The sequence below is a fragment of the Microcaecilia unicolor genome, chromosome 5 (assembly GCF_901765095.1).
Source record: "Microcaecilia unicolor chromosome 5, aMicUni1.1, whole genome shotgun sequence".
Classification (NCBI taxonomy): domain Eukaryota; kingdom Metazoa; phylum Chordata; class Amphibia; order Gymnophiona; family Siphonopidae; genus Microcaecilia; species Microcaecilia unicolor.
In genome coordinates, this window is record NC_044035.1 from 81,404,650 (window position 1) to 81,693,007 (window position 288,358).

A 288,358-nucleotide genomic window follows, 5' to 3' on the forward strand; every position below is an offset into this window, starting at 1 on the left:
TGTCGAAAGATGGGTGCCCTTCTCTTTTGAAAATAAGCCTGATAGCCAGTAAGCCACTATCCCCTAGATGCTATATAGCATGCCTAGAGATCCACACTAGAGAAAAAATATCCGCTAGAAGGCGGAGAACTCTAGACACCCCACAGAAAACAACAAGAAATAAATAAAAGTGGGAGGACGACCAAGGATTCCAAAGACTGAAAGGATATATAATAATAAAGATGTTTATTGAGGTATAAAGACTCGACACAACGTCGTGTTTCGGCCGTTAGGCCTGCATCAGGAGTCTTAATGCCGAATGCTTTTGAGAACTATTTGATGAAGGCAAATCCTCAACAAAGGGAGGTCTTTAGAAAGACCGTTGTGAAGGTGAGCGTGCTTCGTTGTCTCCTCTGACACAACGCTTGTATAGAATGCTGCAATAAGCCATTCTATACAAGCGTTGTGTCAGAGGAGACAACGAAGCACGCTCACCTTCACAACGGTCTTTCTAAAGACCTCCCTTTGTTGAGGATTTGCCTTCATCAAATAATTCTCAAAAGCATTCGGCATTAAGACTCCTGATGCAGGCCTAACGGCCGAAACACGACGTTGTGTCGAGTCTTTATACCTCAATAAACATCTTTATTATTATATATCCTTTCAGTCTTTGGAATCCTTGGTCGTCCTCCCACTTTTATTTTATTTCTAGAGATCCACACTGAAATCCAGGCAGATTCTATAACACCGTGTGCAACCTAATTGGTTTAGCAAGCTAATTAGTGTTGATAACAGCACTTAATGAGCAATAATGAGCACTAATTGGCAATAATTAGAATTTATATGCACAGCTCGCTAAACATATTCTATAACACAGTGCGCCTAACTTCTAACATGCGCAGGCAAAAAATGGTGTGGTTATGGGTGGGGAAATGGGCGTTTCGTAGGTGTTCTGCAATTTACATGCAATAGTTATAGAATATGGCCCTCTGCCCCTAAACCTACATGCTGGGCTTTACACCGCACTTTCACTGGTGTAAATGGAAGTCCGTAGTTTTAGGCGCTGGGATATTGACTAAAAATATTCTATATACCGTGCCTAAATCTAGGTGCAGCTTATAGAATACACTTAGTCGGAAATATTTTCCACACAGATTTTTTAGGCACCATATATAGAATCTCCCCCTATGTGCTAAGCGCTAATATTCAGCAGAGATAACCGGCTATCTCACGCTGAATATTAGCGCTTAGCCGGCTAAGTACTATTTAACTGGCCAGGAGCATTGAATATCGGGGCCCATAGCAACTATATATATAATGTTTCAGTCAACCAACTTGCTCCTTTCCTTGCCAGCTCCAAATGCTGACTTTCAACGTCTCCAAACCACATGTATTGAGCAACACCGATGCTGTATCAATCTCCTTAAAGAAACAAGCACACCACATTGAATTAAATCCCAGTACGCAACACTGTGTTTACCTTGTTAAAATCATATTGATTCACACATATCATGTTCATCAACCTATCAACCCTAAACCTATATAAAACCAATATATGCAAAGCATATAAACATGCTTCAATGTGTAGTGTGTAAACATTCATGTAGACACAAACGTCCAAATGCATGCCTACAATATACAACTACACAAACACGTCAAAAGACTTACCAAAGTACTAAATCACTACTTTCAATGTCACTCTAGAGAGAATCACCATACTAAAGCCACACACCCAAACCTTGTTCAAGCTTTGATAGCTAAAAGCCCAAAGCCCACAAAAACATAAATAACTTGTAGATAAAATCCAAAGTCTGAATTGGCTGTAAATTTGTGAATCCATTTTTGTTCATGAATTATAAATAAAAGATCATTTTTTTTATTTTGCCAAGGAATACCCACAACAGAAAAAGTCAGATCTTCAAAATAAAAGTTGCTTTGTAATACAAAGAGTACTTTATGTGATTTTTGACATCTACCAATGCAGTGTCATTTGCTTCTTATGAAAGCAGCAGATGGTATATACAACCCCAACCGTAGCATATATCAAATTAAACTTCAAAGGGAACTTTTAATCCAATAAATTCTGGCAACAAAAGTCCCATAAAAGGATTCAAGACAAACAGAACATTGACAGTATTGCTTATGTCCTTCAAACAGCTCAATCTGTGACAAAGGGGTTTGCACCACATATCAGAGATTATGTATCTGTTTCAAAGCAATGGTAGGATCCTGCTGGAAGATGGAATGTAACTGTAAAATGTCCTGTAACAAAATAAATATAGTCTACTGTGTAAAGTCTAATGCTACCTTGTGTAAAGAAACATATCACATGCTTCACACTATTTATAACACTCCAAGTAAACAATCAAACATAGATGGGGCAATCACAGGAAAGGCTCATACCCGGTTAAACCACTGGGTAGTACTGCTGAATATCTCTACTAATCAGTTTCACTTAAAGGAACGTGCAGGACGTCAGGATTCACAGCACAGATCAGCGAAGTGAGCGAATGCGCCGGAGACCGGCGCTGAAGAAGACTAAGGCTGGCAGGGGTTGGGGACCCCTGCCAGCAAAGGTACCTGGCGGTGGCGGTGGGGGGGTCGAAAGTGGATGGGATGGTCGGTGGCTGGGTGGAGGCGAGCTAAAATGTGCCCCCCCACCCTGGGCTCTGGACCCCCCTCCCACCGTGGTATGGCTACGCCCCTGGTGCCGCTAATTGCTTGTTAAGCACCAATTATCAGCATAGATTGGCTTGCTAATCAAGTTGTGCGTGCAATTTGGCCATGCAGCCAAATCAGCATGCATGACTTAAGGTGCCATATATAGAATTTGGGGGATAGATTATAAAATATGCTAATCTACTTGCATACTTGCACAATCCAGGTGTGAACATCTACATCTGCTCAAGATCAAGTTTGATGTCTATGCCTGCAAGGTAGGTGCTATTTCTACTGCTAATGCTAGTATTTTATAAAGACATATAGAGGGGCATAATCGAACGCAAACGCCTATCTCCATGGGTGTTTATCTCTGAGAACGGGTCCGTGAAGGGGCGGGCAGAACCGTATTTTTGAAAAAATGGACGTTTTTGAGCTGGGCGTTTGTTTTGTTTTTAGCGATAATGGAAACTAAAAGCGCCCAGCTCAAAAACATCCTAATCCGAGCCATTTGACTGTGGGAGGGGCCAGGATTGGTAGTACACTGGCCCCCCCTGATATGCCAGGACACAAACTGGGCACCCTAGGTCAGTGCGGTGGACTTCAGAAAAAGCTCCCACATGCATAGCTCCCTTACCACGGGTGCTGAGCTCCCAACCCCCCTCCCCCAAAACCCACTACCCACAAATGTACAACACTACCATAGCTCTTAGGGGTGAAGGGGGCACCTACATGTGGGTACAGTGGGTTTTGGAGGCTTACCAGCACAATTGTTGCAGGTGGGGGGGATGGGCCTGGGTCCACCTGGCTGAAGTGCACTGTGGTACCCACTAAAAGTGCTCCAGGGACCTGCTTACACGCAGGCCTCTAGGACTTGTTGCTGCTGTATAACATTGGCACACCAGTTGACACCTGAAGACTAATCTCTCCAAAAACGTCCTTTATTGGAATAAGCACGTTTACTCACAGTTAACTGCAGAGGTTGTGCCCCACTGGCAACGAGTCTCCCTGGTACTGAGATTAGCAGTAGGTCAGAGCTGGCAGAATGCTGTACAATGCCCTCTTTCAGTCACATTCAAGGTAAGAACTAAGTTCTCTAACGTGGCTAACACAGGAAAGGGAACTAAAACTGGCTTACAAAAATGGCCACTACCGCATGGACTACAACAGGAAACACAACAAGGCACACTCTGACCCAGTAGGCAGGGGGAAAAGCACCATGGGAGAAGAGCCTACCAACTACCAACATCGTGAGACTGTAACACAAGCTAATGAAATCATGGAGCCCAATACCCTACACCCACCACAATGCAATGCTGATGTGACCCTGTAGTGCACCCGAGAGCCACATCTGACCCAGGGAAAGGCTGTGAGAGAATCGAACACATTCTGCTGTCATGGAGGTAGGTACGGCATTTGAGGCTGGCGTACAGGCTGGGAAAAAAGTTTTTAAAGTGGGGGGGGGGGGGTTTGGTGGGAGGGGGTTAGTGACCACTGGGGGAGTCCGGGGACGTCATCCCCGATTCCCTCCAGTGGTCATCTGGGCAGTTGGGGCACTTTTTTGGGACTTGTTCGTGAGAAAAAAGGGTCCAAAAAAAGTGACCCAAAATCGCGGTAAAACGCCTTTTTTTCGATTATGAGCTACAGACGCCCGTCTCTCCTCGGCTGATAACCACGCCCCAGTCCCACCTCCGACATGCCTCTGACATGCCTCCGACACGCCCCCGTCAACTTTATTCGTTTCCGCAACGGAGTGCAGTTGGAAACGCCCAAAACTGGCTTTCGATATTACCGATTTGGGCGCCTTTGCGAGAAAAACGCCCATCTCCCGATTTGGGTCGAAATATAGTGTTTTTCTCTTTCGATTATAAGCTGGACAGGTGCCTACATACCCTCTTAAAAAAGGTGACCTGTTATAAAGTTGGCTAGTGCAAGTGGTCTGAGAACCAGGAGAACCAGGCTCAATTTCCACTGCAGCTCCTTGTGTATAATATGTATATATGTAAAATATTGTACCACAGAAAGGCGGTACATCAAATACCATCCCCTTTCCCTGGACTGATAGAGACTCTTTCAGCAATCAAAAGAAGGAGAATTAAATTGAATTTTTATCTCCTACAGTAAATAACCAGGGTTATTTGAACTAATGTCCGTAAGTTACATATATAAATCTATATATTGTACATATATATTTATTTCCACCATATAATATTCACTGCTTGATAATACTGGCCATTTGTGAACGAGAAGAGGATTTCGAAGCTAGATAGAAGAGATATTATGTTTGTAAATTGTTTTTCGCTCCTGGTGCACACTCACAGTATTAGATAGATTATTGCTTTTCCTACTGCTTTATGATTTATTTCTCCTGTATCTTTAGGAAAGTGGCTCTTATTTTTGTATTTCATTTTAGTCAGTCATCTTTGGCTGCATTTTATAACTGAAATCCATTGAAGAATATTTTTTCTTTTATTGTCTCTCTAATCTTCCATCACCATCAGAAAATAATAACAGCCTTTGCAACTCTATCTCAACTTTGCTCTTTAAGTGTTTTTCAGTAAGCGAAGAGAAGGTCAGCATCCCATGTAAGGCTCATGAAAAGTCTGCTACAGCCTTGCTGGATCCATTGCTTTTCATACATAAAATATGATTACCACTGCATGTTGCACTTACAAATTAATGAAAAAAGCAATAGAAAGTGCCCGCCAGCTTCTTACTAAGAAACCTATGTGCGTTGGGTACAGAGTAGAAGGAAAGCCTTCATAAATCAGGCGTAATATGTATGTGTAGAATTTATTTTGCTTGTGTTGTATTATTTATCTATTGTACACTGTGGTTTTACTTGTGTTGAATTTGTTTTAATCTACTTAGAACCATATTTGGGCTAAGTGGAATAGAAGTGACAGAACAAAATTAAATTGTATTTCAAGATATTTGTTAGAATATTTATAAATATTGTGGCACTATCTGAATGCAGAAATAGCTGGAATAACTTTAAAGGGATAAGGTATCTGGTATCTCCAGCACTCACACTTGAAGGCATACTTCTGCTGCATATTAGTGTACTTTAAATGATTCGCTTATCTGTTTAAAGTTATGCATTGGCCATTCTGCTGAATATTGGCCTCTTTAATTATAAACATTATCTTACCCCTCCTATCCTCTACCCCCCTATGTTGCCTGAATCTTATCTACCCTATTCCATCTAATTGTATTTGTTCCCTACCGGACTTGTCGATTGCCTTTACGGTACTATGTAAGCCACATTGAGCCTGCAAATAGGTGGGAAAATGTGGGATACAAATGTAACAAATAAATAAATAAACATGTTAATGGCCAGATTATTTATTAATATATTAATAAAATTTTCTAATTCGCAATGTTACTGAAGGGGCCCTTTGACTAAAGTTTAGTGCAGACTAATGGGAATTAGTGTGTGCTAAGTGCCACATGGCCCATAGGCACTAATCCCTCTAAGCTGAGCAGGAGTCCTCCACCTAAAGTCCTGCCAGTAGGGGGTGCTGTTTCACTACCACTTTTTCAATAGTGAGGGAGAGGCAAGCACTGCAGGACTCCAGGTAACCTGCCTATCTCTAGTAAAACACAGTATTGACGCACAACTCCCCACTGGCAGCAGTGCAGTTGGAAGACACCCACTCAGCTTAGAGGGAACAGTGCCCATAGGTATAAAATAGGACGTGCTAAACTTTAGTAAAAGGGCTTCTAAGTCAGAAAGCCTAACATAAGGTGTTTATCTGCCGTCATTTACTATGTTACTCTTTGGGATTCTAAATGGAATGTTGCTACTAATTGGGATTCCGGAATCTTGTAACTTTTTAGGATTCCAGAATCTTCAGGACTTTTAGTACAAGAACAGTGCTGGGCAGACTTCTACAGTCTATGCCTGATCATGACTGAATAGATATGGATGGACTGGAGTGTAAATATTAAGGGGTTTCGAAGTTAGCTTCAGAACTTTTAGTACAAGAACAGAGCTGGGCAGACTTCTACGGTCTGTGCCCTGAGAATGGCAATTACAAATCAAACTCAGGTATAAAGTATCACATAACATGTAAAATGAGTTTATTTTGTTGGGCAGACTGGATGGACCGTTCAGGTCTTTATCTGCCATCATTTACTATGTTACTATCCTGCTTATAATCGAATGAGAAAAATGCCCAAGTTCTGACCTAAATTGGGAGATGGACGTTTATCTCACAAAAACGAATAACGCGGTATAATCGAAAGCCGAACTTGGACGTTTTCAACTGCACTCCATCGCGGAAGCGTACAAAGTTGACGGGGGGGGGGGGGTGTCGGAGGTGTGGTGAAGGCGGGACTGGGGCATGGTTATCACCCGAACTGAGATGGGCGCCTTTCGCCGATAATGGAAAAAAAAGTATGCGTTTGTAGCTAGAATTTAGGGCACTTTTCCTGGACCCTGTTTTTTCACGAATAAGGCCCCCAAAAGTGCCTGTTTTGGGAGAGATGAAGCAGAGGAGTATGGGAGTGACCCTGGACTACAGAGATTTCCTCTCTTCCTTCACCCTCCAAGGAATTTTCAGCCTCATTCATCCTCCTGCTTTCTTTCTGAGCCCCCCCCACCACCACCACCACCCTTGCTCACTTGCTTTCTCCTTTTAATGCCTCCCCTCTGTATAACATCTCTGAGTCCTCTCTCCTCCATTGTTATTGCAGGAGCTGGAGAAAAGGTCTCCTTACCTCTGGCTACTGATTGGCTCTTTCCTATAGACAGGACCAATCAGATGCAAGAGGTAGGGGATAGGCTGCTTGCTTCCTGCCTCTGTCCCTGTATCAGACTAAATTGTTAATACATTAATAATCTATCTTCTGCAGTTGTCTGCCAGTCTGAGCTTTGGGAAGGCTTAGCCTCCCCAGGCCTTCTATACTGGGTGCTTATGGTTTGCAGAGTAAAAAAATACATACCAGTAGATACGGTACTTAGTTTTCCAAAAGTGATACCAAAAACAAATGCAGGAACAATTTTATGTGTCAGAAAATGACTTATTTGGGAATTTTAAATGTATTACTTTTAAAAACATACACACATTCATCTTGAAATCTTATTTGTAATAAAGAAAAATTGCAGAGAAGATGATTCTTTAGCTTAAATATTCTGCATAAAAGAAAACATTTCAAAGCAAATAATCTGAGTTTTTAAATTGTTTTGGCTCTCAAAATAGCATTCTATCCTGAATAAGTAGTGTCTAATAGCTAGATTGGAGATTGATGCTATCTATCCTATCTCACATTGCAGAGGTGAGTTACCCTTGTCATTATCTATGATTGCAGCACTATCAAGGACTGAGATAATAGACGCTAGGTGAAGGGCTTATATAATGAGATAGTTTGTCCAGTCAAGCCTTGCATGTTCAATATTTCCACATGCCTACTGTACTTTTTATCATCAAAGTCATAAACCTAATGTAGCTCTCAGTCACCACTCTAAGATGCCCATTACATAGCCAAAATTGTTTATCATCTATAAATATTTTTTTCTGAGCCTGTACCTCTGAAGAATAGCTCTGATAATAGATTTATTAAAATATAAACACACAACTAGATTGCAAGTTGGCACTTTTTTAAATTGTCAAATGTTCTAAAGAGAGAGAATAATTGCCAGATGGGGACCTTGAATGTCATTGTAATATGAACTGGTGACTCACACATTTAGGAATATGTGTTTCCTTTGAAGACAAAATCTAGTTTATTTCAAATGTTGTGGGTTTCAGGGGTTGCAGTAAACTGGAGTGAATCTTTGTTGACCTGTTATGTGGCTACCTACTATAAGTCCACAATTTTCTTTATATAAAACAAAGTATCTAGAAATTGTAGCTCAAGCTTTTGGATGTAAATGTCATCAATAAAATGCATACTTACTAGATTAAGAAATGTCTATAGTCATAGGGAGTGATTCTGGGGCTCTCATGGGTGGCTTGTATGGCTGTTTTGATTTTCCTAACAGACTTGAAAGTTACCCCTGATAATCTTAGCACACTTATCTATCTATCTTCTTCTGCAGTTCTGAAGCCTCTGAGATAGCTAGAAACATTACATTTTCTTCTTACTGCCTCTGCAGAAAAGGATATTCAGACTTCTAGGATTATTGCATGCAGGGTCGGACCAGCTAATATTAACCAGAAATAACAAAGATAAAACAGCTTAGAGGTTTGTTAAGCTCACCAGGTATATTTTTAAGTGGTTGTATCTTGTGAAGCTTCTCTCCTGGACATCTACCTCCATCTCTTTTTAAGTAGGGCAGAGAGAAATTTTAAGGTAAGTCTAGTGTGTCTGATTTATAAACCAGTATTTTGCAAACCTTTCAAGCCCAAGGCACACCTGTGTTTCTAAATATGTTGTAAAACACACTAACCTCTGTATAGCAGGCAGTGAGCACAGGAAAGAACTCACACTGCTTCAATACCATATATGGGGAAGCATATGTATTGGGGGACTGTAGCTAAATGGGGACTGAAGAGTACAGTCTCTTGTGCTTTCCCATTCCCTAGCCCTCAATGTGACCTGCAGCCACTGAAGTCTGCACTGCCACCCTCATTGAAGTTATTGGGAGTCAGGTAGAGGTGGAGCATGGGGTGGGGTAAGGATACAGCATGGGTGCATCAGGTTTTTCTCCTTCAAGTGTAGTGCCCACCCATCCAACCTGTTGGTCCACCAAAAATTTGACTTCTGGCTACACCACTGGTGAGAGCATGGGAAAGAAATCACACGGCCAAAAAAGAGCTAGGGAAGCAATGAAAAGCTCTACGAGAGAGTGGAAGGACCCAAAAGAAGAGGCTCAGGAAAGGAAGGAGGAGATACTTTGTGAAATGTGTATGCTGCTTAAAGCAGGGCCCAGCTATTCATGCCCTGCATGCTGCTTGTGAATTCCCCTACTCTAAGCTCCATGTGTGACTACACTACTCAGAAAGGAGCTCCTCTTTAGTTAATGAGCCAATGCTGGTATTTTTTTTTTTTAGTTACATTTGTAAACCACACTTTCCTACTCATGGCAGGCTCAATGTGGCTTACATATACAGGTACTTATTTGTACCTGGGGCAATGGAGGGTTAAGTGACTTGCCCAGAGTCACAAGGAGCTGTGCCTGAAGTGGGAATTGAACTCAGTTCCTCAGGAGCAGAGTCCTCCACCCTAACCACTAGGCCACTCCTCCACTCTGTGAGATGCCAAGAGCATAGCCCATGTGCTAGTCTGAACCTGAGTATCAGACAGCAGTCACTTTTTCCAGGGCAAACCTGATCAGGTCTGAAGGCAGACTTTTACTGTTTGCTGGACTGCAGTCTGTTGAGACTCACAAAAGCTGATAAACAAAAAACAATATTGTTCACCTCTAACAGGCATTTTCCAAAGAAACGGGTCTGATAAGGAATGCAAATAAAGTGATGTCATCTGGCAGTACAAGAATGGGTCTGCTCTTCCAGAGGTCAGAACTTAGTATAAAGTTCTGAGCATGTTCAAGCCTTCTGTCATAGAGTGTCTTAGTAAAAGGGGCCCTAAGTTAGGCGTGAGATCCATGCTTAACTAGTATTCTATAAAGGGTGCTCTGTACAGAATACCCTTTGCAGAATAATAGTTTACCGTGGATCTTCCCAGTGTCTAACTCTGGGCGCCATTCCTCCCTCAATGTCTACTCTCTTCTGACAGAGTCTTTCCAAAGAAACAAAAATCTACCTTTCTGCTGTGTCGCTAATCTATTAATCGTGGGATCTCTTATAGACAAGGAAGAAAAGTTGTAGTGAGAAAGTTCTTAAATTATCAAGTCACATAAGGACAATAGCTAGGAGGCTTTTTCTTATTATACACAGATTTCTTAAGTAATTTTAATTGATTTACTTATTCTATAAAGCTCATCATTATTGCACTCTACAGGAGACAGGTTTCTGTAGTTAAACCAAAACATTTTTTATTTCCCCATGAACTTTTCTGACAATATTCACTTAGAAAACAATGCATAGACTGAGCATTAACAGGGAGGTGGTATTCTTTAGAATTAATTCAACAATAATTTAAAAGCTGATTCCCCCTCCCCCCCCCACCACACACACTCAAGTTTCATTGCTATAAACATTCCGTTAATAGATTTCTTAACAGATTTGGCTAACTACACATTCACAGAACAGAAAAAGTGTAATATGTAGAAAGCATTAACAAATACTAAGAAAAATATCATTAAAAGGTTTGCAAAATCCTCTACATTAATTTTAAAATACCTTAAAACTTAGATTATAGTTTAATAGCCTATGGAGTTGACTTTAGAAACCTAAGGGGAGGGAAATGGGACTTGATATACCGCCTTTCTGAGGATTTTGCAACTACATTCAAAGCTTTTACATGTATATAAAACAGATTTATATGCATAAATTGGCATATATGGTCCTACATATATAAAGCAGGAAACAGGGGCGGGGGAAGAAGTGTGATCCAGGTAGGCCTTCAAAGTATACAGGCAGAGAAATTCATTTTACATAAAAAGTAGACATCAGAATTGAGACATCCAAGTCAGAACAAACTCAATTCCAGTGGCATTTTAGGTAATAAATAGTAATAAAACAACATTTTTAAAAAGATGTTGCCTTTTTATTTTAGTAACTTAATACCTTTTTTGACAAGACTAGGACCTTCTTCTTCAGGTCAGCACAATGTGAACAAAAGATGACAATACTAGAATGTATTATTGAAACCTAAAAGCATTCCAATGATAGTCTCGTGGGGACTGTGTGGAATGTGTGCAATGTGGAGGTGGGGGGAAAGGGTGAGAAACAGGGAAAATGGGATGGGTGATCACAAGCCCCCAGATTCTATATAGGTCCCCCAGAGTTGGGTGCCAAATTTAGGCACAGAGCTCAGATGTGCACGTAAACTAGTAGTCAATTGGGTATTAACAACCAATTATTGGCATTAATTAGAGTTAATTGGCACAAATTTGGATTTACACAGGTATCTCTTCAACAAGGCCTACCATGACAAATCCATAGCTTAATTATAACACTTCACCACTCCACCCTTACTCTGATAGTCTTCTTTCTATAACTGTTTGCTTAGTTCTTTTCTGTCATCCTTGATCACTCTGTAATACCAATTGTATCTTTTACCCTGGAATGGAGATGCCGTAACAGGTCTTTGTAAGCCACATTGAGCCTGCAAATAGGTGGGAAAATGCGGGATACAAGTGCAATAAATAAATAAATCTGCCCTATGCTCTATTCTATATGTGCTCCAAGTGTCTCACATGCAGCCCAAATGTGGGTGTGGCTATGGGAGGGACATGGGCTGGTTAGGAGCATTCCAAATATTTAGGTGCAGTGTTATAGAATTTGGGGGTTGTGCGCCCAACTTGCACCATGATTTATACCAGGTTTCAGCAGGTGTAAATCCTCACACCCAAAGTTGGCTGCAGGAATCCTCTCTAAGCACTATTCTATGAAAGGCCCTCCACTTTATAGACTAGCACATAGCACGGATTTTTCCCAGAGCCTATTTTTGAGCAGCGTCCTGCAGCTCTTTCTTACAGAATTTACAAATGTCAGTTGTACCAGTTTTTGCTATGCTCTCCATGAACCATGCAATCAGCTGTCCTGAGCTGCAACTATCAATCTTTTGTCCTTAGGTTTCAGTTCTGCTCTTCTTAACCATTTATGTATCTGGGCTTGAACCTGGAGTAATATATTATATTTTTCACTGTATTTGGGTGGAAACCCCCAGAAGTTACACTAGATAACATGGCTAAGATGCCTCGTGAACCCTCAAGGATTTTAAAGGATCATGAGGGGGGAGAGGAAGCTAGAAGACAGCTAGAGCTTCCTTCAATTGGTTGCTGGGGTCAGTGAGGAGCTCCAATCAGAGGAAGTCTATCGGGAGAAAGGAGAGCTGGATTTTGGCAAGTTAGGTTTTCTAAAAGGCCTGGGAAGAAAGAACAGGTTTTTCGTGAGAGGTTTTACCTAATTGTGGGTAGAAGATTCATTTTATTCCCCTTCTATCCACTGTTTGGGTGTTTATTACCTCCTGCTTCCTGGTGGCAGCAACAATGGCCATGTGACTGGCGTTCTCTGGGATCGTCCTGTTTTTTCGGCAGCCAGGGCTCCTTTTATTTTTACAGTCCTTGGCAGCTTGAGAGGGCTATGAGCCTTTGGTGGTAGGTGGAAATGCTGGTTGCTGTGTAGAGAAGTGGGCCTGGATAGTGGGCTTACACTGGGAGGTCTGGTGTGTGCAAGGAGCAGGATTGTTGTGCATTGCTTCTCTGTTGAGGACGTCAGGATGCTGAGTGTGACCATCAAGCCTGGCATGTTTTCCCTGTGATTCTGAAGTACCCAAGTTGTGTGGTCACAGTGGAGGTGTACTCGCAGTGGGTGTTGGTTGCAGGTGGCTTGGTGCTACGGGTGGGGGCTGGCAAGTCGAAGTGTTCAGTTTGGGGGGGATAAGTAGTGGGGTTCTGTGGGGCAGGTTTGCAAATTTGTTTGCTCTACTTAGATATTAGTATGCTGGATTTAAATAGGGGTCTTGGATATGGCTGCTACACAGCAAAACAAAAAGGGACAAGTGACAGGCGAGGAAGGTGCAAACAAAAGAGGGGGGTTGGGTGGCTAACCTTTCTGAGAGAGGTTCTATGACAGCATTGAAGGCAGTGAGTGGCTTTGGAACTAGGACAGGGGTTGAGTGCAGAAGAGGAGTGTTAATTAAGGAGAGGGAGTCTACAGTAGTTTCTTCAAGTAGTGTTCATCCAGCCAAGTAGGCACATAGACCTCCGATGACAGATGACAGCATGGAAGAGGGGGGCACCAGCTTGCTGGATGGTGAGTCTGAAAGTGATGGTGAATTGGGACAACTAGGTGGGACTCTTACTGTGAGGTCGAGGGGAGTTGAATGGGGTAGGCAGCGGGTGACAGATAAGCAATTGTGAACAAAATGAATCAATAAGATGTTTTTACAGAGTTTGTGGAACATAGTGAAGTATTTGGCTAAAGAAAAGTGATTGCACTGCACAAGAAGGGGTTAGTCCTCTTCAGGTTTGAGAATTCGAGTCTTCTGAATCTTTGGAATCTTTTTCTTCTTTAGATTCTGAGAAAGATGGGTTGGGTTTGGGGGTTGGTTGTGGTGCCTCTTGATTCAGGAGGTCTGATGAGGTGCAGCTGTTGCGTTGGGGTCATACCCTTTGCGCTATTGCTCCCCTTGACTTTCAGGGTCCTAAGAAATTGTGACAGAAGGTTTTACAGGAGAAATATGTAGATTTGTTTTCCCTATTTGCCAGAGATGGTAAGGTTGAGGAGTGTAAGAAAAGCAAGGAGAGTACGGATGTAGAGAAGAGGTCTCGGGTCCCCAAATCCATATTTAATTGGATCCTGGCCTTTCATGTTTAGGTGAGTATTTTGGTGGAAGCAAAGCCTGCATTATATCCTTGTCTTTTGTGTTATTCAGATTTGATTCTTTGCACTTATAGAACATTTGGGGTTTGGTCATGGCTCAACTTGATGAGCAGTTTTGGAAAGGTTTGGCAAAGGACGAGTCTGAAGCATGGGGTTTTCAAGATGTGGATGTGTGATTGTCGGAAATGACAATGGTGAGACATTGGGTGCCAAAAGGAGGGCTTTGCAATATGGTTCTGTTGCAAGTGGGAACTACAATTGACACTCCAACTGGAATATGAAGCATGGGGTTGCCTTCCCGTCCGTGTTTACACTTCAGTGCTGGGTGGTGTGACTACGCTACATGTGATTTTCTTCACTAATTTTCCATCTGTGGGGCCCAGGACCCAGCTTTTTGATGCACATCAATAGGTCCAGGTCCCTGCAGAGTCCCGAATTTGTGTCCCCACCCAGGGAGTTCAGTTGGGATTGGGTGTAATTTGATGGGTATGCAAATGCGAATGTTATGCATTTGCCACTTGTTATTCCTTATTTGCTGATCAACTTTTTAAAATAGCTTTTCCTCTTGTTTGCATATTTTGTTGGTCCCATTCCTGTACTTACAGATGGATTCTCAATCATTCCTTCTGCTCATAGACGGTCGGTAGCCCAACTGTTTGGGGAGGCTAAAGGGGGCGGAGCTTACCTCCATACGCTCCGTGGCAGCGACGTCAATGAAGAAAAAGACTACAGGGTCGCCGCCAGCTTCTCCCTTCTCTCTGCACACAGTGTCCCGTGATGCATTTCCTGTTTCCGCGAGAGCAGAGAGAAAGGAGAAGCTGGTGGCGAGGCTGTAGTCTTTTTCTTCATTGACGTCGCTGCCATGGAAATAAAAGATGAAAATGCACGGGGCGGGAGGGTGGGCTCCACAACAAGCGGAAGTCGACGATTCGGCTGGGGAGGCTTAGCCTCCCCAAGCCTCTTATACAGGGCACCTATGCTTCTGCTCATCTATTTTCTGGACACTTGTTTTCATACTTCAGCACTTTTTGCACATTTGGATCTGTCAATTATGATTAAATAGGGATGGAGGCCTATGCTGGTAGCTCTATAAGTATAATCTATTCTATGAAGTCCATTCCTCCTTCTATTTGGCTTATACTGATTCTTATAGACTACCTTGTGAGTGTACAGTTTTCTTGTTCATATATCCAGATTTTCAAGATATTTAAGAGGCCAGTCCACAATTCCAAAGCTGTTCGAGAGTATAAGAATCATAAGCTGGTTGATGGCCTGTATTGTCTTCTTCAATGTTAGAGCACTTTTCAGAATCAATTTTAAGCTCCTGTAATACTCTTTGCTGTTCTTTTCTCTTAGTACTTTATGCTGGACTGTTGCTCCTTCCTCTGCTCCCAGATATTGATGACACAACCATTGGTCAGAGAGATGTTTTCAGTTTTACTCAATTTTCCTCCTAGGAATGTTGCCTTAGTACATTTATCCAGAACAAAAGTCATCATGATGTCATCTGAAAAACATTTTACCAAACAGTTGTTCTGCTGAATGTTGATCACTGTAGAGCTTCAAGTTACCTGCAAACAGCAGGTGTGATGTTACCTCTGGATCTTTGCAGGTTCTAAGGTCTAATTATGAGGTCTTGTGATATGTGATGACACAGTTTGCAGCATCTTATATTGCAGGGATGTGTGCCATGGTCTTTTAAAGCTTCTGTTGGGAGTTTGTTTTTCACTAGTTTTTGTTTCAGATTTGGTGTTGTCAGAAGGCCAGCATTGGTGGAGCTGGAATATCTCTTATAATAATTCATCCTCCTGGCTGTAAATTTTTTATGATTTTTCTCTGTTGTTCCATCAGAGAGATGGGATTTAACAGAGATTTTGTTTTTTTAAAAATCACATTATAAACCATAAGGCATTGAATTTCCAGGTTTTTTGGCCACTAAAAACATAGCCGGATAAGCCGATATTCATCAGCTGACTAGCTAAGTTATAGCAGCAAAAGATAAGCCTGCTATTTACGTGGGTCTGTCTGGCTGCTAAACTTAGCCAGTCAACCAATGAATATTGGCACTAACCAGCTATGCTGTGCAACATAGTCAGTGACTGGGCTAGCCGCCAAGCAGTAATATTCAGCCGAGATACCTGGCTATCTCGCACTGAATATTAGCACATTGCCAGCTTTGGGCTATTTAACTGGACAGGAGTTATTCCTGCCTGTTAAATAGTTAAAAATATTGGGTGGCATGAAATTGTACTGTTTTGTCACCTTGTGATCACTCACCCAGCTCTCACTGTTTCTCACCCCCTCCTCTCACCTCCTTACTCTACACCCCTACCTTTCCCCATGAGACTGTAATTGGAATGCTTTTTAGGTTTCACTTATATATTCTAATATCGTCATATTTTGCTCATATTGTCCCAACCTGAGGAAAATGTTCTAGCCTTTGAAAGTTTATGAAAAAATATATTGTTAGTTCAATAAAAAAAAAAGTAACATCTTTTCTTCTGAGCGTCCTGCATGCACAGGTGCCCCTCAGGGATCAGTCCTGTTGGCAATTCTTTTTAACATCTATTTGCGTCCACTGTGTGCCCTCTTGCAGGCATTAGGTTTTCATATAGAGTGTACACGGATGATATTCAGTTCTATTTTCCTTTGACAGGGGCTGTTAAGTTAAAAACTATTTTGAATGCTGTCCTTAAATGGATGACTCAAAATCGATTACAACTGAATGTCAAACAGACAGAGATTATGTATGTTGTACATGATTCATCTGTTATTTTGCCTACCAGTTTATCCCTGTTAGCAGTAAATATGGAAACATCCTTGCAAGTAAAGAACTTGGGTGTTTTCCTTTAGAGCTCAGGTGCAAATGACAGTTCGTAATATATACTTTAGGATGCACATGCTATGGAAATTAAAAACGTTGAGGAAGGTAGGTCAGACTACGATTTTAGGAAGTTGGATTATTGAAATATACTTAACCTGGGATTGCTGAATTATTGTGTTCAGGCACTCCAAATAGTACAAAACTCTGCAGTGCGGGTGCTATTTAGGTTATCTAGGTCAGAGCATGTGACTGCTTATTTCAAACGTTTGAAGCAGGGGCGTAGCCAGACTTCAGCAGGAGGGGGGTCCAGAGCCCGAGGTGAGGAGTCACATTTTAGCATCCCCCGGCGCCGCCAACCCCCCCACACCATTGCCAACTTCGCCCCCCTGCCGCCGACCCTCTCGACCCCCCCTCCCGCCGCCAACCCGCCGTCGCCTACCTTTGCTCACAAAAATGTCCAAATTGGTATTTTCAGAACCAATGTTTAGGTGTTTTTCTATGAAGTCCATTAGAAGTGCATTCAAATCACAAGGGGGCATGTCAGGGGGTATGTTAAGCATGGATTCTGGCCATTCCTAGCACGTTTTTCAGCCATGATGGAACAAAACTGTCCAGGACTAAAACTAAGACATTTTGAGTTAGACCTGTTTTTATAATAAATAAGGCACAAAAAGGTGCCCTAAATGACCACTGGAGGGAATCAGGGGTGACCACCCCTCACTCCTCCAGTAATACTCAGGTATACTATAATAATATAATAATATCTAATTTGAGTAGTTTATGATTTATATATATCATGTTATAGATACATGTATATACTGGTGGTAAAGATCCATTTAGGCTCAGCTGTATGTACATACACAACTAGGAGGCGGAACATCGTATGTGCAATGATGGTTCCATTGTGACACCACCACAGATTCCTCTTGGGGATATAATGGGTGTAAACGGTATGGTCTGAGCAAATTTTAAACACTTTAAAATATTTTACAACACTCTAAAGTGCATAAACAGAAAAGATAAAATTATTTTGAACCCAAGTTTGTTATAGTGAGTTTATGGTTTGACTTGGTTTGTTGGTTTTGTTCTTCCTGATTTTTTGTAATCTATAAATGTTAGCACCTACTTTACAGAATTACCCGCTGGCTACTGCCTCAATCCCAAAAATTACCCCCACCACCCACAATTGCCCACCATTCCACAGATTTTCCAACTCCAAAAACTCCACCCAGCAAATGTTTCACCACCTTGCAAACTACCCCACCTGCAAAAACTATCCCCCAACACACGTATATGCAGAGGGGTTGGAAAGTATTCCACGAGCCATGCTTTGCATGCTTTCCCCACTTGCCATTTACTAGGAAAAAGATTAACACACAAGAAGGAAGGAAACAGAAGGAAAAATGTACATAAGCTGTGCAATGACCATGAAGCACTGTATCTAGAGAAAACATTCAAATCAGTGTTTTCTTCTTGTTGCCCATAAATACTTGACTAATCGAGGCCAGAAATGTCAAATACCCAGCATCTGGGAAAAGGAACAATCCATAATCAAGCTGCATATGAATGAAGCAGTATGCAATATGCAGGAGACATGAGGCAAGGGCCATGGATCTGGAATATCGCCTTTCTGTGGTACAACCAAAGCACTTTTCAGATATTATATGCAGGTACTTTCTCTGTCCTTAATGGACTCATGTTTTGTACCTGGACTAATAGAGAGTTAAGTGACTCGTTTAGGGTTATAAGGAGCTGCAGTGGGTCTTGAACCCTGTTCCCCAAGCTACAGTCAGCCTACTGCTCTAACGGTTTGGCTGCTCCTCCAAGTTTGTGGCATTGAGAGTCATACATCACAGATACATTGTAGCCTAGTGCACTGGTCTTGACTCCAGGGATGCCCGGTTTAAATCCCACTGCTACTCCATGTGATCTTGGGCAAGTCACTTAACCCTCCATTGTCTCAGGTACAAACTTAGATTGTGAGTGTTCCAGTGTACCTGAATATAACTCACCTTGAGCTACTACTAAAAAAGATCCATATGAATAAAATAAAAACCCTACTGAGTTTTTTCATTGTCAGCAAACTAAGCACTATGTTTACAAAGGTGTTTTAGCATTGTTAACGCTCCTGTAAATTTAAGGCGTGTTAAATGCTAACGCGCCTATACATTTCTATGGGTGCGTTAGCGTTTAACGCACGTACACCATTTACGTGCGTTAAAAATGCTAATGCACCCATAGCGCCGCTTGTAAACCTAGCCCCTAGAGTGAAATATAATAGTGTCATTAGACTGCTTTGCCCTCTGACTGGCTATCTTGCCCACTGGATTTATTAGGTTGCCTGACACTGTTTGCAATTAACATTTTTAAACTGTACCTGGCTTCTTTGCTTTTAGCTTATTAGATCGTACATTTCTCTAGGTGTGGATAGTTTTGCTTCTGACATGTCCTTCAATACGTTTTTTTTCTTTAGTTGTTTGGTTTTTTTGCAATGCATTTGAAATCGGTTTCAAATCAGTTGTAAATATGCTTTGGGGGTGGTAATCTGATGTGAAGTCTAAAACAGGTTTCAATGTAGATTACAACTTCACTGTTTAAACATTAAATTGTGTTTTATTTATTCCTATTCAGCCACACTGTATTATGAACCTGCCAGTAGAGGTCTCTCTTCTTCTGCGAATATGTTTTCTCGTCCAGAAGGATACAGTACATTGGTTTTGCCTTACTATTTATACTCTCGGTATGAGCAAACTTAAAAAGAATTGTATCTTAACGGGAGGGGGGAGGGCAGGATAAATGTATAGCCTCTTAGGGGTCTTTTTACTAAAAATGGCCTTCACTGTTGTAGACGCGTGCATTGAACGCACGCAGGTCCATTTTTCAGCGCGCCTACAAAAAATGCCTTTTTTTTAGACAAAAATTGGCACACATCCATTTTGGGCCTGAGACCTTACTGCCACCCATTCACTTAGCGGTAATGTCTCACACATTAACTGGGCGATAATCGTCAGCGCGCATACAATGCCAATTACTGCCCGGTTGGCACCACATGCCAGAAAATTGCTGGCACGCCTACTGGACACGCTTACCAAATGAAATTACCACCCGGGCCATGCGGTAGCCAAGCGGTATTTCTGAATTGGCGCACGTTGGGTGCGCGTAGGCGCCTATGCGGCTTAGTAAAAGGGCCCCTTAGACTACTAGCAAGTGAATTAACTCCAGTAAGGCAAAAGGCCTAATGTTTTGGATCTATATTAAATTGTATTGCGGTATTCTCCTCCAAGTTGCTCTCTACGTTTCTTAGGGCAGTTGTTGATTCATATTCTTTCACTTTCAAGTCACAGTCTCCCTTCTGATGCTAATGTCATTCTAGGACACTTCCATATGGAATGCATTGCAGCAGCCTAGCCAACCTCCCTAGAAGGAAACAGTCGCCTTCATCCTAGCTCTAAAATGTTGTCACTGTGAAACACTCTTCTTTATGTCCAACAGCACACTAGAACAGAGACTTCCTATTTCTATGCTTCATCATTATGGGGTCCTTTTACTAAGGTGCTCTGAAAAATGGCTTGCGGTAGTGTAGGCATGGGTTTTGGGCACGTGCCAATCCATTTTTCAGCGCGCCTGTAAAAAAAGGCCTTTTTTAAAATTTTTGCCAAAAATGGGCGTGCAGCAAAATCAAAATTGCTGCGCATCCATTTTCGGATTGCAGCCTTACCTCCAGCCGTTGACCTAGTGGTAAAGACTCACGCAGTAACTTGGGTGGTAATGACCTATGTGCATCTCTAACGTTTAGCACACCCTAAATATTAGCGTGCGTTAAAAACGCTAGCATGCCTTATTAAAAGAGGTGTTTATGAGGTACAGTAGGACATGAATTTACAATATTGGTATCAGCATAACAATAGTTAAATGACCAAATATAGCTGAACAAGTTAGGCGTACATCTCGGCAGTGCACCAAGCGGCCATTTTACTAAGGCACAGTAGACCTACTGCGGGCCTACTGAGATGCACTGAGGTGTCCCGCAGTAGTTTTCTGCTTAGCAAGTGCTAATCCTGTGCTGGAAAGGGTCTTTTCTTTTTCAGCATGGGAGGCATGACTATGGGTGGAAAGTAGGCATGCCTGCACTAATCAGGTAGTTCGGGCCAGTGGCTTAGCTACTATGGGGCCACGGGGGCCTAGGCCCCCATAGATTTGGCCCTGGACCCCCCTACCGACGACCCTCTCAACCTCCCCATCCGCCATCAACCCACCATCGCCGTCTGCTACCTTTGCTGGCGGGAGCCCCAACCCCCGCCAGCCGAAGTCTTCTTCCTTCGTTTGGTTTCTGAGTCTGAGTACAATGTGCAGGACGTCATACTCAGAAACCAAATGAAGGAAGAAGACTGCAGCTGGCGGGGGTTGGGGTCCCTCGCCAGCAAAGGTAGGCGAAGGAGATGGCGGACGGGGGTCGAGAGGGTCGTCGGCAGGGGGGATCAAAGTTGTTGGTGGTGGTGCTGGCGGCGGTGGGGGGTGTCAGCAATGGCAGCGGGGGGGGGGGGGGGGGGGGGGGGTGGCGGCGCCAGGGGGGGCTAAAATGTGCCCCCTCACCTCGGGATCTGGACCCCCCTTCCACCGAAGTCTGGCTACGCCCCTGGTTCGGGCACATTGCTGCATGCTACCCATTTAGCACGGGAACCCTTACTGTCTCCTAGATAGATGGCGGTAAGTTCTCCCATAGTAATGACCGCACAGTAATGGGGAAATTAGCGCATGTACATTACAAAAAAAATATGGCATGGTGACCATTTTATCACTGAGTTAAAAGTGGCTGCAGCTCATGGAAAACCCACGCACTGACAATCAGGGCCGGTCAAACCCGGTAAGCGGGGTAAGCGCCGCAGGGGGGCACCTGCTTTCAAGGGCGCCGCTGCGGCGCCATACTGCACTGCTCTTGGTGCTTTAAATTTTTAATTTACCTCCGTTCCAGCAGCGGCGTCATTTGAAAGCCCTGCCCCGTCTCTAGCCTTCCCTCCCTTCGTGAGTTCATTCCGCAGTCCCACCTTCTGATGTCATTTCCTGAAGGGCGGGACTTTGGAACAAACTCACGAAGGGAGGGAAGGCTAGAGACGGAGCAGGGCTTTCAAATGACGCGGCTGCTGGAACGGAGGTAAATTAAAGATTTAAAGCACCAAGGGCGGCGTGGTATGGCGGGGGATGGGGCGGAGAATCGCTGGACAGGGGCAGCATGGGAGAAGAGAGAAAGGAGATGCTGGTGGGGGCACGTGGGCACCAACTCAGTCTGCAGAGACCCTAGGACCAGCCATGCTGACAATAGCGCCGGCCAATTTTAGTGCAGCTCAGTAAAAGGACCTCCAAATTTGAGTGCCCAAATCTGGCCACTATATAAAGAATTTGGGGGACAGTGCAGACTGTTGCTACCTTCTCAGTATCATTGCCAAATGACAAAACGCAAAACGTCATGTTTTTTCCTGGTAATAACATGCAGCAATGTAAGATATGCCATTAACATTTCCTATAATATTCCCCCCCCCCCCAAAAAAAAAAGCCCTGCACTGATATAAGCATTTCTTACCAAATTTTTAATACTTTATTGCACATCCTTTTTAAAGTACCATTTTTAAAGTATCACAGAGCCACTTTGTCATAACACTGATCAAACAAAATAAAACATGGAAAAGAAAATAAGATGATACCTTTTTTATTGGACATAACTTAATACATTTCTTGATTAGCTTTCGAAGGTTGCCCTTCTTCGTCAGATCTTATTTTCTTTTCCATGTTTTATTTTGTTTGATTTCTATTGATAACCTTAAGAGTGGACTAACACGGCTACCACACTCCTCTTCATAACACTGAGAAATCCACAACATGCGGTGGATAACATTTTCAAGCTAGTGTGTTTTTATTTTTTCTACATATAACTGTGAATGTATATGATTAAAACAATTAGTAAGTTTTTGTAGGTTTTTTTTTAGACCTATGATTACTTCTTTACTGGTTGCAGATTTAAAAAGTCTTTACACATATTACGTTATTGTAGGATTTTCTGCACCTCTTTTCCTCCTTATATATATATATATATACAAATTTTAAAAGACTGGACAAAAAAGGTGTTACCACAATACCACAAAATATGTTTTTTTCAATATTATATTACATTGTTTTCCTGGGTGTTCACCATTGTTTTCTAAGTTGTTATTAACATGCAGCCATTTAAAAAAAATTATTGCATGAGAACTTACCGCCATCCATTTTGTAGGAGGTAAAGGCTCGTGCACTATCCACGCAGTAATGTAGCTGTGCCAATTAATGCAGGGATGCCCACTCTCCTCCCCTTGACTTGCCACCTCAAAATTACTTTTTAGTGCGCATATTTGGCAGTTACTGCAGGACACCTGAGCGCATCCCATCTTATGCCAATTCAAGCTGTGTTAGGTGCACATTAGCATCTAATACAGCTTAGTCAAAGAGCCCCATAGTTAATTATCCTTAACCTAGGATTTTGTACTTTGGTGGTGGAAAGTAATAGTCATATTTGTAGTAAAACCTTTAACAGTAAAATGCTACTTGCTTGCCATATTTTCTGTCTGCAGGTTGGAGTATTAAACTGTACCCCTCACATACACTGAGTATCATTAGATGTAAACAGATTCTGTTGTGCTACTTCATATGCTGTGTGTGTGTGTGTGTGTGTGTGTGTGTGTGTGTGTGTGTGTGTGTGTGTGTGTGTGTGTGTGTGTTTTTCTTTCATGCAGTTTCCCTGGGAGGGGCATAAATGGGGGATGGCCCCTCCTGTCCCATTCACTCCCATTATATCCTGCCCTAGCCTAATCCCACATGCATACTTCTGCACTTTGTAGCACTCTCAAGCACCTCACCCAGGGTAAGTCTTACTGGTGTATACTGAACTGCAAATAATCAGATAGGGAAATAAATCCAGTTACATTTTGGATTGAAGTTCACAGTATTTGTAAAATATGATAATAATAAGCTTTCTTAAGAGGATTTTGGTCTTACCCTGTATTTCTGTTGACTTCAGATTCATTAATTTGGTTACATAGCTACATCAAGTTTTGCATATTGTATGTTTTTGTGAAAAGTACTGTATTTTGCATTTATGAAATTAATCAGATGAGGCTTTGGATCTTATTTACTCGAGTACAAAACACTGTTTCCTTGGGTTATAAAAAAGTAAATTCTTTATTGCTTAGTTTGATATATTATTTGCATAATAATTGTAAACTTTATCTGGTGCCAAATGAAAATGTTTCCTTCTTTTCTGCACAGCTTTAAAAGCATAATATTTTTATACCGATATTAAGCTTAAAATTATTAGTTTATTCAAGTTCATGTTACCCTATTTCTGCAATCACCGTTCATGTTTTCTTCAAACATAAGTGGTTTTTTGCAACTACCAACATAAAAATTACTTTTTTTCTGGTTTTATAATATACAATATAGCTGTCTAACCATATTAGTAAAATCAGACTTAGCTATAAGTTTCTAGTAATGACGGTTTTCATAACATAAGCATCAGAAATATATTGTAGAGAGTCATAAACAACTCAATGTCACTACCTCTTTCAGTGCTATGTCACAGGCTGAAACTGATAAATGTTTGTATTTTCCACGCCCCCCCTTTTTTTAAAGGGTCTTTAGGATGTGAAGAACGCTGCACTCCCACGCTTGGACAGATTACTAATGCTTGGGTGCTCTTCAATTACCAAACCAAAAGCAACGTTGACCCAGTACGATGAGTCTATCTCGTGTGTTGCCATTATTTCTTCTCTGCTGCTTGATCCCCTTTCAGGAAGTGGATAGTAGCAAAGAAAAACAAGCCAGCAAAAAGGGAGAAACTGCATCCTATGCACGGTCAGGGCAACTGTCAACGAAAGAGAAGCACGCGTGTACCTGGAAAATTAATGGGGATCAGCTTGTCAGCTTAGAGGTGACTTGTACGCAGCCAGACAACAGCAGCTACCAGTGCACCTATGAGGGAGAGCCACAGCGGTGCCCTGATTATGGCACCAAGGCCAAGCAGTATTGGAAGCAGATCCTGGGGAGAATCAAGAAAACGACCAATGCTTGCCAGGTGAAAACACTCAAATCGAGGATCTGTAATAAGGAACCAGCTGTGAAGTCCCAGCTCACACTAGTGCAGAAAGGGACTAGTGCACTGGAAGAGAAAGAACCAGGCAAGGGGAGAAAAAGGGGCCGCGCGAAAGAGACTGGGCTGGCACCAGAGCCCACGGCCAAGGAAAGTGGGGGTCACAGGACCGAGAAAGGGGGCAAGACGGCAAGGAGGGAGCCCGGTTCCAAAGTCAGTCAGAGCCTGAATCCACCCACTAACCACCCACCCCCAACTAACTTGTCAACCACTACCAGGGAGGTTAATGATTAGATCTCAGAGTTCACTGAGGATCTGGCCGAAACCTATTGTGCAGAGAAATGGCATTCGTTTTGCTCCTTTTTTGTCAATTTCTGGAACGGTTAACCTTTCTAGGACTGGTGTGTTAGATCAGAGTAGCGTGTTGTCATGTGCAGCAAATCATTTCCTAATTTAATGCCTGCCGAATGCCTTTGGACTGGCTTAAATCTAACTAGACTGACAAATCATTTCAACAGCTAAAAGAACTTATGAACTCGCGCCTGGAAGCAAAATGATTTCTTCTCACAATGAATATTCTAGTGGGGTTAAATCATTAAACAGTTACATTAACTAGGGCTGAACCGAATATTTGTATTCGATTCGATTGTATTCGGCTGAATAGTGTTTTAAATTTGAATACGAATAATCCCGGGCTCTGCTGTGCTAAATCCTACAGAGATAAACATTTGATCTCTGATTTCAGTTGTTTCTGTTATTATTTGTTATGTTAAAGCTCAATGCCCATTATTCATATTCGGTATTCATATTCGGCTGAATAATAGTTGTCATTATTTGTAGTTGTTTGAATAGTAAAATATGATAATTGGTACAGCTCTAATAAACCTGTTTTAAAATTTTTTTTTATTTCCAACAGTATTACTTTCTAGTCTAACACTGGTGATACCTAATTCTCTAATATGGTCAATTTGATTCAGTTGTGTGGTAGACGGAACAATAAAGATAACTTTTTAATATAGAACTGTGGTGCTTGAACTTTTTTTTTTAAGCCTAATTGTGTAGAAGATCAATCAAATAATTCAGGGGCCCTTTTACTAAGCTGGGTAAGGACCTACACACGTCCAGCGTATGCCCAGCTAGTTTCTACTATGGGCTGCTTACCTGGCAGTAAACAGCAGTTTTCGCATGCTGCGTGCTTACTACATTGGTAGCGCGTGAGTCTTACAGCTAGGTCAGTGGGTGACGGTAAGATCTCAGGCCAAAAATAGACATGCACTGGTTTCAATTTTAGCGCACGTCCATTTTCAGGCCCTTTAAAAAAGGCCCTTTTTCCTAGGTGCGTTAAAAAATGGCTTAGCGGGCGCCCAAAAGATGCACTTGCACTACTGCAGGCCACTTTTTACCACTGCTTAGTAAAAGGCCCCCCTCAGTTTCCCTATTGGGCAGGGTTTTTAAAAATATAAATACATGTGTGCACTCCCACCTAGTCTTTAAAAACCACTTCCATAACTGGAATTCTAACTTTTAATAAACAAATACGATGGCAAGCTTGATCAGGGACTAGCAGCTAGAGCACTTGAAACCCCCTCCTTCCTTTCCCCGTTCACTTCTCCCCTTTTGTGATACATCTAACTCTGGTGCCCTTTCACTAAGCTGTGATAGGACTATTGCGCAGGTAGTGCTTGTCAAATTGACCTTACCGCTGGGGTAGCGCAGGCACCCGGTGTTAGTTCTGAAGTTGGTGCCCGCAGTAGAAAATAATTTTCTATTTTCTACTGTGGTTGACAGTCCCAGCAGGAATCGGCAGCACGACCACATTGCCACGTGCTATCTTGATTACCACATGAGTAGCTTGCGAGCCCTTACCACCTTCTAAACAGATGATGGTAAGGGCTCGGTCAGTAAATAGCCACATGCCAATTTTAATATTAGTGCATGGCCATTTACTGCCCCATTTTAAAAAGGTCTTTTTCCAGCCACAGTAAAAAAAAATGGCTGAGCACGCGCCAATTTCACCCATCAAAAATAGTGCAGGCCACTTGTTACTATGGCTCAGTAAAAGGGCCCCTCCGCTCCTTCTCCTACCTGTAATTCCTTCAGCCCCAGCCACAACCAGCAGGACTACCACATCCACATGGGTCCTGATGCACACAATTACTCCTGTGAAGAGTTGGTCAAAGTTAGCACTTTTTAAAAAAAACCTATATTGCTAGAGTGCAGCTGAATCCAGACGCTGACATATCAGGACCTACATGTGCATCCCCTTTCTGAAATGAGGAACGGATGTGTAGATTTTGATTCTGTCCAAGCCTCACCCCATTCCTCTGATCCAACATAAATGACTGATCCCTGCAACACAACAAAACTAAAGTACGTCATGGACAAAACTCAACTCTTCCGATGTACGTTTCCCCAATGTGGCCATGCCACATGAACTTTATCTTACCATAGCATCACTTTGTTTTTGTTCTCACCAGAGTCTGCAAACGCCTCTCCTTTTTTAGTATCTCTCTGTCACACACACACACACACACTTGCACATTCACTCTCTCTCTCTCACTCAGTCACTCTCACACACACTCTCTCAAACATACAAACTACGAGGAAAACCTTGCTAGCGCCCATTTCATTTGTGTCAGAAATGGGCCTTTTTTATTAGTGTAACAAATAAATAGTGCACTTATTCATGTATATATACTGCTACTAATCATTTCTATAGCTCTACTAGACATATACAGCACTATACATGTTATATGCAGGTATTTTCTCTGCCCCTAGAGATCTCACAATCTACATTTTTGTACCTGAGGCAACTGAGGGTTAAAGGGCCCTTTTACAAAGGCATGCAATGGCCTACATGTATCCAGCGTGCACCAAATTGGCATTATCACCTGGCTACCACGTGTCCCGGGTGGTAATTCTGAATTTAGCGCAAGCCAAAAACACGCGTTAGAAAATATTTTCTATTTTCTACCATGGGGCGCCTACCTAGTGGTAAACGGCAGTTGGTGTGCGCTGAATGCTTACCACCCGGGTAGCGAGTCAGACCTTACCACTAGGTCAATGGGTGGCGGTAAGGTCTCAGGCAGAAAATGGATGTGCACCTGTTTCAATTTAAGTGCACACCCATTTTCCGACCCCTTAAAAAAAGGCCCCTTTTTATAGACATGGTAAAAAAATGGCCCGGCACGCGACTAAATACACACTTGCACTACCGCAGGCCAGTGGCGTAGGAAGGGGGCGGTGGGGCGGTCTGCCCCAGGTGCACGCCGCTGGGGGGGTGTCGGCTCCACTGGTTCCCTGCTCCCTCTGCCCCGGAACAGCTTACTTCCTGTTCCAGGGCAGAGAGAGCAGAGAACCAGCGGAGCCGATGCAGCTCCCAGCGACATGCACTCGGGGCGGTTCGGCCCTCCCTCGCCACTTTCCCATGTAAGTACGCGCTCCGGGGGGGAGGGTGCACCATGCTGCACCCGGGGGGGGGGGGGGTGCGCAGCGGCGACCCGCCCCGGGTGTCAGCTGCCCTCGCTACGGCACTGCCGCAGGCCACTTTTTACCACAGCTTAGTAAAAGGGCCCCTCAGTGACTTGCCCAAGATCACAAGGAACTGCAGTGGGAATCAAACCTAGGTTGTCAGGTTCAAAGCTCACTGCAGTAACTATTAGGCTACTGTGTATACTGGCTTTCTTTGAAATTGGGTCTTGTACAGGGCTGCCGAGAGGGAGGGCAAAATTCCCTGGTCCCGGGACTCCAAGGAGGGCCCGGCGCTGGGGTCTCTCACCCTCTCCTGGTCCCAGGCCGCCAGCGCCACAGTCCCTAGTCTCCACCTGCCTACCCTCAGCTCCCTTCTGTCTGCCACCCGGTCCCCTGCATTAAAAAAAAATCTCGAAATCAGCAGCACAGCGCCTTCCGTGTCAAAGTGGCAGATTACATCAGAGGAGGGCGGGACACAATGAGGGAAGGCCCGCCCGAGGCAACTTCCTATTTCCGCTAGGGCGGGACACAGTGAGGGAAGGCCCACCAGAGGCAATCTGCCACTTTCATACAGAAGGCGCTGCGCTGCCGATTTCAAGATTTTTTTTTTAAATGACGGTGTCGGATGGCAGACAGAAGGGAGCTGAAGGAAAGTAGGTGGAGACTGGGGACTGCGACGCCGGCGGCCTGGGAGCAGGACAGCGAGGTGATAGCAGTAGCGATTGGGGAGAGGCGGGAGTAGGGTGGTGGTGATCCTTGGGGGGGGGGGGGGGAGCGGCGGGCCACCTTGCCACGGGCCCGGCTCAGTCTCGGCTGCCCTGGTCTTATATGTATATGCCTGTGTAAATGTAGGTATTTAGACATGGAAAGGCCTATGCTACACACACACACACACACACACACACACACACACACACACACACACACACACACACACACACACACACACACACACACACACAAAGGAATGTGTGAAAACACAAACACATACAAAAAAACCAAAACATTAGAAAATCTTCATTTGAAATGAAGACTAACCAATTTTGGGGGGCAATATTTTCTCTTTCCTATCATCATTTGTAGTTCCTTTCCTTTTCCATGTGTTTTTTTTCAGCTTTGTACACCACTCTGCTCTACTTTGGCAGCTAAAGCGGTTAGGCAAGTTCAATAAACTATAACTAAATGATAACTATAACTTTGGATTCTGACATAAGTCTCTTAAAAATGATTAAGTCCTACAGTTAAGCCCCTCACAATAAAATCCTTGAGGGATCCTTTTACAAAGGCGTGCTAATAATAAGCCTGTGCTAAACATTAGAGACACCCATGTATTAGCACACACTAAAAACGCCAGTCACCTTTAGTTTGTAAAGCAGTATATAAGCTTTTCATAATTATAAAGATATAGTCCATCTCTGTTAGCCTCAGTAACCGATTAACACCAACTTCTGCTTCTCTTTAGGCGATTGGTAAGCAGAAGGTTAGATTTTATGTTGGCTGTAACAGATACATGTAATACTTATGACAATGTTGTTTTATGAAATGTTTACGTAATATTGTAAATCACTCTGAATTATATGTGTGACAGCTTCTAAACTCATACCCATCTATGCATATAATTGTGATAAAATTAATGGTGTTGTGTTGGGAGAGTTGGAGAGAAAAGGTTAACATTCCCACCCTGCATCACAGGGTCGGTGTGTTAACCTCTTTGACAAACATTCCAAAACAAAAAATGGCATTTAGATACAGATTGCCTACCTGTCTTCAAGCCACAACAACAAACCCACACAGAACCCCTCCCATATCCTGCTGCTCCCCCAGTGAAGAAACAATGTTGTCCAGAGCTCCTGGAAGTCTACCTGTCCCACACGTAGCCCTCTGCAAAGAAGAAGAAAAGATTCTTTACCTCATGTCACCTTGCTCATTGTTGTCAAAATCATACTAGCTCCCTGTCACCCCACATTCTGTCCACATGTGAAGCAGTGTTGAGCAGGCACCAATTTGACAGTGAAGGGCAAGATATCAAGATGTAAGCATCTCTCCTTACCTTTCCTTCATGGAGGTCTGGCCCTGGGGGTGTTTGAGGGTAGGTGGCTTCAATGGCGTTCCTAGCCTGGATGACACCCGGGGCGGATCGCCGATGCACCCCCCCCCCCCCCGGCGACATGACACCCCCCCAGGTGCACGCCACTGGGGGGGGGGGGGCTGTAGCGCACGCCTGTCGGCTCCAAGTTTGCTAACTTCGCTCGTTCGCTGCAGCACCCTCTGCCCCGGAACAGGAAGTAACCTGTTCCGGGGCAGAGGGAGCTGCAGCGTACGAGCGAAGTTAGCGAACTCAGAGCCGACAGGCACGCGCCGCAGCACCCCCCAGCGGCGTGCACCCAGGATGGACCGCCCCCCCCCCCCTTGGTACGCCACTGGGTGGCTTTGTTACAGGCAACCCAAGCTTGTATTGTGAACTTGAGGAAGATGGGAACAGCAAAAGCAAAAGTTACAGTATATGTACACAACATGATATCACTGAGTTTCTGAACAGGCACTGTTTTTTTTATGGGTGCTTCTAACTGTACTGTTACATTGATCCATTGGCCTCATGGATATTTGCATGGGCCTTGGAAAGAGATTTATTTGTGATGTTAAGGTGAAATGTCGGGACGACATTTAAAGAAGGCCGGGTGATTTGTAGATGGGGTATTAAAAAAATTAATAAATAAAATGCTGGGTGTCCCTTGTAAAGGAGCCATCCTGGGTCTGCTAGGGCTGCCCCGGGGTCTGCTGGCACTTTGGGGGGTTTTACATGCAAATGATGTGAAATGGTGCCTGTTTATGGTTTTAAAAAAATAGAACAAGGATTGGATTCAGGAAAATGTGACCTGGATGGTGGCACAATTTTTTATTAAAGTGTAATGTAATTTACCTTGTATTTTGTATGGAAATCCATTTTCTCCATACACTTTAATGGGAAAATCTGATTTTAAAATGGAGTTTGTGAAAAGTTTACAAACTGTAATAGTTGGTTAACCTTCCACAAGCTGGTGTCTGATTGGTGCTGCTAGGTCAGATGGCCTAGTCCTGTTGGTAGGGGGAGGCAGAGCTGGATGCAAGCAGAGGAACTGAAGACACAGGAGAGGACCGACCTGTGTGTGGAAGGTGCTGCGCCTGTGTGTGTGTAAGAGTTGATTTATACAGGAGAGTGAGCTTAAATAAAGAGTTGTCTGATACAAGGTGAGAGGAACTGAAAAAGCTGAAGGAGCCAGACCTGGGTGATGAGTGTCCTGGTCTGAGAGAGAGAAATTGACTGTAATTCAGTGTGAGAGTGTGAGGAAAAAATTGTGTTGCATTGCAGGGCAGCGAATGACTGAGAGAGAGTGGAATTTTGTGGAACAGAGGGACGGAAGGTAAAAGGGAGATAGACTTGCATGAAAGATGCTCTGCCCTTTTATGTATAAGAAATTTGTGTGAATAGACAAGCTGATAACCACAGCACACCTGACTGGCACTGAGGGAGTGCATATGTGTTAATTTGCTAAGTGGTTATACAGAAAGGCTTGCTTGAGTTTGAAATCGGCTATAAGCTGTATAATAACCTGCTGGTAACAAGTGAAGGTGGCTAGTGGCAGTGAGTGTGCATGAACTCTGGTGTGTTTCCACTGACCTGCTGCTGAGCAGGGTTGTGACCACAGTGCACCTGACTGTAGTGAGAATCTGTGCTGATTAAGAGACTGGATGAGACTGTTGTCCTTGGTGGAACCACTGCTTAATAGGGCATTGGTGTAAAAGGTGTGGAAAGTGAGAAAGTGAGCCTGACATCAGTGAGGTGTAAGAAATTAAAAAAAAAAAAAACAAATTTTGGTGAGATTGATGTTTCTTCCTAAATGATTTTTGTCAGAAGTATGAAAGTAATGATTGACCCTAAGGTGTGTCAATATAAGCAGAAGAGCATTCCTCATTAGGCAGGGAAAAGTAACAAGGCAGGTTCTGCAATAGGGAACATTAATAATCTGTTGATTTAATCTAGGTAGGTTGGCCACAGTTTTGAAAATAACAAAAATCCTTATAAAAATTCCCACAAGATAGGGAGACAGGGTTTCAATTTCTTTTGGTTAACTACAGTACAGGTACAGAGGCTGTTGGGCAATGCAGGAGGACCATCGCAGGAGCGACATGTGAACCAACTACCACAAAAGACCAAAGTTACCATCATACAAGAAAAGTCTACAGAGCAGCTAAGTGTTCCAGCCACCATCTTGTTCAGTAATTTACGGGACTATGTATAAATATGGGTACTTACCTGATTGCTGACAGTAGTCCATAAACTGTCTGAGTCATTTTAAGTAAAAATTTGGGTTCTGAAACAAGGAATTGAACACAAAGAATCAATTCCCTTACTTAAGTGTATGAAAACTGGTGAAATTTTAGGTAAAGAGAGGAAAATTTGATTAATGTACTTATCTGATGTGTTAAGTTGTGGTTTGAATAGAAATTGATCGCTTCACAGCGTATGTTTTCCTGAAATTATACAAGAGCTGAAAGTTATTGTGAGCTGAACTTACTTGTTATTATAAAACATTCATTGCACTTTAACACCATCTTGTGCAATAAATTATTTAAATCCAAAATTTAGTGTGCAATATTGTCATCATTAAAATTTGGTAACATCTAGGGAAATTCGCGTAACATCTTGAATTGCACACTGTATAATATTCAGAATTTCCCCACCTTTCTTTGTACCTTCCTTAAGTGGTGAGTGTTTAGCGTGGGACCCTACATCGTGATTTTATTATTGTACCGCCCTCTTTATAAACCTCACCCAAAGGGGATCTACATTAGTAACTTCCCTTCTGAGTCCCATAGGCAGACATCACACTGATAACTGGGGGTGTCGTAATAATATAAGAGGAAACCCTTTTCTCTCCAAAGTACAAAAATATACCTGAAAACTATAGTAGGAGAAAAATAAAAGAACATTATCCACTCCTACCCTAGCTGAGATAACATTTAACCATTTCTCTGACCTCATATGCAACTTTCTTTAAATCAATCACCTTACTTTCTAACTGTTCCTACTTTCTTTCCCTTCTGTATGTTACATCTTTGCTTTACCCTTCGCTATCACCTATAATATTCTATTACGTATTGTGTTGACATTGTAAATAATATAGGCTGGCCCGTTGAAGCTGAGTATTCTCTAAGCTAAGATTGACGCAGACCATTTGACCCTGAGGCAGGTGACGAAACGCTGGCCACCGTTGGTCATGGTCGTATTCAGCGTCCTGAGAGCTTAGATGGAATGAAAGCTAAGTAATTTGTATATCTAAACTTTTAAGTAAAGAAAAAGCAATAAGAGAAAAATTATTTGCAGGGGTGTTTGCCGATGATGAAGCAGCCCAGCCCCTGTGAGCTTTTGAGTTATTTAGCCGGGGGCTTCTTGAGGCATCACCTCTTCATTCTATAAATTTAATGTATGGTCAGATTAAATGCCAGTTGAGTCTTTATCTATCTCCTTCATTATTGTATGTGGTTGTTCAGACAGAAGTATTAGGAGGGGATTGCCTTCATAATTTGCTTTAATAAATAGTATACCATGCCATACTTTGTATTGTTTTTTAATATTTTTACTGCTGTAATTGTCTATTGTTCATGTTTGATCTATTCTTACTGTACACCGCTTTGAGTGAATTCCTTGAAAAAAGGCGGTAAATAAATCCTAATAGATAAATAAATAAATAAATAAAAATAAATCAGCCTAAAAGAGGAAGCGAAAGAGCCAGGAGCCTGGAAAGTTGGAATTTTGGCTTCTGCTGCTGTTATAAGTTCATATTTTTAAAAATGCCTCTGTTCAATATTGCTACACTTACAATTTGTTTACAAAAATGCCTTAATCTTAAATATGAAAGTGAAAAGGGAAATATTTACAGGAAAAAAAGGAAGCTTATGGAAATTTCATTTTCCCAGACTACTGCTTACTTCTGCTGAATAATTTTGCAGAGATACCTCTGAAAATTTGGTGTGCAGACCACAATGCTGTTTTTTCATCCACCATTAGCTAATCTCTCTAAGTTACACGTTGAGTTCTGTGAGGCCGCATAAAACAGGACGCTATCATCTGAGTTATAAATGCTTTCAAATGTTCCCAAACAATCTAATTAGTCTACCATATTTTTTTATTCTAAGCAAATGTTTATACATTATTCACAATCGGTCCTCCCCATTGAATGCAATTGCAATACAACTTCACTTTTCACTTTCAAAAAAAACACGAGAAAAGAGCCTAAACAAAAGCCAGTGTAATTTATTCAGGAGACAAGGACCGAACATATTTCTGCATAGGACTGCTTTGTTTGATTTGCCTATTCTCATTTCTTCTCCGGGCAAGAGAAATATTTTGTCCTACGTCTGCCAAGCATTCAGGAGGTTAATGATGCATGCACCTTGGGAATGGGGTGGGAGAGGGGAGAGGGGAGAGACAGGGATAGGCTGGCCGTCCCTAACTCAGCCCACCTTCCGTTCTTTTCAATGGGAAAAAATGGTCTGATGCCTGTGGTGTGATTTTACACATCGAGGTCCTTCCCTCCCACAACGAAGACCCCCCCCCCCCCCCCTCCGCCCTCTCCCCCGTGTCTTAAAGCTCGCCTCGTGTTCAGCAGTCGCATTGCATTTTACTGGACTTACATAATCTTAAACGATTACAAAAAGGAACAGTAAAAACTTCCACGATTAACATTTGCAAGCACAATGTCATGCTATCTGTACAATGGCAACATCCAGTGATGCTTAATTTTCTAATCTGAAGGCAGAAATCATTTTCTTTTTCAAATTGTACATGCAAAATATTTAAGATTTTGTTAAAATGTAGTTGGGAAATGCATTTTCTTGCTATGTTCAAGAAAATATTGTTATTTTTATTACCTGTGCATTTAATGACTGTGGTTTATTGAATTGTATCTGACTCGCTTGGGAAAACGTTTTCAGTCTGACCTGCAACAAAATTACTTCAAACTACCCAGACTTTGAAAGAAAACAAACTCAGAAAAGGTGCATCTCCTCGTTAATTAAAAATGTACTCACTTCATAAATTGGCATGTTTCTGCTAACAACTGAAAGAATCTAAACTGCAAAATAGAAAATCCAAGATGATGTTTGTGAAATTATCCAAACACGAGTACTACTGTACAATAGTTTATTAACCGTGAATTAGAACAGAAAACCCATTCTTCATTGTATCACCAATATGATATTCCAAGAAACGACCTCTGGAACTATGTATGAGAACTGCCTTCTAGTTCTAGGACACTAATGCTTTATTCAGAAAGGGGGGGGGGGGGGGGTTGCATTCTGTGTGTAGGGCAAAGACTCATTCTCTATTTACAACTATAGGTCAGAATTAACTTTTCCCATAAATGAGCTTGCAACCAAGGGAAGTCATTTGCCAGAATTAAACTGCTTCCAGCCTCATTCAAACCGCTCAAAACACAGCAGCCAGACTCATATTTGGGAAAGCGAAATACGAAAGCGCCAAACCCCTAAGAGAAAAACTACATTGGCTTCCATTAAAAGAACGAATTGCGTTCAAAGTTTGCACCCTGGTCCACAAAATTATACACGGGGAAGCCCCGACCTATATGTCAGACCTTATAGACCTACCTACCAGGAACGCAAAAAGATCAGCACGCAAATTCCTCAATCTCCACTACCCCAACTGCAAATGACTAAAATACAAGTCCACATACGCAACCAGTTTCTCCTACATTTGCACGCAACTATGGGACGCACTACCAAAGGCAATAAAACCTACGCAAGACCTAACTATCTTCCGAAGGCTACTGAAAACTGACCTGTTCAAGAAGGCATACCATAAACAACCATCCTAACTACTAAATAATAAGATTGACTATGAACTAGACAGAACTCTTTTCACTTAATTGACTAACCTCATTGCTATTCATGAACAAACACTACCACTTGAATTCCTAATGTCGAAAATGATTTCTCTATAATTGAAGACCTAACATAAGTTACAAACCAATCTATTACTCAGGAACTTATAATCAATACCATAACGTATTCTCCTTTACCATGTATGTACGCACCTCAATGCAATACCACTTTAATCCTTATGTCGAAACGATCTCTCTATAATTGATGACCTAACATATGATACAATCTAATCTATCACTCAGGAACCTTTATGCAATACCATAATGTATTATTTCTTACCATGTATGTACGCACATTATGCAATACCATTTGTAATTCTGTTAACCGGAAATGGCAACTGCCACTACGGCAAATGTAAGCCACATTGGTGGGAAAATGTGGGATACAAATGCATTTAAGGGCTCTTTTACTAATCTGCACTACATGATGGCTTGTGCTATTACTAGCAGCTTGGTTTCATGGGCGCTGAGGCCACCTTTTAACGCAGGGGTAAAGTGGGGGATTTTATTTGCAATAATGGCCATGGGCTAATTTTTCCATGAGTGTGTGTGAGCCCTTAACCTCTTTTATTTATTTAGATTTTGCTCACACCTTTTTCAGTAGTAGCTCAAGGTGAGTTACATTCTAGTACACTGGATATTCTCTGTCCTAAGGGGGCTCACAATCTAAGTTTGTATCTGAGGCAATGGAGGGTTGTGACTTGCCCAAGATCACAAGGAGCAGCAGTGGGATTTGAACCAGCCACCTCCGGATTGCAAGACCATGCTCTAACCACTAGGCCACTCCTCCACTGTCTTTGTTAGACAGTACATGCGCTAATCACTCGCTAATGGATTAGTGCAGTGGGTCCCAAACCTGATCCTGGAGGCACCCAAGCCCCACGGTAGGCATTATTGCTTACCGCAACTTTGTAAAAGGGCCCCTTAGTAAAGAAAGTTGAATGAGGACTGAGCTGTATACAGCTTAAAATAAGCTCAGTTCTGCTAAAGCAGGTGGCGTAGCTATGTGGGGCCATGGGGGCCTGGGCCCCCCAAATTTCCTCTGGGCCCCTGGTTTTGCTGGCAGGGGTCCCCAACCCCCGTCAGCTGAAGCCTTCTCCAGCACCGCCGCATTGCCTACCCTGCTCTCTCTCTCTCCGCCCTCTCGTCCTGGAAGCTCCTTTTAGTGTAATTGAGCATGCTCAGTTTCATGAAAAGGAGAGTGCAGGATGTGAGGGAGAAGAGAGAGCAAGGCAGGCAACACGGCGGTGGCGGAGGCACTGGAGACCGACGCAGGAGAAGGCTTCAGCTGGTGGGGGTTGGGGACCCCTCGCCAGCCAAGGTATTTGCTGCAGTAGTGAATGGGCAGTGGCAAGGTGGCAGGGGCGGCAGACAAAAATGTGCCCCTCTCACCTTGGGCTCTGGCCCCCTCCCACCATGAGGTCTGGCTATGCCTCTGAAGCATTCCGTTGCAAGAATCAATATTTCTCAGGCCTGCTTTTTATATTTTACTGCATATGTTGGCCCTCAGAAAATGTTCTTGTCTAAGAACAACCTGCTCAAGAAAGAAATGAACTATAAGAAGTAGAAGTGGACATTAGCTTCCACTTGCAGACTGATGTTTCAGTTAAACTGAAGCTTCTGTTTAAGTTGCAAGCATATTTATCCTGAGTTCTGCCAGCAGGAACCAACAGCAAGGAGACCACACAGTGGACTATCACTGCATCTTTAACAGAGGCAAGATATAAAGATTTAAGAGTTAATCCTTTGTTTGTCCTCACTGACAAGCCCTGCACAATTTATATGCATGCTTCTATCCTGACAGCCTAGGACTTCCACACAGCTCTCATTGAGGGTTAATGGCTCTTTAGGATTCTATTCTGTAGCCTAGATTGACATGAAATAGTCTCTTGCAATCCTTCTCCTGAGTTTTATATACTACAAGCTCTGAGGCAACAAGCACCTTAAAAAATAAAGTTGTTGATATGCAGCTGAAGCTGTATGCATTTCCATTGAATTTGAGGCCTCATACCATGAGCAAGCTTTTATTTTTGATGGTCTTCTGTGAGGCATTTAGAAGGACCAAAAAATACAAGAAATGAATGGCATGATGTTGTATACCATAAACAATATGGTACTCATTCCATAAACCTTGGAGCCGGGACCCGTTCGACCCGGCCTACCCCTCCCCCCTTCTCCCTTTTCCCTATTACCTTTCCCATCACCACAAGAAATGAATGGCATGATGTTGTATACCATAAACAATATGGTACTCATTCCATAAACCTTGGAGCCGGGACCCGTTCGACCCGGCCTACCCCTCCCCCCTTCTCCCTTTTCCCTATTACCTTTCCCATCACCAATAACTCACTTCACACCTGAGGTGGGATAACCTAGGCCGCAGCTTGATTTATTAACAATCCAAGTTTAATATTATAACAGAATAGCCCCCCCCCACCCTGAGCTACAAGTGTCCAGACATAACATCAGAGGTCGACCACCCCCGCTGCTCGCCATGTTAGCAAAGCGGCACTTCTGCCTCTGGCCGCCATCCTCCAGGCTCTGCCTTCATAGCAAGTGCCCCGATCCCATGTGGACCTCCACACAATTTCCGGGTCACCCGACCAGCCTTTCAAGCCCTGGCTCAGACCCCCTGAGCCCACTCTCCGTAGCTCGGGGTTTGTTTTTTGCCATTCGACAACTCCCCTGTCCTCCATCTGAAAGACACAAGAACAAGACTTCACCACAACCCCCCCTCCCCCCGCCTCACCTCCTCCACCTGCTATGAGGGTGGGAGGTTGGGCAAACCTCCTCCATAGGTCAGGAAACGCCCTGAGCCTCGGAGGAGCCCTGAATTTAATTTCCTTCTTTAGCCCCGCCCCCGAGCCACCTCTCCTCCAATGGGCAGCCCATTGTGTTCCTAGGGCACACTAGCATCCCCTGCTCAGCCAACCACGCTCTCCTCCTTCCCTCACTCGAGTTGTACCTCCCCCTGCCCTATTTCTCTTTTTGAGCCTTCTCGAACGGGCTCAACCCTCGTTTAAGGGGACCCTTTGAGACAAGCTCTTGGGCTGCTTTTTCTAAGTGTTAGCAACACAAAATTCAAATATATTTGGAAAGAAAAATCCTCAGAGATCAGCAAAATATCAAGCATATGCTTGATCCAGTGGCGTATCTACCTTATTTGGCACCAGAGGCAGAGCACACTCCCCCTCCTCCTCCCCAGGCAGCGTGCAGACTCCTGCAGGGCACAGTACACCCCCCTCCTCCAAGCAGGTGCGCAGAGCAGGCGCTTGATTGTAAGCCCACTAGGGACAGAGAAAGTACCTGCATATATAGTATATGTAAATCTAAGTACATAAGTATTGCCACACTGGGACAGACCAAAGGTCCATCAAGCCCAGCATCCTGTTTCCAACAGTGGCCAATCCAGGTCACAAATACCTGGCAAGATCCCAAAAACGTTCAATACATTTTATGCTGCTTATCCAAAAAATAAGCAGTGGATTTTCCCCAAGTCAATTAATAATGGTCTATGGACTTTTCCTTTAGGAAGCCGGCCAGACCCTTTTTTAAACCCCGCTAAACTAACCGCCTTTACCACATTCTCTGGTAACGAATTCCAGAGTTTAATTACACGTTGAGTGAAGAAAAATTTTCTCCAATTGGTATTAAATTTACTACTTTGTAGCTTCATCGCATGCCCCCTAGTCCTAGTATTTTTTGAAAGAGTAAATAAATGATTCACGTCTACCCGTTCCACTCCACTCATTATTTTATAAACCTCTATCATATCTCCTTTCAGCCGTCTTTTCTCCAAGCTGAAGAGTCCTAGATGCTTCAGCCTGTTCTGCTCTGATTGTACCACAGAAAGGTAGAATATAAAATCTCATTACCCTTAATTCCCACCCTTGCCCTTAAAAAATGCTCATTTTGAAGGAAGGAAAGATGACATGTTAGGAGTTTTTTGAGGAAATTTGTCCACTTGCATTCCCATATTTTTTCTTGCCTGTTATGGCTTATTTCTTTTCTTGAATATGACTAAGGGTAAGGGGAAATTTGTCTTCCACCTCTTTTCTGCATGTTGCTCAGCTCTGATGGCCCAGAAACTCTCCCTGCACTGAGAATGAGGCAAGCTTTGGGGTTGCAGAGTGTGGCGGAAGTGCTGAAGGAGAAAAAGAAATTCTAGTATATGTCGGATGCAGGGAAGAACCTTCTCCCTCCCCCCCCCCCCCAACATAAAGTCCTTGTCACGGTTCTATTAAACGACACTCTTTGTAGCCAAAGATACCAGGATTTTAAGGGTTACATTTACATATAGACTGCCTATCTATAATTATGTCTCAGGGTAAATTGAGGTTAATTTGCACCCATAATAGAAGCATCAACCTTCTCTATCAAGATCTGAGCAACATTTTTTAAAAACAGTGGTGAATCCTCACAGGGAGGGCATTTTCGATATGACATCTAAATCTGATTTTTGATGTTTTACAGAAAACGTCCAAAACTCCAGTAGCGACCATGGCCATTTTCAAACTGGAAAAACGTCCAGCTTAGTGTTTTCCACTTACCGTCATCGGACAGTGTTAAATGAGTTGTTGTAACAAGTGGAAATAGATATAACCAGGTCTTCTTTGTTCTGGGGGTTGTCTTGGTGCAGCTTGTTTTGTCCAAGAGGAAAAGAGTTACAAAATAGCCACAGTAAAAGTCCAAGTACCAGAAGAGGAGCAGCGAAAAGGACCCAGCCCGTGATGGTCCAATCAATAAAATGTATGAAGAAAGCAATCTTTGAATAAACAAACCCCTGGATTCTGTAAATGGAGCTCAAAATTGTGCACGCAAATTTAATTGAGTAATGAGTCAATTAGCGCCAATAGTTGGACACTAACAATCAATTATTGACATTAATTGGCAACAATTTGGATTTATGCACGTATCAGGCTAAGCACTATTCTATAAAGATGTGCATGTAAATCTTTGAGGGGCCTTTTTACCAAGCTGCAGTAAAAATTGACATGTGTAGGATGCGCGTACGTGCCTATGTAGCTTAGTAAAAGGGCCCCCTAAATCTTTAACTATCAACTGTATCCCTTTCCAAAAATATTACTATACACTCTTAGGGGTCCTTTTACTAAAGGTGTGCTAACGTATTTAGCTCACACTAATGAATTAGTGTGCGTTAAGGGCTATGTAGCCCATAGGTATACGATGGACTATACAGCATTCAGCATGTGCTAAATCTTAGTCTGCCTTAGTAAAAAGGATTCCTAAATAAATTAATGCTTTTCATACTCACCATACCTCTGTATACAATTTCTATACATCCAATTTTCTATCATTTCCAAACACTCTCTGAAGCTGTTGCATCCCATTGCCTGATGTTTACCCACAGGTACTAAAAACTGGATGTCATCAGCAAAATTAAACTGGTTGTATTCAAAGCAATTTAAGCAGGCAGAAGAGGCTCCTGACAATTTAAATCACACTTAGTGGGCTAGCTGCCATTATTTAGAAGCACTCAACTGGGCAGAGCCAGTGGTGGGAGGCGGGGCTGGTGGTTGGGAGGCAGGGCTAGTGCTGGACAGACTTATACGGTCTGTGCCCTGACAATGGCAGATACAAATCAAGGTAAGGTATACACAAAAAATAGCACATATGAGTTTATCTTGTTGGGCAGACTGGATAGACCGTGCAGGTCATTTTCTGCCGTCATCTACTACATAGGCTCTGATTGGCCATTTCTGAAGTGGGCTGGAGAGGGGTGTTCCCAGGACAGAGTCAGGGAGGAGCTGACAATAATTAGTGCCAGTGCCCACATATCTAGGGGACCAAATAGAACTGCATAAATAGCAGCTATGCAGGTACCAGCAGTGAATATCAGCCAGCACCCACATAGCTGTCAGGCCGAAATTCATTGATCCCCCTCTCACCCTCCTGAAGCAGATCTGACCCCCTGCCCCCAAAGTAGATCTGATTCCCCTCCCACCCCCTACAGCAGCTCCAACTTCTCTCCCTACTCCAACCCTTTTCCACCCTTCCCCTCAAGCACCAAAAAGCCCCCCTGAGGCCTAGTTACTACCCCTGGTGGTCTACTGGTCCTTGGGGCAGGAGCAAACCCCACTTGCTTCTGCCTCTTGAAGTGCCCTCAGCAAAAATGGCCACCATGACCTCTAGTGGAGCTGCTTAGGGGATGGAAGGGGAATCAAAGCTGCTTCAAGGGGCAGGAAAGAGATTGGATCTACTTCGGGGGCAAGGGGGTGGAGCTGCTTCAAAGGGACAATGAGCTTTGGAATAGTGTTCTCCACTTATGCGAGTCCCAGTCAATATTCAGCTGGGACCCATATAAGTATCTTATGCAGGTCCTAGCTGAATATTGCCTGGGACCCACATAAGTTTTGGCAGCCAAATATTCAGTGTCGGTGCCCGCAATTGGCCCAGTATTGAATATCCAGGGCTACTTTAGCCAGTGATGATTTTTAAAAAATGGTACCCACTAGCTGAATATTGACCACAAGTACTTAACACCAACTGTCCTAAATAATACCGCCACTGGTGATTAAAAAAAATATTGGAAAGTAGGGAGAACAATATTGCCCCCTGAGGCACTCCATATGCAATTGAATAAGCACATGATAACCTATCACTAATGCTATGGCAACAATGTGCCCCCAATGCGAAACACCCGCAGCCAAAAGTAGCACTAAGGTCTACCATCACCAACAGCACATCTGTCCCTTTATCCAACCACAATCTAAGATCATCCAAGCCTAACGGTTAGAGCAGGAGAACCAAGGGAAGCTCAATTCAAATCCCACTGTGGCTTCTTGTGACCTTGGGCAAATACCTTAACCTTTCATTGCCTCAGGTACAAACTGATGGGCTGAAGATCAAACCTCTGGTGCTATTCTGAATAGCGTCATAAAAATGCCGCTGGAACAGAGCAGAAGAACAATGCCCTAATACTCAAAGTTAATGAGATGCAAATATAGGCGCGCTCATAGCTTTGAGCATTAGGGAGTTGAGCAGGAGGATTGTGCTTGGTGCATGCGCAGAAGAGATCAATGGTAAGCTCAGCTCCTGTGTGCATATGCCTGGTAAAACCCGAGCGTGAAACACACATTGGCGTCTGTTTTATGCAGTCTAAAAGTAATCGTTTTTAATTTTTTTCTTCTGGATGTTTATATTTAGATGCAAGTAACAGACGTCAATGTGTGCTTTGGGGATTTTTTTTTTCTTTAAGCATGACTGCTTTAAATTTAGATGCAGGACAAGAACATCAATGTATGCTTCACATTCGGGTCTGCTGTTTCTCACAACCAGCACTCAAGGGCTTGCATGGGCTTCCTTCTGCTTCCAAAAGCAGTCAAAACCGGTTAATTTTGCAGAAAGAATCATGAGAATCATGGGAAATCCTCTCTTCCAACACCCGAAAGCCTGCTCGGACCTGGAATTATTTTTTACAGTGGTAAGACACCTTTGTTTCAGGCGCTCTTTTCTGATCATTTGGGGAGGAATACAAAATGACCTCATTTAAATGAGCTCGACTACATTTGCATATTATCTGCGCTAAGGCCTGGCGCGCTATTTCCTGTGTTAGACCCCTCTCATCATTCTGCACTGGTGCAGGCAGGTGCTCGTCGGATGCTAATGGCCTATAGCGCCCATGTTTACTTTTGATCATCAGGGCCTTAGCTTGTAAGCCCTCCAGGGACAAGGAAATAAAGAAAAAAAAAGACAACCTAGCAAACTAATATTTACGAAAACAATAAGTCAAAATAGGATTAGTGTTTCTGGGATGTTCCGTCATTTGCATACTATCAAGAATGCCTAGGATGTTAATCTAGTTATCTTTCACAGCCCATAAATCTGTCCTCTGCAAAGCTAGGCTGCCAGATACCATCAGACAGTCTCTTTCAGACTGGAAACCTCAGTAACAAATGCCTGAATCATGCTTCAGTAAAGGCCAATAAAGAGCTCTGCATGTGTGGACCTGAGAACAGCTTTTCACATTGTGCTACAATAAAGCAAAACAGTAGGAACCCTGAATGTCTTGTTTCCTAAACTGGTGGTCCCCCTTGTGCTTTATTCTACGCTCCGGACTATAGATTTCACATCCATTTTAAATTCCTAATGTGCAGATGAATCTATCTTGGGTCTTAACAATTAATTGTGCAGACTCCCAAGGGGATTAGTTTACTTAGTTCCTGACTATAAAAACAAGCCAAGCTAAAGCCAAAATCTCTTCCCTTTCCCCTATCTTTACCAACAAGCTTGTTGAATTAAAATCAACTGGAAGAAGAAAGGATTACATTGGATAATTTTCTTTTGCAATTTTAACAGTTTCCTGCAAGAGCTGTCGTCTTTCCTGTCAGCGTGTGAAAAATCCCTGTGGTTCAGTGGGTCCAGTCTCTCCAACCTCTACCCAACAAACAATCTCTCGTGACCCAGTGGGCAAGACCTCCCAAATCAGCAAACATTTCCCAGTGGCTCAATGGACCCCAGATCTACAAACCTGCCTCATGCTCTGGGACTATCAGGTCCAGGGCACTACTTGTTGGTAGCCTCAGCACAAGAAAGTCCTCAACCCCTATTGGCAACATTCCCTATTTGGCAAACTGACCACTACGTTCAGACAACACTGGATGCTTCCTAGGACCAGATAAGTATTATTGGGCCAGGGGACTGCCACAGTATGGAGGGTCTCTAGTTGAGGGCTTCCCTGTGCCAGGGACCCAGTCCAAATAGCCTCAGAAGTGGAGTAGCTACTGGGTCCAGCTGGACCACAAGCACTCTGAGTTGAAATACAACACTTTGCCTTAGATGACCTGCTGCTCCCACATGGGCTCTTTACTTCAGGCCTGAGCTGAAGTAAAGATTCTACCTTAAAAGGGAAATAAAAACCCACATCCAAAAATTACCCTTTAGCATAAAAGTTTCACTGCAGAATTTTGTGCACTAAAACCTTTACTGCACAGGATTAAGGTTAGAGCAGGAAAATCAAGTGTAAAACCACCACATAAAGGACAGCACAGCTTATTATATCAGCCCCTTAATGGGTGCCCATATAGCTTCTCCTTCTGAACACAGAGCTAAGTCAGGCCTATTTTTCTCTACTGCACACATGGGAGTTTGGATTTTAGACGTATTACTCACCTTGAATCCAAACCGAGTTACATTCATGTACATGAATCATTTCCAGGTCTAAATGGCCTTTCAATCTAAGTTGTACCTGAAGCAAAGGAGGGTGAAGAAACTTGCCCAAGGTCCCAGAAAATATCAGTAGAAGAAAGAAGATTTGGACCTTGGCTTCCCTGCTTCAAACCAGGTTTTCTGACCCACTGGGCTACCCTCCATTCGGTGGCATGCAATACTCAGTTTCATAGTGGATACAATAGAGAAGTCAAAAATGCATCCCTCCAGTGAATTAAAATCAGGAGTTGTGTAGCTTGCTCTCGGAAGATGCAGCTACTGTAGATAGATGTCCAGGATATAGGAGACTTTGGAACCGACACTGAGAGCAATCGTGACAAAGGTAAAATGAACCTAAATGAATGATATGTGTGTCATATTTAGATCTCCAGAGTGCAATACAGACTGGAGGTCAATATTGAGCCGACTGTGGCCTTTAGCTTAATTCATATATTCAGGATCATTATACATATAGGGAGCAATGGTGAATATACAAATAGCACTAGCATTGTGACTGCAGTATTTGTTTAGATTATGTCAGCTATCTAGCAGGCCTAAACTTATAACTAACTGATCCAGATATTCCAGTTGCTATCATAAGAGCCAACTTTGTGGGTGCTTGAGCATCCCCAATATTGAGAAAATTCATTGTATGTGTCATGGAAAGGGTTATAAAACAAAAAGCAAAAAGGCACACAACTGCTTACAAAACAGTACATATAAAACAACAAAGCAGAGTGGAATCAATGCATTTATTGGAACATAATATCTATGTCACATATAACATTTAAAGTTACCACATATAAAATTTAAAGTTACCACATATAAAATTTATAATCATTGTTTGATTTTTATATTTTAATGGTTTTGTTTTTAATACTGTATTTTTCCATTATTAAAAGATAAATATGTGTTTACAAATTTTATATGTGGTAACTTTAAATTTTATAAGTGGAAATTTGTATGTGATGTTTTGTGATATCAATGATGATTATTAATATTTGGTTTGTAGATGACATCATGTATGGCTATATATGTTTGAACATTTTTTAATAATAATTTTTTAATAATTGTTTTATATTTGTTGGATCATGTTATGACATAGATATTATGTATGGCTATATATGTTTCTTATATTCTTGTTTTGTTTTCATAGTTTGTACCCCTGACGCAGCCTGAGGGCGAAACGTGGCCACGTCGGGTATTGTTCCAATAAATGCATTGATTCCACTCTGCTTTGTTGTTTTATATCTACAGGCAAGGGTTATATCCATTGGGCTTAGCACCCCCAATAATTTTGAAAAGTTGACTCCCCTGATGGCTATCACCACTATTTGGGTAATACCTTTGCCTTCCCTCACCCCGCTCTCTTTTTATATGGATAGCAATGAAGGGCCCAGTCGCCATTTTGAGATTGGAGCCGGCATGGGCAGGAGAGACTGGAGATCGCTCCTGCCCTGACTAGGTCGCTAGACCACCAGCGCGGTAGGCCCTGGGAGGGTCTAGAGGTGGTGGGAGGGCAGTGCTTTTGATCAGAGAGGGCCAGCTTTCAGTTGAGAAGTGAACCGGCGGTTGTAGGGTCTGGTTTTGGTCCAGGAGGAGGGGAGGGGAGGGGGAGTGCCATATCAGTTTGCGCTATAATTTTTGTCCTTTTTATTTAAAAGCTGTTTTCATTCAATTCTGGCTGGACTGAATTATTGAGTGCCAATAGAGATTATCCCTAACAACAAAAGTTAATATATTTTAACTGAAGTAACTCGCTTGAGCTGGGCAGGAATAGGTTACATAGATATATGCACATCATACCATTGATTCACATATATCATAAGTCCCTGTGCTCACCCAGCTATATATATATATATATATATATATATATATATATATATCCCCTATGGCTGTCTTACTGAGAAACACTTTACCATGTCATGACATGCTTGAATCTGTAAATGGAGGATCACATTGTGTCACAGTGTAAGTAACATCTGGTGTCATAATGCAGTCTTACAGAAAGAACAATAGACAGATCTATTAAAACAGGAGAAAAATCTCGAAGTAGTTGTGAAGAAAGATTCATGGAGCTAGAATCCCTGCACTGGTTCAGACTAAACTGAAGAGAAAGGAAGATCTACTGAGCAAAATAAAAGTATACTTGTTCACTGATGGATATGTTGAAGAAGTATTATGGAAATACTTCAGGTCCCTATGGTGTCTATTCCACCTATTACCAGGGTTTATTATCTGGACTGTCATGGCGTCTCCCCTCAGGAAGGAAGAAATGAGCAAGTTTTAGACACTTTTGACTCTTCTGGATTTCTAGAAAGTTCTTGTCCTGTTGTTACCATAGGCTCCAACTCTGTGAGTGCAGTGAGTATTTGAGCACCCCCTATGTTGAACAAATTCCTTGACTGTGTCCAGGGAGAGGTACATAAGTATCGCCATGCTTCAAAAGACCGAAGGTCCATCAAGCCCAGCATCCTGTTTCCAACAGTGGCCAATCCAGGTCACAAAGTACCTGGCAAGATCCCAAAACAGTACAATACATCTTATCCCAGAAATAAGCAGTGGATTTTCCCCAAGTCTATTTTAATAATGACTTATGGACTTTTCTTTTAGGAAGCCATCCAAACCTTTTTTAAACCCTGCTAACTGTTTTTACTATATTCTCTGGCAACAAATTCCAGGGTTTAATTATACCTTGAGTGAAGAAATATTTTCTCCAATTCATTTTAAATTTACTATTTTGTAGCTTCATTGTGTGCCCCCAAGTCCTAGTATTTTTGGAAAAGAGTAAACAAGCGATTCATGTCTACCCATTCCATGCCACTCATTATTTTTATAGACCTCTATCACATCTCCCTTCAGCCTTCTCTTCTCCAAGCTGAAGAGCCCTATCTGCTTTAGCCTTTTCTCATAGGGAAGTTGTTCCATCCTCTTCATCATTTTCATCGCCCTTCTTTGTACCTTTTCTAATTCCACTATATCTTTCTTGAGATGAGGTGACCAGAATTGCACACAATATTTGAGGTGCAGACGCACCATGGAGCGATACAAAGGCATTATAACATCCTCATTTTTTTCCATTCCTTTCCTAATAATACCTAACATTCTATGTGCTTTCTTAGCCACCGCTGCTTCACACTGACAAGAGGGTTTCAATGCATCTTCAACTACGACACCTAGATCCCTTTCCCGGTCAGTGACTCCTAATGTGGGACCTTGCATTACGTAGCTAGAGTTTGGGTTCCTCTTTCCCACATGCATCACTTTGCACTTCCTCACATTACACATCATCTGCCATTTGGAATGCCCAGTTTCCCAGTCTCGTAAGGTCCTCTTGTAATTTTTTTATAATCCTCTTGTGATTTAACAGCTTTGAATAATTTTGCATCATTGGCAAATTTAATTATCTTTCTAGTTACTCTTGATCATTTATAAATATGTTAAAAAGTAGCAGTCCCAGTACAGATCCCTGGGAAACCTCACTATCTACCCTTCTCCATTGAGAATATTGATCATTCAACCCTAATCTCTGTTTTCAATCTTTTAGCTAGTTTTTAATCCACAGTAGTAAACTACCTCCTATCCCATGACTCTCCAATTTCCTCTGGAGTCCTTCATTGTCAAGTGCCTTTTGAATATCCAGAAACACAATATCAACCTGCTCATCTTTATCCACATGTTTGTTCACCCCTTCAAAGAAATGTAATAGATTGGTGAGGCAAGATTTCCTTTCACTAAATCCATGTTGGCTTTGTCTCATTAATCCATGCTTTTGAATATGCTCTATAATTTTGTTCCTTATAATAGTCTCTACCAATTTGCCCAGCCCTGATGTCAGGATCATCGGTCTATAATTTCCCGGATCACCTCTGGAACCTTTTTTTTTTTTAAATCGGCATTACATTGACCACCCTTCGATTTACATTGGGTTTAGCACCCCCAACATTTTTGAAAAGTTGGCTCTTATGGTTGTTACCACTGCTACTTTGCTTCCTTTGCCCTGGAGCCAGATCTTATGATTGTATTTTCTCTATAAAGAACTGGAATTTTGGGTCACAAAGTTCAAATATTTCCTGACCTGTACAGAGCTATACAGCTCAGGAGAAAGGCATTTCTAGCCTTGAAACCTGAACTTGTAGCTCGGGGGGGGGGGGGGGGGGGGGGGGGGAGGGGAACGTTTTTTCTTCAATTTCCATGTATATGTTTGCTTAACTTAGATTCTAAATCTTATGTGTTTCTGGTCCCAGAACAATTTAAAAATTTGCTAGCAGCAAGGAAGTCACCGTAGCCTATATTGGTTTATTGGTTTCCACTTCTTCTTGTAGCCCAGTCTAAGTTGGACCTTTGTATATGTAGCCACATTTGGAGTTAAGACCTGACTTAATTTACCTTTAATTCTAGTTTAGGTGCTCCTGCTAAATTAGAATATTCATGTATCCCCCCCCCCCCTTTTTTTAATTTCTGATGTATGATGGTTTATTATTATTTAGGTATACTTGTTTTCTGTATGGATAATATGGTTGATTTATTTCCACTTAAGGGATGGTTTTCTTTGTGTCAAGAGCTGTATTAATTGTATTTGAATATTTAAAAAAACAAAAAAACATTTACTAGTTAAGAGAGTTATCAAGAAAATGGATAAGGCTCCATTGTACTATGTTCAGCAGCCATCTTTGAAAGCTAACCACCTGAAAAAAACAAAACCATCTGCTTACATGTTTTCTTTACACTTAGAAGATGGCCATGCTTCCCAAGAACTATCTGCCCTTCATCTCTGTCCTCTGCTCAGTGGAATAAAGGCATATCAAGAAAAAACATGCCTAAATAAAACTTGCCTTGAACATGAGCTAAATCAAAATACTCTAATAAAAAGGTGGAAGTGCAAAACTGGACCTTATATAAACATGTGGCGGAAATCATGTAGAACATGGCTCACATAATTCTTTCCAACCCCTATTTGTGTATGCAAATTTGTCTCCAACATGTAGAGGAAAGGGGCTGAATGGATTGAATAGAGTGGTATTCAAACATTCTGTTAGTTTAGAAAGAAAATGAAACAAAGTAAGATACTACATCTAACCACTAGATGTCACTGCCCTCATATTTTAAAGGATAAAGGGTGACAAAAGCTGTTGTGAGGAAACAGGTATTGTTATACTACATCACAAGGAGGCTGTAAACATAGCAACCAAAGCAAGCTACACAACTCTGTCATTAGGTGCAACTTTAAATAACAATGAAGAAAGGTCTATGGTTCAGTCACTAGGTTCCAGAGTAAAATTTATGAAAGAAAATGAAACATCTGAAACAGTAAAAACCAGCTTTTGAGGTAGGGCATGTGGTAGGGAATTACATGGTCCATGCCTAACGGAATTATTTACAATCCATGTGCCTGTATGTTACTGTTTTGTGTGTGTTGGTTGTATGCATGTGTGTGACCAGAAAAGTATGGCATGTTTCAAAGGAGCAATTCCTGGTGCTCTGTTCAGTATATCAAAGCTTCTATGTTGCAGAAGTTAGAACTGCTTCTCCCATAGAAACGTATTGGGCATTTGTTGAAAAGGAAGAGGTGGGGCTTTATTTTTCTGGAACCTTCAATCTGATCTGGTCTGGTGGTGGTTTAGTGTCCTCTTTGGGGCAGGATTTCTGCAGAAGTCTCAGCAGCCATTTTGAAGCAGCACCGGCAGAGAACAGTTAGCGGCAGCACCAGGCAGGAAAGAAGGGGTTCCTTTCCTGCCCCAAAGAGGCCACTAGACCACCAGGGCATGATAAGGTATGTGAGGGGAGAACACCCTGAGGCCTACCTACTAACTAGCTAGCCAGCCAGCCCAGAAACCCGGACAAACGGACAAGCTGGCAAAAAAAAAAAAAAAAAAAACAGCCTGGATGCCCCACAGTGTCCTCAAAAAGAGGACATGTTTGGGTAAACCTGGACATATGGTAACTCTACTGAAACCTGTATTAGAAGTTTTGACAGAAGAAAAGATTTGTTATCCTTGGAAATTTCCTTTTGCTTTGTCATTTGTTTACTCTGGTACCTCACTGAATTAAGACTGTTCATGAAGCCTGGAAAATACTAAAGGGCATAGCTGGACTTCCACCTCGCACAAAGACTGCTTCTACAATTGATACTCCTTCCACCTGTGTGAGGCTCCAGCAATAGCAGCATGTTCCTGACAAGACGAAAAGACCTCAGTGGTTTCCATCTGTGGGAACTGTCCGACTCCTATTGATGTTGGGGAGACTGTCCTGGTACCTTCGCTTGTTTCTAAAGTTGAAACTGGTTAACCATCTTATTGGGTCATAATATCTTGTTAGAACTTTTTAAAGTTTTTTTTGTACCTACACCTTTGGATGCATCATGTCCCCCCCCCCCCCCCCCCACTTTATTTTCCTCTTTTGTTGCTATTTTATGTTTGTTAGTGCTTGCATATTTCAGGGGCAGGATGGTGAATTAAGACCTAATGTTCCTTGCAGGTTGGGCTTTGACCTAGCTGTGATGTTTCTGTAGTTTTATGATAGGGTTGGAGCCTGGACCAACTGCTGCTTCTGTCAGCTTTTGTGGCTGGCCATTCATGATCTAGAGTGGGGGGAGAGGAGGTTTGTTGTTGTTTGGGATTTCCACCAGTGTTGTAGCACTCATAGGTGTCTTGTGGAATTTTGGTCTCTTCCTTGATACTAACCTAAACATAATAATGTGAAACGTAAGCAACCTTAATTTTCCCCAGTAAGAGACAGGATTCTATTGTCCTTCAGTGGTTACATTACAGGAGACACATCTTAAGTGTGACCATTGACATTTTTCAGGACCCAGAGTTTTTGCACATCACAATCGCTTCAGATATCATGGGAGTCATGAAGAAAGGAGTGGCACTTATGCTTAACTTGTATTATCTGAACATTTAGCAGAACACAAAGGTAAACAAAAAGCGGCACAGAGCAGCAGATCTACTTTTTTTTTTTTTACCAAAACACCCAATCATTATTTTCGAAATCAATTTTTAGGACCTTTTCTACGCAGTCCATCCAAATCACAAAGGGGGGGGGGGGGTGTGATCAGGGTGTTCCCAAAATTTGGACTTTTTCTGCCGTAATGGAACAAAGCAAAAATGTCCAGGGTTAAAAGATGTTTTGGTCTAGACATGTTTCACTCACAACTAAAAGGTACCCTAAATGACCAGATGACCACTGGAGGGATTAAGGCATAACCCCCCCCCCCCCCTTCCCAGATGTGAAAGAAACAGCACACACCAGTCCCTATGACAGCTTCAGCTGTTATGGCCAGGTCTATTAATGCAGGAAGCAGGACCCTGGAGTAGCCTAGTGGTTGGTGCAGAGCACTGTAGAGAAAGGAACCCAGGTCCATATCCCACTCAACTGTTACACTTGTGGTGGAAAGTGTGAGCCCTCCAAAACAGCTACTGTAGCCACATATAGGTAGCACCTGCAAATGGGCTATTATAGTGGTGTGCAGGTGGGTTCCTTCCTCTAGAGTGCTCTGCACCGACAGGGTATGATACATACCTGTAGCAGTTGTTCTCCGAGGACAGCAGGCTGATTGTTCTCACGACTGGGTGACGTCCGCGGCAGCCCCCACCAACCGGAAAGAAGCTTCGCGGGACGGTCGGCACGCAGGGCACGCCCACCGCGCATGCGCGGCCGTCTTCCCGCCCGTGCGCGACCGCTCCCGCCAGTTGAATGACTAGCAAAAGATGAAACACACAACTCCAAAGGGGAGGAGGGAGGGTAGGTGAGAACAATCAGCCTGCTGTCCTCGGAGAACAACTGCTACAGGTATGTATCATACCCTTTCTCCGAGGACAAGCAGGCTGCTTGTTCTCACGACTGGGGTATCCCTAGCTCTCAGGCTCACTCAAAACAAGAACCCAGGTCAATGGAACCTCGCAACGGCGAGGAAACAACAGGAATTGACCTACGAAGAACAACTAACTGAGAGTGCAGCCTGACCAGAATAAATTCGGGTCCTGGAGGGTGGAGTTGGATTTACACCCCAAACAGATTCTGCAGCACCGACTGCCCGAACCGACTGTCGCGTCGGGTATCCTGCTGGAGGCAGTAATGTGATGTGAATGTGTGGACAGATGACCACGTCGCAGCCTTGCAAATCTCTTCAATAGTGGCTGACTTCAAGTGGGCCACTGACGCTGCCATGGCTCTGACACTATGAGCCGTGACATGACCCTCAAGAGTCAGCCCAGCCTGGGCGTAAGTGAAGGAAATGCAATCTGCTAGCCAATTGGAGATGGTGCGTTTCCCGACAGCGACCCCTAGCCTGTTAGGGTCGAAAGAAATAAACAATTGGGCGGACTGTCTGTTGGGCTGTGTCCGCTCCAAGTAGAAGGCCAATGCTCTCTTGCAGTCCAATGTGTGCAACTGACGTTCAGCAGGGCGGGTATGCGGCCTGGGGAAGAATGTTGGCAAGACAATTGACTGGTTAAGATGGAACTCCGACACCACCTTCGGCAGGAACTTTGGGTGAGTGCGGAGCACTACTCTGTTGTGATGAAATTTAGTATATGGAGCATGAGCTACTAGGGCTTGAAGCTCACTGACCCTACGAGCTGAAGTAACTGCCACCAAGAAAATGACCTTCCAGGTCAAGTACTTCAGATGGCAGGAATTCAGTGGCTCAAAAGGAGGTTTCATCAGCTGGGTGAGGACGACGTTGAGATCCCATGACACAGTAGGAGGCTTGATAGGGGGCTTTGACAAAAGCAAGCCTCTCATGAATCGAACGACTAAAGGCTCTCCAGAGATGGCTTTACCTTCCACACGATAATGGTAAGCACTAATCGCACTAAGGTGATTCCTTACTGAGTTGGTCTTGAGGCCAGACTCTGATAAGTGCAGAAGGTATTCAAGCAGGTTCTGTGCAGGGCAAGAACGAGGTTCTAGGGCCTTGCTCTCACACCACACGACAAACCTCCTCCACTTGAAAAAGTAACTCTTTTTAGTGGAATCCTTCCTAGAGGCAAGCAAGACCCGGGAGACACCCTCAGACAGACCCAACGCAGCGAAGTCTACGCCCTCAACATCCAGGCCGTGAGAGCCAGGGATTGAAGGTTGGGGTGCAGCAACGCTCCGTCGTTCTGCGAAATGAGAGTCGGAAAACACTCCAATCTCCACGGTTCTTCTGAGGACAACTCCAGAAGAAGAGGGAACCAGATCTGACGGGGCCAAAAGGGCGCTATCAGAATCATGGTGCCGCGGTCTTGCTTGAGCTTCAGTAAGGTCTTCCCCACCAAAGGTATGGGAGGATAAGCATACAGGAGGCCGGTCCCCAATGAAGGAGAAAGGCATCTGACGCTAGCCTGCCGTGTGTCTGAAGTCTGGAACAGAACAGAGGCAGCTTGTGGTTGGTCTGAGAGGCGAAAAGATCCACCGAGGGGGTGCCCCACTCTCGGAAGATCTTGCGTACCACTCTGGAATGGAGCGACCACTCGTGCGGTTGCATGACTCTGCTCAGTCTGTCGGCCAGACTGTTGTTTACGCCTGCCAGGTACGTGGCTTGGAGAAGCATGCCGAACCGACACGCCCAACGCCACATACCGACGGCTTCCTGACACAGGGGGCGAGATCCGGTGCCCCCCTGCTTGTTGACGTAATACATTGCAACCTGATTGTCTGTCCGAATTTGGATAATTTGGCAGGACAGCCGATCTCTGAAAGCCTTCAGTGCGTTCCAGATCGCTCGGAGCTCCAGGAGGTTGATCTGCAGATCCTTTTCCTGGAGGGACCACAGACCCTGGGTGTGAAGCCCATCGACATGGGCTCCCCACCCCAGGCGAGATGCATCCGTCGTCAGCACTTTCGTGGGCTGCGGAATTTGGAATGGACGTCCCAGGGTCAAATTGGTCCGTATGGTCCACCAGAGCAGTGAAGTGCGGCAACTGGTGGAGAGGCGGATGACATCCTCTAGATTCCCGGTGGCTTGGAACCACTGGGAAGCTAGGGTCCATTGAGCAGATCTCATATGAAGACGAGCCATGGGAGTCACATGAACTGTGGAGGCCATATGACCCAGAAGTCTCAACATCTGCCGAGCTGTGATCTGCTGAGACGCTCTGGTCCGCGAAGCCAGGGCCAAGAGATTGGTGGCCCTCGCTTCGGGAAGGTAGGCCTGAGCCATCTGGGAATTCAGCAGCGCTCCTATGAATTCCAGAGACTGAGTTGGCTGGAGATGGGACTTTGGGTAATTTATCACAAACCCCAGCAGCTCCAGAAGTTGAATAGTGCACTGCATGGACCGGAGGGCTCCTGCCTCCGAGGTGTTCTTGACCAGCCAATCGTCGAGATAAGGGAACACGTGCACTCCCAGCTTGCGTAGGTAGGCCGCTACCACCACGAGGCACTTTGTAAACACTCGTGGGGCAGAGGCGAGCCCAAAGGGCAGCACACAATACTGAAAGTGCCGTGCGCCCAGGCGGAATCTGAGATACTGTCTGTGAGCTGGCAGTATCGGGATGTGAGTGTATGCGTCCTTTAAATCCAGGGAACATAGCCAATCGTTTTTCTGAAGCATTGGCAGAAGGGTGCCCAAGGAAAGCATCCTGAACTTTTCTTTGACCAGGAATTTGTTCAGGCCTCTCAGGTCTAGGATGGGACGCATCCCCCCTGTTTTCTTTTCCACAAGGAAGTACCTGGAATAGAATCCCTGCCCTTCCTGCCCGGGTGGTACGGGCTCGACCGCATTGGCGCTGAGAAGGGCGGAGAGTTCCTCTGCAAGTACCTGCTTGTGATGGGAGCTGAAAGACTGAGCTCCCGGAGGACAATTTGGAGGTAGGGAGGCCAAATTCAGGGCGTATCCGTACCGCACTATTTGGAGAACCCACTGGTCGGAGGTTATGAGAGGCCACCTTTGGTGAAAAAAATTTTAACCTCCCTCCGACCGGCAGGTCGTCCGGTACGGACACTTGTAGGGCGGCTATGTTCCCATGGATCCAGTCAAAAGCCCGTCCCCGGCTTTTGCTGTGGAGGCGCAGGGGGCTGCTTAGGCGCACGCTGTTGACGGGAACGAGCGCGCTGGGGCTGTCCCTGTGCCTGACGAGGCCTTCGGGCCGGCTGGTTGTACCTACGCTTCGCAAAAGAATAGGGTGCAGCCTGCCGGGCCCGGGAAAAACGCCCTCCCGCGGGGGCGGGTGCTGAAGGCGCCCGGTGGGAGAGCTTGTCGAGAGCGGTTTCCCGCTGATGCAGTTGGTCAACCATCTGCTCGACCTTCTCGCCAAAAATATTATCCCCCCGGCAAGGGACGTCAGCCAGTCTCTGCTGGGTGCGGTTGTCCAGGTCAGAGGCACGCAGCCATGAGAGCCTGCGCATCACTATACCTTGGGCCGCAGCACGAGATGCCACGTCACAGGTGTCAAAAATCCCCCTGGACAGGAACTTTCTGCACGCCTTCAGCTGCCTGACCACCTCCTGATAAGGCCTGGACTGCTCCGGCGGGAGCTTATCGACCAGGTCCGCCAGCTGTTGCACATTGGTCCGCATGTGGATGCTCATATAGAGCAGGTAAGATTGGATGCGGGTCACGAGCATGGAGGATTGGTAGGCCTTCCTCCCAAATGAGTCCAGAGTGCGAGACTCCCGCCCCGGGGGCGCCGAGGCGGTATCCCTCGAACTCCGTGCCCTCTTGAGAGCAGAATCCACGACCGCTGAGTCATGGGGCAACTGGGGCCGCATGAGCTCTGGGTCAGAGTGGATCCTGTACTGGGACTCTGCTTTCTTGGGAATGGTGGGGTTAGTTAGTGGTCGCACCCAGTTCCGAAGCAGCGTCTCCTTCAGGACATTGTGCAGCGGTACCGTGGAGGACTCTCTAGGTGGTGATGGATAGTCGAGGACCTCGAGCATCTCGGCCCTCGGCTCTTCCACAGAGACCACGGGAAAGGGAATGCTTATGGACATATCCCGCACAAAGGAGGCAAAGGAGAGACTCTCAGGAGGTGAGAGCTTCCTCTCCGGTGATGGCGTGGGGTCCGAGGGAAGGCCCGTAGACTCCTCTGAGGAGAAATATCTCGGGTCTTCCTCTTCCCCCCACGAGTCCTCATCCTCGGTATCGGACATTAGCTCATGTAGCTGAGTCCGGTACTGGGCCCGGCTCGACGTCGAGGCACCGAGGCCTCGGTGTCGTCGAGCGGTGGACTCCCGCGCCGGCGGGGACGGAGCTCCCTCCATCGACGTCGACGGGGACTCCACCTGCGTGGCGGTCGAGACCGGCACCGCAAGCGGCGGCGGTGTCGACAGCCCCGGCGCCGGGCTAGAGCTCGCCGGCGCCACAGTCATCGGCGCCGGGGGCGCAAGCACCCCCGACGCCGGCACAGCCTGGCGCATCAGCCCTTCCAGGATCCCCGGAAGGATGGCTCTGAGGCACTCGTCCAGGCCCGCTGCCGGGAAAGGCGGTGGGGCCGGTAAGGGTGTCGGTGCCAGAAGCTGCTGGGGGCCAGGAGACGGCACCGAGGTGCCGGAACCCCGACGCGTCGGTACCTCCACCACCGACGGAGATCTCTCCTCTCTACGATGACGCTTCGGCGTCGACTCCCCTTCAGGGTGCACCGAGGGCTCCCGGTGACGGCGCTTCTTGTCCTTTTTCCGGTGCACGTCACCGGCGCCGGAGGGCATGGAGGAGGAGGAGGTCGATCCCCCTCGGTCTCGAGGTACCGGGTCCGACAGGGTTCGGTCCCGTGGCTCACGAGCTGAGGGAGTGACCGGGGCCGACAGCCCACGCGGCCTCTCAACCCCACTCTCACCGGCGGACCGGCGGGCCGACGGGACCTGTTCTCCTGGGGTCGCTGCCATCGGTGCCGATGTCTCGGGCATCGATACCGGTACCGAAGATTCGGCCTTCGATACCGATGCCGTCGAGGTCGACGTCGAGGGGCCGGCGCAAGTTCCAAAAAGACGGTCCCGCAGAACTTGCCTCGCAACCTGAGTCCGTTTCCGGAGACCGAGACACAGCGCACACGACTTGAGATTGTGCTCCGGCCCGAGGCACTGGAGGCACCAAGCGTGGGTGTCGGTCTGCGAGATCGGCCGGCCGCAGCGACCACACTTTTTAAATCCACTCGGGACCTTCGAGGACATCGACGGAAAAATCGCGTCGGCGAAGTCAAAGTCGGCAATGGTGGCTAAAATCACACCACGAAAAAACTAGCCGACCGAGCGGCCACTAGGCCGCAACGAGGCGTCCCCGCTGGAAGCGAGGGAAAAGGGGAGCGCGTGCTCCACACGCGGTCTTTTTTTTTTTTTTTTTTTTGTAACAGAGAAATACTAAAAGGAAATTAATTAAACGAAGCGCGATCCGCGTATACGCGATCGCAAGAATCCGGCGGCTGAAGTAGAGAGAGCGGCAAAGCACGACTCTCTCCAGGCGCGGAAAAAAAGGAACTGGCGGGAGCGGTCGCGCACGGGCGGGAAGACGGCCGCGCATGCGCGGTGGGCGTGCCCTGCGTGCCGACCGTCCCGCGAAGCTTCTTTCCGGTTGGTGGGGGCTGCCGCGGACGTCACCCAGTCGTGAGAACAAGCAGCCTGCTTGTCCTCGGAGAATACTAGAATACTCCAGGGACCTGCTTCCTGCTCTACAGATAATACAAGGAGGTAAGGGGGTGAGATGTGTACCTGGAACCTTTATGTGAAGTCCACTGCAGTGCCAGGATGTCTATGTGGTCAATGTACTAAGAATGCTACCGCCCCCTGCCAATCATACATCCCAATGGCTTGTTTTTTGTACATTTTTCCCTTGGCCTTTTTTTTTTTCTTCCAAAAAGATAAACACACAGAGCACAAAAACATCTAGCAAATGGCCATTTTTAAAACAACAAAAATAAAGAGACATTTTTCTGCTTCAAAAACTGCTCTATTCAACACTTGATTTTTTGGGGCATTTTCAGCAAAATGTCCAAAATTGGATTTACCCAACTCCAAATCTTCCTTATCGCTATTCTTACGTGAGTCTCAAGGGATACTGAGTAATGGATCTGTCAGATAACCATGTCACCACCATTCAGGCTATATGTATGAGCCAGGCATTATTCTTATGGTGGGCATGTATTCCTCATTGATCCATGCTTTTAGTATTTAAACTTTCTACATAGAGGAGATGTACCTTGACACGGCAGTTTGTGCGAAACATGAGTTCATGTCGGTTTATTGAACGTCTCCGAACTCAATTCACATAAGAAAAAGATATATAAAAAAGAAAAAATGGAAGATTCAGATAAGCTAAGCAGACTTTTATTATAAGATATAGTATTTGAGATTAAAATAATGGGTGAAAGTTTAAATATTAAAAGCATGGATCAATGAGGAATACATGCCCACCATAAGAATAAAGCCTGGCTCATACATATAGCCTGAATGGTGGTGACACGGTTATCTGACAGATCCATTACTCAGTATCCCTTGAGACTCATGTAAGAAAAGCGATAAGAAAGATTTGGAGTTGGGTAACAAGAGAGATTGTTTATGAAGAACCCCCTCAGTTAAATATAACACTTGATACCCAGGGCCGTGCCGATGCGGTAAGCGGGGTAAGCGCCGCAGGGGGGCGCCCACCTCTGGAGGGCGCCGCCGCGGTGCTTACTCTCGCCCCGCGCCGCCGAGGCCTTTAAATCTTTTACCTGGTCGCAGCAGCGTCAGTGAAAGCGCTGCCGACGTCTCCCTTCCCTTGCACTCATTGGTTCCCTCAGTGTCCCGCCTTCTAGAAGAAGGCGGACACTGAGGGAACCAAGAGCGCGAAGGGAGATGTCGGCAGCGCTCCGCTTTCACTGACGCTGCTGCGACCGGAAGTAAAAGATTTAAAGGCCCCAGGGTGCGGAGGAAAGAGCAGAGGCATAGGCGCCCCGTATAAGAGGCTTGGGGAGGCTAAGCCTCCCCAGCCCAACCATGACCTTTAAAACCGGCTCCGGTCCCCACCTGGCAGTGTTGACGGCGTCCCCTGTGCCTTTGAGCAGCTTACCGGCACACGCAGCACTTCTCTTGTTTCTCCTCTTCGTTGCCGTCGCGTCGTCCCACCCCCCCACCCCCCCTTCACGCGATTTGCGAACCGCGCTGCCGCTTAGCACTGCTTAAAAAAAAAATTTACACGTCAGCAGGAACAGGCTGCTTCAGCCAATCCCAGGAGCCTTCCTTCAGCCCTTGGGCGGAACACGCTGAAGGAAGGCCCCTGGGATTGGCTGAAGCAGCCTGTTCCTGCTGATGTGTAATTTTTTTTTTAAGCAGTGCTAAGCGGTTCGCGAATCGCGTGAAGGGAGAGGACAATTTGCTGGAAATGGAGGGGAAGGGAGAGAGAGGAGGATTGCTGGCTATGGATGGAGGAGGGAAGGGCAGAGGGGGACAAGGATGGACATGGGGGCCCAGGGAGAGGACAATTTGCTGGAAATGGAGGGGAGGGGAGAGAGGAGGATTGCTGGCTATGGATGGAGGAGGGAAGGGCAGAGGGGGACAAGGATGGACATGGGGGCCCAGGGAGAGGACAATTTGCTGGAAATGGAGGGGAGGGGAGAGAGGAGGATTGCTGGCTATGGATGGAGGAGGGAAGGGCAGAGGGGGACAAGGATGGACATGGGGGCCCACGGAGAGGACAATTTGCTGGAAATGGAGGGGAGGGGAGAGAGGAGGATTGCTGGCTATGGATGGAGGAGGGAAGGGCAGAGGGGGACAAGGATGGACATGGGGGCCCAGGGAGAGGACAATTTGCTGGAAATGGAGGGGAGGGGAGAGAGGAGGATTGCTGGCTATGGATGGAGGAGGGAAGGGCAGAGGGGGACAAGGATGGACATGGGGGCCCAGGGAGAGGACAATTTGCTGGAAATGGAGGGGAGAGGAGAGAGGAGGATTGCTGGCTATGGATGGAGGAGGGAAGGGCAGAGAGGGACAAGGATGGACATGGATGGGAGGACAGGACCCAGGGAGAGAGAAGAAATTGCTGGAAATGGATCTAGAGCAAGAAATGAAGAAGAAAGGAGGAAAGTAAAGAAATAAATGGAAAGGAAGCCCTGGAAATGGAGTTAAGAGGACAGATAGCAGCAGACTCAGATACTGGGCCAGCATGATCGGAAAAAGAAAGTCACCAGACAACAAAGGTAGAAAAAAATCATTTTATTTTCATTTTAGCGTTTGGAATATGTCTACTTTGAGAATTTACATCTGCTATCTTATTTTGCAATGTATAGCAATTTGTTTCTAAGAATATTGCTGACAATTCCTGTCAGTGTAGCAAGTGGTGAGCGATCATTTTCACCGGGGGGGGGGGGGGGGGGGCGCCAACTGATAGTCTGCAGGGGGGCGCCAGAGACCCTAGGCACGGCCCTGTTGATACCGGGGTTAATAGACAAAATTGGATTTAGTCATATCCCCTCCAATTATGCTCTGAATGCAGGGCAGGTTGCTTGCTTTAAGAAAATGACAAAGTTGTTATTCTTTTTGCTACAGGTAAAATAATCTTGGCGAGAGACTTTAATGCTTGTTGGAAGCCTGATCTGGATCAAACAGGGTGTCCTTCTGGTACAGATAAAAATACCACCAAGGCTTTTAAGCACTTAATTGATAACCTTGGCATGGTCGATGCTTGGCACAAAGTCAACCCCAGAGGTCAAGACTACACCTGTTATTCACACTCTGGGGGATATCTTACTGTAGAACTGATTATGTTTTTGTAAATATCACCTATCTCACTGCAGAGTGTATTGCAAGGGTGGGGGTTTGTGACAGTGGGGTAGAATCTCATGCAAAGTTGTGGACTCTAAATAATTTCTTTTTCTTTTGAAGGAAGAGACTTTAATTCAGGTCTGTCAAGGCATGTTGAATGATTAACTTACTCATAATCTCGAGTCTGGCCCATCTTTGGGTGATTCGGGATGTCCCAATGGCAATATCATTTTTTTTTTTTTTTTTTAAAGAAGCCTCAATTTGTGAAAGGCAGGAATTCACTTTAATTGAAAAGTGTACAATGCAAATTCAAGCTTTACAAACCCAGCACAAACAGGCCCAGAAACAAACAATTTTCAGTGAATTACAAAAGAAGGTAGGCTGCAGCTGGAAGTTTCTTATGCTTGCGAACATTTAAAGCATCAGGCTTATGAGACAAATAACAAAATTAGTAGAATCTTAGCCTGGTGCTTGAAAAAAACTTCAAACAGAGTGAAATATTTTTAAAATTAAGGATAAGACTAGGCAGATGGTCTCTGGCTCTAATCTTATTCAGGACTGGTTTAAAGAGTATTATCAAGCCTTGGACAAAGTGGACTCCTTGACTGATATAGAAGCAGAGAAAAATGTATGCAGATAAAGACCATATGGCCTATCCACCCTGCCATCTACTTTCCCTTTCATTCCCTTACAGATCCTATGTACTTGTCCCCAGCTCTCGATTTCAGATACTGTTTTAATCTCCACTAGTTTGATTTTGCCAGTTTAAAAAAAAAAAAGACTTTCCATATTTATACACTGGAAAGATGTTCAAGGTATAGGTCACACTCACACCTTTTAGAATAGTCAATCCTACATATTTAACAGCAACTTTAGTCCATTTAAAAGGGAAAGTTACTTGCTAAGCATTTTCAATTCCTCCAACAATATAAGGTTTCAGGTAGGGCTGTACTTCGATTAAAATTTTAATCGTGGTGGAGATTGTGCGTTATCTACCGAGCTATTTCCACCTTGATCCCTAAACAGACTTCCAGCTTGAATAATGAAACAACTGCTGATGAAGTGGTAAAGGCCATTAAGTTGCTCTCAGCACAAAAAGCTCTGGGTTTAGATGGGTTCTCTGGAGAGTTGTATAAATCTTTTGCATTTGAACTCACTCCGCTGTTAGCTGACCTTCTTAATGCTGTCCAAATGGATGAACCTTTACCTGCTACAGTGATGGAGGGATGGATTGCAGTGATTCATAATCCACATAAAGATGTTACCAATTGCCAATCATATTGCCCTATGTTAAAAGTAGACATTCAAATTTCTGCTAAAGTTTTGGACAATAGGCTCCCTGTGGTCCTCCCCACTTTAGTTCACCTGGATCAAGGGCGAGTTATTCCTAGCACGCAGGTCTCACATAACAGACTATTAATGTGATAAGGGTTGCTGACTATTCAGACTCCACTGCACTTTTGCCGAGACGACCTTTGACAGGGTTCACTGGCTTTTCATAGTCTTGGCTAAATTTAGTTGGGTAGTCAGTTCAGAGAATTGGTCAAAGCCATTTATACTCACCCACTTAGCATGTGTACATATTAATGATGATAATTCTTCAAAATTTGGATTGGGTAGGGGAATACAGCAGGCATGCCCCCTATCCCTCTTCTTTTTGCTCTAGTAATGGAACCACTGACAGCTACTGTCCAAAATCACCCCGACATCCAAGGGCTCTGGCAGAGAGAGATGGTCCCTAACTGAGCAGCATATTTCTCTTCCAAACCCACTTCATGTACTGAGACAGTACACTAAAGTATCTTGCTTTAAGGTTAATATGAGTAAGTCAGAGGCCTTTAATGCTAATCTCCCCACAGTTCAAATGAATGTTCTCAAGAGCTCCTTTCTTTCAATAGGGTGGAGAAAATTAAGTACTCGGGTATTAATGTCTTCCTATACTGACCTATTTCAGGCAAAATACCCATGATTGTAACTTTACATTTGGTGGTTTGGCCATATGGCTACTGTTAAAATTAACATTTTGCCTAGGTTGTTATATCTATTTTGGCCCTTGCCCATACCCAAACTGCAAAGCATTCTCTCGCCTTCAAAACCTTATTGTTCAATTTATTGGGGCAATATACATCCTTGAATATCTAGGACAATTTTTTTTTTTTTTTTTTACAGAACTAAGACCTTTACTTTTTTTTTTTTTTTTTAATAACAGAGCAGTTCAAGCCTGGGCCGTTATTGAACAGTTCTAGAGATATCCTCGAACTCTGGATTGTGATTGAATAAAGTTGGGTGGGACTCTCTCCCTTGGCATCCTTGTTTATTTATTGGATTTATTTACTGCCTTTTTGAAGAAATTCACTCAAGGCACTCGAGCAATAAGAAAAAGGCAAGACATAATTACAGCAGTAAAAATATCCAAACTGTACATAGTATAGCATAGTATGCTACTTACAATGTTACACAATACACAACAAAGCATCTTAACAAACAGCATAGGGTGTAAGCGCAGGAGGTACTTAGAGAGATAAGATATTCTTTAACACCTGTTATTCTATAAGGGGACTTTAAGTTGCACATGAATTCAGAAAATTATTGTCTCCTAAGCACAGAAAGTTAGTGGATTCTATTTGCCCTACCACTCATCATACTTTGTCAGGTTTGGGTGTGGAGTGGGCTTTTCATCTTTCTAGACTCTCCCCTATAGTTGATAACCCTTTTTTCCCCTCCAGGGCAAGCACCAGGAATCTCTAAATGCTACAGCAAAAAGTATTAATCCACCTTCATAAGAACATAAGCACCACCATACTGGGAAAAGACCAATGGTCCATCAAGCCCAGCATCCTGTCTCCGACAGCGGCCAATCCAGGCTTCAAGAACCCGGCACTCCCCCCCCCCCCCCCCCCCCCCCCCCACCCAAAAAAAAAATCGTTATTAATAATGTTCAATGGACTTTTCCCTCAGGAATCTGTTCAAACCCCCTTTAAACTCCATAAGGCTAGCTGCTGTCACTACATTTTCCGGCAACGAGTTCCAGATCCAACTACACACTGAGTAAAGAAAAACTTTCTCCTGTATTCAGGCAACTATTTGATGACACCGATCTGATACCTTTTGAAGAGCTGGCTCAAGCACAGGAGCCAGCTTTGTGGGTGCTATGGGTGCTTGAGCACCAAGAATATTAAGAGAGTTCATTGTATGTGTCCAGGGAGGGGTTATTTCTATTAGGTTTAGCACACCCAATAATTCTGAAAAGTTGGCTCCTATGGGCTCAAGACTATCAGCTATCTCCACAAGATTGTTGCACTTACAGAATGAATTTTGTGACTTAAAAATCCATTAAACTCAGTCACTAGACAGAATACTTATCTTAGGGATAGAGCACTCCCTAAACTTGTCACATAGACTTAAATGTAAAACTGAGTTGGGTACCCAATATGCGCAGTGTGACTGGAAAGCGATAGAGGCAGCTTTGCCCCATTTATCTAGGTCTGTTAAGGCTTCAAGAAAATGGAGTCAAGCTCATGTGTAGGTGGTAACTTATTCCAGTTCGCTTACATTGTATGTTCTGTGCAGTTTCTCCACTGGTGGCTGTGGCTCAAGGGACGGGCAGATTGGAAAGCTGTATTATACAGACTTCCATCTTGGCTGTGTTACAATGTCCTGGGATCCAGACTTCTACTTGCTGTATAAAGAAGCTCCAGGACTGTTACGACATCAACAGAAATATCTTAATGCAGCCCGACTTACCATGACAACAACCTGGAAATCAGAAAATGTGCCTCCAATGGCTCACCAATGTTTGGTATATTTCTGACATGGAAAAGCTCACAGCTCAGAAAACTCTCTGCTTAAATGGAGAGAATATGGGGACATTTCTCTATTATGATTTGTGACTGGAAACAGTGTGATTTTTGAGTTCTTCCTGCTGCACTGAGTGTTGGTTTTGCTATATTGTCTTTATTTGCATTAGTTTAGGAGAGTAGGAAGGATGTTTTTGCTATATTGTCTTATTTGCATTAGTTTAGAGGGGTGGATGTTTTCGGTTATGATGCTTAACTTTTATACCATATTTTTCGGACTATAAGACGCACCGGACCATAAGACGCACCTAGGTTTTAGAGGAGGGAAATAGGAAAATTTTTTTTTTCCTTTTTCCCTCCTCTAAAACCTAGGTGCTCCGGTGCGTCTTGTCCGAATCCCTCCCTCCGCGTTCGGGATCGCCCTCCCCCGGCCCTGTCACCACTTCTCCCTACTCACGTCACGCGATCTTCCCTGGTGGTCTAGTGACGTCGGGGCAGGAAAGAGCCCCTCTTTCCTGCCCAGCGCGCTGCTCTCCATCCTCCTGTATGCAGCCTGACGGTCTCGGCGAGATTCAAAATGGCCGCCGAGAATTGAAGTCTCGGCAGCCATTTTGAATCTCGCCGAGACCGTCAGGCTGCATACAGGAGGATGGAGAGCAGCGCGCTGGGCAGGAAAGAGGGGGCTCTTTCCTGCCCCGACGTCACTAGACCACCAGGGAAGATCGCGTGACGTGAGTATGGAGAAGTGGTGACAGGGCCGGGGGGAGGGCGATCTCGAACTCGGAGGGCGGGCGGGTGGGCAGCCAGCCAGCCAGCCAAATCTACCTTCGGACTATAAGACGCACCCCCCATTTTCCTCCTAAATTTTGGGGGAAAAAAGTGAGTCTTATAGTCCGAAAAATACGGTAATTGTTGATATGTACGGTTTGCATTTTGTTTTGTACATTATTGCTTTTACCTCATAAAAAAAAGAGATAAGCATGAGCTCCACAGAAAAGCAGAAGTGAGGCTGTCCCATGCAATACCAGGAACACCTGCATATGGTCAGCAGAACATTCTCAAGGCTCTTATTCATAAAGCTTTAACCTGAGCTCTGATAGATATAATTTATCTGAGAGCTGCTATTCTGCTTGTTCTCAGAGAATCAAGTATTTTCTCTTTCTAGTTAAAATGGTACAATTTTAAGTTTTTACACACCATTCCTATAAATCACAAAGGGAATCAATTGTGGCATGAAGAGCTATGACAAAATATACACAGAAACATGTATGTAGATAAAGACCATCTGGCCTATCTAGTCTTCCCATCCATGCAATCTACTCTCTCTATCATTCCCTTAGACATCCTATGTACTTGTCCCAAGCTCTCTTGAATTCAGATACTGTTTTCATCTCCACAAGTTTGATTCTGTCAGTTAAAAAAAAGACTTTCCATATTTATACACTGAAAGGTTGTTCAAGGTACAGGCCACACTCACATACTTTATAATAGTCAATTCTACATATCTGGTAGCAACTTTAGTCAATTTTTAAAAGGGAAAGTTACTTGCTATGCATTTTCAATTCCTCCAACAAGAAAAGGTTTCAGATAGGGCTGCAGTTCAATCAGAATTTTAATCACAATTAATCTCGTGATTAAAAGGTATATTTATTTTTTTTACCACTGAAGCTCCTTCTGGTTCTGGGCAAGTCACTTAAACCTCCACTGCCCAGAGTCACAGACAGCCGCAGTAGGGAAAAAAAAATAAATTGAAAAATGAACTAGGCAACCCAGAACAGGAGCCACAGCACAGATGAAACCAGGAGCTGGCGATAGACCGTCCACCAGCTGGAGACACAGATATACAGACTAACCAAGTTGCATACCGTCCTATAAAACAGGAGTTCAGTGCTTTCTATTGCCACCTGCTGGTAGATGGTCACAACCCACAAGTCTCCGGATTCAACTGATGCAGGAGCTAAGGAATCTCCACTTTACCCACAGAAATCTCTTATTTTGACATTTTGTAACATCCTAACCATCAGCTATATGATTTAGTCTAAAAAAAAAACAAACAAAAAACTTCAGTGATTCCTCCAGCAGCACCCCTAGAACTGCTAGTTGCAATCTTTTTCTATTCACGATCAGGTATTATTTATCAAAGACCCTTAAAGATAGAAGTGACAAAGAGCTTCTTCCAATGGCTGATGGTCTCATTCTCAAGAGGCAGTATTCATTGGCTCTAACTGTTGGGGAGAATAACAGAACACACACACAAATACACAGTGTATGTATATAGTCCAGGATTTGTCTCAGGTAGCTGGTCTCTGGCCAACTCAGCCATCCACCCACTGCTGGTTGGTATACAATACCTGTCCTTAGCCAGAGGTAAAGATCACTAGGGAAGATGATGCCAAACCACCTAATAATCTGCCAAGAAACTGTCACATAAATGGCAGCCCCTTAAGTTGTTACTTGTATACAGGAGATTCTCATTCATTCTCTCTCTCTATATATATATATATGCATATCTTTATGACTACTTATGCTGTTTGTTACGCTCTACATATTTGCAAAATTTACAGTTATTGCTGCTTCACCAAGCCAGTGAAATTCTTATTTTTATTTAATATTACATTAGCGTGGAATGTGATACAGTACATAGAAGACACTCTTAAAATGAATAAAGTAGCATTAATTGTACATGAAGGGTTGGAATTGCACTTCACAAGAAAATCACAAGACTATCAAATCATTACAGTTTTCATCCTTCAGGGATCTTACGCCAACCCCCCCCTCCAAAACAAAACACACCCAGAAACATTAAGACAAAACCCCATGTTATGGCAATAATACAGGTACCAGTTGAAAAACCATTCCATGCCAATATACTGATTTACAAGACAGAATAGATAACCATTCACAGAAAAAACTATTTCTAAAATAAACACATTGCTGAATACATCAGTGTAAACGGTTTGTGTTATCTTATTTAACCACGAAGTCTGCATGTTTCAACCAACACCAGCATCACTCTATGATTTTAAGAAAAGGAGTAATATATCAGAGTACAGTCATTAAACTTCAGGGTCATGGGATTTTCTGGTAAGATGTTTCAAAGTTTTGATGTATGGCCCGATATGATCTATTGAAAAATACCATAATTAGGGATAAAGTTCAACAATTCAGTTTATGTAAATATGAATTACAAAATAACATTTTAGAAAAATTGTCAGTGGCTGGTAAGATCCCAACCACTGAAACACTAATGCAAGATAAAGTCTTCAGAGAATTAAATTCTTTTCCTCTCTGTTCAAAGTTCTCTCATGAATATTCTCACATTTGCTGGCATTTTTATAAAAATTATTGAAATAAGTCATATGGAACAGTGAAGCTCATGTAAAAAAGTCTTTGACATTCAATTTGAGCAATTATTAAGTAGAAAGTTCCTTGTATCAGGTCTGAAATGGCCCATTAGAAATTAAGCCACACTATACATATGAAAAATAAAATTCTACCAATAGCATCAATAGCATTCCAAAATGATCTTTTTAACAAATCAAGTACAACTGGAGTAAGTTCTAACCACAGAATTCATACTGTACTCAAACACTGTAAATAGGATGTTCAGAATTCCTCCACTATTCATAAAATCAAAATCAAAGAGTAAAATAAACTTTAATAATCATTTTATACTTGCAACAGTATACCCTTGACATATAAATCTTGTAAGTTGTAATCTGGCTCAGTTATGTGGTCATGGTTTCACAAGTCATTTCATGTCTAATGCTGCAACATCAGGCACTACTAATTTTTACTCCAATGAAAAATTTGAAATCCTAGAAGATAATTTTGTAAGACTATGAGAAACCAAGAGACAAAAGTAATGCTGGAAGAAAGCAGTGACAATTAGTTAAGGTACCCTATTATAAGAATCTACAGTCCCACTCTCAAAAATAAGAATTCAAATAGTTATGTATGCCAAGAAGTATTTTGATAAACATTTTGAAATGTTACTCTGGTATAGTTCCAGGAATGCCATTTGTTACAACCTTCTAAATTAATTTCAATTAAACTTTTTTTTTAATTATTAAAATGAATCTGTCATCATTCTTCTCTCTACATTTTGCCTGATCATTGTGTGAGCTCAAGAATTCTCAACAGCGCTAGAATCAACTAGCCATCAATATATAACACATAACAATGCATTTACAAAACCACTCTTCAGATAATTTTGTACAAGAATGCTACTCTAAAACAGTAAATTTATATTACAAAGCAATGTAAATAAATACTGGGCTAGTACAAAAGCTCTTATTTACAGTTTTACAAATGATGTATTCAGTGTAAATGCTGTGCTTAAAGTACACAGTATTAGTAAAACAAGCTCCTTACAGAGGATTATGTTTTGGGCTAGATGTCCATAGTGTTATATAAAACAAGGTTCAAGTCGAACAACTTTTGTGGATAATTTAATACAGACATCCATTTTTAAATGGAACGGCATCTGTTAAAGTGCTGAAGAACAGAAAAATGTTGGATGTTTAAAAAAATGTACATTACTTAAAGCTTTAGCATATCAGAATGTTAGTTCTTTATTCACACTTTTTATCACAAGACTCTTGATATAATTTTGCCTTGACTCAAGAAAACTGGAGGTTTGCTGCAGCTGAGGTATCTTCTGACCTCAGAGTTTGTATCCACAACCAATTTACCCTTCAGGTGTGACTTCAGGCTTCACAATCTGATATGCAATCAAATATTCTGGATAAGCCTGGAAAAAGACATAGGTCAAGTAAGACAATCCTGAATTTACTTTTGAACTCTTAACTACAACGGGGGATTCTGTGTTCACATGCACCACTGAGACCTTGTGGAAATATGCACAGAGAACACTTTTTGATTTGCTTCCAGTCCACTTGTATTTTTTCCCCAATTTCTGAACTTTTTTTTGGTTCATTTCACACATTTGTTTTAATAAAAAACATTTTTTACAATATGCAAGAAAACGTAATGTGAATTAGAACACTTTAACATGGACTAATCGACTTATGTGCTTTAGATTGATTTAGCTCAAACTAAACTTAAGACATGCTAACTAAATGTGCTCTAATATACAGGCACATTCTAATGTACATTTGTTTTTAAACTTCAGCTCTAATCCAGTAATACTATAAAACAGACAGACATAACTTTTGCTATCCATCATCATGAGCAGACTAGTCGCCAGTTCAAGACGCAAAAGGAGGTGCATAAGTATTGCAATACTGGGATGGACCGAAGGTCCATCAAGCCCAGCATCCTGTTTCCAACAGTGGCCAATCCAGGTCACAAAGTACCAGGCAAGATCCCAAAACAGTAAAATATATTTTATGCTTCTTATTCTAGAAACAAGCAGTGGATTTTTCCCCAAGTCATTTTAATAATGGCTTATGGACTTATTTTAGGAAGCTATCCAAACCATTTTTAAACCCCGCTAAGCTAACTGCTTTTACTACAAATTCCAGAGTTTAATTACACGTTGAGTGAAGACATTTTTTTTCTCATTTGTTTTAAATTTACTAGTCCTAGTATTTTTGGAAAGAGCAAACATGCGATTCACATCTACCCGTTTCAGTCCACTCATTATTTTATAGACCTCTATCATATCTCCCCTCAGCCGTCTCTACTCCAAGCTGAAAAGCCGTAGTCACTTTAGCCTTTCCTCTCAGGGAAGTTGTCCCATCCCCTTTATCATTTTCATCGCCCTTCTCTGTCTCTTTTCTAATTCCACTATATCTTTTTTTAAGATGCAGTGACCAGAAATGCACATATTTGAGGTGCGGTTGAACCATGGAACAATACAAAGAGAGTATAATGTTTTCCATTCCTTTCCTAATAATACCTAACATTCTATTTGCTTTCTTAGCCACCGCATCTGCACACTGACCAGAGGGTTTCAACGCATCAATGATGATACCTAGAACCCTTTCCCGGGCTATGACTCCTAATGAGCCTGCAAATAGGTGGGATAATGTGGGATACAAATGTAGCAAATAACCTCGCATTACATAGCTATAGTCCAGGTTCCTCTTTCCCACATGCATCACTTTGCACTTGCTCACATTACATGTCATCTGTCATTTGGATGCCCAGTCTCGTAAGGTTCTCTTGTAATTTTTCACAATCCTCTTGCAACGGTCCCAGCACAGACCCCTTGGGAAACCCACTGTCTACTCTTCTCCACTGAGAATACTGACCATTTAACACTACTCTTATTTTATCATCCTCACTTTAATATTCCCTTATCTCTTGTTTGTCCTAATTAGATTGTAAGCTCTGTCGAGCAGGGACTGTCTCTTCATGTTCAAGTGTACAGTGCTGCGTATGTCTAGCAGCGCTATAGAAATGGTAAGTAGTAGTAGTACTGTTTTCTATCTTTTAACCAGTTTTTAATTCACAATAGGACACTACCTTCTTTCCCATGACTCTCCAATTTTCTCTGGAATCTTTCAAGAGGTACTTTGTCAAATGCCTTTTGAAAATCCAGATACACATCGACCAGCTCACCTTTATTCACGTTTGTTCACCCCTTCAAATAAATGTAATAGACTGGTGAGGCAAGATTTCCATTCACTAAATCCATGTTGGCTTTCGTCTCATTAATCCATGCTTTTGAATATGCTCTGTAATTTTGTTCTTTATAATAGTCTCTACCATTTTGCCTAGCACCGACATCAGGCTCACTGGTCTTTAATTACCCGGATCACCCCTGGAACCTTTTTTAAAAATCAGCATTACATTGGCCACCCTCCAATCTTCCACTACCATGCTTGATTTTAAAGATAAATTAGATGTTACTAACAATAGCTCTGCAAGTTCATTTTTCAATTCTATCAGTACTCTGGGATGAATACCATCTGGTCCAGGCGATTTGCTACTCTTCAGTTTGTCAAGTTGCGCCATTATATCTTCCACGTTTTTAGAGATTTCATTCAGTTTCTCTGACTCGTCAGCTTTGAATATCTTTTCTGGCACTGGTATCTCTCCAAAATCTTTATCGGTGAAGACCGAAGCAAAGAATTCATTTAATCTCTCTGCTATAGCTTTGTCTTCCCTGAGTGCCCCTTTTAACCCTTGGTCATCTAGCGGTCCAACTGATTCTTTTGCCAGCTTCTTGCTATTAATATACCTAAAAAAAACATTTTTACTGTATGTTTTTGCCTCCAATGCAACCTTTCAAAGTCCCTCTTTCCCTTCCTTATCAGCGCTTTGCATTTGACTTGACATTCCTTATTCTTTTTCTTGTTATTTTCAGTCAGATCATTCTTCCATTTTCTGAAGGATTTTCTTTTAGCTCTAATAGCTTCATTCACCTCATTTTTTAACCATGCTGGATGTCATTTGGTCTTCCTTCCTTCTTTTTTAATGCATGGAATATATTTGGCCTGGGCTTCCAGGATGGTATTTTTGAACAGCATCCATGCCTGATGTAAATGTTTGACCTTCGCAGCTGATTTGGATGGGCTGCTGGACAGATTTGGGAGCAGGGCTTCAATGTCAGCTTCAAGTAGTTGGGGAACAAGGCCAGTGCTGAGCAGACTTCTACAGCCTGTGCCTTGAAAATGGCAAGGACAAACCAAGATCAAGTAAGATTACTATGAGTTTATCTTGGTGGGCAGACTAGATGGACCATATAGGTCTTTATCTGCAGTCATCTACTATATTATGAATAGGAAGACAACCAGGAATGTACCTTAAGAATGCACTCCTGATGGCGCTGTCCTCCCTAGACCAAATATCCAATCTGTAATGTTTAACAAAGAATGGAGAGACAACCAGACCATCACTTTGCAAAATATCTTCTGGTACAACTATTCCCAACTCTGCCTAGGATGCTGCTTACACTCGCCATGAATAAGTGCTAAAGGCCCACCAGAACTTCCTTATGACTCAGCAAATACACTGAAGTGATGGCCTCTCAAATTCAGGAGAGACAGAAGACTTGGCAGCCGATGCTCTTTTACATGACTCACTAAACAGACTGAAAATGTGATCTAAAAATGAATTAATCACTGTCCAGTACCACAATAAACACCCATCGAATATCCAGGAACACAGACCTCTTCTGGCAAAGGCTGGCAGGCAAACCATTTAATTTATGTAAAACAGAGAGAGGACCTTCAGCAAAAAGGATGGACTGGTATGCAGTGATACCAAATCCACAGATAAAGAAAGCTAAAGATCCCTACACGAAGAGAGCCTGCAGCTCCAATATGCACCTTACTAAACAAACTGCAGCCAAAAACACTGCTTTTGGGGTCAAATCCTTCAGTATCGTGGCCTGAACGGAGATCCCACTAGAGCTCTCAAACCAAATTGAGATCCTAAAGAAGCACTACTTGATGAAAAGAAGGACAAAGCTACTTCAACCCCTTTAAGCACAAGATACCAGTGTGCTGCCAAAGAAACCTCTTCTACGTGTCCATTGGGACAGGGTAACACTGACAACTGTGCTCCAAATGAATTGAGGGCAAGCCCAATGTTTAGGTTACCCTACAAACAAACCAAGATTGAGGGACTATTGGCTTTCTGTGCCGACAATGCAAGATCTCCACACCAAGACTCAAACAACCTCTAGACCTGCACATAGGCAAGCAAAATGGAAGCTCTGTCCTAAATAAAATGTTTTCATTACCACTGAACAGTCTTTTTGTTTTAACTTCCTTCTCTCAAGGAAGGGTTAAACCATAAGCCAAAAGGGCTACGGATCTGCCATAAGAGGTCCCTGATGAAAGAGGCCTGGTCTATGAGCAGCTGCAGGTGGGGGTCCTGCCAGCAGCTTGATCACATCAGCCTACCATGGTCCGTGAAGCCAGTCTGCAGTCCCAAGGATGACTAGACATGAGTGATACTCTCCATATGAGCAGCCAAGGAGGAAACATGTACAAGAGATCCTCCTGGGGCCATAGTTCAATTAGTGCATCCATCCTTATCAAGGGCTCCCTCCTGTAACTGAAGAATTGAGGCACTTTGTTGCCAACATATCGAATAGTGGTCAACCTCAGCATTTCACAACCAACTGGAATGCCTGGTAGTCAGTTTCCACTCACCAGGAAGACCTTGCTTACTATTATGTCACATTGAGCCCCCAGATACTTAAGGACCTGGGCCAAAACCAGACTGCTTTTTGCCAATTTACCACCCAGCCCAGGATCTCAGCATCTGGAAGTCTCTTAAGTGGCTAACTGAGCAAATTAGAACACCTGTCAAGTAGGAATGGACTGATGCCCTCCCAGCAGGGATAAGACATCACCACTACTATCTGGTATGAACAATATATGAAAATACATCTCCAACAGGTCCAGGGAGGGGAGGAACTTTTCCAAACTGCAATCACTGATTTTAAGGTTCCATGTGAAAGCAGGGTACATGAAGTGCTGTGTTGGCCCCCTGAGGTCAGGACGGGCCCAGGCATTCTCCTTTCTTGAGGACAATGAAGTAAAGGGAAAACCAGCTTCAACCATGCTCCTGTACAGGGACAGGAACCAATGGCCCCCAAACAAAGAAGTCACTGCAGGGGTCACTGACAACTACCCTCTTGGATACCAACCCACAAAGGAACACCATAAAAGCATATAAAAAGGGTTCTGAAAACTGTTAGGCACACACTGCTGGACCCAGATGTACCACTTTGGAGTGGATCAACTGCAACTCAATGGACTCCCTTAGCTCCCCCAAAGGAGAAGGAGCCTCCACTACATTATGCCCCCCTCAAAATAGCTGAGTCTTGAAATGGCCTCAGCTGTAACAGGGGGTAGAGGCTTGCTTATCCAATTTAGTTTCAACAGAGGGAGTGGAGGGAAGGGTGCTTCAACTTGCAGAGTGCTTAGAGAAGATTAACTTGCCTGATCCTTGGTAAGCCACTGCAGTCTGGCCTCACCCAGATCGTTGACCAGCTTCTCAAAAGTCTTCATCAAATAAGAATTTGCCACAAATGGCTAACTTACTGGGGGAGTCCCTTGGCAGCTGAGTTTTTGGACTAGTTGAGGAAATCCTTGCCTTCTATTGATGATGTTACCTGGCGTAACTTTGGAAGAAATAGGAACTGATCCTGTATCCTGCCTACAAAATTTTATCACATTTTAATCTTCCTACACTTTCAGATGTTACTAGATTGCTATTTATAGTATATCTTAATCTTTTTCATCTCCTGACCCTATTCCACCAAAACTAGTAAGATAATTGTACTGCCTTCTCTTCATTTAATTACTTTGTGTTAATAGCCTTTCTTCGGGACAGATTCCATCAAACTGAAAGCAAGCAATAACATTTTCTAAACTAAAGGACTCTGCACCAGTCCAAACTATAAACATCTGCTGAAGGCAGAGAACACTGAAAAGTTTCAGGTTTGCACAACCTCTCCTTATACTGGTGGTGATGTCATCGAAATTGTGTTCCCTGCCTCTAGCAGATTGTTGAGGAGCACAACCCACTTTCTGGACTGGTCTAGGACAAGGAATATCCAGACTATAACAAATGCTTTTAAGTATACAATAAAGAAATGCATTCATATTCTTTAATACTCAGCAAACCATAACTTTACAAGAGAAAAGACACTGAACATTACCTGCTCTCCTCTGTAGATGACATACTCTGCCAAAGCCAATCCATTCACACTAGGCCGGCCAGTAACTGAATGGTGCCCTGGTGGGGAATGAGCCATTTTCATTGCACTGAATTGCAAGAAAGACTTGCCCAACGTTACACGGCAAAACAACAGATGCCTAGGTTAAAGTAATGTTTTAAAAAGTCAGTTTCAGAATAGAATAAAAATCTACCATATCAGTAGACTATTCTTTTTTTTTTTTTTTAATTTTGGGGATTTGTAATCTTAAATTCATCTTGTCAATTTATAAACCCAAATGTTAAGCTCTACATTTAAGGCCTCACTGAAAGAGGGCATTTACCCAGAGTGCGCATACCACAAAAATTTCTTTTTGCATAAGGCCCTTAGTAGCATGAATTTTCAATGCTCCTTAATGGACTGGTGACCACTTAGCAACATTATTACACAACTAGTAAAAAAGGCCCGTTTCTGACACAAATGAAACGGGCGCTAGCAAGGTTTTCCTCATTTAGCAGTTGCCTGTGAGGTGCGATGCCCCCCCTCCCGGCACCATCGCACCCACGGCGATGCATCCGGATGCAGCCATCCGACCCACCATGCCCATCGCACCCACCTTCGCGTTGGTTTGGCGGCGGGGACCCGGAACCCCGCCACCACAAGTCCTGTGTGCTGACTACGGCGTCATCGTCGGCGTTGGTAGCTGTGCAGGGCAGAGTTCTGTGTGTCTGACGTCATGCACGTGCAGGACGTCAGACGCACAGAAGCCCTGCCTCCACAGGCTAGGAACGCCGAAGACGCCGCCGTAGTGAGCAGACAGGGCTTGTGCTGGCGGGGTTTCGGGTCCCCCGCCGGCAAAGCAACGCGAAGGTGGGTGACTCAGGAGGGGGTTATTGCGGGGGGGGGGGGGGGGGGGGGGTGCTGGAGGTCCTTGTGTGCAGCTGCAGCTTTGGGGGGGGGGGGGGGGGGGGTCAACCGTTTGTTTAGTTGATTTTTTGTTCCTGCCCTCGACGTCATGACGTTTGACGCGAGGGCGGGGCACAGATCTGTGGGGTGGCTTCACCACCATGAATCCACGAACCGTTCTGGGAGACTGACTGACTTCAGTGACGTCAGTGTCCTCAGAACGTTGAGGTTGCTTTTTATTATAGTCGATATTATGCTTTCTTAAATTTAGAACATAGCAGCTATGTGTATAAAAATTAAAATGCACACAGACACAAATTTTCAATTAAAAAGCAGAGTGGGAAAGAAATAACACCCTGGAGACTGCCCTCAAGTTCTTTTCATTACCTATGTATTATAAAGCAGGGTATATGAAACAACATGTTGGCCTCTTTGAGGTCTAGGATGTGTCTGAAGCATCCCCCTGTCTTGGTGAAATGGAAAACTGGCCTCTACTGTGCTCCTGCATAAGGATAGGACTTGATGCTCCCAAACAAAGAAGTCTACTGTCATCGACCACTGCACTCTTGCACAAAACCTCTAACAGCAAGAACATGAATATACTGCTTAACAAAAACAGCAAGATACTGAAAACTCTACCCAAAGTAGTATACATTTGTCACCACACACACACCACTCAGAAAAATGTATTTTCTGGGTCTGACTTATTGTCTTTCCTCATAGATTAAAAATAATAATAATAAATGGAAAAAAAAAACCTTTCGAAAATCAGCCCCTTAGTACAGTATCCTTATTTATACATTCAAAACTTTGCTTATTATCTGTCGCTAATACAGACAGAGAACAGGATAAGACTTGAATCTTGTATATTACTTAACATCTGGTTCATAAATAAAAGATTGAACTTGTATATGATTGAGGGTACAAAAGTGATAAATAAGGAGTTAGTCTTAAGACCAGACTTAGAGAGGTGCAGAAGGTATTCAAGAAGGGTCTGTGCAGGGCAAGAAAGAGGATCTAGGACCTTGTCCTCACACCAGACAGCAAACCTCCTCCACTTGAAGGAACACCTCTTGGTGGAATCTTTCCTGGAAGCCAGCAAGACTCTGGAGACACCCCCAGGAAGATGCAAAGAAGCAAATTCTAAGCTCTCAACATCCAGGCTGCGAGGGCCAGGGACTGGAGGTTGGTATGTAGAAGAGATACCTTGTTGTGCTTTATGGGGGTCAGAAAACACTCCAATCTCCAAGGTTCTTCAGAGGATAATTCCAGAAGAGGGAACTAAATCTGATTGGGCCAATATGGGGCTATCAGGATCATGGTTCCCAGGTTTTGCTCGAGTTTCAGCAAGGTCTTCCCCATGAGAGGGATGGAAGGATACATATAAAGAAGGCCATTCCTCCAATGGAGAAGAAAGGCACCTGACGCTAGTCTGTCGGGTGCCCTGAGCCTGGAACAGCACTGAGGGACTTTGCTATTGGAATGGCAAAGAGATCCACAGAGGGGTGCCCCACACTTGGAAGATCTCGCAACGTCCATGTTGAGTGACTACTCGTGCAGTTGCATGACCCTGTTCAGTCTGTCGGCCAGGTTGTTGGATTTTCCCGTCAGGTAGGTGGCTCAGAACTATCCCATTCTGGACAAGCCATTGCCACATCTGGATGGCCTCCTGATACAGAGGGTATAGATCCGGTACCCCCCCCCCCCCCACCCCTCCGCTTGCTGGTGTAATACACTACAACCTGATTGTCCATTTGAATGAGAACAATTTGGCTGAACAGCCAATCTCTGAAAGCCTTTAGAGCGTTCCAGATTGCCCATAGCTTCAGAAGGTTGATCTGAAGTTCTGTCTCCTGAGCTGACCAAGCACCTTGAGTGTGAAGCTCATCCAAGTAAGCTCCCCACCCCAGGCAGGATGCATCCGTTGTCAGCACCCTTTGGGCTGTGGAATTTGGAATAGAAGTCTCACGGTCAAATTCAAACAAGTTGTCCCAGAGGAAGGACTGAGCCAACTTCGGTGTTAACTGGATGACATCCACTAGGTTCCCAGAGGCCTGACACAACTGGGAAGCTAGGGCCCACTGAGCGGTCCCTCATGTGAAGATAGTCAAGGGAGTGACATGCACAGTGAAGGCCTAGAAACCTCAACAACTGCCAAGCTGTGACCTGCTGGCTGACTCAAACCTGAGTAGCAATTGTAACTAGGGCATCCACCCTCGGCACAGGGAGAAAGGCATGCACCTGCTGTGTGTCTAGCAGTGCTCCAATTGCTGAACCGGGAGCAGATGGGACTTGGGGTAGTTTAAAAAGAACCCAAGTAGCTCTAGAACCCAAATAGTTCTCCGCGTGGTCTCATGAGCACTGTCCTTCGAAGTGCTCTTCATCAATCGTCCAGGTGGGGAAACACATGGAATCCCAGTCTCCGTAGCAACGTTGCGATTACTGATAGACATTTAGTGAAAACCCTGGGAGCTGATGAGTCCAAATAGAAACATGCGGTCCTGAAAGTGATGTGTTCCCACCCAAAATCTGAGATACTTCCTGTGGCCTAAAAGTATTGGGATACGAGTGTATGCATCTTTTAAGTCCAGAGAGCCAAGTTTGCGCCTGAATCATTGGGAAAAGGGTGTCCTAGAAAACCATCCTGAATTTTTCTTTGACCAGAAATTTGTTCAGGGACCTTATGTCTAGAATGGGACGCATCTCCCTAGTCTTTTTTAGGACAAGGAAGTACCTGGAACAGAATCTCTTCCCTTCTCCTCGATGGCATGGGCCTTCAGAAGGGCAAAGAGTTCCCTGCAAGTACTTCTTTGTGATGAGAGCTGAAGCAAGATGGTCTCAAGAAGGCAGGGTACAATGCAGGGTGCAACAGAGACGGACTATTTGGAGAACCCACCAGTCTAAGATTACAAAGGGCCACCTTTCTTGGAAAAAGCTCAGTTTCCCCTCCACCAGAGGTCGTCCGGAACGGTCATTGTTATGGCAGCTATGCTTTGCTGGAGCCAATCAAAAACTTGACCCTCATTTTGACTGGGGAGCCAACTAGACCTTAAGCACACGCTGTTGATGAGAACACGAACACTGAGGCCAAGTCTGCTGAGAAGAGCAAGGAGGAGTAAACTTACATCTCTGTGAGTAGTAGGGACCAACTTGCTTGAAAACCTCCTGGATGAGGGTGGTACAGATGGTGTCCGGAGGGAGAGAGTATCGATGGAATCAGTGTTTTTATGAAGTTGCCAACCTCCTCCATCTTCTCTCCAAAAAGATTATCCCCCTGGCACATGGCATCCGCCGACCTCTGCTAGACTGCCGGGTCCAAGTCAGACACTCAGCCATGAGAGTCTGTGCATTGCTATACTCTGGGAAGAAATCCTGGATGCCACATCAAAAGTATCCTAAGCGCCACTGGCCAGGAATTTATAAGCCTTCTGTTTGGCCAGCTGGCGAAGCGATTCGGCCTGCTCTGGTGAGAGAGAATCCACCAAATCAGTCAAACTGTGCACTAGTTCCGCCAAATAGAGACTCGGTAGAGCTGGTATGACTATGTATGGGAGATGGAGCATTGAAGCGCGATACATTTTCTGTCCAATGGACACCAAGTTCAAGCTTATCTGCGCCGAAGCAAAGTCCTCTGGAACTTCTGGCTGGTGTCAAGCGCAGATTCTACCACCTGGGTATGATGAGGCAACTGTGGCTTATCAAACCAGGGGAGCTCTGAATCCGATACATGGTATCAATTTTCTTGGGGAAGGCAAGGACCGACAGACAGGACTCCCAATTCTTCACCGGAACATCACGCACGATCTTGTGAAGCGGGACAGTCAGGGCCTCTCCAAGAGGAGAGCGCAGTCCAGGACTCTAACATCTCAGCCTGGTGACTTGTTCTCAGTCTCCAAATGAATGGAAATGGCACCTGCCATTTCCCTCACAAAAGCTGGGAAGGAGAAAGTCAGGTGGAGACTTCCATCTCTCCTCTGGTGCAGAGGGATCTAATGGGAAGTACTGTGGATATTCATCAGATGCTCATGAGCACTCTGTATCAGTGTCAGCAAAGAACTCCTCATGGAAAGGCTGAGACAAAGCCTGTTTCGAGTATGAGGAACTTGGTCCTTGCCTTCACCAATTCTAAGTCCCTGTGCCCTCAACCATTCTCTCTCCCTCCATGCGCTCTCCCCTGGGCCTTCACCCATTCTCTCTCTCTCTCTCAAATGTGCCTCACCTCCTGTGTTGTTCCTCAATTCCCCCTCTCCCTACCTCATCCACCCATCTCTCCTGGACCACCAGTGGTTCTCCCCCAGTTTACCTTATTTAAATCTTCACCCTGCAGCAGCAGCAGTGTATTAAAATGCTCTCGGCCTGCACCGGGCCTTTCCTTCTGACCCGGCACCCCCTTCTGAAAACAGGAAGTTGCATCAGAAGAGGGCAGGATGGGTCAGACGGAAAAACCTGAGGCAGCGCAGGGCAAAGACTTAAAAACAAAGTAAACAGGGAGGGAGGGTGGTTAATCATTAATCATAGTTAAATTTTTTTAATCGTGATTAATGATCAACGTGTTCCTCAGGACTGGAGATGGGCTGATGTGGTCCCTCTTCACAAAAACGGGGACAGGGAAGAAGTGGGGAAACTACAAGCCAGTAAGCCTCACGTCAGTGGTAGGAAAAATAATGGAGTCACTACTGAAGGAAAGGTTAGTTAACTTTCTGGAAGCCAACGGATTACTGGATCAACTGGCTTTACCAAAGGAAAATCCTGCCAAACAAAATCTGATTGACATCTTTGACTGGGTGACCAAAGAACTGGATGTGCTAGATGTAAGCTACTTGGATTTCAGCAAAGTCTTTGATAAGGTCCCTCAGAGAGGGCTCGTGAATAAGCTGAGAGTGCTGAACTTAGGACCCAAAGTGGTAAAATGGATTGGAAACTGGTTGACTGACAGGCAACAGAGGATGGTGGTAAATGAAACCCTCTCAAAGGAAGTAAAGTGAACAGTGGAGTGTCTCAGGGGTCTGTGAAGGGACCCAATTCTGTTTAATATATTTGTGAGAGACATTGCTGGAGGGTTAGAAGGAAAGCTTTGCCTTTTTGTGGATGACACAAAGACAGCCAACAGAGTGGATACTTTGGAGAGTGTAGAAACCATGAGGAGGGATCGCCAAACGCTGGAAGAATGGTCAAGGGTCTGGAAGTTAAAATTTAATGTGAAGTGCAGAACGATGCACGTGGGGTGCAAAAATCCAAAAGAGATAACATAGTAACATAGTAGATGACGGCAGAAAAAGACCTGCACGGTCCATCCAGTCTGCCCAACAAGATAACTCATATTTGCTGCTTTTTGTGTATACCCTACTTTGATTTGTACCTGTGCTCTTCAGGGCACAGACCGTATAAGTCTGCCCAGCACTATCCCCGCCTCCCAACCACCAGCCCCTCCTCCCAACCACCGGCTCTGGCACAGACCGTATAAGTCTGCCCAGCACTATCCTCACCTCCCAACCACCAGCCCTGCCTCCCAACCACCGGCTCTGGCACAGACCGTACAAGTCTGTTCAGCACTATCCCCGCCTCCCAACCACCAGTCCCGCTTCCCACCACCGGCTCTGGCACAGACCGTATAAGTCTGCCCAGCACTACCCCCGCCTCCCAACCACCAGCCCCGCCTCCTGATCTTGACTAAGCTCCTGAGGATCCATTCCTTCGGCACAGGATTCCTTTATGTACCGGATAGGAGGAGAGAGATTGATAAGCACAGCTCAGGAGAGGGACCTTGGAGTGATGGTATCTGAGGATCTCAAGGCGACGAAACAATGCAACAAGGCGGTGGCCACGGCCAGAAGGATGCTAGGCTGCATAGAGAAGGGTATGACCCAATAGAAGAAAGGAGGTGTTGATGCTCCTGTAGAAGTCATTGGTGAGGCCCCTCTTGGAGAATTGTGTTCAATTTTGGAGGCCGTATCTTGCTAAGGATATAAAAAGACTGGAAGTGGATCAAAGAAAAACGATGAAAATGGTATGCATTTTGCATAGTAAGATGTATGATGACCAGAACATGTATGACCTGGAGGAAAGGAGAGCCAGGGGTGATATGATACAGGTGTTCAAATATTTGACAGGTATTAATCTGCAAACAAAACTTTTCCAGAAACGGGAAGGTGGTACATCTAGATGACATGAATTGAGATTGATGGAAATACGACTCAGGAATAATGTCAGGAAGTAGTTTTTCACCAAGAGGGTGGTGGATACTTGGAATGCCCAACCGCACCAGGTAATGGAGATGAAAACCATAACAGAATTCAAAAATGTGTGGGATAAACAAGTAGGAATCCTGTTTAGAAGGAATCAATCCAAAGAAACTTAGCAGGGACTAGGTGGCGACACTGGTAATTGGGACGCAAAGATAGTATGGGGCGGACTCCTATGGTCTGTGCCCTTGATCATGGCTGGATAAATTTGGATGGGCTGGAATGGAGCTTATCAAGGGCTTCGATAACTTCAAAAGTTTTTGAACAAGGACAGTTCCGGGCAAACTTCTACGGTCTATGCCCTGAAAATACATGGACAAATCAAGTTCATGTATACTATTGTTGTATTACCTCATACCTTATATAATGAATTTATCTCTTTGGAAAGACTAGATGGACCGTACAGGTCTTTATCTGCCATCATCTACTATGTTACTGTGTGTTAATCGCAGCACTAATCACGATTAAAATGAAGCCCTAGTATTTATGAAAAGCAGTACATCAATTTTTCGTTATAGTTGTCTTACTGTAATTTGATTTAAAAGTTTGATGTAAGCCACTAAACCTGCATTATGCCAAACTTGTTTGGCATAATGTGGGGTACAAATGCTATAAATAAATACATAAATAAATGTTCTAAAATAAATTGCATGCTTGTGTGTATTAAATGGAGTGGAGGAAAGAAACAAGAATATCATCAGCTCTATTGTGTAAGGTATTTGTCAGTCCCCATTAAGATTAGAGAGCTCAGTTTTGAGTATTTAAGTGATAAAACATATGTGAGTGGCTAGAAAGGCTATGAGGGAAACCCTCATGGCTCATATAAGTTGAAAGACTTCAAACTTGGGATATCTATTATATAAAAGAAGATGCATTACATTATACAAACACTAGAGGAACCTGAGGAAAACTTACACAACTTGAAGTTCCACTAGGTTCATGTTGTGGTAGAGAGAAAGGAAGCAGCAGTGAGTTTCTTAATGGCTTGCCTCCCACCTCTTAAGTGTGCTGTCTGGTTAGCTCCTATACTCACCCTTGATCTGTGTATATTACCAATTCACTTCCTCCATTTGAGCCCTCCTCCCAACCAACAGCAAGTCTGTGTTGGGGTAAGCATGGTGTGCGGGGCGTGGTGGGTGAGGTAGTGTGTAGGCTGTGTAATTTTATTTCTTATATACTGCCTGCAAGCCATCAAAATGGTGTACATTCAAGCACAGTAGGTATTTTTTGGCTCCTGGAAGATAAAGGGGGTATAGCATAATAAGGAATGGCTCCTGGAAGATAAAGGGGTTATAGCATAATGAGGGAGAAGAGATGTGTAGTATGTTATGGCTGAGAGGACTATGTTGATTTAAGATGCTTAAACTGCACTGCAGGTGACAAATGGGGTGGGTTGTGTGCTAAGTGCAGAGCAGTGAATATTGGCTGGTGGGGTTAATAGGATGTGTGGTGGCCAACAGTGGAAATCTGGTTAGCACTGCACTGAAAATTAGCCATTGATTATAGCTGGAGAGGAAATTTGTCATTATTATTTGGATTTTGCTCACACCTTTTTCAGTAGTAGCTCAAGGTGAGATACATTCAGGTACTCTAGATATTTCTCTGTCCCAGGTGGGCTCACAATCTAATTTTTGTACCTGAGGCAATGGAGGGTTAAGTGACTTGCCCAAGATCACAAGGAACGGCAGTGGGATCTGAACTGGCCACCTCTGGATTTCAAGACCGGTACTCTAACCACTAGGCCACTCCTCCACTCCAAGACTTGTGTGATTGGATGCACAACTGACAAGTCCTTTTCTGCTATAGCTAGCTAGATCATGGACCCTAGAGATATCTCGTAGGGGACCCTCCAAGATTAAGTGAAATTCATCTGCCATCTTCAGAAGAAGGAATTTGTTACCTGGATACTAATATGGTGTAACCCTGGAAGGTATATATAGCATGGGGGCAGATCTAGGAAAAAATCCAAAGAAGCAGTATAGTACAGGGAGTGAAGCTCTTCTGTCTACAAAAGAAGAGGAGGATATGAGAATGACTAATGACTTAAGATGGCCAAATAGATAGAAAGTCAATGGCAAAAACCAAGGGGAAGCTTGGGTGCAGAGGGATTCTGGTGAGAATCTCATTTGGAGTTGTGTGCAATTCTGCAGCCTGCACCGTTAAAATCATATAAACGGTTCAGAAGGCAGCTAAACAAACGGCAATGATCTTTGTCATAAGTATATGGGACAAGCTTTAAGATCTGAATATGTATATGATGGAAGACAGGTCAGAGAGGGAAGATATGGAGACATTTAAATACCAAACGAACAAAAACAGTGGACAGGGACAACAGATTTTGGGGGGGGGGGGGGGGGGGGGGGGTCCCTCCCCCTTTTCAGGACTCTTATCAACCCTTAGCAATTTCTGTTTTCTTCATTTTTCTCGGGCCCCATGAAGCCTGAACATTGTACAGGTTTTTCCCCAACTTTTTTCTCAGTGATTTGCCCCTTTTTCTGTCACCATCAAGTCATTTAAATTGGCACAACTTATTTATTAACCACCTTTATGAAGAGGTTCACCCAAGGCTGTGTACAGCACGTACAGTTGAACATGAAACTATTTTGTTAATGGTACAATAGTATAATAGCCAAGAATAAATATAAAGGGGAAATGGGACTTGATATACCATCTTTCTGTGGTATTTTGCAACTACATTCAAAGCGGTTTACATATATACAGGTACTTATTTTCTACCTGGGGCAATGGAGGGTTAATTGACTTGCCCACAGTCACAAGGAGCTGCAGTGGGAACAGAACCCAGTTCCCCAGGATCAAAGTCTGCTGCACTAACCAATAGGCTACAATAAATGAGGTAAACTTGAAAAAAGTAGATTAAAACCTAATATAGAACTATTGTGAAACAGTATCAAAAATATACATATTTAACAGCACTGGAATTCAAATACCAGAAATATAATACAATTTTAGCATAATACTGATGATATACCTAATAAGCATGCATTAGAACATTCAACTAACATAGAAATGATGCTAAAGAATTTCTACAATACGGCTTACCATATAACTATGGAACCAACAGCAGATATATGATGTGAACAAAACGCATGGTACAGAGCCAGTTGGGATAAATTGATGGTTAGCTAAACTCAAGGCAAGTTTGCTGTATAGTTAAGCAAGAGATAAGGAACTAATCTAAGTTACAATGTGTGCAGCAAGCTAGTCCAGGTGCAGAATGAGTGTATAGTCAGTCACCTTATGTATTAAAGGCTTAAGAGAAGAGCCAGGGTTTCACCTGCTTCCTGAAGTAGAGGTAGTCTCGAGTTATACGTAGCCCCTCTGGGAGTAAACGCCAGAGCATGGGGGCTACTCCTAAGAAGTCTCGCTGGTGGGTATCACATCATACAATTTCTTTTGACCAAGGTACAGATATTCATGATCCTTGAGGACCTTAGAGGTTTTAAAGGTGTGTAAAGGGCTAACTTATTCTTTAAGTACTCTGGCCCATTTTGTCTGAGGTCCTTGAAAATCAGAGTTTTAAATTTAGCTTCAATATCTTTAAGTCAAACATCAATTGACTTGACATGGACCATTGGCTGTAGGGCCTACATCAGGAGTCTGATAAATAACTTGTATATGGAGTAATTCTGTGGGGCGCTAATGTGCTCCACCAGCGAATAACCAGAACTTTGCATTGCATTTCTATCTGCCCTGCAAAGGAAGCAATCTTAACTCATCCCCAAAGCACTTATCCCATAAGCTTCCGTTTGTGGCACACACAAAAAAAAAAAAAGTTTGATTGAAGGTGGATGATTAAAGACATTGAAGCATTCTGTTTTCCCTTGTCTCCATTGTTTTTGTTCATTTAGGGTTTGCTGTGGAGTATGTTTCTTCTGTAAATCTACAAGAGAAGCTCTGGAATGAAGGGACAGAGGTGAAAGGGGAAAGACTCGGAAGTAAATTTTTCTTTACACAAAGGATGCTGGATTCATAGAAGAGCCGCCCAGTGGGTGTGGAGGAGAGAACAGTACCTGAGAATTCAAGAAAGCAAGGAACAAATAGAAAGAATTTCTGAGGGAGAAGGGTTGTAGAGTTTGGTGTGGATGGGCAGCCTGGATAGGTCACATGGTCTTTTATCTTCCATTATTTACCAATTCTATGAACAGAATTTTTGAAGAAAAATATCCTGAAGGATATGACAGGTTTCCTCAGACCCTTATACCTTTTCCAAACTCCGATTAAAAAAATACCCTTTAAAACGTAAAGTAGGAGTTTGTTTCATTGATCTACACTGCATACTCTGTCTCTTTTTGGTTTTTTATTCTTTAATTATTTGAATATTTACATAACTGTTTCTTCAAGTTGAAAGTGTACAGTATGTTCTCAAATACATAAATGCCTGTCATACATTTTGAAATGTATTTTTTTAAACAGCAAAATATATATGAGCAAGAGAGTAAAGACTTTTACAAGAGACTCTATAACTGGAAATTATCTTTAAAAAAAAAAAAAAAAAGATCACTAGATCACTATCATCTGAATTTGAGAGATTATATTGTTCACTGCTGCAGCAGCAGCAGTATTTTCTTCTTTTTGCAAAATACCATGTAAAGGGTATGACTAGGCAATTATAAGATCAGTATCAAATCAATCTTTGGCCTTCTTCAGACCTAATCAACAATTTAACTTGTAATTACTTACCTATGGCAAATATAACAAGACCGGTCCTTGTGAATTGGACAACCAGTGCCACCTCCAATTCCATATACATACTGATTGCTTTTGGAGGAGTTTTCAGCAAAATAAATTCCAGCTCCAAACATCCCTCCTATATAAGCATGTCGTTCATCAAAACCTTTGTGAATTATTGCATTCACAAACGGGGAACCTTGCAGTGAAATAATTTAGTACAAGAAATAGGAATGATTAACAATTGAATACATTATTCTACTCAGCTGTATTTCTTGTCAAATTGATTATATAATCTGTTTAGTTATTTGGCAATACTATAAAAGACAGAGCATTTCTTACTTGAGTTCAATAACTAAGAGATAACCTTGTGAGGCAGTTAAGTATCTGCTGCAACCCAGGAAGTGTTCTAGAATAATGTATCACATGCTTGGGTGCACTACTCCATTTGAATATTTTTAATGCTGGAAAATGTTATAGACTGCTTCAATATGAAAACTTAAGCTACATTTCCCCCCCCCCCCCCCCCATGTAAAAACCTAGCTACCGACCCATAACAAAGGAACACAAAGCTCAAGGCAGGTATCAAAGTTATTTTCTGATGATTCCAATCCAATGTCTGCCCTCAGCTCAGGAAAAATATTCTATTATATTTTGGGGTATATGAACTAAATAGGTGAATCTATAAACAAAATAATTATTATCAGGTCATATAGCAGATAAATCCATCAGTAAGCCAAACAGTTTATTTGAACAAGGTAATTTTTATGAAAACTCTGGCACAGTACACAAGATTTCCAAGAAAAAAAAAGTGTGCGTATATTTTTAAGGAAAATGAGGCTAATTTAAAAACTTTGACATGGAATCTAAATCCAAGAAACAGGGTTCATCATGTCCTAGGTTGTAAGACTGTTCTTACCAGTACCTGAAGGACACTATTTCTTGGATTCTATAAACTTTTAAAACATTCCTACAGTTAAAATGTAAAAAAAAAAAAAAAAGGTGATGCAGCAACAAAAAGATCAACAGTGCTAAAAAAACTCTTCAAAGCTTGCAAGGTAATTGGTGGGTGATGCTAATATGCAGTCTAACCTCTATGAAAACTAATAATAAGTTATAAACAATTAAGGCCTGGGGATGGTTTCCTAAGATGGATACTTATTCTCAATTTTGTTTGACTGATTGCCCCCTACAGATAGGAACCTACTGTTTACCATCAGTGTCTGAAAGATTCATTGCAAAGGCATCATTTTCTAACATAATGCAAACATATTTCCTCTCAGCAGTAGATTTTTCTTAGGATTCTAAACAAGGTTCTGCATATAGGTTTTGCATATTACACTGGATAAAAAGCTCCCTTCAAAGTAAAGACGATGCTTCCCTAATCAAGTAAATCAACTATTGACAAATTTTTTAAATCCCCCTGCTCCCCACTCCACACAATTATTTGGAGGTTGGAGTGGGAGGTAGTACCACTTTCTTGTTCATGTAGGCCTTTAGGTTAAATTAAATCTGCCCTAACTGGGAAAAGACCACATAAACCTTCAAACAAATCCATCTGGAATGTTTAATCCATTTTTATTCTCTTGCCTCTCATCATATATCCAAATGGAGCTGATGAACTCAAGTCTCCTACATAAGTTTTCTTGCGCAGTGGCTAAACTCCGTCCCAGCTGTGAATGTACTGCTTTGCATCTCCAGCCCAAGGAGCAAGACCAAGAGATAGGAATCCAAACAAGTACAGCAAACTCCAATCAGATTATTGGATCAAACCAATAAACTAATAATTGTAAAAGGTTTCCCTGTTGCAAAGGTTATTGAAAAAAAACATTTAAAATTCAAGGGATCTTACCATGAAACAGCATTCTTTCGTTTGCATGATTATGGTTTTCTTCTGTAACTTCTTTCCTCCGGTGAGTATATTTTTCCCACAGTTTTTTGTTGCATACTTTCTGAATCTGAAACATTTCAAAGTAAGAACAGAATATAAGTCAAAGTTATCCAATTAAACCAGTGTGTAAATTCATCTGAACCTTTTCTTCAAGTACATTTTCTTGCTCTTTCCCCTTTCTATATTAAAAAACCTGATCTCATCATAAAACTGATGAAAGGGAGGAAAATTCCATTTTTTCCATGATTTAAAAATAATGCAATTCTTTCCTGCACAAGGCTTACAGGACTCTGTTTAGTTCCATTTTCATCTTACGAACAATGGAAAAGATTTGAAATTCATGAACATGGAAAAGGCAGGCAGAAAACTTACAAAGGAGAAGGTGGTAGCCTCTGGTACAGCAGAGAAGACCCAAGATATACATATTTTTATTGCTACCCTCTGAAGAAATTAAGGGGTCCTTTTACTAAGGTGCGCTGAAAAATGACCTATGGTAGCGTAGACACGTGTTTTGGGCGCACGGCAGAATTATTTTTCAGCGCACCTACAAAACATGCCTTTTTAAAATTTTTGCAGAAAATGGACGTGCAGCAAAATGAAAATTGTCACGCGTCCACTTTGGGTCTGAGACCTTACTGCAAGCCAATGACCTAGTGGTACGGTCTCACACGGTAACTGGGTGGTAATGGTCTACACGTGCCAAATACCACTTGCTGCACATGAAAAAATAAAAAATATTTTTGGGACGCACGGAGCGGACTCATGCCAAAATTGAAATTACAGCAACAGCCAAGCGGTATGCGGGAAGTAACTCCAATTTGGTGCATGTTGGGTGCGCGAAGGCGCCTAAACGGCTTATTAAAAGGGACCCTAAGGCTTTCCTTATCTAAGGACCACCCAACCTGATTCCTGGAATGTTGTTTTAAGTTATTTGACAATAGATGTTGCATTGCCTTGTTTTATGAATTCTATTATACATGTTTTGTAAACTGCCCGGGACCATCAGTGGATGGGAATAAATAATAAAAATGCTGTGCCCAGTTCAGGAGACTAACAAGGACTGAGTGCTAGAACACAAATGCTAATGTAGCACTAAAAGTCTTTTTTTTTTGGTAGGTAAAAAGTCCACAGCATACATCCATAGATAGGGAGTGGAGGAGTGGCCTAGTGGTTAGAGCACCAGTCTTGCAATCCAGAGGTGGCCGGTTCAAATCCCGTTGCTGCTCCTTGTGATCATTGCCTCAGGTACAAACGCAGATTGTGAGCTCTCCGAGGACAGAGAAATATCCAGTGTACCTGAATGTAACTCACCTTGAGCTACTACTGAAAAAGGTGTGAGCAAAATCTAAATAAATAGACAGAAGTGTTAGCAAAACATTTTAATGCATGTAAAAGTATTACCTTAATAATGTTATATCTGTTAAAAACACCACCTGCGTGCCCTCCATCTCTGTGCTCGCGGACAGTACTCTGCATCTGTGAAGTTTAAATCAGAAGAATTCACACTAGATTTAACCAGATTTAAAACAAAAATAGATTCTAACAATATGGGAACTGAGCATAACATGGATGGGCAGACTGGACAGGCCAATACAGTCTTTATCTACCTACATTTTTCTATGCAAACAGTTATGACAGCTTGAAAAAACTAAACTACAGTCCTTGATTATAAACATCACTGAAACGACTTGGATTTTGATCACAAATTTGAATAAGACTATCTTTAAAAATAAATACATAAATGTAAAAACATTCCTAATTAGGGAAAGCAAGGAGTCCAAAACCAAATCTTTCAGCGGTGCTCTGGTTGTCAGCAGGGTTCGCCCTTTTTCCAACTGCAATGCTCAGGCTCTGCTGTAGAGCCCCCCTCCCCCCCAAAAAAGTGTCTTACGCAGTTGAATCTAAGGGTTTAAACTAAGAATTTACATTGCATTTTTTTTTTTTGTTGTTTGTAAAAACTTATTCCTTCACGATCTAAAAAAAAAATGTAAATACAACTGCATTTAAAAAGATATATTCAGCACAGGTGTTTTTTTGGACCCAGGATCTAGAAATTAATTATGGCACCCTGGATTTTGTGCACCCCAAAATTATGGTGGTTACAATCCTGGTTGCCTCTGCTACAGAAATAGCTTTTTCAGTTATCTGTAGTGTGCAACTCCATTCTCAATGAGTTTGAGAATACTACAGGCAGCCAAGAAAAACATGTCATAAATGACAATTTTTTTTTTGTTATCTATCAAGTGGTTAGTCAGTTCCATCAAGGAATATTATATCAAATCCCTTACTCCTACCCCTCACACAGGATACAGGAGAAAAAAAATCCATATTACAACCATTCAGCACATCAACCCCTCAATTCTCCACCGTCTCTAATTTATATAAACACTTGCTACAGAGATAAAAGGAGAAGTGTGGGTATTCAGCTATAATTTGGAAGAAAGATCTGCAGGTTAAGGTTGGTTAGGTGGGTGGGAGCAAGACAGACTGAATGAATATGGAAATAATCGAGGGAGGAGGGCTGAGTGAGACGGACAAAACAGGTGATGGTAGACTACTACTACTACTACTATAAATCACTTCTATAGCGCTACCAGTCGTACGCAGTGCTTTACAATTGAACAAGAAGACAGTCCCTGCTCAAAAGAGCTTACAATCTAAATCAGGACAAATAGGACCAAAAAGGATAAGGGAAGGACAGACAGAAGGACACACAAGGATAAATGAGCTCATTGTAATTCATTTGCATATAGGATTATTGGTAGCCGTTACCGTGAACAGTAAAAGCAACGCAGAATCCCTTTGTGCATTAGACACTGAATAACTGGCTACAACTAGTCTAAATTAAACACTGCAAGTTACGGTAAGCATTGAACAATCAGGCCCCCAGTTTCACCACCTATGGGGGAATTTTAGAAGATTTGTGAGGCCCAGACTATGTGAAAGGTGAAGCTTGGAGGAAACAACATAGCACTGGAGGGACAACTACCGAAAGATTCCACACTTGAATTAGGCTTACTAAGTAAGTCCTTTCTGCCTAGAAAACCAGATACCATAACTTTAGTTTAAATTCTATTAAATATGTATTTTTGATTAAAACAGTTACGCGGGGATAGACGGCGTTCCTGCACTCGAGTTGGTGCCCGCACCAGGAGACCCCGTCATTTGTTGAAGATCTGGGGCCTCCTGGTCCCTTCTCGGTGCGTCAGCCGGCATGGGAGGAGGATTCCACAGTCCGGGACTCAAAGATATCTCTGCTTCAAGCCAGGAATGTAGCAACCCTCTCCCTACACTCTCCAGCAGCGAAGGCTTTCCCAATAAAGTTGCTGTGACTAAGAAGTGATCCAACGTCCTCTCCACCGGTGAGACAAGTGCTGTGGAGCTGGCACACTGTCTGCCTCTCCTCTTAGGCATCAGAAACAAGGAAAATAAGCTATACACTCAAGAGTGGGAGAAGTATGTTGAGAGCAGCTTCTCTGTAGTCCTCTAACAGCGTCATCTTGCCTCTAGGAGAAATTTCTTCACTCAACAAGCAATTAAGCTCTGGAATTTATTGCTAGAGAATGTGGTAAAAATGATTAGCATAGCAGGGCTTTAAAAAAAAAAAAAGAAGAAGAAGATTCCATAAACCACTATTAAGGTGGACTTGGGAAAATCCAGTTTATTCCTGAAATAAGCAGCATAAAATCTATTTTATTCATTTGAGATCATGCCAGGAACTTGTGATCTAGTTTGGCCACTGCTGGAAACAAGATATTGGGCATATAGTAACATAGTAGATGACGGCAGATAAAGACCTGTACAGTCCATCCAGTCTGCCCAACAAGATAAACTCATATGTGCTACTTTATATGTATACCTGACCTTGATTTATCCTTGCCATTTTCGGGGCATAGACCGTAGAAGTCTTCCCAGTACTTGCCCCGCCTGCCAACCATCAGTGCTGCCACCCAATCTCCGCTGAGCTTCTGAGGATCCATTCCTTCTGAACTAGTGGCATAGCCACGTGGGGCCACGGGGGCCTGGGTCCCCGTAGATTTGGCCCTGGACCCCCCTGCCGACAACCCACTCGACCACCCTCCCGCCGTCGCCTAACTTCGCTGGCGGGGGACGCCAACCCGCGCCAGCCGAGGACCTCTTCTTCCGGCACAAGGCTTCGTTGTTTCTGTGAGTCTGACGTCCTGCACGACAACGTGTAGAACGTCAGACTCACAGAAACAGAACGAAGCCTTGCAGATCAGGATTCGGGCATGAGGGACCTTTGGTCTGTCTCAGTATGTCAATAAGTACATAAGGAAAATCAACAAAGCAGATCGTGATGAAAAAATGTTATTTACTAATAGATATATTAAAAATTATATACAGTACAGCCCGATATTAATATATATCTATTAATAAATTACATTTTTTCATCACGATCTGCTTTGTTGATTTTCCGTCTTGGAGTTTGCAGACCGACTGCCACTTTCCTTTCTTTGACCCTCCCTTTTGGGCAATGAATACATAAGTACATAAGCATCGCCATGCTGGGACAGACCAAGGGTCCATCGAGCCCAGCACCCTGTCTCCGACAGCAGCCAAAAGAACAAACAATTTGTCCCGCCCATCCCAGAAATAGTGGATTATTCCCATGTCCATTCGATAACATTCTATGGCCTTTTCCTGCAGGAAGCTGCCCAACCCCTTTTTTAAAGTCCGCTAAGTCAACCGCCTTAACTACTTTTTCCGGCAGCGAATTCCAGAGTCTAACTACGTGTTGAGAAGAAAACTTTCCTCCGATTCGTTTTAAATTTACTACACTACAGCTTCATCGCATGCCCCCTTGTCTTAGTATTTTTCGAAAGCATAAAGAGACGCTCCACATCGACCCGTTCCATTCCACTCATTATCTTATAGACCTCTATCATATCTCCCCTCAGCCGCCTTTTCTCCAAGCTGAAGTGCCCTAGCCTCTTCAGCCTTTCCTGATAGGGAAGTCGTCCCATCCCCTGTATCATCTTTGTCGCCCTTCTCTGCACCTTTTCTAATTCCACTATTATCTTTTTTGAGGTGTGGCGACCAGAATTGAACACAATACTCGAGGTGTGGTCGCACCATGGAGCGATACAATGGCAGAATAATATCCTCATTTTTGTTTTCTTTCCCTTTCCTAATAATACCCAACATTCTATTTGCTTTCCTAGCCGCAGCAGCACATTGAGCAGAAGGTTTCAACGTATCATCAACAATGACACCTAGATCTCTTTCTCGGTCCGTGACTCCTAACGCTGAACCCTGCATGACGTAGTTATGTATTTATGGTGGTAACTCAATAGTGGAGGTGAAGCAGAGATAAGCACTCAACTGTGGTACATTTTTTTTCCCTTATATCCAACATTCTTGGGTTCTTTCACAGTGGAGTATGAGAAAAGAACTTTAGAGTTTTGGCTTTGAGAGCTGCTTCAAATATGACAGAATGGTAAGAGTTGTTCAACGGTGTGCCCAGTACCTATTGCATTTTATATTTCATGTCTGGTTTCTTAGGATTTGGGCACACATTCTTATAGAATAACATGTAGCCAGATTGGTGGCAATTAGCACCCAATTATTGGCCCTAACTGGCTCCTTAGCTTTAACTGGGCACACATCTTGGATTTTTCAACGCAATACAAAAAATACAAGCTGTGCCTTTATTTTCTCAGACTGACTGATCGCTCCAACTCCTGTTGTCTTAGTTCATCTCTATGGTCCAATGCTATTTCTTCAGGATTTTTATTATAGTGCTATGCATCTCTACTCCTTTTGTTTTATTCCCCTTGCAGCTGTTGTGTTGTAGTTTTAGATTGTTTTATGTGTGTTTGGTGTTACTTCACCTTTTGCATTGATATGTACACTTACCTTAGAAATTGTGTACACAAATTGTGTCAATGTGAAGACTATAAATTCTGCATATAAATGAATAAATCTGCTCCATGGCAAGCAGAAAGATACGGAGAAGTGTTTGTTTGGATCTGGGGTTCAAACCATTCACTACTGAGGGGCCAATGGTGCTTACCTCTATTTTTTTTTTCACGATTTCCTAATTAGCTATACTTGTACATGCAGTTTTGTAAAATATAGCACTTACATATATGAGGAGCAAAATCAGCACCTATACATTCAAAGTATCACCACAAACACATGCAGATCCAAGTTTCAAGTTTTATTGAAGACTTTCTATCCTGCCCAACAGAACAAGTCACCTGGGTGGCATACATAGAAACAAAAATACAATAGGAAAGGGGGAGGGGGGAGAACTCCTATTCAAACAGGACAGTGTGGGGGGGAGGTCAGAACATTAGGGAAGGATGACTGTTCCGATAGGTATCTTGCAGATGCTGGGGGATCAAGTATACACATCTTGGGAAAGAAAAGTCTTTAATTCTATTTTGAAGCGAGAGAGGGTAGTGATTTGTCTGAGGTGTAAGGATAGAGCATTCCATAGTTTTGGACCTCGATAGGAAACCATTGTATCTACTGTGTTCATGGAAAATTACATGCTGAGTTGGGACAATCAAAAAGATTTAGTTGCAATGAGCACAAAGATGTGGTTAAAGTCAGTTTAAAGTGCTGTACCCTTGGATGAAGCCTGGTGAAGCGAGTTCCACCAGGAAGTTCTAAAGATAAGTGCACTATAACAATCAGTTAAGAGAATATGGAAAACTGAGTATATTGTTTTTAACTGTATCCATTAAAATGATTAAAACTGGTATGATTGAAATGAATGTTTTTCTTGTTCAATAACAGAATATGCTCTGAAGAATATTGCATGAATTTGCACACCGCAGACCAGTTCATAGGGTGCTATTTTACCACTTACTTTGAGGCCTTTTCCCCTTAAAATTTTTTTTTTTAATTAAGCTTGGTATCTTTATTAATTCAATTGTGTTGACTGTTTTGACTTCATTAGTTGTGGATTTAGCTCATTTTTTGTTGTAATATATAAATAAAACAACCCTGCAGCTAATTCTTCCCAAAGAGGCCCATGTCAAGGGGCAGTCTTCTTGGACAACATCATATTAATGCTTTGCAATGCAAAACAGTGATGCCTAGTGCTAGCCAAGCTACATCTTAGCTAAAGCAGTATGCCAACAGGACAAAGTGTTATTCTCAGAAAAGTACTACAGCAACATTGGGATAAGAAGTTGTGATTTAGACTGTGGGTCAAACTATTAGAAGTAAATTTATTCCAACTAAAGTACTTTTGTTTTCTTTTCATCAACATCTCCAGTCATGAGTGAAAGACAATTAAAAAAGTATAACATACCTCTTCTTCAACAGACTGAAATTCCTTGTCATCAGGGGACAGGTCTATGAGAATCGTTCCACTACCAGATGTATTCAAGGTTAAATATGGATTGAGCCCTAAAATACAATGAAATATTTGTTTCAAATCAAAGACTACAATCAATCAACAAGCTTATCTAGTGTGAAGAATGACAATACTACTTCCTAAATCTATTCAGTACATAACATTCCGATATATTTTAAGTTGTAAGATATATTAATTACAATAGACCAAAGCTACCATTATTGTCAAAGCGCCATCAGTACATATATAGCAGTTTACATTTGAAAGGAGAAAGAGTTATATTGTAGTACTCATGTGTGAGCCCTTTTATTGTCCACTAATCCCACATCTGCTTTGGTAGACATGTGAGGGTGCTTTACTGTAAAAACATGCTTCATTTCTAAAAATTATTTCATAAAAATCATTAGTAACAATGTTTTGTAATTAGTAACAAAGCAGTAATTAATGATAATCCACAGAACCTAAAAGTCGTCCTACTGGATCAGATCAAGGGTCCATCTAGCCCAGTATCTGTTTTCTAACAGCATCACACACAGAGAAGTGTCTTTTCTTCAATTAGGGAAGTTTAAGTTCAAACAGGATCTGATAGTTTTCTAGTGCTTTTGGTTTGAAGAAGTCCTATTAATGCCTAATCAGAAGCAGCAAATTAGTGCACAACATAATTATAATGGGGGTTAAAGCTTCTAAGGAAGACAGTTGATAGATCAAGCCATAGAAGGCTAATACAAGTACATAGTGTATAACTACATCTCTTGCCACTGAGCCAGTCCTCCACACCTTAGCAGTAGTTATTTATAGCTGGATTCGAAGGAAACCCAAACAGCTATGTTCATCTTCCTATGATAAAATCTAAGCCTAAAAGGCTTAAAGTGAAACTGCTAGCTTTCAATTACAGGATATTCTGTGGATTCATCTTCTTTTATTGTTTATTTCAGTTTGCTATACCGTCTTTCCTAGAAGCATCACAGGGACGTTCACAAATACAGTTAATTAGAGTGTGAAACGAATGCCAAAAACCATAGGTCAGCTAATGGTCATTCCAAAAGAAAAGTAAAGAAATGTATTTTTAAAAAAAAGTTAGGCCAGGAGTCACGTCTATGAAAGCCACGTTCATTAAAGAAAAACATACTTTTGAACCTCGCTTCATTTTTCTTAAATATCTGAAAGGGGCCCTTTTACTAATGCTTAGCATGCGCTAAATACCAATAAAAATGGGCTTCTTAGCATGTAGCATACACTAATTCTGTTAGCATGAACCAAGCTTTAGTAAAAGGGCCCCTTAATATTTTAAGAAGAGGTTCAAAAGAGTGAGTATTTTAGGGAAACCATGTTAAGTACTTATCTAGTTCTTTTCCATGTACGAATGGTGCTATGAACAAATCCTTGTACCTTGTTGTCCAGAGATCAGTCTTTCAACACCTTTAATAACTTTATGCCTATGTCCATAAGCATTAATTCCAATCTCCTTCAGCTCTTTATGGCCCATTTCAACCAATACATCCAATGTGATCTAGAATAAAGGCAGGCACAAATTACAGCAATTAAAATACACAGAAAACTAAGTTTAAAAAAAAAGTGAAATTAGCAATCTATTCAAAATTTCATTTGTATCTCTTGTTGAATAATTAACGAGAAAGTTTGGCTTAAATTTCTCTTCAATAAAACTATGTGCAGATGCTTGAGGTACACGTATCAAGATATCTAGTGTACATTCACTCCTAAATTCCACTTAATATTTTATAGTTATGTTCAGTATACAACCAGCTCCACCAAGAGAATGGAGTCTTTTAGCCTGTGGTCCTCAAGTTAAAGGTGAAAGGAAAATATTTATTTACAAGCAGAGAAATGTGTAACCTGTTCCCTCCACCGGTCAGAGACATTAAATATTACATTACATTCAAGTCACACTGTTAACCAGTTTGTAAGATAAACTTATCTTACTACAAAGTCTGCTTCTGTCATTTACTGGGTAGCTCTCTTCTTCCCCAGGCTCTTCCTAGGTACTACAGCCCTGCTCACCACACCCTTGGAGTCTTCTGCACTCTGGGCCTACTTGATCTATTCAGCTTCAGGGTATTTAACTACAGGCTGGTCTGAGCCCCTCCCCTCTGACTCAGCCTCGGCAGACTACTCCCACCTACTTAAGATGCCTGAACTGCACCATCAGTGAGGGAGTGCTGATGTACTCCTCACACTCCCATTACTGCACCTTCACTGCTTTAAATAGCTGCAGCCACAACACTGAGCATTCTTTTAGCTGTGATGAAGCAGCAGTGCCTCTTAGAGGCATCTTCCTCAACCCCACAATGGTAGTTTTTGCTCAGGATTTTGTTTTCAATTATAGCACACTTATTTTACATAAGTACATAAGTAATGCCATACTGGGAAAAGACCAAGGGTCCATCGAGCCCAGCATCCTGTCCACAACAGCGGCCAATCCAGGCCAAGGGCACCTGGCAAGCTTCCCAAACGTACAAACATTCTATACATGTTATTCCTGGAATTTTGGATTTTTCCAAGTCCGTTTAGTAGCGGTTTATGGACTTGTCCTTTAGGAAACCGTCCAACCCCTTTTTAAACTCTGCTAAGCTAACCGCCTTCACCACTTTCTCCGGCAACGAATTCCAGAGTTTAATTACACGTTGGGTGAAGAAAACTTTTCTCCGATTTGTTTTAAATTTACTACACTGTAGTTTCATCGCATGCCCCCTAGTCCTAGTATTTTTGGAAAGCGTGAACAGAAGCTTCACATCCACCTGTTCCACTCCACTCATTATTTTATATACCTCTATCATGTCTCCCCTCAGCCGTCTCTTCTCCAAGCTGTATAGCCCTAGCCTCCTTAGTCTTTCTTCATAGGGAAGTCGTCCCATCCCCGCTATCATTTTAGTCGCCCTTCGCTGCACCTTTTCCAATTCTACTATATCTTTCTTGAGATGCGGCGACCAGAATTGAACACAATACTCAAGGTGCGGTCGCACCATGGAGCGATACAACGGCATTATAACATCCTCACACCTGTTTTCCATACCTTTCCTAATAATACCCAACATTCTATTCGCTTTCTTAGCCGCAGCAGCACACTGAGCAGAAGGTTTCAGTGTGTTATCGACGACGACACCCAGATCCCTTTCTTGGTCCGTAACTCCTAACGTGGAACCTTGCATGACGTAGCTATAATTCGGGTTCTTTTTTCCCCACATACATCACCTTGCACTTGCTCACATTAAACATCATCTGCCATTTAGCCGCCCAGTCTCCCAGTCTCGTAAGGTCCTCTTGTAATTTTTCACAATCCTGTCGTGATTTAACGACTTTGAATAACTTTGTGTCATCAGCAAATTTAATTACCTCGCTAGTTACTCCCATCTCTAAATCATTTATAAATATATTAAAAAGCAGCGGTCCTAGCACGGACCCCTGAGGAACCCCACTAACTACCCTTCTCCATTGTGAATACTGCCCATTAACCCACTCTCTGTTTCCTATCCTTCAACCAGTTTTTAATCCACAATAGGACATTTCCTCCTATCCCATGACCCTCCAATTTCCTCTGTAGCCTTTCATGAGGTACCTTGTCAAACGCCTTTTGAAAATCCAGATACATATATCAACCGACTCCCCTTTGTCCACATGTTTGTTCACTCCTTCAAAGAATTGAAGTAAATTGGTCAGGCAAGATTTCCCCACACAAAAGCCATGCTGACTCGGTCTCAGTAATCCATGTCCTCGGATGTGCTCTGTAATTTTGTTTTTAATAATAGCCTCTACCATTTTCCCAGGCACCGATGTCAGACTCACCGGTCTAAAATTTCCCGGATCTCCCCTGGAGCCTTTTTAAAAAATGGGCGTTACATTGGCCACCCTCCAATCTTCCGGTACCACGCTCGATTTTAAGGATAAGTTGCATATCACTAGCAGTAGCTCCGCAAGCTCGTTTTTCAGTTCTATCAGTACTCTAGGATGAATACCATCCGGTCCAGGAGATTGGCTACTCTTCAGTTTGCCGAACTGCCCCATTACGTCCTCCAGGTTTACCGTGAAGTCAGTAAGTTTCTCCGACTCATCCGCTTGAAATACCATTTCCGACACCGGTATCCCACCCAAATCTTCCTCGGTGAAGACCGAAGCAAAGAATTCATTCAGTCTCTCAGCTACGTCTTTGTCTTCCTTGATCGCCCCTTTTACCCCTTTTTCTTAATCAGTCCTGTGATATGTCTTCCTCTATCACTGCACAGTGAATCTAATATTCATATTTTCCACCAACTTTGCTGTTTAAACAGGGCCTCACATTTCATGAAGAGGCAAGCATTACAGACAGAAAATCAAATCTGAGAACCAATGCTCATGTTTAACTTTGATCTTCAGAGATAAATGTACAAGTAGCTTTCTACTCACTGATAGATGGGCATAAATGTAAAAAGTAGATTTTAATTGCATAAGAAGGTAACATTACTATCTGAAGTAAATGACTATTGCAAAACACAAATGTTTGCACTCCAACTTTTATTTTACATGTCAATTAAAGGTAAAGGCCTGAACGCTTACAAATCTTACCTGCTCACTTTCAAATATATCAATAAGATGTTCAAGCCCAAGATTCCTCAAAAACTGATTTATGCACAAATCAACTCCTAGAAATAAATAAAAATAATCTGTTAACATATTTTAAAGCAGTATTACATTTTCAAACACAAAATAAGAATATATAACAAAGGCCATATGGCCCGTGCCCAACCATTCTTCCTCCTCAGTTTTACGATTCCTTCCTCTCCCTCAAAGATTCTATGCTTGTCCCTTGCTTTCTTGAATTCTGATGCTTTCTTAGTCTCTTCCACTTCCAAGTGATAACTGAATGGCTTCATGCAAGAACAGGCCATCAGCCTTCTTTTGTTCAGTTTACAAACTCATTAGAGTCCAAAGATGCTAGGCAGACAAACTAGCTTTTTATTTCTATCATCTCTACACTACCCACTGTACCTAAATAACTCATTTCACACTTGGGATTTGGAAAAGACAAGTAATTACATCTAAAATCCAATCCCAAACCCAACATTTGATATTTTGTGCTAGCATTTTGGGTTCTAACTTGATTCTGAGTAGAAAATTTGATCAGATTTTAACAAAGAACCATTTACAGACTGATGTGGAATGCAATAGAGTTACAGTAAAGGACAGTTTATTCTAATAAATAAAATGCTGCTTTAATTGACCAGATCACATTAAGTAGCAGCAATGAAAAATATCTATGGTAGCAAGGTAATAAAAACCCCCCACCAAACTGCAATCTCAAGTATGGCCGGCCTAGTGACTTACATGGTAATTGCTGTGCACTAAAGAAAAATACACCTGGAGTTGCAAATTATCTAGAATACATTCACAAAGTTTGCTGTAAATATAGAAGGCACCAACAGTGATTACTTCAACCAAGGATCTGTGCTTTTGTGAGCTTAATGAAATCTTCTCCTGTCTTTCTTCTATGTTTGTGCAGCGCTGCGTACGCCTTGTAGCGCTATAGAAATGCTAAATAGTAGTAGTAGTAGTGAATGAGGCAGAGTTTTCTTCTTGTGAGCAGTTTTCAGCGGGACTGGCAGAAGTGCGTTCAGAGATAAATGCTATATATAAAGCGGAATGAGGATGCAATGAGAATTAATCAGCAGAGACTACAGATTTAAGATAAGTTCTGTTTTCGATTTGTTTTAAATATTTGATCAGACTTTTTGGTATTATTTATTTATAGTGGAACAGTTCTATTTTGAAAACACTTTCAGTGGCTTTCTTGTATTGGATTATGGACTTGGTAGGGGACTTTTTTGGATAGTAATTTTTCTTCTTTCTTCCACTGATTAGGAAACTGATAATATATATGCTCCTTATGTTAGGTGAAAGTCCTTTGTGGACAAAAGACACCAGTAGGAGGTTCTGAGCTTTATGAGGTTTCATTTAGTATTTAAACATAACAACCAGAGAAAACCATTATTGGTGCCTTCTACATTTACAGCAATTTTTTTTGAATGTATTATAAATTGCTGTGCATTGCCACACAAAGTGTGGTCCAAAGAAGAGTGACCAAAATGATAAAGGGGGTGAACTCCTCTCGTATGAGGAAAGGCTAAAGTGGTTAGGGCTCTTCAGCTTGGAAAAGAGACGGATGAGGGGAGAAATGATCGAGGTCTACAAAATCCTGAGTAGTATAGAACAAGAAGTAAATTAATTTTTTACTCTTCCAAAAGTACAAAGACTATGGGACACTCAAAAGAAGTTACATGGAAATACTGTTAAAACAATTTTCACTCAACGAATAGTTAAGTTTTGGAACTCTTTGCCAGAGGATGTGTTAACAGCTACTAGCGTATCTGGGTTAAAAAAAAAAGGTTTGAACAAGTTCCTGGAGGAAAAGTCCATAGTCAGCTATTGAGACAGACTATGGGGAAGCCACTGCTTGTCCTGGGATTGGTAGCATGGAATGTTGCCACAATTTGGGTTTCTGCCAGGTACTTGTGACCTGGCTTCGCCACTGTTGGAAACAAGATACTGGGCTAGATGGACCATTGGTCGACCTAGTATGGCTACTCTTACGTTATGTTCTAAGGAAGGAGGGATGGACTCTTGGCTAGGATTACCGTATTTGTGAATACAAAAAAAAAAGAAATTAAAATGGTTGCTACCTTTGCTTAAGAAATAATTAATTGTAGCAAATCTGTAAATGGCTTTTAGTTAATGAACATACATCGAACAGTGACTGACTTACAGTACAGCAGTAGACAATCTTTTTTGCAAAACTTCCAGATTTGAGTTTGACCGAGTCTGAGTCCAAACATACTTATCAGAAGAGTGGATATCCCTCAACAACTTTGGCTGACTTCTAAGATATATGTGAAAGTCTTTGCATGACATACGTTTAAAGTTGTACTGCATGAACAAAATTCCTTTGACAGATTCAACCAGCAGGGAAACAGACAGGTCAGTAATGCCTCCCTTTCTCTTTAGCACTCCCATGTGTCTAGACTGACTAATAGGCCAGAGATGGTTTCTCTTATTATATAGGTTGGTATGTTGGTCATAGGCACATAAAAGAAAAAGAGAATTATTTTCCTAAAAATTAAAAAACCTGGACGGCATATCTGAAGAGGATGCATAGTAACCTGCCTATGGCACGCTTCTCCCCCAACCTCCCTTTCTTGTAGGTCTCTGAGAGAGCACTATCAGCCCACCCAGCAAGCTCAAGCCTGCGGGCTGAAGCTCAGGGCAAGGATACTGTGAACCTTCCTGGCTCAGTAAGCAGCATGGTCCAAACCCCCAATAGCTATGGCTCACAGATAAGTCCAGAGAACACAGATAATGGACTGTGGACCATTGGGGGGGGGGGGGAGGGGAGGGGGTCAGGCCTTCCTTCTTACAAACTTACTGCACCAGCCCAACCTCACTATTTCCTGAAAACATAGACATACTGAAGGGTTCCAGCCTGCTTCAGTCCTTATACCACTGATGTCACTGGGAAAAGTTCAGTATTTCTACCTCCATTTTCTGGTTCGGAGACCCAACCCACTGGTCTGGACTAGTCTAGTAGGATAAAAGTATTTGACTCTACCAGAAAAGGTAGCTGCTAATAGCACCTACGATGCAAAAACACTGATAAACCTAGATTTTTTTGTACCCTGGAATGACATCTAATAAGCTGGGAAATAAACCTTACCTTCACATTTTATAACACCTGCAAATAAGAGCCCTAATTATAGACTAGGCAACCGAATCAGACCTAAAAACAGTAAGACATTATTTTTCTGTCATCCACTAATTGGCACATCAAGTATGCCCTACTTTCCTTGTCTACTCTGCCAAGGAGAAAAAGCAGGTCAGTAAAAAACACAATCTAAACTCCTGGGTTCCATCCCATTATTTTACCTATAATACACTAATATGGCTACCTAAATTTCAGTATAGTTATAAACAATTTTTTGTATGCATCACATCACAAAATATAATCTATATATATAAAAGACAACCCCAACGTTCTGAAGCCTCCACGGAAGTTGATATCCGGTGTGCCCTAGAGAGTCTGCACCGCCCTCGCGTCAAAACGTCATGACGTCGAGGGCGGAGCTATGACACTCGAGGGCCGAAACGGCACACAGCGAACAAGGCAAGTAGCTTCGAGGGACGGAGGGAGGGGGCCCCTTGCTAGCGCCCGTTTCATTCCGCTCAGAAACGTGCATTTTTTCCTAGTCTTTAATAATTATAATCTTCAATTATTCTACCTATGAGACCACACAGTAACTAGAGAGAGAGAGAGCGAGCGATACATCATTCAGTTTGCCCAGTTATTCTTGTATATGCTGCTAAGGATATGTCCCAGCAGCACTCATAGCAGCTTAAACTATAGGATATCACTTCTTATCTAAATTTATGCTGCCTTCCTCTTTGGTTCTCCACAGCCTTAGGTAGACGATCATACAAAGTTTCAGTATGTAGCCCACAACTCAATAGCCACTCTTCTCCCTTGTGTATCACCATGCTTTCTAAAAAGCTAAACATTATAAAAATTAAAAAGGCCGAAACCTGAAAATCAGGTCATCCTGGACACTACCAATCTGCCTGCATTAACCTGGTTATTTTTGGAGAGTTATAGTCTGATGATTCCAGGTCATTTATCCCAGGACCTGTCTCTTGCTTTCTTATAGCAGAACAGCAGACCAACAAATGTAGAAAATAATGGCAAGGACTTTAGTTCAACTTTGCCATTATTTTCTACCTTTGTTGGTCTGCTATGCTTGCATCACAGATCTTCTTGCCTCTCTTGTGCTTCTTATTTTCTTATGATAGCTCTCCTTGCCTCTGCTCTCAAGGGAATAAAAAGTTAACTGCTTTTAGTAATGCTACCTTCCAAACCTGTTCCTACCACTCCCTTCTCTAGCTATCCCAAATGTTCAAATTCTGCGACAGTACTGTTTTCACCACCCTCTGCTGGCAGCTTATTCCAGGCATCCTCTAAACTTTTTTTTTTTTTTGTTACATTTGTACCCTGCGCTTTTCCACTCATGGCAGGCTCAATGCGGTGGGCAATGGAGGGTTAAGTGACTTGCCCAGAGTCACAAGGAGCTGCCTGTGGCGGGAATCAAACTCAGTTCCTCAGTTCCCCAGGACCAAAGTCCACCACCCTAACCACTAGGCCACTCCTCCACACCCTCCCGCCATCATATTACCTCTCATCTTTCCTATAGCAAGTACATTTTAAGCCTGCTAAACCTCTCTTTGGTGTCTGTCTTGTACAACCTGTATTATTTTAGTAGCCCATCTCAGAACTGCTCTCATTTCAATGCCTTTATGAAGAGGTGTAACATCCAGAACCACACACCACTCTCAGGTGTGATCTCAGTAATAATCTATTCTTCATGGGTTGCAATAAGACATATGAGAACAATAAAGGAAGCATTTCTACCTTCTTCTTTTTTCTCTAGGCCCATAGCCACCTCCATTCCAGTTGCACTCAGTGAAGAGAGTTCAGAGAAGCTCCCCGACAGGTTGTCGAGGCTGCTGGCAGCAGAAAGGCTGGATGGGCTGGATGGAACAGAGGACAGAGGAGGAGCTGTAGCTCCTACTGTTTGAGATACATTGATCACCTGAGGTTTATAACACGATGGCAGTGCAATGGGAGGCATGGCTGCTGCCAGCAGTGCACGAACATCATCTGCCTAAAAATGATATAATAAAAGGTCTGAGCTTTTAAAGGAAGTTCAATTATTAAACATATGATCAATTAAATAGCATTTACCTAATCTGAAATTAAAAAAAAAAAACAAAATCACACAGGACACAAGGAGCTCAATATTCAAAGCAACTTAAGCAGACAGGAGAGGCTCCAGCCCACTAAAATCACTCCTGGCCTCCCATCCACTGATATTCAGCGGCATTTACCTGGACAGTGCCACTGAATATCGGCTCTCGCTAGCCATTAAAAAAATGGGCAGGTCAGAGCAGTGGTGCAAGTGGCAGCATTGGGATGGGTCAGCAGTTACGTGACTGTTGGCACCCACATAGCTAAGCGAGTGAATTTAAGACAGCTTAAAAGCTGCCCTAAATTCAGCCAGGTAGTTATAGGGGCCATGGCTGAATATTGGATAGGACCTGCATAAAAAAAAAAAAATTTCCCTGTGCTCCTCCAGATTCCCCCCCCCCCACTTCCCCCTTGCAAGTGTAGTCCCTCCCACCCACCCCCACTCCCGTCTCAGGATAGGCCCTCCTCCCCAAGTCTATCTGAAGTCTCTGGTGGTCCAGTGGAGCAAAGGGAGCAGCATGGAGGAGATCTGGAGAAGGTCCTGGCTGATATTCAACCACGGACCACTTAACTGTTTTATGTGGGCCCTGGCTGAATATTGGCTGGGACCCACATAAGCTCCGGCGGTCAGTACCAGTGCAATTAGTCCCAGATATTCAGATGCCTGCACATAGTCCACCAACTGAATAGTGGCTGCAAGATTTATAGTAAAGGTTATTAGAAAATATTTTATCTTACAGAAAATAAATGCCAATAGGTTAGGAAAAAAAATACAAAACAATTAAGTCTGCAAAAAATTGAGTTTTCTCACTGACTGTTTATGTTGTCTGAGGAGTAATTTTGTTTATATTGGTTATAAATATGCATCCCACATTTCCACCTAAGGCTGACTGATTTCTAGCTTTATACTTCTTGTTCTTCCAACGTTTTCCCAAAATCATATGCTAACTTCAATGAACATGCCCTGCACTCATTGGATTGTAAGAGCCATTGCCTTCTGTTTGAAGAAGACTAAAGACTTTAGGCAGTCCACACAGCTTTTTCTTTCTCTCCCCCCCCCCCCCCCCCCCCCCCCCCCCCCCCGGAAGCATGGGATCGTTGTATTGATGAGCATTCTTTTTTTAATTTAAACTTTATTGAAAAAAATCTAGCACATTAGTATTTCCTTATTGCCGCCTATGAAACAAGTGGAGACAAGGACTGTATCAGAATTTAAGAAAGCATGGAACAAACATATGGGATCTCTTAGGAAAAGGAGGCAAGTGGTTAGTGAGGATGGGCAGACTGGATGAGCCATTCGGTCCTTATCTGCAATCATGTTTCCATGTTTCTAGTTATCTTTTGGAATTCCTGACAGGTCAGGAGTGATACAGTTCATGGAAATATAATTCCTATATTCCCCCCAATTGCCTGCTCTTCCCTTACCCTAAAGGCATAAAACTTTAATAAAATTGTTAATAAAAATGCAAAAAGAGAGTAAGGGACACAGGAGGGCAGTCTAGAGGCAGCTGCAGCCCAGAGGATGTTTGGCAATTACAGCAGAAACCTCTCTTCCCTATGAGTTCAGAAGCAGGTGAGCAGTGGGAGAGTGTGCCAGGTCAGTCTTGTTGTAATGGTGCCTATGGAAATTGGCAGGTTAGTTCTACAGCTGGAGAATGCAGCACCCCTGGGAAATGTGACCATCTTGGATTTGGGTCATGACTCTCCCACACTCCCAGTTGGTCCTTAAATACCAGAACCAGTGCCAGAAAAGAAGGAAATGGGGGTTGGGGTTCTCTGCGCTGTCCAAATAAGCAGTTTCTGGCCTGTTGGGGTGGAGTGGAAGGTTGGAAGCATCCACCTCACTCTCCAGAGAGCCTTGGGGACCCTGCAACTTTCAGCATCGCAGGGAAGCCACAGCCAGGAAGTCCCTCTCCCTGCCCTGGTTTGTTATCCAGTGGCCCGCCCCACCATTGTCCACGGAAGAGCACTAGGCTGCCTCGGATAAGAACAAGGACTCCAATAGGCCTCTATATGGAGAAGGGTGGGCTTTCTCTGGGAAAGATAAGCAAATCTTATTTGGCTGTTTCATTAGTAGGTGCTCTCTTCCTTTACTGTGCAGGCGATAACCACACTTGTGCATGTTGGGAGTCCTTGGTGGAAGAAGCATCAGAGATCCCATAATGGAGGGCATTCAGAAGCCCTCCAGAGCCTTTCCCCTCCATATGGCACTCCACAAGATGATTCTTGTAGAATGTGATGCTCCTGAGGTACTGCTGAAGGGGTGTAAGGTGATGGGATGGGCTTATCCCTCTCCTATTTTGTCTCCCTTGCACAGATGCCTTGATCACCAATGACCTGGAAGATGACTAGCCTGGTCGAAGGTGACTTAGCCCTCAAGAACAGGAAGCTCAAGTTGCTGTTGTAGCAGGCTTTTTCTCTCTCTGCACTGGGCATTCAGGAAGTGGTGCGTAGGGATTAGGTGACCTACATCTTGCTGTATTGGATTCAACTGCTGCTGGAGAGACCAAAAGTGGCCTGACTGGAATCTGGCACAGCTATCCTTGCAGACATCCTTTATGATAGATTTAACAAGGGTAAGTTTGCAGTTCATTGTTTTAGTGGTGGTGGTGGCCCAGTGTAGGCTGTGGCATTGCAACTGGTTGGCAGATTTGGCTGTCAAGCGCCTGCTCTATGGAGAAGATCTTGAGAACCTGATTAAAGATCTGAGGGAGGCCATGCATAAACCCTTCCAGAGGGCAGATCTCATCTGTGTTCCAAAAGGGCATCAGGTCTATCTCATCTTAAGGATAGGAGGCATTACAAACCAGGGAAGCAGAACTCCAATTCTGCCATTAAGTTCCAGCCCTTTTGCAGTACTTGAAAGCTGGGGGTAGATAAGGGACACCTCAGGAGGAGTCCATGCCTTCTAAAGAAATTCAGCCCTCTACTTCCAGTGGGGTGTCATCATCACCACTTTTACCTGGAGAAAACCGTATGACATTGAACTAATGGGTACTTGACATGGTTCAGAATGAGTATGGCATTGAAGTTCACATCCCAAATTTCTGATGCCTTTATGACATTCTCCCTGGGGGTCAGCTAGAGTCACAGTAATGGTAGAGTCAATTTTTAAAAAGGTTAATGTTGCTGAGGGTCATTACATCATTACTGCTGGCAGAACAGGGTTCAGACAATCTATTTTGTGGCACCAAGAAAGGCAGAGCATTACAGTCTATGCTTGACCTAAAAAAAGGGGGGAGGGGTGTTAATGCTTCACTGTGTGTGTGCTCTTATTTCAGATAGAAACCCTATAATCACCTATCACGGCAGACAGGAGAGAGGAATTTTGACACCTCTGGACCTAAACAGAGGGGGTGGAGGAGGGGCCTAATGGTTAGTGTAGCAGGCATTGATCCTGGCAACCTGGGTTCGATTCCCACTGCAGCTCCCTGTTATCTTGGGCAAGTCATTTAAACCTCCATTGTCCCAGTTACAAAAACTCGATTCCCAGCTTGGTTGGGATGTTACCTTTTACTTAAAATTCCCATACAGATGCCTGGTGGTGTATCAAGGGGAATAAAGTACACCACCTTTGGTACACTGCAGTTGGAATTTATTTTTTTTCCAAGGTACAGTCGTTTTCTTTTTTTTCTTGCCATGACTGTTCAGAAGATTTGGGGATTTAATTTAAACATGAGTGGTAGAAGTTTAGACAACATAATTATTTTGTATTGTATTCTTATGTTTTATGTTGTTTTTCTCTTTCTTGTATAAAGGGAGTTTGAGTTAATTGCTAGTTTTTTTATTTTCCTTTGTTTGTTTTCCTGATTCTTATTGGAATGTGTAGATTTCAAAATCATAATTAAAAAGAATTACCCATTTCTCTTCTCAGTTTCCATAATGCATACATTCATGCCTGTGCTTTATGATTTGTACTAGGTGTGCTGTATTCAGTTTCTGTATCTCACAATCCAAAGGGCAATGTGTTCTCTTCTAATAGTTCATCAGGGCAGATTAACTCCATACTTCATGGCTTATCAAATAAAATTATTTTCTTGCTCTTCAACTAAGTTGTAGTCATCCTTTTTGACTTCAAATGCAACTTTCTTTTAGTCCCTTTATAGAGTAGCAGGAGTTAGATAACATCTTCTCTCTATATGTTCCACCTTCACTTACATCCTATGCTGTTTAAGATACTTTATTGTGTATTATGTGACACTGTATTCAGTATTATGTTCTATTTGGATATTTTCACTACTGTAATTGTCTATTGCCTTTATTGTACTCATTCTTGCTGTACAGTGCCTTGGGTGAATTTCTTCAAAAAGGTGGTACATAAATCCAAATAAATTAGATGCACAAGTGGATTATTCCCAAGCTCAGGTTGCTCCTACTTCAGAGAACTGTCCAACTGTTGAGGGCCACCTCAGGCCCAGATGCACTAAACTTTAACGACTCTTTTACAACCCTTTAACGAACAAGTTTTAAACCGTGACATGCATTAAAGGCCTTTTTCCGACGACGGTAGCAGCAAACGAAAACGGAATGCAGATGAGCAAATTGTGTAGAAACCCTACTGAAATGAGATGCATCAAAGTTTATCGCTTGCCCTAACGCTGGAAAACCACTGGAAAGCTAACGAGAGGTTGTACCTCTCATTAGGGCTGCCCGGCTTCCAAACATTAATGTAAAAAAAAAAAAAAAAAACGGGAGGGAGGGGGCAAAAACGCTCATCAGGAGCATCCTTTATGAGCGTCCTTGCCCCCCCCCCCCCCCCCCGCCCGAGGTCGCCGCTGCTCCCCGCTTCCCCTGCATTAAAATCACAAAACTATGGGCAGCCCCGGCTCCCCTCTCTCCCTTTCTTCTCCTTTAAAACGATGGCTCCCGCCATCCTCTGCCCCCGTGCCCCCCCCCCCCCCGCCCGAGGTCGCCACTGCTCCCCGCTTCCCCCTGCAGCATAAAAATCCAAACTTTAGCAGCCCCGGCACTCCTCCCTTCCTCTATTTCTCCCCAGCTCCGCCTCCCGCCATCCTCCGCCCCTTGCCCCACCCCCTCCGCCCACCCTGAGGTCGTCACCACCGCTCCCCTCCACCATACCAGGCCCGCGCAGCGCCTCTCACCTTTGTGTGAAGGCGCTGCACGGGCAAGAACACCTGGAGGCATATTTTCAAAGCACTTAGCCTTCCAAAGTTCCATAGGTTTCTATGGAACTTTGGAAGGCTAAGTGCTTTGAAAATATGCCTCCTGATCGCCGCCGAGTCTTCAGGACGTCTCTCCTTTCCTGACCTGGGCCCGCCCTTGTCTGACGTAAGTAACCTACGTAGGTTACTTACTTGCTCCTCCAGCTGTATAAGTTTTGCTCTCAGTCAGCTTCTAAGATCAGAATTACCACTAGCTACTGGAATCTATGGTGGTAACTTTGAATTTGGTACAATGAGCCCAAACGCACAAGGCCTCCTCCAGGGGTATGCAATTTCATTAGTCACCTCAGGACCAGGCCTTCAAGGTCCAGCTCCTAGCTGCAAACAAGAGGAGTCTGGTGTCATGGAGGGTTCCACTGAATTTCCTCAAATGGATGACCGAGTACACCACTTGGATGACAGTAACGATGAATATTCTTAATGGCTGAGACGTTCACTGCCAGGGTTAGGTAGCATAGGGTCTACAGTGCCAAAAGGACGTTTGTGGTCTATCAACAGTTTGGAGGCCAGGACTATCCCATCTCACACTAGCCACCTTTTTACCACTAAAGGAGGGGTGGTAGCTCATATCCTGTCAGGCAGTGCCAAAGTGGTGGCATATATCAAGAGGCAGAGAGACGTGGAGTGTGGGTAGTAGTGCAGGAGGAGAGTTTGCTGTTCCATTACATACAACTTGTATGCAATCTCAATGGCACATGATAGGCATGGAGAAATGTTCAGGTGTACTTTCCCAAAGAAGAGGGACAAAACTCCATGAGTAGAAGAGCAGCAAAAAACAAACAGTCTGTAGGGCAGCTACCTGGTAGTTCTTGATTTTTCATAAAGCATTAGGAATTGAATGTTCAGGCCAGAAAAGACTGTCTTTGGAAAGGCAGACCGCAAGGCAGCCTTAGCTTTCCCCTGCCCAGTATCCTAAAGTTTGATTATTTCCTATGCATCTGAACTGGTCTAGAAGGGTGATAAGGATCTAGAATGGTGCTACCCAAATCCAGGACCCTTCCAGAACGTCTTCGGCTGCATAAAATGGAACCTCTTGGCCTGTCAGTGTGTCTTATAATTAATCCAGTGTTTCTTTGTTGAGAAACTGAGTTTGTTAGTGTTATAGTAAGTTCCCCTCCCCCTAATGGTTTTAGATGAGACGTGTCCAGCAACTGTTTTATTCCTACAAGCTAGCAAGTTCCAGGGCTATACCACTCTTTATATTACAGGTGTCATCACCAGGAAAGCCATATTCTTTACCTTCATCTGCTTGATGGGCACCATATACCCCACATGTATGAACTGGTTTATCAGTATTCAAGGAAAGAAAATTAACACAGAAGACTAAGCTTATAAACCACCTTTCCTGGACAACCAAAGCAGTTTACAAGAAGCAAAATGAAATAACCTCCCCTTTTAGAAAACTGAAAAGTGGTTTTATAGACTATAATACAACCCCTTCCCCTCAAAATTTAATTTACAAAAAGTTCTTGCTAAGGCTTGACTTACAAAGCAAGTAGTGTAGTACTGCTAGCTTAATTCTCAGATGCTATGCTGTTTAACAAATATATACAAACATCAGTACTGCATCTACTCTAAAAGCATACTGTTTGTCAAAAATACAAAAGCCTCTAGATTAGCATTTAGCAGGAAGACAGTGATGTTAACAGAGATCCAAGAAGTGACAAGCATAAACAGTCAGACTGTGCAGATTATATTAATGTTTGTAACTGTATCATCTACAAAGACTGCTAAGCAGTGGATAAGAAAGTCCTAACTTTACTTACTGTAACTAGGTCTAATGATGTTTGTCCCTCCTGATTTTTCAGTGTAGGGTCAGCTCCATGCGCTAGCAGCAAGGCACAAAGTTGTGTCCTTCCTTTTTGGGCTGCTTCATGTAAGGGTGTAAAAGCCCATTTATCCGTGGCATTCACGCAGGCATTAAACTTTATTAGTAAAGCTGCAACATCTACATGCTACAAAATGAAAATATTCTATTAATGTTAACTCAATTAAAACAACTCAAATACTGTTACATTTCAAATCATAACCACCATTTATAACTAGGAAAAAGGGAAAGGGAAATGGGACCTGATATACCGCCTTTCTGTGGTATTTTGCAACTACATTCTAAGTGGTTTACATATATACACGTACTTATTTTGTACCTGGGGCAATGGAGGGTTAAGGACTATGCTGAGGAATGTGTTATGTCCTACAGCTAAGAAAGCAAATGAGACTGGAGAGTGCATATAAGCTACATCACTGTCCCAGCCCACAAAGAAATTCAAACAGCCATTACAACGAAATTTTAAAAGCCAAAAAGTCATCTGAATATACCACTTAGCATAGGAAGTATTTATTCATTTATTATACATATTAACAGCCTTTCCAAAACAGAGTTTTATCCAAGGTTAAAGTGTTTGTATTTTGTATTATATTATCTATAATGAACACACACAGAAAACACAATGTATGCAAACCAACATTATAATTCCATCATCTATTGCAGCATCATTTTAAGATTATATTCCCTAATTCCAATTCTAAGATTCTTCCAAATAACCACATAGTTCTGCTCCTGTCACAGTACAAGCAGTAATCTATTCCTCCCCATGAGGGCCACCACTGAAAAAGCTCTCTCATGACAAAGTGCCCTCTATCTCTTCCATTGGCAGTATTTTCAACAGCGCACCCGTCTTTGGAGAGTATTAGGGCAACGTCTTAAGCAGTAGGTATACAAGCTATATGCCTCATACAAAGAATAGGAGACAAAAGTAAAAGGAACAAAAAACAGGCGAGAACAAGTTGGGTCAAGAATCAGAAAAATCAAAGTGAAAAAAAAAAAAAAAAAAAGACATTTTGGTTGTGCAGGAAGAAATACGCAAATGTATTACAGCAAATTTGTTCACTAATGAGAATCTGAAAGACAAAATAGTATTAATTGTGTGGGAGAAAAAAAGTTTTAGAAATATTAACAAGTAGAAAAACCACACACACACCTAGTAGCAAAGTCACCATATGCATAACTTTATGAGCAGCCTTCTTGAAAGCAAAAAATTAGGCCGAATTAAAATATATATATATCCCTATATTTTCTTAGACAATTTGGAGCTTAAATTTGCTTGCTATCACTCTCCATAGACAGAAGGATCAATCAGATACACAGAGGGATGACGACATCCAACAGTACCAGGACAGAACAGCTCTCCCAAATCTCAGAACTACAGTAAGGTTCTGAGCATTCGTAGATATTCCTGCATGCAACAATCCTCTCCGTTTCTAATGTAGAGTCAGGGAAGCTATCAGCATTTTGTGGCAGATTACCAGCAAGCAACACTGCTTTCTGCAGCAGCAAGATTGAAGATGTCTTTCATAGAGCCATTCTCATTATCTCGTTACTGAAACTTGTTTTCGGATAATTGTAGGATATAAGAATGAATAAAAGCATCTTATTGATAAGCTATGAGGTATGAGTTAATATGCCCTGAGAACACATTGCCCTTCGGATTGTGAAATACAAAACCTGAATACAGCACACCTAATACAAGACGTGTTTAAATTAAATCCCCAAATCCCCATGGCAAGAAAAAAAAAAAAAAAAAAGCTTTCCAAATGCAATGTCCCAAAGGTGGTGTATTTTATTCCCTTTGATACACCACCACGTATATATATGGGAATTTTAAGTAAAAGGTTACATCCAAAAGCAAACATTCTGCTTTCAAATAAAGGAAGGCTTCACCGCATAATTGAGCTGACTGAGCAACGTTAGGGTAGATATGCATCTTCCACCCACAGAATACATCTTTCTTAAGAGTACAATTTAAAAATGATAGATACTTTCTTGCTCTTCAACTAAGTTGTAGTCATCCTTTTTTACTTCAAGTGCAACTTTCTTTTAGTCCCCTTACAGAGTAACAGGAGTTAGATAACATCATCTCTCTATATGTTCCACCTTCACTTACATCCTATGCTGTTTAAGATGCTTTATTGTGTATTATGTGACACTGTATTCCATATTATGGTCTTTTTGGATATTTTCACTGTTGTAATTGTCTATTCCTTTGTTGTTCTCATTCTTGCTGTACAGTGCCTTGGGTGAGTTTCTTCAAAAAGGCAGTAAATAAATCCAAATAAATTGGCTGCACCAGTGGTTTATTCCCAAGCTCAGGATTGCTCCTGCATCAGAGTATTGTCCTACTGTTGAGGACCAACTCAGTGATACGTTTATGCAAGAGCTGAACAGTTCAAATGGACAGACTGTTCATCACAACTTGACTGAAGGCTGGCCCAAGCAGTAACATGAAAGTATTCAGCAAGGAACAGGTACCTCCTTTGCAGATGCTCTCTAATGACACAGACTGAGAGCTATCATAGCGGCAGCAACCAATATGATTAGGTTTAAATATGTTTAAAAAAACAGAAGCTTAATGGTAACAGAACTGAATAGATGATGCTAATAGCCACAGGACTATCAGATGGCTGAAGTCAAAGGAGATGAAACATCTGTATAGACTGATGGACTCATGTAGTAAGCCACAGCTTGTTTACAGTACAGTGTGGACAGATGTTTTTCACATTGCTCCTTATAAGGCTTAGGATAAAAGACAGGCACTATCTCCTTATTAATATGGAAGGACAAGAACTTAGGTTGTGTCCTTAAGGCCACCTTACTGTGATGAAATTGAATGTACTCACTGATCCTTCTGATCAAGGTAACTAATACAAGAAAACCAGGGCTTTTTTGAGGGGGTACTGAGTACCGGCACCTTTTCCATTATCTGCTAAAATTGACCCATGGTCCCCAAGTTTTAATGGAAGAGCTCAGGCTCTACACACAAATTCTACTTTGTCATATATTCTGTGACTGGTTCAGGGGGTCTGGCTATTGTGGGGTGGGTCCCTCAGTGATTAAGCCATCCCTGAAGGGTGGCTTGGCATTTGAGTACCCGCACCTTTTTCACTAGAAAAAATGCACTGAAGAAAACTATCTTCCAAGACTGACACTTTAGATTTAAGTCATCAACTCAGTTATATAAGGAATAAAAGCACAACATTCAGACCCCACAAGACACTTTGTTTTTGAACTGGAAGATTAATATGAAAACCAACAATATGTGACTGGGAAAGTTTTGCACGTTAAAGGTAGGAGCTGCTACTATAGCAAATGGTGCAAGCATGGTAAGCTTTGTGCATTGGGCCCTCAGTCCATGACAGGGTGATAGATGTATACATTGAACAGTAGAGAGGTAAATTGGTGTTTTCACTGCTGGGAAAGTAGTATTCATGGAGATCCCTACTGTCAAAGATTGATTGCACTGCATTTCGATCCAACAATCACTCATCAGGTTGGAGGACTCTGCTGAGTCTGTCCACTAATTGATTTTGGGGTATATAGAGGGTCTGGATGGATGTGTGAATGAGAATTGCAGAATTCCATATTCACACTGCCTCTCAACAAAGTTAAGGGGATCCTACCATGAAGCAAGTTACTCACCAGTAGCAGCTGGTCTTCAAAGACAGCAGACCAAGTATTCTTACAGATGGGTGACGTCATCAGACGGAGCCCGGTGCAGACACCAACTAGCAAGATTAATGTGCAATTTTCTAGCAGCATCCCACTGCATATAGGTTGCTTCCCACCTGACAAGCATGGCCATTCAGTCATGTAAAATAGCTAAAGAACAAAACTTCAAAGGGTGGTGGGAGAATATGTGAGAATACTTTTTGTCTGCTGTCCTCAGAGAACATGTACTACAGGTGAGTAACTTCATTTTCTCTGAGGACAAGCAGGCTAGTTGTATTCTCATCAGGCTCGCCAAAAACAACAATGCTAAAATAAGGGCTCAAAACGTTGAGGCCTCAAATTCAACTAATCTGAAACTATTTACATACTAGTTGTGGAGGTGCAACCTGGAGCAGAAGAAAACTGGGCCTAGGAGAGTGGATTCTAGACAACAAACAAATTCTTCAGGACTGCCTGTCTAAACCAGTTGTCATGTCAGGTATCCTGTTCAAGGCAGTAATGAGATGTGAATGTGTGATAGATTACCACTTTACAGCTTTGCATATCTCAATGGAGGCCAACCTCAAGTGGGCTACCGACGTAGCCATGGGTCTGACATGACCCTCTAGAGTCAGCCCAGCCTGGGTGTAAGGGAAGGAGATACAATCTGTTAGGCAATTAGAAATTGTGCGTTTGCCGATGACTACCTCCATCTTGTTTGGGTCAAAAGAAACAAAAAGCTGGGTGAACAGAAGGCTAAGGCTCACTTGCAATCTAAAGTATGCAGTACACTTTCACCAGGATGGGCATGTGGTTTCAGGAAAAATGGTGGCAGAATGACTGACCGATTAAGATGGAACTCAGACAATTACCTTAGGTAGAAACTGAGGGTGCGTGTGGAGAACTACTCTGTTGTGGGAAACAGTGTAAGGTGGATGAGCTACTAGGGTCTGAAGCTCACTGACTCTGCAAGCTGAAGTGACCGCCACCAAAAACACAACTTTCTAGATCAATTACTTCAGATGACAGGAAACAGTTCAAAAGGAGCTTTCATCAGCTGCATTGAGCCTGCCATGAGTGGGAAAGCGCGGGGTACAAATGTAACAAAAATAAAAATAATAAGGTGAGAGCAACATTTAGATCCTATGACACAGTTGGAGGTTTGACAGGGAGTTTTGTCAATAACAAACCTCTAATGAAGCCAACAACTAGAAGCTGTAAAGAGAAGGGCTTATGTCCCACTGGTGATAAGCACTAATTGTACTTAGATGAACCCCTACAAAGCTGGTTTTCAAACCAGACTCAGAAAGGTGTAGGAGGTATTCAAGCAGTTTTTGTGAGGGGATCTAAGGTCTTGCCTTCATACCAGACAGTAAATCTCTTCCCCTTAAATGAGCAACACCTCATAGTGGAGGCTTTCCTGGAAGCCAATATGCGAGAGACACTCTCCGGCAAATCTAAGGATTCAAATTCTATGCTCTCAACATCCAAGTTATGAGGGACAGGGATTGGAAGTTGGGATCAGAATCTCTCATTCTGCTTGATGAAGGTTTGAAAATAGTCCAATTTCCATGGATCTTCGGAGGACAACGCTAGAAGAGGAGGAAACCAGACCTGCCTCAGCCAGTAAGGGGTGATTAGGATCACAGTTCCCTGGTTTTGCTTGTTTCAGCAAAGTCTTCTCTATGAGAGGTATCGGAGGATATGCATATAGAAGACCCCTTCCTCAATGTAGGAGAAAGGCATCCAAAGCTAGTCTGCCATGTGATCTGAGCCTGGAACAGAACTGGGGAACTTTGTTTGTTTGTTGAGATGAGTGGCATAATAATCAGAGGGAGATGCCCCCACTCTCAGAAGACCTTGTGGGCTAAGCTCACCTTTTTGATGATGCTTTTAACTCCTAACTCTTGCTCACTTGTTCAGAACCCTTATTTTATCATCCTCACTTTAATATTCCCTTATCTCTTGTTTGTCCTGATTGTCTGTCCTAATTAGATTGTAAGCTCTGTTGAGCAGGGACTGTCTCTTCATGTTCAAGTGTACAGCGCTGTGTACGTCTAGTAGCGCTATAGAAATAAGTAGTAGTAAGCCAATGTTGAGATACCACTCGTACGGCTGTAAAAACCTGCTCAGTCTGTCCGCCAGGCAGTTGTCCTTTCCTGATAGGTATGTGGTTTGGAGGACCATTCCTTGAAGAAGGGCCCACTGCCACATCTCCATTGCTTCCTGATACAAGGGTGGTTCCTGTACCCCCTTGCTTGTTCACATAGATCACTGCAACCTGGTTGCCAGGATATGACCTGCTTGCTGCTTCAGACCTGCAAGGTGAGTGCCAAGGTCTCTGCTCTCGTTTGTGGAAGAAAAGTCCGAGCCTGAAATGTATCAAGCAGATAACCTATGAACTCCAAACTGCTGAACCAGGAAAAAGTGGAACTTGGGGTAGTTTATGACAAACCCTAGCAACTCCAAAAGACGAATAGTTAGGCACATTGACTCTGTCGCTCCCTCTTGCGATGTGCTCTTGATCAGCCAATCGTCCAGATATGGAAACATATACTTCTAGTATGTACAAATACCCCACAATTACCATTACTTGGTGAATACCTTGGTAGCCAATGCGAGACCAAATAGCAGAACGCGATACTGGCAGTGGTGTTTCCCTATTCGAAATCTGAGACACTTCCTGTGACTGGAAAGTACTGAAATGTGGGTATAAGCATCCTTTAAGTCCAGAGAGCATAGCCAACCTTTTTCCTGAATCATGAGAAGGGTGCCCAAGGAAATCCTGAACTTTTCTGGTACAGGTAGATCTCTTACATCTTCTTCCGTAAAGACCGATGCAAAGAATTTATTCAATCTCTTCGCTATGGCCTTGTCCTCCCTGAGTGTCCCTTTTGCTCCTTCATGATCTAACGGTCCCTCGGTTTCTCTCACACGTTTTCTGCTTCTGAAGTACCTGAAAGTTATGAGTTTTTGTCTCTGTGGCAAACTTTTCTTCATATTCTCTTTTAGCCTTATCTATCAGTGCTTTGCATCTAGTTTGCCAGTGCTCGAGTTACTTCTTTTCTTCATTTGGAACCTTTTTCCATTCTTTTGGCTCTAATAGTCTCTTTCACGTCACCTTTTAACAATGTTGGCTGTTGATTGTTCTTCTTTCCACCTTTGTTCATACGTGGAATACATCTGGTCTGGGCTTCCATGATGGTATTTTTAAACAACATCTATGCCTGATTTAAAGTCCTAAACTTTGCGGCCAATCCTTTCAGCTTCTTTATAACCATTTTCCTCATTTTATCCTAGTTGCCCTTTCTAAAATTAAATGCTGCTACAATAGATTTTCTTAGTGATTTTAGTCCAGATATCAGCTCAAATTTGATCATGTTATGATCACTGTTTCTCAGCAGACCCAACACCATTACCTCTTGTACTATGCCCTGCATTCCACTAAGGACTAGATCTAAAATAGCTCTCCCTCTTGTCGGTTCTTGAGGGGCCCTTTTACTAAGGCACATAGGCGTCTACACGCGTCCAACACGCGTCAGTTTGGAACTACCATCCGGCTACCGTGTGCCCCGGGCGGTAATTACATAGTAACATAGTAGATGACGGCAGATAAAGACCTGTACCATTTTTTACGTGTGTCTGATATGCACGGCAGAAAATATTTTTTTTATTTTCTACCGCTTGGCACTAACTGGGCAGTAATCGGCAGGGTATGTGCTCTGACAATTACCACCCAGTTAACGCGCAAGACCTTACCGCTAAGTCAATGGGTGACAGTAAGGTCTCAGGCCCAAAATGTACGCTCGCTGATTTTTATTTTGCCACATGTCCATTTTCAGCAAAAAAAAAAAAAAAAAAAAAAAAAAGTCTTTTTTGCAGGTGTGCTAAAAAATGGACCTAAGTGCAGCGCAGGCCATTTTTCAGCGCACCTTAGGACCCCTGAACCAGTTGCTCCAAGAAGCAGTCATTTATTATGTCTAGGAATTTTACCTCCTTAGTGCTCCCTGATTTAACCTTTATCCAGTCAATACTGGGGTAACTGTATACTCCTTCCCTTCACACATAGAATGTCTGTTTCATGTAGAATGAACATATAGCGCAACCCCCCCTCCAATTTGATCCACTCGATCATTGCGATATAATTTGAAACATGATAACAGTGACCCATTGATTGTCCTCCTTCCACCAGGTCTCTGAGATGCCTATCATATCTACTTCTTCATTTAGTACTATATACTCCAACTTTCCCATCTTATTTTCTAAGGCTTCTAGAATTTGTGTGTAGACGCCTCAAATTATCTTATTTTCCTTGCATCTACAAGCTGCTTAGAAGTTGATGGGGATAATTTCATCCTTTAGTCTGTTCTCCCATTAAACACTCCTGGCTTTCTTTCACCATTATTGTAATCTCTCTATTGGGATTCCCTAAAGATTATGTTTCAATAATATCCTTCAAGGATACTCCACACCAAGCCATGCTTTCCCTTCCATTTTAGTTTAAAAGTTACTCTATTTCCTTTTTAAATGTCAGCGCCAGCAGCCATGTTCCATCCCTGTTAAGGTGGAGTCCATCCTTTCGGAACAGGCTCCCACTTCTCAGTGTGTTGCACATTTCCTAACAAATCCAAATCCCTCATCCCTGCACCATAGTCTCAAACACGCATTAAGACTTCAGAGCTCTGCCTGCCTCTCGAGTCCTGCACGTGGAACGGGAAAGCATTTCTGAAAAAGCAAACCTGGAGGATCTGGATTTCAGCTTTCTACCTGAAAGCCTAAATTTTGATGAAGAGAGGAAGAGGAGAAATGCTGGATGGAAGGATGGGGGGGTGGGAGAGAGATTTTCGAGGGAAGATACTGGATGAAAGGGAGAAGAGGATAGAGTTTGTGAAAGACTGGGGAATAAGATAAAGGGGGACTGGAAAGCCAGGTGGACAGTAAAAAGAGGGAAATTGAAGACTGGATGGTAAGAATTAATTAACTGTGGACAAAAAAGTAAATTGAAGAAAGCTAAATGGAAAAAGAGGATAGAGAAAATGACAGGCGTTTAAAAAAGATGGCGTTTTCCCCCAAATAGGGGGAAAACTTAACTCAAATACAAACCAGAGAGGTTTATACTCAAGTGTACATTCACTCCCCTACCCATCCTGTGCAAATAGCTGATCTAACATGTCCTTTATATCAAGTCCCATTTCCCCCCCCCCCCTTTTCCCTTTTGCACCAAAATTGTTACATCCAACTACATACCTAATCTAGAAGATGCAACTAATATTTATTAAAATAGCCTTGAATGACCACAGTGGTTAAGCACAATTTTAAAGCTGGATTATTCAAGAAAAAAAATAACTTAAGCAATTCTAGCAGCTTACCCCATAGGATGCTGCATTATGTAAAGGAATAAGGCCACCTTTGTCTTGTGCATTTACATCGGCTCCATGCTGCAACAGGTACTCTGCAACCTCCAAATTATTGTAACCAGCTATTTGAAAAAGAAAGAAAAGATTACTCTCACATAATTGAAATAAGTGATACATCTTAAAAGACAAAGAAGCCAGTTCCATTCAAAATATTTAGCACTAAAATAGTGGAAGAGAAAAAGAAAGATTCCTAGCATACATTAACACTTTCAGACTACAGAAACTAGATATGTAAACAAATCTCAAATGGACAAACTAAGATTAAGTGAAACAGCCTCCTTCCAAAGAGAGAACTTGTGAACGAAGGTTCCGATGCTCAAAAATAAACACGGGCACTAGAGGCCATTGGCATCGTACTAGACCTGAAACAGGTTAAGAAATGAGCGTGCAGACAAACAGCATATATAGCATGCTAATGTAGTCAAACTCATTTTGTATTTCTCCCCAATGCTCAGAAAACAGCCCCCCCCCCCCAAAAAAAAAAAAAAACTGACTTACCACTGCAAAAAAATAATGTCAGATTGGAACTGGTATTAGAGTGTTGAAAGACAGAATTTCTCATGATTCTTTCTGCAAAATCTGCCAGTCTTTATTGCTTTTGGAAGCAAAAAAAAGCCCATGCAAGCCCTTAAGCACTGGTTGTAAGAAACAGCAGACCTAAGTGAAAACACACACTGGCATCTATTTCCTGCATATAAATATAAGAATCCAAGCTAAAAAAAAAAAAAAAGTTATAAAAACACTTATATTTAGGCCGCATAAAACAGACGCCAATAAGTGCTTCACTTTCAGGTTTTATCAGGCACAAGTGCACAGGAGCTGAGCTTACTGCAGAACTCTCCTGCACATGCAGCAAAAGAATCCTCCTGCCAAACTACCTAGGGAGGAGTAGTCTAGTGGTTAGTGCAGCGGACTTTGATCCTGAGGAACTGGGTTCGATTCCCACTGCAGCTCCTTGTGACTCTGGGCAAGTCACTTAACCTTCCATTACCCCAGGTACAAATAAGTACCTGTATATACCATGTAAACCGCTCTGAATGTAGTCGCAAAAACCACAGAAAGGCGGTATATCAAGTCCCATTCTCTTTTCCTAAAGCTCAACATTATGAGTGCGCCTATATTTGCATCTCATTAGCGTTCAGCATTAGGGCATTGTTCTGCATTATTCCAGCGGTATTTTTACAGTGCTATTTGGAACAGCACTAGGTTTTGAGCATCAGGGCCTAAGAAAGGAAATTAACACTTAAGAACTAAATTTTTCCATTTTTTAGCTTTTGAAATCCTTCTTCAGGTAGGGCAAGGTTAAGTGTAGAATAGAGAAGGAGTAAGTATCACAAAAGACCTATGATTGCCCAACAGACATGCACAAATTGGGAGGACTGATTGGTCCTTTTCCACCAACATTTTACTTTCCTTGAATCATAACAGACCATTCCAAAAGCATGGGGTTTTGTCACTTTACTGGCAGATGGAAACAGAAAACCACAACCTTTCAATGAGCCACCAGCATGAGATTTAAAAGGTAATCCTCTATCTGCTTATAATCTTACCATGAAAAGCCACAGAGGAAAACACAAAGTAAGCAGCTCTTCAGATATCATTAAATGAAAGTCTCTAGTCCACTGGGCTCCTGTTCTTTCCAGTAGCTGAAGCATCTGTTGGCCCCGGAGTTCTTGTGAGTCATCAATAGATCCTTGTGGAGATTCCCTCACTGGTCTTATCAATCATCGAACAGATTCCACGACCTGCTTCCACTTTCCAGGGCGAGGAAGACGGCTTTTGCCATTGCAACGACTCCAGTTGCAAGTGAATAAAGGTTTACATAAGAACATAAGAGTAACCATACTGGGTCAGACCAATGGTCCATCTAGCCCAGTATCCTGTTTTCCAAACAGTGGCAAAGCCAGGTCACAAGTACCTGAGAGAAACCCAATTAGCAGCAACATTCCATGCTACCAATCCTGGGGCAAGCAGTTGCTTCCCCATGTCTGTCTCAATAGCAGACTATGGACTTTTCCTCCAGGAATCTGTTCAAACCTTTTTTAAACCCAGATTTGCTAATCGCTATTACTACACCCTCCGGCAATGAGTTCCAGAGATTAAATATTCGTTGAGTGAAAAAAAATATTTCCTCCTATTTGTTTAAAAGTATTTCCATAGAACTTTGAGTGTCCCCTAGTCTTTGTACTTTTGGAATGAGAAAAATTGCATTACTTCTACTCGTTCTACACTACTCAGGATTTTGTACACCTCAATCATATCGCCCCTCATTCATCTCTTTTCCAAGCTGAAGAGCCCAAACCTCCTTCGCCTTTCCTCATACGAGAGGAGTTCCATCCCCTTTATCATTTTGGTCACTCTTCTTTGAACCTTTTCTAATTCTGCTATATCTGTTTTGAGATACGGCGACCAGAACTGAATGCAATACTCAAAGTGTGGACGCACCATGAAGCAATAGAAAGGCATTATAGTATTTTCAGTCTTATTCACCATCCCTTTCCTAATAATTCCAAGCTTCCTGTTTGCTTTTTTGGCCGCCGCCACACATTGAGTAGAAGATTTCAGCGTAATACCTACACCACCATCTAGATCTTTTTCTTGAGTGCTGACCCCCAAGGTGGACCCTTGCATTAGGTAACTATAATTTGGATTATTCTTTCCAATCTTTATCACCTTGCATTTGTCCACATTAAATTTTATCTGCCATTTGGAAGCCCATTCTTCAAATATCCTAAGGTCTCCCTGCAATATTTCACAGTCCACACATGTTTTAACAAACTTGAATAGTTTTGTATCATCTGCAAATTTAATCACCTCACTCGTCATTCCAATTTTCATATCATTTATAAATATGTTAAATAGCACCAGCCCCAATACAGATCCCTGTTTGTTTTTTTTAAGCTAACAGTTGCCTCTTAGCAAATTCCATGCGGCAAAGAGCCCAAAAGGACAAATGGTAAGCGCAGGCAAGACTAAATCCTGCTCATTGCCCTTGCTTAATTAGGGTTCTGCTCTACCAGTGGAGGGTCCAGAGACCACTATCCAGGAGCCTATCAGTACCAGCTCTACCAAAACGGACCTCATGGGCTAGAACTCTAAAGCTGGACCAGAAAGCTAATCAACCAGGGGTCAATCTAAGAACTACTGCCATAGGAACCTGTTCTACCAGGGGAAGCAGACCGAATACCATTGGCCTGGAAGCACAACGGTTCTTCTCATCTATGCCACTACTACATTGTAGAAGTATAGTTCCTGAAAAGTTGCAGTCTTGTTTTCATCTGCAAAGTTGCATAAACTCACACATCTGGACTGATCCAGTAGAAGGAAGCCAAAATACAAAACCGCTGGACTAGAAGACTTTAACCAAAAATAGGAAACAAAATTCTAACAAAATGAGATTTCTCCCAGTTCCTCCCACCCAAAGTTCAAACTGAAATACGGCTTCCCAAACCTGCCCTGAAACCCCACACAGCCAGATGTGTTTTCAGGAGACCCATAATGAACATATGAGACAAGTTTAAGGAGATAGTGCACAAATATTTATATCATTCATGTTTGCTGTGCATATCCTAAAAACCTTACAGACTGGTGCTATCAGGAAATGTTTGGAAAGCAATGAACTAAAAATTTCTAGATATAAACCACATAGGTGGTTTCAAAATTATGATAGTAAAATAAAATATCCCAACATATAAGCTTAGTGCACATCTGCAAGAAATCCTGATATTTTGATTGTTTCCAACCACTGACCTGCTAAATGCAATGGTGTTGAATGCCTGCCTTGTGTATCTCTACAATTAACATTATCGGGTGAACAAAGCTTCTTCACACGGGCCACACAACCCTTTTTGGCAGCATCTAGCAAAGCAGCATCTCCCCTCAGTAGATCTTGAATATCTGTATCCCCATCTTTAACCAAGTCCAAAGGGGTATTGCCATCTCTGTTCTTCTTTGTGGGGTCTGCACCATGCTGTGTACAAAGAGAGACCAAAACAAGAGAATGAGTACATAGCATTTCCTTTTAAGAATCAAAAATGTACAACTTAAAGAATAAATTAGAATAGTTTATCGTCAAGGTGGTCTGTTCAACTTGCATGCAATCTTGTAATCAGATTAAATGATTTAGAGACAACTCAGTGTCAATAAAATAACCTAACACAAGCTTATTACTTTACCATTAGGCCACCTGGTTCAGCATTTGGTAGCATTCTGCAGCCCTCTACTTCATCTGCCTGAAACTGCTCCCAGACTATTACTTGCCCCCCCCCCCCCCCCAACGGTGACATCACCGTGGTAAGCATGGTGACATAAGGAGGAACTCGGCTCCTTTGTGTGCTCCTTCATGCAGACTGATGGTGTCCTGAAGACTGAGAACAATTTTTTTTTTTTAAATTGTGCTAGAGATGATTTTGATTGTGTACTTGAAAGGTGTTTTAATAGTCTTTATTTGCATTTCAAATATGCCCCAGAAATGGAAGAAAGACCATATTCAAGTATATAATATCACATTCATGGTGGGTTAATTATGAATTGGTAATGAGCATGACTATTGGGCAGACTGGACCGTTCAGGTTTTTATCTGATGTTACTTACTATGTTACTATTAATCCTCTCTGCTCCCGGGCTTATGCACAGACCTCAGCTCTGACACAGGCACAAGCATCAGAAGTCACCTGACCTACTGGCGAGTGCATGTGGCAACCTCTCAGCACAGTGCCAGTGAATCCGAGACAAGTTTTACATGTGTGCACCAGTGTGTTCCAAGTTCCAGTTTCTGTTCCTTCCTTGCCTGCAGTGATGCAGCTCGAACCCAGAGATTGAGAGGGCCGACCGGAATTTTTTTCACACACCATTAAATTCTTGCAGGGACAGGTTACATTCTTAATGGGATGGGTAAGATTCCTGTCTCCGTGCAACTCTAGTCACAAGTACATAGCATACCAGCTGAAAAAAAGCAGCCCTAAGTTACCCCCTAAGGTTGGTTCTACAGGAGTAAAAGCACCTTTTTTCCTAGAAAAAAAAAAGCACTGTTACACTCAGCTTTGAAAGTGGAACAGAATGCAACTGCATGAATGATTACCTGGTGTGTCCAGGTTGAGCACTGTTACTGTGATATGAGTGGGAGTTCCCAATTGGTAAGCAGCCAATAGATTTATATATATTTTTTCCATTCATATAAGTTAAGATTGTTTATAAATGATATTGACTAACTTTAGATTTTTGTAGATACTTGGGGTTTGGTTAGTTTAGGAGAGAGTGCCCACATACAGTATTTGTTTTGGTTTATTTTGTAGTTATTTCCTCCTGATGAAGACTGTTGAAACTCAGCTTGGGTTGAGGGAACTGAACATTGGGATTTGTTGAAACTGGTACTTCTTAAAAGAAATTGATTTGGTGAAAATCCTGGACTGAGTTTGGACCCAAGCCGTTTAACAGCTTGTTATTGCTCACCTCTGTAGCACTCTGGCTAAAGAAAACGGACTCTTCAAATAAGTACAGTAATCGTGCGACTGAGTTGTTTTCTATTGTTTTTCACAGTTTTTCTTTTTGGGACTTAAAAAAACTCTGTGAATTGCTCTTTTGGGTCTTGCTATAGCGTTGTGTCATCATCTGTTCATTGTGCTTATTTTGAATAATCCAGGAACATATTTATTTTCTATATATATGAGCCAGCTAGATCACTTTATTCCAATACAGAGTGACAACTCTATTTGGGCTGTATTTATGAGAACGGAAGCAGTACGATGATGGTTCTCCACTCGGCCAGTCACTATTCATATGACTGACAGCTGAACTGAGCACTTCTTTAATCTTCAATATTAATATTTTGCTTATATTTAGTTTGTTTGATTACTTCAATTTTTTTTTTTTGTATTTTTATATACCTTATTTCTAAGTGTCCAGGTCTGAACATATTTCCCCTGTCCTTGCTGAAGCACACTGGTTGTCTGTTGCTTGGCACATTAAGTTTAAAGACTTTGCTTTTGGTTTACAGGTCGCTAGTGTATGAATTGCCTTCGTTGCCTGCTGCCATGCTGAAGGGATATCGTTCTCTCAGAACGCTCTGCTGATAGATGTCTTGACAATATATCTTTTAAATGTATCTGTTTAGAGAACTGGATCCCAAACTTTTTCATGCAAAGGACTGCACAGTGGACATGAGAGAGCTCCAGGGGCCACCGAAAGGTTTTAGTATTTAAAATTACATGTTTAAGCCTAATTTACATTCTACAAGGATATATTTTTTCAAAAACTTAACTTTATTTTGGCTTAACAGTTTCAAAACCCATAAATTGGCTCTTGAGTAACACAATTAAGAGATGTCATTAATGACATACCTGTGTCTGCTTATTGTTCACCAGCAACCTGAGTGGAGTGGTGTGCAGACTAAAATGCATCCTGCATTCCAAACAGCTGTGGGGGGGTCCACATCTGGAATCATAATATTCAGAAATGTAAATCTCAATTGAAGGCCAGCAGAGGTAGGGCACAACAGTAAAGCTGGTCTGAATACTTCTATCCTGCCTTTGGAATCCACCCTCTGTGACCTGCTTGCCAGACACATTGTCAGTGGATAGTATTTGGCAGGAAAAATTGTGCTGAGAACCTGAAGTAGCTTTAAAAATAAACCTGAGTGGAGTGGTGAGCAGTCTAACATGAATAATTCTATTTGAGGCAAAAGGACCCACCCCTACCAACAAACATTTCTCCATCCCCCCCCCCCCCCCTCAAGATTGCCCAGCACCTCCCTCAATTAATTGAGCTTTAATACTCACTACTCAGGTCAGCCAAGGGCTCTGCCTCAGCACAGAAGGATTTTGCCATGTTCACCCAACAGCAGCAGTAGTAGTATCAGAAGGCAGCTTCAGAGGGCTGCTTTGGAAAAGGGCCCGCAAAGCTCCACTGTGTAGAGTGTGCCTCATATTGACACGCTTGCATGCACATGCATGTAAATGTGACCATCCAAGGCATGCAGACACCCAGTGGAGCTTCGCAGGACCTTTGCTGCATCCTTCTGGTGAGCAAATTAAATTTTTCCAGTTTTTCAGGTATTAGTTATGGGGCTGCAAAAATTAACTACCGAAGCAGTGTGTTAGAGACCACTGGTTTAGAGCAATATCTACAGTCATGTTCAGTGTGGTAGGTCCTGTTTTGAAGAATGCATTGCCATTTGAACTGAGGCAAACTGCATTGAACGTATGTTTTTGGAAAAAAAAGCTTGAGACATATCTATTTAGACAAGCATTTGCACATTTATATCATGGATGATTTTTTTTCCTAAGATGCCTGGTGTGTTACACTTACTTATTTTATAGACTAATACCATTTACATAGTTCATAGCAGATCACAACTAAGATACTAGATCAGAGTAAGTCTAGGATGTAACAATATTGATACAAGATTGTCATAAGTATTAATATCACAGTCACTAATATAATTTATTTATTTACTAGTAAAAAAAAGCCCATTTCTCATTGAAATGAAACGGGCGCTAGCAAGGTAATCATCTTCTGCCATTAATGTTTTTAAGGGAAGTTCCAGCGTTCCCCCTTCCTCCGTCCCTCCCTCCCAGTTTCAGGGCCCCCCTCCCAGTTCCAGGGTCCCCCCCCTCCCTTCTTCCCAGTTCCAGGGTTGGTGTCCCTCCCTCCCTCCCTTCCAGTTCCAGGCCCCCTCCCTCCGAATTTTAAAAGTCATCCTGAGTTACCTTGTCGGGGTTACGGCGGCCGGCAGCAGCAGTAAAAAGTGTGCAGGCTTGGCACTTACTTCAGTTTTCCCATCTCTGTCTCTCAGCTCTGGTCCCGCCCTCAGGAAATGAGGGCGGGACCAGAGCTGACAGACAGAAAACTGAAGTGCCGAGCCTGCACGCTTTTTACTGCGCCAGGTAAGTCAGGATGACTTTTAAAATTCGGAGGGGGCCTGGAACTGGAAGGGAGGGAGGGCGGGAGGGACAACGACCCTAGAACTAGGAGGGAGGATGGGGGGGATGGATGACAACCCTGGAACTCGGAGGGAGGGAACGAACTTCTGGTGGATGAATATTATATGCAGCCTTCCCTTCCCTCCAAGGGCGGGGCACTGAGAGCGAGTGCGAGGCCTGTGGCTGGTTCTTTCTCCTTCTGATGTCGCGTTTCTTTTCCTAGCAACTATACAGAGTTCCCTCGAGGGTGGGGCGATTACGAACCCTACACGGCTTCACTGCCACGGAGTCTGCTTCAGAATGTTGGAGGTGCAAATTATTATATTAGATTTGTTACATTTGTACCCCACATTTTCCCACCTATTTGCAGGCTCAATGTGGCTTACATAGTACCATGGAGGCTGTTGCCAATTCGGCTGAAAACAGATACAAAGTTATATTGTGGTCAGATGAGGTAGGTGTGGATCAGGCATCATGAGGTCGAAGGAAGTGAAGATTATAAATGTGTTTACTAAAATAAATGCAGTATATTACTTCCTAATTGCATGTTTAGAAAACAATATCGTCAATCCCTTCTTAAAAGTATCATAACTAAAAAATATGTCTTTACATGGCAGAGAGTTCCATAAGCCAGCAGCCTGATATGCAAATAAACATGTAAATAATTTCCTCAAGGTAATTCCCTGAGGGCTAGATAAAGAAAAAGAAACTAACTTTGAGTATTATAGTATGGTCCTACATTTGAATAACATAAAGAAAAGTCAAATATTGAGGAATCAAGCCACATACAATCTTGAATAATAAACATCATTTACAGGTCCTTTTTTAACATTGCACTGGTCTCTCATTACAATTTTCCTGGTCTAGAACTTCTGGCTTGCAGAATTGCTGATGATAGCTTACTTGCTCCTCTTTACTTAGTACTTTTCTATCGTCCACCAGGTAGTTGGCTGCCTGTGGAAGGTTGTTTTTTTCAGAGTTTGGCCAAACGTAGATCTGATGTTAATAGACTGCTTTGGAGAAGAGCTGTTAGGGATTACAAATATAAAATTCAGGAGGCTAAGATGAGGTTGGGGGCATTAAATTAAATATCCATAAACTATCAGTTGGTGCACAGAGTTTTTTTTTTCCACCAAAGAGGTCACAGTTACCAATGTGATTACACCTACAGCACAACAGCTAGCTTCCCACTTTGAGTTGAAAACAGCAACTATTAGGAGGACAGTTCTCCAGTTCCCTGGCAACAATGTCGCTCTTCCAGTGTCACGGGCTAACCATTGGGCTGGTATCCCTGCCGAAAGACTTTGGCCTTCTTTTCAGTTACACTCTTTTGATAGTTAAATTCTTCCTTTCAAAGTATTCCTCGCCCCATTGTATCCTTGATGCCTATCCAAATAATCTTCTGAAGAATGCCCCTAGCTTATTCATTGAACTTCTCAGGGAACATATATCTTTCTTGTTTACTCAAGGCTTCTTCCCAGCTAAGAGAGAATCTAAAATTTTAACCCTTATTCCTAAAACTTTGTCAGGTTCATTGAGTGACGCTGCCAACTACAGGCTAGTTGCTTCCATCCCCTTATTGGTCATGGTGATAGAAGGAATGTAGCAGCCCAGCTCTCCGACTATCTTTCCAGCTTTTGTCTCCTGCATGTGTCCCAGTCTGGCTTCAGGCCATGCTATAGTACTGAGACTGTTTTAATCACTTTAGTTTCTGCCTTAAGGGAGGAAATTTGTTTGGACAACAAGGTCCTGGCTATACAATTTGACATGTCAAGTGCCTTCGATGTGGTGGTTCATGATCTTTTGTTAAATTTATTAGACCAATTTGGAATTTGAGAGAAAGTCTTATCCTGGTTTCAGGGCTTCCTGAAGTCTAGGTCTTACAGAGTAAAAATGTTGAGCGTGGTATCATTGCCTTGGTCTCCAAATTGTGGTGTGCCGCAAGGCTCACCCCTATCTCCAATATTATTGTCATGATGGCTCTGGCTCCACTAAGGGGGAGACTTGAGTCAATGGGATTCCGTCCTTTAATCTATGCGGATGATGTCACTATTTACATCCCTTTTTGAGGTGATATCCAGGGAATTCTATATAGGATTAAAACTGGCCTTGATTTAATCGAATCCTGGGCCTCTGAATTTAGACTAAAATTAAATCTGAGGAAGACTAAATTTTTGGTAATAACTAATCTGATTAACCATGATCCCTGCAGCAATTTTAGCATTGACTGTGTTTCTTATCCTTTGGAGTCCACTCTAAATATTTTAGGGGTTGTTGTTGATCGGCACTTAACCTTTGAATCTCATATGTCCTCAGTGGTTACTAAATCTTCTAAATTACTTTGGAAGCTGAAGCGCATTAGGCCCTTTTTTTTCAATTGATATTTTCAGATTACTTGTCCAATCTCTTGTTTTGATGTATTGTAATTCTGTCTATACAGGGTGTAAAGAATGTATCTTAAGGAAACTTCAAACTGCCACAAAATACTGCGCCTACACTTGTCACGCATGTACCACACTTTGAGATGGCTACTCTTTAGGGCCAGGACTGTACTCAAATTCTGTGCTCTCACATTTCAGATTTTGTATGGTATTGCCAGAATATATGGTGCCCCTTGTTACTCTGCCTTCTCGTAATTCAGTCTACCTGCATCTTCATTTTCTTACCTGTAAGAAAGTCGTTTATAAATCTATATATTCAGCTACTTTTTTCATACCAAGCTACTAAATAGTGAAATTCCTTGCTGAAAAATATAAGATCTGAACATGACTATTTTTTTTCGTAAGTTTCTGACATCTTTCCTTTTCAAAAAATTTCTGTCAATTCATTCTGGTGTCTAATCTTCCCCTTTCATTCTCCCCATTATGTTTTATTATTGAATTCTTTATATATTTATGATTCTTTCCTTATTGATATGTGTGGGTTTATGTATTGTGCTTCATATTTTGTAATGACTTCTTTTTAGCTTGTTAGTCACATTGAACTCGAAATTGTACAGGAAAATATGGGGTATGTCATAAATAAATGAATGAATGAATGAATGAATATCATCCTAGCTTCAACAGGAAGCTAGTGCAGCTTAATAAATTATGATTCTGATTTCTTAAGAGGATAAAAAAAAAAACGTCACACGCACAGCCTCATTTTGGATGGTTTGAACTTTTCTCAATAGATGCTTTAACAAACCCAAGTATACAACATTACAATAATTTAAGTACATAAGTATTGCCATACTGGGACAGACGAAAGAGTCATCAAGCCCAGCATCCTGTTTCCAACAGTGGCCAATCTAGGTTACAAGTACCTGGCAAAATCCCAAAACAGTAATCTGGCTGACAGTGCTAGGATAAGGTGAAGTTACCTAGCTTGTCAATGATGTCTTGATGTACATAGATTTATTCTATGTGATCTTGAGTACTTTCATTGTGGGTTTTTATTATGAGTGTATCATTGTAATCCGCTCAGAACTGCAGATAGGCAGAATATCAATTTTATAAATAATGCTGACCAAAGTTTCTGGCAATTCTCATTGCCTAATGAAAAGATTTGATTGTAAATACCTGTAGCAACAGTTTGCAGATCTCATATTTTCCTTTCGCAGCAGCTTCATGCAAGGGAGTGAACTTCCATAAATCAGCTACATTTACAACTGCTCCATGTTTAACAAGAAGCTCAGTTACTTCATAATGCCCATAAGAACATGCATTATGTAAAGGTACAAGGCCTCTGAAAGAAGAGAACAAACTAAACTCATATCTTTGTAAATGGCAGCTTAAAATTAAAAGCTATTTCAAAAATCACTAAGAGTAAACCATACAGTTGACCCTACTGAAATGCTTCAGCTATTGGAGGTGAAACATTTATTTTTAGTACTTAAAACTTAAATTTCCTATTAGTAAAACAAAACAGCTTAAGTCAGTCTAACAAGTCTTCATATATTTTACAGTACAGATATCAAAATATATGTTTAGGAGGTGGTGTGAAAAGAGCCACATGACTTACAAATTTGCTTTGTGATATTACAACAGCATTAACACCACCAATTTTTAAGACTAGCAAATCTCCATCTTGGGGCAGAATATTAAAATACAACTAAGTAAATTTCTCTGTAGTTTTACAGCTTCATGCGTACACTACCCACCGTGCTAATTATACTCCTGCCGGAATTCTGCATGACTGCAGAGCACAGAATTTGAGCAGAATTCTGCATTTTTGAACAGAATCTACGATCCGAGGCTGGATGGCTAGCCTCACCGCTGCCCCTCTGAGCCTCTGTAGGCCCTCCCCAGCCCATGGCAAAAACAGGCAGACAAGCTGGCTGGCTCCCCTGCCACTCTGCCAGGCCTACCCGAGTACACCCTGGTGGTCTAGTGGCATCTTCTGGGGCAGAAAAGAGCCCTAATCTTTTCAACCCGCTGCCACCACTCTCTGGCTCATGCCAATGATTTTTCAAAATGGTTGCCAAGACTTCAAGCGGTAATCTTGTAAGACTACCATAGAAAGTCTTGGCAGCCATTTGGAAAAAACGGTAGCACCTCTAACCTCTTTGGTGAAACCAACCTAGACCAGCGGCAGCAGGCAGGAAGAGTGAGGTTCTTTCCTGCCCCAAAGAGGTACTGCCATGCAGATCCTACCTCATGGATGAGGGCAGGGGCAGGCTGAAAACAAAATATTGATGGCCTGTGGGTGGAGGCAGGCAGAGGAGTGGAAAAAAAAAAGTGGATGCTATATGTGGGTGGGTGGAGGGAGCTATAAAAAAAAAAAGCGGATGCTGTGGGTGGGTGGAAAGCAGGGCTGTAAAAAAAGGTGGATGCTATATATGTGTATGGGTAGGAGGGGCTTAAAAAAGGTGGGTGAGAGGAGGGCTGTAAAGGTGGATGCTATATGGGGGTGCAGGGAGGGGGCTGGAAAAAAAATAGATGGTATCTGTGTACAGGGGGCTGTAATATTGGTTAAATTATGACAAACTTGCAGAATTTGCAAATTTTTTGCACAGAATTCTGGCAAGAGTATAATTATATTGATTTCAAAGCACATCCCTGCTAGGCCAGGCAAAACATTCAGAAAACAAGTCTTCACAAAAATTAAGGCGTAAACTTATTTTAAAATACTGGCCTCAACTTAAGGACCTATACTTATGTATTTTAACAACATATACTGAAAGAGTACTTCAACTTAATCACTGTGAAAGAAGCACCTAGTACTGGGGATTACAATCACAGATCCCAGATTTCTCTGGTAGGTCATGGGCAGATACCGTGGTGATTTCATGGCAGAGCTGTATAGCTTTGAATCTACTTACTGAAACTATTATAATTCTTTTAAAGAACAGTTTTATCTAAGCTATCATTTTCTTTTCCATTCTCACATTTTTCATGCTCATCATTCTGCCACTTTCCTTCCTTTTACTTTTCTCACTACTATTTCTCCTTCACAAAGCACCTTTTTCTCATTTACCTTTCCCACTCTCAGCTTTCACAATTCCTTCTTCACAACTCCACCCTCACTTTTTTCCCAACCCTCCTACGTCTCTCTTCTTCCTACCAATCTTAACTGTCATTCATACTCCCTCCATTTCACACCATCTTCATTCATATTGCTCCTTCTCTCTCTACTTCCATTCTCCCCTCTTACTCATCCCTAACTCCTTTGCCTGGTCACTGCCAGCCCCTCTAGATGAGTAACACTAATAGCTCACAGGACACTAAGCCCTGCATTAACAGAAGCAGTTACTATTAGGACTGCACAGCAGAGTCAGATATAGAGGAAACACACACGATCTGTTCAGTCAAGGGAGTTAAAAAAAAATAGCAAAAAAAGAGGAAGTAAATATAGCAACTGCCTAGGGTGGGAAAGGGTTGGCCTAGGACGCCCCTATGTGGCCATGCCACATGAACCTTATCCTATCTCATGTGGCTATACCACATGAACCTATATCTTATCTCTACATCACTCTGTATTTGTTTACACCGGAGTCTGCAATCGCATCGCCGGCACTATGTAAGCCACATTGAACCTGCAAATAGGTGGGAAAATGTGGGATACAAATGTAACAAATAAATACAAACAAAAGGAGTGGCCTGTCTCAGATAAGGAAGGTGTTAAAAATCTGCAATCCAGGTTAGTAAAGGAAAAGAAAAGATGACTCACCCTTTATCTTTTGCATGAACATCGGCACCATGCTGAAGAAGGTACTCAACTACAGAAACTCTGTTGTAGCCTGCTGCAAAGTGAAGTGGTGTGGACTGACGTCCTTCAATATCTCTGCAGTTTACACTTTGAATAGTGCACAGTTTCTACAGAAAAACATTAAAACTCATTAGATATTGCGCAAAGGCACTATGTACCCACAACATAGTTAATTTCTCAAAACTTCTGAGGCTTGCTTATGTGTGTGATAACATTGGATGTCTTCATATTCCCCATGGAGCAAATAAGTGAGCAGCTGCAGGAGTGCCACTGATAAGTCAACATCTATGACAAAATAGCTTCTGAGTTTTTAATTAAAGTAGAGATGCACATACTTAAGAGTTATATTAGGTTCATTTCCAACTCACCTTTACAGTCTCTAAGTCTCCAGCCTTTGCAGCTTCCAGCAACTGTCGATCTGTATCTGAATTGCCTAAAGGAATACCCTCTGGTGATCAAAACAAATGACATCAGGATAGCAAAATATAAAAAGAAGTTTTAAAAATAAAAAAAAGTATTGTTCATGGAGTCAAAGTCTGAAGTCTCTATGGTTAATACTCCATGCAAATAGATATCAGTTAAATTTTAAATTCTGCATTTTCAATTCTGCTCATTGGTCAATGAAGGGCAGAGTTCTGAGGAAGAAGAACGAGGCCCCTAACCAAGTACATGTGTGTACTAGAATTAAGGTCACTCACCGAGTTATATCAAATTGAGGTCACTCATATCATATCACATGTGCTTACATGAAGTGCTACATCTCATCTGCACTGCCTATAAGAATTGGTTTACAGTGGCTGTAGAAAGTCTACAACCCTTTCAACATGTTCACCTTTTGTCACCTTTTAGCCAAAAAGTATAATACATTCTATCCCACAATAGCTATGAAAAATATATTTCAGAAATCCTTGGAGAGAAATCCTTGGAGAATGAAGAAAAACAACAAACAGCTTAGCTGGATAACTGTACTTCTGCAGCAATCCCAAATAATTTTAGCTCTTGTGTAACCAGTCACCTTCAAATGCACACACTAAGTGAATTGGCCCCACCTGTGTTAAAACTGTGCTGATTCACATATATAGCATAAGAAATTCAGCAGGTCCTGCTGGTTCCTTCTTCTGGAAAGTGGATTTCAAAGAAAAGAAGCAAGAAGCTAGTAAAAGAACTCCATAGCAAAGTTTTGAAAAGACAGAGAACAGGGGATGGGTATAAAGAATTGCAAAGTCCTTGAATACTCCTCAGAACACGGTCAGGACGATTAAGTGGCGGCAGGTGTGTATGGCACCAATTAGAACCTGCTGAGGCCAAGCTATTCTTCCAAAAAAAGAAAAAAAAATGAAAGATGCTGGTTTACATTCTAATTTAGCTGGTAGATTACAGCGTCTTCAGAACTTTGCAGCGAAGTTGATATTTAGTTGTTCGAGATATTATCATGCACCTCCTCTCTTGAGAAATTTGCACTGGCTGTCATTTTGTGTGCGAGCTGAATTCAAGATTGCCTGCATGGTATTTAAAATTCTGCATGGTTATTGCAGTGTTTTCATACTCTTGTTATTAACATATCCAACTCTTTGTGAGAATTCTCGCTTCTGTGGAGGAGTAGCCTAGTGGTTAGTGCAGCAGACTTTGATCCTGGGGAACTGGGTTCGATTCCCACTGCAGCTCCTTGTGACTCTGGGCAAGTCACTTAACCCTCCATTGCCCCAGGTACAAAATAAGTACCTGTATATATGTAAATCGCTTTGAATGTAGTTGCAAAATACCAAAAGGTGGTATATCAAGTCCCATTTCACTTTCCCTTCCCTCTATCATTGGGTTTTCCAACATCTAAGAAAGTTCATTTCAAACGAGTTTTAGATGGTTCATTTGAATATCAATCGAGTAAGATTTGGAATTCAATTCTGTAGCAAACTTGTGTTCTTTCTGGATATTTATTGTTCCATAAGGCACTGAAAACTGTTTTACAAATATTTGTATATGTAAATCTTGTTGCTGTGTGCTTTGATCTTTGTATATCTTATCTTTTGTAACCCACTTAGATTCTCTAACGATAGAGGCGGGATATAAACGCAAGAATAGAATAGGGAATCAGGAAGCAAATGGCAATTTTGAAAAAGAACTAAAGGCTTCTATGGCCAAAACTGGTGAAAGTGTGCATTTGTCAATATCGTAAGCATTCCACAAATCTGGCCTGTAAGGTAGAGGGGTAAATGAAGAAATTGGATCTTACCTCCTTATTTTCTTTCCTTGAGTCCCTCCAGACAAGTACATATATGCATGCATATACACTTTTCTGCTAGTAGATGGAGACTGAGAATCAATGACTGAAAGCCTTCTCCCTACAATGTTCTATGCATTCCTCAGGCAGCCAGTATTTATTTATTGCATTTGTATCCCACCTTTTCCCACCTATTTGTAGGCTCAGTATTTCTCAGGCTCTAGCAATGGTATGAGAATGAGCTTGTGCAGTCTGGATCTGGCCTGGTGGGGCTTAGAGGGAACTGGGAGGTTGTTCTAGTGGGGGAGGCTTCCCAGTAAAACAAGATTTGGGGCCTTATAAAAGCAAACAAAAAAAAAATTAAAAGTGAGAAGCAGGGTTGGAGCTGCACCATGCAGAGTGAATGATACATACCTGTAGCAGGTGTTCTCCGAGGACAGCAGGCTGATTGTTCTCACGACTGGGTGACGTCCGCGGCAGCCCCCACCAACCGGAAAGAAGCTTCGCGGGACGGTCGGCACGCAGGGCACGCCCACCGCGCATGCGCGGCCGTCTTCCCGCCCGTGCGCGACCGCTCCCGCCAGTTGAATGACTAGCAAAAGATGAAACACACAACTCCAAAGGGGAGGAGGGAGGGTAGGTGAGAACAATCAGCCTGCTGTCCTCGGAGAACACCTGCTACAGGTATGTATCATTCACTTTCTCCGAGGACAAGCAGGCTGCTTGTTCTCACGACTGGGGTATCCCTAGCTCTCAGGCCCACTCAAAACAAGAACCCAGGTCAATTGAACCTCGCAACGGCGAGGGTACAACAGAAATTGACCTACGAAGAACAACTAACTGAGAGTGCAGCCTGACCAGAATAAATTCGGGTCCTGGAGGGTGGAGTTGGATTTACACCCCAAACAGATTCTGCAGCACCGACTGCCCGAACCGACTGTCGTGTTGGGTATCCTGCTGGAGGCAGTAATGAGATGTGAATGTGTGGACAGATGACCACGTCGCAGCCTTGCAGATCTCTTCAATAGTGGCTGACTTCAAGTGGGCCACCGACGCTGCCATGGCTCTGACACTATGAGCCGTGACATGACCCTCAAGAGTCAGCCCAGCCTGGGCGTAAGTGAAGGAAATGCAATCTGCTAGCCAATTGGAGATGGTGCGTTTCCCGACAGCGACCCCTAGCCTGTTAGGGTCGAAAGAAATAAACAATTGGGCGGACTGTCTGTGGGGCTGCGTCCGCTCCAAGTAGAAGGCCAATGCTCTCTTGCAGTCCAATGTGTGCAACTGACGTTCAGCAGGGCGGGTATGCGGCCTGGGGAAGAATGTTGGCAAGACAATTGACTGGTTAAGATGGAACTCCGACACCACCTTCGGCAGGAACGTTGGGTGGGTGCGGAGCACTACTCTGTTGTGATGAAATTTGGTATATGGAGCATGAGCTACTAGGGCTTGAAGCTCACTGACCCTACGAGCTGAAGTAACTGCCACCAAGAAAATGACCTTCCAGGTCAAGTACTTCAGATGGCAGGAATTCAGTGACTCAAAAGGAGGTTTCATCAGCTGGGTGAGGACGACGTTGAGATCCCATGACACTGTAGGAGGCTTGATAGGGGGCTTTGACAAAAGCAAGCCTCTCATGAATCGAACGACTAAAGGCTCTCCAGAGATGGCTTTACCTTCCACACGATAATGGTAAGCACTAATCGCACTAAGGTGATTCCTTACGGAGTTGGTCTTGAGGCCAGACTCTGATAAGTGCAGAAGGTATTCAAGCAGGTTCTGTGCAGGGCAAGAGCGAGGTTCTAGGGCCCTGCTCTCACACCACACGACAAACCTCCTCCACTTGAAAAAGTAACTCTTTTTAGTGGAATCCTTCCTAGAGGCAAGCAAGACCCGGGAGACACCCTCAGACAGACCCAACGCAGTGAAGTCTACGCCCTCAACATCCAGGCCGTGAGAGCCAGGGACTGAAGGTTGGGGTGCAGCAACGCTCCGTCGGTCTGCGAGATGAGAGTCGGAAAACACTCCAATCTCCACGGTTCCTCGGAGGACAACTCCAGAAGAAGAGGGAACCAGATCTGACGGGGCCAAAAGGGCGCTATCAGAATCATGGTGCCGCGGTCTTGCTTGAGCTTCAGTAAGGTCTTCCCCATCAAAGGTATGGGAGGATAAGCATACAGGAGGCCGGTCCCCCAATGGAGGAGAAAGGCATCCGACGCTAGCCTGCCGTGTGCCTGAAGTCTGGAACAGAACAGAGGCAGCTTGTGGTTGGTCGGAGAGGCGAAAAGGTCCACCGAGGGGGTGCCCCACTCTCGGAAGATCTTGCGTACCACTCTGGCATGGAGCGACCACTCGTGCGGTTGCATGACTCTGCTCAGTCTGTCGGCCAGACTGTTGTTTACGCCTGCCAGGTACGTGGCTTGGAGGAGCATGCCGAACCGACACGCCCAACGCCACATCCCGACGGCCTCCTGACACAGGGGACGAGATCCGGTGCCCCCCTGCTTGTTGACGTAATACATTGCAACCTGATTGTCTGTCCGAATTTGGATAATTTGGCAGGACAGCCGATCTCTGAAAGCCTTCAGTGCGTTCCAGATCGCTCGGAGCTCCAGGAGGTTGATCTGGAGATCCTTTTCCTGGAGGGACCACAGACCTTGGGTGTGAAGCCCATCGACATGAGCTCCCCACCCCAGGCGAGAGGCATCCGTCGTCAGCACTTTCGTGGGCTGTGGAATTTGAAATGGACGTCCCAGTGTCAAATTGGTCCGGATGGTCCACCAGAGCAGTGAAGTGCGGCAACTGGTGGAGAGGCGGATGACATCTTCTAGATCTCATGTGAAGACGAGCCATGGGAGTCACATGAACTGTGGAGGCCATATGACCCAGAAGTCTCAACATCTGCCGAGCTGTGATCTGCTGAGACGCTCTGGTCTGCGAAGCCAGGGCCAGGAGATTGGTGGCCCTCGCTTCGGGAAGGTAGGCCTGAGCCGTCTGGGTATTCAGCAGCGCTCCTATGAATTCCAGAGACTGGGTTGGCTGGAGATGGGACTTTGGGTAATTTATCACAAACCCCAGCAGCTCCAGAAGTTGAATAGTGCACTGCATGGACCGGAGGGCTCCTGCCTCCGAGGTGTTCTTGACCAGCCAATCGTCGAGATATGGGAACACGTGCACTCCCAGCTTGCGTAGGTAGGCCGCTACCACCACGAGGCACTTGGTAAACACTCGTGGGGCAGAGGCGAGCCCAAAGGGCAGCACACAATACTGAAAGTGCCGTGCGCCCAGGCGGAATCTGAGATACTGTCTGTGAGCTGGCAGTATCGGTATGTGAGTATATGCGTCCTTTAAATCCAGGGAACATAGCCAATCGTTTTTCTGAATCATTGGCAGAAGGGTGCCCAAGGAAAGCATCCTGAACTTTTCTTTGACCAGGAATTTGTTCAGGCCTCTCAGGTCTAGGATGGGACGCATCCCCCCTGTTTTCTTTTCCACAAGGAAGTACCTGGAATAGAATCCCTGCCCTTCCTGCCCGGGTGGTACGGGCTCGACCGCATTGGCGCTGAGAAGGGCGGAGAGTTCCTCTGCAAGTACCTGCTTGTGATGGGAGCTGAAGGATTGAGCTCCCGGAGGACAATTTGGAGGCAGGGAGGCCAAATTCAGGGCGTATCCGTACCGCACTATTTGGAGAACCCACTGGTCGGAGGTTATGAGAGGCCACCTTTGGTGAAAAAATTTTAACCTCCCTCCGACCGGCAGATCGTCCGGTACGGACACTTGTAGGGCGGCTATGTTCCCGTGGATCCAGTCAAAAGCCCGTCCCCGGCTTTTGCTGTGGAGGCGCAGGGGGCTGCTTAGGCGCACGCTGTTGACGAGAACGAGCGCGCTGGGGCTGTCCCTGTGCCTGACGAGGCCTTCGGGCCGGCTGGTTGTACCTACGCTTCGCAAAAGAATAGGGTGCAGCCTGCCGGGCCCGGGAAAAACATCCACCTGTGGAGGTGGATGCTGAAGGCGCCCGGTGGGAGAGCTTGTCGAGAGCGGTTTCCCGCTGATGCAGTTGGTCCACCATCTGCTCGACCTTCTCACCAAAAATGTTATCCCCCCGGCAAGGGACGTCGGCCAGTCTCTGCTGGGTGCGGTTGTCCAGGTCAGAGGCACGCAGCCATGAGAGCCTGCGCATCACTATACCTTGGGCCGCAGCACGAGATGCCACGTCACAGGTGTCATAGATACCCCTGGACAGGAACTTTCTGCACGCCTTCAGCTGCCTGACCACCTCCTGATAAGGCCTGGACTGCTCCGGCAGGAGCTTCTCGACCAGGTCCGCCAGTTGTTGCACATAGGTCCGCATGTGAATGCTCATATAGAGCAGGTATGATTGGATGCGGGTCACGAGCATGGAGGATTGGTAGGCCTTCCTCCCAAACGAGTCCAGAGTGCGAGACTCCCGCCCCGGGGGCGCCGAGGCGGTATCCCTCGAACTCCGTGCCCTCTTGAGAGCAGAATCCACGACCGCTGAGTCATGGGGCAATTGTGGCCGCATTAGCTCTGGGTCAGAGTGGATCCTGTACTGGGACTCTGCTTTCTTGGGAATGGTGGGGTTAGTTAATGGTCGCACCCAGTTCCGAAGCAGCGTCTCCTTAAGGACATTGTGCAGCGGCACCGTGGAGGACTCTCTAGGTGGTGATGGATAGTCGAGGACCTCGAGCATCTCGGCCCTCGGCTCTTCCACAGAGACCACGGGGAAGGGAATGCTGATAGACATATCCCGCACAAAGGAGGCAAAGGAGAGACTCTCGGGAGGCGAGAGTTTCCTCTCCGGTGAAGGCGTGGGGTCCGAGGGAAGGCCCGTAGACTCCTCTGAGGAGAAATATCTAGGGTCCTCCTCTTCCCCCCACGAGTCCTCATCCTCGGTGTCGGACATAAGCTCATGTAGCTGAGTCCTGAACCGGGCCCGGCTCGACGTCGAGGCACCAGGGTCTCGGTGTCGTCGAGCGGTGGACTCCCGCGCCGGCGGGGACGGAGCTCCCTCCATCGACGTCGACGGGGACTCCACCTGCGTGGCGGTCGAGACCGGCACCGCAAGCGGTGGCGGTGTCGACGGCCCCGGCGCCGGGCTAGAGCTCGCCGGCGCCACAGTCATCGGCGCCGAGGGGCACAGCCTGGCGCATCAGCCCTTCCAGGATCCCCGGAAGGATGGCTCTGAGGCACTCGTCCAGGCCCGCTGCCGGGAAAGGCGGTGGGGCCGGTAGGGGTGTCGGCGCCAGAAGCTGCTGGGGGCCAGGAGACGGCACCGAGGTGCCGGAACCCCGATGCGTCGGTACCTCCACAACCGACGGAGACCTCTCCTCTCGACGATGACGCTTCGGCGTCGCCTCCTCTCCGGTATCCGGATGCACCGAGGGCGACCGGTGACGACGCTTCTTATCTTTCTTGCGATGCCCGTCACCGGTGCCGGAGGGCATGGAGGAGGAGGAGGTCGATCCCCCTCGGTCTCGAGGTACCGGGTCAGACAGGGTTCGGTCCCGTGGCCCACGAGCTGAGGGAGTGACCGGGGCCGACTGCCCACGCGGCCTCTCACCCCCACTCTCACCGGAGGACCGGCGGGCCGACGGGACCTGTTCTCCTGGGGTCGCTGCCATCGGTGCCGATGTCTCGGGCATCGATACCGGTACCGAAGGGCCGGGCGTCGATACCGATGCCTTCGAGGTCGACGTCGAGGGGCCGGCGCAAGTTCCAAAAAGACGGTCCCGCAGAACTTGCCTCGCAACCTGAGTCCGTTTCCGGAGACCGAGACACAGAGAACACGACTTGATATTGTGCTCCGGCCCGAGGCACTGGAGGCACCAAGCGTGGGTGTCGGTCTGCGAGATCGGCCGGCCGCAGCGACCACACTTTTTAAATCCACTCGGGACCTTCGAGGACATCGACGGAAAAATCGCGTCGGCGAAGTCAAAGTCGGCAATGGTGGCTGGAATCACACCTCGAAAAAAGAACCGACCGAGCGACCACTAGGCCGCAACGTGGCGTCCCCGCTAGAAGCGAGGGAAAAGGGGAGCGCGTGCTCCACACGCTCAGGGTTTTTTTTTTTTTCGTGAAAAAAGGAAACCGGCGGTAACCAAAAAACAAGAAAGAAAGCGACGATCCGCGTAAACGCGATCGAAATCCGGCGGCTGAAAACAGAGAGAGCGGCAAAGCACAACTCTCTCAGTCGCGGAAAAAAAGGAACTGGCGGGAGCGGTCGCGCACGGGCGGGAAGACGGCCGCGCATGCGCGGTGGGCGTGCCCTGCGTGCCGACCGTCCCGCGAAGCTTCTTTCCGGTTGGTGGGGGCTGCCGCGGACGTCACCCAGTCGTGAGAACAAGCAGCCTGCTTGTCCTCGGAGAACCCTGAGATATCACACTCAGTGGTCCAGGCTCCTCACCCCACCCCCATAAGGATAACGGAGCCTCTGTCTCCCTTCCGTACTCTTGGGAAGGAGCCCTTGGGTGCCTCGGGTCAGGAGCAGGAAAAAGTCAGACACACATACAGGAATAGCCACCAACAGAATCTGGTCTTCCTTCCAACTACCAACCCGTGACACAGTAAAACATTACCTCTTAAAATAGTCAATCTCACAATGCATACTAGATCCTTGTCCTAGTTACCTTATGAAGGAAGCTCCTAATATATTCATCAATCTGCTTCAGCAGTATATCTCCTTCCTACTATTCCACAGCACTTTCCCTGATAATAAAGGTTCTATTATCCTAACACCAATACCAAAAAAAACAATTCAACCACCGTAAATGATGTAAAACTACAGACCACTAGCCTCCATTCCTTTGATGATAAAGGTGATTGAAGGAATAGTAGCAGCACAAACTATGGACTACCTTTCACACTTTCCCTACTACACAAATCGCAATCAGGATTCGGACCATGCTATAGCACCGAGACTGTCCTTACTATCCTATTATCAAATCTAAGAAAAGAAATTAGCATAGGGTCTAAGATCTTAATAATGCAGTTCAATATGTCTAGTGTATTCGATGTAGTAGATCATAATATCCTACTAAACATACTAGACAACTTTGGTATGTATGGCACAGTCTACAAACAGTTTCAAGGATTCCTGAAATCAAGATCTTACAAAGTGAAAATGAAAGGAACCTTATCCTCTCCTTGGTCATCATACTGTGGTGTCCCTCAGGGTTCTCCATTATCACCCATTCTGTTTAATCTAATGATGTCACCACTAGGCAACAGACTAGAAACAGCAGGATTCAAAACATTCATATATGCGGACAATGTTACCATATACATAACCTTCAAAAAGAACATTACACATATTACAAAAGGCAAAACTTGGCTTAAATCTGATGGAAACCTGGGCCTCAGAATCCAAACTAAAGTTAAATAAAGGAAAAAAAACTAAATTCATGGTCATTACCAACCTATTTGACCAAAACGATTACAACAGTTTCACAACTGACTTCATTCCCCAGTGACAATAATCTGAAAATTCTAGGTATAATTATAGACAAACATTTAACATTTGATACTCAAATTTCCTTAGTAATCACCATCTTAAGTAGAGGAGTGTGGTAGCCGTGTTAGTCCACTCTTAAGGTTATCAATAGAAATGAAACAAAATAAAACATGGAAAAGAAAATAAGATGATACCTTTTTTATTAGACATAACTTAATACATTTCTTGATTAGCTTTCGAAGGTTGCCCTTCTTCGTCAGATCGGATGTGGTATATATCATTCAGTGTAAAAAATGTAACGAAGGATGCTATATTGGAGAAACAGGCCAGATGCTTAAGACAAGATTCAATTTACATAGACATCACATGAACAATACAGCCAGTAGGGCCCCCACCCCGGTGGGACAGCACTTCACAGAACCAGGACACTGTACCAGTGATTTCACAGTGAGAATACTGAAAGGTAACTTTAAAACCATACAAGAACGTAAGACCTTTGAAGTCAGAATGACTGAATATTTTAACACCCAACAGAAAGGACTTAACAAGGACCTGGGGTTCCTAGCCCATTATAAACCACAAAGCTGTATGTCTCTGTTGATCACCCCACCCCTCACCCATCCACACCCATCCTGTTAGAATATCAATGATATGCTTTGATGTCCCCATGCATACCTTCGACCCACCCCCATCCTCCCACCCTGTCAGACTGTCATAGTAATGCTTATATACACTGTCAGTAGCACATTTGCTTATTTCCGATCTGACGAAGAAGGGCAACCTTCGAAAGCTAATCAAGAAATGTATTAAGTTATGTCCAATAAAAAAGGTATCATCTTATTTTCTTTTTCATGTTTTATTTTGTTTGATTTATATTGATAACCTTAGTAATCACAAAATCTTTCAGGTCTCTTTGGAAACTAAAAAGGATCAGACCCTATTTCTCATCAGAAACATTCAGACTATTGGTACAATCATTAACATTATCACAATTCGATTACTGTAATGCCATATATGCTGGCTGTAAGGAGCACCTGTTGAAAAAACTCCAAACAGCTCAAAACACCGCTGCCAGGTTCATACATAAAATCTCATTTTGAAAGTGTCTCCCTTTTATTAATCAAATTACACTGGCTTCCCATCAAAGCGAGAATTACCTTCAAGTTATGTACCTTTATCTTTCAAATACTAAATGGCATAGCTCTAGACTATATGGTACCATTAATAAACTTACCTCAAAGAAACACTTATGAGGCAAGAAACTATCTCAGACTACACCTCCCAAATTGCAAAAAAGTGATCTACAAAACTGTCCACTCTGCAGACTTCACTTACCTAGGAACCAAATGGTGGAACTCCTTACCACCGAAAATAAGAAATACAGGAATATACTAGATTCCACAAAATCCTCAAATCATTCCTATTCAAACAAACCCTCACAAAGAACAACCATATCTCAATTAATTAATTATTACCTGACTTGGTTATTACTCTATTTACCATTAACTCTCTCTTTGTTTCATGTACAATTTCCCATTCATAACAGATTTTCTAAATGTTAAACATCCATAGCTATATCCCAGTATGTTTATACTGTAAAACTGGATTCTTACAACAAATTACTTTCTTATGCATTATTCTTTGTTATGTATTGTAAGCCACACTGAACTCAAACTTGTTTGGGATAATGTAGGATATGTCACAAATAAAAAAAAAAAAATAAAAACAGTCCATCTGCTAGCAGGAGAGCATACACCCATGCATTTGAACTGGTCTGAAAGGAGGATGAGAAATGGAAGCCCTTATTCAAGAATGGCCAACTGGAATCCAGCTTGAATCACAGACAGAGATTCCGTAACAAAATGTTTTTTGGCCTGAATGCAATGCTTTACACCTGGCATAAACCCAGCATAGCATATCACCCAGAGAACACCATCTCCCTACTGTAAAGCATGGCAGTGGCAGCATCATGTTATGGGAATGTTTCTCATTGGCAGGTACTGGAGCAGGGATTGCAGAGTGGAGAAAAGCCCAGAAAGCCCTTAAGGAAAACCTCTACAAGCTGTAACTGGGAAAAAAAAGTTAACCTCTCAACATGACAAACTACAGTATAGTGGCTAAGAACAAAAGGAAAAATGTCCTCAAGTGACCCAGTCAGAGCCCCAAGCTCAATTTATCAGAAAATCTGAGATATGGCTGGAAGACTGCTATCCCTTAAACATCCCCAAAACACCTGACAGAACTTGAACAATATTATGAAGAATGGTCTAATACTGACAAATTTAGGTGTGTCAAGATCCACAGCTGTACCTGCTGCAAAATGTGAATCAACCAAGAATTGACACAGGTTTGTTTGTTTTTTTTTGGGGGGGGAGGGGGGGGATATACATTTTGACTACATGACATTTTTTCCTCTGTGTGTTGAGTAGGAAAAAAAAACCTATTAAATGCATTACCAACAACAAAACATGAAAAATGTTCAAAGGGGTATATAGATTATAGTTGTACTTAAAGAACTATAGAAACAAACTACCAATGAATTTTTCAGAATTGCATCTTGAGAACAGACGCCCCTAAACCCTTCTGCCAGCCAAACTTGCAGAGCTGCTTTTTTTTTTTTTTTATTAAGGCAAAGAGTAAGATTATCTAGCTCCGAGAGATTATACAATACCTTGCAGTATCTGCTGTACCATCTCATTTCCCATCTGTACAGCTGTGAAGCCCTGAAGTGACACTACTGACAGATCACATCCAGAATTCAGTAACATTCGGCAAGTCTGAATATGTCCGCAGTGAGCTGCTCGGTGTAGCGATGTCTGTCCAAGATTATCCAAGGCATTCACCTAGAAGAAAATCATTCTTAAAGATAAAAGACTATTTTTCTGTGGTCTAGCAAACTCCACAAAGAGCCACTGAGGGGGGGGGGGGGGGGGGGGGGGCAAGATTCCCCTGGACTCCAAGGGGGGCCTGGCACCAGTGTCTGTATCTCTCCTGTTCTTGTGTGTTGGGACCCAGGTGATTGCATTAACACAATAACCTGGATCCTGGCACACATGAGCAGGAGAGTGATAGACCAAGGGAGGAACAGACACAGGAAAGTAAGGGAAAAACATCAGTGGCGGCCCTGCCCTGGGCCTGGTTCTCGGCGGCCCTAACTCCACAGAATACTATTGGGGGGAGGGGAGGAATTACTATGCAATAAATTATATAATGAACTAGGACGGAGTATTCAATTATAAATTTGACCCCAATCAAGCACAAATCTAGACAATAAATTAGAGTGGTTATGACAACAATAATAAATACAAATTACTGAATTCTGCACTGAATTATCCAGTTTTATGAATGATAGATTGAAAAAAAATGTGTGCTCTGATAATCAAGTGGCTTAACTCAATTGTTTGAACAAGCAACTTAAATTTCTGTCACTGCACCATTAATGAAAGCAGTTTTAAGATGATAAAGAACTTTTTTTTTTAATGTCTAATATATAGTACTTATCTGCCAAAGAACTGGAGCAAAAGCTGTAGATAACTGGTGCAGTGGTATATTATCATATGTAGGCAAACCACTGCACCAGTTATCTACAGCTTTTGCTCCAGTTCTCTGGCAGATAAGTACTATATATTTTATTAGAAATAAAAAAATAAATTTCTGCCCGATCATAAGACTGCTTACATTAATTGTACGGTGATAGAAATTTAAGTTAACTGTTCAACAATTGAGTTAAGGCACTTGATTGGAGCAAAAACATTTTTTTTTTTACTTTATGGAAAAATTACTATGACATGTCAGACTGGGATATCACCACCTACAGCTTTTTAAAAATTTTAATAAGCAGAAAGGTTCAATGATTTACTATAAAGGCCATGAATCTTTCAACTATAGGCTATTACTCAGAATTTAACCTATGCTGCTGCAACTTGGTCACACTTTGGCTGTCTTTATAAGACAAATTGATGAAAATAGTGCCAGTGTTCTGAAACTTGCTCTGGTGATACCACAGCCCGCTGCATTTATTATGTATATGAGATAAATCTACATGCACTGGAGCTTTAGTACACATAACTTTACCCATACACATTCATTGGTGATATTCTGAAAATTCGATGGCTATGGAGTCATCAGGACAAATTTGGGACCTCCCCCCCCCCTAAAAAAAGTGTTATGAGCAAGGCCGAACATAGCATCTAAATCAAACTGTGAGAACAAGCAGGAATGTAGTTAAAAAAAAATACATGAGTGCATGACCATGGTTACCTAGTGTAATGAATGGAAACGAGCAGTCTGTAAACAAGTAGTACACAAACCTTTGCTTCATATTTCACCAGCACTTCGACAATATCATTGTGAGCTTTTTCAGAAGCTACATGGAGTGGTGTCAAAAAGCTTCATTAAATAAGAAAAAAAGAAAACATAAGCAATCAGTGGCTTGCTATAAAAAGTACAAGTATAATACACAGTATGATTAGAGATAAAGCACTTACTCTTTTGTCTTTTCATTGACATTTGCTCCTTTCCTCAACAACAGTTCACATACTTGTTTTCTCTTGGGATACGGAGAAGCAGCAGCACAATGCTAAACATTCAATAATAGTTTTATTAGTAATTATTTTACACAACATTCTGTTTTCTTCTTGGTGTATCTAGAAATTGCACTGTAAAAGTAAAATTAACTTTGCTGGAAATGTAGTATCTGACCAGCACAGTCAATTCTAAAACAATACTTTAGTAGCTATTCTCACACCAGGAGGGATGCAGTCCAAAATAATGCACATTACAAAACAGCACTGCACTTCTGTTAGCAGAGGACAACAGTGGAAATAACTACTATTGCTACAGAGGCAGTAAATTCCTTCCTTCTTTATACTCTACCACTGAGTTCACCAACTGATCTCTGGAGATAGAGAGGTTGATAAAGAAAGCCTAGCTGTGCTGTTACCGTGGGTTATGCACGAACATTAGTGGCCAATCAATGCAGAGAGGGATTGTGCAAAGGGGTTAACTCGCACGGAAGATGTAGCCACACACTACACTAAAATGTATGATAATTAAGCCAGGGGTACAAATGCAGCAAATAAATAGATAAATAAATATGGACAACCAAAGAAATTTTTCACCAGGTCCAGGGCAGTGGAGAAGTATAAGAGGAGAAGATTTAACTGCTAGTTTTGTCTTCTGCAATCAGAAGTGCCCACAGTTTATAAGACTGACAGGAGGTTAACAGAGCTTGTGCGCATGTCAGAGCAAAAACAAAAGTGTCAGCACACATCGGTACCTATTCTTCAGTGCATAAATATCAGCCTTACAAAAACTACATGCAAGAAAATTATGCGTCTGTGTAGAACGGGCACTGACGTGTGCTGATACTGTTCTGGCATACACATAAGAAGCCACTCTTACTGCAAACCCTTTGTGTGCACGTGTTCAGCAGGCTCCCCTTGATTTGCACTCAAGTTCTACATATAAAATTTGCACACATTTAGCTTGCTGAATACTACAGTATTACATTCACGGTAGAGACTCAGACATCCGTGTACAGTTCTACCTGTGACTTTCTACATCAGCCTTAATGGAGCCTACAGCTTCCCAGTGTAGGTCTAAAAGCAAATGTGGAGGTGGTTGCAACTGTACATAAACCAAAAAGAGGGAGGTACTACATCTAGATAAACGCTAGGGAGAAGATGAATACAAGACATAAAAGTAAAACCAAATGGGGAAAAGAACAGAGATTGGAGAGAGGAGGAAGTGCTAAATAAAAACAAGACTGTAAAAGATTATAAAACGAACAAACTGCAAAGTATTTAAAAAGATCACAAAACCAAGGTACAGAAGGGATTTCTTTAAATCTACTGCACATCTTCCAAGTTTGTGAAGCGGTCTCTACATAAAGGTCAAAGGGGTCATGGATTTAACATACAATTTACATATATTATGCAGTTACTTTCTCTGTCTCTAGTGGGCTCACAATCTGGGGCAATGGAGGGCTAAGTGACTTGCCCAAGGTCACAGGAAGCTGCAGTGGGAATTCAAGCCCAGTTCCCCAGGTTCTCAGCCCTTGGCACCAACCATCAGTCTACTCCTCCACATACAATTAAAATTAGTGGATTAAAATACTCTAGACCAGGGGGATTCTCTACCTAGTCCTTGGGACACACCCAGCCAGTCAGGTTCTCAGGACACTCACAATGAATAAGCAGGAGATAAATTGTATGTTAACCTGAAAATGGCCACTTGCTAGATGTTTTTGTGCTCTGTGTATTATCTTTTTGGTCTATTTTCGGGGGGGGGGGGGGGGGGGGGGGTCCAAGTGAAAAAATGTACAAAATCAATGCTCTTGGAGGAGGAGGAGCCAGAATTCTTAGTAGACTGGCCACACAGACATCCCAGCAAAGCACCCTAGTGGACTTCACCTAAAAGCTCCCATGTACACACTGCAGCATTGCTCCCTTATACTGTATAGCAAGCCCCCCAAAACCGACCAAAAACCTACTGTACACCACTACAATAGCCCTTATGGCTGCAGATGTCAACTATATGTGGGTATAGTAGGTTTTGGGAGGTTGACACTTTCCACCACAATTGTAAGAGTGGATTATGGGCCTGGATCCCCTTACCCACAGTGCACTGAACTGACCACTAAGTTACTCCAGGGACCTGCTCGCTGGTATGTACTGTTTCACATTTTGGGGGGATGGGCATCCCTTTATTCCTCCAGTGGTCACCTGGTCATTTAGGGCACATTTTTGTGACAATCGTTATTAAAACAGGTCTAGCTCAAAATGTCTTAGTGTTAGTCCTGGGCATTTTCATTTTGTTCCATTATGGTTGAAAAACGTCCAAGTCTTAGGAACACCCAAATCCTGCTCTGAACACTCACCACCTAACACACACCCTTGAGATCTAGACTCACTGCAGACGAACAGCATAGAAAAACGCCAGACATTTTGGCAAGAAAAACGTCCAAATGCTGCTTTATGCCACTTTTTAAGATGTTTTTGTCTTTCAAAAATGAGCCCTACAGAGAGATAAGATATTCTCCAACTCCTGTTACTCTATAAGGGAACTAAAAGAAAGTTGCACATGAAATCAGAAAGGATGACTACAGGTTAGATGAAGAGCAAGGATAAGCTGTGAGGTATGAAGTTAATCTGCCCTGATAAACTATTAGTAGAGAACACATTGCCCTAAGGCTTGTGAGATACAAAAACTGTTTGTTTTTGTGCTTGGTGTTATTCTTTCCTTATCATTGGTCTGGCATTCCTTTTTTATTTTATATAATTTTATACTGTAAACTGCCAGGAAGGTTGTCCCTATGGGCAGTACAATCAAATTTTAAATAAAATTTGGAAAGTTGGAAACTGACTACAGCATACCTAGTAGAAGTCTTAAAAAAAGGCATGAAGATATGCATTATGGAAGCTCAAGAGAGAAATGGGTAATTCTTATTAGGATTTTGAAATCCTAATAAAACAAAAAAAAGGGGAAAAATAGCAATCCATCATATGAGGAAGAGAAAAAACAGAACATATTGTAACCATGTGCCTCTCTTGTGCAGCCAAGGATAGAACAATCTCCTCCAGCCACAGGCTCCCGGTACAATGAAGAAATAGATGTCCACCAGTAACGTCAATTTTAAGGACTTTTATTCCATGCAGGTTTCTAGTACACAGTTCCAACAGCAGCATAGCACATACCAGGATTCAATACAGGCTTAAAGGCTCCAGTCTGGGCTCTTTAGCCAATGCACAATAAACAATAGTTCAATTCCCAAGACAAACAGTTCTTTCAGTTCATCATCACAGTTCAGTCACCAAGCAGCATTTTCTGCCTTCTATCCTCTTTACATCCAGGAGAGTTCAATATTTTAGGGACTCCTCCTACCCAAGGGTTTTCCCCTGCATCAGCTTCACAGTGAATTCAATACTTTTGGGACTTCCTCTCACCCCAGGAATCTCAGCCTGCTTCAGTACTTTAGGGACCTCCCTGCCCAAGGGTTTTCAGCCTGCAACTGCTTCTCTCCTTCTGCTTCTCTCTCCTGAACTGAACTGCTGGGATTCCTTCCCACCTGCCTAATCAATCCCTGGCTTCAGCTACCACAACCAATCATTCTCCTTCCATTAGCTTCCCCACACCCATACCAGCTGAGTTGAGCATTAAACTAATGAGACCAATGATGAGCTCCTGCACACAGGGTTTCCTAACTCTCTTTCTGCCTAGTGGCAGCCACTCTACACAACCTGCCAGCTTACACCCATGTCTTCCCTGATTGCAGCTAGGAGTCCAGTCAGAGTTCTTCATCTCACCCTCTGGCTCCTTGCCTGCAATGCTTTCTGGGACTTGTATTTCAGACTGAAACTGCCTTAACCCAACTATCCCTGGAGGTGACTTTATCACAATATAAAAATATAATACAAAATAATTATGTTGTCTAAACTTCTACCAGTCATGTTTAAATTAAATTCCAAAATCCTCTGAACAGCCATGGTAAAAAAAGAAGAAAACAACTAACCCACGCTTTCTGTACCCTACTCAGAAATTTTTTTTTCCAACTGCAGTGCCCCAAAGGTGGTATACTTTATTCTCCTTGATACACCACCAGGCATCTGTATGGGAATTTTAACTAAAAGGCAGCATACCACGCAAGCACTGCTAACAAATGAAGAAAGGCCTCACGGTGTAATTGAGTTGACTAGGAAATGCCAAGGTAGGTTTGTACCTTCCACCCACAGAACAATACAACCTTCTTAAAGTACGATTTAAAAATGATACTTACCTTGTTCAATAATAAAAAAAAAAGTCAGGGAGAATGGCCCTATATGAAAGATAACTTGAGAAGTCTGAAGAAAAGTCAAAACTATTTGCTGAGGCCACTATATCCAATCATCTCATTTTCTGCACCTTTATCAGCTGAAACATTAAGAAATGTGGATATCACTTATATTTGAGATAAGCGCCACATTAGAACATTTTTCAGTAATATTTCACGGAACAGTAAACCTTCAAGATACTCCTCAAATATCACCTCTTCACCCAATCCTTTGGGCACAGTTGCTGACTAATCTCTCTTTGCCCTCTTTCTCCATCTTTCCCTTCTCCCATTTTAACTCTGTGAACTGCATTGAAGCCTAGTCCAGGTCATAAATAAATAAACGTGACCTAACATTCTCAAAATCTGCCAAGCTGATAGCTGACAACTATGGCTTACTTCTGTAACTACTGAAATCAGAGAAATCTACCCATTGCTGAGGGAGATATGTGTAAGCCTGAGTCATGTCTAGCAGGGTACCTATGAATCCAATCACTGGGATGGGCTGAGTTGGATTTGGGTAACCTGTGATGAACCCTAGTGGCTCCAGTAATCAAATAATTGCACGTATTGATACTTTTACTCCTTCCTCTCATGTGCTCTTGATCAGCCAGTCTGTGTAGAGATGTTGAAATGACTGTCAAGCACTTTGTAAACACTTGGTGCTGATACGAGGGCAAATGGAAGTGATGTTTCCCTACTCGAAGTCTGAGATACATCCATGACACAGAAAGTATCTGTATGCAGGTATAAAGTGCTTCAAGTCATGGGAATCATGGTGCCTAAGGACATTTGCCCGGTCAGATACTTGTTTAGGGCCTTCAGGTCTAGGATGGGACAAAATCCCCCCCTGCTGGAAGAATTTGGAATAAAATTCTTTCCCTTTTCCCTAGTGAGATTTTGACCACATTGGCCTGTAAGACTCCTGATGCTTGAGAGCTTAATCTTGATCTTCTGAATGGGCAATTTGGAGGATTTCTTTGCAACTGCAGAGTGTAACCTATCTAGACTACTTTTAGAACCCAAAGGTATGAGGTTACAAGAGGTCATCTTACTTGGGAAAAACTTCACTCTCCCTCCTACCAGCAAGTTATCCGGGACCGCCATGGAGATTGAAGTTATGCTATTTTGGAGCCAAAAGCATGTCCCTTGTTTTGACTGGGGAGCCGGCTATGGCTTTTGGGCCCTCTGCTGACTTGGATGAGAACAAGGTCCCAGACTTGTTTGGAAAGAGTGGGAAAGTGGAAGATACCTACAACACCTTTGAAAGTAGTAGAACTTCTGTTGCCCTCTACTAAACTACTCCATGGATGAGAAGGCTAAGTTGGAACTAGGCCTGGAAAATGACTTAAGCATGTATGAATGCTGCTCAGTGAGGTTAGCAGCCTCCTGCTCCTTTTCACCAAAAAGGTTATCTGCATGGCACAGAACATCTGCCAGCTTCACCTGCACTCAAACTTGAAGTCTGAGGACTGCAGCCAGGTAAGTCTGCAGATACCAATCCCCACTGTGAAGGCTCTAGATAGCACATTTTGCCCTGACCATTCATTTTCCACACTCCTGCTCTTTGGCTATTAACTTATAGAGCTCACTGGCCTTTTCCAAGGAAGGGTATCAGAAAACTCTGTGACATTGTGAATAATGTTCTGCAAGCACATGATTATGAAGAGCTGGTAAGAAGCTACGCAAGATGCAAGTATAGCATCTGAAAACCCTTTTTTTCTCCAAATAGACTCCAAGGATCCTTGCCTCTTTCTCCATGGGCACCAAGGAGTGAGTCTTCATACTCTCGGCCCTTTTGAGAGCAAATTTGACCACCGTGGGATTGTGAAGAAGCTGCAGCTTCTTGAATTCCAAATCCTTCTGGACTCTATAGAGTCAACCTTCTTATTCACCAGCAGGCTTATTTTCAAAAGAGAAGGGCGCCCATCTTTCAACACAAATCGGGAGATGGGCATCCTTCACGGGGGCATGTCGGAAGCATAGCGAAGGCGAGACTGGGGCGTTCTTAACACATGGGCGTCCTCGGCCGATAATGGAAAAAAGAAGGGTGTCCTTGACGAACACTTGGCCGACTTTACTTGGTCCATTTTGTTTTTCTTTTAACGACCAAGCCACAAAAATGTGCCCTAAATGACCAGATGACCACCGGAGGGAATAGGAGATGACCTCCCCCTATTCCCCCAGTGGTCACTAACCCCCTCCCACCCTAAAAAAAATTTTTTTTTCAGCCTCTATGCCAGTCTCAAATATCATACCCAGCTTCATCACAGCAGTATGCAGGTCCCTGGAGCAGTTTTAATGGGTACTGCAGTGCACTTCAGGTAGGTAGACCCAGACCCATCCCCCCTACCTATTAAACTTGTGGTGGTAAATGTGAGCCCTCCAAAACCCACCACAAACCCATTGTACCCACATCTAGGTGCCCCCTTTCATTCCTAAGGGCTATGGTAGTGGTGTACAGTTGTGGGGAGTGGGATTTGGGGGGCTCAGCACACAAGGTAAGGGAGCTATGCACCTGGAAGCTTTATCTGAAGTCCACTGCAGTGCCCCCTAGGGTGCCCGGTTGGTGTCCTGGCATGTGAGGGGGACCAGTGCACTACGAATGCTGGCTCCTCCCACTACCAAATGGCTTGGATTTGGTCATTTCTGAGATGGGCATCCTCGGTTTCCATTATCACCGAAAATCGGGGATGACCATCTCTAAGGTTGACCTAAATATTGAGATTTGGGCGGCCCCAACCGTATTATCTAAACAAAAGATGGCCTCCCATCTTGTTTTGATAATACGGGTTTCCCCGCCCCTTCGCGAGGACGCCCTCAGGAAAACTTGGGCGCCCCGTTCGATTATGCCCCTCCACGTGTACAGAGAGGGGTCTCCCCCACATCATCTGTACCCGCTTAAGGATTCGTTGCATGGGCACTGTCACAGTTTCCAGGGGGGTGGGGGGGTTCAAATGGAGATGTCTAATGTTTCTGCCCTGGGATTATTCTTAGTTCCCAAAAGAAATGGCACCGACTTGGCCATATCCATACAAAATTTAAGAGTTCCTCTGAGGGCAATTTTCATCTTTCATGTAGTGGAGAGGGATCCAACGGAAGACCAATGGATACCCCCTTCCAAGAAGGCTTCTGCCTCTCCACATATCCAGGAGCACTCAGAATCTAAATCATACAATTACTCCTCTGGAGACATCCAAATTTCTACCTGCCTTAAACTAACAGTGAGCATCGAAGCACCTGAGACTTTGGATGCATCAGGGAAGCTTCTTCCCCCAAAGGGCTGTAGTGACACCATCACAATTTGCACTGACCCCGATGCCCTTCAATGCCTCAGTGTCAGTGCACTGGTCTCATGGATGGGCTGTACCACCTTAAGTCTCAGCATCAATGCCCTTGAAGCAATAGTTTCCTGTCTTGCAAAAGCCCTCAATGCGTTCCTCGAATCTGCCCATGAAACATTCCTCGGCTGCCATAAAGAAAGACTAGGACTCAGTTGTGTGCTCACGTCCTTCAGAAGTACTTGAAATGTACTGAATCAATGTCACTGCACCCTGGCCTCTGCCAGACATCCCGCATCTGCATGAGAACCAGAATGAATCCTTCTTTCTCAGGAAGGGAGGATGATGCCCTATCCTAATGGAATCTACCGACGCTCGTTGTTAAGGGAAGTTGAGTTTTTCTTGATGCAGATGTATCCTATGTCCAATGCAGCTCCAAGAGTGATGGAGACTAGCGCTCCTGATATGGACATCATAGACTGGACTTCTCTATGCCAAAAATCCTTTTGCACTGCTTACAACCTCTGATGTCTCTCCTTGACATCTACAAACAATGTTTAAAAGAAGAGAGATCATAATTGGGTCCATGAATATCTATGATGGACTTCCTTAAAGTGATCTGAAATTCCTTAAAGTCACTGGGAGCCTATTTCTGGAAAATGTCTAGAAAAACACCTGAAACAAAATCAAATGACTCAATAGTGGATAAGTTCACCCAGCTGTTTGCCCTAGGCCTAAAAGGGCCTTAGTGGGCCGCGAGAAAGAAAAAAAACCCTGAAAGTGCCAAAAAAACTAATTAAGGTGTTCTACCGGGAGCCTGGGCCCCGCATGGCAGTGACAGGACTTATAAATGATGGAGAAGCACACCTTACTTAAAATGTTTTGTCACAGATCATATTGAGCCTCAAGCTGAGGACAGCTACGCAAGTATGTCCGATCTTGTCCCATGGGGGAAAAAAAAAGGGGAGACTGACCAGCTATAGGCGGGAAGGCATGTGCTGCGAATTGCTCCAAAATGTTGTGGTAAACAAGCTAGTAAGTGCTCCCATGAGGGCTCCATTGGATGATGTTACCCAGTTGTAAGAACAGTCTATCTTGCTTGTCCTCAGAGAAATATTAATTGCAGCAATAAAAAACATCTTCAAATAATCTACCCTAGTTAAAAATTGGCGATAAATTTAAGCCACACAAATTCACAGTAATTTACAGCTAAACCTACATTAATATGAAATTAACTGAATTGCTATGAAGTTGTTGACAAATCAATATTGCTTCTGAGAAAAAGTGATTTTTAAAATGTTAGATCAATTAATTCTAGCTTAAGACAGACAACCTTAACCTTAGTACTTATGATATATTTTAACCAACAAAATAAAAATGTGAATGAATCTTACCAATGCTGTTTCATGAGTGTGTGGGTGCTTGAAGTTCACTATCTCCAAAGAAAGATGCTTTTTTATGCGTGCTACATCTGATTCCCGAGCAGCCTGGAGCAAGGAATGACCTTTGAATTCATCTAGGGGAGGGGGAAAAAATACAGCAAGCTAAACCTTGTAGCCAGAGCCAAATAAATATTACATACCTGAAAAACTGATTACTAATTATTTGGCCAAGCCATCTTTTGTGGAAGGGAGGGGAAGGGAGGGAAAGTGAGGAAAGGAGAAAGAAAAATTATGTCTTATCCAATCGTTTTCTTTCCTTTAGTCCTACTAGACCAATCCAGACAAATGAGTTATGCCCATCTACCAGCAGGAGACAGAACATGAAAATAGTTACAAGTGATCCACCCCTTAAGGGTATTTTGCAATCCTAGAATGTTCAATTAGCCACGTAGTGGTACTCATAACATAGATACAGTCAACATGGCAGGGAACCAAGCTAAACTCTTCCCTAGTTTTGTTTTGTGGTAAAACAACTCAGAGCAGGGAATTCCTGAACAGGAGGAAGGGTAGCTGCAACAAAGTGGAACAAAATGGCTGCTGCTCCTGCGCTTTCCTGAGCAGCATGTGGGACAGCACAACAGAACTAAGATTGCACGAGGAGAATTAAAAGTGAAGCAGAAACTGCTCAGAGCTGAAGAAATGTTGCCAAGTTGTCTCACAAGCAAATATAAGATGTAGAGCACTAAAAAAACAAGAAATACTCGACTCAAACACAGAAGGCCACCACACAATGTAACGTTAGCAAACTAGGGAGTAAAAAAATAATTTGTAGTCATGCCTCTTGGAAGAGAAGAAAGCACTAGCATAACAATTAAGCAATAACAAGCAATTAAGGTACTTGGAAGATTATCGGAGATTCAGTAAATTACTAAAGACTTTTCTATTAAGTACATATCTTATCAAAAGACAAACTAATGTTGCTGTCTCTCTTATAGATTTCAACATAACCAATACTGTGGCCTAGCTTCATGACAAAACACATCATTATTCCTAATATGTTAAATGTTATAATTATCTATCATATTTTTTATGTTTTCCTTGAATGTAAGCCACACTGAACCTGAGCTTGTTCAGGATAATGTAGGATACAAATGTCATAAACAAAATAAAGAATATAAGAGTAGCCATACTAGGTCAGACCAATGGTTCATCTAGCCCAGTATCCTGTTTCCAACAGTGGCCAAGCCAGGTCACAAGTACCTGGTAGAAACCCAAATAGTTGCAACATTCCATTCTACCAATCCCAGGGCAAGCAGTAGCTTCCCCATGTCTGTCTCAATAGCAGACTACTGACTTTTCCTCGAGGAATTTGTCCAAACCTTTTTTAAACCCAGATACGCTAACCGCTATTACTACATCCTCCAGCAATGAGTTCCAGAACTTAACTATTCATTGAGTGAAAAAATATTTCCTCCTGTTTATTTTTAAAGTATTTCCATGTAACTTCCTTGAGTGCCCCCTAGTCTTTCTACTTTTGGTACAAGTTAAAAAAAAAAATCAATTCACTTCTACTCGTTCTACACCACTCAGGATTCTGTAGACCTCAATCATATCTCCCCTCATCTGTCTCTTTTCCAAGCTGAACAGCCCTATCCTCTTTAGTCTTTCCTCATATGAGAGGAGTTTCATCCCTTTTATCATTTTGGTTGCTCTTCTTAGAACCTTTTCTAATTCCGCTATATCTTTTTCAGATAAGGCTACCAGAACTGAACGCAATACTCAAGGTGAGGTCGCACCATGGAGCAATACAGAGACATTTCGATATAGTGGTTATTATTTAATGTTCTGCATGTTCTTGTTTTGCATGTTACCTTTCCTATTTTAATGGAATTCTACCTCCTATTTGTTTTAATTGTATTATATCTGTATCTATATTTTTTTTTAGTTTTTGTAAACCACCCTGACATGTTTGCTCAGATAGGGCGGTATTACAAATTTTAATAAACATAATAGTATTTTCGATCTTATTTACCATCCCTTTCCTAATTTCTAGCATCCTGTTTGCTTTTTTGCCTGAAGCCGCACATTAAGCAAGACTAAGAGATGCAAATACTGAGAAATCAAAGATACCTTTAAGCACAATAACTCACCAGAGCTTGCAAAACATGGAATGCTGGAAAGCTTGTTACCCAACAAGGTCGTCGTATTTCCAGAGCTGTAAAATTCAGAGAGGGCTCACCGATTGGAGTAGGAGCACTATGTAAAGTACACCTGTCAGTCTCAAATCAGCAGAAAAGACCCAAGGACTGCACCTCTGTGACGGTCCCTGATTGCCTCTATCAGCGTACAGAGCAACTGTCTGCTTTGAAATCAGCACCTCTCTGCCTTACAAAACTGTGCTTGAACTGCTGCCTCACACAACGAGAAACTATTTGCGTCGCCAAGGCTTGTGAAAAAAACCGCCAAAGAGTTCAGCCCCCAACAGGCCGGCACAGAACAGAAGTGATACTAAACGTAAGAGGCACAGCATAAAGATTTCATCTGAAATCTCCTCAGTTGAAAAGAAAACAATTATCCTACTGAAGGAACAGCACAGGAAGAGCTTCCACCACCTGATTGAAGAAAGGGGAGAAGCAAAACAGCCATGTGAAGGATATGAGAACATATACACTTACCTGCAGGAAAATTTAAATAAGGTACAGTGTTGCTAGCGAGAATGACTTACAGAATCAAGTAGGTTTACAGTCTCCATAGAATACATATACTGCCACAGCAAACTTGCAGAGGAGTGTTGGGGGGGGGGGGGGGGGGGGAGGAGACTGACCACCACCAGGTGTCACCCAGCTCTAGCCAAACTTACAAACAGAAAAAGGAGCTACAATCTTCCAAGAGGAAACCCCCTGCTCAACTGATACCTAGCTCAAACTGAGTCAGAGGCAGGCTGAGAAACACCCAGTAGGAGATGCACATTCCATCTACTAGGAGAAATATACTGGACATTACTACTACTACTACTTAACATTTCTAAAACGCTACCAGGGTTACGCAGCGCTGTACAATTTAACACAGAGGACAGTCCCTGCTCAAAGGAGCTTACAATCTAAACATTACTGAACATTCCAGGGCTGCATAAAACTCTTAAGGGATGGATCACTTGGAACTATTTTCATCCTGTATCCTTCTGCTAGTAGATGGGCATAACCCATTTGTCTGGACTGGTCTGATATGGATGCAAAGGAAATTATATTAATGATAATCACTAATCTGTTTTCATTTCCTTGGTATTTCAATTCCACAGAATAGAAGAGCTTCAGTCCTATTTTCTTTCCTATAATACCTCACAAAAGCTGACACCTGTCTCCAAAGCAAATGCACTTCTAGCTTACTCAAAGAGGGGAAAATAGCTCTAAAAAGGAAACCCTTAAAAAAAAAGTTACTTCAACTTTTCAAAAAAAGAAATCATCATCAGGTCAAATGAAATCACTACAAACAAACTTTTCTAATTTCTGTGTCACTGCCGAAAAAAATATTAGCATTTAAAGTTCATAAAAATTCTCACTACTGAAAGGCTCCCACCATTAAAATACACAACTAGCTAGAGCACAATAAAGGTATGTATGTGGGCAGGGAGGAGATATAGGATACCCATTAAAATAGATATACAAGTGAAAGCAAATATAACAGAATTCCCAATGATGCCCTGTTTCTTCTCACTCCACAAAAATATTTTACTCCAATAATGTACAGATGCATGCACCATTAAATTCCACTTCTAATGAGCTACAGTACTCATCTGCTTCATGAATTTATCAATATTGTTTTTTACTCACAAGCTAATCGCTCTTTTAACTGCGGTGTGGGGGCCAAATCAATGGCACTTTTATTATGACAGTTCAGCAATGTTGGGTCTGCACCATAGCTTAACAAAAGAGAACAAACTTCCACTCTGTTCTTTGATGCTGCTTCGTGAAGGGACGTAAACTGCCACAAATCCATTGCATTGACACATGCTCCATGCTGAAAAATACCCAGACAAAACATTCAGTAAATCAGAGAAAATATTTACAAGTGATAACTAGTAAAAGACCCTCATCTGTCTAATACCCTTATAATATTTTATACACAGCCTATTACAGTGTTCCTAATTTTATTAGCCCATGTAACCAGTCTTGTTTCTTCGGTGAATGGTAAAAAATATACCTTCAGTAGTACACTCTTCCAGTCAAACACAGAATTTTTATATACACTGATACTAAAGGATTAATTCCTGCACTTTTTTTTTTTTTTTACTTTATTCAGCTACACCACCCATTCTGATCTTCATCATTTCAATCTATACATACATTATATATTTCATACCTTTCTCTTAATATTCTGCCTATACCGTAAAGTTTAATGCAGATTACAGATTCCTAGAATGGTTATCTAGGAATTACAATTTATCTGAAAATGACAATATTAATAACAAAGAATAAATAAATTACAATTTCTGAGATAAAATATTCACAGAACAAGGTAGTCTTTACAGCTTTCTTAAAAACACGATAGCTAGTAGGATCTCTCTCTTAGGTGACAGTAAATTCCATGTCTTAGCCGCTTGATAAGGGAATGAGGAGAAACATCTTACATATTTTATACCTCTAGGACTGGAGAAGGCCAAACTGGTAAGGTTACGCACTGAAAACTCATCTATTTTACCAACGCATACCCCTAAATGGAACTTGGACTTCACAGCTGCCCTTATGCGTTTCCCCATCCTTTCTTTCCTATTTATATTGTAGCTCTCCTTTTTCAAGTCATTGTGCATGTCTTCTTTCTGCTTCTTGCTCTTTGACTTAGATTGTAAGCTGCCCAGACATTCGCTTTGATGGGCGGGATAGTAAGATTTTGGATAAACATTGAATATTTTTTGTAGGTGCATGATAGACAAATAAGTATATAACATGGCACTGTTCCCTGAAGAAACTTAAAAATCAAACAAAATTCTGGGGGAATTCTGTGCAAAGGTTTTGAGAAGTCTGCACACAAGAGTTTAAATTCTGCATAGTCCTAGGCTTGACTGCTCATGTGAACCACAGAGACCTCCTTACAGTCCTGCAGTTCAGTCTAGACCAGACCAGCAGAGGAGATGGTGGTGGCCTGGTGTGCAACTGTTAACTTCCTCCTCCTCTTGTCGCACAATCTCTGCACGGGAGGGGGGAAAGAATGAGGAGAGCTACTGATGCAGGTGCCTGCGTAGAATTCTGCACAAATTCTGCATGGCACAGAATTTCCCCCCAGGAATTCTGGTATCCTCTTGTCACCAGGTCTCAGGCGTCTCTGATGTGTTTATCTTCAACTACAGCCCTATATTTAAACTTTCCAATTTTATTTTTTAGACCTCCAGCATTTGCATACAGACAACTAAATCTAAGATTTTTTTTAATTCCTACTCATAACCTATTCATTATTATTAGTGGTGGTAATGTGGCATTATTTGGCTCCTCTATTATTTATGTCCACCTGAGCTACCTCACCTTACATCAAACATTATCAGAATACTATTAAATAAGGAAGATAGCAATTGAAGGTATTTTACAACACAGTAACTGCTGTTTTCTCATGACCTAGTTTAAAAGCTGCTTTTGCCTTTTTCATCATTAGTGTCAACTGTAAATTTTCAATTATTGTCAAAGAAGAACCCATTTGCTGGAAAAGGTTCCTTGCCCAGAAAACTCCCTAGTTCCTAACAAAAAAAAAAAAAAAAAACACAAACACTCCTCTTGCACCACTAGCTCCAACACATTCAGGGGCCAATGCACAAAAGTCCCCATATAGCATTGCCCGCTATTTCCACCTCAGTAAAAATTACTGAGGTGGAAATAGCGACTGATGCTCAAAATTAAAACAAAAAAAATCCAAATCGGATGCAAATGAGCTGCTCGCAGAAACAGCGAGCAGCTCGTGCTACCCATGGCTTTCATACATGCATACAAGCTACCTGTATGAAAGCCGTATGCAATGTGTGAAATTAATTCCAGTTCTTCAGGAATGGCCACAGAAGGGTTGAGGGCACCAAGAAAACATCATGCCTGTTCTCCTCTTTATTTGGCAAGAGTCAAATAAATTAAAAAAAAAAAAGTCAAGAGGATGTGACCTGAACATACGACATGCTCATGAAAGATTTTATGATTACGCATACATAACAGAAGCACACAGTATATAGGTTAACTAGCATTTAGCACAATATTGCTCATCTTAGTATTTAAGGGTTTTATGCACATATTTCAAAAACAATACAGGCATTCTGGGGCCCTTCCCAGTCTGTTGCATCCTCAATATATACTGTGAAAAAGGAACCGACTATAAAAGAGAAGTGTTCCAAATTTAAAGAATTTTGAAAAGTTTTCTGTAACATTAAAAATCATAAGTTTAGTGTTTTAAAATAAATCAATAAACAAGCAAAGAAACTAACTTTCACCAAAAGTTCCGTTACTTCATAGTGGCCATACGAACACGCATTATGGAGTGGCACCAAATCTCTAAGAAACAGACAAAAAATATATAATTACAACAAATTTCCTGTTCTTTCATGTACTGCAAAATCATAAGCTTCAGTCTTCCAGTCTCAAACATAGCTATCACTCGTTAAATGGAGAGCAGCCATCAACAAACAACTGTGAAAGGCAATGAAAATGAACTAAAAATCATTTTCTTTTTTTCAGATTTTGTTCATAACCGTTTCAATACAAAATCCAGCTAAAAATAGTGCGGAATTCTAAGAATTTAAGGAAATCTGGATGCTCTGCAAGGCTGAGAGACCTTTTCCTGGACCAGTACAAAAATTATCTAAAGATGTGCATAAGCTTTCAAAGTATCCTTCAGCATATCTACCATTTGAAAGTTGTCTGGGTTTGAAAACTTATTTTTGAGTAATTCTTACACTGGACCATAGAAAACGACAAATGTTTGGGGGCCTCACCCTGTCTGGTGGCCACATTATCAATTTCCCTGTGTGCGCTAGAACAGCTGATTCTTACATAAAATATCACAAAAAAAGTTAAAGCAATATTAATGCAGTAATATTGTGTCTAGTTGCTGTACCAACACAAAAACAACAATACATTACCTTCATCTTGGGATGAAATGAATCAAGCTATATGTCACAAACAAAATAAAAACCCTTTACTATAATCTACATATGCTTAAGTATTCCACAAAATCTTGAAAATAGAAAATCTGATTGTTACTGGTGATTTCTCTATCCGACATTTATAGATAAGTACACAGCACTCCCCTTTTAAACTGTTTATAAGTCACTCATATTATTGGCTAAAAATTTACATTATAGTAGACAATTCAAGGAAAGATTTTAATATTTGTACATCACTGAACTGCATGCAATTAAGAAGTAATGTGAATTCAAATATAATCTGTGATTCTTTTAAATGCAGATAAAAATTGCCTTACTTTGATGCTCAAATCTACAAAGTAAAGCAAGATTATCCCAAAGGGGCTCAATCAAGAAGTCTGTATTTTTGAAATTAACAATTAATGGAACATCTTCAGCAAAGACATATAAATTGAATATCTACAGTAATACAAGTAACATATAGTGAAATTTAAACTTGTTAAATTACTTTTTTATTCCTGCCAACTAGTCCAAACAAGTGGGTTATGTCTCCCTGTCAGCAATGTAAATGTAATGTAATATGATTCTTGTATATTGCTAACTCCCTAGCAAGAGAAGTTCAAAGCGGGTAACGAAGTATTAAAAAAACTAAAAAAGTATATACTGAATACACATATTAGTAAAAGGAAACATACGATCGCTGCGTCAGAAATCTTAAGTTTTTAAAGCCTTGTGAAGCAAAAAGATAAGAAGGCAAAGCTCGTAAATGCAATGGCAATGATAACCAAAAGTGAGCAGCCTGGCCATCCCTGCCATCAGCTACAGAAAGGACGATCAAACTATGGACCGTGTGACAACATCAGCTTACCAGTGTAATTTTTTTTCTGGCCAGCTCCCCATGGGGATTTCTGGCCTACTGACTTAAGGGCTAGATTTTTCTAATGTGCACTGTAATAACACTTTATTGCACATTAACAAGAGGAGAATCTTCCAAAACTTTCTCCTATCTTCATTTTTTTTACCGATTATGTGGTTTTAATTTGTAAACCACTGGGATAACAAGACTTATTTTACAATTGGCAGTATATTAAGAGTCATTTCTATGGCACCCCCCCCCCCCCCCCCCCCACAGGTCTCCCTTTCCCTGCAGCCCTCTGCTTTCCCCAAATCTAGCATCGCTTGCCACCTTCCTTCCTGCAGGTCCAAGATCGCTGCCACTTCCTTCTCTTCTCCCCGCCGCCGCTGCAGTGCTTGCAGCTTACATTCTCGGTCTGTCTGCGATTCACACAGGCATTCTGGGGCCCTTCCCAGTCTGTTGCATCCGGCCCTCTCTGATGCAACTTCCTGTTGTGAGGGCCGGACGCGGCAGAAGGAAGTTCCAGCAGTGACTGTGTGAATCACAGACGGCCTGAAAATGCAAGCACTGCAGTGGCGGCAGAGGTGCAGGACCTGCGGGAGGGGAAGTAGGGAGCGATGTGCCACGGCACCTCTGAGGGCTTGCCGTGGCGCACAGTTTGGGAACCACTGTAATAATATGTTAAACACATCAAAGCACATTAGTAAATCTAGTCAGCTGTTGCAGCACAGGGAAAAAAGCAGCTCAGTGTTATCTTCACCCCCCCCCCCCCCCCCATACGGAGCTGGAGCCGACTTTCACTTTTCAATACACTTAAGTCAAAGTTGAGAACCATACATGTTCAAAGGCAAAATAAATCTTGTTAAAAGCTTCCAAAAACAACAGGAGTAGCCTAATGGTTAATGAAATGGCCTGAGAACCAGGGGAACTAGGTTCAATTTCCACTGCAGCTCTTTGAGACTCTTGGCAAGTCACTTAACGCTCCATTGCCTCAGGTACAAAATAATCACCTGTATTTACTTAACATGTAAACTTCTTTGATTGTAATCACAAAGGCAATATATCAAATCACATCCCCCCTCCCCTTAAAATCAAACATAAATCAGCTAAAATCATCTGTCTTTAATCAGTAAACCAGAGATGAGATGAGAAATCAAGGGTAAAATTAGGGGAAAGGGAAATGGGACTTGACTACCGCGTTTCTGAGGTTTTTGCAACTACATTCAAAGCGATTTACATATATTCAGGTACTTATTTTGTACCAGGGGCAATGGAGGGTTAAGTGAGGGTTAAGTGACTTGCCCAGAGTCACATGGAGCTGCAGTGGGAATCAAACTCAGTTCCCCAGGATCAAAGTCCACTGCACTAACCACTAGGCTACTCCTCCACTCAAATAAATTCAGAACGGGTAACAAAGCACTCGCTATTTTTAATTTTCAGTGGCTCAAGCGTCCCTGTGTGGGTTCTGGAATAGTCTTTTAGGATCATAGGAAAGGAAATTAGTTTATTAAAATTTTATATACTATCTTTAAAAAAACAAAGTCATTTAAAAGAAAATAATAAAATAACAGATAAGTTTAAATTTCACCTTCTTATTCATGTCAGATCAGTCCAAACAAAAGGACAATAGACAAGTTCCTTCTAGACTAAGAGAAGACAATAACTCTGAACTTTGCTGAGACTCCCCCAGTCTGAGAACAAAAGCTTAAGTGTTTAAAGTTGGAATGCAATGAAGGCAAGTGGGGGAGTAGGTAGAGCACTGGTCTTGACATACAAGGTGCCTGGTTCAAATCTCACTACTGCTCCTTGTGATCTTGGGCAAGTCACTTAACCCTCCATTGCCTCAAGTAGAAACTTACTGAGTCCTCCAGGGACCAGGAAATACCCAGTATACCTGAATGGAACTCACCTTGAGCTACTACTGAAAAAGGAAAAGTAAAATCTAAATATATATACAATATAACCTTGACTACAAAGATTTTACACTGGCTCTTTGGTCCTGTCTTCTTCTGCTTTATCTAACTTTTCGTTAACTAGAAGAGATGAGCTCAAAAAAAAAAAAAAAAAAGATACTACACTCCAAAGGAAACTTAGAGACAATATCCCATAATGCTTGACAGAAAAGGAGGTTAGTGCATTGGGACTAAGCTCAGGTTACAAAAAGCTAACTGTGCACAAAGTTAGCAGGGATCTCAAGTGCTTTTCCCTCTTGAAGAAAATATCCCCTCAGAGAGGGAGCTCCTCTGCTCATGTCCCTTGCAACAAGTCAGTATTTGGCACTGCAATTTATGAGAAGGGTGTGCTATGCTTCCATGCATTAGTTTTCTTTCAAAGAACAATCAGACTGAACAGAACCCTCACCAGAAAACAGTGTCCTCTGGAAAGCTGAACCCGCAGGAGTTCCCAAATCTACCATAGGTCCAATATGTAGATCTCCTTCACATCAACCAAAAGCTGTAAACATGTGTGTTCTGAAGTCTCCTTATGATAACTGAGCCTCTCAATAGAGGGGACCTTCTAAGAAAAAGATCTGATGACAGAGGAAAGTGAAGGGGATTCCCTGGTGAAATTCTCCTCCTTTGGTTGAAGAACTTGCTTCTACTTCTGCTTCGTCAGGCTAATTCAATATCTACTTGAGGAGGTGCCCCATCTGACCCCTAGTACTAGGAGGATCCTGCCAGTTCTCATATTTTGGGGTGTCAATGATACTGGCATAAACAAATTTCTACTGCATCTTGATGGCGCTGGCTATATTTATTGTCTTACATACTCCACCTGCAAACCCAAAAACCATCAAAGCATTGGACATTCAGATACAGTGGGTATTTGTCTGTCCCTGGAAGGTTCACAATCCGAGTTTGTACCCAAGGCAATAGAGAGTTAAGTAACTTGGCCGAGATCACAAGGAGCTGTAGAGGGATTTGAAATGGATTAAATCCAAACAAAAAAATAAAATCAAGCTACAACTGAAACGAATTCCTGGTGTATTCAGTACACAAGGCTCATCCCCCTCCCCCACCACCCCCTTCCTCAAATTGTTTTAACAAGAATGGTTTTCCAGGAACAGGGGGCAGTAGAAGGATGGCAGAAGGAACTAACTCCCCTGTTTTTTGCTTCTGCTGAACCAGAGGGTTGCTGTAGAAACAGTAAACACAGTAAAGAACTGCAGACAAAGCCCTGTATGGTCTAGCCAGTCTGTCCAACAAGGTGGCTAGAACTGTACCTACCACTCCATGCAGGTTACACGCTCTTGATTAGACACTGGCAAACAAACAGGGCAGTTGGAAATTTGCCATCATACCAATCCGTTATAGACAGTTATATATGATGCAACCTTGGAACACAATACCACACCATGCCAATAGTAAGAAAAGTGATTTTATTATGGGTGTGGAGGAGTGGCCTACTGGTTAGGGTGGTGGACTTTGGTCCTGGGGAACTGAGGAACTCAGTTCGATTCCCACTTCAGGCACAGGCAGCTCCTTGTGACTCTGGGCAAGTCACTTAACCCTCCATTGCCCCATGTAAGCCGCATTGAGCCTGCCATGAGTGGGAAAGCGCGGGGTACAAATGTAACAAAAAAATAAAAATAAACATAGTCACATACATTAATACATAATTAATCCAACAATCTTGCTAACATTTTACTCATCAATTTCAACCTTAAGATATCTTCCCTTCCCCAGAAGAGAGAGACAGTGCCCACAATCTCAGCATATATGAATGTAATATAGAATACACATACTGGAGTCTAGTCTGTCATTTTTGGAAAACAGACCCTCAAACTCTGCCTGTCACTGGCCTTATTTCCCCAACTACTGGAGTTGCCAAAGCCAACTTCTGACCATAACAACCACCATGAGGTCATTTAAGTTTTGCTTTTGATTTGATTCCATCTTCTTCCTCATGCAATGACAGCTCCAGACCTGCTGGAAAATTCTAAACGTTAAAGGTAGGCGCTCCTTTCTGTGCATTGCACAAAATGCTCATTTTAACACTAATGAGCTCATTGTAATTCATTTGCATATAGGATTATTGGTAGCTGTTACTGTGAACAGTAAAAGCAACGCAGAATCCCTTTGTGCATTAGAATAACTGGCTACAACTAGTCTAAATTAAACACTGCAAGTACGGTAAGCATTGAACAATCGGGCCCACAGTTTCATCACCTTAAGATCCTCAGACGCTATTACAACAAGGTTCCTCTCCCGGTCCATGCATATCAGCCTTTCGCTCCCTAGCGCATATAGCTCCTTTGGATTTCTACTCTCAACGTGCATCACTCTGCACTATTTTGCATTACATTTTAACTGTCAAACATTACACCATTCTTCTAATTTTTGGAGATAACATCAAAATCTTTGTATCATCCACAAGAAGCAACCTTTACTTTCTAACCCTTCAACAATGTCACTCAAATACATCAAACAGAATCGGTCCTAGAACTGATCCCTGAAGAAGTCCAATACTCAGCTTTCTTTTCTCGGAGTAGAGAGATGTAGTAGCCGTGTTAGTCCACTCTTAAGGTTATCAATAGAAATCAAACAAAATAAAATATGGAAAAGAAAGTAAGATGATATCTTTTTTAACTTAATACATTTCTTGATTAGCTTTCTCTGAGTTAATTCCATTTAACATCACCTTCTGATGTCTGTCAGTCGTCCGGTTTTCTAATCCATTTCACCACTTTCAGTCCTGACTTCAGCCCACTCAGTTTATTCATGAGCCTATGAGGAATCGTGTCAAAAGTTTTGCTGAAATCCAAGTAGACTACATCCAATGCATGTCCTCAGTCCAGTTTCTCTGGTCAAAGAAATCCTATTCATGATTTTCCTTTGGTAAAACTATGTTGCCTTGGATCTTGCAGCTCATTGAATTCTAGGATATTTGTTATCCTTTCCTTCAGCAGTGTCTCCATTACTTTTCCAACCACTGAAGTAAGGTTTACAGGCCTACAGGTTACCACTTCTGAATCATCATTTTTGTGAAGGACCACATCTGCAATAATCTATTAAACAGATCTTTAAAAGGACCTGCCAGGACCCCTGAGTTCTTTCCATATCCTAGGATGGATCTCATATGGCCTCAATGCTTTTGTCCACTCAGTTTTTCAAGTTGTTCATAAATGCTTTCTTCCCTGAACAGTGTGACATCTAGTTCATTCCTACATATATATGTATACACACATACATATCTATCAGAGATCCTTCAGGATATTCCTCTGTGAGCCAGAAAATGTTTGTTTAGCAAGCCTTTTTCCTCATCACTCAACATAGTGGTTCTCAGCATCTTTCAATCTTACAATTCCATTTTGAGCCTTCCTCCTTTTCTCAATATATCTGAAAAGAGACCATCACCTCTCTTCTCTAGCCATTTTTTCAACATGTGCTTTTTCCAGTCATATTTCTCTTTGTCTCTTTGAATTTTATCCAGTATTCTTTTCTGTGTTCCTTTTTTGTATTCTTGTGTGTCATAAATGCCACCTCTATTGCCTTCAGTCACTTGTTTGGAGAACCACATTGGTTTCCTTTTCCTCTTGTTTTTATTTATTTTTCTTACATAAAGATTAGTTGCCATTTTTATAACTCCTTTCAGCTTGGATTACTGTTTTTCCACTTCTCTTATGTCCATCCCTTCAGGTACTCTCCCATTTTACTAAAATCGCAATGTTTTAAATCCAGAACTTTCAGTTTTGCGAGTCTGCACTCACCTTAGCCCTTGTATTAAACCATACTATGTAATGATCACTACTGCCCAGGTGGGCACCCACGTGGATGTTAAACACACTTTCTTCATTTGCGAGTACTAGATCCAGCATCACCCCTTCTCTCCATTATCATTTGTCTGAGCAGAACACATTGAAAGGCATCCATAAACGCTCTACTTCTTTCTAATCCTGCAGATGGAACATTCTAATCTACACCTTGGCAGGTTGAAATCTCAGCACTTCCTCTTTCATTCTCAATCAGACATTTGTCCAGCTTCTCCATTTGTGTTGGAGACCTGTAGATGACACCTGTGTGGTTAGAGGTTCCATCTTCAGTTTCCAAGACAATCATTTCCTTGTTTCCTCCAGGCTCCCTGCATTTCAGCCATTTCACCATTGTTTTTCACGTACTGTGCTATTTCTCTACCTTTTTGGCCATCTCTATCCTTCCTAAAAAGATTGTAGCATGGGAGTTATTGAATCACGACTCTGTGATATCAATATGTAAGTCTCCCTCTTACATCAGGGCTTACAGATCCTCCACTTTGATGCTTAGATTGCACACGTTTGTGCTCACTGCATTCCAGCTATATTTTATTGACACTCATCTTTTGTACAGTTTTTTGCCTATTCTCTAATTTATTTCTAGTAAGTGAGTTGCTAACATGGCTTATTGTTTTCCCCACTGCTGTCATGCTTTTGCTGGAGGTGACTTCCTGAAATTGCCTGCTTTGACACCCCACCCTCTAATTTAAGTGCCTAGAAATATATTGTCTAATTTTCTCACGAAGAATCCTTTCTTTCCACAGAAAGATGTAGCTCATCATAACTATACAGCCTTTTGTTTTTCCATATATTGCCCCATCCTATGTATACAAACACCAGATTTGTTGACACCAGATTTTGAGCCATTTACTGAAGTTCTCTGTATTATGTAGTCTTTCCTCTCCCTTTCCATAGGCAGATTACTGCAATACAACGTAAGTGGGTTTAAGGAAAGCACACTGAAATTGGTGCAAACGTCCAAAACATGGCAGCAAGACTAATTTTCAAGAAGTCAAAATACAAAAAAACTACCTCCCTACTAGAAACATACACTGGCTTCCAATTAAGACAAGACTCATCTTTAAAGCAAGCACCATCATCCATTATTTGGTCAGTCACCAGAATATATGATTGAACTATCCCCAAGAAACGCAAGCCCGGAAACCAGAAGCTACCTACTTCTGCACCTACCCAACTGTAAAAATATAACTTACAAATCTATTTACATGACCGGCTTCAACTACTTGTCTTCCAAATGATGGAACTCAATACTAAAGATCACAAGAAGCATCACAAAATATCTCCACTTCAGAAAAGAACTGAACATATACCTCTAAAGAATTCTACTACAAATAAGTTAGCCATTGACAACCATCCCAAATAGAAATCATAAATCAACTTTACAAGCCCAAACCAAAGTGCAAACTGAAATTGTAAATCATCACTATAACTCACAACCAATGTAAACAGAAAACTGTAAACCAACACTGTAAGTATCACTACAAAATGTGAAATGTAACACAAAGTTTGTAACTGACAACCAGAACATAATCTGTAAGCCACTTTGAACCAAAACTTGTTTTTGGATAACAGTGGAATACAAGAATGTAAAAATAAATAAACAAAAATAAATTTGAGGGATTTTCTATTCTACAGTTATTGAAAAATCTCTTTCCATCCCGTTTGAGCGCTGTTTTCCTAATGTTAAAACTACATACTGCATTCAAAATTATGAATGCAAAACACTTTCTTGGCTAAACCAGACATGAACACACATTAAAACAAAAATTTTACAGATATACCTCCCCACAATTAAGTCACATGCATTTTACCTGCAACTCTAAATTTATACACAGGAGGGTAAGACTACGTTAAGTCAGTGGGAGCATAGACAACTCACATCACAGTTATCAAATGGCTAAGAGAAGATACTGGGACTTACTAACAAAAATTTAAAAAAAAAAAAAAAAAACTTTTCCATTTTGAGGCACTGAATAGGATTGCATGCAGTCTACAAGGGTAGGAACCCTCGTTATTGACTGATCCCTTTAGTTTTTCTTAAAGTTAACTGCATAGTCAGCAGATGATCAGAATCATCAGTAACAATCAAATACCCACAGCAAACTAAAAAAAAATGTCAGTATAGGGAACAAAAAAACAAAAAATCAGCAACACTGGCAAAGAATGGGAGACAAAAAGATGTTAAAAACAATTTGCCCTATCAAACTGAAATTTTATGTGAAAACCGGGGGGGGGGGGGGGGGGGGGGGGGGGGGGGGTACCTGTAAGCTTACCTGTGTCTGCATAAATTTGTGTTTTTACCTTATTCTTGTTTATCGGACAACAATATTCACATAGTATTGAACATTTAACAATCGCTAAGCATTTTAAGCTAAAACATGATCACTAGGCTGGTCCAAATCAAGAAAAGAAAAAAAATGAACACAGATAGAGAGATCAGGTCATGCAACATTTGGAGGGAGGGAGAGATGCCCTCTCTCCCACATGCCTATCCTAAAATATGCCTCTGAGATTTTCTATGAGCAACATATATACAAATATCAAGAAAAAACTTATGAATGCCTTGTCAGCTTATGTTTAAACGTTTTTTTATTAACATTGCAGCAACACAAACATTGTCATACAGGCTCTGCATATAACGTCCATCCAACCTCGATCTAACTATACAACAATGCCTTGTCAGCTTAATACACAATACCGCTACAAAAAAAATAAAAATAAAATAAAATCACAAATAAAATAAACCCTTACCCTTTATCCTTAGCATGTACATCAGCACCATGCTGCAACAAAAGCTGCACAATCTTAACCCGATTGTATCCTGATGCTAAATGTAATGGAGTTGACTGCAAGGCAAGAAGATAAATGAAAAAGTGAAACTACATGTTGACAATTATTTATTAAAAATGAACTTACTGAAGAAACAGACTATGGCATATAAGGGCTTCTGACTAACAATATCTCTGCTAGGGTATTCGGGAGTTCAGAATGTAATGGAAAAACTCAAAAACAAAAATCTTTCTTCATGAGCTTTGATAATGACATCTAATAACTGCCATGATCAAAGAAAAAACCCACTTGTTTTTCCCTTCATGTAACTATTACATTATTATTATTTTTTTTTTTTTTAAAAGCTCCTCTATTGTCTTCATTGTGCAGCTCTTAGTACATTTGGCTTGCAAAGTGCAGAACTTGCATTACGGAACATGGGAATTCTTAAATCGAATGACTTATCAAAAGTTATATGGTGAAGCCATTAGAGAAGAGCTCGGGTGTTCGTTTTCATTCAATCAGCTGCTCCACATAATGATTATCCAGAACAGTAATCAATAATCCATTTCATTTTGTTGCCTTGTGTAGTACATTTCTTTTATTTTTGACCTTTCTTAAGAACATAAAAATAAAATTTACTCTTACCTGATACAGCAAAGTTGCTCACCTACAGCAGCTGTTCTCCAAGGACAGCACATTACCACAGATGTGCAACACCCCTGATGGGTCCCAACACTACCCAGTATTCATATCACTTTAATATGCCTTTGGCAGCCAGCACCATGCATGTCCGAGTGTCTTCTTGCCAGCCCAAGTAGTGAGTGACCCTCAGTCCAATCAAAAAGCAAACCAATGCAACTCCAGGTGAGTAACCACTTTCTCCCTGAAGCAGCCTGAGGGCGAAACGTGGCTATGTCGGGTAACCGTTTTAATAAACACTTCCTTTATTTTATTGTACTTGTTCTGCTTTTCTTTCAATTGTATTGAGCAGATCATTTGTGCCTCTTGTTTTTGTTTTGCATTACTATTGTAAGGCAAGATGTCCCTTTCATCTTAGTGTAATATTTTGAGTTTCACTGATGCACATTTACAAGACCTTCTACCTAAAGAGCCTTTTTTTGAGAAACGTTCAAAGAAAATCACTCAGATGGAGAATTGGAAAGAGGCCCTCAAATCAAAGACTAGTCCGGACTGAGTTACATTCCCTCACACTGCTGAAATACTTCCAGAATAAGATGATCCCGAGAGGACTGAGGGTTAACAAGGAACCTAAAATGTATGACGACGATTCAGAATTTCTACTCAAATGGGAGGTGATCCTCAATAAATGCTCTTTGGACCTAATTTTATTTTTTGTTACATTTGTACCCCACGCTTTCCCACTCATGGCAGGCTCAATGCGGCTTACATGGGGCAATGGAGGGTTAAGTGACTTGCCCAGAGTCACAAGGAGCTGCCTGTGCCTGAAGTGGGAATTGAACTCAGTTCCTCAGGACCAAAGTCCACCACCCTAACCACTAGGCCACATGATTTTAATAATTCAAATGGCTACCAAAAAAACAGAGAAGTTAAAAGAAAATCTCGATAAAGAACTAGTCTTTCTTAAAGAAAATATGTGTTTTAAAGACTTGTATGAGGATTTTAATTTACAATTAGAAAGATTTAAGATATGTTAACATATATCCATAGCATCAGAGAAACTATAGGCCAAGATATTATGAAAATAAAAATAGACGTAAGAATAGTGATAAGCTTGAAAATAAAAAATATTGAGTACAAGATTCCTACCATTGAACGGAGGTCTAAAAGAATAAGAAGTGACAATGAAGAAGTTTTTGATCCTTCAGCATCCCTGTTTACCAGCCCCCCAGACTCATACCATGTATTTGTTCATACCATGTATTTGTTCAGACCAGAATCGGCTAACGCCGTTAACTGTTATATGTAAGCCACATTGAGCCTCCAAAAAGGTGGGAAAATGTGGGATACAAATATAACAAATAATAATAATATTACACTGGATGGGGGAGAGGAAGAGGAAACTCTATGAACAGACAGTCTATCAACAGACAATTCACCCACAGAGAGTCTATGAATCAACAGATGAAACTACTAGAGGATTACTGGAAGTGAAATCTGTTAAAGACACGTCATCCATATAATAATGTAGTCAATGTTTCCAAAAGACAACTTAATCAATGAGTCATTCATTTTGAATAAAGGTTTGTCCTTTGTACCCACACCACAGTATAACGCTCTCAACACATGGACTGACTTATTTAAATTGATTAGAAAATTAAGGATTATGGATTTCTTCTCAAAAGAAAGTATACCGATAAGAAATGAATCTGTGATTAAAAAGGATAGTGTGTGGATTCCTCCGATGATACAAGGTTTTGAAACAACGGTTCTAAAAGATAAAGAAACCATAGAAAGTAGGACGAGAAATCCATTTTATCAAAAGAACAACATCATCAAAGAAGAAAGGAGAGCTACTGGTACATTAAAAATGATACTAATATCGTAATCAAACAAGTTGACAAAGGTGGAGCAGTGGTAGTGATGGATAAGGATCAGTATTTGAGAGAGATTAGAAGACAATTAGATGACAGGAACTTTTATGTGCCAATATCAAAGGATCCCACAAACTCCTTAAAAACTAGAATTGACGCCCCTATTTTAATCTGCTTGCAAGCATGTTACCTGACACCAAAAGATGGTGACTTTTTGAAAGTAGAATATCCTCGAACTCGTTATTTATGTTTCCCAAGATTCATAAATCCTTGAGCAATCCTCCTGGGAGACCAACTGTCTCCAGCATTGGTTCACTTTTGGAACAGTTATCTAAATTTATGGATATTTTTCTTTTTTTAAGGCCACTTATTCCTTCTATCCCATTTTACACTAGGGACTCCACATATGTAATTAATATGTTAAATCAGTTATGGATTCCAGACGATATTATTTTGGTATAACACTTGATGTGGAGACCCTTTACACAAATATCGCTCAGGATGAAGCACTTATTGTAGTTAGGGAAGCATTAATGAGTAGAACTCCATATAGGGTATGATACATACCTGTAGCAGTTGTTCTCCGAGGACAGCAGGCTGATTGTTCTCACGACTGGGTGACGTCCGCGGCAGCCCCCACCAACCGGAAAGAAGCTTCGCGGGACGGTCGGCACGCAGGGCACGCCCACCGCGCATGCGCGGCCGTCTTCCCGCCCGTGCGCGACCGCTCCCGCCAGTTGAATGACTAGCAAAAGATGAAACACACAACTCCAAAGGGGAGGAGGGAGGGTAGGTGAGAACAATCAGCCTGCTGTCCTCGGAGAACAACTGCTACAGGTATGTATCATACCCTTTCTCCGAGGACAAGCAGGCTGCTTGTTCTCACGACTGGGGTATCCCTAGCTCTCAGGCTCACTCAAAACAAGAACCCAGGTCAATGGAACCTCGCAACGGCGAGGAAACAACAGGAATTGACCTACGAAGAACAACTAACTGAGAGTGCAGCCTGACCAGAATAAATTCGGGTCCTGGAGGGTGGAGTTGGATTTACACCCCAAACAGATTCTGCAGCACCGACTGCCCGAACCGACTGTCGCGTCGGGTATCCTGCTGGAGGCAGTAATGTGATGTGAATGTGTGGACAGATGACCACGTCGCAGCCTTGCAAATCTCTTCAATAGTGGCTGACTTCAAGTGGGCCACTGACGCTGCCATGGCTCTGACACTATGAGCCGTGACATGACCCTCAAGAGTCAGCCCAGCCTGGGCGTAAGTGAAGGAAATGCAATCTGCTAGCCAATTGGAGATGGTGCGTTTCCCGACAGCGACCCCTAGCCTGTTAGGGTCGAAAGAAATAAACAATTGGGCGGACTGTCTGTTGGGCTGTGTCCGCTCCAAGTAGAAGGCCAATGCTCTCTTGCAGTCCAATGTGTGCAACTGACGTTCAGCAGGGCGGGTATGCGGCCTGGGGAAGAATGTTGGCAAGACAATTGACTGGTTAAGATGGAACTCCGACACCACCTTCGGCAGGAACTTTGGGTGAGTGCGGAGCACTACTCTGTTGTGATGAAATTTAGTATATGGAGCATGAGCTACTAGGGCTTGAAGCTCACTGACCCTACGAGCTGAAGTAACTGCCACCAAGAAAATGACCTTCCAGGTCAAGTACTTCAGATGGCAGGAATTCAGTGGCTCAAAAGGAGGTTTCATCAGCTGGGTGAGGACGACGTTGAGATCCCATGACACAGTAGGAGGCTTGATAGGGGGCTTTGACAAAAGCAAGCCTCTCATGAATCGAACGACTAAAGGCTCTCCAGAGATGGCTTTACCTTCCACACGATAATGGTAAGCACTAATCGCACTAAGGTGATTCCTTACTGAGTTGGTCTTGAGGCCAGACTCTGATAAGTGCAGAAGGTATTCAAGCAGGTTCTGTGCAGGGCAAGAACGAGGTTCTAGGGCCTTGCTCTCACACCACACGACAAACCTCCTCCACTTGAAAAAGTAACTCTTTTTAGTGGAATCCTTCCTAGAGGCAAGCAAGACCCGGGAGACACCCTCAGACAGACCCAACGCAGCGAAGTCTACGCCCTCAACATCCAGGCCGTGAGAGCCAGGGATTGAAGGTTGGGGTGCAGCAACGCTCCGTCGTTCTGCGAAATGAGAGTCGGAAAACACTCCAATCTCCACGGTTCTTCTGAGGACAACTCCAGAAGAAGAGGGAACCAGATCTGACGGGGCCAAAAGGGCGCTATCAGAATCATGGTGCCGCGGTCTTGCTTGAGCTTCAGTAAGGTCTTCCCCACCAAAGGTATGGGAGGATAAGCATACAGGAGGCCGGTCCCCCAATGAAGGAGAAAGGCATCTGACGCTAGCCTGCCGTGTGTCTGAAGTCTGGAACAGAACAGAGGCAGCTTGTGGTTGGTCTGAGAGGCGAAAAGATCCACCGAGGGGGTGCCCCACTCTCGGAAGATCTTGCGTACCACTCTGGAATGGAGCGACCACTCGTGCGGTTGCATGACTCTGCTCAGTCTGTCGGCCAGACTGTTGTTTACGCCTGCCAGGTACGTGGCTTGGAGAAGCATGCCGAACCGACACGCCCAACGCCACATACCGACGGCTTCCTGACACAGGGGGCGAGATCCGGTGCCCCCCTGCTTGTTGACGTAATACATTGCAACCTGATTGTCTGTCCGAATTTGGATAATTTGGCAGGACAGCCGATCTCTGAAAGCCTTCAGTGCGTTCCAGATCGCTCGGAGCTCCAGGAGGTTGATCTGCAGATCCTTTTCCTGGAGGGACCACAGACCCTGGGTGTGAAGCCCATCGACATGGGCTCCCCACCCCAGGCGAGATGCATCCGTCGTCAGCACTTTCGTGGGCTGCGGAATTTGGAATGGACGTCCCAGGGTCAAATTGGTCCGTATGGTCCACCAGAGCAGTGAAGTGCGGCAACTGGTGGAGAGGCGGATGACATCCTCTAGATTCCCGGTGGCTTGGAACCACTGGGAAGCTAGGGTCCATTGAGCAGATCTCATATGAAGACGAGCCATGGGAGTCACATGAACTGTGGAGGCCATATGACCCAGAAGTCTCAACATCTGCCGAGCTGTGATCTGCTGAGACGCTCTGGTCCGCGAAGCCAGGGCCAAGAGATTGGTGGCCCTCGCTTCGGGAAGGTAGGCCTGAGCCATCTGGGAATTCAGCAGCGCTCCTATGAATTCCAGAGACTGAGTTGGCTGGAGATGGGACTTTGGGTAATTTATCACAAACCCCAGCAGCTCCAGAAGTTGAATAGTGCACTGCATGGACCGGAGGGCTCCTGCCTCCGAGGTGTTCTTGACCAGCCAATCGTCGAGATAAGGGAACACATGCACTCCCAGCTTGCGTAGGTAGGCCGCTACCACCACGAGGCACTTTGTAAACACTCGTGGGGCAGAGGCGAGCCCAAAGGGCAGCACACAATACTGAAAGTGCCGTGCGCCCAGGCGGAATCTGAGATACTGTCTGTGAGCTGGCAGTATCGGGATGTGAGTGTATGCGTCCTTTAAATCCAGGGAACATAGCCAATCGTTTTTCTGAATCATTGGCAGAAGGGTGCACAAGGAAAGCATCCTGAACTTTTCTTTGACCAGGAATTTGTTCAGGCCTCTCAGGTCTAGGATGGGACGCATCCCCCCTGTTTTCTTTTCCACAAGGAAGTACCTGGAATAGAATCCCTGCCCTTCCTGCCCGGGTGGTACGGGCTCGACCGCATTGGCGCTGAGAAGGGCGGAGAGTTCCTCTGCAAGTACCTGCTTGTGATGGGAGCTGAAAGACTGAGCTCCCGGAGGACAATTTGGAGGCAGGGAGGCCAAATTCAGGGCGTATCCGTACCGCACTATTTGGAGAACCCACTGGTCGGAGGTTATGAGAGGCCACCTTTGGTGAAAAAATTTTAACCTCCCTCCGACCGGCAGGTCGTCCGGTACGGACACTTGTAGGGCGGCTATGTTCCCATGGATCCAGTCAAAAGCCCGTCCCCGGCTTTTGCTGTGGAGGCGCAGGGGGCTGCTTAGGCGCACGCTGTTGACGGGAACGAGCGCGCTGGGGCTGTCCCTGTGCCTGACGAGGCCTTCGGGCCGGCTGGTTGTACCTACGCTTCGCAAAAGAATAGGGTGCAGCCTGCCGGGCCCGGGAAAAACGCCCGCCCGCGGGGGCGGGTGCTGAAGGCGCCCGGTGGGAGAGCTTGTCGAGAGCGGTTTCCCGCTGATGCAGTTGGTCAACCATCTGCTCGACCTTCTCGCCAAAAATATTATCCCCCCGGCAAGGGACGTCAGCCAGTCTCTGCTGGGTGCGGTTGTCCAGGTCAGAGGCACGCAGCCATGAGAGCCTGCGCATCACTATACCTTGGGCCGCAGCACGAGATGCCACGTCACAGGTGTCAAAAATCCCCCTGGACAGGAACTTTCTGCACGCCTTCAGCTGCCTGACCACCTCCTGATAAGGCCTGGACTGCTCCGGCGGGAGCTTATCGACCAGGTCCGCCAGCTATTGCACATTGGTCCGCATGTGGATGCTCATATAGAGCAGGTAAGATTGGATGCGGGTCACGAGCATGGAGGATTGGTAGGCCTTCCTCCCAAATGAGTCCAGAGTGCGAGACTCCCGCCCCGGGGGCGCCGAGGCGGTATCCCTCGAACTCCGTGCCCTCTTGAGAGCAGAATCCACGACCGCTGAGTCATGGGGCAACTGGGGCCGCATGAGCTCTGGGTCAGAGTGGATCCTGTACTGGGACTCTGCTTTCTTGGGAATGGTGGGGTTAGTTAGTGGTCGCACCCAGTTCCGAAGCAGCGTCTCCTTCAGGACATTGTGCAGCGGTACCGTGGAGGACTCTCTAGGTGGTGATGGATAGTCGAGGACCTCGAGCATCTCGGCCCTCGGCTCTTCCACAGAGACCACGGGAAAGGGAATGCTTATGGACATATCCCGCACAAAGGAGGCAAAGGAGAGACTCTCAGGAGGTGAGAGCTTCCTCTCCGGTGATGGCGTGGGGTCCGAGGGAAGGCCCGTAGACTCCTCTGAGGAGAAATATCTCGGGTCTTCCTCTTCCCCCCACGAGTCCTCATCCTCGGTATCGGACATTAGCTCATGTAGCTGAGTCCGGTACCGGGCCCGGCTCGACGTCGAGGCACCGAGGCCTCGGTGTCGTCGAGCGGTGGACTCCCGCGCCGGCGGGGACGGAGCTCCCTCCATCGACGTCGACGGGGACTCCACCTGCGTGGCGGTCGAGACCGGCACCGCAAGCGGCGGCGGTGTCGACAGCCCCGGCGCCGGGCTAGAGCTCGCCGGCGCCACAGTCATCGGCGCCGGGGGCGCAAGCACCCCCGACGCCGGCACAGCCTGGCGCATCAGCCCTTCCAGGATCCCCGGAAGGATGGCTCTGAGGCACTCGTCCAGGCCCGCTGCCGGGAAAGGCGGTGGGGCCGGTAAGGGTGTCGGTGCCAGAAGCTGCTGGGGGCCAGGAGACGGCACCGAGGTGCCGGAACCCCGACGCGTCGGTACCTCCACCACCGACGGAGATCTCTCCTCTCTACGATGACGCTTCGGCGTCGACTCCCCTTCAGGGTGCACCGAGGGCTCCCGGTGACGGCGCTTCTTGTCCTTTTTCCGGTGCACGTCACCGGCGCCGGAGGGCATGGAGGAGGAGGAGGTCGATCCCCCTCGGTCTCGAGGTACCGGGTCCGACAGGGTTCGGTCCCGTGGCTCACGAGCTGAGGGAGTGACCGGGGCCGACAGCCCACGCGGCCTCTCAACCCCACTCTCACCGGCGGACCGGCGGGCCGACGGGACCTGTTCTCCTGGGGTCGCTGCCATCGGTGCCGATGTCTCGGGCATCGATACCGGTACCGAAGATCCGGCCTTCGATACCGATGCCGTCGAGGTCGACGTCGAGGGGCCGGCGCAAGTTCCAAAAAGACGGTCCCGCAGAACTTGCCTCGCAACCTGAGTCCGTTTCCGGAGACCGAGACACAGCGCACACGACTTGAGATTGTGCTCCGGCCCGAGGCACTGGAGGCACCAAGCGTGGGTGTCGGTCTGCGAGATCGGCCGGCCGCAGCGACCACACTTTTTAAATCCACTCGGGACCTTCGAGGACATCGACGGAAAAATCGCGTCGGCGAAGTCAAAGTCGGCAATGGTGGCTAAAATCACACCACGAAAAAACTAGCCGACCGAGCGGCCACTAGGCCGCAACGAGGCGTCCCCGCTGGAAGCGAGGGAAAAGGGGAGCGCGTGCTCCACACGCGCAGTCTTTTTTCTTTTTTTTTTTTTGTAACAGAGAAATACTAAAGGGAAATTAATTAAACGAAGCGCGATCCGCGTATACGCGATCGCAAGAATCCGGCGGCTGAAGTAGAGAGAGCGGCAAAGCACGACTCTCTCCAGGCGCGGAAAAAAAGGAACTGGCGGGAGCGGTCGCGCACGGGCGGGAAGACGGCCGCGCATGCGCGGTGGGCGTGCCCTGCGTGCCGACCGTCCCGCGAAGCTTCTTTCCGGTTGGTGGGGGCTGCCGCGGACGTCACCCAGTCGTGAGAACAAGCAGCCTGCTTGTCCTCGGAGAAAAAAGGATACCAATAGAATTTATTATGGAATTAATTACTATAGCAATGAAGTAATTTTTTTTTTACTTTGAAGACATCTATTATAAACAGGTAAAAGGGACAGCCATGGGTGCAAAAGTAGCACCTTCTTTAACCAATCTTTTCATGGCAAAATTTGAAAAATTATTTTTACAAGAGAATCCATTTAAAGAAAGAGAAGATTCACTGACCTGCCCTCTAGGGCAGTGATGGCGAACCTTTCAGAGACCGAGTGCCCAAACAGCAACCCAAAATCGAATTATTTATCGCAAAGTGCCAGTACTCATTATGGGCGGGGTTACCACATATGACTCCACCCCTATGATAGCCACACCCCTTACACCAGCCATGGCGCATATAAATAGACATCATTGAAAATATTATACTAGTATAGGAGGAAAAAATAACATGATTTTTTTTCATTATAAATCATTTCTGTAAGCTGTTACAGCTCCAGTATACCCAGTGCAAAATAAGACAGCAGATGTAAAATCTCAAATTAGACATATTCCAAACACTAAAATGAAAATAAAATGATTTTTTTCTACCTTTGTTGTCTGGTGATTTTGTTTTTCTATCCATATTGGTCCAATCTCTGATTCTGCTGCTCTCTATCTGTTCTCTTAACTCCGTTTCCAGGGCTTCCTTTCCATTTATTTCTTTACTTTCCTCCTTTCTTCTTCATTTCTTGCCCTCCATCCATGCCCAGCAACCCTCCTCTCCCCTCCAGCCACCCTCCTCTTCCCTCCAGTCACCCTCCTGTCCCCCCTGCCCTCCCCTCCAGCCACCCTCCTCTCCCCCTGCCCTGCCCTCCAGCCACCCATGTCCAGCAGCCCTCTCTCCCAGCACCAGGCCTCCCTCCCACCCAGCACCAGGCCTGCCTCCCTCCCACCCAGCACCCAACATCAGGCCTCCCTCCCGCCCAGCACCCAGCAGCAGCACCCAGTAGCAGGCCTCCCTCCCACCCAGCACCAAGCCTTCCGCCCTCCCTCCCAGCACCAGGCAGCCCTCCCTCCCAGCACCCAGCAGCACCCAGCCTCCCACCCACCTAGCACCAGGCCTGCCGCCCTCCCACCCAGCACCCAACATCAGGCCTCCCTCCCACCCAACACCAGCACCCAGTAGCAGGCCTCCCTCCCTCCTAGCACCAGGCAGCCCTCCCTCCCAGCATCCAGCAGCACCCAGCCTCTCTCCCACCCACCCACCCACCCAGCATCAGGCCTGCCACCCTCCCACACAGCACCCAACATCAAGCCTCCCACCCAGCAGCAGCACCCAGTAGCAGGCCTCCCTCCCACCCAGCACCAGGCCGGCCGTCCTCCCACCCAGCAGCAGGCCTCCCTCCCACCCAGCAGCACACAGCACCAAGCCTCCCTCCCACCTACCCAGCACCAGGCCTGCCTCCCGCCCTCCCTCCAACCAAACAAGCATCAGGCAGCCCACCCGCCCTCCCTCCCTCCCCAGCACCAGGAACCCCCCCCCTCCTCTGAAATTTAAAAAGCGTACCATCCTCAGGATTAAGGCGGCGTGCAGCGGCAGCGAAGTGCGTGTTCTTCGCTCGGCGCACCTTCGGCCTTCCTTTCTGTCGCTCAAGCTCTGGTCCCGCCTATGAGGGGTGGGACCAGAGCTTGAGAGACAGAAGGGAAGGCCGAAGGCACGCTGAGCGAAGAACACGCGCTTCGCTGCTGCTGCACGCTGCCTTAACCCCGAGGACGGTACGCTTTTTAAATTTCAGAGGAGGAGGGGGGGTTCCTGGTGCTGGGACGGGAGGGAGAGAGGACAGGCGGGCGGCCTGATGCTTGTTTGGTTGGAGGGAGGGCGGGAGGCCGGCCGAACTGGTGCTCGGAGGGAGGGAGCGTGGGCAGACCAGCGACGGCGCGCGTGCCCTCTCTGGCACGTGTGCAATAGGTTCGCCATCACTGCTCTAGGGGATACAATATTTGCATGCACCGAGGATGTCTCTCCGGGGACTTCTGCAAAGGAGGGAAGGGTTAGGACATCTTTGTAGTTGGGTCTCAATTGTTAGGCATGTAGATAGCTGGGTGGCTGGTGGACGTGAGGATCACATGGAGGCATATTTTCAAAGCACTTAGCCTTCCAAAGTTCCATAGGTTTCTATGGAACTTCTGAAGGCTAAGTGCTTTGAAAATATGCCTCATGGTCACTTGCCTGCCAGCTGCAAAGGTGGCAGACCTCACTCATCACAGATAAGATTTTAGACAGTGTTGGGGCGAAGCCTGCTCTCTTGGTACATGTGGGTAACTAATGACATACGAAAATGTATGAGAGAAGTTCCTGAAGCCAAATTTAGGCTGTTAATTAGAAAGCTGAAATCCAGAACCTCCAAGAAAAAAAACAAAACAAAAGGAGAAGGGGAAGGCCCAAGAAAAATGCAAAGTTCCAGAATCTAAACGCATGGATAAGATGATGGTGCAAGGAGGAGGGTTTTACATATGTTAGGAACAAGGCAACATTCTAGGGAAGGGGGAGCCTATTCTGAAAAGATGGGCTCTACCTTATCCAGACTGCTAGCATCCACTTTTTTTTTCTTGTTTCAGAGATAGAGCACCTTTGAAACTAGAAACTGGGGGAAGACCAACAGTTGAAACTAGAAACTGGGGGAAGACCAACAGTTGAAACTAGAAACTGGGGGAAGACCAACAGTTGCTCAAATGTGCATGGTTCAGAATAAGGTATCATTAAAACATATCACCAAAACAGGGAAGTAAGAGCATCCTGATAGAGAGGTTGCAATAAAGACCATAGTAGACCACGGCCCCAATGCACAAAAGTTGCCATTAAACACCATGCACATTTATATCTGCGGCTGAACTTAACAATTTTGAAATAGAGACCGCTGCTGAAAGGAAATCGCATGCAAATGAGATGCACGGAAAACCTGTAAGCAGATCAGTAGGGAAAGCGCCTAGAACATGCGCAGATCGGTCTCTAGGTAAGTGGCGATGTTCTGTGCATGCATTTCCACCTTCAAAGCTCAGCTTTCCACTCCTATGATGCACATGACCAGCTAAAACAGAGAAAATGTATACGTGTGTTTAAGATATAAAATCTTATTTCATTTAGAAGACTACTGTAAAACAACTGCAGTAACTTAAGAATTTGGAATGGGGGTAAGTTTACAAAGAAAATGCTTTGTCCCGTGAATCGTTTGCTGAGCTCAAGTGTTGTGTCTTTTGGGGGGGGGGGGGGGGGGGGGGAGGGGTTGTTTTTTTTTTTTGCTTTGTTTACATTTGCTAGCCCTTGTCTGCCGAGGGCTGGGCAACTTAACACAAGTACTCTACACAGTACAGCAAACTGTAATGCAAACAGACTGCTCCACCAAGTTGTCCCCATACAACAGCTTGGACCTGCCGAAAAATTGTGCACGTTAAAGGTAGGCATTCAGTGCAAGAAAATGTATGTGCATTGCTCTGAATGCTCATTTTAATTCTAATGAGCTTGCTGTAAAACATTTGCATAGGGTTATCGATAGCTGCTACAACCAGTCTAAAGCAAATATTGCAAGCACAGTAAGCTTTGTTCATTGGGCCCTAAGTGTTTGTTAATTAGAGCAGATTGCAAATTATCATAGTCAACTGCTGAGCACATAGTAAATAGGAACAAACAATGTTTGAAATGTCTGTATGCAAGTGCCAGAAGCCTAAGAAATATATCAGAATATATTGCACTAAATGAAAAGATAGATAATAGGCATCTCTGAGACCTAGTGGAAGGAAGATAAACCAATGGGACACTGTCATACCAGGGTACAAATTATATCGCAGCGATAGGCTGGACCGAATTGGTGGACGGATAGCACTATACATTAAAGAGGGCCTGGAATCGAATTCTGCAGGACACAAAACATCTTGTAACCCCTGAAATTCCATGTGTAAATGAGAAAATGATAGTGATAGGAGTGTACCACCATCCACCTGTCCAGGATAAATGGACAGATGCAGAAATGTAAGCAGAAATTAGAGAGGCTAACAAACTGAGGAATATAATAATAATGGGTGGTTTCAATTCCCCCAAAACTAACTGGGTAAATTTAACATCAGGGCATACTAGAGAGGTAAAATTCCTTGATGAAATCAAGGACTGCTTTATGGAGCAGCTGGTTCAGAAACCAACAAGAAGGGGAACTATTCTAGACCTAGCCCTTAGTAGAACGCATATGATATGATGCAGGAGGTAATGGTGCTGGGACTACTTAACAGTGATCATTAAATGATCAAAATTGTTATAATCTCTGGAATAAGTACACACAGGAAATCCAATACATTAACATTTAACTTTCAAAAAGAAGACTATGATAAAAAGAAGAGGAGAATGGTAAAATAAACAAACAAAAAAAGCACAGAGCAGCAGCTGAAAAAGGTCAAAAATGTATATCAGGTGTGGATGCTGTTCAAAAACACCATCTTGGAAGTCCAGACCAGGTATATTCCATGCATTAAAAAAAAGAAAGGAGGAATGCCAAACGACAGCCGGAATGGTTAACGCGAGGTGAAGGAAGCTATTAGAGCTAAAATAAAATCCTTCATAAAATGGAAGAAGCATCTGACTAAAAATAAGAAACAGAATAAAGAACGGCAAGTTAAATGCAAAGCGTCTAATGGTTAGTGCAGCGGGTTGCAGACCTGGGGAACTGGGTTTGATAACTACTGCTGCTGCCTGATGGTCGGCAGTGGGTTGAGATCCTGGGGAACCAGGTTCAATTCCCTCTCCAGCTTCTTGTAATCTGGGCAAGTCACCTAACCCTCCGTTGTCCCAGGTACAACAGTAGTACAATGTACTACTTAGATTGTGAACCCACTAGCGACAGATCCAGTACCTGTAAAATGAAACTGTAAACTGCTTAGGTCTAAGCGGTGTGTAAATACTGAAATGAATGACTGAATGAATTCACAAAGACTCTGAAAACAAGATTGTTTTACCAGCTTCTTGCTTCTAATATACCTAAAAAAGTTTTACTATGTGTATTGGCCTCCAACACAATCAGTGGAACCGCTAGATGACCAAGAGGTAAAAGGGGCACTCAAGGAAGACAAGGCCATAGCGGAGATATTAAATTAATTCTTTTCTTCAGTCTTCACCGAGGAGAGAGTGTGTGTGTGTGTGTGGGGGGGAGGGGGGGGGGCTGAATCAAATCTCTGTAAACTAGGAGAGATTAGGCCTTACCTGATCATTAGGAGGTAATGTCTTACTGTAGATTAAGAACTGGTTAAAAGATAGAAAACGGAATAGGGTTAAAAGCTCAGTATTCTCAATGGAGAAAGAAAAATAGTGGGGTCCTCAGGGGTCCATGTTGGAACCGCTTTTTAAAATTTATAAATGATCTAGAGATGGGAATAACTAATGGAGTAACTGAATTGGCTAATGAAACAAACTTATTCAAAGTTGTTAAATCGCAAGAGGATTGTGAAAATTAGCAAGATGACCTTAAGAGACTGGGGGACTGGGTAACCAAATGGCAGATGTTTAACGTGAGCAAGTGCAAAATGAAACGTGTGGGAAAGAACCCAAACTATAGCTATGTGACACAAGATTATACATTAGGAGTCACCGCCCAGGAAAAGGACCTAGGTAGATGTCATTGTTGATAATACTACTACTACTACTTAGCATTTCTATAGCGCTGCCAGGGTTACGCAACCCTCTGCTCAGTATGCAGCGGCAGTTAGAAAGCAAATAGAATGTTAGGAATTATTATGAAAGGAATGGAAAACAAAAATGAAATTGTTATAATGCTTTTGTATCGCTCCATAGTGCAACCATACCTCAAATATGGTGTGCAATTCTGGACACCGAATCTCAAAAAAGATACAGAATTAGAAAAGGTACAGAGAACGATGATTAAAATGATAAAGGGGATGGGACGACTTCCCTATGAGGAAAGGCTAAAGCAGCTAGGGCTCTTCAGCTTGAGATGGCTGAGGGAGAGATATGATAGAGGTCTATAAAATACTGAGTGGAGTGAAACGGGTAGGCGTGAATCGCATGTTTGCTCTTTCCAAAAAATACAAGGACTAGAGGGCATGCAATGAAGCTACAAAGTACTAAATTTAGAACAAACCAGAGAAAATACTGAAACTCTGGAATTTGTTGCCAAAGAATGTGGTAAAAGCAGTTAGCTTAGCAGGGTTTTAAAAGTCTATAAGCCACTATTATGATGAACTTGGGAAAATCCACTGCTTAATTTTACGATAAGAAGTATAAAACCTGGATTCTGCATTGTTGGAAACAGAATACTGGGATCGACTGATCATCAGTTTGTCTCAGTATGGCAACGATTATGTTCTTATGTACTGCATTCATATGCGAACAGTGCATGCTAACTCATGCACTAGCTGCTTAGCACACTTTAAGTATGTATAACCCCTTATACACTGTCTGAAAAAAAATCTCTTTGTGATGGTCTATCCTTAGCATCCCTACGTGCATATGTGTGTGTATTTGAAGATAACACATTATGAATACATGTGTCTGAAAGAGCATGTGTATGTTAGAATTCTTCTCTAGTGAGAATATCATATGAGCTTCCCTTTGAAAATCTAGGCTGGAGTGAAGTCCACTGATACAAGAGTACCTGTGTACATACTAAGTGAAAGTTTCAGTCTATAAAATTTAACCAGACAACTAGTTACTTTGGGAACTTCTTTTGGAAATTGTCTTAATACTGCCTCCACTCTGTCTGTATCATCTCAGAAGTACAAAAAAAAAAAAAACAGCTATCATTTTATTTTTATTTTTGAAGCCTTTTTGATACTTAAAACTTCTAAATGTATGCCTCAGACACACTGCCCATAAATCTTATCCTTTGGGAGAGCCCACCCTTCGTATCGCTGGTTTGTACCACAGGCAAATGAAAGGTAAAAATTATTTGCCCAGCTTCCTGATTCTCAGTCACTCTATATATAAAGCATGTGTCTGCACGGTTCTCCCCGCTCACTCACAAGCTGCTACTGCCACAGCACCCAAAACTAGGTCCTGCGTTTCCAGAAACAGCATGGGGGAAGTGTGGTAGACTTGGCAGGGATGGGGAAGAAGGGTGGGGGTAGATAAAGCAATGAAATTAAGAACTTGGGGAGAGTAGGGCAGGTAAAAGAATGTGATGAAGGAGGGTTGATAAAAGAAGTAAATGGGGTTTGTGGTAGGGGTCCACAATCATATGTTTGCGCAACGCCCAGTATATTAACCCAGCTCTAACCGGGACTGCAGCCCTCAACTGTTTGATGTGCCTCAGAGCACAGTTGTGAAAGTAGTGCTAGTGTATAGCAGATCAAGCACTCTCACTCACTACTACAGTTCTAAGTGTAACACATTAGATTTACAAGATTCCCCTATATCTAATCTACTTTGATATGCTGACACATTTTAATTTTTCAAATTAGCTATTACCATTATACTTTTTAGGTCTTGCACGTACCTTTCTTCCATCGCTCGCATGACAATTGACGTTTAAAGGGGTAAGAAGAGCCATCATTTTGTCTTCATTGCCACTCCTAAAAAAAAAATGCATTTTCAAAATGTGACACTAAAGTTTGTTGGTTTGTTCTACATAATAAGTAATCTTCTTTCACTATTTTATATTTCCTCCAAACTCACTCACTTTAGTCCAGTGACAGTTCTGGGCCTGGGACCATACACAACAGTACCTTCCAGGACACTGCAATCACATACCATGCAATTCAGTCACCAGGTGTTACACTTTAAAACAACAAGTCTACCACTGCAGAACATCTGAACCCCCCTACCCCTTCTCCATATGAATGGGTTGAGGGAGGGACTCTAGAAAAGGAAGAAAGTTTTATTCTGACACTATAATCATGTATCAAAACTGAACCAGGATGGCACCATCAATCATCATGGAGCTATTTTTTCTCCACTAATTTTAAACAGTGGCCAGGTAATGAAATTTAAAACAAAATATGCTCGACATGCTAAGCTAATTTTCAGGGGAAATGTCTCCAAATGTATATACGACAATGATAATGAACCTCATTCCTAAGCCAGGGCACGTACAGCATGATCTCAATATCTCAAATTTACTGCTAACACTCACTGTAATAGTAGAGTGCTTCCTTCTAGAGTACTTGGAAATGACTGTTAATCAGGCCTGTGACACCCTATACAATGAGAACTATTGTCTCTTTCTATCACAGTTTTTTTTTTGTTTTGACACTGCATTTCTTGACAAAGAAACACAGAAAATAAAGCAGAAAAAGACAACATAGTCTATCGAATCTGTCCATCCATGCTATCTATGTCTTCCTCTCCCTTACAGATCCTATGTACTTGTCCCAAGCCTGCTTCATTTCAGACACAGTCTTTGTCTCCACTACCTCCAACAAGGAGAAATTAGATCTTACCTGCTAATTTGCTTTCCTTTAGTCCCTCCGGACCGGACCAGGATTGGACTGATGGGTTGTGCTCGCCTACCAGCAGGTGGAGACTGAGAAAAAACTCTGACTCTAGAGAGCCAATAGGAGCCCTGGCCATGTGACCTTAGCCTCAGTATTTGAATAACAAAGCAGGAAAGAAAGAGAGACCTTCTGTGCCGTATGGAATCCTAGCAGCCACAAAGCACTCGGCAATGCCAAGTATCAGAGCTCACCAGCAACTCTCACCAGAGAAGTGGTATGGCCCAATATGTATTACAGCTCACCAGCAACTCTCACTAGAGAAGTGGTATGGCTCACTTGTACTATAGCTCACCAGCAACTCTCCCCAGAGAAGTGGTATGGCTCACGTATAATATAGCTCACCCGCAACTCTCACCAGAGAAGTGGTATGGCTCACTTGTCTTATAGCTCACCAGCAACTCTCACCAGAGAAGTGGTATGGCCCACTTAAGATTTTATATATATTCCATCAACTGAGCTTACCAGCAACTCTCACCAGAAAAGCGGTAAATCATATTTAAGGTTTTATAGATTTTCCAGCAACTGAGCTCAGCCACAACTCTCACCAGAGAAGTGGTATGGCGTATTTAAGGTTTTATAGATAGATTCCAGCAATTGAGCTCACCAGCAACCACCAGAGAAGTGGTATAGACCACGTAAAGTTCTGTATATATATATAGTATTGTTCCACGAATCGTAAAGGAATGAATACACTTCCTACTGAATACACTTCCTACTTAATAAAAGAAGCTAAAGAGTAGAGAGAACATGGGAGGGGCCTGGTCCGGTCCGGAGGGACTAAAGGAAAGCAAATTAGCAGGTAAGATCTAATTTCTCCTTCCTTAGCATCCCTCCGGACCGGACCAGGATTGGACTGATGGGAAGTACCAAAGCAGTAATCTGAAGGGAGGGACCCTATGAAAACTGCAGAGAAATGTTCATGCTGCATAGGCCACCTGGCGACAACTAACATGTAGTGTGTCCCAATGAGCAAAATAAAATGAAACTAGGACTAAGTTGCCAACTTACCAATGTGCACCGAGAGCACCAAAAATCGCCATAGTAAGAATAGAGCCCGCTTCTGAAGTTGTGGAATATGTTGTAATACGCTGTGGAACTGCCCTCTCAGCGAGAAGAGAAATAGACATTCTCATTTCCTTGATCCTTCGCGATATAGCGGGTTAGAAACAATGAAAAACTTTTACGCCTACTGGCTAGAAGGACAAAACCAATAAGAAAAAACCGATTGGGAAAGGTGAAAACTTTAAACTACAACAGACCGAAAAGAAGTTACCAACCGTAGAAGTATTCCACACATAGATCTACTTGCTGCAATGGCTACTGGGAAACACTGCTTGAAGAGGAAAACTTTATAGAAAAAGTTATGGCTACTAGAAAACAGAACTTTAAGAGTCTGTTCACCTAGTTCACCTAGCTGGTGGACGAAGCGGGAGGTACAGGTGCAGGACTCCTTTAAGAAACCGCTTTGACAGTGGATGCTGCATAAGCGTGCGGTTGTCAACAGTATCATGCATCACTGATAGAGCTGCCAAATGAACTCTAATGGATGAGTAAGACAGACAAGATTTCGCAAGATGCAGAAGATATTCCAAAACATGCAAAATGGATACTGTTTGTGGAATGAAGTGGCGAGAGGAGTACCACAGAGTGAACCGTCGCCACTTTGATTCCTAGGACTTTAATGTAGATTTCTGTCTGGAAGCAATTAAAACTTGAAGTACTTCCTGCGAAAATATCAAAGATGTTGCAGACCCAGTAACCACGCCATAAGTTTGAGTGACTGGGGGTCCGGATGTAGAAGGGTGCCTTGGTTCTGCGTAAACACCTAGTGAGATGATGGAAGAAACGCATAAAGAAGGCTGAAAAACCCCTGCTGGACGTTGGCATCTGTCCCTGTCTCCGTCAAGACTGTTGCTGAACGGAAGAAGCAAGAAATGTTCGTGAGCCTGAAGGCAAAAAGAGATAGCCCTGAAGTGTCGCAGTGAGGAAGTAAGGCTGAAAAAATGAGAGTCCATTCACCTAAATGCAGGGTGACACAACTAAGAAAAAATGAGTACAAACTCAAGAGTATACTCTTAACTCCTCCTTGGCGGATGACATAACCCATTGCCATGGCAAGGACCAACATAGCTCTCTCCGCCTTGTTTGTCAGTAGGGAAAACAAAATTCACCCGAAGGTAAAACGAATTGCTGAGGTCCCCCAGAAAAAAAATATATACAAACAAGCTTCTGCCAAAAAGTGTACTGCACGAAGCATCCCAATGACAGAACTAAGGTTCTTGAGATAACTAGATGACACTTAAATAGTGCGATTGATGACCCTGAGATTCGCAATAGGATGAAGGAAAATTCCTTCTTGGGCATTAGAAAGTAAAATTGCATTCTGCAGAATAGAGCGAGGAAATGGCCGAAGGCCCAAGGTCACCAAGAAAAATATAAACTGGGATGTTTGCAGAGGAGACAAAAGACTGTGCGCCAACCTGACTAAACAAAGAGAAAATCAGAGATATCTGATGAGAGATCAAATGAGAGATCAAATGAGAGGCCTGGCTACAATCACCACCCAACCTAGAGACTGTAAGAAATGCAACACCCGGTGCGTGACCTGAGAACTCTGCTGATAAGACTTTCTCCAATTAGGCAGTCGTCTAGGTAAGAATGAAATGACCCTAAGAGCGCAATGAACATCCTCTTAGATCTATAAAAGAACGGAAGAGAGAGTACTGCTGAAAATGACCGGTTAATGCATAAGCAAAAAACTAGCCATTCTCTGGATCCTGAGGAGAAGAGGAAGGGTGACCAAGGACACCAGTTAAATAGGGCTACAAACTCCAACCCTATCTCTATGGCGTTCCATAGTTGGGTAAGTTCTGAATATAGAAAGTTCTGAATATAGGAGTCCACCAGCTATGGTAGTACGCTCCGGACAGAAAAAAATTGTCCCAGTATGAACGTCTGATTCACCGGCCTGTAATTTCTTGGATCTCCCTAATCCACATACCACTAATCCACGTACCACGGTCATGCGTCCTCCCTCACTGAGAGGTAGATTGTAAGCTCCTTTGAGCAGGGAAAGTCCTTCTTTGTTAATTTGTACAGCACTGCGTAACCCTAGTAGCGCTCTAGAAATGTTAAGTAGTAGTAGTAGTACCAGACTCACACCCAATAGATATGAATGTTGAGCTTGTTTCAGGTTAAAACACCGAACCTAGGCCCAGGGTCCCCGGTGTTTCTAGTGGTGAACAGCCATGGCAAATATTGTATGCGTTAGTTTGCAGAATTACTGCAAAGCCTTGCTTTTGGAGCAGAGATTTCTGTTCGATACTCTCGTGAGAGGTTTTTTTTTTTTTTTCTTTAATGCTGTTCTGGCTGTAGAAAGGTGGACATTTGAGCTTCCCCAGAATGGCAAAACTTATGTACCTATGCCCATTAGATATGAATGCTGGACTTGATGGACTTTAGGCCTTACCCAGCATAACCATACTTATGTACCTATGGTATAAATACACAGGAAGTGAGTGAATCCCCTTCCAATTGAAAGAACACTCTGGAGTGAAGGCGCATAGAATGAAAATGAAAAAGGACAAACTTGGAAATTACCTGTAACGAAAAAAGTGAAGTTGTGCCACAGCCACTTGGTGAAGGCAGTGTAGACAAGACTGTATCTGAATTCAAGAAAGCTTGATATAACATCAGGTCTCTAAGGAAGAGGAAGAGATAGCAGATGGTATGTATAGGCATACTGGACCAAACCAGGATGTTTATAATCTGCCAATGCTGAACTGATAGAGTAGTGACAAACACGAGTAGATGGTTTGAGGACCGTCCACTATCTTTAAGTGAAAGGATGACTTTATTCTCTAAGTGACCATATGTCCTGTAAAAACCAGAAGAAAGCTAAAATGAAAAATGAGAGGCTTCAAGGCAGTTGGAAAAGAAGGGAAGACATGAATAAAGCATGCCTGCTAAGGCAGCTGAGTGACTGGGAGCTTGGTAGACAGGACTGTCCCTCAGAGAATATGAAAGAGCTGATATATCCCCATGGCATCTGAACAATATACTGTATGCCTCTAGAGAAGGCTTCTTAAAGTCGGAAAAAGAAAACACTGTGTAACACTACAGCCATTGAGAGTGTCTGTTAAGTTCTTAAAACACTATATAACATCATACGCATGGAGTAAAATGCTTGAAAGGAACTAAGATATTATGGTCAGAATTGCAAAGTACCAATCAATTGACTCTTAGACAATGTAGTCCTATTCACCAGGGAATGAGAAAGACAGAAATTTACTCTATGCCTATAGAGAAAGTTTCTAAAGTTCTTAAAACACTGTATAATACTACAGCTATTGAGGAAAATGCTTGAAATGAATTATGATATTATGATAAGATGCAGATTTTCCACCAGGCAATGAAAAATGACTGAGCACCAGAAAAAACTAGTGTTAACAGCCCCATGATACATAGAAATTTAAAAGAAGAAAAGCTTGTTATATATCCATATATGAAAGGAGCCCCCTTTCAACCAAATATTGCCTGCTGATGTGAAGAGCATTTTAGAATACGCCGTTCAGCACATACAAAAGTGTACACATCTTGGAGCCGAACTGCTCTATGAACTGCAGCCTTACCTTCAGCAGAGAGATCCCCGACTGATAAGATGGAGGGAGAAACAAAATGGCCGCCGTTCGCTCCACTGGCCCTGTGGCGATCGTCGACAGCGCGCCCGACACCTCCGAACAAGCGGAGCCCAGTGGAACGGCGAAGAAACAACAGCCGGCGAAAAAGGCCCCGAAAAAACTGGAGGCAGCACCGGACCCGAAGAAACCTTGAAGGGAGAGCAAAATTTACATGTTCCGGCTGCGCGAACTGCGCGACGCTGACCGACAGCAGCTGTTTGAACTTTTAAGCCATATCGGAAAAAACAGGTGGCCGCGCTTACGCGGTTCGCACCTTTCTTTTTTTTTTTTTTTTCATTTGTTTAAACTGCCGCCGCCAAAACGCAAGAAAATGGAGGAAATTAAATCTGACGAGAAAAATCGCTGTTTAAAGTCACAGATACTGAATTATTTTCTTCTGTTTGGTTTTTTTTTTTTTTTTTATAACCCCTCAATCATAATAAAACACTGGAGCTGCCTGCTCGTTAGAAGTCTGGGGAAAGAAAGGCTGCTTCTTTGAATTTCCTTTTATTTGATTTAATTCTTTTAAAGCAGCTGCCTGTTAAAAGTGGCTGCCTCTCCCAAAGACGGTACACCTTTCCAGAGAAAGGGACGGCCCTTCCCTGCTAAGCCAGGGAGATGGGGAGGAAGGGGGGTGGACTCGAGACACCCGAGTTTAACACCCCCGAGGCTGTCAAAGAAAGAAGAGAAAGGAAACCCTGTCAAGCCTCTAAATAAGATTCCAGGCACAGAAGAATTATCACAAATATCTGTAATATCTAAAGAGAAAAGGAGAGAGACTAATGGGCTCACTTCCTACCTGCTGGGAGACTGAGAAAATACTGGGGCTAAGGTCACATGGCCAGGGCTCCTATTGGCTCTCTAGAGTCAGAGTTTTTTCTCAGTCTCCACCTGCTGGTAGGCGAGCACAACCCATCAGTCCAATCCTGGTCCGGTCCAGAGGGATGCTAAGGAAGAGGCTGTTCCACAAATTCACTACCCTTTCCATGAAATTTGAGAATCTTTTTTTTCCCCACGATCTACAGAATAAATCATTTGGTACTGAGATTTCTATTGTATCATTCTCATGTTTTTCTCCTTTACAACTAAGTCCGATTTCCTTGCATCAGGGTTCTTATCAGTTGAAACAGGAATGTCCCAGATGATCATATGCCCTTCATTCTCCCCAGCTGTCTCAAGGTCACAATCCTAGTGCTCTTCCAGTACAGTAACCTTGTGACATTTACAAAGTTTCCGAGAGATGAGATATGCCATCTTATTGCGTCTTTCCGTATAGAAATTTTTCCCCATCAGAACTATGCAGCCATTTCCAGCTTTTCCTTCCACCAGTTTTTTTTTCTATGCTTGCTGTGAACACTCTCATCCATATTCCAATGTCCTGCAATTATACTTTCTCATCCTCAGAACAATTTGTAGACAAAAACTGGAATGGGGGAGAGGTGGAAGTGTGGATAAGCAGGAGAAACAGAAAAGAGGTTGGGTTAAGAAGCAAAGTGACTGTTCTCTGCTCCAAGCTCTGCTCCTTCCCTCCTCCTTTTCTGCCAGCTTCCTGGAACAGCTGGATTAGAACCACCCGCTGTTGCTCTAGAGTCAAAGAAGTGGCGGGATTGTGTTCCAATCCTTCTGTCTTTTCAAGATGTGCACCTTACCAGCCAATCATTCAAACAGAAAAACATGTGCATTCCTTGACTGTGTAGTTACAACTGCAAGTTATTTTATGAATAGCAAAGGACCTGATGCAAGGTCAAAAGGCTGTACGTGATAATCGTAGTGGTGGTGTTTCCCTATGACAAATCTAAGATACATCTCAGTCACAGGTGTAAGTGTCCTTCAAGTTCAGAAAACATAACTGCCTTACTCTAGAAGAAAGAATATATTATGGTGCCCATGGAAAGTATCCTGACCTTTTTTCTTGTTAGTATTTTGTTCAGGGCTCTTAGATTTAAAATGGGAAGGAATCCTGTCTTTTTGGTGATCAGAAACTACTTGCAGCAAAATCCATTCCCTCTTTCCCCTGGTGAACCAATTCTATTCCATTTGCATCTATGAGTAATAAGAAGAGCTTCATGGTAAGTATAACCTGCTGTTGAGATTTTTGACAAAGATGCTTCTGGTGAGCAATAAATGGGAGTTGCTCAACCTTCTCCTAATGAAGTGTCTGCAAACTCTCAACGTAGCACACGTTTTGAAAATATATGTATATGAAGAGCTAAGAAGAAGTTATGTTGGAAGTGAGCACAGCATTCTAAAAAAACAGTTTCTCCTAAAAGACAGTCTTGGAACTTTTGGCAGCAGATTCAACCACCATGGAACGATGAGGAAGGTGCTGCGCCTCAAAATCAGAAGCCTTCTGGACTCTACATAGCAAATTTTAAAAATCTGATGTTAATTCAGAGCATTTCATACAGGTATTCTGGTCTATCTACATGCCTTCTTCTCCTTTACCAACCTCCTAGAGCTTAACGATCATCCCACCAGAACCTAATGCTGGTTCCCCACCACAGTAAGCTCTGGCTAGATTCCTCATGCCAAATAGCATTCAGTTGCATAGCCCCATCATTATGAAATTCCCTTCCAGTAGAATTTCTATCAGAACCCTCCTATAAAGATTTTAAGACAGGACTTAAAATATGGCTTTTTAGACAAGCCTTTAGTTGAACTGTATGCCATTAGGATTTTTTTTTTTTAATTTTTAAGATTATTTTCTCTCTTTTCCCTCATGTGTACTGCCAATTCATTGTCTACCGGTTAATGATCGTTGTGCAATTACTTTCCCCTTCCCTCTTTTTTCATGTTTTCTACTAAAATTGTTTGTTGTTCCTAGTGCAATGTCTTATGTTCAATCATAATCAAGTACTATAAGATGCTTTGATATGGCCTTGAGAGGCAGTATATCAAATTTAAATAAAGTTGTCCATCATACATAGGCAATACAGAGATGGGAGTTTCCCACCTTCTCATCTGTACTGTCACAGCCTCCTTTGAGACGGGGGGGGGGGGGGGGGGGGGGGGGGGGAGGGGAGGAGGAGGAATTGGGGTTTGTCCAATGTTTCTGCCCAAGCTCCTCCTCTGTATGTAACTTATATGGAAAGGCTTCAGCCATTTCCCACACAAACTTGAATTCAGATGTGAATTTTCTTCTCTCATGAGGGGGTAACAGGTCTGATGGTAAGACAGCTGACCCCTCTTCACAGAAAACATTTGACTTACAGTCAGAGTCCCAAGACTACTCAGAGTCAGTCCCTGAAAATACTTCAAAAAGCAGGTCTAGGTCTCTGCTGCCTCCATCTACTGGCATTGCAGTCAGGCCTTGAGCATGGTCACTGAGATACCGAGGATCGTCAATGGCTCAGTAAAGCTTCCTCCCCCAACCCACTGGACAAGAGGTGCAGCACACATGAAACTTCAGGGCTCAATGGCTTTTTTTCCCCTGCTGGCAATGTGTGAATCTCCAGAACAGGTTGGATGTCACTCTGCATGACAGTGGTGTCAAAGCTGCAGCATCATGCCAAGCTAAGACACTCCATCTGCTCATTGCACCTCCTAATGAACTAGTCCTCGAAAGCTGCCACTGACAAAGGCATAGGGAAAACAGTATGACTGGCCATGTCCTCCTGAGTCACCTGGGGTGTATCAGAAGCCAGGACTTAGGCCCTTGGAGGCTGTTGCACCCTTCCAATATCAAGGAGCATGAGTCTCACGAGGACCCTTGGAGGACAGCGACTTGCTGTCCTCGATGCCACACACTGATGAGGTGTGATGTCTCCACCTGACACTTGGAATTATGGGCCCTCAGCATCATAAGATGGCTTCTTCAACATGGGGTGTAAAATCTTCTACTTTATAAAGGTCTGAAGTGTCCCACTTTTCAAAACATGCATTAATGATCTTTCCCGAATGAGGGGCTGTGCTGGACTTCAAAGTTCCAATTAATCCAAAAGGAAAAAAAGATCAAGAGAATACTTTGTGATACGCAGAAAAAAACAAGTCAAGTTTTCTTGAAAACAGAGAACATTTTCCATTTGAGTTTGTATTTTCTTAGTGCATGACTTCTACCTCTTGAGAAAACTGAAGAAATCCTAAGCAACATAAAGTATGCAGGCTACTAAAATGGTGCATGATTTTTGTCAAAATGTATATGGAGACAAAGATTTAAACAAATATATTCTGTAAGAAAGATGGGAAAGGGAAAGTATGATAGAGACATGTAAATATCTGTGACATCATATACACGCACAGGAGATGTGCTTTTTCAACTGAAAGGAAGATCTAGAATGAGGGGTCACAAGATTAAAGAGAAAGGGGACTAATTTAAAATATTAAACTGTTGATTTAGACAGTATACATGAGGAAACCTATTTAATGGACGTGATATAAGTTCCAGGTAGAAAGTTGAGATCACTGCATACTTTCATGGTAGACATGTCCAATACAGTAAATTTTTTTTTTTTTTAGGAAAGAGCAGCGGAGAAAGAGCTTGCAGGGTCATTGGCCCTGAAACGTGGAATAAACTTACTACAGTACTTAGAATACCTCTGACTTTGTTATTCTTTAGGAAAGGTCTAAAACATTTTGTTCTCAGGTATAAATTCTGGTAGTATTTAGGTCACTAGTTCCCAAACCTGTCCTGAGCCAGTCAGGTTTTCAGGATATCCACAATGAATATTCATGAAGAAATTTGCATCCAATGGCCTAGAATATTAAGTTTTATTATTTTTATGAAGCTGTTAATGTTTTTTTGTTTTGGATAATTTTCTTCTATTGTTCTTTAATATATCCTACTGATTTGATTTTTATTTGAGGTGTACCATTTTGAATGGAATTGCTCCACAAAGATAGTATAAACTGCATAAATAAAATACAGATTCATTGTGTAGAATAACCTCCCAGTAGAAATGGTAGAGACAAAGACTATATTGAATTAAAAAAAGTAAGGGATAAGCACAGATCTCTGAGGAAAAGGAGGGGATTATAAAGCTTAGTAGTTGGTATGGACTAGCATATGGTCTTTATCTGATGTCATTGTCTGTATTATATATGACAGCATCTCTTTAACCTCTTCAAACCCAAGGTACATATCCATTTTCAAAAATGCCATGACAATATGGACATAGGAGAGCACTCATGTGAACAAAAAACAAAGGCTACGCAAGCAGAAAAGGCGACAGCTCAGGGCAGGGAAGAAGAGGTTTCTGTGCGAATATGTTGTCTTGTGTACTGCACAAAATAGAACCCAACTATCCATATGTCCTACAAATTGAACGTTTAACTTTCACACTAAAGAATCATGTGTGATCATCTGCTCCAAAAGGAGCTCTTGTACATTTAACAGCCATCACTGATGTCAACAAACAATGTGCTGATCTGAGCCTGAGTATTAAACAGTGGTGACTTATGGAATACATGATTAGATTTGAAGACACAGCAATGTTCATTGGCATACTGGCTAGGAAACACTGATCTATCTGTACATATATAAATACCTCATAGTAGGCTTGCAATTAAGGTCCTATTTAAAATTTTAAAGCATTCTTATCAAAGCCTGCTCAGAGTTGTGACACCTTGGGACACTTTTATGCCTAACGAGGAATATATGGATAGTGAAATTTAGTTATTTGGATTTGGCTCATGTCTTTCCATAACTGCAATCGTAACACAATGGGTGAACATCATTGCAATTTGGATACATTTCTAGCCTGTCCATGCTCCTCCCTTAACATAGCCCACAAATATATGAATATCATCTGCTGCTTTCTCTCTGTCCCCCAGCATTTGCCGGACTACTTCCTTCTCTAGTATTCATCTTGCCTTTCTTCCTCCTTATCCCAGCATCCATCCCCCAGTCATCTCCCTCTTCACTTTCCCTCGCATATGCCCTTGTTTATCCCTCCACCCCATGTCACTCCCCAGCATCTACTCTTTTCTCCCAGCCAGCCAGTTCCTCCTCCAGCCCCAGCACCACCCCCCCCAGGCAATAAATATGTATTTATTTTTTAACAGAGCAATGAGAGCTCCTCCCTTTGCTCCTGTAGCTGTGTTATTTATTGACCCATCTTGCATTTGTGCTGCCAGCAGCATACAGGTTGTTAAAAGTGAAAAATAGGTACTTTGTTTCTCATGAAGATAGGGAAAGTGCCCGTTTCTCTGATTTAAAATCTGTACCGTTCCAACGTTAAGACACAAGACTGGAAGAAGAAGAGCACAGATACAGGACTGAAGGCAGCAATTCCCAGCACTATGAAGAATGGAGCCACTGAAAGCGACTTTTGGCATCCTTAAGTCTGGGTGCCCTGATCTAGTGTCACACTGGCTTGACCTTTAAGCTGGTTCCAATTCGAATATTATTAAGGTTAGTAATTACATACAGTACCTTGCACTTTCCAAAAGCTCATCTTTTTTGTATTCACCTGCAAATAAAAAATAGCATCAATAAAAAATTCAACATTCTAATTTAAGAAGAAATTATGCCTTACCTGATAATTTTCTTTTCTTTAGTCAATGAAACCATTCTGCACAAATGAGTTGTTATCCCCTCGTACCACAAGATGGAGGTAGAGAAAACTGAGTTTTACCAGTGACCTCGCCAGTATAAGACTGGTGGTTGATCTCTGGAAAGATCCAGTATGCATCTACCCTAGCAGGAGGTTGCTTTTTCAATGCACCCAGCCCCATCAACCACTGCAGCTGCAATGATAAGCAAAAGGAGCAAAAAAACACCATAGAGTGGCACTCACTACCCTGCATATACCAGGGAATAGTCACATCACGGAAATCTAGTATGACTGTCATTCACAATCTGAATATTTTTTGAGAGACAGTTTAAATGAACAGGAAGGAAACAAAGAAAAATACAGAACCCCAGGTCAAGGTCTTCCGAGGGAAGGATTGCAAAACAGTTTTGCTGACTAAAGAAAAGAAAATTATCAGGTAAAGCATAATTTCTCCTTTCTTAGTGTCAGTTCACCGTTCTGCACAAATGAGATGTACGGAAGCAGATCTATTAGGCAGGGGAAAGACCAGGCTCCCCAAATGCCAGCTCTGACAAAAGTCTGAACGGGCTCTGGCCAAGACATCCAACCTGTAGTGTTAGCAAAGGAATTGAGCAATGACCAAGTCGCCACCCTGCAAAGTTCCTCAGGGGAAACCGCCTCGCCCAGGAAGAAGCCCATGCCCCGAGTGGGCCTTCAGCCCCTGAGGCACCAGATGATTCCTGGAAATGTAAACAAACTCAACAGCTGCCTTGATCCACCTTGCAACAGAGGCCACTTGGCCCCTCTGAGGTACATGAAAAAGCACAAAGAGATGGTTGAGACACAAAACTAATTTGTTTCCTGATGATATCAAAACAACCACCTCCGGATATCTAGCTTGTGAAGCCCCGGTACACTGGAGTCGAACCCCTTGCCACAAAGGAGGGCAGACTTTCTGATTCAAATGGAATGGTCACACCATCTTTGGCAGAAAGGATGGGACTGGATGCAGACACACTGAAACCTCCAAGAGAGAGCGATATGGGTCCCAACACAACAGGGACTGAAGCTCAGAGACCCAATGTGCAGAGGTGATGACCACTAGAAACATCTCCTTGAACGTTAGATCCTTAATAGAAGCCGAGCAAAATGGAGCCTCGGACAATGCCCAGAGGACCACATTAAGGTCCCACAATGGGAAGGAAGAACGAAGCAGGGGGACACAAATGTGCCATCCCCTTTAGAAACTGAGCCACCTCCCTATGCAAAGCCAGAGAGATGTCCTTCACTTTCCCACACAGCCACCTGAACCCTCAGAGAGCTCAACGCTAGCATCTGCTCCAGGCTGTGCTGCAGGAAACCCAAAACAACGGGAATCTGGGCCATCTAGGGAGGTAAGAACCGTTCCTCACACCACGCCTCAAAAACATGCCAGACCCCAACTTAAGCCATGGAAGTAGAGGATTTAATGGAGCAGAGCAGCGCAGAAATCACGGGGGAAACCCCCCACTTCTCTAAATGCCACCTCTCAATGGCCATGCCATAAGCCAAAAGGGATCTAGATGTTCTATTTCTAATGGTCCCTGCCCGAGAAGACCCTGACCCTGGGTAAAGGATGAGGGTCCTTCACTAGCAGGTGCCTAAGATCTGCAGACCAAGTCTGCAAGGCCAATCGAGTGTCACCAGAAAGACCACATGAGGATTATGCGCAATCCTGTGCAACAAGGGGCTTACCAGAGGCCATGGAGGAAAGAGAGGCTCCACTACCGGCCAAGGATGCACAAGGGCATCTCCCCTGAAAGGCTGCCCTGAAAGGCCGGGTCCCTCAGTCAACTGAAAAAGTGCTCCACTTTCACACTGACCCTGGACACCATCAAGTAGAACTGACGGGGCCTCCAGCAGCCCAAAATGAACTGAAAGGCCTGATGGCCCAGCTCCCACTCTACCTTCACATTGTCTTTGCCCGCAATATGGACCACCGAGGTGGGCAGAGATGCTTCTGCAGGCTATCAACAAAGGCATGCCACCTCTACAGCCACTGCCTGAGTCCCGTCCTGCTTGATGTTGGACAATGCCACGGCTGTGGCTTACATCACTCTGACTGCCTTCCCTTCCAGGAATGGCAGAAACTCCCACAGGGAAAGACGGACAAGCCAGGTCTTGAGACGACCAATAGACCAGGTCGCTTCCTGGCCCGACCAGGGTGCCCTGAGCTACATGGCCCAGGCAATGAGCCCCCCGACCAAGGAGACCCGCATCCATGGTAACAAGCACTCACTGAGGGGAGATCCAGAGGACCCCTCCTCCCCACCACAACAGGTGAGGTAAACTGTTCCACCAGACCTGAGTGAGTTCCACCATGGGCAGGAGCAGCAAAGGACAATGCAAGTCCTGAGAAACCAGAGCCCACCATGACAATAATATGAACATTCGTCAAAGGCACAAACTCCAAAGTCACCACCATGGAGCCCAGAAGCTAAAAACAGTCCCAAACTGTGGGCATCGGAAGCTTGCAACAAATGATGCACCTGCATCATCCCTGCTCGCTCCTCCAGAAGGAACACCATCCCCTGAGCTGTATCAAAGCAGAATCCAAGACACTCCAAAAGTTAACACGGAATAAATGACTGTTGGACAGGTTCACCAACCAGCCCAGAGATTCCCGAAGGGAAATAACTCAAGAGGTGACCAAAGTGGCATCCGAGTCAGCCAGTCATCCAGGTACGAATGAACACGATCCCTCTGGCACTGCAGATGTACTGCCACCACCACTACCACCACATTGGACAACGTGTATAGCACCATAGACAGGCCAAAATGCTGCTAAATCTAATGCTTTGTTTTTACTGAATTATGCATTTGATGCTGGAATCCACTTAGTGGTAAGCAGGGTACAAGTTTTTAAAATAAAGGCCTGAAACTGAAAGTGCTGCTTCAGCACACAAAAGTGCAGATATAGTGCCTGTGTTGACTCACAATGGGGATGTGGAGGTAATCCTCCATAACATCCAAGGAGGACAAGAACTCCCTCGGCCATATGGAAACAATGACTGAGTGCAAAGTCTCCATCTGAAAGTGCTGGACACTTAGGCAAGCGTGGACTCCTTTGAGAGAAGCCTCCCTTCTTTGGGGCTAAGAAATAGATGATGTACTGTCCCACCTGCTGATTTCCCCAACTAGGTGTCAGGCAGGAACGAACTTAACATGGCCCAGGGATTCGGCTCAAGCTCGCAGGGTGTGCTGAAGCAGAGAAATCCCTTAACCACGATCAAAAAAAAAAAAAAATCTTTATTCCCTAAAACAGGGAATTAAGCTGCCCAGGGCAATTTGGGGGGGGGGGGGGGATTTTAGCACCTGGAAGCTGCAGAGGGAGCCCATGAGGGACATAACCAAACAGGGTGAACAGGCAAGAGGGGTGGAGGGACCAAGGACTGGCACCCCCTCAAGACCAAGCCAAAGCTTCACCCAGAAGAACAAAGAAGAGCAACTGGGTGCTGCGGAGAGCAGCTCTGTGCTCCACCAGGTAGTGTGTGATTGTGAACCAGGGAGCAACAGTTAGGCTTCACCACGCTGTGTGGCTGACGCCAGCAGAGAATGAGCTAGGCCAGGGATAAAGCACCAAAAGCATGATCTACCACCTGCTGGAAGGTAGAGAAAAATATTGGATCTTTCCAAGGAGCTCCACCAGAATTATACTGGTGAGGTCACTGGTAAAACACAGTTTTCTCTACCTCCATCTGCTGGTAGGAGGGGATAACCATCTATTTGTGCAGAATGGTGAGACAATGCTAAGAAAAATGATTTATATATACTTAACTGATGTGGTTGAATATGTTTTTGGTATGGGTTAATTGCAATACTTATTTTTTTTTTCTACTTGGACTAAGATATAATAGAGCCAGCTCTTTGTGGCTGGAGAATGCTGCTACTATAATACCATTTCTATATATTAATAGATCAATTTTGCAAATACTAGAAGTTTTTCAAAATATTTTTTAAAATCACACACTTCTACAAATCATTTGAAATGATAGTAAGCTACAAATAATGGATTCCAAAATATTGAGACTTAGAAAAGAACCAATAGGTTTTAATTTACCAATATACTCCACCGTGCAAGTGTTTGTGTCCTGCTGAGAAGCAGTCAGCGATAAATTTCAAGCTATAACCATCTATAAAATATAATTTTCAGTCACAAAACTCATTTCAATTTGATACAGACCGTTCCTACTTAACTATAAAATTTAGTCTAACTACTTAGTAACAAACAAGAAAAAAAATTTTAAAAGCTTACCAGTCAGCACTGCTTTTGCTGATGGGTCTGCTAAATCTAATGCTGTCCGACCATCTGTGTTACGGATAGTTGAATCAGCCCCATGTTGTAGCAGCACTACAAAAATAACAAATGCAGGTAATGATCCACTTAAGTTACAACTATACCAGTAGTTCATAGAAGATCATAAAAAAAAAATAAAAAAGATATTTACCCAGGTAAAATGGCTTAAAATACAGATAGAAGTAAATGCTTCCATAGAGACCATATTTTCAACCATATTAAAAAGAGGCATTCCTGTCAGCATACATAGGTTAGGAAAGAAAACATCAACTGTACCTTTGACTATCAATTGTACATTTTGTATCCTCCCTTTCTACCAACTGCACAAACAGCAGATGCACAGAATCTGACTGCTTTGATCATGAATGCAGCATTGTGTTCAGCCAGTGCAGAGGCCTTGAGCAACACTAATATAACCCCTTGGTTTATATTTGAGTTCCGAGTCATTCCCCCCCCCCCCCCAAACTTATCTTGGTTTATACTTGGATAGGTTTATACTGAACTACTACTGAAAAGATGCAAGCTAAATTCAACAAAATAAATTTAATGCCTTTACAAAAAGAAAACTACAGCTTTCTGACACTGCCTCCACCCATTACTCCTGGGGGAATTCTGCGCTACTGTACAATACAGAATTTGTGCAGAATTCCCCACCTCCATAAGCTGGGCAGAACAAAAAATTATGTCTTGCCTGATAATATTCTTTCCTGTAGTTGCAGCAGATAAATCCAGAGACCTGTGGGTTCTGTCAGTCTACCAGCAGTTGAAGACAGAGCACTGATCTGCACTGTGCCTATGGGCCATGATGCTGCCTGGCCATTCAGTATATCTCATAACAAAGCAAAGGACAGAATCCTACATGCTCTTTCCTCACAGACGTGCGTCTCACATCAGCTTTGAATAGAACATCTAAAACAAAAGAAGAAATATACAAAAGCCCCCCCTCCCCCAATGCAGCAAAATTCTGAGCAGGACAGAAAACTTCTACCAAAATAAAGCACAATCAAATAGAACAGGGTGGGACTCTGGATTCATATGCAGACTAGAGCAGCGACCTGAACCCTCAACGAGCTGACAGCCAAACCCTTCTGCAGACCAGACAGCAGAAAGGCTAAGAGAAGCCTGAAAAGGGAAACGGCCCGCTCGGAGCACTAGGCTTCAAAACCAGGCCAGACCCATGAGCAAGCCACCAAGGTGGACAGTTTCTTGGCTTGAAGGCTATTGATAACCATGTCAGGATAACCTTCCTTCCTCAACTTCAGTGAAAGCTCCCATTCACCTTGATCCAGAATGGTACGACTGAGAAAGTCAGCCTGTATGTTGTCCATTCCAGCGATATGCATCGCGGACAGGTGCTTTAGGTGGGCCTCTGCTTATCTGAGAACCAAATCCTCCTCCGCCACCTTCGTCAACAGAGGGCGACGAGTGCCTCCCTGTCGGCTGATATAAGCAACCGCCATCATGTTGTCCGAAAGGACTCGTACCAGTTTCCCCCATAAGCGCCTTTGAGCGGGGACTGTCCGCTGTGTTAAATTGTACAGCGCTGCGTAACCCTGGTAGCGCTTTAGAAATGTTAATTAGTAGTAGGTCATAAAAGGATAGAAGAGCCTTGCGAATCGCTCGAAGCTCCAATCGATTGATGGACCATAGCGCCTCCCTCGGGATCCAAAGACCCTGTCTGTAATGAGACAGACAATGTGCTCCCCATCCCGAGTGGCTGGCATCAGTAATCAGCACCGTCCAGTCGGAAACCAACAAAAGAAACACCTCATGCCAAATAACTTGTTTTCCTCAACTTCGCCCCGCTCAACAGCCACGTCGCAAGACCAAAGGGGGAGGGATTCTTCATGTGGTCCGGACCCTGCCGCAGAAGATTGGGCATTGGGAAGTTGGAATTGCTTGTCCACCAACAGACCTATCAGATCTGCAAACCATGGACGTCTCAGCCAAATCAGGACACACTAGGACCACTGAGCTCTGATGAGCCTGAACCTGACGGAAGACCCTGCTGATCAACAGCCAAGGGGGAAAGATGTAAAGAACATCTTCTGGCCACAGCTGAAGAACAGCATGCAGTCCTTCCATGCTACGTTTCCGTCTTCTGCTGAAGAATCAAGGAGCCTTGGCATTAGTGCTCGTCACCATCAAATCCAAGATGGGGATCCCCCAACATTGAACAATCAACTGAAAAGCCATCGGTGAAAACTCCCATTCACCTGGATCCAGAATGGTACGGCTGAGAAAGTCAGCCTGTACACTATCAATTCTGGCAATGTGTGTCGCAGACAGGTGCTGTAGGTGGGCCTCTGCCTATCTGAGAAGCAAATCCTCCTCCGCCACCTCAGTCAACAGAGGGCTGCGAATACCTCCCTGTCGGCTGACATAGGCAACCGCCATCATGTTGTCCGAGAGGACCCGTACTGGTTTTCCCCGAAGGAAGTCATGAAAGGATAGAAGTGTCTTGTGAATTGCTGGAAACTCCAATCGATTGATGGACCATAGCGTCCGTTGGGATACAAAGACCCTGTCTGTAATGAGATAGACAGTGAGGCATATTTTCAAAGCACTTTGGGAGGCTAAGTTCCATAGGTTTCTATGGAACTTTGGGAGGCTAAGTGCTTTGAAAATGAGCCTCAATGTGCTCCCCATCCCGAGTGGCTGGTATCAGTGATCAGCACCGTCCAGTTGGGAACCAACAGAGGAACGCCTCGTGCCAAATTGCAGCCACCACTGCAGGCTGCGACGAGCCAATGGTTGCCAAGTCAGCGGCCTCTCGTAGTCCTCTGACACTGGAGACCGACTCAACAAGGACTGTTTAGGGGTTGCATGTGTGCCCAAGCCCACAAGCCCACCGCCAGCATCACTATTATTTAGTATCTTTTGTTACAACAATTTTTTCTAAAAAAAAATGTTATTATAATTTTTTCTATTATTAGCTTTTTTCACTATTTGCTTTGCAATTATTTCTTCAACTAAATTAATACTTAATTATCACACCCCAAAAACAGATGTTTTAGAATAATTTAATATATTTTCACTCCACAAAAAGTTATTTTGGATATTCAATATAATTTTTCAAAAAGTTAGTTTTTTCAATGAGGCTTCTCTATTGATGTCACTGTTTGGCGTTGAGAATTATTTAATATAGTCTCTTAAGTGCTTATATTATTATTTTTTACAGCAATTCATATTCCAATCATAGATGTCCTAGTAAGTTACTTTGGGTATTCTATATATCCTCCTTAAAAAAAGCGATTTGTCTAATAGCGGTCTTTAAGTGCGTTAATTATTTCTGTCCAATCACAGTTCGCCCAGTTTTCTCCTTTTTATGAGATAACATTATTACATCTGTTGTTTTCTCCATTTTTTGTTATTTTTCGTTAATTTTATCTCTTTCCTGAACAGTGCCCAATGTGTTCTATGTCTATTGTCTGGTTATGATATGTGTGACGTCACATAATTTGTTCATTTGAGCGAATTTCATTAAATTGATATATATTTTTTTATTAGTATTTTTTATCAGTATAGTAATTAAAATATGCCCGCAAGTTGAGATTTGGCCTCTTTACAATTTTTTATAAATTGATGCATTTTTAGATTGATGCATTTCTGCGCGGATTTATCTTTGGCGTTTCTGACCTTTAACCTCATTAGTTTTGCTTTTTGCTATATGGCTGTTCTATTAAAATTGTGGAGGATTATTGTTATCTCCGTCCCTTTGGCCTTTTTATTCATACTGTGGAGGGTATTTGCTCGTTCTTTCTTTTTTATTGGAATTGCTCGACTTCTATCGTATATTATATATCGTGACGTCATTTAATTATGCACGAATTTAACCCGTAATTAGTATATATTTTTTTAAATGTACTATTCACTTTTTTGCTACACGATTGAATATTTAAGTTTTCGGTTTTTCTGTTTTTTTGATGCATGAGCCGTTATGAACGATGCACTTCGATCTTTGACCTCTAGTTTCACTATTTAGCTTCCGCCTTTCGTCATTACTTTTTTTCAGCGCGATCAGAGATACGTGACTGTTGGATTGACTTGGAGTAAGTATCTGTTATATAACGCTTGATTTAGCACTACAAGCAAACAGTTACTGTTTTTTTAGTTTTTAAGTCCTTAAGGCATCTGTTTTAGGACTAGTAGACTGTGGCTTCAACACAGCCAGTATATAAAGATGCCACTAGTCATCGCAATATATCATGCTGTATTTTCCACATACACACGCATTCTTTATATATTTTTATGAGCAGGGCTTGCAATCTTTGATTTGCATATACTACTTAAACAAAGATTTTAACCCTTGTTTTATTAGGTCAGCATTCTGGTTTTCGGCATCCCTGATCCAGCTGTTTTTTTCCAAATCAAAGTGAACTTCTCTATATGTGAGTCGTCTATAGATGTATCACATTTGTGTCACTTACACTGTTGATACATTTTTGCTCTTACATATGCTATTTATTTTTAACCTATTTTTGTTCCTTTATTTGTTTAGTTAACACCAGCACATTCAACATATATTCATCACACTTCACAGCAAAAGTGTGTTGTGTAGGTGGGTGTCTTTTGCCTACTTGGGCTATGTCTATGGAAGTTTTAATACAATTTATTTGTTATGGTTTTAATATTATTTTAACATCACTTTACACATTATATTATGTTAATAATATTCTTCACAATATTCTATACATTGTGCATGGTTTTTATGGTTTTAGTTTAAGACAAAAATTATACACCACTAATTATATATGTTTGTCTAGTTATGTCACGTTAAGTATAATTTATGCTGGGATATTGGTGTTATATAATCACATATATATTTTATACAGATATTTGTGTATGATGTGTTTACATACCTATTTATATATGTTTTAATACCATTTGAAATCAGCTGTATATATGTAGTACCAACAATATATATGTTATTTTTTAATTCATTATATTATCATTGTTTTATAGCCCCTGAAGCAGCCTTGTTGGGCGAAACACAGCCTGTGTCGGGCTGTTTGTGTGTATACATATTGTGCAATTTGTTTTCCATTAATAAATCATTTTTTGCCTGTTAATCAATCCCGTTTCCAAATCAGGAAATTCCGAAGATGGCTGAGTCCCTGAGTCCAAGAAAGCGTCAGTCACCAGTTGCACCCATGAAAGGGAAGTGCGAGCAGCATAGGAGCCACAGATCGCCATCTGTAAAGACAAAGCAGACAACTCAAAGGACATCTTCAGAGTGGATTCCAGTTTACGGTCCTGGACGTCCTAGAGGGTAATGCCACCTTCAACTGGCTAAGCAGTCTTAGTTACAGCTGCCACCAAGGCATCCACCCTAGGAAAGTGCAGACAGTCCAACAACTCCTCTTGAGAAAATCATATAAAGACGAGCCATTGCTTTTCCAACCCACAGGTTTGCATTAGGCATGGACCACTGTGCAGAAATAATTTCATGAATGGCTTCATGGACTGGAAACGCCTTAGGGGGCTTTTTATTGCTAGCCATTTTAGGGTTTGAACTAGCCACCGATTGAGCATCAGGAACATAGATACTCAATGCCTACAAGCCTTTAGAAATAAAGGAGGGCAACACCTCCTCATGAAAATCCCGCACAGCCTTGGGGTCATTTGCCTCTAACACCTGAAGGTCTGAATCCTCCAAGCCTTCTAGGTTGGCAGCTGCAAGAGATGTCAAAACCCTTCCCCTATCAGAAGAAGGAAGGAGAATCAGGGGCATCCAAATCCCCTTCAGACTCAGATCTCCAACGCCCCTGCTTCAATGCAGGGGGCCACTAAATCCGTAGAGACGGGATTAACATGACCAACAGGGTCCATGAGTGGTGCCCGGCTGTCAGTCAAAGGAGTGGTCTGCTTTAATAAGAAAGCACAGTGCATAAGTAAAACAAACTCTGGGGAGAAAGAAAGGTACATTCCTCCCACAGAGGAGCTAAACAGAGCCCCCCCCCCCCCCCCCCCGTCACTGCAGCAACCCACAGAAGCGAGAATAGTGACACAAACCATGGGTCCACGGTAATCATGGTAGCTGCACCCAGCACAAACAAAATGGCCGCCTGTCTTCAAAGCAAGGGGAAGAGCAGGAAGCCCCAGCCTCAACTTTGCTGCTGGAGCCATCCAAGGTCTTGGAGCCCGAACACCCAGCAAAGCACAGATCTGACGCTGTTCGCTACTTTCCACAGTGGGAGCAGCACTTGACTAATTCTGCAGCCATAATAAGACAGCTAAAAATGCCGGACTCGCTTCATTTCCCTGTGTTTTTTTTTTTTTAACAGAGGAAGACAAAGTAAGAGCAACTCACCCCAACAGCAGAAAGGTAGAAGGGATCTCTCACCAAGACAGGAACAAGGCTGCAGCAAGCTCACTCTCCCCAAACAGCCACAGCACTAAACAAAGTGCAAGCTCACCCATTTTTGTTTTTTAAAGTAGAGGCCGAGGTGTGAGAAAGGGCTGGAAGAAAAGAATTCAGGAGAGGAGTATTGGGTGGGGGAGGGACTTTGGGTGACCAGGTGTACCCCCCACTGAAGCTGGCGCCGTTCAGCCAGAACACCCCCAGCTCTACTGAACTAGCCAAGCCAGAAAAGGAGCCACCACAGAAGAAACCACACGCCTGTGAATTTCGTCTGTCCGCCTGCTGGCGATAACTGACTGGCCAGGCAGCATCACATCCTATATGCACAGTGCAAATCATTGCTCTCTATCTTCACCTGCTGGTAAACAGACACAACCCACAGGTCTCTGGAATCATCTGCTGCTGATGCTCAGGAATTCTGCCTTTTCCAAGTGGAATTCTGTGCAGTCTGTTTTTGAAGCACAGATATTCACTTTCCAGCTGCCTCCCTTCCTCTCAACACACTGCTCCATCTCAGCAAGAGGACCTGCAAAGCTGCAGGTAGGGCTGCATCCTCCTTTCACCTTGGTCCCCAGCGGTTCCTATGTCACACAGCAGTTCTGAGGCCCACATGACTCAAAGGAACAGTGGGGCCTGGGGCAGCAGAGAAACAGACCGATGAGCAGCTTATCGCAACTTTAAATGCCTTGCTGTGCGGCATACACAGAGATGCTGTGAAAATTCTGTCATCAGCGAACGCTTTCCACACGCTAAAAAAAATAGATTTTGTTTTTTTAGCACTATGGGGGACATCGCCACGTGCTAAGTAATTAGCGTATAGTTAGTGCATGAGCCCTTACCACCTAAAAAACAGGTGGTGGTAAGACTCACGCACTAATGTAGAAAAATGGCCTTAGCACACGGGAATGCCCCACGCAAGCACTCAATAAGGTCACTTTTTCCCGCAGTTTGGTAAAAGGACTCCTAAATAAATAAAGTTTGTAGCTAATGGGGAGATTCTGTGTCCTTCACCAATGGCTGTGGCAATACTTCAGTCATATTTACCTATGCACACATCTATTTTTCCCTTGATGGCAGCTTCATGAAGAGGAGTATAGTTCCAATTATCTCGAGCATTCGGATCAGCACCATGTCTCAAGAGAAGATTGACAACTTCAGCATGACCAAAAGAACAGGCATTATGCAAAGGAATGAGACCCCCATCATCCCTTGCGTGGACATTGGCACCATTCTGGAGCAGATATTCTACCACATCTTTTCGGCCAAAACCTGCAAGGAAAGGACAAACCACCCAATATTGAGATAGCACCTACTCAGTACCTATTCAAAGAAAGACTTGAAAAGTACAATACTGGTAATAATATGAAAAATAAAATGTAAACAATAAAGCCAAAATATATCTGTGTGTACAAAAGTTTTGGCTACCATCTTTCTTTTTTTTTTTTTTTTTTTTGGGGGGGGGGGGGGGGGGTTGTTTAACATCTTTCCACCCGACTACTCCCACTGCTATAATTCATAGATACCTAACAAAACATTCTGAAATGGCACAGTGGCTCATGCAGAGGACCTGGGTTCAACTCTCACTTTCTAAGCTAGCTGGAGCTGAAACTACTGCAAAGAAAGCTCACAGCCCCTGGGAGAGAGGAAGTGGGACTAGACATTGCAGATATCACTCAAAGGAATGACCAGATTTTGTATGTGTGTTTACTAAGCTTTGGACACAGCCATGATCTGTGGTGTCTGGTGAAGAAAGTCACTGCAATGGACAAGATAAGTGAGTTGGTAGGGATTAAAATAGAAAAAAAAAATAAAAAAAGTGTATTCCTGTCATAGCCCAGAACAAAACTGGTTTTGATTGAGCTGAAGTTCAAATCAGTAGGAAGAAAGAAATATGGCAGGCCAAAAAAATACACACAAAAATATTTTGTAAAAAATTTCAAACAGATAGGATGCATGCACATATCCTGCTCCCCATTTACGGGATACCTAAATAGTAAGAATTAAAGCATGAGATAAGCAAGAGCTTTATTTGCAAGAATATAACCTGCGAAAGCATGTGATGCAGTACTGTATCAAGCATGGGCAGGCTACACTGGGCTTCTTGCAGTCTTTATCTACCATCATTTTCTGTTTCTAAGCACTATAATAAGTTAGGTATAAATTAAAAGGTAAAAAAAAATGTGTAGCCACATAGCAGAAAAAATTAGTAATTAAAAAGTTTCCACATTAGAAGAGAAGATGACAACTCCAAAAAACTGTATAGCAGTATTAGATATCCAAGAGCTCCAACAAATAATGTCCACTATTTAATAAGAGTAATATCCTCATTGGGACACAAATACATTATTACTGTAAAAGTTTTGTATCCATATTTTTTGTCTTAATTTCACTGCTCTGAATAACATGGAAACCTTAAAATGAGCTAAAAGTTAAAGTTTGGATATTAAAAATGTTCTATAAACGTCGAGAAAAACTCTAAGTGATTAAAAATTTTGGTTTATCCAGATGTATCGAGGGAGATGCAAGCACGTCGAAAAAGATTCCTTCAAAAGAAACAAACAAGAAGTGATTCAATTGGGAGCAACCTTTTTTCTTAAATTTCCGTGCAAATGTCTAGTTAACTATCACTCTGAGACATTTGTATTTTATGATCCTTCCCAACTTGAGTCATTTATTACAACTAGAAGGGTAGTTGAGTAGAAGCTCCAATAATTAATAATGCTTGAATTAGTATGTATAGGATCAAGCACACGCCCGCTTACTCTTTTTAAGTATATGTTCTTTACTCTTCAACATAATGTTTATTTTGAACTCCCCAATGTGGACTTATGTTGGGTTAATTGTAGAAATACTAAATATGATTATAATTTCCTATGTTGTTAAATCATAATTAACCAACTTTATGAACAAGTTTGATATGATATGCTTGTATCTATTTGAAAAATTTTATAAATAAAAATAAAATGAGCTAAAAGTGATTTTAAACTTTATATACAAAAACTCCAACACTGGGATACTTTTTGTAATTGATTCTATGGCACCTCCTCTTGAGATAACGCTCATCGGTTAATCATTCAGATAAGGAAATGCAAAAATGGTGCGAAAGGACATTCAAGTGGATGTCTCAGATAGTGGGGTTCCCCATGGGTCTGTGTTGGGACCGCTGCTTTTTAACACATTTATAAATGATCTAGATATGGAAATAACTAGTGAGGCAATTAAATTTGCCGACGACACGAAGTTATTCAAAGTTGTTAAATCGCAAGAGGATTGTGAAAAATTGCAAGATGACCTTACGAGACTGGGAGACTGGGCATCCAAATGGCAGATGATGTTTAATGTGAGCAAGTGCAAAGTGATGCATGTGGGGAAAAAGGAACCCGAACTAGATGCAAGGTTCCACTTTAGGAGTCACCAACCAGGAAAAGGATCTAGGAGTCGTCGTTGACGATACTTTGAAACCATCTGCTCAGTGTGCTGCGGAAGCAAAGAAAGCAAATAGAATGTTAGGTATTATTAGGAAAGGAATGGAAAATAAAAACTAAGATGTTATAATGCCTTTGTATCGCTCCATGGTGCGACCTCACCTTGAATACTGTGTGCAATTCTGGTCACTGCATCTCAAAAAAGATAGAGTGTAATTAGAAAAGGTACAGAGAAGGGCAAAGAAAATGATAAAGGGGATGGGATGACTTCCCTACGAGGAAAGGCTGAAATGGCTTTCTTCAGCTTGGAGAAAAGACGGCTGAGGGGAGATAGGAAAGAGGTATATAAAATACTGAGTGGAGTGGAATGGGTAAACGTGAATCGCTTGTTTACTCTTTCCAAAAATACTAGGACTAGGGGGCATGCAATGAAGTTACAAAGTAGTAAATTTAAAACAAAACGGAGAAAATACTTCTTCACAATGTGTAATTAAACTCTGGAATTCATTGCCAGAGAATGTGGTAAAAGCAGTTAGATTACCGGGATTTAAAAAATGTTTGGATAGCTTCCTAAAAGAAAAGTCCATAAGCCATTATTAAAATGGACATGGGAAAATCCACTGCTTATTTCTGGGATAAGCAGCATAAAAATGTATTGTACTGTTTTGGGATCTTGCCAGGTACTTGTGACCTGGATTGGCCACTGTTGGGAACAGGATACTGGGCTTGATGGACCTTCGGTCTGTCCCAGTATGGCAACACTTAAAAAAAAAAACAAAAAAAAAAAAAAACACCCTTCTAAAATGCTCACATCCATAAAGTTTTAAACATCCACTGCTAGGAAGCATATCAAGGCTTTGTCTTAAATCTCCTTACTGCAAAATGGCAGTATATTTCATAGAAAATGCAATAATCAACATTTGGTCTGAAAAAAGCTGATCTATTTATAGTCAATTTCAGTACCTCATGGTAATTCAAATATACATAGACTCACAGCACTAATATTAAAACTGCATGAAGGCCACATAAGAAAAGCACAAAACTGGGCTTGTGATGTTAACAAGCTTTGCAAGCTGCTCCCTATATTCACCATTTAGATATCATTACATAAGCTTGTGGTAACTTTAACAGCGCTGAACACTTGACAGTATGTCTAATTAGACAACACAAGACAGTTTGTAAAGTGTTATGTCAGAAATCAGGGTCTTCAACCAAAATCTGTGCAAGTCACATCCATTTATCATAAAACTGAAAGCTTCAGCCTAGTTAAATGTTATAGCTCCTTCTCAAGGTGTTAACAACCACATAATTCACATGTGATGTGAACCTTACATGCCAGAATCATTTTATATGGCTCTATAAAATTAAAAATAACTAGGCTGCAGACAACATGCGTGTACAAAAAAACAAACAAAAAGATCTGCTCACTCAAATCACTACAGCATCTCTCACAAACCATCACAAGTAAAAAGTAAAATAAATTATTTTATTGGTAGCTAGGTGTCTATTGTATTTGTAACATTTATATCCCACATTTTCCCACCCATTAGCAGGCTCAATGTGGCTTACATAATACCGTAAAGGCAATCGCCAATTCCGGTAGATGTTAAACAAATACAATTTAAAATAGGGTTTGGTGAGGTTAGAGTAAACAGGTACAAAAAGGGACAAGGAAATAAAGGAATATATAATGTCCAATGCGATGTAAGGTAATGAAGCATTGCAGAGTTGAGGCATTTAAGTAGGGCCGGTAGGGTAGGCCTTGCAAAACAAATAGGTCTTTAATGATCGCCTATGCAGTCTGGTACCATCTGATGCTTGATAAATTGTCATTTAGCATAAAAACATAAGAAAAAGACAAGTATAGGACTAAATACAACAGACACCAAAAAGAGTTTTTGAAGTTCACCATGGGGTTCATTTACAAAGCACTTATGGCGTATGTACACATTGGATTTCCCACTTCCATTTTTCAGCACACAAGGCAAACTGTAAAATTTGCAAAACTGGCTATATTATGGTAGAAATATTTAGAAAACATTTTGTCTGGCACCTAACGGAACCAAGAGGAAAATCTGAAAGCTTCCAACATTCTGAAAATGGTGCTTGCTTCCAAACAGTTGACAATGGATAATCACCAACCCTGTGTTGCTTGGCTCCGACCGACACTGGGCTTCCCAACCAGCCAGACTGGCATCGGTTGTTATCACTGTCTACCCAGGACTCTTCATTCAAGAGATTCTTGCTCTATAAAGAACAAGTCAGTCTGGCCTTGACCTGTGTCATGCACAGGAGGTGCTCCTTGTTACTCAGAGTGCGCTGACCATTGATCCAGCAAGGACTGCTACAATGACAACATATGTGCTCGTGCCCTGGGGACAAGGACAAGCACCATCATCATAGATCCAAAGACTTGTATGTAAGTTCCATGCCTCAGACACTCTCTCTGTGATCTCACTTGAGTCTCCTCTGGTCAGTCTGGGTGAGACCTCATTCAGAATACTGTGTACAATTCGGGAGATCATACCTCCAAAAAGATATAAACAAAAAGGAGCGGTCCAGAGGACAGCTACTAAAATGGTCAGTGCTCTTCATCATAAACAGTATTGGGACAGACTTAAAAGATCTCAATATGTATTCTCTGGAAGAAAGGCGGCAAAGGAGAGATATGATAGAGATATTTAAATACCTAATATAATAATTCGCACCTCCAACATTCTGAAGCTGATTCCATGGCAGTGAAGCCGTGTAGTGTTTGTAGGGTTCATAATTGCCCAGGGAAAGAAACACGACGTCAGAAGGAGAAGGGACCAACCAAAGGCCTCGCACTCGCTCTCAGTGCTCCGCCCTCGGAGGGAAGGGAAGGCTGCATATAATATTCACCAACCAGAAGTTTGTTCCCTCCCTCCGAGTTCCAGGGTCGTCATCCGTCCCCCCTCCCTCCCAGTTCCAAGGTTGTCGTCCCTACTTCCCTCCGAATTTTAAAAGTCATCTGACTTACCTCACACGGTAAAAAGCGTGCAGGCTCGGCACTTACTTCAGTTTTCCCTTCTCTGTCTCTCAGCTCTGGTCCCACCCTTGCGGAAACAGGAAATGAGGGCGGGACCAGAGCTGAGAGACACAGAAGGGAAAACTGAAGTGCCGAGCCTGCACGCTTTTTACCGCTGCTGCCGGCCGCTGTAACTCCGACGAGGTAAGTCAGGATGACTTTTAAAATTCAGAGGGAGGGGGCCTGGAACTGGAAGGGAGGGGGGGACCCTGGAACTGGAAGGGAGGGAGGGAGGACCCTGGAACTGGAAGGGAGGACCCTGGAACTGGAAGGGAGCACCCTGGAACTGGGAGGGAGGGAGGGGGGCCCTGGAATTGGGAGGGAGAGAACCTGGAATTGGGAGGGGGGACGCTGGAACTTCCCTTAAAAACATTAATGGCAGAAGGTGATTACCTTGCTAGCGCCCGTTTCATTTCAATGAGAAACAAGCTTTTTTTACTAGTACGGCATAAATGCACAGGAGGCAAGTTTCTTTTAATTGAAAGGAAACTCTGGATGAGGGGGCATAGGATGAAAGTGAAAGGGGACAGACTCATAAGTAACCCGAGGAGATATTTCTTCAGAGAAAGGGTGGTGAAATCGTAGAAGGGCCTCCCAGTGGAGGAGACAAAACTGTACCTGAATTTAACAGAGCTTGGGACATGTACATAGGCTCTCTTAAGGGAAAGTAGATGGCATGGATGGGCAGACTGAATATGCCATATGCCCCCTGATATAGCATATCGGTGCCTAACCGGCAACATTCAGAGATAACTGGTTCTCTCCTACTGAATATTGCTGGTTTGCACCAAGAGAATAACTGGCTACATCGTGCAATTTATCCAGTTGGGTGCTGATATTCAGAGCCCAACCAGGTAAGTTTAGTGGTCAAATAGGACCGAATAAATAGCTGTCCTAACTTTGACCACTAAATCATTAACCGGTTAGCGGCAAATATCGTCATATTCGGGTTTAACGCTAGTGACGGACAGCAAAAGCGCAGTACACCACTGGTTGAATATCAGGCCCACGGTCTTTATCTGCCTTCATCCATCTGTTTCTATGTTTTGCAGTTACTTTCTCTCTTGCCGAGAACATTCTTGCTTCTCCTCTATCAAACTAATACTAACGTGCCTGCCTCTCTGCTTAAACAAACTCAAAACTTTGGTTGAATTTTCTCAGCACCCCTAAGTGCATGGAGCAGCATACTTAGGGCCATTCTCTGGAATTTCCAGCCAGCATTTTCAGAGAAGGCAAGAAGGCCAAAGCGGGAACCGCCTACATGAGCAATTTAGCTTTTCCTGCACAGAGTTCTTGGATCATCTGCATAACTATTCAATGCAGAATATGAACAGAATTCGGCAAGATCAGCCCATGCAGCCAGAAGAGCAGAGAAGCATTAAGCATGAAGCCCAAGAGGAAAGCTTGGGAAGGTAGAGGGACTCATTCTAGGGCCAGTGAAACAGAAAGGAGAGGAGAGAATGTTTTGGGGGAAGGAAGAGTCTAGGGGGGAATGAAGTCCGAGGTGAGCAACTGGTAGGGTTGGCTGAGAACACAGAATGGAGAGTCAAGCTTTGGGAGGGGGACATTTGTTAAGGGGGACCCTAATTAACTCTTGAACCTAAACCACAACACTAGCACTACCCACACTACAACCCTCTCCCCACGTCTCTTCCTATTGTCCTACTCTACATAACTGGATTACCACTGTGATACTTTGTACCATACTTTGTGTTATCTATGCGGTACTTTGTACCAAATTTTGTAAGCCGCACTGAACCTGCTATCGAGCAGGGGGGTATAAATGCTATAAATAACTAAAGTTACAAACCTGGTGAGGAACAGTTGGGCCTTATGGTGTCTTTTTTACAATACTGAAGTTCATTCTCCATCTATAAACAATTTATTATTTTGGAAGAGGATGGAATACAAGCTTAGCACATTTCCACTCAAAAGCAAAACAATTATATATAATAATAATCTTACATTGATTTTTACACTTAAAAAAAAAAAGCATGGGAGAGTAAAACCTGCACAGCACAGCAGGTACAGCCTAAGCCACCTTTCTGGGCAGACTGGTCTTTATCTGCTTTCATTTATCATGTTACATTAAAAAAAAAAGTTTATTATTGCAAAACCAGATTGTAATCGATTTAGCTTGTAATTTGCATGGTAGAAAGTTGAAACCCAGAACCTCTGGGGAACCATTTTCCGAAATGCTCCCCATTCCATGCGCAGGACCCAAGAGGCAGGCAGAGCTCAAGTATTAATGTGTTGATGAAACGATGGTGAAGAGAAGAGAGATTTAGATTTGTTTAACAAATGGGCATCATTCTGGGAAAGAGGAAACCTATTCTAAAAAGATGGTCTCTACATTAACCAGGATGGAATCAGGCTGCTAGCACAAACTTTTGAAAAGGAGATACAGCACTTTTTAAACTAAAATCTGAGGGAAAAACCAACAAATAGATCAAGAGCACACAGTTCAGAGTGAGGCACCTCTGAAGGATACTAACAAAACAGACAAGTTAGGGTTTCCCTAGAGAGAAGTTGCAACAAAGGCAAAAAGAAAGTCAGGAACCTTAAGGAGAGGACAGAATCAACAGACCAAATTATCCCTGTCAACTGCTAAGCAGCATGTAGATACAAATAAAACACACACTGAAATGTCCGTACAAATGCTGGAAGCCTAAAAAAATAAGATGGGACTGTTAAGAGTATATGGTACCAAATCAAGAGGTAGATATAATAGGCATCAAAGAGACCTGGCAAAAGGAGGATAGCCAATGGGATACTGTGTTGCCTGGGTACAAATTATATCTCAACTAGTAAAAAAGACCCGTTTCTGACACAAATGAAACGGGCGCTAGCAAGGTTTTCCTCGGCTCCCCTGCAGCCACCCATGTCCAGCACCCTCCTCTCCCTCTGCAGCCACCCATGTCCAGCGACCCTCTTCTCTCCCCTGCCCCCCTGCAGCCACCCATGTCCAGCGACCCCCTGCCCCCCTGCAGCCACCCATGTCCAGCAACCCCCCTCTCTCCCCTGCCCCCCTCCAGCCACCCATGTCCAGCGACCCTCCTCTGGACATGGATCAGCTGTGAGGCATGTTTTTTTTTCCCCCAGGTTCTGAAGTTGACATCATAATGGCTACGGTGATGTCAGCCTGATCTACGGAGCCTAGCAGACCAACTCGGAATAAGCCACAATCCCAGACAAGTCAGAACGTTGGAGGTGAGAATTATTATATAGGATGATAGGGTGGTTCAAATTGGAGGGAGGGTTTGACTATATGTTAAAGAGGGAATTGAGTCCAAGAATAAAAATTAATCAGGAAACAGATGGCAACATAGATAGAAATTCCATGTGTGAAGGGAAAGAGAATACTGATAAGGTTATATACTGTCCATCAGGCCAGAACAGACAGATACATGATGAAATGTTAGTAGAAGTTAGGGAAGCTAGCAAATTTGGCAACACTATACTAAGGGATGATTTCAGTTACCCCAATATTGGCTGGATAAACATCACATCAGGAAGTAGTACTAGGCAGGTAAAGATCCTAGATTTAAACAATTAACTGTTTAATGGAGCAGCTGGTTCAGGAACCTCTAGGAGGTAAGCCCCCTGCCACAATATAACCAGTACATCACAGATCTTAACTTAAATAAACCTGTGGTGCTAACATATGATGTCACTAACTGCTCTCTGCTAAACGACTTGTGCCCTGCCTTGCAACTGAGATGTATACTGGCCCCGATCCTGAGGAACTGTCTCTCACTGGAGGCATGTAGATAACCTTGGACAAGGACTATTGTTTATGCAGCCCCAGACCAGTTGGAGCACCAAGTACTAGGGAATATCCAAAGATAACAAAGACATTCTTGTGGTTTGCCTAGCTACAACAACAGGGCATGAGCCAATTGCCTATCAGGATATCATGGACTGAAGAATATCTCTGATAAAAAAAAAACAATATATAAGATACACTTGCAAAAGGAAGAGGACACAATGAAGCAATGACATGGCGCACACAGATATTACAACACAACAGCACTACCTCCAACCCTGCTGCACCTGCCATTCCAGCTATCACTGTGAGACCACTGTACCAGCATACTGAAGTTGTATAATTTAAGTTCAGTGATCACTAGTCCAACTGGGTTTACAGGTTGCTTTTGCCAATGAGGAGCGTGGGTTAAATCATCTGACTTCTGTTCAGTTATTATCCTAAGAGTTATTAGGAGATAATGTTGCAGACTTATAAAATCGGTTGCAAAACATTATTTCTGTATACGCTATCTTTTTGTAATTAAATATTTCTCTATTTGCTTAGTGTGATCCATATTGCTTATCAGTGAATAAGAGGGATTTCTAGATTTGGGATCTGTGTATAGATGTGTAAATTATTGCACTAAATCTAGGGGAAAACACATCTATGGTACAACCCCCCCCCCCCCCCCCCAGGGGGAGTGTCATAACTGTATCCCTCAAACTGACAAGAGGAGGCACTATTTTAGATCAGATTCTTAGTAGAATGCCAAATTTAGTGCAAGAGGTAGTGGTTTTGGTGCTGCTTGGCAATAGTAATCATAATTGTAAGCTCTTTTGAGCAGGGACTGTCGTGTCAGGTGTTCAGCGCTGCGTGCATCTGGTAGCGCCATACAAATGCTAATAATAATAAAATGATCAATTTTGAGATAATTGAGCCTACAAATAGGAAGGAAAATGTAGGATACAAATGTAAAATAAAATAACCAGAGTGAACACAAAGGAAACAACAGCAATAGCATTTAACTTTTGAAAGAGCACCCTTGATAAAATGAGGAAAATGGTTTAAAGCTAAAAAAAAAAAAAAAAAAACTGCTGCAAAGATTAAAAGTTTAAAAATCAGGCATGGACATTGTTATCTTGGAAGCCCAGATCAATTGTATTCTACTTATCAAAAAAGGAGGAAGGCAGGCAATGACAGACAGGATGGTAAGAGGCTATTGGAATCAAAAGAACATCTCTCAAAAAAAATGGAAAAAGGATCCGAATGAAGGAAACAGGAAGCAGCATAAGTACTGGCAAGTAAACGCAAGGCACTGATAAAGAAGGCTAAAAGAACTTGAAAAGAAGCTTACTGTAGAAGTAAAAATATTTTCTGGTATATTACAAGCAGAAAACCTGTGCTAAAGTCAGTTGGACCATTACATCAAGGAGTTAAAGGAGCATTCAAGGAGAGACTAAATGAATTCTTGGCTTTGGTCTTTACTGAGGAGGATGTAAGGAAGGTACCTGTGGTAATGATACAGAGGAACTAAAAGAAATTTAACTGGAGTATATAAAAAGCCAAACCAACAAAGTAAAGGCCAGCAAATCACATGGATTATATGGCATACACCTGAGGGTACTGAAAGAACTCAAAATTTAAATTGCTAATCGACTATCAGTAACTTGTCATTAAAATCATCCTCTGTACCAGAAGACTGGAAGGTGGCCAATATAATGCCAATTAAAAAAAAGGGTTTCAGGGGTGAAGAAATTACAAACTGTAAACCCAATATTAGTGCCTGACAAAATGGCAGAAAGTATTATAAAGAACAAAATGGACCCATGAGAGGAGACAAATACAGTTTAATGGGACAGAGTCAACAGATTCAGTCAAAGTCTTGCCTCACTAATCTGCTACAACTTTTTTTAAGGCGTGAATAAACATGTGAATAAAAGCAAGCCAGTTGATGTAGTGTCTAGATTTTCAGTAAGCTTTTGACAAAGTTCCTCATAAAAGTCTCCTGAAAAAAATTACAAAGCCAAGGGATAGGAGGCAATGCTCAGTTGTGGAGTGGGAGATGGTTTTAAAAAAAATAGAGCAGGGTTAGATGGCCAATTCTGTCAATGGAAGGAGGTGAACAGTAGAGTGTCACAAGCTTCTGTACTGGGGCTGGTGCTTTTTAACATATTTAGAAATTATCTGGAAATGGGGACAAGCAAGATGAACAAGTTTGCAGATGACAAAACTGTTCAAAGTTGTTAAATCGCATGCAAACTGCATGAAATTGCAGTAGGACCTTAGGAGGCTGTGCATCAAACAGGCATGTGAAATTGAATGTGGACGAGTGCAAAGTGAGGCACATTGGGAACAATAATCCACATTAAAAATACATGATACTAGGTCCCATATTTGGAGTCACCCCTGAAGAAAAGGATTTAGGGGGTCATCATGGACAATACAATGAAATCTTCTGCCCATTGGGAGGTAGTGGCCAAAAAAAGCAAACAGAATATTAGAAATTATTTGGAAAGAAACAGAATAAAATAGAATATTATAATACCTCTGTATCACTCCATGGTGAGACTGCACCTAAGTATAATTATGGTCACCGCATCTCACAAAAGATGTAGTGGAACTGAAAAATGTACAAAGGATAACCAAAATGATTACAGAGATGGAACTCACATATGAGAAAAGGCTAAAGAGGTTAGGGCTCTTCATCTTGGAGAAGAGACAGCGAGGGGAGATACAATATTGATTGTTTATATCAAAAAGTACAAAGACTAGGAGACCCTCCATGAAATTACAGAGCAGCACATTTAAAATAAATGGGAAAAATTTATTTCACTCAATTTATAGTTAGGATCTGGAACTCATTGCCAGAGCAGATAGTCAAAGCAGTAAACTGGCTTTAAAAAAAAGATCTGGACAAATTTCTGAAGGAAAGTCCGTAAATCATTATTAAAGTAGGCCAGGGGAAAGCCACTGTTTATCCCTGAGGTTAAGTAGCATGGAATCTTGCTACTTTTTGGGCCTCTGGCCAGTACTTGTGACCTGGACTGGTCACTGCTAGAAACAGTATGACAACTCTTATGCTCTCCAACGATAGACTTCTTTACACATTATAAAAATTCAAATAATAAAAATCCAATTCTTTTGGCTTTTTCATGTTACTTAGAAACATGATGGTGGATAAGAGCCAAATGGCCCATCCACAGCAATCACCAGGGGCGGACTAACCATTTGGGCAACCCAGAGACTCTCCCCCCCCCCCCCCCCCACCCACACACAACAGCTCCCTGAGCCTCAGTAGGCCCTCCCTGGTCCCACCTTGAAGGGCCCTGGTGTTCTAGTGGCCTCTGCAGGGGGCAGGAAAGAACACTCTTTCCTGCCCGCTGCCGCTATTCTGCCCAACACTGTATGTTTTAAAAATGGCAGCCGGGACTACCTGCAGAAGTCTTGCAAAGACTACCGAGATCTGTGAGACTACCGCAGGAAATCTTGGCACCCAGTATGAAAACATGGTGGCGCCAGGCGGAATAGTGATAGTGGGCAGGAAAGAGTGCGGTTCTTTCCTTCCCCCCGAAGAAGCCACTAGAGCACCAGGGCCCTTCTTGGTAGGACCGGAACGGGCCCACTGAGGCTCGGGGAACTATAATGTTTAGGAGGGGGGCCAATGACCTTTACTGCCCAGGGGCCCAGATCACTGTCAATCTATCCCTGGTGATCGCTATCTCCTTCCTTTCCCTAAGAGATCCCACGTGCCTTTCCCACACTTTCTTAAATTCAGTCAAAGTCCTCAACTCCACCAGGAGGCGATTCCAGGCATCCTCCACCCTTTATGATAAAAAGCATTTCCTTAGATTACTCCTGAGCCTATAACATCTTAACTTTCATTCTTATGCCCTCTGGTTCCAGAGTTTTCCTTTATTTGCTCATGGATCAGTGTCCAGATTAAAGAGGTGCTTTAAACAGCATCTACCTTATCAAGTGGATTACCATGACAACCACAATACTTTGCTTAAGTACATCATTAAAATTATTTACATTGATCATTTCCAGGTTACCAAGACTTAATTGGTCCATATTGCTCATGATTTGACAAATGACATCATACAGAGTGAATGACCCAACAGATTCCATTCCATCTGAGATAGTATGTAACCTTGCTACAGAAGTAAACTGCCTTGAAAAGTTAGACCACACATTAAGGCGCTACCTCAAAAATTATCCTAAACCAGGAATGGGTACATGACAAGCACTGTGTTAAAAGGTCTGTTACGTATACCTACGAAATGGTGACCACTCAAAAAGTGCCAAACAACTGAGAAACAGAAATCGCTGTAAATGTCAAGACAGAAAAATGTTGATAATAACGTATGCTCCGACACAGCCATTTTAAAACTTTACTACTACAAACCAAACTTTAAAATTGTGAATACTTTTCTCACATTATAGAAAGAAGAAATACTCAAGGTTTCAGTGACGAGACTTGCGCAACTTTCGTCCCTAACCCGGGCCCGTGAAAGCTCCCAGTCTCCAGGGTGGGATTTGGGGCAGTCGGAGAGACTCCTAGCCGCAGTGCTTACCTGCCGCGAAGTGCAACGGGGTGGACTTCCGGCCCGCGGTGTCGCGACTGTTCACATTATCAGCGCTCACCAGCTTCTTCACGCGCTCCACGTCTCCGTTCCTGCAGGCTTCGAAGAGCTCCCGAGCCGGTTCCCCGCAACCCACCACCTCCGCCGGACCCGAAGCTCCAGCACAGCGGCGGCCTGACATTCTCCACCACCACTCGCCACCGCTGGATAGCGGAAGTGAAGACGTCGAGTCCGGGGCTCCGTGCAGGGCCTGAATCGTGCCCAGGCCGCACTTCCCCCTGCCGGTTGCGACGGCGACAGTCACTGGGAGCCGCTCACCATGGCCTGCCAGGGCGCTCGGCCAGGGGGCGCACTCAGGGCCCCCCACGCGCGCTATTCTCGTGACCTGCCGCCGTCTCCACCTGACAGAGGTGCAAGATCGCTCACCCCATAACAAGCGCTTCGATTACAACGGTAAAGCGAGAGGAGAATGACACCGAGGCTTTCAAACAGTATCACCCTCCAACCCGCTTCACCGCTGAACGAGTAGACACACACAGAAGGATCCACCGATCACGTGATTTGCCGCTTCTGCCTGCGACTCTGAGCGCGTGCGTTTACCGACTGACGTCACGTACGTAGAGCGGCGTGCACAGAAAAATAGAAAGGACTCCAGAAAGCACGCGCATGTGGGCGTTACTGCTAAGTAAGCGCTAATGCTTTTTTAAATGTATGTATTATGTTTCTGTATTATGCACACAGACGGGGCTTTTGAAGAAGAGTGTATTAACTTTCAGGAGATGTGTATTCTTTCCAGTGGCGTAGCCAGAAGGCAATTTTTGGGTGGGCCAACAGGTTGGATGGGTGGGCACTAGAGTTGCCAACTTTTTTGAAAAAGAAAAAAAACAGCAAACCTTATGCACCCATGCTCTGTCCCTACCCCACTCCCCATAACTTCAATGAGGGTTGCAGTGCAGGCTTCAGTGGCTGCAGGCCAATTTAGAGCTAAGGGAAGTACAATAGACTGCACTATTCAGCCCCACTGAGCCATGGTCCTCCAACACATATATGGTATTGAAGCCAAACACATTCTGCATCCAGAGAACCTCCTGGCCCTCCACCAACAATGGATACAGAGCACAGCAAGGACAATTCTCCATAAAACTCATCATATAAAGAAATTTTGCTTTCTAGTGTAATCTCAATTACAGACATATTATAAATTAACTTTAAAAAAATCTATAAAACAAAAGTCACTCACAACCTTGAGCAAATCTACCATGCCAACACTAACTTCCAAAAACAAAGATCCTACCTATGAAAAAGAAGTGCCTTAAATATTATAGTAGGGCCCTACAATACAAATACATTTATCAAGAAAGCTGAACAAGCCAAATTACTACAGAATGCTACATGGAAACTTCATGCTAACAGAATACCTCAGTCACACACACAAGACACAAATGCCAAATACAGAATAAGTGACCACAAACTCTAGAAATATAAATTAAATGGAAACCCCAAGAAACTAGACCTTGCATGTAGTACAACACCAGAGAAACAAGAATGAAAGGCATTTGCTCCTGTGCAAAATATAAAGATGGCACATGCCAGGGATGGTGTTAGGGATTGGTTCCTTGGCCAGAGAAAGCCTGCATGCTGGAAGCTGAAGGCGCAGCCTGGTATGGACTTTGGGGTCCTTTCCTAGATTTCTGTCCTGGACCTCAGCCATGTTTACCATCAACTTTGGCAAGATGTATTCCAAATCCAACATATTATATTCACAACATTGAAAATAAAATATTTTTTATACCTTTTTGTTGTCTGGTCATTTTTTCTCAAATCATATTGGTCCCAGTCTCTGGTTTCTGCTTCCCTCTGTCTTCTCTTAACTCATTTGCCAGGGTCTCCTATTTGACATTTCTTCTTTCTTCATGTCCATCATCCATCTCCCATCACTGTTTTCCTATATTTCCTTGTTCATTATCTCCCCTGTGTTCATATCCCCTCATCCATCATCATTCCTCTGTGCACCTATGCACCCCATGCCCAGCATATCCCTTCTGCATTCCTATTCTCTCCCTTGTCTGGTATCTCTCCCCCCCCCCCCCCCGTGTCCATATACCCCCCTCTCCAGTGTCCAGCATTTTATCTCTATTCCATATCCCCGTTCCCCCCCCCTTGGTCAGGCATTACCCCTCTGTGCCCATGTGCTATCCCCATACAGCATCTCACATTTGTGTCCCTGTCCCCATGCTCCCACCTAATGCCCATCATCTCCCTTCTGTATCTGTATAATTCCCTATGTCCCCTTTCTCCCTCCTCCACACCAATGTGTCCCTCTCCTCTCTGATCCCACCCCACAACCAGTTTCTCTTCCTCTCTTTCCTTCCCCTTATGCATCTGGCTCTTTCTCCCCTGCATCTCTCTCCTTCCCTCTGCATATCATCATCTGCATATCCAGCACCTCTCCTTCCATCCCCACACGTCCAGCATCTCTCTCCCTTTCATCCAGCCCCCTACATGTTCAGCACCTCTTTCCCTTTCATCCAGCCCCCATACATGTCCAGCACCTCTCCCCTTCACTTCAACCCTCTGCATATCCAGCACTTCTCCCCTTCCCTCCACCCCCCCTGCATATCCAGCACCTCTCCCCTTCCTTCCACCCCCTATATATCCAAAACCTCTTTCCTTCCTTCCACCTCCCCTCAGCAAATCCAAACCTCTTCCCTTCCCTCCAACCTCCCCTCTGCAAATCCCAAAACCTCTCCTCTTCCTTCCAACCTCCCCTCTGCAAATCCCAAAACCTCTCTCCTTCCTTCCAACCTCCCCTCTGCAAATCCCAAAACCTCTCTCCTTCCTTCCAACCTCCCCTCTGCAAATCCAAAACCTCTTCCCTTCCCTCCAACCTCCCCTCTGCAAATCCCAAAACCTCTCTCCCTTCCCTCCAACCCTCTGCCCCTGGCAAGTCCACCACCCTGCTGTTCCCTCCCCTCCCTGCCTCCCCTTACTGGGCCAGCACGCAGCACCTCACTGACTTCCTCACCCTCTCCCATCCCTGCCGCAGCACTTCATTTAATGTTGTCGGCGCTGCCGTTACAGTTTCTCACCCCCGCGGCGGCGCTTTACACTTTACCTAACAGCCAACGCTACAGATGCAGCGCTGACATCCGAGTCCGACGTCCTGCTCCGGGGCCTTCCACGCTGATGTAACTTCCTGTTACGGAGGCGGGACGCGGAAGGCCCCGGAGCAGGACGTCGGACTCGGACGTCAGCGCTGCATCTGTAGCGTTGGCTGTTAGGTAAAGTGTAAAGCGCCACCGCGGGGGTGGGAAACTGTAACGACAGCGCCGACAACATTAAATGAAGCGCTGCGGCAGGGGCGGGAGACGGTCACGATAAGGATCTGCTTCTGGGCGGGCGAGCCTGAGGCTAAACTGGGTGGGCCTGGGCCCATCCAGGCCCACCCGTAGCTACGCCCCTGATTCTTTCTCTGGTTTGTGGGGCCGGAGATAAGAATAAACCAGTGCATTTTTTCTAGCGAAAAAGGTGCCACTACTCAAAATGCCAGGCTAATCTTGAGGATGTAGTGATCACTGAGGGACCCACTCCACAATACCCAGGGCCCCTTGAAACCAGTCACAGAATCTATGACAAGGTAGAATTTGTGTGTAGAGCTTGAGCTCGTTCGTTAAAACTTTGGGGACCATGGGTCAATTTTAGCAGACAATGGAAAAGGTACCGGTACTCAGTACCCCCCTCAAAAAAAGCTCTGGAATAAACATGTAAATATCTCTTACTACTCCGTATAATTAGTTTCCTTGTCTTCCAGTTGCACCGGCCTGAGCAAATACTTCCTACTAACAGATGGAGGTAGAGAAAAAAATGTGTTGTTTGATATTTTCAGTGAACTCACTGGTATAACCTGCTGATAGTCTATGGAAATCTCCAGTATTTTTCTCAACCAATAGCAGATGGTAGGTTGCTCATGCAGGTGCTCCTGGGCTAAGGCTTCACAGGGAGGTTGAGCTTAATGGCCGCTCTCAGGTTACCCAGTCCCCAGATTGGACCTGGTTGAGCTCAAAGTTATGCTCCACTGCGCCCAGGTGCACTTTTTAGAATCCACTTGTTTGGCTCTGCCCTACAGGGCCCTGCTGGAGCCTGGGGCATGGAACCCCATCTCCTGCCCCTAGCCTGTATATCCTATTAGGACAGACTTTTTGCTGTCCTAACTTTATACAATTAACTATCCAGTTAGCAGTTTGTATATTGCTGTTAACCAGATTAGAGAATGGCACGGGGACAAAGTTTGCCCTCGTCCCTGCAAGCTCTGTCCTGTCCCCTCCCCTTTCTTCCCCTTGAGCTCTGATCCTGCCCCATCCCCGCAGGCTCTAACCTGTCTGCACAATCCTCAAACAGTTAAGAACATAAGAATAACCATACGGGGTCAGACCAATGGTCCATCTAGCCCAGTATCCTGCCTCCAAAAGTGGCCAATCCAGGTCACAAGTGCATGGCAGAAACTCAGAAGATAGCAATAATTCATGCTACCAATCCCAAGGCAAGCAGTGGCTTCCCCCATGTCCATCTCAGTAATGGACTATGGAATTTTCCTCCAGGAACTTCTCCAAACCTTTTTTAAACCCAGATACGTTAACCACTCTTACCACATCCTCCAGCAATGAGTTCCAGAGCTTAACTATTCTTTGAGTGAAAAAATATTTCCTCTTGTTTTAAAAGTATCTCCATGTAATTTCATTGAGTATCCCCTGGTCTTTGTACTTTTGAAAGAGTGAAAAATCGATTCACTTTTACCTGTTCTACTCTACTCAGGATTTTGTAGACCTCAGTTATATCTCTCAGCTGTCTATTTTCCAAGCTGAAGAGCCCTAAACTCTTTAGCCAGTCCTTATAGGTCTCATGAGTCTAGCCAGCACCTCTCTCCTTTCCCTCCCATGGGTCCAGCCAGCACCTCTCCTCCTCCTCCCATGGGTCCAGCCAGCACCTCTCTCCTTTCCCTACAGCCCCCTGTAGGAGCAAAGCTATTGAAGTACTATCTAGCACTATGCCCGGCCATCCATGTGACTATATAACACTCTTGTTTACTGGACAGAAGCTGCTGCTAAGGTCACCGATGTTCCAGGACAATGAAGCTGTTATCTGCAATTGATACAGGTTGTTACCAGAATGGACATCAATGTAAGAGGTTGTTATCAGAATGGATGTCAATGCAAGGACACTGGAGCTACTGTTTATGTTCTTCTAGGATAGAACATACGTCAGTAATAGAGATAAGGCTCCTGATTTCTCCATAAAGGTAGCTGCTGTGTGTCCACACCACATCCGAGGGCAAAGTCAGAGTTGGAGCAGTCTGACATCTGAAGAATATGCTGACAATCTGAGAAGACTACATCAGGTTGTATATTTTTTTTAATTTTATTTACATTTGTACCCGCGCTTTCCCACTCATGGCAGGCTCAATGCAGCAGGCAATGGAGGGTTAAGTGACTTGCCCAGAGTCACAAGGCGCTGCCTGTGCCAGGAATCGAACTCAGTTCCTCAGGACCAAAGTCCATTACCCTAACCACTAGGCCAATCCTCCACTATATGTGCCATGCATCCTTGCATAGTGCCCTGGTGTTAAAGTGACTCTCTATACTTTAGATTCTAGCTAGGGATGTACTGTACATACCTTTACTCCAACCTATCTCTGTAATAGGATAGTCCTTTGTTCTTATTCCTGTTTATTCTATGTCATTTGCTGCTACTGTAATAAATAAGACCCGATTTTATAATATTTGGGTGTGGGTGTGGAGTAGTTTCTTTTAATATTTTGGCACAGTGGGCCTGGATCTAAGGGTAAGGGGTGAAACATTTACTTCTGACACTTCCCTCATCAACGCTAGTCTGGTTGGGGCCCATTTTTGGTATAATTCACACTAAGTGGCAGGTATACCAATAACACCTCAAACAGAGTGTATCTGTAATTTGCCCACACCCCCTCCTCTTCCTCCCATAGGTCCATCCAGCACTACTTTCCTTTCCCTACAGCCGTCTCCTCCTCTCAAGAGTCCAGCTAGCACCTTTCTCCTTTCCCTATAGTCCCCTTCCTCCAACTCCCATGGGTCTAGCCAGCACCTCTTTCCTTTTCCTACAGCCCCCCCCCCCCCCACCTCCCATGGGTCCAGCCAGCACCTCTTTCCTTTCCCTACAGCCCCCCCCCCCCCCCACCTCCCATGGGTCCAGCCAGCACCTCTCTCTTTTCCCTCCAGCCCCCTTCCTCCCATGAGTCCAGCCACCACCTCTCTCCTTTCCCTCCACCCCTCTCCTCCCATGGGTTCAGCCAGTATCTCTCTCCTTTCCCTCCCATGAATCCAGCCAGCACTCTTCTCCCTTCTTGCTCTCCTTCCTGTGGGTGACACACTTTCCTGCAGCCAGCAGTGATTCACACAGGCAGACTCCGTGGTCTTCCTTCTGCCGTGTCCTGCAGTCTCTGCTGCAACTTCTTGTTTTGACGCTAAGCAGAAAGGTTCATTAGGAAGGGTGAGATGCAGCAGGGGGAAAGCCCAGAGCTGGCCTGTATGAATTGCTCAAGAAACAACAAGGCAGATGAACCACAGACTCCAAAGTGGAAGACAAGAAAGCAGATCAGTAGTAGATATACATAAACTTTATTGGTAGAGGTGCACACAAATATGTTGCCCAACACAGGCCATGTTTCGCCCAGCAGGGCTGCGTCAGGAACTATGTTGTGATTTTCACTATGAAATGCTTGTAAAAAAGATGTATGCTGTGCTCCAACAATTGATATTAAAAGCAGATTGCACCATAGTAGGAAAGAAGCTGCATAAGTAATATTCACAAAACCAAGGCATGATATGAAGTGACAGCATGCGCACCAGCATCACATTGTGGCTGGGGGTAAAAAAATGAGGTGCGCTGGGAAGGAGGACAGGAAGGGAGGAAAGGAATTTTTTTTACCGTAGGAACAAGACTTTTTACCATTCCTGCGGGGCAGTAAAAAGTTTTGCTCCTGCGTCAGCAGTAATTTTAGCTAGAGTGTTGCCATTATCGCATCATTCTCTAAACCAGGTAATCTTCAGCTCTGCTCGTACTCCATTCATTGAGTACCCCAGCACTGTTCATATAGTGCCAAGGTAGCCAGAGGGAATATTCAGTGGCACTATAGGCTAGATTCTATATATGGCGCCGAAAAAAATACACCTAGGCCTATTCTATAAACTGCACCTAAAGTTAGGCGTGGTTTCTAGAATATGGCTAGCGCCCATCCACGTGACTAACTTTAATCATGGACATTTACACTGTGGGCCCTGTTGCCGTGCTAGAGGCGCATTAGCCCGCGCTAACCGTGTAGGCACCCTAATATTCCTATGGGTGTCTACATGGTTAGCATGTGCTAAAAAACGCTAGCACAGAGCCCCAAGTTTACTTGGTATAAATGCCTATGCCAAAGTTAGGCACGGATCAGGTGTATTCTAGAACAGCGCACATAGTTTTTAAAAATGCCCATGATCCACCTGTTCTATGCCCATTGCAACTGTTTTATAATCTGCATCTTAGAATTTACGCGCATTACTTTACAAAATACGCTTAGAAAGTTGTGCGTGTAAATTCTAATTAATGCCAGTTAGTGTCAATAATTGTTAAATGGCAATTATCGGCGCTGATTGGCTTGTTAAGATAATTAAGTTTTGTGTTCTAATCAGAATATGACCTGCTTTGCATGCATAACTCAAGTCACACTATATAGGGTTAATTCAGTTGAATATCCTGTTAGCTGGTACTTACCCAGCTTGAAGCATTTGTTAACCAGATAAATGCTTTGAATATTGGCCATATAGGGCCCAATATTCAAAGGACTGATGTGCCCAACCTTTAGAGATATGCTCCAAAATTAGCCTCCTTGAAAATTCAGTGAGGCTGAGTGCCTAACTTTACACTCAGAATTTCACAAAACTAAGTCTTCAATTATATAGGGACACAACACTCCTATAAATTACATTTGCAAGCGGCAAAAAAACCAATACTATTCTAATTTGATTAATTATTCTCAAAATTGCACCTTTATTATGTTGTTTCCGACCTTAGTTCCTCTGAGCATTCTATGCCACTTCTGGAGACTCTGGCTGCTTATTTTTGTGATAAGATATTGCAGCTTTGTAGTTCTTTTGACTCATCCAGACAACAGTTGGATTCTGAAGATACATCTTCCCCACCTCCTTCTTTTTCCAATGTAGAGGCTTAGACAACTTTTAATTTAATTTGACAAGGTACCTCATGAAAGGCTACAGAGGAAATTGGAGGGTCATGGGATAGGAGGAAATGTCCTATTGTGGATTAAAAACTGGTTGAAGGATAGGAAACAGAGAGTGGGGTTAAATGGGCAGTATTCACAATGGAGAAGGGTAGTTAGTGGGGTTCCTCAGGGGTCCGTGCTAGGACCGCTGCTTTTTAATATATTTATAAATGATTTAGAGATGGGAGTAACTAGCGAGGTAATTAAATTTGCTGATGACACAAAGTTATTCAAAGTCGTTAAATCGCGACAGGATTGTGAAAAATTACAAGAGGACCTTACGAGACTGGGAGACTGGGCGGCTAAATGGCAGATGATGTTTAATGTGAGCAAGTGCAAGGTGATGCATGTGGGAAAAAAGAACCCGAATTATAGCTACGTCATGCAAGGTTCCACGTTAGGAGTTACAGACCAAGAAAGGGATCTGGGTGTCGTCGTCGATAACACACTGAAACCTTCTGCTCAGTGTGCTGCTGCGGCTAAGAAAGCGAATAGAATGTTGGGTATTATCAGGAAAGGTATGGAAAACAGGTGTGAGGATGTTATAATGCCGTTGTATCGCTCCATGGTGCAACCGCACCTTGAGTATTGTGTTCAATTCTGGTCGCCGCATCTCAAGAAAGATATAGTAGAATTGGAAAAGGTGCAGCGAAGGGCGACTAAAATGATAGCGGGGATGGGACGACTTCCCTATGAAGAAAGACTAAGGAGGCTAGGGCTATACAGCTTGGAGAAGAGACAGCTGAGGGGAGACATGATAGAGGTATATAAAATAATGAGTGGAGTGGAACAGGTGGATGTGAAGCGTCTGTTCACGCTTTCCAAAAATACTAGGACTAGGGGGCATGCGATGAAACTACAGTGTAGTAAATTTAAAACAAATCGGAGAAAATTTTTCTTCACCCAACGTGTAATTAAACTCTGGAATTCGTTGCCGGAGAAAGTGGTGAAGGCGGTTAGCTTAGCAGAGTTTAAAAAGGGGTTGGACGGTTTCCTAAAGGACAAGTCCATAAACCGCTACTAAACGGACTTGGAAAACTCCAAAATTCCAGGAATAACATGTATAGAATGTTTGTACGTTTGGGAAGCTTGCCAGGTGCCCTTGGCCTGGATTGGCCGCTGTCGTGGACAGGATGCTGGGCTCGATGGATCCTTGGTCTTTTCCCAGTATGGCATTACTTATGTACTTATGTAATTTACCTATGTTGGCATTGTTGACAAACAATGTCAACATAGGTAAATTTTGAAGCTGACAACCTGTAGTCTGGTCCCTGTTCCATCCCCCTGGCTTAAGCTGCCAGTCTGTTAGCATTTGTACGCCTACTAGCTTCAGCGCTGCTGTGTCTCAATGCAACTGAGATTGCTATTGCTCAGAGTGGTCAAGGGTAAGCTAATTTCCCCTAACAAAGAACACACTTCCCATTGAAACACTCTAGATGTGTGGTAACCTTCACAGTCACTGAGTAGGAAGAGACAGCAACTTTCTCAAATAAATGAGTATGTTTTTATTGCACAGAAGAGATAAATGTGTAAAGTGTTACGAGTTGACCAGTGAAATATAGTACTGAATATATAGTGCTTGCAGATTAAAGTAGTTAAAAACAGTTGAAATGTCTTGACTAAAATCCTACAGCTGTATACTAAAGAGTTTAACAACTTTCTTGCCTTTCAGAAAATTTCTCAAGTTAACTACAGGACTATTTAATGGAATCCCGTCCCAATCAGTAACATCAGATAAGTATATCCAAATATATTTCCGAACTTTACATTCACTTTTAATCTTAAAGATATGTTTCTTTGTTGTAGATTCTTTTCTCCTGTTTTGTCTGCACAGGTCTGCTGCAGTTAGAGACAATCCCAATCCACTTCACGCAAGTAAAACGGTTTCCCTGAATGTGACCCAATACACAAATAGTGTGAGAACCTCCTTCCAGGTAAGCATATGTCCCTGCACAAAATGCAGCCCAATTCCCAGTTCCCTGGCTTGAGTACTCGGTCCAAAAGAATTTAAAACCAACTCTGGATTTTACTAAGCTGCTAGCTCGGCTGGCTGTGCACTAGTGCCGACACAGCCCATTCACTTTGGGTGGGCTGTGTCGGCAAATGCTGCGCGGAAATACTAGACAGCTTATAAACAGACCCCCAAATGTCCCAAGAGTGTGGAAAAATAAAAATGTGCACACAAAGTAAAAAAAAACTATCTTCCCAGTGCTAACTCTCCTCACTCCCAGACACAGGAACAGGCCAGCTGCAGCAGTCAAGAACTGGGACCAGAAACCAGCCAGATCAGGATCATGAAACCTCAGCCTTAGATGAAATCTGGAAGAAAATCAGTCCCTTTCCCTTGTCCTCTTCAATCTTAATTTATAAGTGCAGATGTTTTTAGTCACAGCCAGGACTATTTTACCCCAGGTTTGTCAAGTTCCACTGCCCCCCAACTCTGACCTGATGACCTCTTGGCCTAACCCACTCAGATTCTCAAATTGCAATCCAGGCTTCCCAAGGCACACAGCCTGCCTTTCCTGACTAAGCTTGACCTCTATAAATCCACAGAGCAACCTGAGCAGCTACACTCTCAGAAGCACCAGAGATTCTTAAACCTTCCCTGAAGGAAAAAAAACAAGGAAAATACTGGAACCCTCTGGTCAAGAGCCCACCTGAACTCCTTTGGATCAGGCTCTGCTTCTGAAACTTTCCCTTACAATCAGCTTTTACCAGGTATGCTGGACTCTGATCTGTCTTTTAAAATCACTACCAGATTCTTTTTGCTCTTTACATGGCTACCACACTCCTCTACATTTTGCTCTTTAAAATCCTTTCATTGGGCTACCTCTGAGCTCAGCTATCCAAGTTAAACCTCAGAGAAACTTTGAGGCGTTACTCAATCATCACTCCAACTTCTAAAACTCTAAATCCTAACTTTCTTTTTACAAAAGAACCTTCTCTGGTGCCAGCTCTGTGAGCAGCAACCTACCCAGACCAGCACTATCTCCCAACTGACCCAACTCCAGTCCAATGGCGATGCTATAACAGCTTGCTCCCTGCTAGCATCATCTGACATCCGCCAGCCAATCAGCACCTTGCACATGAAAGTTACAGCTTTTCCGAAAGCATGGAATTCAAACTTTAAACAGTTCTCTGCTCCATTTGAAACTCTGATTTCCCATAGACTATAATGGGAGAAGTACATTTCCTCAGTTTCTCCACTGATATTAATGGGCTCCATTGCTATCCTATTTTGAAGATGTGAAGTGAGAGGTGTATATTGTACTTTTTCTTTTTTCTTCATGTATATTATTGCCATCTGTGTCGCATGAATTTTATACTGCTTACATACTTTAAGGTGTCTTTTTTTTTTAAATATCATAGTGTAGTACAATTGTTATTAATGCTTCTCTTATTACAAAATCAATAAAAATTAAGACTAAGAAAAAAAAAGAAGGGGCTACCCTCGAAAGCTAATTAAAAATGTATTAGGTTAGTCGAATAAAAAGGGATCATCTTATTTTCTTTTCTATGTTTTATTTATTCTATTTCAATTGGCTGCAAGAAAAGTGAAACAAATTAGAAAACAGTGTCAAACTGTTTTCGATATGACATCTAAGTCCAACTTTGGACGTTTTGCTCAAACGTCCAGAATCTGAGTGGCGAATGTAGCAATTTTCGAAACAGCAAAATGTTAATCTTTTTTTTTTTTAAATGGCCACTTGCTAGATGTTTTTGTGCTCTGTGTCCAAATGAAAAACACACAAAATTGAGCCATTGGGATGTAGGAGGAGCCAGTATTTTTAGTAGACTGGCCACACAAACATCCCTGCAGAACAGTGAGGTACCCTACAGAGCACTGTAGTGGACTTCACCTAAAAGCTCCCAGGTATACATCTCACCGTTACCCCCTTATATTGTATGGGGAACCCTCCAAAACCCATCAAAAACCTACTGTACCCAACTATACACCATTACAATAGCCCTTAAGGCTGTAGGTGTCCTTTATTCTTTCAGTGGTCCTCTGGTCATTTAGGACACAGTTTTGTGGCTTAGTCATTGTTAAAACAGGTTAGGAACGCCCTAATCCTGCCCCGACATGCCACCTTGTGATTTGGATGCACTGCAGACAAAATGCATAGATAAACATCTGCAAAATAGGTTTTGAAAATAGCGATTTGAGGGCTTCTTTTACTAAGCTGCCCTACCATGGAGTGATTGTTGTTTTTAGCCTATCGCCCTGTATTTCAGTCCTACTGACTTATGCAATGAGGCTCTGCACGGAGTCTCTGCACATGGCCCCCACACCCCTCTACATCCTCCACAAGCCATCACCTCCTAAACTGTACAAAACATAACACCCACTTTGAACACAAACCCTCCCATTTGCAGGCTGTAGAACCTATGGCCAATATGAAGCCCCAGAGTTACTGCAGCTGAAGCTTTGGGCTTGTCATCTAATGCTAAAAGTGGCTGCCCCTCTGGCTGTGTCCCATACTGTTGCCACACAGCCCGAGTTTGCCCAGCCCGAATCTGTGCACTTCTCTTTCTACTGCTACCCAGATTCTTGAAGGAAGGAGCACCTCAAAAGGAAATAAAATACATAAATGTATTTATAGGAGCCAGCTCTGTGAGTGCTGTGGGTACTGGAGCACCCCCCCCCCCCCCACCCAAAATTGACCAAACTCGCTGACCAGTAAATTTTCATTGGGTTTAGCACCCCCACTAATTACAAAAAAAAAAAATTGGCTTCTATGAATGTTTTTTTTAATAGGTTGTGCTAGCTGTGGGCTACAAAAGCAAATATCCAGTAAGTCCTTTCAGGCTGACCCTATGTTGATGCATATTTTAAAGATATACTCAGCAAAAACTTTCTTTTCCTAAGTATCTGACTCAAAAATATCCTTTCTGAATAGTGCTGTTGGAATTTTAATGCTTTCTTTGGATATTTTAATCCTAATACTTCAATCATATCTTACTACTTTGTAACTTTGTAAAGAAGTTTTCCATCCATAAATGCACTTGCAAAAACTTCATCCTCTTTCCCAGGTTGCCGATTTCAGATGGAGTTGTGCAATTTAGTACTGAAACGCATATGTGGATTGATTGCAGCTTATCTAAACCTTCCATTTCCTGTGGATACTTGGCCTGTTTTAGTGTGAGAACCACAAATCTCATTCTAATGTTATTCTTCCTTGCTTGTTTTTCAGTCTCCATGGCAGCTGCAGGTCTCCTGGGATTCCAACAGGAAAATCTAAAAATATAAGTGGTATTTCTTCTTGTTGACCAATTCTTTTAAGTCAATTTTAGGCATTTTCCCCTTTCTGCCATAAGCCTGGGAGAAAATTTGCTGCTGTCCAGAAGCTAGAGTTAAGGAAGCAATATTTGATTGTAATTAGAAATGCCTTTGCCGAGACATTTGATGACATCTCAGATAACTTCCAATCAGTGGAAAAATATGTCTAAAATTCTGCTCCTGTGTCTGCCATTGGTTTCTAGAGATGCAAGTTCCCAGTTTCAGGTTGGAGATTTTGGGACAGTCTTGGATTTCTGATCACCCCGTCATGTTGCGTTTAGGGATTCACAGCACTGATTTAAATGGGCATGTTCAGGCATTACAAATCCAATACTGTTTTAGGGTGTAAGTTCAAAAGCAGGACTGGCCAAAAGTCTTTAGCCTTTAACTGGGTAAATTAGTATCTCAGGGTTTCCTGTGACTTCTTAGCAGTGGTATGCAGTCAGGGCCTTCAAATGATTCACGAATCCCCAGCCCCTACCTTGTCTTTGCTGGCAGTGGCAGCAATAAACATACGTTGTCTGAAATCAACTCGTGAACATTCCCTCTGCAATCAACAATTGTAAAGTTTTGCAATCCACATTCTCTTCTCTCTCTTCATTCCCTTCACCATGGGTTCAGTATCTGTTCTGTCCCCTTCCTCCACTAGCCCACCATCTCTCCTGTTCCCTTCTCACAGGTCCAGAATCTTTCCTGCCTTCTTTGCCAGCAGCAGTAAACAAAAATTGCCTATGGCCAGCTCTAGGGCCTTCTTTCTGCTGTGTCCCGCCCGCTCTGATTCAACTTCCTGTTTCAGTTTGGGCAGGATGCAGCAGAGGGAATGTTCACAAGTTGATTTCAGACAACGTATGTTTATTGCTGCCACTGCCAGCAAAGAAGGCCATTTTGAAGGACTTGGAGGCACAGGAAGAGGAGGAAAGTGCTGACTCATGGGGAGGGGGAGGCAAGAAGGGACAGAGAAGGAGAGGTGCTGAAAGCATGGGGATGTGGAGGAGGAAGATGGAGAGGTGTTGGACCTATGGGGGGGGGGGGAAGGGTGGGAGAGGTAGAAGTGCTGGAACCACAAGGAGAAGGGAAGAGTGCTGGAACTGCAGGGGGAAGGGGTTACCAGAAACTATAGGTCAGGGAGAAGTGCTGGATCTACAGGGGTGAGGAAGGGGAGCCAGAGCTTCAGTGGAGGAGAACATAAGAAATAGCCATACTGGGTTAGACCAATGGTCCCATCTAGCCTAGTATCCTGCTTCCAACAGTGGCCAATCCAAATTACAAGTGCCTGGCAGAATCGCAAAGAGTAGTATTGATCCCAGAGCAAGTAGTGACTTCCCCCATGTCTGTCAATAGCAGACTATGGACTTGTCCCCCAGGAACTTGTCCAAACTTTTTTAAACCAAGATATGCCTAACTGCTGTAACCAAATCCTCTGGCAATGAATTCCAGAGCTTGACTATTCGTTGAGTGAAAAATATTCCTCCTATTTGTTTTTTAAAGAACTACCATGTAATTCATTGAGTGTTCCCTGGTCTTTGTACTTTTTAAAAGAGTAAACAGAGCGATTCACTTTTACCTGTTCTACACCTCTCAGGATTTTGTAGACCTCTTATCATATCCCCCTTCAGCTATCTCTTTCCAAGCTGAAGAGACCTAACCTCTTTCCTCATATGAGAGGAGTTCTATCCCCTTTATCATTTTAGTTGCTATTCTTCAAACCCTTTTTAAATTTACTATATTGAGATGCAGTGACCAGAGTGGCATTCAATACTCAAGGTGAGGTCATAAGAACATAAGAATAGCCATACTGGGTCAGATCAATGGTCCATCAAGCCTAGCATCCTGTTTCCAATAGTGACCCAATCCAGGTCACAAGTACCTGGCAGAACCCAAATAGTAGCAACATTCCATGCTATCAATCCCAGGGCAAGCAGTGGCTTCCCCATGTCTATCTCATTAGCAGACTTTGAACTTTTCTCCAGGAACTTCTCCAAACCTTTTTTAAACCAAGATATGCTAGCAACTGTTACTACATCCTCTGGTAAAGAGTTCCAGAGCTTAACGATTCACTGAGTGAAAAAATATTTCCTCCTGTTTGTTTTAAAAGTATTTCCATATAACTTCATTGAGTGTCCCCTAGTCTTGTACTTTTGAAAGAGTAAAAAATCGATTTACTTCTACTTGTTCTACAATCACTCAGGATTTTGAAGACCTCAAACACATCTCCTCCCTTCAGCCATCTCTTTTCCAAGCTGAAGAGCCCTAACCTCTTTAAACCTTTCCTCGTATGAGAGGAGTTCCATCTCCTCCATCATTTTGGTCGCCTTTTTGAACTTTTTCTAATTCTCTATATCTTTTTTAAGATACGGCGAACAGAACTGAATGCAATACTGAAAGTGAGGTTGCACCATGAAGCGAATACAGAGGCATTATAGTATTCTTGTTCTTATTACCATCCCTTTCATAATAATTCCTAGCATCCTGTTCTTTTTTGGATGCTGCCGCACAATTGGCAGAAGATTTCAGCATATTGTCTACAAAGACACCTAAAACTTTTTATTGGGTTATAAGGTCGCACCATGGAACAATACAGAGACCTTATAATATTCTTTGCTTTATTTTCCATCCCAGTCTTAATAATTCCTTGCATCCTGTTTGCTTTTTTGGCTGCCGCAGCACACTGGGCGAAGATTTCAGTGTATTGTCTGTGTGACACCTAGATCTTTTTCTTGGGTGGTGACTTCTAAGGTGGACCCTAGAATCTCTTCCCAATGTGCATCACTTTGCATTTGGTCCACAATAAATTTCATCTGCCATTTGGATGCCCAGTCTTCCAATTTCCTAAGGTGGTTCTGCAATTTTTCAGTCCACATGTGTTTTAACAACTTTGAATAGTTTTTATATCCTGTACAAATTTAATCACCTCACTTGTTCTGATTTCCAGATCATTATAAATATGTTAAATAGGCATGAATAAACACGTGGATAATGTGAGCCCAGTGATGTAGTGTATGCGAGATTTCAGAAAGCTTTTGACAAAGTTCCTCATGAGAGACTCCTGAGAAAATTAAAAAGTCATGGGATAGGAGGGCAATGTCCTGTGGATTAGGAATTGGTTATTGGACAGAAACAGAGGGTAGGGTTAAATAGGAGGAAATATTTTTTTTTCACTCAGGGTCTTTTATAAAGGCACAGTAGCATTTTTAGTGCATGCTAAATGCTAGAAACGCCCATAGGAATATATGGGTATCTTTAGTGTTTATCACATTCTTATTTTTAGTGCGTGCTAAAAATGTTAGCGCGCCTTTATAAAAGAACCCCCTCAAAGAATAGTTAAGCTCTGGAAATCGTGGCTGGAGGATATGTTAATAGCGGTTATGGTATCTGGGTTTAAAAAAGGTTTGGACAAGTTCCTGGAGGAAAAGTCCATAGTCTGTTATTGAGATGAACATGGGGGAAGCCACTTATTGGCTAGGATTGGTAGCAAGGAATGTTGCTACTAATTGAGTTTCTACCATGTACTTGTGACCTGGATTGACCACTGTTGAAAGCAGAATACTAGACTAAATGGACAACTGGTCTGACCTAGTATGGCTATTCTTATGTTCTTTGTAACAACACCTGCTTTATAAAGCTACATGGGTAAACTCTGACTATCCTAATGTCTCTGTATCCAGAGTGCAACTGCATCTCTCATGTTGCATGTAGCTCTGGTTACCTCTCCCCTATGAAAAGCTAAACAGCCTAGGAGCCTTCATCTCAGTGAAGAAATGACTGGAAAGGAATAAGGTAAAGGTTTATAAATTTTTTTTTTGTTACATTTGTACCCCGTGCTTTCCCACTCATGGCAGGCTCAATGCAGCAGGCAATGGAGGATTAAGTGACTTGCCCAGAGTCACAAGGAGCTGTCTGTGCCGGGAATTGAGCTCAGTTCCTCAGGACCAAAGTCCACCACCCTAACCACTAGGCCACTCCAGAGCACCGTGGAGTATGTTAATATGGAACTGTTAGTTATGCTTTCAAATAGTACTAGGACTAGGGGGGCACATTATTAAACAAATTGCTATTAGATTTGAAACAAATTTAAGAGTATTTTAGTAAAGACAAGCTGTATGATTTGTTCAAGCTAGTAGTATAGCTGGGCTCAAATAAGAGGTTTTGGCAAGTTTTTTAAGGGTAAATTTGAAGAATCAGAGAAAGTACCTGTATGTAATATGCAAATCACTTTGGCTGTATCACAGAAAGGAAGTATATCAAGAATCTAATAAACATAAAATATAAACAATCACCACTTCCTCAACAACATTCTGCATTAGGGTTTCCCAGTTACTTTCAAGTGACAATCAGACTTTCTTCTGATTATCCACCATCAGAAGAAAGATGCTGGGCACAATGGGCCGGTGGTTTAACCCAGCCTGGCACGGTTTATGTAAGTTAAAGCTCCAGTAGATAATACTCCCATTTTATAACGCTCATATTTTCTAAATCCCTCAGCTTACCCATAACATATGCAGGCTGAAAACTATAATAGCCGAGCTGGAATTCCTCTCACACTCTCTCATTTTTCTATTTGTGTAAAAGACAATGAAAAGAAATAATGAATGTTGTGTTTTCTTGTGTTGCTCATTAGGATACTGAGAAGTAGATGTTATTTGCTTTATAGCATTTTTTAAAGCTAATTACCAGCCTCTGGTAACTAATTATGGGTTTGGATTATAAGTAATTTATAGTTACAATGAACATTTGGTACTCACTGTAGGTCCTGTGCTATAATGTATGAAGAAACAGAATTCTCAGTGAAAATGTGGAATTTCCATTTGGGGGCAGGCCTTTATTTCTTTTACACTGTAATTGTATATCAGTGCACTAGTTTAAATGAATTGTACTTTTATGCATTTTGAAATTTGGGAGAGGACAATTTTCAGACACCTCAATAAACGGAGTCATCTGAAAATTGTCTGTGGAGAGCCATTTTCAAAAGGACATTCAAGTCAGAATAGAAATGTCCAGCTCATAACATCCAAAATGGATGTCCATCTCACATGTATTTTCCAACAAGAAATATGTCAGGATTTTCTGTTTAAAAATACATGAGATGGACATCCGTGTGCTCAGGACATCGAGCATGAACAGCTATTTTACAAACTGGAATGTCCAATATATGAACTGCAAAACAGCAGGGACACGGGCATTTGTATGGCAACATTCTTAGATGAATGGCCGTACAGATGTCCCCACAGAGCACGGGCAACCTGGTGGTTAGTGCAGTGGATTTTCTTTATTTAATTAATTAAATTGATTTAGATTAAAATCCCCCTTTAACTCTTTTAGGGTTTTTTTTTTTTACTAAGCTGCGATATAATTTTTAGCTCAAGGTAGAAATCAGCTGGTGGTAAACGCCAAGACACCCAGGTATCTCAGCATTTACCGCCATCTGATTTCTACTACAAGCTAGAACAGTATATAAAAAGGAGCACAAAATGCAGACTTTATTAGCACTGTTTCCACCAGCTACAATAATATTTAAGCAGATTTACTGATATTCAATTTTATTTCATGATATAAATATCTACATATGAGAAGCTTTCAGATAAATTAAAAAGCTGTCGAGTAAAAAAAAATAACAACTTTTATTCTTCACCTTTTAAGGCACTGGTCTGAAAAAGGGGGGGGGGGGGGAGAAGAGAAAAAAGAGATGCTGGACAGGGGGAGAACCAACTGATAGTTTGCAGGGGGCGCTAGAGACCCTAGCACAAGTCCTGTTAGACAACCCATCCGGGATAAACAGCTCTGATATCATTACCGCCACAGTTCCCTACTATATCATCTTGTTAGTGACACACCTCAGACATGTCCCCCAGGTAACAATTTAACTGTCCTCAGTTGTCCCTGTCCCTGCCGCCCAATAGCCAGTTGAACCACTGCAAGCTATGTAGGATGTGCTGATCTTAATTGCAAACCTTTTACACATACAGGGCACCCTCCAGCTGCTGAACAGCCTGCCTAGGACCCACATGCCCTGGATCAGGCTGCCTAGGACCAACAAACCCTAGGTCAGGCCGTCCAGGACCAGCATGCCCCGGATCAGGCCTGCCCAGGACCAACAAACCCTAGGTCAGGCCGTCCAGGACCAGCATGCCCCGGATCAGGCTGCCCAGGACCAACCAACCCTAGGTCAGGCCGTCCAGGACCAGCATGCCCCGGATCAGGCTGCCCAGGACCAACAAACCCTAGGTCAGGCCGTCCAGGACCAGCATGCCCCGGATCAGGCTGCCCAGGACCAACAAACCCTAGGTCAGGCCGTCCAGGACCAGCATGCCCCGGATCAGGCTGTTCAGGTCTTGGATGCCCCTAAGAGAATGTGGGAGGGAGTAGTGATGGACCTTGGGCCTTGGAAGGTGCCACTCCACCCCCCCCACCCCCAACATCTGGAAGCCAAGAAAAGGGAGGACCCCTGAAGGGACATGACAGCACTGGAGGGAGAAGAATGGGGTACTGGAACAACATCCCTGGCAGCTACGCTGGAGGGTACAGCATCTGAGCCCCGGCCTGAAATGGCTGTCACACCTGCTAGTGGACACAGCCTAACAAGAACTACTGGGCCAGACTGTGGCAGAGCTAAGGATGATCCTTGAGGAGCGGCAGCCTCAATGAGACCAATGGACCATCACCACTGTACATAGTTTAGAGTGTCTTATTGTTACAAATATAATGTTTACAGTTGTTTGTATACAAAGGTCTGTGTCTCCACTCTGTAAAAAATGTGTTCATTTACTGATATGCAAGACTGACAGCTGCTATGGTTTAAACATTACTAGCCAAGTTCTAGGAAAGGGAGACTGGAGAACCAGGCGGGAGAGGTGACAGATGGGGAGAGAAGTGTCCAAAGGACCCTCATTGTTCAAAATCATAGCATGTCAAGTGCTCTATCAGAGGGATCTAATGGGTGGTTCTCAAACCTGGTTCCTCTAGGATCCCAAGCCACACCCCAAATCATCATGCTGAGCCTCTAGTAGGCAAAAATTAGGTGATGGTGAATGTCTTAGGGCTTGCCACAGCCTGCGATAACAGTTGAACTAAGGTTGCCCACCATAGCACTTGAGACAGGTGTAAGATCTATGGAAGCTGCTACCTAGTTCGCTGAAGGGGGGGGAGGGGACACAGCACTGCAGTCTCCCTTACTACTACCTTCGCCCAGATCGTGGCTATAGGGCATCTGAGAGTGGGGCGTTTCCCGAGCTGAGTCATGAGGCCGGATATTGGCCTGCCAGGTCCTGGGGGCAAGCAGGCCCCTCAGTTGGTGAGGAGATGGCCAAGACAACTGTCTGACAGACATATGCAGAGAATATTACCGGTGCATACACATGTCTCTCAGACAGATTCCTGGGCCATCTCACCAACGGAGGGGCTGGCCTGCCCCCAGGACCTGGCAGGCCAATATCCGGCCTCATGACTCAGCTCGTGAAGGGTTCCAGTTGCCCTAGAGCCATGAGATCACCAGTGTCCCTCCGGGGATTAGGGGAATGGTTTGAAGGAAAAATGAGTAAAGGAGAATATCCCCTAATGTAGCTACAGATACCTGGATATGAAAATACAAAGCAGGTCACAGTATGGGACAGACTACCCACCTACATCACCATTGAAGTCTGTAGCTATATGTCCCCCGGGGGGTTAACAATCTGACCATTATCCTATGCCAATGAGTGAAAATTGATTCCCCTCCACCCAGTCCACACCACTCAGGATTATGTAGACATGACTCATATCCCACCCTCAGCCATCTCTTTTCCAAGCTAAAGAGCCCTAACCTCTTGCTTTTCCATATATTGGAACAGTTCCATCCCCTCCATCATTTTGGTAGTTCTTCTTTGAACTGTTTCTAATTCAGCTATATCTTTTTTTTTTACTTTGAATTTTTTATTAGCAAATTCAATTTTTTCACATATAACCGGATACAGAGTCATTCCCCCCCCCCCCCCCCCCCATCCCACCTCCCTCTGATCATGGTTTATTGTTCTTAAGTCAATTGGATCAACTCTCGAAGCTGAGTCCAAAGCTCAGAGGTTGAGCTGTATCGACTTATTCTTTTGTCCGTAAGTGTTTCCATTTCTCCAATCAGGGATAACTTCAGAATCCAGTCCATCTCAGTTGGTGCCTCCGCCTGTTTCCAATGTCTAGCAATAACACTCTTCGCTGCTGTTAAACACATTCTTTTAAAGCGCCTCTGCCACATTACCCCTCGTCTATTACCCAATCCAAGCAGGCACCACTGTGGGTCACATGGAAATGGTTTGCCCTTATGGACTGCTATCTTTGCAGCAACATTTCTCCAAAAGTCTTGTAGTTTTTTACAGGACCACCAAATATGTATGAAGGTACCCTCCTCATTTCCACACCTCCAGCACCATTGGGACAAGTCCATCTTAATAATGACTGACAGATACCAGAGGACCCTGTCGGATCTGCTCATCCTTCTGGCCACCTCTGCTGGGACGCCTAGGAGAAAGGCAGTTTACAGGAATCAAGGTGGGAAACCTATATTTTGGGGCATCTATCTGTGGGGTACTCATGCTAACTGTTTTAGGGCTCTCACTGATGGCAGTGGCTGCACATCACCCCATGACTCATGCCCATACTTTAGGGATGCCCAAGGGGGAAGGGAAGTGTACACATAGGTGGGAGATTCCATAAGGGGAGGTGGGGGAACACTATAATGTGGAGATTTCAGGGGCCCCCAGCTTGGGTCTTGAGGGATGTCTCACAGTGCAGCATACCAAACTTTGGAGCTGACAAGTTTGTATCCAATGAGTGTGGGTTAGGGGACATGACAAACCATCAATTTGGGGGGCAAGTGATGATGTGATGGCCCTCTGTAGTCAGTGTACTGTCCTCCTTGAACACCCCTTTGTCAGGTACGTGTTTGGCGTTGAGGTTAGGGCTGGCCCTCTATGTGACCACAGTGTACTGTCTTCCTTGAACACTCCTTTGTCAGATATGTGTGGCATAGGGGGTTAGGGCTGTGTTCCCTGAATACAGAGGACATGGGTCTGATTCCCACTGTGGGTGTTTGGGGTTACTGTTTTATTTCCCCTGCCATTGTGGTTGCAATGTGCTAGATAGGTGTGTGTGGCACGTTAGGCATTTTTCTATTGGTTGCTAGAGGATGCTAACCAAATGGCTCCCCTCCCCCAGTGGTGTGCTGGAGCTGGCTCACCAAAGCCATTTGTTATTTTTTAAAGAATTTTGGGAGCCGGTTGTTAAACTTCGGCTCCCACAATTTGGGCTGGGGTGGCTCAGGTCCCTTCCTAACAATGTCAGCTCCAGCTGCCCTGTGGCTGGATGTCTCAATCTGACCCTTGCGGCAAAATAAAAAAACAGCATGAAACTGTGCACAGGGCCATAGCCCTGCACGCGCCACTGCTGGCCGTCTTCCTCCTCCCTCTCCAAAACAGGAAGTTACAACCTGAGGGGAGGTAGGAGGAAGGAAGCTGGCAGCGGCACACACAGGGCTACGGCCCCGCGCATGGTTTCATGCTGTTTTTTGTTTTGCCCGCCATAAGCATGAGGATTGCAGCTCGTGATTCCTGCTTCAGGCCACCGCATTACCAGCCTGGGAGGAGAAAGGAAGCCGGCAGCAGCGCATGCAGGGCTGAAGCAGAAGGAGGTTAGATTGAGAACAGGAGATGCATGAAGTCAAGATTCCACGGAGGTTTGTCTCTTTCCCCTACTCCGCGCAGCTGTCATCCCAAAGCAAACAGTCCTTTGAAATGCTGCATAAATGTTGCCATTCTTTAATGGTGATAGCATTTTTACTTAATCTCACTTATATGTTCAAACATGCCAGCTTTTCATAGGTAGAGTAGTAATTTGTTATAACTCATAATTAGTGTGTCATTGGAGGAGGGTCTGGTTATAGGAACACTCTAGCATGTGTTGTATATGTGCAGAGATTTTTTTCTCCTGGTAAAGGGCCACAAAAACAGGCATTATGAGAATCAGGTGCTCAACATCCAGAGTTTCTATTTATTTAGTTATTTATGACATTTATTTGATATTATCCCACATTAAACATGAATTAGGTTGAAACCTAAATCTTTTTTTTCCCCTGTGCCTAGATCAAAAGGGCAAGATAGTTGGCATCCCTGCCAGCAAAGGTATGCCTAGCATCCCTCATGGTGGAGGGGGGGAGGAGCGATGAATGTGTTGCTCCCTCAATCCACCTTGTGCCCCCCTAAAAAAAAAATTGTACGGCTGGTTATGCCTGGAGAGAGAGCCAGTTGTTAAAACTTTTTCCAGCACACCACTGCCCTCCCCCCTTCCTTTCCATATCATCTCATAGGTTGGGGGTTGGCTGCAACACATTCTAGTAGATATGAGGGTTGTGGGCACACTGTAATGAGGGTAGCTGCATACTTAGGCCTTGATCGGGAACAGAGCTATTACATTAGAATATAAATGTTGCCATACTGGGACAGACCAAAGGTCTATCAGACCCAGTATCCTGTTTCCATCAGTAACCAATCCAGGTCACAAGTACCTGGCAAGATCCCAAAATAGTAAAACAGACTTTATATTGCTTATCCTAGAAATAAGCAATGGATTTTCCCAAGTCCATCTTAATAATGGCTTATGGACGTTTCATTTTCCAAATCTTTTTTAAACCCCGCTAAGCTAACTGCTTTTACCACGTTCTCTGACACTAAATTCCAGAATTTAATTACATGTTGAATGAAGAAATATTTCTCCACTTTGTTTTAAATTTACTGCTTAGTAGCTTCTTTGCGTGCCCCCTAGTCCTATTTACAGGGGTGCTATGTCTGTGGTACTTATGTCGGGCCCTAAGGCACTCCCTCATGCACCAGATGAGGGCAGGATCTTTTCTCTGGATGCACTTGTACTGGTCCTGGAGCAACTCAAGGCTCTAGTGGATACTGAAGCATCTGCAAAATACAAGTTGGTGGAGACAGGGTTCAGGTGATGTGCCTTCATGGCGTCATATATATTATTATTTTTTACAAGCAGAGAAAAACAGCAAACTTGATGAGAATGGCTGGAGACCTTTTATTGTCAGTTTTATAGCGTGACTCGACATGGACAATGTTTCAGCGACAGGGCCTGTGTCAGGAGTCTGTTTGGCAAGCGAACCGCTTGACGCATTGAATTTGTCTAGCTGTAGCAGCAGCTTTTGACACTTTGATTGTTCAGCCAAGAAAGCCGTGAGATTGAACACATCAGATATATTTTGATATGTATCTGGGCAGGTTGAAGACCCAATTGCCTTAGATCTTGTCTATGTTTAGAGTACAGAATCCTGACGCAGGCCCTGTCACCAAAACACAATCTGTGTCGAATCAAACTGTAAAGCTGACAATAAAAGGTCTCAAGCCATTCTCGTCAACTTTGCTTGCTTTCTGCGGAGTGTGGACTCTTGTTTGTTTGCCTTATTATTTTTGGCAACGTGCAGTGCTCCTCACATAAACTGTGACAGATGGCTACAGCCAGATTGGGGGGGGGGGGGTGTAATGGAAGGATTTTAAAGATTGCTTTCGAACTCTATGTGAGTGACCGACTGCACTTTCTCATTAAAGTTTATAATTCTGTTTGTGTGAAAATGATTTGGAACGTGTAAGAAGATAAGACACAGCTATGTGCAGGGGGGGGGGGGGGGGGGGGGGGGGGGAGATGGAGCATGTTTCAAGTCCAGGCTGGCCACCTGAACAGAGAAACATGTGACTACATTCCCACATTATAGCTTGTTTACCTAAACAGAGAAATTCTCAAGTAGTCTGTAATTTTGCTTAGCGCTGAACATGAGTTCTAAGCCTAATAAAAAGGAGAATTTTTGCCAGTGAAATTGGGAGCGTGTCTGTGAGTAATGTATGTACTTAACTAAATTTCCTAGTCAAAAGACTTCTGGCTTTCGCTGTGAACAGGGCCCCCCCCCCCCCCCCCCAAGCTGATGATAAGAGCCTGGATGTAGAGATTAAGGACCAGTGATGTATGTATATTATTATTATTATTATTATTATTATTATTATTTGTAGCATTTGTATCCCACATTTTCCCACCATTTTGCAGGCTCAATGTGGCTTACATATTACCGTAAACGGTGTTAGCCGATTCTGGTCTGAACAAATACATGGTTTGGATGAATTCAAAGCGATATTGTGGTAGAATGAGGTACATATATGGTAGGTACAGTTGGGGGGGAATTTAGGTAGGAACTTAGCTAGGGAGAGGGGAGGCAGAGTCAGGTAATGTCCATTAAGGTCTTTGGTTACAAAGTGTCACATATGTCCAGGTATTTTATGTTGGGTCGGTGGGGTATGCTCTTTTGAAGAGTTCTGTCTTTAGTGCTTTTCGGAAATTTAGGTGGTTAAGCATAGTTTTTACTGCTTTTGGCAGTGCGTTCCATAGTTGTGCGCTTAAGTATGAAAAACTGGATGCATAGGTGGATTTATCCTTTGTTGCTTGGATAGTGGAGATTTAGGTATGATCGTGCAGATTTTGTGGTGTTTCTAGTTGGCAAGTCTATGAGGTCTATCATGTATCCTGGTGCCTCGCCGTAGATAATTTTGTGAACAGTCGTACAGATTTTGAAGGTGATATGTTCTTTGATTGGTAACCAATGCAGTTTTTCTTGGAGTGGTTTGGCGCTGTCAAAACGCGTTTTTCCAAATATAAGCCTGGCTGCTATGTTTTGGGTGGTCTGAAGTTTCTTTATGATTTGATCTTTGCATCCCGCATAGATTCCATTACAGTAGTCTGCGTGGCTTAGTACCATTGACTGTATCAAGTTATGAAATATTTCCCTCGGGAAGAATGGTTTCACGCGTTTGAGTTTTCACATTGAGAAAAACATTTTCTTTATAGTGGATTTTGCTTGGATCTCTAGTGATAGGTTACGGTCGATTGTTACTCCAAAAATTTTCAGGCTGTCTGAGATTGGAAGGGTATATCCTGGGGTGTTGATGTTTGTGGGTTTGTATGTATTGTATTGCGATGAGATGATGAGACAGTGTGTTATTATGATGTATTATTGCTTCTTTTCCTGGTCTAGAAATTACTAGCTTTGCTTGGATGTAGTGACCAGTGATGTAATGATTTTTTCTTTTTAACTATAGATAGGTATTGTTTCTTTTCAGTTATATAGCTTAATCATTGTGTATATATCTTAATCATTATGTATCTTCGTTCGAAGTGAACCTCTAATTAAAGTTTCATTTACCTAATACAAATCCAAAAGAATCAACAGTAATTGTTGAGTAGTCTGTGTTAGTGCTGTGTTAGTGAGGCAGGCTGTAACAAGGTCAGAACGGGGTGGGGGGCTGAGGGGGTGGGTATGCTTTACACAGGCACAGGTGCTGTGTGAGCTGAGGTGACCATGGGGACAGAGGATGGCATTGTGGCCTTTCTGTGGAGCATGTGCACTGTTGCCGGGAGGTGGGGATGGGTAGTGGAGTAAACCAGGTATGCCTTGGGGTGGTTCAATGTACTCTAGTGAGCTGCTACCAACATTCCCATCAGTATATAGGTGGGGCAGGATGCTGGGGGGAGGAGGGAAGGGGGTCCTGATACATGCCTCTCATTTTAGCATTGAATTGTTAGTGTAGGGGGCCCCATAATTTGTTGTCATTGGATATTCTGTACATTTTGATTTCAGCAATGTTTTGTTATTCTTTCTCATGAAAGATCAATAACATGTATTGCAACAACAAAGGGAGCTTACTGTATTTGATCCTGCGTATGTATGGTGCTTCCACATGAGCAGTGCTGTGATCCTGAGGGGCAATGCTTCCAGTGGCGTAGCCAGACCTTGAGGTGGGAGAGGGCCAGATCCCAAGGTGGGGGGGCACATTTTGGTCCACAGCTCTGCCACCACCCCCCTCTGCCACCCTGCCGCTCCCCACCCACTGTACATCTTGGCTGACAGGGGTCTACAACCCCCACCAGCTGAAGCACCACTGCTGCAAATACCTTGGCTGGCGGGCAGTGCCGAAGACCAGCGCTGGATGGTCTTCAGCTGGAGGGGGTTGGGGACCCCCATCAGCGAAACCAGGGGCTCAGAGCAAATTTTGAGGGGCCCAGGCCCCTATGGCCCCATGTAGCTATGCCACTGAATGTCTCACACTCACCTTTTCAAGCTGCTCCTTATGGATCTCCATGCCATCATGGAGACATTGTGTGGAGGCAGGAGGTGGTAGTGCTTGATGATTTGCCTTCAACAGGAGCTCAGACTCCTGCACAGTGAAATTTGGCTTCCTGCACAGACATGACTATGTGCACTGATGAACGTTTCTCCACATGCAGAGATATATATGCATGTTTTGCACACGGAGGGAATGTCCTGCCGTTGCCGCGGACATTTTCTCGATTCAGGGACTAGTACCACCGTTGCACATTGGTGGAGACATTTATCTCTGAACATTTATGACATTTGCAGTACATCTTCTTTGTAAACATTTTTTCTGTATTTTTAAATATTGGAAAATATTTAGTTTTTTCTTCCATTATGGACTTGCGCTTTTAGACATTTTCCGATAAACAGTTATTTTGCCATTTGAAAGTCATATCGAAAATGCCCCTCTTAATTATTTACAGACTAGTGTACAAACACTGGAATGACACCTATATGGTATGTTTTGATGATACAGAAAAGAAACTGGAAATTTGCTTTTTGTCACTAGAGGGCAAAAGAGTACTACATAAAACACTCAGATAAGATAATAAAAACCCTGATAAATCTTGGCATGACGCTATCTGAAAGTTCTTTTACTGTAGGCAAGAGATCCTTCAGCTGCAATGATCCAGGAGAAAACTGGATTCTTTTCAGGTTGATATATTTATTGCACCCATTCAAGACTCATCTAGGGTTCCCAGCATGCTCCATATTTTCTATATAAAATTATCTAGCCCTGGTTTTTACCACATTGCATAGTGCTGATTTCCCTAATAAAAAAGTAGCACTAAAAGCTCTGCCTGATTTTTCAGCCCTGAGAAACAATATTTGCTTATTTTTCCATGTGCTACGTACTTTTATTAGTATTTTTCTAACTAATTTAACTTTGTGGGGTTGATATTTTAACCTAGTTATCTGGTTGGCAGCACCTACTACTCAGATAAGTAATGCTTTCAAGGCCCATGGAATGCTATTCATCAGCATTAACTGAATAATGCTGCTGAAAATCATGTATCACTGCCTCAGCATTATTTATTTATTTATTTATTAGGATTTATTTGCCGCCTTTTTGAAGGAATTCACTCAAGGCAGTGTACAGAGAGAACAAGTCAAATATAAGCAATAGACAATTACAGCAGTAAAAATATTCAAATAACAATATATTACATACAATGTCAACACAATATGTAATAAAACATTTTAACAGACAGCATAGGGTATAAGCAAAGATGGAACATATAGATATGTAAGAGAATAATGGGCCAGCTTCTATCAGGGGCATAGCCAGACCGGCAGGAAGGGGGTCCAGAGCCCGAGGTGAGGGGGCACATTTTAGCCCCCCCCCCGGCGGCATCGACCCCCCCCCCCAGCACTGCCGACCCCACCACCACCACCGTCGCCGCCGCACCACCATGACCAATAACAACTTTGCCCCCCCCTGCCGACGACCCTGTTGACCCCCCTCCCGCCGCCAACCCTCCCCCACCGCCGCCGTTGCCTACCTTTACTAGCGGGAGACCCCAACCCCTGCCAGCCGAGGTCCTCTTCTTCCGGCGCAAGGCTTCGTTCTGTTACTTTGAGTCTGTTCAGGACGTCAGACTCACAGAAACAGAACGAAGCCTTGCGCCGGAAGAAGAGGACCTCGGCTGGCAGGGGTTGGGGTCCCCTGCCAGCAAAGGTAGGTGACGGCGGTGGAGGGGGAGGGTTGGCGGCGGGAGGGGGGTCAAGAGGGTCGTCGGCAGGGGGTCCAGGGCCAAATCTACAGGGGCTCAAGCCCCTGTGGCCCCACCTAGCTATGCCACTGGCTTCTATAAATGGCTCACTCAAAATTAGACACTGGAAAAAATCGTCACTAAGCGCTATTTTGCAAAAGGCATGTGCCCTTTATAGAATAGTACTTAAGCATGGATCTAGTGCCTAATTTGGGGTGCCAGACGTATGCCTACTGAAACCTGGTGTAAATGCTGGCAGCCAAGTTAGGTGCACTGACCCAGTATTCTATAAGTATGCATGCAAATTTTCAGAACGCTCAACACACCCATGCTTCTTCCATGGCCACACCCCCTTTTGAGATATGCACTATGGGAGTTAGGCGCACTGCCTTATAGAATAGTATGCACCCAGATACATGCACAAATATTAATGAGTGCCAATTAACATCAATAATTGGTTGTTCACGCCCAATTATTGATGTCATTGAATTTGTTAAGCAATTAATTTGCATGTGCATCTCAGGCACATGAACAAATTTGAGTGCCATATATAGAATCTGGGGATATCTACGTAGGTACCTGGATATCTTCCGGCAGCATTGGTATCTGGGTTTGGCCAAGCAATGAGTATCTGGGTATAGAAAACCCCACAGTGAAGTGTTTTCAAAAATGCTGATTGCCACAGATTAAATATTAATCCATATATTTTTATTGTGTAAATAGATGCCAGCTCTGTGGATGCTTGAGCACCCCGAATATTGAGCAAATGCCTTTACTTTGTCTAAGGAGGGGTGTAGAGTGATGGATTTAGCACCCCTAATCACAATGAAAAGTTGGCTCCTAGGTTTAAAGCGCTCTTATGGGCTTGGTGTAGGGCAGTAAGTAGTGCAGTAAATGTAAACATGAAGCAGTTGGTCCTAGCTAGATCAGGGGTTTTCAATCGTTTTTGATGCGGGGACCCCATTTCAACTTCCCAAAGTAGTAAGGACCCCCATTCTGTTCCTATCTTCCTTTTATCCACCAGCTTCTCCTCTGTATTCTCACTCTCACCCTCTCACTGGCCCTTCCCTATCAACATCTCTCTCACCCCAGCTAAGCTCCTTCCCACCAGTTCCTCCTTCCCTATCTTCCCCCTACCAGTTCATGTCCACAAATATCTCCCTTCCCAGTTGGGTTCAGCTACATGACCAGCGGTGTGCTGGAGCCAGCTTGCACTGGCTCGCAAGAGCCGGTTGTTAAATTTTTTAACATCTTGCGAGCCGGTTGTTCTGCAGGATGAGCCGGCTCCAGTAAATGAGGTAAGCATGGCAGGAGGGTGCCACAAGCCATGCTTACCCCGTTTACCTCACTTCTCACCACTGCCCTCGTTTGCCTGCGCCGCCCTGAGGGGTTTAAATCTTTTTTATTACCTCTGTGCGGCCGCGTCATTGAAAGCCCTGCCTATCTCTAGCCTTCCCTTCGTGATTTTGTTCCCTCAGAGTCCCGCCTTCTGATGTCATTTCCTCTTTCCACGAGGGCGGGACTCTGAGGGAATGAACTTGAAGGGAAGGCTAGAGACGGGCAGGGCTTTCAATAATGCGGCTGCTTCGACGGAGGTAATCAGGGGAGGAAGAAGAATCGCTGGGTATGGATGGCTGGAGGGGGGGCAGGGGAGAGAAGAGAATCGCTGGGTATGGGTGGCTGGAGGGGGGCAGGGGAGAGAATTGCTGGGTATGGGTGGCTGGAGGGGGGGCAGGGGAGAGAAGAGAATCGATGGGAATGGGTGGCTGGAGGGGGGGCAGGGGAGAGAAGCAATGTTATCCACATATCTATTATGTTATCCATGTTCTCTATGTAATATCAATTGTACCTTTTCACTCTGGAATGGCAAATGCCATGAAGGAACATTGAGCCTGCAAAAAGGTGGGAAAATGTGGGATACAAATGCAGCAAATAAATAAATAAATAAATAAATAAATAAGAGAATCGATGGGTATGGATGGATAGAGGGGGCAGGAGAGAGGAGAGTTGCTGGACATGGGTGGATGGAGGGGAGGGCAGGGGGGAGAGGAGGGTTGCTGGGCATGGGTGGATGGAGGGGAGGGCAGTGGGGAGAGGAGGGTTGCTGGACATGGGTGGATGGAGGGGAGGGCAGTGGGGAGAGGAGGGGTTGCTGGACATGGGTGGATGGAGGGGAGGGCAGTGGGGAGAGGAGGGTTGCTGGACATGGATGGAGGAGAGGGAAGAGTGAGGAAGGAGATGAGATGAGGGAAAAGGAAGAGAGGAGAAAAACTGCACATGGATGAAGAAAATAGGCAGAAGCTGGATCCACTGGACAGTCAAGTCTGCGGAGGACCCAGCTTTTACTTACAGATGTAGGGCAAGAAATGAAGAAGAAAGGCAGAAAGTAAAGAAATAAATGGAAAGGAAGCCCTGGAAACGGAGTTAAGAGGACAGATAGCAGCAGAATCGGATACTGGGCCAGCATGATCAGAAAAACAAAGTCACCAGACAACAAAGGTAGAAAAAATCATTTTATTTTCATTATAGTGTTTGGAATATGTCCACTTTGAGAATCAGGTGCTCAACATTAAAAGTTTATATTTATTTACTTATTTATGGCATTTTATCCCACATTAAACATGAATTAGATTGGAACCTGGGATCATTTAATTTTTTTTCCTGGAGTAATACATTGCCCCCCCCCCCCAGGCTCTCTCCCCAGCTATAGCCAGCTCTGCAATTTGGGGGGAGGGCACAGAGGTGGACGGGGGGGGGGGGGCACAGAAGTGGACAAGGGGGGCGCAGAGGTGGACCGAGGAGGGGGCACAGAGGTGAACCGGGTAGAGAGAATGTTGTTAAACATTTATCAGCACACCACTGGCTACATCCCACCAATCTCTCTTCCCAATCCCTTCCCACTAGTCTCTCCCCCAGCCCCACTAGCATCTCTCTCCTCCCAGCTCATCTAAGCTTTCTTTTCCCTCAGCTGCGCCCCCCCCCCCCCCAAATCCTCTGCTCTGTCTCTTCAGCTCCTCTCACCAATCCGTGTCTCCAGACCCTTTCCACCAATTTCTTTCTCTCCAGATCTCTGTTTCTCTTCTGCCCAGCCCCTACCCACTGGTCTCTTTCCCTTTCATCCACCCATCAGTAGTCATCTTTGTACTCATCGGCCTGCAAGTGAATTTTTAAAGGGGAGTTCCCCTCAGAGTTTCTCTTTAAATGTTCTTGTACTGGTGATGGCTCTTGAAGGTACTTTACTGTTTCCCCCCCCCCCCCCTGCCATTTGTGCACATTTACATTCAGTTTATATTTATATTATACTGACAGCCTATTGATAATGTAAGGTATTCCCTGCTTGGTCCTGCAACTTTTACATGTATAAGTTAAATGTTGTATGGGATCTCTTCTCTCCAATCCCCTTGAGACTTGCTTTGCTCATACCTCAGATTGGTATAACCTTTGACCTATTGGTCAATTCTAGAGCCCCTAGCTTTGAGCATAGTTCTCTACAACCTTCCCTTACAGAGAAAATCTCCATCTTAGCTCCATCATGATGAGGCAAGCCTCAAAATTCTCTTTCTCCTCTCTTCCAACCTTGCAAACGTCACTCTTTCTTGACCAGTTCAGCATTTATCAGCTGCAGTATTCACCTCCAATCATTTCCCAGGAAGGTCATTCAACCAATTAGCAGCTCATCCTGGGATTAGCTGCTGAATGGGGACAATTAATTTAGACAGATTCTTCTGCCACACTCTGGATTTGATGATCTTCATACAGTGTATCTTGTTTTTACTTCTATATTAAATTGTTGGAAACTAGAGTCAGAATCTCTTCCATGAGTATTGGATTGGTTTAGCTATCTGCCTAATATTGTATTGGAGAAATGCAGTATGAGGGCAGAAAATTTATTACCTACAGATTTTATATATGGGGATATGAAAATGATTCCTATTGGTTGTCTGCCCCTCCACCCTCTGTCTTGATTCCTAGCAGCCATCTGTCCCCCTCTCCCCATCAGTGATACCTGGAAGTTATCTTCCCTTACTGCCTTTTCCACATGGCCCCTTCCTGGTGCATTTGCTCACATCCTCTCTCATTTATTGCCCTTTCAGCATTCCCGTCCCTCCTGCCCTCCCCAGTGATCTCTTTCTCAGTACCTTTCTCCCTATTTCTCCTTACTTGGAACTTTCTTCTGTGGCCTCTTCCTTGCTTCCTTCCTTCTTGCTTTCCCCCATGGCACTTTCCTGAGTGCCTTCCGTTTGCTCTCTCCCCCTGCAGCCCTCTCTGTAGTCCTCCCCCTTTGTCTCCCACCCTCACAGACCTTTCCAGATGCCTTCCTTCCTGCCCCCTTCCCCTACATGGTTCCTCCCCCCCCCCCCAATGATCTCTTCTCAAGTGCCTTCCCCTCTTTCTCTTTACTCATGACCTTTTCCCAAATTCCTTTCTTTCCATCATTTCCTTCCTGTCACCCCATGGTTGCTTCCTGAAATCCTGCCTTCTTCTCCCTATGGCCCTTTCCCGTGTTCTCTTTCATACTTTCCTCACCCTCAAAGCCCATTCTCAAATGCTTTCTCTCTTGCACTCCTTTCTTCCTTCTGTCCTCTACCCCCATGGTTCTTCTGCCTTCTTTTTATCTCCCCTTATGGCCACTAATGCCCTGATGCTCAAAAGCAAATGCGGACACTAGAGGCCATTAGAACCGAACTAGCACACGCATTTGCTTGCGCTGAATGCTCAGAGACGATAATCGTGTGAAACAATGAGCTTGCTGGCTCTGAGTTCAATGAGCATGCAAATGCATGCAAAAGAGGTCATCCCATATTCCTCCTCAATGCTCAGCATGCCAAACAAGGGTACTCCTTCCGTGGCAAACACTACACCAACTTGGAGCTGGCATTATGATTGTACTGAGCCGTGGGGAGGGGATGACCCCCTGTCAGAATTAAAGCCCTGTTGGTCCTGTGGACCCCAGACTCCTCACCACCCCAAAATAAATAAACCTTGGTGGTCCAGTGGGACTCCTTGCTAGGACCCCTTCCCCCAAAGACTATTCTAGCCCTGGTGGCCTAGTGGTGCCCCCCCCAACTCCCTTCTATCTTGCAGATGGAGGAGGGAAGGATTCCTAATCCCTCCTCCTGCTGGGCACATCATCAAAATGGCAGCACCCTCTCCTGCCTGATGCATCCTGGGGTGGATTGACCATTTGGGCAACCAGGCAGTGCCCGAGGGCTATGGCTATGCAGAAAACAATGGGCTTTTACATATTTATCACTCTTTTTAGTATGAAAATCATGAATTTAACAAGTGCAAGTTTATTCTGAAGAAGCCTGAAACCAGTGGCTGAGGTTGGATTATTTATGGACTTGTATGCAACACTTGTTTTAGATTTATAGTGGGTATTTTGTCAACAGTCTGAAGAACTAAATGGAAAAATATAAGTAATTTTCAGTTTGAGATTCATTAATGGGCTAGAAGTTGAGCAAGGATGATAAAAAGTTTTACATAAGAACATAAGTATTGCTATACTGGGTGAGACCAAAGGTCCCTCATGCCCAGTATCCTGTTTCTAACAGTGGCCAATCCAGATTACAAATCCTTGGCAAAATCCAAAAAAGTTGCTCTATGAACTACTATAATTGTATTTAACTACTGGAGTGGTGGAGGGGCTTCTAACTGAGCTCAACTTTTTATGAAACAATTTTGGATTGCTTGTTGATATCCATTTCAGTTAGTTTCACAGTGTGGTGTTTCAGGGTCCCATGTTGTTTGATTATATATGCAGTTGTGAATCAATTATATTTGACATTTTTGGGGAGATCTTATCTACTTCTGCCTACAATTCAAGCTTCTCATGTACCTAAAAATAAATTCATTCTACAGCTCCTCACTTCTTCTCCTCTCTTATTTCTCCCTACACATCTCCAAGTGAACTCCATTCACCTGGCAAGTCACTCTTATCTATGCTTACATTCTCCCTACTCTATACTTTGCACCATGTTGCACACTATGCTTAGAATTGACATCTGAGATATTGTGTGATGATCCTTCTCCAACTTATTCAAATTCAGTCAAAACCCAGCTGGTGGAGGCCTCTTTTAAATCCTCACCCCTATTTCTCCTGATTACAGCCTTGTTGGTTTTAACAATTCCATTAATAAATGAGATTCCGGAAGTCTCTTTTGTCTGAATGTTGTCTTGTCTAGCTTGTTAGCGAGATGACATATAGTACTGTGTATATCTGGTTATGTAATATAAATGTTAAGTAGCAGTAAGAGGAGTAGCAGTGATTTAGAATGGAAAGTGTTACACTTTTCATTGTGAATCCACACAGTGTTGTTCAAAGTACTAGGTCAAAAGTAAAAATAAATGTATATTTTAACACTTAAGTAAAAGTACAGTGAAAAACACATAAAAAATTTACTTAAGTAAAATAGTTATTGCCTAATGTAATACTTTTTGAGTAAAAAGTAAAAGTACCACAACTACAATGAATGCAGCTATTATTTCCCAACAAACGTTATTGCTCTACAATTCAATCCACTTTGATGTTAGTAAGACTAACCCCCCCTATTTACTAAGCCCTGCTAGCAGCTGCCGCACAGCAATGCCAACACAGGCCTTCAAAGTGAATGGGCTGTGTCGGCATTAGTGCACAGCAGCCGCTAGTGTGGCTTAGTAAACAGGGGGGTAAAATTTTGAAAATGGCCGTCACTCATGCGGCGAGTGTGCATGTGAGTCATTAATCCATCATAACTAAAAAGATTCAACAACTGCTCTAGCAGAAAGTGGATTGTTCAGTCTGATAAAAAGTTCCTTCAAATCAAGCCAGGTTGCAATATTATTGATGTCTTCAGATTGAGTCTGCAGGTTATGATCAAGGGAATCTCTGAAACACTTGACTTCCGTATAGCAAAGGGTACTTTATCATCATTATTGTCATCATCATCTGCATTAAAAGTAATGCTAATACATTACTTGCATCTTCATCTTTATCTTTGTTATCATCATCATCATCATTCTGTCCAATTACAGAGAAGACTTTCATAAAGTTGGGATCATTGTCTGTTGTTGTTCTACCAGATTTTTGTCTGATGGCAAACTCTGTTTGAATATCTTTGAGAACTGTTACAAGAACATCAAACTTAAGGCTAGACAAGAAAACGTCCTCTCTAAAGACTCTGTCAATCAAGTGGACAGTCACCCCAATGTAAAATTTTCTATGGGATGGCCAGCAGTCTGTTGTGACATCTATCTGTTCATCAATAATTGCAACCAGCTTCACGCTTCAAAGTGACCCAACCTTATCACTGTTCTATATGACTGTAGACCAGTAACCACTTGGCAACTGCACTGCTCTCATAAGCTATATTCACTGAACAGCAAAATGATCTACTGTTTGTGTGATGAGGTTTGCAATAGCATAATCCTGTTCTAGGTTTTGTTGTTCCATTTGGTTTACTGAGGAATTGTCATTTATATCTTGCTTCTGCTTTAACTTCTAACTGCAAGCATGAGATGCAACTAAGTAAAAATTGGTGAAATTATTACTTCAGTAAAAGTAGCAAATATTCTCTTGTGCTTCTTTACAAGTAAAAGTAACAAAACTTTTACTTAAGTACAATAACGAGTTACATTTACTTAGGGGTCCTTTTACTAAGCTTGTGGTAAAAGGGGACCTGTGAGTGTCAGCACATGTTTTTGACGTGCACTGAGTTCCCCTTTTACCACAGGGGGTAAAAAGGTTGTCTTTTCTAAAGAAAAGAAATGGCCATGCGGTAAGTGAAAAACTTACCGTGTGGCCATTTTGAGGGGAAGTCAGTACTGACACTCATTGAGGTGGCAGTAAGGGCTCCTGCGCTAACCTGGTAGGAACCGGACAGCATATGGTGCAGCCCAATTACTGCCTGTTAAGTTCTGGGGCTATAAAAATAGGGCATATTTTGTAACACCAGAAATGGCGTGCGCTAGGATTGGGAACTACCTCTGGGCTCTTGCAGTAGCCTGTCGGTAGTTCCGGATTGGTACGCGGTAAGACCGTGGTGGGCTTAGTAAAAGGGTCCCTTAGTTACTATACAATGCTGAATCCACAGCTCTGACTGGCATAAAACCCATCTAAGCAGCTCCTTCTGGAAAAAGGTTATGTAAGCTGTAATTTGCAACATGTGGCCTATTTAAGTTTTGGAACAGAGCTACGATTTCAGTCTGGTGCAAGTCAGCAGTCTGTGCCAGCTTAGTGGCTCTCCCTCAAACATAAACATACTTTCTCTTCTGAGCTTCCTGGCTCCTCCTCTTCTATCTCCTCCTCGTTTCACAGTGCGGTGACTGGACTAGCTATTATTTGAGATGCCAAGACCTTTTTTATTTTTTTAAATTCCAGTTCCAACATTCATCTGGAAATCTGCAACATGCATACATGATGCACATATGCACAATTAGCATGATGAGTTCAAGACACTGTCCATTGTACACTGTTCTTGTTAGTGTTTGTAAAGAGTGATTTGCACTTTTACACACTGATTCCTTTTCAGGAGAAGTTTGAAAGTGAACACAGTATATTCATACATGTATCATTTTAGCTATTATACCCAAATATTTTATTTTCTTCAAAATATATCAATTAAGCTTTGCTTGCACAGTCTAATAAAAAATAACTAGTGATCTTTTGTTTCCATTTTTGTAACGTGTTTATTATACCTTTATCAATCTTACTAAAAGCAGATGATCCAGCACAAAATTGATGTTTGTAAAATTGCACCATATTTATTTATTTATTGCATTTGTACTCCTCATTTTCCCACCTATTTGCAGGCTCAATGTGGCTTACAGAGTGTTATTATGACATAGTCATGACAGGATCTTAGATATATTCGGTGGTAGGACGAAGATATTTGAAGAAAGAGAAGGAGGTGTTAAATAGGGTGATGTAGGTGTAATTAGCTGTTTGGGTAGGTTGTGTGGTGATTTGTGTCTTTAAGGGTTCTTTTTGTAGGCTCTATTGAAGAAGAGATGTGTCTTCAAAGATTTGCCAAAGTTGCTTAGATTGTCCATAGTTTTTAGGGCATATGCCATACAGTGGCATATGCATGTCACTGAGGAGGACAAGCATATTTGTGGTTCAAACACTACATCTTTGGATGCCCCTAAGGTTGCCAGCTCATTTTGCAATGACCATATAGGCTGATCCAGTCTTGTTTTTTTTCCTATTGCATGCAAAAAATTGTAGTTTCCCTTAGATAAGCAGAACTACAGATTCAGGTATACAATGGAGAAAAGGTAGGATAGGAGCAGCCTGAAAGAGTGGTGCATGAGATCCCATATAAGCAGAAGATAAATTAAACAATCCACTCCTACAAGCACAAGAATACCAATAAGAATGTGAACAGTATATAAATGTGGAAGCAAATACTATAGGAGTACTGAGTATGTGATCAGTTACAAATGTGTATTTACATCTGAAGCTTTTCAATAACTGAACTGGACAAGGGACACACCAGGGAGCTGCTGTGCCATCATTGAACCTATGGGGAGGCTTGCTTTAAGGTATTTAGGGCTTGGTACACTCTTAAGGAACCCAGGAACATGGACATATCCATTTCAGTTGGTGTTTAAAATAAAAATATGTTACCTAGGTGCTGGTTTAATTGTAATCAGTTGGCACAAAATGCATTTCTTATGAGTTATCATCATTTATTTCATGCTGTGATCGTGGGGTTATTATTTCATGCTGTGATCGTGGGGTTGTGTCCACAGAAACTTTGATAAGCATTGGGCTAGGTTTTTAGATACCTTTGGACTGGCCCTGCCTTTATCTTGGATCAAACCTTCTTCCTCCCACCTAAGTTTGTTACAGAAGAAAGTACACGTTTTTCTTCAAGGCAAAGGCATAAAAATGTCCCCTCACAGGAAAGACATCAAGGTTGGTACTCAAGATACTTGTTCATTTCAAAGAAGACAGGAGGATTGAAACCTAAAATAAATCTCAGAGACCTTGGTTATTTCCTTCTCAAGGAGATCAGGATAACCATTGTTCCCTTCATTCTTCACATATAACAATAGAGCAGAACCTCCAGTTTATTAAAAAATATATTTATTAAAATACCCAGCATGGCCGTGTTTCACCCACAGGCTGCAAGGGTAAAAAAAGTAATCACAGATGAACTGAGTCTCTTCTAGGTGCTGACCCATGAGAACACAATATTTTGTTTTGTTTTTTAATTGATGTAAGAGAGATCAAATCTGACAAATAGCATGTATAATATTCTTCAGTATTATTGATTAATTACTTACAGTATGATGCTGATCACTTACTATTTTAATCGTGATTGCTTTTTAAATCATGCTGTAGTTCTAGCCTGTGGGTTAAATACAGCCATTTTGGGTATTTTAATAGCTGTGTATGACTGGTAGCGCTATAGAAATGATTTGTAGTAGTTGTAAATATGTTTTAAATTAACTGGTAGTTCTGCTCTTTTGTTTTAGGTCATTTGTCTAGAATCTAGCCTATTTTTTGTTTTGATGTTTCTTTTCCCCTCCATTCTTCCTCAGCTCAACAAAGGGGAATTGGATGTATACTCTAGATCTCATAGGTGCATACACACATATTCCAATTTCCCATCTTATAAAAAATACCTCAGGTTTATCCTTTAATCTGACCATTTCCCCATACAAAATCCTTCCCTTTAGCCTCTTGTTTGTCCCCAGGGTATATTTGAAGTGCCGTGTGATAGCAGCTGCACACATGTACAAACAAGGGCATCTAGAATCCCCTTACCTGACTGAATGGATCTAGTGGCTCAGTCAGTCACAAGCTTTAATTCTCCTGAACAAAACCACAACTCTCCTTCAGTCCCTTGGCTTCCTTATCAACTTCAGAGGTCCATTCTACATCCATCCAACATCACTTCCTATATAGGGATCGCCTTGGGCACCATCCAATCCAGGCCATTCTTCTGTAAGACAGAATTCAGATGCTCACAGCCATGTTTTTTGCCATGTAGCCAGCACCCAGGGTTACAGCCAGAGTATACCAACAGTTGATGGGACACATAGCTATGGCTGTTCATGACATCCTGTTAGCCCACTTAAAGATGTGTTATCCTCAGCGGGATTTCAAATTCCAATAGGATCAGCATGCATAATCTATAAAAAATAACACCCCCTTTCTTCCATTCTTTACTCACATCTTTGTCTTTGCCTTATATTGCACTAGCTCACTCTGGAGATGGGTATTCCAGTTAGTATTCACTACAGATGTCACAACTTGAGGGTGGGGAGCTCATCTCGATGATCAGCATGCACAAAAAAAAGTGTTCAAGGTATGAGTTCCAAGTAATTGCTGTGAATTCTTCACACCAATTTCTTGGAACTCAGAGTGATTTTTTTATGACCTTCAAGTATTCCTTCATCACCTTCACAATTTCTCTATGCTTATTCAGATGGATAATCAAGTCACAATGTGTTGTGTAAACAGGCAAGGAGGCTTAAGCTCTCTACACCTCTGCCAAGCTGCATCCAGAATCTGGGACTTTGCCATAGCCAGCAATATCCAGATACAGGCTACTTACATACTTGGTCCACAGATTCAGGTAGCAGACAAACCAAGCAGAGTACCTTCTCCTCATAAATGGTCCCTAGATGCAGATTTTTTGAGTTCCCTCTTCAGAAGTGGGAAATGCTTCAGACTGGCTTTTTGCCAACAGAGAGTACTGAAAGGGAAAGGAGATGGGACTTGATATGCTGCCATTCCGTGGTTACAGTCAAAGTGGTTTATATTATGTACTGGTACTTATTTTTTACCTGGGGCAATAAGTGACTCGCCCAGAGACAGAAGGAGCTGCAGTGGGAATTGAAATTCTCCAGGTTACTGCACTAACCACTAGGCTACTCCTCAAGTCCTCTCTACTGCTTAATTCTTTCCCTGTACAATTAGTTCCAGATTCCCTAGGGATTCTATGGACTGAAGGCGGATTTCCCAGATAATAAATTACCTGAAACAAGGTTTCCCAACAGAACTATCCGCAAGCAAAATATTCTGTTCTCTGTCTAGGGGAAGGGGGAAAACCTTGGCTATGGCCCTACATGCCACTATTTCGGTCAGAGAGAGAGCTGAGAAATCAGGCTGATATATATATTAGCTTTATTATGGATAATATAAAAAAAAGATATACAAAATAGAAATTTGGTAAAGCTTTGGCTGAACAAAAATACTGGCAGTAATTCTTACAACTATATTCTCACACTACACACATTTCTTACTGGTTGCTAGGTAAACTTGCACAACTGATTAGAATGCAATAACTATGTTACGAGGTAGTATGGTAATTAGCAGCATCTTTCCCGACCAAGGTTATGACTAACACCAGCCTTATGCTCAGGTAATCACCACTCGCTAACCCAGACTAATAGGAGATAGATCACTGTGTCTATCACCAGGCAACCTCCGGGGATGTCTCTCAGGAGTAGCACAGGTTACTTCCCAGACTCAAGCTGGGAGATCAGCGAGTCTTCATCAGAGCCACGACAGGCACTCTGCAGCAGTCAGCAAAGGCATAGGTCACACCTTGTAGGTTGCTGAACCACACGGTACTCTTCCAGATACACAGTTCATCAGTTGGTGGACCTTCTTAGGTCACTGGTCTTCTTTCCACCTCCACCTCCTTCCAAGGATTCCGACTCACTAACTCCCCAACTCTTCCTGCTCTTCCAGCGCCTCTCGGTCAGGTGATACCAATTATCCTCTTGTTTTTTTCTTTGTGACCTTGGAAATGGTAACTTCTGGTGCCATGCATGCCTCCCTTCTCATCATCTCCGAGATAGAAGGGGAATAATTGGAGCACAGAGTGTCCTTGGCTTCAGCAAGCCTGTCAGTGATTTTCCACAAACTGAAGCTGACTCTGACACAGAGATGTGCAGGTCAGAGGTTTGCAGCAGCCATCTTCTAGTAACAAGATGTCATAGGCTTGTATAGGCCAAGACCAGCAAGGGAGACACAGGGACATACCCCTACAGGACTTGTCATTCCTCTATGCTTGCCCACCAATTCCTCTCACATCAAAAGTCATAGTGCTCTGTTGGCCTCAAAACAACTGTTTTCCTCCAGAATTCCTCGGTGTATGCTTTGAACAAGTGTATGCTCCTCTCATCTCCAGAGTTAAGTCTCATCAAATCATTGCTCAATACCATTTACAAAGCAGCTACGTGATCCTCTCTTTATACATTTACTGCACATTACTGTTTGAACCAAGCTTCTACACAGGGCAGTGCATTTGGTTCCAACAATGCTGGCCAATCTCTCCCTGTGAGCTAACAACTCTTGTAATTGACTGGACAGAAACTTTTCTAAACACTATGACAATATAAAGCTTGAGCTGCCCTAAGCTTGGGAGTCACCCACTTGTGTACTTGACTCAGTCCTGCTTTTTGACAGAAAAAGTAATGTTGCTCATCTGTAGAAGATATTTTCTATAGAGAGCAAGATTGATAAGGCACAGAATCCCTCCCACCTCTCAAAGAGTTCCCTAAATGTATTGAGATTTGGAACCAACTAAAGACCTGAGGAGACCACTGTGTGTGAGAAAGGCCATTAATACCCACAATTTTACACTAAGTTCTAAGCTCTGGAGAGCAGTTCAGTCCTACACTAGTGGATGATGGCACCCATGTGTGTTCCTTATCAATCCTGCTATCCATCTGCTACAGGTGAGCAACTTGCTTTTTTTTAGGTGTTCATGTGATTCTGAAAGTGCATTGGCTGGTTTGTGAAACTATAATTTTGTTTCAGGGGCAGATTGGTGGGGGTGAAGTTCCGCATGTAGTTTACAAGCCCAGGAAGACGGTGACATTCAGTGTTTTGAAATGGAAAAACCTGAATAGAGGTATCTATGGGAGTGAGAATATCTGTTTTTTCAAAATGCAGATTGATAGCAGGGGAAGAGTTTTGTTTTCTTTGAGTGCCTCTTCTTTACAGGCCACAAAAATGGCAGTACAGAGGATCAATATTCTGTGTCTAGCTACTTTTTTAGGGTCTTTCACTAAGGCACACTCACGTTTTTGGCGCACGCTAAAATTGTGGGCGCCCTAAACGTTAGAGATGCCAATGCATTCCTATGGGCGTCTCTAACATTTAGCATGCCCACAATTTTAGCGTGCGCTAAAAACGTGAGCGCGCCTTAGTAAAAGACGCCCTGAATTGTATTGTGTTGGCCTAATTCAGTATAAAAGCCTTCACTGGCACCATTGATAGTTACAGTGATACACAGTTTGTTGTGCCCTATAAAGTAATTCTGGAGACACACGAACAGGAGAGGGCTACAACTCAAGGCCAAATTTTTTCTAGCATTGCCCAAGCTGCTGACCTTTAAATTCAGCAAAAAAATTTTGAAATTGGCTAGGCAAGAATTTTCAATCAACTTTTTATAGTCTTAATAATAGAGGAGCATGCTGTTAAAAGACTGGCTCAAGGTTTGCAATTTGGCTACAAGCCCAGTGCTGCATAAGCAGTGGCAGGGATTAAAACCAAACGGAACAAAATCATTCTTCATAAAGATAATCTCAGTGTTGCAGCCACAGAGAAGAAATGCCCCCAGGTTGTCATGAAAGAGCTTTGACAGCACACGAATGTAACTAGCTGTCATGCTTTTACTAACTAATGTATTATTTAAACTAAAGGTGATTACATGTGTTTAATTCTTTTGTTTTTAACTTAAAGATTCCCTCAAACATCAGTATGAGGAATGGGGATTCGATTTGATGATGTACAGCAGGTATAAAAACAGAGATGCCAAATTACATGCATTGTGTGTGTCACACATGCAATCAGAGGGGCTCTCATGCACATGAACACAGAGCCCCTCCTCTCACACATTCTGAAGGAGGTGGGAATCTGAAGCCAGAGCGGCCATGGGGTTCCTCAGGCTTTGAGGCTGAAGAAGCAGGAAGGTTAATCCAGAGCGGCAGCAGGGTTCTCCAGTTCCAAGTTCTCCAGTTCCAACTACTGAAGAAGCATGAGGCAATCTGGAGTGGTGGCACTGAATAAGCAGAGCAGTTTCCCAGGCCTGAAGAAATTTTGAGCATCTCCAAGCTGCTGGTTGAGTTCCCAAGATCCCACCTACCAAGAACAAGGCCTAGGATGGGGCAGAAGGAACCTGGTAAGAATAATGAGCTATTGGGAGTTCAGGGGAGTGGTTGAGGCTAGAGCAGGAGAGGGTTTTGTTTTGGTAGTAGTTGGGGGAGGGGGGATTGAGGCCATAAAGGGCAGGTTTGCTTGCTGGGGATGAAGGCTGATTGAATTCAGAGGTGCTTGGGAAATGGAGTGGTGATTAAGAGCACATGTTTGCTATGGGGTAGAACTTATTGAGGTCAAAGACCAGAGGCGTAATTGGGACTGAATGGGCTCCGGGTGGAAAAATTGAGATGAGACCTCTTTAATATCATCATTCTCGGGTTAGTGGAGATGTGGGGGGGGGGGGGGGGGGGGGAGGCACATTTCCCAAAGCTGACATATTACATTAGAAAATATATATTTTTTCCCTACCTTTATTGTTTGAACATTGTTTTGGTCTTAGTGTTTCTCTTCTGCTTTTCTCAGCTGTCTCTTTGGTCTCCTGTCCTTTTGATATTTCTTCTCTATTTCCCGATCCATCTTTCCTGTGTGTCCTTATTTGCCCTGTCCAGCTTATCCACTCTGTGCCCATGTTCAGTATCTTTTCTCTGGGTCCCTATCTTACTCAGTACAGCATATCCCCTCTGTGTCCCTATCTCTCCCCTTGTGTCCAGTATTGCTATTCTGTGTCCATGTCTCTATGCTCCATCTACTGCCAAAACCTCTTCTGTGTTCCTGTCCTCCACATGTTCAGATTCTCTACTCTGTCTTCCCTTCCTCCTACACCCCCACCCCTGACCACTGTACCCTCCCTGGTCTGGCATCTCTCCCACCCTCCCTCTGCTGGTCTCACTGTTTCTCTCTTCCCTCCTATCCCCTCCAGTCCAGTATCTGCCCCCTCCCTCCACTTTGCTCCAGGTCTCTCTTTCTCTCTCTCTCTCTCTCTTTCTTCCCTTTGTCTCCCTCCTCCCCCAAAAGGTCTAGTATTTTTCTCCCTCTCTTCTCCTTCTGCTTTGCTCCAGGTTCACACTTGAGCCTCTAGCCGACCTTCCCATCCCCCATCAGTCCTCCAAACACTGTAGTGCATCATTGGCTGACAGAGGAGTGTCGCTGGTAAAAGCAAAAGCGGCCTCAATATTGCAACTTCCTGTGTGTGGGATGCACAGAAGAAAGGCTCCACTGGCCAGATAGAGGCTGCTTAAAGTGCAAAGGGCATGGTGCTAGATAGATGGACCCGAGTGTGTGTGGGGGGGGGGGGGGGGGGATAGAGGTGCAACTTCAGGCGGCCCCTACCATTAGGCAGCACTGGGCATTTTGCCCCTGTCAAAAACAAGTAGCTTCGGGGAGGGGGGGAGGGTACACAACTTTATATCCGTAGAACACTGCTGGAAAAATCTCACTCTTACATCTTGGCATCTCTGTAGAAATAATGAGAATAATTTTTTCCTGTTGACTGTAATCTACTGGAAATGTGTGTGTGTTTCAAATATTGAGTGAATTTTCTTTCGGTGCACCTTTCAGTTGGCTTGCATTCATGCAGTCAAGGTTGCTGGGCTCTTCCACTATGTACATTCCAGGGCAGTTAGACTGTTGTGACTATTTATTAACATGAATTACCAGAAGTCACTTCCACTTTTTGTACAGTTCTATTTCATAATATGAAGGTTACACTAAAAGAAGTACAATATATATTTCTTTAATTGAGCATAAGTACAGTAGGTAATAGCCTGGGTAACTAGGGAGGCTTAACATCAGCATACAACCACAGAAATTTAGGCACGCAAACTTGGGCAAGGATCCCAGATCTGCATGAAAACTAACTAGTTAATAAGCCGTTAACAATCAAAAATTGATGTTAATTGACACTCATTTGAAGTTATGTGTGGATCTGTCCTGCACCTTATTCTATAACATGTGTGCCTAAATTTTATTCTCCCAAAGAAACAGACTAAATTTGTGTTTACCAAGCAGTTGAAAAATATACTCAACCCCCCAAAAAAGATTTTTTATGCTTGTATATCCTATTTTGTACTTGTTAATATTAATTACTTAAGCAATAGTGCTTCATATAGACCTCAGCTTGGGAGCTAAGCAATCAGTCAGTTCAAATGTCGCTTAGAACATTCCCAATATCGTCATTGGTCTATGCAGATTTAATACTAACAATTTCCACATTTATTGTCCAATTATTTTAACTTTTATAGTTGCTTGAGCTTATAATGAAAGAAATATGTCTTAGCTTGTCAGCAAATGGTGTTGGCTACAGAGGGTTCTTCAGCCCGACATGGTGCATGTTTCGCCGTCAAGCCGCTTTTTCAAGGACAACCCCCTCTTATAAATGTCTATCATACATGCCGACTGCTCTGCTCTAATGCCATCAAGATCTTGATATGAGATGGACAAAATTGAGAAATGTGAGGTAGTTACTGGATAGTTGATAATTATGAATATGAATGAGAGATTTGCATATGATGGAGATGACAGGCATGCAAATCTGTCTCATGCATATTCATTAGGGATAGCCGGAAAACTTGACTGTCTGATGGTACTCTAGGACAGGTTTTGAGAATCAGTGCCCTAGAGCACATCCCCTTTAACATAGTAACATAGTAACATAGTAGATGACGGCAGAAAAAGACCTGCACGGTCCATCCAGTCTGCCCAAAAAGATAACTCATATGTGCTACTTTTTGTGCATACCCTACTTTGATTTGTACCTGTGCTCTTCAGGGCACAGACCGTTTAAGTCTGCCCAGCACTATCCCCGCCTCCCAACCACCAGCCCCGCCTCCCGCAACCGGCTCTGGCACAGACCGTATAAGTCTGCCCAGCACTATCCCTGCCTCCCAACCACCAGCCCCGCCTCCCGATCTTGACTAAGTTCCTGAGGATCCATTCCTTCTGCACAGGATTCCTTTATGCTTATCCCACGCATGTTTGAATTCCGTTACCGTTTTCATTTCCACCACCTCCCGCGGGAGGGCATTCCAAGCATCCACTACTCTCTCCGTGAAAAAATACTTCCTGACATTTTTCTTGAGTCTGCCCCCTTCAATCTCATTTCATGTCCTCTCGTTCTACCACCTTCCCATCTCTGGAAAAGTTTTGTTTACGGATTAATACCTTTCAAATATTTGAACATCTGTATCATATCACTCCTGTTTCTCCTTTCCTCCAGAGTATACATGTTTAGTTCAGCAAGTCTGAAAATACTCCTCCCATTGTGCAGATCCTGTGGGGAATCAGATGCCAATCAAAGGTTATGGGCACACCCTTCCTGTAGGGCAACAGGCTACTATGTACGTAGAGGAACCTTAGTGGGGAGGGAGGAATAGCAATCCTCTTACAAGTAATTTGTTGGAGAATTCCGTAGTGCCTCCTCCTCCCTCACCCCTGCTTGCCTCCATTTTCTCTCTTCCTCTTCAAGATGCCTGGGTTAGAGGTTATTGAGTAAGTTTCTTCTGATTAAGTTGCATTAATTAACTTCTCTGTTCTGGAAAGCATAAAGAGAAGTGGCACAAACTGAGCTTTTCTGTAGTTCGCCTAAGCCTGTTTACATTTAGTTCTGTTTGGATTAGGAAATAATTCAAAAGCTCAGGAGGCAGTATTTTAGCAAGCTGTGGTTTTATTAGCAAGAGGAATATATTGCAGTCTGTTTTCTTTTTATTATGCTGCTCAGTTACCCTATGTCATAAAAAAAACATTGTTATATGATCACTTGCTGTGTTTTGCTGTACAAAATCTGATGTCAGTTACTAAGAAACTGACCAGATTTCTGATGAAATTGTTGATATCAAAATGTTAATGAACGCACCCCTGTTGCACTGCAAAAGACTAGACACATGCCATTAATAATTGTAATATATGGTTTGTATTTTGTTATAAACTAAAAGAAAAAAAAATAATAATAAATAAATAAGAAAAATAAAATCCTAGGGTGACTGATGACTGCCTTCAGTTTATTTGAGAAAAGGATTGCTGTTTGTCCTACATAAAGGCTTCTCCCATGGATACTTTCTGCCATCAAAGTGTTGACAAAGGTGGTTGCAAACACTGCCCACTCAGGGAAATATTTGCTACTGATATCGTCCCAGACTTTACTGACAGCCTAATTTTTCTAGAGATGCGTGTGTTTTACCACCGTCATTTTGGGGGGAATTCTATAGCAGGTGTTAGCATTTCTGTGCTGATTCTGCACATAAACATTTAGAATAACAGCATGTAAGTATGTGTGCACATCTATGTGTAACTGTCAGAATGCCGCCTAAGCACTATTCTGTAAATACTGGCTTAACTTACACAGGGTTCCTTTTACTAAGTGGCAGTAAGCCCACTGCGGGCTTACCACACGCCAAACAGGACCTAGCCCGGTGGTAGTTCCCCCCCCCCCCTAGCGTGTGCCATTTTCGGTGCTACAAAGACATTTTCTATTTTTGTAGCGCCGGTGTTTACCCAGCAGTAATCAGGTAGTGCCGCGTGCTGCCCAGTTACTGCTGGGTTAGTGCAGGAGCCCTTACCGCCACTTCAGTGGTTGGTGGTAAGTGGTTCACTTACTGCGCGGGAGTGAGAACAGGACCAGGCTCTTCAAAAAGCAGACCGGAGATGTCCAATATTTGAAATATAATTTATTTGAGAAAAGACTCTACAAGGTACCCTGTTTCGGCACTGGGGGTGCCTTCTTCAGGAGTCTGGATGCTTTGGTTTGAAAAGTTAATGGGCAAAGTGCTCAAGACGGAATCTTTGGTGAGTAGCGTTTTGGTCTTGAAAAAGACCTTTGTTATGTATTTGAAAATGTGGCTGCTGCACGTTGCTAGTGCCGAAACAGGGTACCTTTATAGAGTCTTCTCTCAAATAAATTATATTTCAAATATTCAACGTCTCCGGTCTGCTTTTTGAAGAGCCTGGTCCTGTTCTTGCTCCTGAGATTTTCTGTGGGACACCATTGTTCTTTTCCACCTTCTGGTGGTTTTGTTGCTCACATACTGCACGGCCATTTCTTAAAAAAAAAAAAAAAAGAAGAGACAGCCTCAGTGCATGTCAAAAACACGTGCTGATGCTAGCACAGGCCCCCTTTTACTGCAGCTTAGTAAAAGGACCCCATAGTGTATATTTGCAAAGGGGCCTTCACGTGGGTGGAGCTTGGGTGGGGTTCAAACTTAATACATGTAACTTTTGGAGTACTGTAAGTTATGTGCTATGACCTTTCTTATTTTTGTATGGATCCGCTCCAGAATATGTCTCTGATCTTGTTGATCTTACATGGAAAATTAGAGCCTTGTCTGACGGCTTCCAGTATTGCTACAATACCCCAGTCCTAAAGGAGTAATTTATAAAACTGTGTTTAATGTTTGTTTGTTTTTTCTTTCCAGTCAGTAAAATGGTGGAATACTCTTTTTTTTAAAAAACTAGAACAAATTACTTAATACAAATTATTTAGGAAAGCCCTTAAAACATATCTCTTTCAGATATTTAATGGGTAATTTTTTGATGTCTGGCTAAATTGTTATTGTAGCTCTCTGGGAATGGCCAGATTTTTTTCTTATTTTAAACCGCATGCAGCTCTTTTGGGACTTTGCAGCATATAAGAGTTCTATTGTATTGTATTGTGTGTAGGGTTCTTTTTTAAATTTTCAATTCAACTTCAATATACAAAATAAAAATTCAAGAAAAAACAAGTACAATATCAATATTCATCCTATACATTATAAGTACTAGTACACATTTAGAAGGGAGAAACTGGACTAACCACTTTAGCAATAAGAAAAAAAGAAAGAAAAACACTTGAAGCAGTGAAGAAAAACACATTTAAACCCAACCAAAAAGACAATTAAAGCCCACTACTACTCAGAAGTTTTAGGATTATCAACTACCTTCTTAGATAACAAAAAAGTCTGTACACGTAAAGGCTCTAAAAAAATATAGGGATGATTGTATTGAATTGTATTGTTATGCATTTAGGTGCTAACACACCAGCTGTATGACTGGTATAACAGCTTTTATCTACTGTAATTCTTAAGGGCATATATACCTGTATACTAGTTTGGCTATCAAACATATAAATTGCGAGTGACCGTACTCACCCACAAATGCGCAGTAGAGACCGAACTTTCAAGGAACAACACTCCAAACCCCACCTCCACCAGCAGCTCCTGTTCCTGTACCAAACGTAATGCAGCCAATAGGGAGGGGAGGGGGCGTGGAAATCAGAGGAGGACGTAATGCAGCCAATAGGGAGGGGAGGGGGCGTGGAAATCGGAGGAGGATGTAATGCAGCCAATAGGGAGGGAAGGAGGGGGCGTGGAAACGGAGGAGGATGTAATGCAGCCAATAGGGAGGGGAGGGGGCATGGAAATTGAAGGAGGACGTAATGCAGCCAATAGGGAGGGAAGGAGGGGGCGTGGACATCAGTGGGGGAGGGAGGGAGGATGGAGAAGAGAACCATCATGTACAAGGGCACAGCAGGACCGACGAAGTGGCCGAGGCTACAAAAAAACCCGCAGCAGAAACCAAGCAGGGATCAAAAAACGTTCTGGGGCCAACAGAAAAAGGTAAACAGGTGCATTCACTCGCAGCACACACACACACAAGTCCTGCTTTGCAGCATGAAGCAAAGACATAGCTGTCCCGCCCCTATGGCTCACTGAACAGCACGAGTCAGCAGAAGGAGCGGAACAACAACAACAACATGTATGCGGGGAGGGGGGAGGGAGGAGGGAGACCGGCACCACAACAACAACATGTATGCGGGGAGGGGGGGAGGGAGACCGGCACATGACTGAAAAACGAGCCTGCCTTTCAAACTGCTCTAACAACTGCCTAAAAGGAGACACTGAACCTCCACTGCCACACAGCTCCAACAACTGACTACAAGGAGACACTGAACCTCCACTGCCACACAGCTCCAACAACTGACTACAAGGAGACACTGAACCTCCACTGACACACAGCTCCAACAACGGACTACAAGGAGACACTGAACCTCCACTGCCACACAGCTCCAACAACTGACTACAAGGAGACACTGAACCTCCACTGCCACACAGCTCCAACAACGGACTACAAGGAGACACTGAACCTCCACTGCCACACAGCTCCAACAACTGACTACAAGGAGACACTGAACCTCCACTGCCACACAGCTCCAACAACTGACTACAAGGAGACACTGAACCTCCACTGCCACACAGCTCCAACAACGGACTACAAGGAGACACTGAACCTCCACTGCCACACAGCTCCAACAACGGACTACAAGGAGACACTGAACCTCCACTGCCACACAGCTCCAACAACTGACTACAAGGAGACACTGAACCTCCACTGCCACACAGCTCCAACAACTGACTACAAGGAGACACTGAACCTCCATTGACACACAGCTCCAACAACAGACTACAAGGAGACACTGAACCTCCACTGCCACACAGCTCCAACAACTGACTACAAGGAGACACTGAACCTCCACTGCCACACAGCTCCAACAACTGACTACAAGGAGACACTGAACCTCCACTGCCACACAGCTCCAACAACTGACTACAAGGAGACACTGAACCTCCACTGCCACACAGCTCCAACAACTGACTACAAGGAGACACTGAACCTCCACTGCTACAGAGCTCCAACAACTGACTACAAGGAGACACTGAACCTCCACTGCCACACAGCTCCAACAACTGACTACAAGGAGACACTGAACCTCCACTGCCACACAGCTCCAACAACTGACTACAAGGAGACACTGAACCTCCACTGCCACACAGCTCCAACAACTGACTACAAGGAGACACTGAACCTCCATTGACACACAGCTCCAACAACAGACTACAAGGAGACACTGAACCTCCACTGCCACACAGCTCCAACAACTGACTACAAGGAGACACTGAACCTCCACTGCCACACAGCTCCAACAACTGACTACAAGGAGACACTGAACCTCCACTGCCACACAGCTCCAACAACTGACTACAAGGAGACACTGAACCTCCACTGCCACACAGCTCCAACAACTGACTACAAGGAGACACTGAACCTCCACTGCCACACAGCTCCAACAACTGACTACAAGGAGACACTGAACCTCCACTGCCACACAGCTCCAACAACTGACTACAAGGAGACACTGAACCTCCACTGCCACACAGCTCCAACAACTGACTACAAGGAGACACTGAACCTCCACTGCCACACAGCTCCAACAACTGACTACAAGGAGACACTGAACCTCCACTGCCACACAGCTCCAACAACTGACTACAAGGAGACACTGAACCTCCACTGCTACACAGCTCCAACCACAATGACCACTCACCAGGAGACACTGAACCTCCACTGCTACAGAGCTCCAACAACTGACTACAAGGAGACACTGAACCTCCACTGTCCACACAGCTCCACAACTGACTACAAGGAGACACTGAACCTCCACTGCCACACCGCTCCAACAACTGACTACAAGGAGACACTGAACCTCCACTGCCACACAGCTCCAACAACTGACTACAAGGAGACACTGAACCTCCACTGCCACACAGCTCCAACAACTGACTACAAGGAGACACTGAATCTCCACTGCCACACAGCTCCAACAACTGACTACAAGGAGACACTGAATCTCCTCTGCCACACAGCTCCAACAACTGACTACAGGAGACACTGAACCTCCACTGCCACACAGCTCCAACAACTGACTACAAGGAGACACTGAACCTCCACTGCCACACAGCTCCAACAACTGACTACAAGGAGACACTGAACCTCCACTGCCACACAGCTCCAACAATTGACTACAAGGAGACACTGAACCTCCACTGCCACACAGCTCCAACAACTGACTACAAGGAGACACTGAACCTCCACTGCTACAGAGCTCCAACAACTGACTACAAGGAGACACTGAACCTCCACTGCCACACAGCTCCAACAACTGACTACAAGGAGACACTGAACCTCCACTGCCACACAGCTCCAACAACTGACTACAAGGAGACACTGAACCTCCACTGCCACACAGCTCCAACAACTGACTACGAGGAGACACTGAATCTCCACTGCCACACAGCTCCAACAACTGACTACGAGGAGACACTGAATCTCCACTGCCACACAGCTCCAACAACTGACTACAAGGAGACACTGAACCTCGGCGGGAAGGGGATCCAAGATGGCCGAATAGACAGGAAGCAGAGATTTTTTGCTCCCTAGAACTATTCTCAAATTTCAGCGTTACCTTCTTCTTTCTTACCCATAATTCTGAGAGAGCATGCCTAAGCGAAAGGGGAAACCGAGGGGACCTCCTCTCCCTCGGACAGAGACCCCAGGACCGAGGCAAACATCTATCTCAGCTTTCTTGGCGTCTACACCTGCGAGCGTATCCGCTGCCAGTACGAGGGACAATACTGGCTTGGAGAGCGATTTTTCGCTCAGTCCGCTGGGTCCTGCTACCCCACCAATCCCACAAGCTACCGGAGCATTGTTTCCAGAGGCTGGAAGTATAGCGCCCCTGAAGGGGAGGCAGGCTCCGATGGAAACAGCAGCTATGGGAGAGAATTGGGAGGGGAGCCAGCTAATTCGAGCCCCAGAGACTGACGCCGACCAGCAAGCGGAATCTCTGCTTTGCGCGGAAGCGCTTCAGCCTCTGAAACGACCAGCCGAAATATCGCTGGAGGCGATATGGACTGCTCTAGAAAACCTTCATAAGGTTTGTACATCCTTTATTACAGTATCATTGAATAATTCTTCTCAGATTAAAGACATGAAAAGCAAAATGGAACTCTTTTCCGCTAAACAACTGAATAACGAACAGAACATTTCCAAAATACAAGCTACTCAATTGCAATTGGTGGCTGAAAAATTGTTGATCTTTAGAAAAATTGAGAACTTAGAGAATAATATGAGAAATTTGAACTTACGGATACTCAATTTCCCCGTGTGCGCCATGATTTCGCCGAAAGAGATGTTCTTCAGACTTTTGAAGGAACAATTAAAATATCCTGAAAAGATGTTACCTCCACTGCAAAAAGTATTTTATTTACCGGTGAAAAATATTACAGAAACTTTACAAGAGCCTCAATCGAAAGGAGAAACGCCCACGCTAGATCCAACGGCTCTCCTGGAGCAATCCAGGGAAGAGATAAAATTGAGATCAACATTACTTGTGACATTTGTCTTCTTGCAAGACAAAGAAATGCTGTTAAAGAATTACTTTCAGAAAGCAAATGTAGATTTTCTTGGTGGTAAAATTTCCATATTTCCTGATATATCGAAATGGACTCAACAACGCAGAAAGAAATTTCTGGAAATGAAAACGGAAGTGCTTTCTTTACAGGCACGTTTTCAGCTTCGTTTTCCATGTAAATGTTTGGTAATGTTTAAAGATCGGAAATATATTTTCTATGATGATAAACAACTGAATGATTTTCTTAAAGCCCAGAAGGCAGCTAGATAAGTCCATACGTCTTAGCAGAAAATAGAAAATGTAGAGCCTGAAATGTTATCTGAAATGTTTCCTATTATGCCAAGTCCCTTTGGTTTAACTTTAATTTTGGATCCTCATAATGTGGGCTAAAATCACCAATTGTAATTTAGAGTTTTCATTGTTATAATTTCTTCTTTACTATATTACATTCATTGGTGTGTTTTGAAAAGATTGTATGTCTTGAATATAATTGCAAAATATAAATAAATAATAATAAAAAAAAAAGGAGACACTGAACCTCCACTGCCACACAACTCCAACAACTAACTACTAGGTGACACTGAACCTCCAATGAGACAGGGAGTACTAACAGCTCACAAGCACTCTCTCTCACTCACACACACACACACAGAGACACACACAGACACACAGACACACTAGCTGCTCACTCTCACACTCACTGTCTCTTTTCCACAGAAACACACTTCATTTCTCACTCACTCTCACACACAGACCCACACACAATATTCTAAGAAGGGGAGGGGGACAACAAAAAAACCCCCCTGATTTGCAGCTTATAACAAATGGATATACAGAGCCACTGACCACCACCACTGTGAGAGCTCACTCTCACGGTGTCTGTCTCTTTATCAGAGAGAAACGCTTTCTTTCTCACTCACTCTCTGACCCAAACACACACGCACCCAATCAAACATATAAACGGCAAGTGACCAACTCACCTGCAAATGCGCAGTACAGTCACTCAAAACGCTAAGAGTGTAGAAGTCCAAGCCCCGCCTCCACCAGCAGTACAGCCCAATAGGGAGGAGGGCTTGGACATGGGCGTGGAAATCGGAGGAGGAGGGAGCAGGGAGGGAAGGAGGGGGCGGAACTGAGGGAAACACGCTGGGGGGGAGGGCAGGGGAGAGAGCAGGGTTGGTGGACCGGGGGGGGGGGGGGCGTTAGGAAAACAAAAAACTAGCCCGTTGTTACGGGCTTAACGGCTAGTTATTCTATAACAGAAAGCAGGTATCTATGGTCATTTATAGAATAGGCTCCTACTTAGGGGTACCATATCTTGTCCTCATAAAAAGAGGACAGATGCCCTGCCCCTGTCTGCCCACGCCCCACCCCATCCCATTTGCATCCTTGCCCTGCCCCCTGTCACATATTCCCCTCCCCTCCCCCCAGGTCACATATTCCCCTCCCCTGCCCCCCCCCCCGTCACCTCCCCTCCCCTTACTATCTACTGCCCTGGTGGTCTAGTGACCTGTTTGGGGCAGGAAAGAGCCCCCTCTTTTCTGCCTGGAGCACTGCCCTTGCCCTGCATCCTGTTGCTGTGATGGTCTCGGGATTCAAATGGCCGCCAAGAGTTGAAGTCTCGCGAGAATGCGTCAACACTCGGCGGCCATTTTGAATCCCGAGACGATCTGCCCTATGCTCTATTCTATAACGTGAGCCTAAATTTCATAGCACATAACTGAAAAGGGGGTGTGGCCATGGGAGGGGCATGGCAGGTCAGGAGCATTCCCAGAAATTTGGCTTGATGTTATAGAACACCTGAACTTGTATGCTTAACTGCCATCAGTTGGGCGCCAGCATTTACATCAGCTTTTGGCAGGTTTATGCAACAACATGAGAATTTCAGCAGCAGTTTGTGCTGTATGGATTCTCTATGCTGTGCACAGTTCATCAGTTCATTACAAAGTTAGTGCTTCCATTTCTGGCCTATGCAGCCTTACAGCCCATGTGAAGAGGTCCTAGCCCATTATAAACCATAAAGCTGTATGTCTCTGTTGATGACCCCACCCCACCCCTCACCTATCCACACCCATCCTGTTAGAATATCAATGATATGCTTTGATGTCCCCATGCATACCTCCGAC

At 43.2% G+C, this 288,358-nt stretch overlaps 2 protein-coding genes and 1 long non-coding RNA gene across 3 annotated transcripts; 1 reads left to right on the forward strand and 2 right to left on the reverse strand.

The window, feature by feature from the left end:
* Positions 1–24,619: 24,619 nt before the first annotated feature.
* FGFBP3 (fibroblast growth factor binding protein 3) lies at positions 24,620–25,693 on the forward strand. The gene has a single exon (XM_030204877.1). The coding sequence runs from the start codon at positions 24,620–24,622 to the stop codon at positions 25,265–25,267; it is 648 nt and encodes a 215-aa protein (XP_030060737.1). The 3' UTR covers positions 25,268–25,693.
* A 12,052-nt stretch (positions 25,694–37,745) lies between these two features.
* On the reverse strand, positions 37,746–54,248 carry LOC115470321. The gene is made up of 3 exons (XR_003942182.1): positions 54,238–54,248; positions 43,963–43,966; positions 37,746–37,817 (listed from the first exon to the last, which is right to left on the reverse strand). It is a non-coding gene; the product is annotated as an uncharacterized LOC115470321 (long non-coding RNA).
* Positions 54,249–68,593: 14,345 nt separating this feature from the next.
* Positions 68,594–232,092, reverse strand: TNKS2 (tankyrase 2). The gene is made up of 27 exons (XM_030203045.1): positions 231,506–232,092; positions 217,754–217,978; positions 210,304–210,399; positions 205,910–205,946; positions 193,864–193,939; positions 177,275–177,369; positions 167,238–167,304; positions 164,614–164,800; positions 160,796–160,917; positions 151,799–151,890; positions 151,622–151,700; positions 149,983–150,154; positions 137,991–138,070; positions 137,584–137,729; positions 134,994–135,159; positions 127,265–127,484; positions 123,467–123,576; positions 114,379–114,567; positions 107,094–107,346; positions 102,212–102,288; positions 99,044–99,164; positions 97,610–97,707; positions 91,726–91,800; positions 90,286–90,391; positions 88,446–88,632; positions 76,600–76,756; positions 68,594–70,764 (listed from the first exon to the last, which is right to left on the reverse strand). The coding sequence occupies exons 1-27, from the start codon at positions 231,693–231,695 to the stop codon at positions 70,702–70,704; spliced, it is 3,486 nt and encodes a 1,161-aa protein (XP_030058905.1). The 5' UTR covers positions 231,696–232,092; the 3' UTR covers positions 68,594–70,701.
* Positions 232,093–288,358: the final 56,266 nt, after the last annotated feature.

Bases quoted from the DNA above. Each gene is read 5' to 3' on its own strand.
- FGFBP3 (XM_030204877.1), top strand. From the start codon at position 24,620: ATGAGTCTATCTCGTGTGTTGCCATTATTTCTTCTCTGCTGCTTGATC.
- TNKS2 (XM_030203045.1), bottom strand. From the start codon at position 231,695: ATGTCAGGCCGCCGCTGTGCTGGAGCTTCGGGTCCGGCGGAGGTGGTG. The intron at 150,155-151,621 runs GTTTGTGTACTA...ATTTTCTTCTAG, and splicing joins TGGTGAAATATGAAGCAAAG to GTGAATGCCTTGGATAATCT. The intron at 135,160-137,583 runs GTGAGTCATCTT...CTCTTCTTTCAG, and splicing joins GTTCATGCAAAAGATAAAGG to AGGCCTTGTACCTTTACATA.